The following is a 266,835-nucleotide window of genomic DNA, read 5'->3' as shown; positions in this document are numbered from 1 at the left end:
AGTAATGTAGCCTCAGAAAAAGTCTGAGGTATTTGATTCAGTTGACAAGGAAGGCAGTCCTTGTGGGTCAGATAGACTTGGTTCAGCGAAGAAAGGGTTAACCTTGGTAATAGTGGGAAGTGAGAGTTCCCAGGTGTTTGTGCTCGAAGGTGTGTTAAAAGTTAATGCGGAGATCAAAAGTGAGGAGATGAATATTATCATTGAAGAAAACGGGAAATATGTAGTTCCCAAATCGAATGAAAAAAATTTAAAACCCGCGGATCACTTACAGGTTGAGTTGGAAGATGACGGGGCCCCCCATGCTATTGTTATTCCAGAGTATGGTGTGAAAAGGCAAAATTTGAAATGCTGCTTGAACAAAGAGTTTGAACTGAAAACTAATAGCCTAAAGGGTCCTGAAGAGAAAGCTAGCAACTTGCATAAAATTAAAGAATTGGGTGGAAATTCAGAAGATGGTCTAAGTTTGGGACACAGTGTTGATAAAATAACTCCTATGAAAGAAGCGGGCAAAAGCCTATTTTGCCAGGCTACCCGAGCTCCCCACGTGGGAACTAACCGGAAAAGAGACGAGGGTTAATGGGGACGCCATTTTTAAATAGCAGAAACCGGTTTTAAGGGATTTCGACAAAGCCTGTGAATAATAAAAGACAACCCCCATGGAAGCCTGCCTGTTACATTTGAAAGCAACATACAGATTAGTATTTGCATGGACTGTTGCAGTATACCCGTAAGCTAAGATCACAACTCTTTAGTTTTGTTGGCTAAAGAAAAATAAGACCTAAAAATAGGTGGTTATTCAATTGGAGTCTGATGCTACAAAACTTTAGTAGGGTACAAGATGTTAAGATATTAAAGGAAGTGACAATTGTAATCGGTAACCATCTAGATACTGAATTGAATGTATAACTGTATTACTCTGTAAAAGAAAAGCTTTTGTATTGTGTTAGATTCTAAAATCCTGTAAGACTCTGTACTACTTCGTTTTCACCGCTGGTGAAAACGCTTTAAAGAAAGGGGGTGTTATGAATGTACCACAGCTCTGAGGGGCCGAAGGGTGCGGGGGTAGCCCCCTCCTTTGTGAGAATCGCAAGATCACTATTGAGTCAATTCAGGAGACCCAGGAAATGAGAGAAAGACATGCCGAATCCACAAGGCATTGGAATGTGACTTGGCCTCCGAGAGGCGGACCCATTGATGCCGGCTATTGTCTCTTGGAGACGGACTTGTGTATTGCATCCTGGATGATGCATCAACGCCCCAGGCAATGAACCAAGGAGGACGTTGGTGGAGGGATTGCATCATCCCCAACCTGATTGACACCTGAGCCCCTGTGAGTCAGGATAAAAAGAGGGTCTGTGCGAACAGCCCCTCAGATGCACCAGAAGAAACGCTAGCGATCCCGTGATAGCGAAAGCCGGTGGAAGGCCACGTGCATCCACTTCCATTTGCCCGGAATCGGTGACCTTTGCCACGGAAAAACGGTTTTTTTAGCTAACAATGGGGAACTCAACTCTCAACAACTCTCGAAGGATTGACATCATAAACAGAATGGGCAAGTTTTAACCCGTCTCTCTCTCTCTCCAACAATTGCCACACAGGGTCCCCAACGGCGGCAGCCTGTATGAACTAAACGAACTATATATTTCCATCGGACAATTCATTATCCCCTAGACAACGATACAGCTTATTTCTTATTGATTATTATTATACCCGCGCTTTTAGATTTAGTATTGACAACGTATATTATCTGTGTGTTTGCATTGATATTATTTTTGTCTATTTCTATCAATAAATACTGTTAAAAATAGTACCATTAGACTTCAACGGACCTCTCTATCTTTGCTGGTAAGTGACCCAGTTACGGGGTACGTAACAAGGGAAACCATGCTGATTACGGCCTATTTTATATTTGCCTCTGAGTACCCTGAAGCCACATCCTTACCAATGGACTCCAACATCTTTACAGCCACTGAGGTCAATAATATCTGGCCTATAATATCCTTGCTTCTGCTTCTCTCCCTTCTTGAACAGTGGAGTTACATTTGCTATTTTCCAGTCTTCCAGAACCATGCCAAAATCAACCAATTTTTGAAAGGTCATTACTAATGCCTCCACAATCTCTTCAACCACCTCTTTCAGAATCCTGTGGTGTAGACCATCTCATCCAGGTGATTTATGTATCTTCAAACCTTTCAGTTTCTCAAGAACCTTCTCGCTTGTGATGGCAACTTAACACACTTATGCCCCCGAACACTCTTTAACTTGTGGCACCGTGCTAGTGTTTTTCCACAGTGAAGACAGATGCAAAGTACTTAATCGGTTCATCTGTCATTTCATTAGCCCCCATTACTACCTCCCCAGCATCATTTTCCAGTGGTCTGATGTCTACTCTTGCCTCTCTTTTACACTTTATGTATCTGAAGAAAGTTTTAGTATCTTTAATATCATTGGCTATCTTATCTTTGTATTTCATCTTGTCCTTTATTATGATTTTTTAGTTGCCTTCTATTGGTTTTTAAAAGCTTCCCAATCCTCTAACTTCCCTCTAATTGTTGATCTATTATATTCCATCTCTTTGGCTTTAATATTTGCTTTGACTTCATTTGTCCACCGCGGTTGTGTCATTCTGCCTTTAGAATATTTCTTCTTTGGGATGTATATATCCTGCACCTTCTGAATTGCTCCCAGAAATTTCAGCCATTGCTGCTCTGCTGACATCCCTGCTAGTGTTCCCTTCCAATCAATTTTGTCCCACTCCTCTCTCATGTCTCTGTAATACCCTTTACTCTACTGCAATACTGATAACATCTGACTTTAGCTTCTCCTCTCAAATTTCAAGGTGAATTTTATCATATTATGACCACTGGCTCCTAAGGGTTCCTTTACTCTAAGCTCTCTAATCAGTTCCAGTTCACTGCACAATACCCAATCCAGAATAGCTGATTACCCAGTGTGCTCAATCACAAGCTGCTCTAAAAAGGCATTCTAGAATCTGTAGGCATTCTAGAAATTCCCAATCTAGAGATCCGGCACCAACATGATTTTCCCAATCTACCCGCATATTGAAATCCCCCATGACTATAATAACATTGTCCTTTTGATATCCATTTTCTATCTCTCATTGTAATTTGTAGACCACATCTTTACTACTGTTGGGAGGTCTGTATATAACTCCCATTAGGGTCTTTTTACCCTTGCAATTCCTTAGATCTATTCTACACATTCCAATCCCATGTCACTTCTTTCTAATGATTTGATGTCATTTTTTTTACTAACAGAGCCAACCCACCCCCTCTGCCTGCTTACTTGTCTTTTAGATACAACGGGTATCCTTGGATGTTAAGTTCCCAGCTATAATATTCTTTCTGCCACAATTCAGTGATGCCCACATCATCATATATGCCAATTTGTAACTGAGCTACAAGACCATCTACTGTAGCTTATCCCGTATACTGCATGCATTCAAATACAACGCATTCAATCCTATACTCACCCTTTTCAATTTTGTTTCCCTTTTACATTGCAACTCATCCCATAGACTGCAATTTTGCCTTTTCATTGGGTATAACCTGTCCCTTTTGTACAGGTCATATCTTCTCCAGAAGAGATCCATAAATCCGAAACCTCACCGCCTGCACCAATTCCACAGCCACACATTCACCTGCCAAATCATCCTATTTTTTGCCCTGGCTGGCATACGGCATAAGCCGCACTGCAAAGATTACTACCCCAGAGGTCCTGTTTTTCAGATTGCTACCTAACTCCCTAAAAATATCTCTACAGGATCTCCTCAACTTTCTTACCTATGTCACTGGTGCCAATGCATACCAAGACTTCTGGCAACGCACCCTCTCCCTTTAGAATGCTGTGGATCCAATCTGAAACATCTCTAAGCCCGGCACCTGGGAGGCAACATATCATCTGAGTGTCTCTAGTGCGCTCACAGAATCTCTCTATTCCTCTGACTATAGAATCTCTTATCAGCACTACAGTCCTCTTCATCTCTGTTCTCTTCTGAGCCACAACACCAAACTCAGTGCCAGAGACCTAGTAGCTGCAGCTCCCCCTGGTAGGTCACCCCCTCAACAATTTCCAAAGTGATATACTTATTATTGAGGGGAACAGCCACAGTACTCTGTACTGGCCACTTATTTCCCTGATGACGCTAAACTGAGTGGAAAAGCAAATTGTACAGAGGATGTGGAGAGTCTGCAGAGGGATATAGATAGGTTAAGTGAGTGGGCCAAGGTCTGGCAGATGGAATACAACGTTGGTAAATGCGAGATCATCCACTTTGGAAGGAATAATAGAAGAGCAGATCATTACTTAAATGGTGAAAGATTGCAGCATGCTGTTGAGTCGAGGGATTTGGGAGTGCTTATTCATGAATCTCAAAAAGTTGGCTTGCAGGTACAACACGTTATTAAGAAGGCAAACGGAATGTTGGCCTTCATTGCTAGAGGGATTGAATTCAAGAGCAGGGAGGTCATACTGCAACTATACAGGGTACTGGTGAGGCCGCACCTGCAGTACTGTGTGCAGTCCTGGTCTCCATACTTGAGGAAGGATATACTGGCTTTGGAGGCAGTGCAGAGGAGGTTCACCAGGTTGATTCCAGGGATGAAGGGGTTAACCTATGAGGAGAGATTGAGTCGCCTGGAACTATACTCTCTGGAGTTCAGAAGAATGAGAGGGGATCTTATAGAAACATACAAAATTTTGAAACGGATAGATAAGATAGAAGTAGGAAAATTGCTTCCATTGGTAGGTGAGACTAGAACTAGGGGACATTGCCTCAAGATTCAGGGGAGAAGATTTAGGATGGAGATGACAAGAAACTGTTTTTCCTAGAGGTTGGAGAATCTGTGGAATTCTCTGCCCAGGGAAGCAGTTGAGGCTTCCTCACTAAATATATTTAAGAAACAGTTAAATAGGTTTTTACATAGTAAGGGAATTAAGGGTTATAGGGAAAAGGCAGGTAGATGGAGCTGAGTTTACGGACAGACAGCCATGATCTTAATTGAATGGCGGAGCAGGCTTGATGGCCCAGATGGCCTACTCCTGCTCCTATTTCTTAAGTTCTTATGTTCCCTTCCTGACAGTCATCCAGTTACCTGCCTCCTTGCAACTTAAGAGTGACTACTGCCCTGTAGCTCCTATTTATCACCTCCTCAGTCTCCCTTATGAGCTGAAGGTCATGAAACTACAGCTCCTGTTCCTTAACACACTCTCTGAGATCTGCAGCTCAGTGTACCCAGTGTAGATGTGGTTATCTGGGAGACTAAAGGCCTCCCAGAATTCCCACATCTCACACACAGAACAGAACACTGCCCCTGGATCCATTCTCACTGCACAATCCGTGGCCTAACAGAGGAAGATTGAAGAATAAGGAAGAAGAAATGTACCAGATGTTTACCTTGCAGAAGCCTGAAGAGCCAAGGTCGCTCCAACACTAGCCCACTCACACAATGGCCACTCTATTTGCTCCTACCTTATTTTTATTCACCCTTTCTAATGAATCCCGTACACCAATTGGGCACAGTCCAACCCCGACAACTGCTGTCAAGCACTGCCGTTTTTCAACTTCAGCAGCGGACCTAAATTTGATTGCTGCTTCTTGTTGTGCTCCCGCTCACTGATTGGGCGCAGTCCAACTCTGAAAACTCTCGTGAAGTGCTTCCATTTGTTTTAACTTCAGCGGTGGGCCTAAATGCAATCGCTAGTTCTTGTCGTGTCCATGCTCACTGATTGGATGCAGTCCAATTTTCCTTTGTCCAGACCCTTCACACCTACATCTGAGGCACCTCACAGTGCTCCATTATTCTGACAACTTACAAATCCTGGCCTCCACCATCTTATCTTCACTAGGGACATCCAGTTCCTTTACATCAACCTTCCCAACAAAGTGATCTTGGGGATTTCTCCTCCTTTCTAGAATATAGATCTAACCAGTACCCTTCTACTAATTCTCATTTGTTGTCAGAACTTTTGCCTACCCTAAACAACTTCTCTTTTGTTTTCATTCCTCTTACTTTCTCCACTCAAAGCTGTAGCCATGGGCCCAAGCTATGCCTGTCTTCTTTTGTTGGCTAGGTGGAAGAGTGCTTATTCCAAACCTGCCCTGGCACCACCAACCGACTCTTTCTGTTCCATCAAAAGAGGCATTGATGCTGCTGATGCACCATCAATAACTCTCAGAAACGGGAGGCGAACGATAGGCTTTTATTAGCTGCAAAAGTGACCACAACATCTTGGAGACTGAGGGAGGAGCAGTGCCTCCAATTGCCTGTATACAGGGGTCTGTGGGAGGAGCCACAGGAGTAGTCAGCAGAGGGGCATGTCCAGACAGGTATACACATAGTTTACCACATTCACCCCCCTTTGTTTTAAAAGAGAGTCCCCATGGGGTGAAGTTTCTCACAAGTATATTTACAGGTGAAGTCTATCAGGTGCTCGAGTCTGTCGCTGCGATCTACGTAGCACCGGTGGTGATTGCACCGGCGACGGTGGTTGTGCTGGCTCCGGCCTGACTTGAGGTGTCAGCCCGTTAGGCATCAGTGATCCCTCATGTGTATGCCTGGTGCCCGGTATGGGAGTGTCGTGAGGAGTCTGCGCAGGGCTTGGTGTGCGCGCCGGCCTCGGCTGAGAGGGGAGCGTGCGCGGGGTCTCGTGGGTGTATACATATATATACACACACACACATCGGTGGGTATGGGGTTCATAGTCACCGTGGAGTGTTCGGGGTAGGTAGGTCGCGGATGGAGACCATGTCCTCCCGCCCATCAGGTAAGACCACGTAGGCATACTGGGGGTTCGCATGAAGTAGGTGAACCCTCTCGACCATCGGGGAGTATTTATTGCTCCTCGCATGTTTCCGGAGCAGCACTGGCCCTGGGGACGTCAGCCAAGCCGGTAGGGTGGTCCCAGTAGCAGACTTCCTGGGAAAAGAAAAGTGTCGCTCATGAGGGGTGGCATTGGTGGACGTGCATAACAGGGAGCGGATGGAGTGGAGTGTCTCTGGGAGGACCTCCTGCCAGCGAGAGACCAGCAGTCCCTTTGACCTAAGGGCTAAGAGTGTGGCCTTCCACACAGTGGCATTCTCCCTCTCCACCTGTCCATTTCCCCAAGGATTGTAGCTCGTGGTCCTACTAGTAGCAATACCCCTAGCCAGCAGGTATTGGCGCAGCTCATCACTCATAAATGAGGACCCTCTATCACTGTGGATATAGCAGGGGTATCTGAACAGAGTGAAGGGCTGGCGCAGGGCTTTTATGACGTACGTGGCAGTGGTATCGGGGCAGGGGATGGCAAAGGGGAACCGCGAGTACTCGTCGATCATGTTGAGAAAGTAGACATTGCGGTTGGTGGAGGGAAGGGGGCCCTTAAAGTCGACACTCAGTCACTCAAAGGGGCGGGTGGCCTTGATAAGGTGTGCCTTTTCAGGACGGTAGAAGTGCGGTTTGCAGTCAGCGCAGACTTGGCAGTCCCTGGTCATTGTCCTGATTTCCTCAAGGGAGTAAGGCAGGTTCCGGACTTTCACGAAATGGTAGAGTCGGGTGACCCCCAGGTGGCAAAGATCTGCATGGAGGGCGTATAGCTGGTCGAGCTGCGCGCTGGCACACGCTCCCCGGGATAGGGCATCGGGGGCTCATTGAGCCTTCCAGGCTGGTACAGGATATCATAGTTGTAGGTGGAGAGTTCTATTCTCCACCTCAAAATTTTATCATTTTTGATTTTGCCCCGCTGTTGGTTGCTGAACATGAATGCAACCGAGCGCTGGTCGGTCAGCAAGGTGAACCTTCTGCCGGCGAGATAGTGCCTCCAGTGCCTAATAGCTTCCACTATGGCCTGGGCTTCTTTCTCCACCGCGGAGTGCCAAAGTTCAGGGCCTTGAAGGGTACGAGAGAAGAAAGCTACCGGCCTTCCTGCCTGATTGAGGGTAGCAGCCAGCGTGAAATCGGAGGCGTCACTCTCTACTTGGAAGGGAATGGTCTCGTCCACCGCATGCATCATTGCTTTGGCAATGTCCCCTTTAATGCGGCTGAAGGCCGTGTGGGCCTCGGCTGAGAGCGGAAATGTGGTGGACTTGACCAGGGGGCAGGCCTTGTCTGCGTAGTGAGGGGGCGTAATAGGAAAAGAAGCCCAGGCACCGTTTGAGGGCTCTGAGGGTGGTGGGAAGAGGGAGTTCCAATAGGGGGCGCATACGGTCGGGGTCAGGGCCAATGACCCCGTTCTCCACGACATACCCAAGGATAGCAAGTCGGGTGGTTCCGAACACACACTTGTCCCTGTTATAGGTGAGGTTAAGAGCTTTGGCCGCTTGGAAAAATCGTTGGAGGTTGGTGTCATGATCCTGCCGGTCGTGACCGCAGATGGTGATGTTATCCAAATATGGGAATGTGGCCTTCAGTTGGCACTGGTCCACCATCCGGTCCATTTCCCTCTGGAAGACAGAGACACCATTTGTGACACCGAAGGGGACGCGCAGGAAGTGATAGAGCCTGCCGCCCGCCTCGAAGGCGGTGTAGGGGCGGTCCTCCGAGCGGATGGCGAGCTGATAGTAAGCGGATTTCAGGTCTATGGTCGAGTACACCCTGTACTGAGCTATCTGATTGACCATATCCGCCATGCGGGGTAGGGGGTACACGTCAAGCTGCGTGAACCTATTGATGGTCTGGCTATAGTCCACGACCATCCTATTTTTCTGCCCGGTCCGAACAACAACCACCTGGGACCGCCAAGGGCTTGTGCTTGACTCAATGATCCCTTCCCCGAGCAGCCGCTGCACCTCCGACTTAATGAAGGCCCCGTCCCCCGCGCTGTACCTCCTGCTTTTAGTTGCCACAGGTTTACAGTCGGGGGTCAGGTTGGCAAACAGCGGTGGGGGAGGGATCTTGAGGGTGGAGAGGCTGCAAGTGGTGTCAGTAGCGCGGCCGTTGGCATGGTGTTGGGTGGGATGTGCGGGTTGGGGTGTGTGGTCAGTAGCGGGGTATATGATGAAGTCCCACAAAACTGAGGATTCCTGACAGTGAGTGGTGGGAGGGGCCTGTCATACTCCATTGTCACACTTTTCAGGTGGCTCTGGAAGTCGAGCCTCAATAGCACAGGGGCACACAGTTGAGGCATGACCAGTAACGCAAAGTTCCGATATTCTGTGCCCTGCACCACCAATGTTGCTACACAACCCCCCCAGATGTCTGTGGAATGCGATCCAGAAGCCATGGTGACCCTCTGGCTTACTGGCTGTGTCACGAGTCTGCAGCATTGCACCGTGTCCGGGTGAATAAAACTCTCAGTGCTGCCCGTGTCAAACAGGCAGCTAGTCCTGTGCCCCTCCACCAGGATGTCCATCATTGACCTTGTGAGCTGGTGTGGAGCGCTTTGGTCGAAGGTTACGGAGGCCAGAGTTGAATCGCCGTCTTGGAGCCCGGTAAGCACCCATGGGTCAGAGGCGGGCAGGCAAGATGGCGGTGACCAAGATGGCGACCCCCATGCCTCGCACGAGTCGGGCAGGCAAGATGGCGGTGACCAAGATGGCGACCCCCATGCCTCGCACAAGGCGGGCAGGCAAGATGGCGGTGACCAAGATGGCCGCCCCCATGCCTCGCACGTGGCGCTGCTCGACCCTGCTCGTGGTTTAGACTTACAGGCCTTGGCGAAGTAGCCCTTCTTGCCGCAGCTGGAGCAGGTCGCTTTTCGGGCCGGGCAGCGATTTCGGGGGTGCTTTTCGAGTCCGCAGAAGTAACACTGCACGGACTTGCGACTGGCAGCAGCCGTGGTCAATTCGCCAGAGGGTTGCGGGGAGTTCACGGACTCGCGAGTGGCAGCAGCTATGGTCGATTTGCCGGCGGGTGGCGGGGTCTGCAGTGTCCACGGAACCAGCAGGGGATCACATGGCTAGACAGCGTCAGCGTTGTGCAGAGCAGCCTCCAGCGTGTTGGCCGTCTTGATCGCCGAGCGTAAGGTAAGATCGGTGTTTTCCAGCAGCCGCTGGCGCACATACACTGAACTGATGCCCGTAACAAAGGCGTCTGTTACTAGCAGCTCCGCATGCTGTTCCACCGTCAAACCCCTGCAGTCACAGGCCCACAGAAGTGTCTGCAGGGCCCAGACAAATTCAGCGCTCGACTCTCCAGCCCGCTGCCGCCGTGTTGCTAAGCGATGTCTTACGTAGACGGTGTTCACCAGCCGCAGGTACTGTCTTTTGAGGGCTTCCAGTGCCCCTTGGTAGGTCGGCAGGTCTCTGATAAGGGAGTACACCCGCGGACTGACCCTGCTGAGGAGAATTTTGTGCATCGTTGCTGGCTCGGTCGCACGAATCTCCTCTAGGTACGATTGGAAGCATGCAAGCCAGAGTTCAAAAGCGATGCTAGCTTCCGGAGATTGAGGGTCAATATCGAATCTGTCTGGTCGTAAAATGCTCTCCATGTTTTAAAATTGCAGCTAATTAAATTGATGCACCATCAATAACTCTTAGAGATGGGAGGCGAACGATAGGCTTTTATTAGCTGCAAAAGTGACCACAACATCTTAGAGACTGAGGGAGGAGCAGTGCCTCCAATCGCCTTTATACAGGGGTCTGTGGGAGGAGCCACAGGAGTAGTCAGCAGAGGGGCGTGTCCAGACAGGTATACACATAGTTTACCACAGCTGCCTCCTGCACTTGAGCAGAAATCATCAATTTTATTAATTTGCTAAATCTTTGCTGCCTTCAAATTCTCTTGTACCATTTCTGACCTCTCTTTGCTATTTCTGGATCTCTGTTCTCATTTCAGGAGACAACCTATACACTGACGTATATCATAAACCTACAGACTCCTACATCTCCCCACCCTGTTGCTTGTAAAGATGTATTCATTTCTCTTAGATTCTCTATCTCAATCACACTTTGGATTGAAGCTTCTGGCATGTCCTTTTTCGGGTACCATGACTTCCCCTTTCACCCCATCCCACTCCCCACCCCCCCAGAAAGAACTTCCCTCTTTCATCCGATCAGCTTCTTCATTTACCGCACTCATCATTTCCACTAGCTGCTATGTGATCCCACCACCAGTTACGTTTAACCTTCCCTACCCCTTCATGCTTCTCACATAAATCATATTCAGTGGTTGTGATGTAGCCTTCTCTATACTGATGAGACTAAGCATAGTCCATGAAACAATGAACCCTATCTCATTATTTTTGCTCTCTTTTTGTACTTTTTCATTTTTATGTTATTATAAAGTATTGTAGCGGTGTGCTACACGCAGCGCTAAAATAATGACACGGAGTCGGTAAACTGCAGCCAAAGACTAAGTTTATTTCAACTCCACAGTCTTGCTTTAAAGCCTGTCTCTCCCCCCAGATACCTTGAGAGGCCCTACTGAAACCCCCTCAGGCTTTCTTTCTTTGTGCCTGCACTCTGGCTAACTGTCAGCCGGTTCGAGTGTGCTAGTATTTGGGTCGCCACATAACCCCCCCCCCCCAGAACCGGCGATACACCCCCCAATGTCCACAGTCTGGGCCGGACCCTGTTTGGGAGGTCAGCCTCTGCACCGCGGTGCCGGAAACTCGACCGGTTGCGCCAAGTCCACATGGGCCGGTTTGAGTCGGTCCACTATGAAAATCTCCTCTCTCCCCCCAACGTCCAGCACGAACGTGGACCCGTCGTTTCTGAGCACCGTAAATGGCCCCTCGTAGGGCCGTTGCAGCGGTGGCCGATGCCCACCCCTTCGTACAAACACAAACTTACAGTTCTGCAGGTCTTTGGGTACGCAGGTCGGGTTCTGCCCATGCTGCGAAGTGGGTATGGGGGCCAGGGCACCGAGCCTCTCGCGTAGTCTGCCCAGGACCGCCGCGGGTTCTTCCTCTCGCCCCCTTGGGGCTGGTATGAACTCCCCGGGAACGACCAGGGTTGCGCCGTACACCAACTCGGCCGACGAGGTGTGCAGATCGTCTTTGGGCGCCGTGCGGATGCCGAGTAGGACCCAGGGAAGCTCGTCCGCCCAGTTAGCTCCTCGCAGGCGGGCCATGAGAGCCGACTTCAGGTGACGGTGGAAACGCTCCACCAGTCCGTTCGACTGTGGGTGGTAGGCAGTGGTGTGGTGCAGCTGAGTCCCCAGCAGGCTGGCCATCGCTGACCACAGGCTGGAGGTGAACTGGGCACCTCTGACGGAGGTAATGTGGGCCGGTACACCAAAGCGGGACACCCAGGTGGCGATCAGTGCCCGGGCGCAAGATTCAGAGGTGGTGTTGGTGAGTGGGACCGCCTCTGGCCATCTTGTGAACCGGTCCACGATAGTCAGGAAGCGCGACACTGGCAGGGGGCCCACGATATCCACATGAATGTGGTCGTAACGCCGGTGGGTGGGGTGGAACTGCTGCGGCGGGGCCTTGGTGTGTCGCTGCACCTTGGCCGTCTGGCAGTGCATGCACGTTCTGGCCCAGTCACGGACCTGCTTGCGGAGTCCGTGCCAAACGAACCTGCTGGAGACCATCTGGACGGTAGTGCGGATGGAGGGGTGGGCCAAGTTATGAATGGAGTTGAAAACATGTCGTCGCCAAGGTGCTGGGACGACGGGACGGGGCTGGCCGGTGGCGACGTCACAGAGTAGGGTCCTTTCACCTGGGCCTATGGGGAGATCCTGGAGCTGCAAACCTGCGGACCTGTAACCTCATCTGCCAACTGTGCCTCAGCCAGTGCCTCAAAGTCTACCCCTTGGGAAAGGGCGTGAATGTTAGGGCGAGAGAGCGCATCCGCCACGACATTGTCCTTACCCGAGACGTGCCGGACGTCCGTCGTGTATTCAGAGATGTAGGACAGATGGCGCTGCTGGCGGGACGACCAGGGATCGGACACCTTTGTGAATGTAAAGGTAAGCGGTTTGTGGTCCGTGAACGCGGTGAAGGGCCTACCTTCTAAGAAGTACCTGAAATGCCGGATTGCCAGGTATAGCGTCAACAGCTCCCGGTCGAAAGCACTGTATTTGAGCTCGGGTGGCCACAGGTGTTTGCTGAAAAACGCCAGGGGTTGCCAGCGGCCCGCGATGAGCTGCTCCAGTACCCCACCGACTGCCGTGTTAGATGTGTCCACTGTGAGGCCGGTAGGGACGTCCATTCTGGGGTGCACTAGCATCGTGGCGTTCGTCAAGGCATCCTTCGTTTGAATGAAAGCGGCGGCGGACACCTCGTCCCAGGTAATGTCCTTGCCCGGACCGGACAGCAAAGCGAACAGGGGGCGCATGATCCGGGCAGCTGAAGGGAGGAAGCGGTGGTAGAAATTGACCATACCTACGAATTCCTGGAGGCCTTTGATCGTGGTGGGTCGGGGGAAATGGCAGACCGCATCTACCTTAGCGGGCAGAGGGGTTGCCCCGTCTGTGGTAATCCTGTGGCCCAGGAAGTCAATGGTGTCGAGCCCGAACTGGCATTTGGCCAGGTTGATCGTTAGACCGTAGTCACTCAGCCGTGCATAGAGTTGTTGGAGGTGGGACAGATGCTCCTGACGACTGCTGCTGGCTATGAGGATGTCGTCCAAATAGATGAATGCGAAGTCCGGGTCGCGTCCCACCGCATCCATTAACCGCTGAAACATCTGTGCGGCATTCTTCAGGCCGAACGGCATGCGGAGGAACTCAAAAAGACTGAACGGGGTGATGAGTGCCGTTTCGGGAACGTGTCAGGATGCATCGGGATTTGATGGTATCCCCGGACGAGGTCTACCTTGGAGAAGATCCGCGCGCCGTGCAGGTTTGCTGCAAAGTCCTGAATGTGCGGCACAGGGTAGCGGTCCGGTGTTGTAGCCTCGTTCAGCCTGCGGTAGTCACCGCACGGTCTCCAGCCCCCTGTCGCTTTGGGCACCATGTGCAGGGGGGAGGCCCATGGGCTGTCGGACCGCCGAATGATCCCCAATTCCTCCAACCTCTTGAACTCCTCTTTCGCCAGTCGGAGCTTGTCCGGGGGAAGCCGCTGAGTGCGGGCGTGGAGGGGTGGTCCCTGTGTCAGGATGTGGTGCTGTACGCCGTGTCGGGGCATGGCTGCCGTGAACTGTGGTGCCAGAACCGATGGGAAATCCGCCAGGACCCTGATGAAGTCGTTGTCGGACAGCGTGATGGAGCCGAGGTGAGGGGCTGGCAACTGGGCTGCACCCAGGGAGAACATCTGAAAGGTCTCGGCGTGAACCAGTCTCTTCCTGGGCAGGTCGACCAGTAGGCTGTGAGCCCGCAAGAAATCCGCACCCAGAAGCGGTTGGGCTACGTCGGCCAGTGTGAAGTCCCACGTAAACTTGCTGGAGTCGAACCGTAGCTGCACCGGACGGGTGCCATAAGTCCTTATAGTGCTGCCGTTCACGGCCCGCAGGGGGGGACCCGGCGCCCTGCTGCAGGTGTCGTAACTCGTCGGAGGTAAGACGCTGATCTCGGCACCGGTGTCAACCAAAAACCGGCGTCCCGACTGCTTGTCCCAGACATACAGGAGGCTATCCTGATGGCCAGCCGTCGTAGCCATCAGCGACGGCTGGCCCTGGCGTTCCCCGGGAACTGGCAGGGCGGGCGACAACAGCGGGCTTCTGCGCCCCACCGCTGGTGGTAGAAACACCATTGCTCGTTGGGCTCCACACCCCTGCCTCTGGGGTTAGCGGGCTCTGTGGCCGGGCCTGGACTGGTCTGCTGCTGGGAGCGTGGCCGGGTGATCTGTGCGATGGACGCCCCACTCACCTTCTTGGCGTTCCACAGCAAGTCCGCCCGGGCTGCCACCTTCCGGGGGTCGCTGAAATCCGCGTCGGACAGCAGCAGGCGTATGTCCTCGGGCAGCTGCTCCAGAAATGCCTGCTCAAACATGAGGCAGGGTGTGTGTCCGCCGGCCAGAGACAACATCTCATTCATTAAAGCTGATGGGGGCCTGTCTCCCAAGCCATCCAGGTGCAGTAAACGGGCAGCTCGCTCGCGGCGGGAGAGCCCGAAAGTCCCTATGAGCAGGGCTTTGAATTCCGTGTACCTGCCGTCCGCCGGGGGAGACTGTACGAACTCCGTGACCTGGGCCGCTGTGTCCTGGTCGAGGGAGCTCACCACGTAGTAGTAACGGGTGTCCTCTGAGGTTATCTGCCGAACGTGGAATTGGGCTTCTGCTTGCTGAAACCATAGGTGAGGTTGTAGCGTCCAGAAGCTTGGCAGCTTCAAGGAAACTGCACTCTCCTTGAACTTACTTGGTTCACTAGAAAATTTGTTAATAAATTGTAACATTTCAAAAAACTTAACTGAAAATGTGTTGGGTGTCAATAGAAAATAACACAGAACATTAGAACATAATTCAGGCCCTTTGGCCCGTGACATTGTGCTGACCTTATAACCTACTCTAAGATCAATCCACTCCTTCCCTCACACATAGCTCTCTGTTTTTCTTTCATCCATGTGCCTATCTAAGAGTCTCTTAACAGTCCCTAGTATATCTCCCTCTACTGCCACCCCTTGCAGGGCGTTCCACGGTTCCGAACTCTCAGTGTAAAGAACCTACCTCTGACCTCCCTCCTATATTTTCCTCCAATCATCTTTAAATTATGCCCCCTCATATTAGCCTTTTCCACTCTAGGAAAAAAGTCTCTGGCTATACACACTTATCATCCTGTACACTTCTATCAAATCACCTCTCATCCTCCTTCGTTCCAAAGAGAAAAGCCCTAGCTCACCCAACCTTTCTTCGTAAGACATGCTCTCCAATGTAAGCAACATCCTGGTAAATCTCCGTGTCTAACAGTATTGAAAATCTACCTGTCCGGCATTTTCACTTGACTAAAACTGCCCCAGGCTCTCCTTGACTTACTGCAACAACCACATTTGGATATGACAGAGAACCAATCACCCCTCATAATTTTCTATACCTACTGTAAATAAGACTGCCCCTCACTCTCCTCTGCCCCAGGAAATAAAGTCCTAATCTATTCAACCTTGCCCTATAACTCAGATTCTCAAGTCCCAGCATCATCCTTGTAAGTTTTCTCTTTCTTTTTCAATCTTTTTATTAAGTCTCCAATAAACAATATTAATACTAATACATAGAGATCAGGAATACATAAATAACGGTTAACATGTAGAAACACATATTCCAAGTAACAAATGGAGTCTAACCTCCCAAACTGTTAGTAATTAACCATAAAAAGATAATTATAATTATAAAAAAGAGAAAAAGAAAAAAAACCCAAACTAAAACAAACTAACCTAAAAAAAACCAAAGTTTTCTCTGCATTCTTTCAATCCTATTGATATCTTTCCTGTAGTTAGGTGACCAAAGCTGCACACAATACTCCAAATTCTTCCTCACAAACATAGCATTTCACATAGCATCCCAACCCCTGTACTCAATGCTTTGATTTATGAAGGCCTAAGTGTCAAAAGCTCTCTTTATGACCCTATCTACCTATAATACATTTTGAAAGATCTACAAATCCACATTCCCATATCCCTTTGTTCTACTGCACATCTAACTATGCAACTCCTACTTTAGTTTGTCCCACTAAAGTACAACATCTCACATGATTGTATTAAATACCATTTGCCATTTTTCAGCCCATTTTCCCAGCACACTAAGATCCAGATCACACTAAGCTTTGATAGCCTTCCTTGCTGTCTAGTATGTTCCCAATTTTGGTGTCATCCACAAATTTGCTGATCCAGTTTCCCACATTATCATCTAAATCATTAATGCACGTAGTTGATAAAAAAAACAATGAACCCTACACTGATCTCTGTGACACACCAAAACAGCCATCTACTATCACTTTGTCTTCTCCTGGGAAGCCAATGCTGAATCCAATTTACTACTTCATCCTGAATTCCAAGTGACTATACCTTCCAGACCAGCCTCCCATGCGGGACTTTGTCAAACACTTTATGACAATATTGAATGGATTTCCAGTTAATAAAAAAGATTCATAATTTATATGACAAAATAAACATAACAACACTAGTGAGAGAGAGAAAAAGGAATATAGTCCAAAGTGTTGCTAAGGTTCATTAGTTCACCTTAAGAACCTGATAGCAGTGCGGAAGATGCTGCAGCTGAACCTTGAAGTGCAGGTCTTCAGGCTCTTATTTCTGCTATCTGGTGGAAGCATTAACAAGAGGGCATGGGCTGGCTGGTGAGGAGCCCTCATGATGGATGTTCCTCTCCTGAAACTTCAACTCTTGAGCCATCCACAGTGGTTAGGAGAACTGTATCTATGAAATGGCAGAGTCCACTGCTCTCTGTAGCCCCTTGCATTAACTTGTGCATTGGAATTTACAAACAAGGCCATTATGTAATCACTTTCCTTCATGTATCTGTAAATGTTCATTATTGTATTGATAACATGCCAAATCTCCTTAAACTATTAAATGGTGATGCTTGCATGCCTCCTTCCTGGTTGCATCTATGTGCTGGGCACAAGATAGATCTGACAGCTCAAGTGTGTCAGATTATCTGAATTTTACCATTCTATAGAAGGTGGTGGGACTGTAAAGCAATAATTCCAAAAGCAAAAGACAAAATTGCTATAAGCACTCAACCAACCAGATTTCATCTGTAGAAAGATAACCTAGAGTTAAAACTTCTGCTCAAAGATCTGAACTAGAAAATTGACAGATCAGAATTGGAAAAGATTTGAGTTGTATTGAGAATAGGTCATCAGGCAGAAGGCAGAATGGGATTGGATGGATTATTCTGAAGCTTTGATGAGTGCAGTACTGAAAGGATCCATGTTGGAACTCCAGTTGAAAATGATTGATGGTAATGATTTGGCTGAGGGTATCAAAGTTTGCTTTGATATAAAAGTAGCTGAGAGTTTTTATTATTGGCATGTGTACAAAGGTACAGTGAAAACATTGTCTTGCATAATGTTCATACAGATCTATTCATTAGACAATCTACTGAGGTAGAATAAGAAAAACAATAAGAGAAACAGAATAAAGTGCAACAGCGATGGATGAAGTGCAGAGCAGGTGGCTGACAAGGTATATTAGGTTGAGTCCATATTAGCATTTTAGGGAAGCATTCAGGTCTCATAACAGTGGGGACTTAAGCTGTCCTTGAGCTTGGTGGAACGTGCTTTCAGGCTTTTGTATTTTCTGCCTGATGGGAGAGGGAAGGAGAGAGGATATCGAGGGTGGATGGGGTATTTAATTATGCTAACTGCTTTACTGAAAGGAAGCTGGATTCAATGATGTGCTTAACTGTGTCCACAACTCTCTGCAGTACTTTGCGGTCAGGGGCAGATCAGTTGCCAGACCAAGCCACTTGTACAGAGCATATCCAAGAGGTAAAATCTGGGGATTTGATGGAAATGTGAAGATAATCAATTAGGATAGGTAGTGGCAAAACTAATCCAAACTCAAAACAAAACAATTTCCACTTGACTGTGACCGTACAGACTATTTCCTTGCATGATGTGCCCACAGTTCCAACGATTGCTCCAAAAGTAAAACCCTTTATTTGATCCTTCATTAGCAATTAGCAAACATAGAATTAAGCATTACAGAGCGTTATCTCAGCGGTCAGCAAAAGATACGATTTCTGTGTGTCCAAGCTACAAACTGCAATAAGCAAGAATATGTAACCTATTCCCTTTGCTTTGATCACGCCTGCAATCATGTGACTAGTTACTGTAATAAACATAGTAAATGCGCAACACTGAATACAATGCAGGTTGCAACCAGATACATGGTTCCTACATTCCAGCCCCCAATTATTATAGTTACAATTACAAGACACAAGAGACATGAAATCTCAACATTTACACAAAGACCCTCTTCTGGTAAGTAGTCTATCTTGGATTGTGATCTTCTCCTGTCAAACTAGGTTGTCCCTCTTGACACTGTCAGGAAAATCTGTCTTTGAACTGCTGCTGCCAAAGTTCATTCAAGCTCAAAACTGAATTCCTATTAACTGTCAGCTCTGGCCAAGCGTAGTCTCTTCGACCATCACCGTCTCCTTTCAATGGTCCAATCCAGCTTGTTCTAATTGCATAGGGTCCACCATTAACACTGTGAATCACTTGTAACAGCACATTCATCCCTATCAGAAGCTCAATTTCTGGTAAATAAACATGCTTCAGGTGAGAACCTTCCTGAAGATCTCTCTGATGAGGAACGTTCCCTTTGTGGACAGGCATACGACCCTGTGTATAAATGTTAGGCAGTTCACAATAACCTCCATTATTTAAGCTAGCCACCTCCAATCCTGAAATGGTAACTCTATGCACGATCTTCTCTTGATCCATTGTGCATAACAGAATGCATGTCCTTTTTCCTGAGAGGTTGAGCTTGTTCACGAGGCTCTCTGTGCTGAACACTGCTGTACTTCCTTGATCTAGGAAACCACTGTCTTGTTACACTTCTTAGACTTCACTTGAACTGGATTTATGGGAAGTTTACAATTGTGATCACCAGCCCCCGTGAGGCCATTAGACACCAGGGTGGTCCTTTCTGTTGTGTTGCTTCATTCATGGCTTGTTTCGAATCTGAACCCTTTCCATCAGTTTCAGCGTCACTTTGCACAGTAGTCACAGTAGTGGCAAAGCTGCTTTCTTTAGCTTGAGAACAAATTGGTGATCCAGTTTTGTTCACACATTTGTTTACTGTTGGTGATTTGCCATTGTATTTCTTTCCAAACACTGGGTGTGTACCAATCTTTACTTGCCTTTCCATAAAACAAACCATGAAAGTAACCTCACAGTTTTGCCTCTCTTGCAGTTCATGCACCAGCACTCTCCATTCCATCCAAAGTTCATTGAACAATTTATTTACAACAATCTTCATATTAGCAGGCATGTCCAAATCATCCATGTCCTGCAAGTCTTTCACGGCATTAAAACAATCTTGAAGAACATTCACATTTTCTGATTTCGTATGTAGCCAAGAAAGATCCTTTACCATGTAGGACACAGCAATTTTGTACACATCACCAAAATATTCCAGTAGTAAAGCTTGGACCTATAGATATCGTTGCTCCTGGCCGGCCCACTGGCAACTTTTGATAAGTTCTCTAGAGTAACCTTCAATAAACTATTCAAGAAAATAGAGATAGTCTCTGTAATCTTCAGTCTTGCCTTCAATGTTATTCTTGAAAGCTCTCATAAATGAATAGTACTACAATGGATCACCATCAAAGATTCAAATCACTAAGCTTGTTATTTCCTTTCACATCCTATGGCCTCCAGCACAGCATTTAGACCTTTATCATCTGAACCAGGTGTGTCGGCATACCGTAGATCAATGTTCTCAGAAGCACCTTGTGTTATTAGATATTGCATCAGTTCAGAGTGCCTGCTTGGCAGGCTGAGAGTGAACTACCCCTTGGGAGCTCAAACTTGTGGCTCATAGACATTTAATTCTCAAATGTATCTACCTTGACATTGAGTATGTTGGATTTTCTCATAGCACTTAGCACTTTAACTTTTGCCTTCTTGGCTGCAATTTCTTTCTGCACCTTAAGCTGCTCTATTTTCCTTCAAAGATGTTCTTCCTGTTCTTCAAAACCTTGTTTCATTTTTCTCCAAAGTTCTTCTGCATTCTCCTCCAAAGCATGCTTATCTCTCAACACCTATTGTCTTGCATATAACTCAGCTCTATCAGATGCATTGGACGTTTTGCTAGTGGCTCAGAACATGCTGTCTTCAACTTTATAAGTTCTTTGTCTTTGTAAATATGTTCATTTCCTCCAGGGAACTGACCTTCAACATTGCAAGATTGTTTAATTTCTCATTTAGTGTTAGCTTCAAGGCCACGGGTTCCAGCTGAATTCTCTGTCTTCCAAGTGCACAAACCTGACAAATAATGGCAGTTTTAATTCAGCTTTTAACAATGGAAGCAATTGAATTTTTCATAAAGTCACTCAGTTTTTGAGGATGGCCTGCACTAGGCAGATTTACAGCTGTGCTGTATCATTTCCATTTATTGAAGATTGGCTTAACTGTACTCCAAGGGATATTCAGTGACTTGGAAATTTTCCTGTATCCATCTCTTGACTTGTGCTTTTCAATAACCATTTCACAGAGTTGCTTTTGGAGTGTTCTTTTTTTTTCTTCATGGTGTAGTTCTTGCCAGGATACCAACTCACCAGCAGTTGGGCCTTCCAGATACAGGTGTATTTTACTACAATCAATTGAAACTCCTTGATTACACACAGGTAATCTCCATGTAACTAATTATGTGACTTCTAAAACCAATTGGCTGCAATGATGATTTGGTGTGTCATATTAATAAAGGATGAATACTTATGCAATTATTTTGTGTTTTACATTTGTAATTCGTTTAGTTCAGTTTTAGAGATCTGTTCTCACCTTGACACGAATCAGTAAGCCTTTGTTGACCATTATCAAGAAATAAATAAATTAAGTCCACTGTGATTCAATGTTGTAAAACAATAAAACACGAAAACTTCTAAGGAGGGGAGGTGAATACTTTTTATATACACTATTATTAAGTATTATTGAGCATTATTTCAGCGGTCAGCAAAAGATACTATCTTCACCAGTCTCAAGCTACAAACTGCAATGAAATAAGCAAGAAAACATAATGTATTCCCTTTGCTTTTATCACACCCCAGACTCATGTGACTAGTTACCACTTAAAAAGAGTAAATGTGCAATGCAGAATACAAAGCAGATAGAGCACAGATACATGGCTCCTACAGGATAAGTGGTCGAAGGTCAGTGTACATTTTGAGGCCAGATGTATGTTTTTCTGTGTCTTCTGAATATGAAATATGATGCAGAGCAGATCAGGGAAGGCAGTTTTTTCCTTTTGAAAACAGAGGTGTGAAAGATAACATTTACAGGGTTAACAAGGTCAGTGCTATGTTCTTCTTGCCAGATGTGGTTATTCTAGGAACTCTCCAATCTCCCTGATAGCTACTTTATATCTATGTGAAGTGCATCCAGTTGCAACTCCTTACAGACCATATGGGGAAATGGAGCTGCAGCTGGATGATCTACGGCTTATATAAGAGAATGAGGGGAGCTGGTAATAAAATAAGAGGTCGAGGAAGGAAGTCATCCCTAAGTTGCAGGAGGCAAGTAGCTGGGTGACTGTCAGGAGAGGGAAAGGAGATAGGCAGACGCTGTAGGATACCCCTGCAATAGATATGCTGCTTTGGATATTGTTGGGGGGGAGGAAAGAGATGATCCACCGGGTAAAACCACAGTGACCAGGACTCCGGCACTGAGTCTGGTTCTGCAGGAAAGGTGGAGAAGTGCAATAGTGATAGGAGATTCAATAGAGGAACACAGAGGATATTCTGTGGACGTGTAAGAGACACCCAGATGCCAGGGTCGGGGACATCTCAGATCAGGTCCACAGCATTTTAAAGGAAGAGGGTGAGCAGCCAGAAGTCATGGTACGTATTGCTACCAAAAATATAGTTAGGAAAAGAGATGAGGTCCTGAAGAGAGAATATAGGGAGCTGGGAATCTGCAAAGCAGGATCTCAAAGGTAGTAATCTCTGGATTGCTGCCTGTGCCATGCGCTAGTGAGGGTAAGAATGGGAAGAACTGGCAGATGAATGTGTGGCTGAGGATTTGGTGCAGGGAGCAGGGTTTCAGATTTGTGGATCATTGGGATCTCATCCGGGAAAAGTAATTGTGGCTGTCCATCATGTCCAAAGACACAGGAAACCTGCGCAGGAGAGTTGTTAAAATGGGAAAGCCTTTGCACCGGGCAGATTCACTCTCTTGACCTCATAAATCCAGGGCCAGTGGTACGAACAAGCATCACAAACTGGGGTCTTCCTTGGTTGCAGTGGAGGACCATGATGTCTTCTGTGCCTTGTCATGCCCTTCGCTCTTCAGGGAGTGTTGCAGTTTCCCCATCCTGGCTGTTGGATTTCACTGTAGATCTCATCTGCCCAGTCTGCCAGAGCTGACTTCACATGCTACGATGGGCACATTCCTACTTTACCTGGGTATGAGACTGCTGGTTAATCTCACCTGGTTTAGCCCACCTGTCAAAGCAGTGTACAAGGGTGAGGCTGCTGTTGTATGCAAATAGCTATCTGGAGCGACAGGTGAGTGTTGAGTGTTCAGTGGGGACCAAAGGAGAATGAGCTGCCCCAGGATGGACATGAGAAACCCCTTCACCAGATGCACTAACCCTCCCTGAGCACCCCATACACATATGACCTATACAAAAAGGACAGATTACATCTGAACTTGAGGGCAACCAATGTCCTTGAGGGCAGATTTGCAGGAGCTTTTGGAGAGGGTTTAAAATAGTTGGCATGGAGGTGGGACCAAGAGTGATAGATCAAGGGATGGGACAGTTGGTTTACATGTAGATGCAGGATGTAGTGAGGCTGTGAGGAAGGGCTGAATTCCAGTCAGTGGAATGGGTTGAAGGGTGTCCATTTTAATGCACGTATCAGAAACAAGGGTCAGAATATGGAACAATGATGTTGTGGCCATTATGGAAACTTGGCTATCACAAGGGCAGGATGGTCTGGGATTCAGATCTTTCAAAAGGGACAGGGACGGAGGTATAACAGATGGGAGAATGGGATTGCTAATCAGGTGTAATATCACAGTTGCAGAAAGGGGGGGGGGGTCATCATGGAGGGATTGTCCACCGAGTCAGAGCTGTGGAAGAAATAGGAAGGGAGCAATTACTCTCTTGCAAGAGTCACTGAAGAACAGATTGAGGGGCAGATTTTGGAAAGTTGCAAAAATAACAGGGTTTTTGTCATGGGGAACTTCAACTTCCTTAATATTGATTGGTATCTCCTTTGTGCAAAAGGTTTAGATGGGGTGGAATTTGTTAGGTGTGTCTAGTCAATATCCATTCAGACCCTGGAGGAGTATATGGTCCACCATTCTGAGCAGACAACACCCTCAACTGTGCACTGATGATGACTTCTTGATTGGTACCAAAAAGTCTGCAAACACTTTGCCAAGCTCGATGATCAACCACACTTCCAAGAATCAACAGATATTCAGAGCGAGTCAATAACTAAGAACATGGTTTATTTGGGATTAAATAGTAATCAGGAGGTGGGGGAATGAATACTTCGCCTGTCTTCAGAAAACAGAGAGATAATTTAGCAGAAAGTTTGATAAAACATAATAGAAAATGAAGTTTTAAGCAGTTTATAAGTATTGAAGATGAATAAATCACCGGATCCAGATGAAATCTAACCAATGCTGTTGAAAGCTGGGAGAAAGGAAAATGCAGATACTTTTCAACTGTTCCTGGTCACAAGAGTAGGGTCATAGAATTGGAGTTCAGATAGTGTTCTTAAAAGGAAGACAGGTCTAAACCAAGTAGTTACAGGCCAATTGATTTAAGATTATTAGAATCCATTTCAAGAGCAGTAATGCCGGTGCTGATTGACTGGACTCTGAAAACTCACTTATTCATCAGTCTCATTATATTTACTTGTACACCTCAGCTCCTGTCACTGAAAGTTACAGAATTATCCATTTTCATACTGTTATTAATCCTCTGCAACTTTTAACTCTATCATTGCATATACAAGTACCAATCATAATACATGCATGTTAATCTATATGTTAAAGGCCGATAATACTTCAGAATTAGGAAAATAACAGTCCAATAGAAAGTATCACCCTAGAATCTTTCACCTTGTCCTGGTATGCTTAATTCCCAGGCCTGAACAGAAAAAAGCTGTTTAAAGAAGAGTCGAGCTCTTACAGGTTTTGTTCGGCTTGACATTGTACAATGTCTACACTCTGTTCTGTCAGCACACTCTTGCCTTGCTACAATTTCCACAATATAAACCTTCATTCAGGAAGGCACTAATTGATCAGAGACAGTCAGCTAGAGTTTTTAAAAGGGAAAGTTCTGTCTGACTAATCTAATTCAATTGCTTGAAGAGATAACAAGAATAGATTCAGAGTGATACATTTAATGCAGTCTGTGTGAATTTTAGCAAAGCTCTTGACAAAGTTCCACAGAATAGGCTGATCAAAAAAGTAAAACCCATGGAATCCAATGAAAAATGACAAATTACCAGGCATGCTCAGCAGCAAGCAGTAAAGGGCCATGGTTGATATAGCGGTTAATTGAAAACAAACTAAAACCGCTAAGAGACTAAGCCAGGGTACTCGACACTGTATGATGCTCTTCCAAATAATAAATTTCCAAATCAAAAGAGGTAAATTCGATCCTTTATTATGAAACCAGCAAAGGCAAATGATCTTGTAGTGATGAAAAACTAACAAAACTAAATTAGGGTTAGAATAGTCTAATTAGCGATGTAATAGCGATATAATCAAGCGATGTAGAGTAATTAACATAATTAAGCATTCCAAGTACAGTAATTAGTGAAGTTACCAGTCAACAAAAACAAATCATTCCCCAAGGCTCACTCTTTCTCCACTAGACTAAACTAAGACAAAACATGAATACTGTATACTCATTTGTTTCTACCGCGTCTCAACCCACCTGATAGAGTACTATAATAAACGCGCCACAAAGAACAATACAGACAGAAAATAGATACACGGCTCCTTCATCCTGGCCCCTATTCATCACACTATAATTACAACTACGTACTACTAAAATAGGAGACATAAAATCTTCAAGGATAAACATCTTAATATTTATATTAATGTTCTCTTTCTTCTTTCTTTCTCCAGTCAAGTCATGCAAAAATTATCTAGGCCAGAGGTTACCAGCAATTAGCCCAGTACAGAGTGATGTTTACTACCACTCTGTCAAGCCAGTAAGTCAATCTTGAAAATAGAACTGTTCCTTTTCACACTCTCTCCATTGGCAAACTTGAGGTTTCATATGGAAATCACTTTCTTTGGCAAAACTCAGTGATTTCCATTTCAGCCTTTCCAAGCTCCTCCACTGAGAGACAATCTCAGCTGATCTCACCTTTGGCCTTCTCAATATCCCTCTCTCCCCTTGTTGTTCTTCATTCAAGTCAGGATGACCAGGGACTTCCTCTTCCTCTTCAGACTAAGAAACAACAGCAGGTTCTTAAATCTAAAAATCCAGGCCACTGTTTTTCTCAGACTGGTCCAAGACAAGAAGTGATGGATTATACATGTTACTATACCCACCTCCTCTTTAATCTGCACAACATTCATTGTAACACTCCTGTTGATTTCCAGATCATCCAGCAGAAGTTCTCCCCAACAATCGGGATTCACAGGCTGAAGATACTAAAGGCTGACACCATGTCTTATTCTTCAGGAATGCTTTCACCTTCAAATCTGCTTGAAGTGTTTACATACCTCCACTGAGAATGTTGTGAGACCTTAAGAATTTCTGAAACTCTACTTGGAACCTAGAAGTTACATCTTGATGTTCTTCAGCACAGAAGTACTATCAGTCCAAAACACTAAGTCCTGAAGATGCATGTGCCACTCTTTCCCCCACAATGTGCCACTCTTTCCCCCACAATGTGCCACTCTTTCCCCCACAATGTGCTACTCTTTCCCCCACAAATGTGCCACTCTTTCCCCCACAATGTGCCACTCTTTCCCCCACAATGTGCCACTCTTTCCCCCACAATGTGCCACTCTTTCCCCCACAATGTGCCACTCTTTCTCCCACAATGTGCCACTCTTTCCCCCACAATGTGCCACTCTTTCTCCCACAATGTGCCACTCTTTCCCCCACAATGTGCCACTCTTTCCCCCACAATGTGCCACTCTTTCCCCCACAATGTGCTACTCTTTCCCCCACAAATGTGCTACTCTTTCCCCCACAATGTGCCACTCTTTCCCCCACAATGTGCCACTCTTTCCCCCACAATGTGCCACTCTTTCCCCCACAATGTGCTACGCTTTCCCCCACAATGTGCTACTCTTTCCCCCACAATGTGCTACGCTTTCCCCCACAATGTGCCACTCTTTCTCCCACAATGTGCCACTCTTTCTCCCACAATGTGCCACTCTTTCTCCCACAATGTGCCACTCTTTCCCCCACAATGTGCCACGCTTTCCCCCACAATGTGCTACTCTTTCCCCCAAAATGTGCTACTCTTTCTCCCACAATGTGCTACTCTTTCCCCCACAATGTGCCACTCTTTCCCCCACAATGTGCTACTCTTTCCCCCACAATGTGCCACTCTTTCTCCCACAATGTGCCACTCTTTCCCCCACAATGTGCTACGCTTTCCCCCACAATGTGCTACTCTTTCCCCCACAATGTGCTACTCTTTCTCCCACAATGTGCTACTCTTTCTCCCACAATGTGCCACTCTTTCCCCCACAATGTGCCACTCTTTCCCCCACAATGTGCCACTCTTTCCCCCACAATGTGCCACGCTTTCCCCCACAATGTGCCACGCTTTCCCCCACAATGTGCCACTCTTTCCCCCACAATGTGCTACTCTTTCCCCCACAATGTGCTACTCTTTCTCCCACAATGTGCCACTCTTTCCCCCACAATGTGCCACTCTTTCCCCCACAATGTGCCACTCTTTCCCCCACAATGTGCTACTCTTTCCCCCACAATGTGCTACGCTTTCCCCCACAATGTGCTACTCTTTCCCCCACAATGTGCCACTCTTTCCCCCACAATGTGCCACTCTTCCTCCCACAATGTGCCACTCTTTCCCCCACAATGTGCCACTCTTCCTCCCACAATGTGCCACTCTTTCCCCCACAATGTGCCACTCTTTCCCCCACAATGTGCCACTCTTTCCCCCACAATGTGCTACGCTTTCCCCCACAATGTGCTACGCTTTCCCCCACAATGTGCCACTCTTTCCCCCACAATGTGCCACTCTTTCTCCCACAATGTGCCACTCTTTCCCCCACAATGTGCCACTCTTTCCCCCACAATGTGCTACTCTTTCCCCCACAATGTGCCACTCTTTCCCCCACAATGTGCTACTCTTTCCCCCACAATGTGCTACGCTTTCCCCCACAATGTGCTACTCTTTCCACCACAATGTGCCACTCTTTCCACCACAAATGTGCCACTCTTTCCCCCACAATGTGCCACTCTTTCCCCCACAATGTGCCACTCTTTCCCCCACAATGTGCCACTCTTTCCCCCACAAATGTGCCACTCTTTCCCCCACAATGTGCCACTCTTTCCCCCACAATGTGCTACTCTTTCCCCCACAAATGTGCTACTCTTTCCCCCACAATGTGCTACTCTTTCCCCCACAATGTGCCACTCTTTCCCCCACAATGTGCTACTCTTTCTCCCACAATGTGCCACTCTTTCCCCCACAATGTGCCACTCTTTCCCCCACAATGTGCCACTCTTTCCCCCACAATGTGCCACTCTTTCCCCCACAATGTGCCACTCTTTCCCCCACAATGTGCCACTCTTTCTCCCACAATGTGCCACTCTTTCCCCCACATTGTGCCACTCTTTCCCCCACAATGTGCCACTCTTTCCCCCACAATGTGCTACTCTTTCCCTCACAATGTGCTACTCTTTCCCCCACAATGTGCCACTCTTTCCCCCACAATGTGCCACTCTTTCCCCCACAATGTGCCACTCTTTCTCCCACAATGTGCCACTCTTTCCCCCACAATGTGCCACTCTTTCCCCCACAATGTGCCACTCTTTCCCCCACAATGTGCCACTCTTTCCCCCACAATGTGCCACTCTTTCCCCCACAATGTGCTACTCTTTCCCCCACAATGTGCTACTCTTTCCCCCACAATGTGCTACTCTTTCCCCCACAATGTGCCACTCTTTCCCCCACAATGTGCTACTCTTTCTCCCACAATGTGCCACTATTTCCCCCACAATGTGCCACTCTTTCCCCCACAATGTGCCACTCTTTCCCCCACAATGTGCCACTCTTTCCCCCACAATGTGCTACTCTTTCCCCCACAATGTGCTACTCTTTCCCCCACAATGTGCCATTCTTTCCCCCACAATGTGCTACTCTTTCTCCCACAATGTGCCACTCTTTCCCCCACAATGTGCCACTCTTTCCCCCACAATGTGCCACTCTTTCCCCCACAATGTGCCACTCTTTCCCCCACAATGTGCTACTCTTTCCCCCACAATGTGCTACTCTTTCCCCCACAATGTGCCACTCTTTCCCCCACAATGTGCCACTCTTTCTCCCACAATGTGCCACTCTTTCCCCCACAATGTGCCACTCTTTCCCCCACAATGTGCAACTCTGTCCCCCACAATGAGCCACTCTTTCCCCCACAATGTGCCACTCTTTCTCCCACAATGTGCCACTCTTTCCCCCACAATGTGCCACTCTTTCTCCCACAATGTGCCACTCTTTCCCCCACAATGTGCCACTCTTTCCCCCACAATGTGCCACTCTTTCCCACACAATGTGCCACTCTTTCCCCCACAATGTGCTACTCTTTCCCCCACAATGAGCCACTCTTTCCCCCACAATGTGCCACTCTTTCCCCCACAATGTGCCACTCTTTCTCCCACAATGTGCCACTCTTTCCCCCACAATGTGCCACTCTTTCCCCCACAATGTGCCACTCTTTCCCCACAATGAGCCACTCTTTCCCCCACAATGTGCCACTCTTTCCCCCACAATGTGCCACTCTTTCCCCCACAATGTGCCACTCTTTCCCCCACAATGTGCCACTCTTTCTCCCACAATGTGCCACTCTTTCCCCCACAATGTGCCACTCTTTCCCCCACAATGTGCCACTCTTTCCCCCACAATGTGCCACTCTTTCCCCCACAATGTGCTACTCTTTCCCCCACAATGTGCCACTCTTTCCCCCACAATGTGCTACTCTTTCCCCCACAATGTGCCACTCTTTCCCCCACAATGTGCCACTCTTTCCCCCACAATGTGCCACTCTTTCCCCCACAATGTGCCACGCTTTCCCCCACAATGTGCCACGCTTTCCCCCACAATGTGCCACTCTTTCCCCCACAATGTGCCACTCTTTCCCCCACAATGTGCTACTCTTTCCCCCACAATGTGCTACGCTTTCCCCCACAATGTGCTACTCTTTCCCCCACAATGTGCCACTCTTTCCCCCACAATGTGCCACTCTTTCCCCCACAATGTGCCACTCTTCCTCCCACAATGTGCCACTCTTTCCCCCACAATGTGCCACTCTTTCCCCCACAATGTGCCACTCTTTCCCCCACAATGTGCTACGCTTTCCCCCACAATGTGCCACTCTTTCCCCCACAATGTGCCACTCTTTCTCCCACAATGTGCCACTCTTTCCCCCACAATGTGCCACGCTTTCCCCCACAATGTGCTACTCTTTCCCCCACAATGTGCCACTCTTTCTCCCACAATGTGCCACTCTTTCCCCCACAATGTGCCACGCTTTCCCCCACAATGTGCTACGCTTTCCCCCACAATGTGCCACTCTTTCTCCCACAATGTGCCACTCTTTCCCCCACAATGTGCCACTCTTTCCCCCACAATGTGCCACTCTTTCTCCCACAATGTGCTACTCTTTCCCCCACAATGTGCCACTCTTTCCCCCACAATGTGCTACGCTTTCCCCCACAATGTGCTACTCTTTCCCCCACAATGTGCTACTCTTTCCCCCACAATGTGCCACTCTTTCCCCCACAATGTGCCACTCTTTCCCCCACAATGTGCCACTCTTTCTCCCACAATGTGCCACTCTTTCCCCCACAATGTGCCACTCTTTCCCCCACAATGTGCCACTCTTTCCCCCACAATGTGCCACGCTTTCCCCCACAATGTGCTACTCTTTCCCCCACAATGTGCTACTCTTTCCCCCACAATGTGCTACTCTTTCTCCCACAATGTGCCACTCTTTCCCCCACAATGTGCTACGCTTTCCCCCACAATGTGCTACGCTTTCCCCCACAATGTGCTACGCTTTCCCCCACAATGTGCTACTCTTTCTCCCACAATGTGCTACTCTTTCCCCCACAATGTGCCACTCTTTCCCCCACAATGTGCCACTCTTTCTCCCACAATGTGCTACTCTTTCCCCCACAATGTGCCACTCTTTCCCCCACAATGTGCCACTCTTTCCCCCACAATGTGCCACTCTTTCCCCCACAATGTGCCACTCTTTCCCCCACAATGTGCTACTCTTTCCCCCACAATGTGCCACTCTTTCCCCCACAATGTGCCACTCTTTCCCCCACAATGTGCTACGCTTTCCCCCACAATGTGCCACTCTTTCCCCCACAATGTGCCACTCTTTCCCCCACAATGTGCCACTCTTCCTCCCACAATGTGCCACTCTTTCCCCCACAATGTGCCACTCTTTCCCCCACAATGTGCCACTCTTTCCCCCACAATGTGCCACTCTTTCCCCCACAATGTGCTACTCTTTCCCCCACAATGTGCCACTCTTTCCCCCACAATGTGCCACTCTTTCCCCCACAATGTGCCACTCTTTCCCCCACAATGTGCCACTCTTTCCCCCACAATGTGCTACTCTTTCCCCCACAATGTGCCACTCTTTCCCCCACAATGTGCCACTCTTTCCCCCACAATGTGCCACTCTTTCCCCCACAATGTGCCACTCTTTCCCCCACAATGTGCCACTCTTTCTCCCACAATGTGCCACTCTTTCCCCCACAATGTGCCACTCTTTCCCCCACAATGTGCCACTCTTTCCCCCACAATGTGCCACTCTTTCCCCCACAATGTGCTACTCTTTCCCCCACAAATGTGCTACACTTTACCCCACAATGTGCCACTCTTTCCCCCACAATGTGCTACTCTTTCCCCCACAAATGTGCTACTCTTTCCCCCACAATGTGCCACTCTTTCCCCCACAATGTGCCACTCTTTCCCCCACACTGTGCCACTCTTTCCCCCACAATGTGCCACTCTTTCTCCCACAATGTGCCACTCTTTCCCCCACAATGTGCCACTCTTTCCCCCACAATGTGCCACTCTTTCCCCCACAATGTGCCACTCTTTCTCCCATAATGTGCCACTCTTTCTCACACAATGTGCCACTCTTTCCCCCACAATGTGCCACTCTTTCCCCCACAATGTGCCACTCTTTCCCCCACAATGTGCCACTCTTTCCCCCACAATGTGCTACTCTTTCCCCCACAATGTGCCACTCTTTCCCCCACAATGTGCCACTCTTTCCCCCACAATGTGCCACGCTTTCCCCCACAATGTGCCACGCTTTCCCCCACAATGTGCCACGCTTTCCCCCACAATGTGCCACTCTTTCCCCCACAATGTGCCACTCTTTCCCCCACAATGTGCCACTCTTTCCCCCACAATGTGCCACTCTTTCCCCCACAATGTGCTACTCTTTCCCCCACAATGTGCCACTCTTTCCCCCACAATGTGCCACTCTTTCCCCCACAATGTGCCACTCTTTCCCCCACAATGTGCCACTCTTTCTCCCACAATGTGCCACTCTTTCTCCCACAATGTGCCACTCTTTCCCCCACAATGTGCTACGCTTTCCCCCACAATGTGCTACTCTTTCCCCCACAATGTGCTACTCTTTCTCCCAAAATGTGCCACTCTTTCCCCCACAATGTGCCACTCTTTCCCCCACAATGTGCCACTCTTTCCCCCACAATGTGCCACTCTTTCCCCCACAATGTGCCACTCTTTCCCCCACAATGTGCCACTCTTTCCCCCACAATGTGCTACTCTTTCCCCCACAATGTGCCACTCTTTCCCCCACAATGTGCCACTCTTTCCCCCACAATGTGCTACGCTTTCCCCCACAATGTGCCACTCTTTCTCCCACAATGTGCCACTCTTTCTCCCACAATGTGCCACTCTTTCCCCCACAATGTGCTACGCTTTCCCCCACAATGTGCTACTCTTTCCCCCACAATGTGCTACTCTTTCTCCCACAATGTGCTACTCTTTCCCCCACAATGTGCCACTATTTCCCCCACAATGTGCCACTCTTTCCCCCACAATGTGCCACTCTTTCCCCCACAATGTGCTACTCTTTCCCCCACAATGTGCCACTCTTTCCCCCACAATGTGCCACTCTTTCCCCCACAATGTGCCACTCTTTCCCCCACAATGTGCCACTCTTTCCCCCACAATGTGCTACTCTTTCCCCCACAATGTGCCACTCTTTCCCCCACAATGTGCCACTCTTTCCCCCACAATGTGCCACTCTTCCTCCCACAATGTGCCACTCTTTCCCCCACAATGTGCTACTCTTTCCCCCACAATGTGCTACGCTTTCCCCCACAATGTGCTACTCTTTCCCCCACAATGTGCCACTCTTTCCCCCACAATGTGCCACTCTTTCCCCCACAATGTGCTACTCTTTCCCCCACAATGTGCTACGCTTTCCCCCACAATGTGCTACTCTTTCCCCCACAATGTGCCACTCTTTCCCCCACAAATGTGCTACTCTTTCCCCCACAATGTGCCACTCTTTCCCCCACAATGTGCCACTCTTTCCCCCACAATGTGCCACTCTTTCCCCCACAATGTGCCACTCTTTCCCCCACAATGTGCCACTCTTTCCCCCACAATGTGCTACTCTTTCCCCCACAATGTGCCACTCTTTCCCCCACAATGTGCCACTCTTTCCCCCACAATGTGCCACTCTTTCCCCCACAATGTGCCACTCTTTCCCCCACAATGTGCCACTCTTTCTCCCACAATGTGCCACTCTTTCTCCCACAATGTGCCACTCTTTCCCCCACAATGTGCTACGCTTTCCCCCACAATGTGCTACTCTTTCCCCCACAATGTGCTACTCTTTCTCCCACAATGTGCTACTCTTTCCCCCACAATGTGCCACTCTTTCCCCCACAATGTGCTACTCTTTCCCCCACAATGTGCCACGCTTTCCCCCACAATGTGCTACTCTTTCCCCCACAATGTGCTACGCTTTCCCCCACAATGTGCCACTCTTTCCCCCACAATGTGCCACTCTTTCCCCCACAATGTGCCACTCTTCCTCCCACAATGTGCCACTCTTTCCCCCACAATGTGCCACTCTTTCCCCCACAATGTGCCACTCTTCCTCCCACAATGTGCCACTCTTTCCCCCACAATGTGCTACTCTTTCCCCCACAATGTGCTACGCTTTCCCCCACAATGTGCTACTCTTTCCCCCACAATGTGCCACTCTTTCCCCCACAATGTGCCACTCTTTCCCCCACAATGTGCCACTCTTTCCCCCACAATGTGCCACTCTTCCTCCCACAATGTGCCCCTCTTTCCCCCACAATGTGCTACTCTTTCCCCCACAATGTGCTACGCTTTCCCCCACAATGTGCTACGCTTTCCCCCACAATGTGCTACTCTTTCTCCCAAAATGTGCTACTCTTTCCCCCACAATGTGCTACTCTTTCCCCCACAATGTGCTACTCTTTCCCCCACAATGTGCCACTCTTTCCCCCACAATGTGCTACTCTTTCCCCCACAATGTGCTACGCTTTCCCCCACAATGTGCTACTCTTTCCCCCACAATGTGCCACTCTTTCCCCCACAATGTGCCACTCTTTCCCCCACAATGTGCCACTCTTCCTCCCACAATGTGCCACTCTTTCCCCCACAATGTGCTACTCTTTCCCCCACAATGTGCTACGCTTTCCCCCACAATGTGCTACTCTTTCTCCCACAATGTGCTACTCTTTCCCCCACAATGTGCTACTCTTTCCCCCACAATGTGCCACTCTTTCCCCCACAATGTGCTACTCTTTCCCCCACAATGTGCCAGAATAGCAATGGTGTGCTCCATACAAGGGATGGGAAATGACTTCAATGGAGTTACCCTAGACTTTCCCATGGGAAAAGCATTGAGTACCTGAGAGCATATGTTGTGCAGCAATAGGGAGGTCACTGCTTCAGCCACTTTTGCTTGCATGCATAACGTGGTGTAACTGTGCAGCAGTAGCTTATCTGAAATCCAGGGGTTTCAAACATCTAACAACCCTGAAGTCCTCCATCTGGTAGAGTTCTTCCAGCCAGCTTATCCACTTATGAGCAGCTGATGTTGGCATAGTGCCATTCCAGCCAAGCCCTGTCTTACAAAGATGTTGTCGGATCTTCTGAGCCGATAACACCACCGGACTCAAGATTCTTAAAGGATCACAGATGTAACGAATTATGGAGAGGATCCCTTTCTGCTGAGTGGGCTCTCTTGGATCACGATCTTAAACTTGAAAGTGTCAGACTGAATGCACATTGCATACCCAGTACTCTCTCCACTGAAGGTATATATTGATTGAAATCAAAATCCTTCACGCTTTTCTTTTGCTCTTTGTTTTCTGGTATCACAGATAGTACACTAGCTAGTCTCAAACAAGAGAAAACGGGCAGATGCTGGAGGTACTCAGCAGGCCAGGCAGCATCATTGGAAAATACAGTCAATGCTTCAGGCTGAGACCCTTCGGCAGGACTGGAGAAAAAAATGAGGAGTAGATCTAAAAGATGGGGGAAAGGGAGAGACAACCACAAGGTGATTGGTGAAACTGGGTGGGGGAGGGTTGTGAAGTAAAGAGCTGGGAAGCTGACTGGTGAAAGAGATACAGGACTGGTGAAGGTGGTGGTCTGATAGGAGAGGACAGAAGGCCATGGAAGGAAGGAAAGGGGGAGGAGCACCAGAGGGAGGTGATGGGCAGGCAAGGAGATAAAGTGAGAGAGAAAAAAGGGGAGGGGGAATGGTAAAGAGGGGAGGCATTACCGCAAGTTCCAGTAATTGATGTTCATGCCATCAGGTTGGAGGCTACCCAGACAAGGTGTTGTTCCTCTGACCTGAGTGTGGCCCCATCGCGACAGCAGAGGCGGCCATGGATCAATATATCGGAATGGGAATGGGAAGTGGAATTAAAATGGGTGGTCACTGGGAGATCCTGCTTCTTCTGGTGGATGAACTTTAGGTGTTCAGTGAAATGGTCCCCCATGTACATCGGATCTCACTGATATACAGGAGGCCACACTGGGAGCACCGGACACAGTATATGACCCCAACAGACTCACAGGCGAAATGTCACCTCACCTGGAAGGACTTTTTGGGGCCCTGAATGGTAGTGAGGGTAGCACTTGTTGGGCTTGCAGGGATTAGTGTCAGGAGGGAGATCAGTGGAAAGGGACGAATGGACAAGGGAGTCGCGTAAGGAGTGATCCATGCGGAAAGCTGGGAGGTGGGTGGTATGGAAAGATGCCTCTGGTGGTAGCATCCTGTTGGAGATGGCACAAATTCTGTAGAATTACGTGCTGGACACAGAGGCTGGTGGGGTGGTAGGTGAGGACAAGTGGAACCCCATCTCCGGTAGGGTGGTGGGAGGATGGGGTAAGTGCAGACATGCATGAAATGGAAGAGATGTAGTTGAGAGCTCCAAAGAATTATGTGCTGGATGCAGAGGCTGGTGGGTGGTAGGTGAGGACATTCCCCATCCCCTTTTCCCTGTCTCACCTTATCTCCTTGCCTGCCCGTTGCTTCCCTCTGGTGCTCCTACCCCCTTTTCTTTCTTCCATGGCCTTCTGTTCTCTCATATCAGACTCCCCTTCTCCAGCCCTGTATCTCTCTCACTCATTAACTTCCCAGGCCTTTATTTCATTTACCCCCCCCCCCCCCCCCCCCCCCACACCTTTTACATCTACTTCTCATCTTTTTTTTTCTCTAGGCCTGCCAAAGGGTTTCGGTCTGAAATGTTGACCATACTTTTTTCTGTAGGTGTTGCCTGGGCTGCTGAGTTCCTCCAGCATTTTGTGACACCAGCCAGTCTGTTGCTTCTCCACTTTGTGAGTCAAGAGCATCCAGCACAAACAGATACAAGGTCATGATAGAGATACACCACTTGTTCCCCGGAGGGCACAGACAGAAGCTAGTCATCAACATAGACGTTTAGCAAAACTTTGTCCACGGTCTCACAGTTGAACTGTTCGTCATTGTCTTCTGTGCATTTCCTAAGAGCAAAGCGGGCACAGTTCAGTGATGAAGTTGTTCTAAAGAGATGTACCACCATTCTAAACTCCACCATATCTTGGCTGAGGCCATTATCAAGCCACCATAGAAAACTCAACAGATCTGCATCTTCTGCTGGGTCTTTCACCTGATGAAATAGTGATTTCACAGTTACAGGCTCTTTCATCACCAATGTCTTCCTTCAGTGGTCTGTTCACAGTTCACCCCAAAATTGTTTTGATTGTATATGGCCCATTATTAATACTGTGAATCCCTCGCAACGGCTCCATATTTGTCCCTATCAACCGCTCAATTTTTGAATCAATCACTGGCAAATGGACATGTTTCAGATGAACCCTTTCTGGAAATATTCTCTGTTGTGGAATGTTTCCTATATTGACAGGCGTACGTTCCTGCATATAGACATCAGGTAGTCTCCAATAGTTCTCACTATCTCAGTCAGTCACTTCCAATCCTGAAACAATGTAGTTACTCACCATCTTCTCTTGACCCATACGAGAACGTGCGTCCTTTTTCCTGTGAGGTTGAGCTTATTCATGAGGCCCACAGTGCAGAACACTGCTGTACTTCCTTGATCTAGAAAAGCACAAGTAACCACTGTCTTGTTACCCTTCTTAGATTTCTCTTGTACTGGAACTATAAGAAATTTACAATCATGATCACCAGCCCCTGTAAGATATTTAAATACCAAAGCATGACTCACTGATGTGTCTGATTTTTCACAGCTTGTTTTGATTCTGCACCCTTCTCGCTAGTGAATGGGGTATGCTGGGATGCTTGTCTCAGCATACTTTGCATGAAAGACACTTCCTGCGATCCTTGCTAATGTGTCCTGTACACAAACAGCCAAAGGAGACACCATTTTCCTTCAGGAAGGCAAGCTTCTCACTATAAGCCCTTTTCTCCAGATGAAAAATCCAATGTGTGTTCACCCTCGCAGAACGAACAAACCCTTTTGACTGACGAGACCATTCCCTTCCATTAGTTCCAGGTTCAGTTTTCACTTTACTTCTCACAGTGGTCACATTAGTGGCAAAGCTGCTTCCTTTGGCCTTAGAACAAAATTGTGACTTTGTTTTATTTACACCATTGCTTATTGCCAGCGATGTAACATCATGTATATTCCCAAACACTACATGTGTAGCAACCTTTACCTGCCTTTCTGTAAAATCAACATCAGTGAAAGTAATCTTACAATTGGGTCCTTCTTGCAGTTTACAGACCATCATTCTTAATTTATTCCTAAGCATACAGGGTAATTTTACAACGATTGACATATTAGAAAGCATGTCCAGCTCATGCATGTGCTTCCATGGCACTGTAACAGCCTCTAAGAAAAAGCCTGTCGACTTGAAGAGCTTTCATGTCTTCAGGTACGATTGCAACTCAAGAAAGAGCCTTTTGCATGTAGGCAGATGCAACTTTCTGTTCAACATCAAAATGTTCCTGTGGTAAAGTCCTAGCTTTTTACATATCCTTTCTTAGGGTCAACATGGTGGCAACTTCTGATAAGTTCTCTAGGGTGGCTTCTAGTGTACTGTTCAAGGAAATAGAGGCAGTCTCTATAGATGCCATTCTTGTCTTCAACACCATCAGAATCAGGTTTAATATCATTGGTGTATGTTGTGAAATTTGCTGTCATATGGCAGCAATTGATGCAATACATAATATTATACACTGTAACTCAGGCTCCTGTATCTCTTCCTGATGGTAGCAATGAGAAGATGGCATGTCCTGGGTAATGTGGGCTCTCAAGGATGGATACTGCCTTTTTGAGCCATTACTCCTTGAAGTTGTCCTGCATGCTACATAGGCCAGTGCCCATGATAAAATTGGCGAGTATCTTTGCTGATACACCAAACCTCCTAATGAAATACGGCCACTGTCATGCCTTCTTTGTAACTGTATTGATATGTTAGGCCCAGGATATCTCATCATAAATGTTGACACACAGGAACTTGACTTTCTACTTCTGATTCCTCAATGAGGACTGGTGTGTGCTCGCTCATCTTATCCTTTCTCGTCCACAATCAGTTCTTTGGTCTTACTTACGTTAAGTGCAAGGTTGTTGCCTTGACACCACTCATCTAGCTATCATTCTTGCTCCTGTACACCTCGTCACCATCTGAAATTCTGCCAACGTTTGTGTTCACCATATTTATAGACAGCATTTGAGCTGTGCCTAACCGCAGTCATGGGTGTAGAGAGTACAGTAGTGGGCTAAGCACACATCCTTGAGGTATGCCAGTGTTGATTATTTCTGATTGGCAGAGACTGTGGTCTTCTGGTGAGGAAGTCAAGGATCCAAGTTGCAGACGGAGGTACAAAGGCCCAGGTTCTGGGTTTTTTGAACAGAACTGTAGTAATGATTGTGTTAAACACTGAGCTGTGGGGAATAAATAACACCCTGACATAAGTATTAGTGTTGTGCAGGTGATCCAAAGCTGCATGAAGAGCCAATGAGATCACATCCACAGTGGACATATTGTGGCAACAGGCAAATTGCAAGTCCTTGCTGAGACAGATTCAGATTTAATATCATAGGCAGAACAGGAGTTGATTCTAGCCACAAACAACCTTTCAAAGCACTTCATCACCGTAGACACGAGTGCTACTGGATAGTTGTTAAGGCAGCTCACCCTGCTCTTCTTGAGCACTCGTATGATTGTTGCTCTTTCCAAGCAGGTGAAAACTTCTGACTGTAAGTCAAGTCAAGTCACCTTTTATTGTCATTTCAACCATAACTGCTGGTACAGTACACAGTAAAAACAAGACATTTTTCAGGACCATGGTGCTACATGGACAATACAAAAACTACACTGAACTACGTAAACCAACACAAAAACTACACTAGACTACAGATCTACCCAGGACTGCATAAAGTACACAGAACAGTGCAGACATTACAATAAATAATAAACAGGACAGTAGGCAATGGGTGACTGAAAATGTCTGAACACACCTGCCAGTTGGTTGGCACAGGTTCTCAGAGCTTGGAATTCCAAGGTCATTGGTGCCGATTCCATGCTTTGATACACTCATGTTACTTTCTCAATTGCATGACTTGCAGTGAATTCTTTGTTCGCCTACAGCACCGGCGATATTCAATTGAACAAACATAGTTAACAAACAAACAAACTGTCCACACATCCATAACATTTAAACCAGACTGAACAGCCTTCAATTTAAACATAAGCAACTGGAATACTTCAGCACTTCAGTAAGACAAAGTGACGAACCCTTGGGCAAATAGCACATGATCAAGCAATGGTCCTCAGTGGATGGGCATTCAACACACAGGAATCAACAAAAGTTCATTTACTTGCTGTAAGCTGTTCCCGTTTCACCAAGAGGTCAGAGGCAATCCTTAGCCACAGACTGGCATTTGGTTGGCATATTTGTTTTTGTTGACAATATGTCATGATTACTTGAAAACAAACCACCACCTCTGAGAGACCAAGACAGGAGAACGACACTGTATGACGCACTTCCAAATAACATATTTCCAAATCGAAAGAGGTATGATCAATCCTTTATTATGAAACCAGTAAAGACGAATGATCTTGTAGCCATGAAAAACTAATGAAAGTAACTCCGTAATGCAGACAGTCCCCAGGTTACGAACGAGTTTTGTTCCTGAGTCCGTCTTTAAGTCGGATTTGTACGTAAGTCAGAACAAGTACATCTGGTATTATTTAGCATCAGTTAGTCAAACGTTTGTCTTAGTATATAGTACAGGTTTCCTCCGTTTTTTGAACATTCGCTTTACGTCAACTCGCTGTTATGAAAGACCTACATTAGTTACCTGTTTTCGCTAACAGAAGGTGTTTTCACTGTTACGAAAAAAGGCAGCGCACGCCGAGCAGCCAAGTTCCTCCCCCAGAACTGCATTCTAGCCGGCATTGCTTAAACATGTGCCTGTGAGCATCTGTGCTTTATGTCGATTTATTTTGTGCATCCGTTAGCAAAATGAGTTCTAAGGTATCAGAAAAGCTCAAAGGAGCACGCAAGGGTGTTACACTTAGTGTAAAACTAGACATAATTAAGTGTTTCGATTGTGGTGAACAAAGTAAGGACATAGTGAGGGTTTGTGGAAGTTGATGAAGATGATGTTGAAGAGGTTTTGGCATCCCATGACCAAGAACTGACAGATGAAGAGCTGATGAAGAGGAAAGGATAACAATTGAAACCAAATGCGGTAGCGAACGGCCCGAAAGTGAAGATGTCCAGTAACTGAACGGGAAGCAATTGCGTGAGATTTTCGCTACAATTGACAATGCTGCAATGATTGCAGAAAAGTATGACTTTAATTTTGGAAGGGTACGTAGATTTAGGGCATACTTGCAGGATGGTTTGAGTGTTTACAAAGAATTGTATGATAGAAAAATGCGCGAGGCTAAGCAGTCAAGCATACTGTCATTTTTCAAGCCTTCCACATCAGACGACGAAACTCGATCTTCGACATTGAGGCAGGCAATCATTGAAGATGACATGCCTGCCCTGATGGAAACAGATGACGATGAGATGACACCCCAGTCTCCCACCACCCCAACCTCCGACGACTCAGCCGAACACACCATCAGTGTGCTTGGTCTTTTCTCGATTCTGGTAAGTGGAACTACACTGGGAGTACATTATTTCTACTTTATATAGGCTGTGTATTTTTGTGTGTTATTTGGTAGTTTCATAGCTTAAAGGTTACTGGAAAGAGCACTTCTGCTGGGAGTGCTTGCGCCGAGTGTTTTTGCTGCGAGTGCTGCTGAGAGCGCTTGCGTGAGATTTTTGCTGTGGTGGACGGTGCTGCAATAATTGTAGAAAAGTATTCCCACTTTATATAGGCTGTGTATTTATCAGATCATTCCTGCTTTTACTAGATGTTACTGTTATTTGGCATGATTTGGTAGGTTATTTTTTGGGTCTGTGAATGCTCACAAATTTTTCCCATATAAATAACTGGTATTGCTTCTTCACTTTACGACATTCCAGCTTACGAACCATTTCATAGGAACGCTCTACCTTCGAATAGCAGGGGAAACCTGTATATATTTTACCTTTCTATGTATATAAAACACTTAAGAACGTATGTATTCCAATAATTAAACCACTTCATTGCTTAGTAATAATTGTAGCTTTCATCGGGGCAGGGCCTTTCACATGCTCCATTATACTCACTTTATCCTTTAAAATTGTTCCGATCGTTGACCAGCTGTAGCCTAATGCTTTTCCAATGACCGATAGTGTTTCACCTCTTTCCAAATGCTTTATTATTTCCACTTTATTTTCAATCGCGATCGCTTCCTGTCAATAGAACAGAAACACTGCGGGTGGCGGGTCCCGAGCTGCGCCGGCTCCCGAGGTCCGCCGGGTCCTAAGGACCACTGCACTGAGACAGGTTAAATGGGACAAGTAGGGGCTGTGCTGGGTTTGGGTATTTGATCCTCCACAATATTCCGCATGGGAATTTAAACTGGAGGTGGCAGTGTTTTTTTTACGAGGTCGAGTTGCGAGCTCGACATCAGCCTGGCACGGATGGTACAGGGGTCACTGGATTGACATCAACCCAGCAGGGGAGCGGTCTGTCACTGAATCGAACTCAGGAACCTCTGTTCTCAAGCCCGGCACTGATCTCACTGCGCCACCAGCCGACCGGAATGGGCGGGGTCAGGGTGAATCTTGCTAAGAAAAATTTAAGCCAAATACAAAGTTAAACACTCAACACAGTGTCAATGGAAAGGACTTAAAATGGCGGACAGCGTTGCGATGCGACTTAAAATAGCGGATGGCGTTCTCCTTCTTCAGTTCGTAAGTACGGGTTGTCTGTAAGTCAGACGTTCATAATTTGGGGACGACCCGTATGATGGCCTAATTAGTGTTCCAATAGCAATACAACCAAGCAATGTAGTGTAATTAGAATAACAAAGTTGGTGGTCAACAAAAAGTATTGTTCCCCAAGGCTCGCTCACTTTCCACCAGACTGTGAAATTGTAACTATACTCATGTGTTTCTACCATGCTCCAACTCATGTGACAAATTACCATAATAAATGCTCCTCAAACTACAATACAGACAGAAAACAGATACGTGGCTCCTACAGTTGATAAGTATTTCTATGATTGCCACGGAGATCAAATGAGAGGTGAGTGTGTGGCACAGCTTGTATTTGGCATTATTCTGTTATTCCTAAAATCATAATGGGTGAACATATTGAAGCAGTATTTCAAATTCCACATGAATGAAATCACTGTAATATTTTTCACTTTACCTCACCTAATATTCTTTGGGTGGCTTAAGCCTAACCCAAATTATCAAAGAGTTCAGGACCATCTAACATTGCCTATTTTGTGAAATGGATATCACCTGCATCATCTCTGAAACTGAGTAGATGAAACCTGTTTGGTAATTCTTTGCTTTTCTACTCAAACTGGAAAGTGGAAATATTTTATAAAATAGAAAATAGAAAAGTACACACACAGAAGTCATACATATCAAAACTTTTAATTTTGTCAACTTTCGCCACCATTACCATATAATATTAATGAAAGCTTTGCCACGCAATTAAAAATTTAGATTAGTAAAAGCTAAATCTCTGGACTTGCAACACACCTCAAACTTATGTACCAAAGCCTCTCAAAGGTCCCACATTTCCAACACATTTAATTCAGAATGCAAGAACTTTGGTACTTCTCTGCATACAATGATTGCATATTATTTTAAATAAAATGTATCTCTCATGCAGCTTTTGCTTTATTATTTCTTAAAAACAATCTCAAGACAAATAAACATGGTAAAATGATGTTTTATAATTACGGACTATGGAATGTTCTGAAGCTAGTAGATAAATGGAGAATTAGAGGGGCCACATAACCTTCACCAAAAAAACCCCTCAAATATTCCAACTATAAAGATTGTCAATCAAGAGGGGAAAAATGATGTACAAGTATGTCTGTGGTCTATAACCGTATTTTTGGGGACTTTAAAAATAATGTCAACTTCTATCTACAAACTGTCACAAAAATTTATCAATGTCGGATTTGAATATGTTCGGCGAATATTACAACCAAGAGCAGTGATTGTCAATTTATGTAAAAATCATGTCATTTTTCTCTCAAAAAATTACCACCCAATAAAGCTCGATTACAACACCTTTACTCAAAAATCAAATTAAGCTAACTAGAAAAATAAAGCCCAGCATGATCCACATCTAACCACAATACTTGCCCATATTCTCACTGGAGAGATATAAACCTGATAGTTTTGATAAAATGTAGCGTGTTGGCATCTGTAATTATATACGAATACATTTCATTACGTACTTTGCTGAATTAATGCATTATCACTTCAAGAAAAAAAATATATGCAATTGTCTCCGTTCCAGGCACCTTGTTCCAGTCTTGGAAACCGATAAAAAGAAAACAAGTTCTGCCAACAGCATATTTCAACCTGGAAATATCTGAAAGGCCTATTATTTGCTTCATAAATCAATGTCATTCTTTTACACTCTCTTCATTCCTCTTCCCATCAAACAGGCAAAAACAGTCATAACCATCTTGGACTTCACTTCCACCAAGTCCTCTGGAAGGGCATACACACGGGCTCCAATTTTTCTGGCCATTGATACAGCATATCTGTTGAGAAAAGCAATATATGATCCCATGCATTATTTTTTTTTATATGTTGTGTTCATTTCATTTAACTACAGTCAACTAACAAACCCAGATTGTACTTTATAATTAAAATGCTTGGCACTGAAAATTACAAATTCAGGAAAAACATGTAAACTTAGTTAGGATCTGCTACCTTGCCTGCACTTGCATTGCCATGCACTAAACTTACAAAGCTGTTTACTTGATTATTTATTTATCATCCACAAGGTACAGGGATAGAACCTTTTAACAAAATCAGAAAATTGTGGATTCTACTAAAGCACTCTCCTATGTATCCAAATAAACACAAGAATAGCCTAGACAACAGACACAAAATGCCGGAGGAACTCAGCAGGCCAGGTAGCATCCATTAAAAAGAGCGAACAGTTGATGTCCTAAGTTCCTGCTGAGATTTTGTGTGTGTTGCTTTGGATTTCCAGCATCTACAGATTTTTTCCTGTTTGTGACAAGTATAGGCAATATGTTCCAACAGTATTAACACCCATTAATAAACATATTAAAACATTTAAATATCCAAAAACAAATGATAATAGCTATTTTCATTTAAAGTATTGAAACTTCAATTCATTGATCAGTTTTGAAATCACAAGGCACAATTGTACAAACAAAGATGGCTCTCATTAGAACAACATGCAATAGAAGCTTAAGCGGTCTGAAAACTGATCACTATACACCCACACACACACAATCTGCCCCCCACCCCCCAATATGTAGACATTTATTTATTCTTAAAGATTCAAGATGTGGACTGGGGCAAACCTCCCCCACAAGCAGCAAATCAGGGAAAATGAGGCCTAGATGTAAAAAAAATACTTGTTTCCTCCATCCATTGCAGGTGTGGCTTGCAATGAAAAGAATTTTTTTTTTGCAAAGTGACAATGAAGTTTGGGCTACATACTTGGCATTCTCTTGCTTATCTTCATCAGAAAGGTCCCCAGTCTTCACTAGTTCATAGTTAACAGAATTAGGTTGAATGGCATCAATCAAATCCAACACAGGCAAACTTGAGCTTAAGTTCTTATCCTGTGTAAAAATAGTTTCAGTTTCAGATGAGGAATTATTGCATTTCTTATCCTTAGATGCTACATTCCCAATTTTCCCTTGAACATTTCTGAAGCAACTTGTATGTTGCTTTATGAGAAAAAAATTAAAACATTTTTATAATTCCTTTTACCTTGCAATATACCACAAACTACTTTGTAGCAAACTTAAACTTTTTAAATTGCCTTCACTGTTGTTTAGGAAAATACATTTTGCCAGGTTTCATGCAACAAGGTTTCAAATAATTCCAATTTCAAATTCCTAGAATGCAAGGCTTCAATTTCAATTTTCCAGATTGCAATTCACTTCAATGGACAGACTTTGAGGATTTAGTATCAAACCTATGACACATCCCTCAATGCAGCCTTGAAAGATAAGCATTATATACTCAAGTCCCTGACTTCATCAGAGCATATTACAGATTGTTAGAAGCAAGAAAAGACAAATCAATTAACTAATTTTATGCTAGAAGCCTAAGTCCTGGGTAAGACTAGTTCCTCTCTTTCTAAAGGGAATACACACCACAGAGAATCGGGTTTATCTTTTGTTTTTCATAATTTACATTTACATAGCCTCTGCCTCTCATCATCTTATACACCTCTATCAGGTCACCTCTCACCTCCATTGCTCCAAGAAAAAAAGGCCGAGTTCGTGCAACCTATTCTCATAAGGCATGCTCCACAATCCAGCAACATCCTTGTAAATCTCCTCTGTACTCTTTCCATAGTTTCCACATCCTTCCTATAGTGAGGCTACAGTACTCCAAGTGGGTTCTGACCAGGGTCCTATATACACCCTGTCCTCATTATATGCGTGTTCAGACAATGCAGATTCACAGTTATGCATCAAACCTATTTCTACCAACTTCTCCTTATATGCGTCCAAAACTCGAGTTATGTGAGGCTGTTGGGATGAGAAGCACTACTTTCTCGCCAATACAAGTCATGTGCACACACCTCACAGTCTCACTCCCCCCAGTCTCGCATTGGTTTTAGCAGCATGTGGATGTGCGATCTTGCGCTCTTAAACTTTTGTTGTTATTACCTATTGTGTACTGATTTCGTGCTTAAAATATTTAACTATGCCTCCTAAGCATCCTTTGTCAAGTCCTTAACACTTGAAAAAAAGTTGGAAATTATAAACAGGGCCACGTCAGGTGAAGGTAACAAAGGTCCTAAATGCTACTTCGGCCTGGGTGAGTCCACAATCAGAAACATAAAGAAAAATGCTGAGAAAATAATAAGTGCAGTGATTGATTCATCACAGGTGTCTTCAAAGATTGTTAGCAAAGTGCGTAACCAGATTATGACAAAAATGGAGAAAATGTTGAGTTTGTACATTGAGCATGAAACAAAGGAAAAAAGCAACACTCAGTTCCGATCATCTTCGTGTGAAAGCTTTGGAAATTTATGGTCGCCTTTGTTCAGAGCTTAGTGAGGAAGTGTCAAGTGATATTGTTAACTTTAATGCAAGTAGGGGATGGTTTTCTAAGTTTGGGAATTGTCACAGGCTTCACAACTTAGCTGTGCATGGTGAGCAAGCTAGTGCTGACCATGAAGCTGCTGAATGCTACCCTCCGCGGTTGCGGGCTACGACAACTGAGTTAGGCATCACACCAAAGCAGGTGTTTAATGCAGATGAGACCGGGCTTTTTTGGAAGCGTATGCCGAAACGAACTTACATAAGTAAGGATGAAAAGACTGCGTCAGGTTTCAAAGCAAACTTTCTATGATTTATTACATTGAACATTACCTTAAATTGATGAAATATAATACAAATGTTGCCTTGTGGTACTGCTTTTGTGTCGTCTTGGTATGAAAAAGTGAATAAATTACAGCTAAAACATATTTAGGAAGTCCTCCAGATCACATCCCTATTTTCTCCATTTAAATAATTATTCACATTATTCATTTTCCATACTATGTGTCGACTGCAAGGAACATATCCTCTGCATATAACGAGGATAGGGTGTAGCTGCAACATGACCTCTCAGCTCCTAAACTCAATCCCACGACGGATGAAGGCCAATGCACTGTATGCTTTCTTAACCAGAAGTCAACCTCCACAGCAGCTTTGAGTGTCCTGTGGACTCAGACCCCAAGATCCCTCTGATCCTCCACACTGCCAAGAGTCTTACTATTAATACTATATTCTACCATCATATTTGACCTATCAAAATGAACCACCTCACACTTATCTCACTTAAACTGCAACTACCATTTCTCAGCCCAGTTTTGCATCCTATCAATATCTTGCTGTAACCTCTGACAGCCCTCCACACTATCCTCAACACCTCCAACCTTTGTGTCATCAGAAAATTTACTAACCCATCCCTCCACTTCCTCATCCAGGTCATTTATAAAAATCATGAAGAGTAGGGGTCCCAGAACAGATCCCTGAGGCACACTACTGGTGAGTGACCAGCGTGTAGAATATGAATATGACCCGTCTACAACCACTCTTTGCCTTCTGTAGGCAAGCCAGTTCTGGATCCACAAAGCAGTTTCCCCTTGGATCCCATGCCTCCTTACTTTCTCAATAAGCCTGGCATGGGGTACCTTGTCAAATGCCTTGCTGAAATCCATATACACTACATCTGCTGCTCTACCATCGTCAATGTGTTTAATCATATCCTCAAAAAATTCATTCAGGCTTGTAAGCCATGACCTGCCTTTGACAAAGCCATGCTGACTATTCCTAATCATTTATGCCTCTCTAAATGTTCATAAATCCTGCTTCTCAGGATCTTCTCCATCAACTTACCAACCACTGAAGTAAGACTCACTGGTCTATAATTTCCTGGGCTATCTCTACTCCCTTTCTTGAATAATGGAACAACATCCGCAACCCTCCAATCCTCCAGAACCTCTCCTGTCCCCCATTGATGATGCAAAGATCATCACCAGAGGCTCAGCAATCTCCTCCCTCGCCTCCTACAGTAGCCTAGGGTACATCTCATCCAGTCCTGGTGACTTATCCAACTTGATGCTTTCCAAAAGCTCCTGCACATCCTCTTTCGTAATATCTACATGCTCAAGCTTTTCAGTCCGCTGTAAGCCATCCCTACAATCGCCAAGATCCTTTTCCGTTAAAAAATACTGAAGCAAAGTACTCATTAAGTACATCTGCTATCTCCTCCAGTTCCATACACACTTTTCCACTCTCACTCTTGATTGGTCCTATTCTCTTATGTCTTATCCTCTTGCTCTTCACATACTTGTACAATGCCTTGGGGTTTTTCTTGATACACTTCCATTGATATCTCCATATTGTTGTCCATTCTTCCTCAGATATAATTAACCCTCTTTCCTTCTCCCATTTTGTTTTAATGTATGAAGTCGAATGTGTTTTAAGACCCTGTTCCAGTAGTCACTGAAGGATAATATTCATCGTCAACGACTCTGCTATCCAACAACTGAGATCAGCTGATCATTTTAATTGCACAAAATAATATTGTTACTGCATTACTGTAAGGTACCATACAATCTCAATGTAGGCAAACAATCCTCACTGAAGTTACAGTACAAAAATCCCACGGTAAAGATGGCCTTTCTGATAATGGCAAAGGTAATCGATCTCTCCTCTTGAGCTTAACTTTGCTTAACCTTTTAACCAGATTTTAGCCATTTACCACAATACTAACTCATTTGGTCTAGTATTAAATTTTCTTTGATATTAATCCTGTGAAATGCATGAGATACTATTGTATACTCAAAGTGCTGGATGTGGAAGTAATTGTTAGGAGATAAATCTGAATCCTCCAGGCATTTGTTGAGAAACATTTATGAAGTAGTCACTTGCTTGCTCTCTGTTTAATCAGGGTACATGGAAAGATGTAGCAAAAACTAAAAAAAAACTTACCTTAAAACTTTGGACTGTGGTTGACTTGCCTGCATCTTTCAATGTCTTATTTACCCAACTGATAATGATATCATCATTGACTTTCTGACCATCACCCAGTTCTTCAAGTACGTTCAGTGTATACCTTTCAATATATAATTGCAATTTTACAATTGCTGTGGCAATGGTTTATCTCAAAATTCAAGATGCACTTCCTAATTAACATGCCAATAAACTACTTGTTTTAAGTGATACCTGAAGTAAAAGTAACCAAAACGCTTGTGAAGATAGATTTAAAAATACTCACAGTGGGCATCAATCAATAAATCAGTGACCTGATATAAAGCTGTGCAATTATGGAGCATTTCTCACATCCTTTTCAGGAAGTCCTAAAGCATTTTACAGTTAAGTGCACTCAATGTCACAATGTTGGAAACATAGCAGACAAGTTGTGCACAGCACAGCAGGCTCTGCCAAACAAGAATGTAACAACAGTACAAAATTAAGAGCCCTTTTAACAGCATTTTACAACAATGTTAGTACCTTCTCATCAGCTGCCAGACCAAGGCTAAAGTTAGCGTTGAGTTTCCATCATTCAAATCGTTTCCACCAATGCCTACCAAGGAAAACTTGGCTCGCTCCTTTCCCAAATCCACTGCATAATTACAGTTTTCCAGCTAAAAAAAATTATTTTTGAGTAAAATTAAGCTTATGAATATTGGTAAATCTTCTTCAATACTTTTATAACAAGAATTGATCTACCTTTTTCATATTAGCACCTAATTTAGGATATGGTGGCTTGTTCACTTTGTTCCAGTCAACTGGCACCTTGATTTTCTCATACAATTGTAATATCACGAGGGCATCAACTAAGTCACTGTAACAGGAACAAAATTCACAAAATATTTCACTGGTCACTACACTTAAAAGTCAACCACAACTGAAACCTTCCTCATGGATATCCAAACTCATTGGGTATTCCCAATTTGATCCTAAATATTCCTATCTTGCTGGGGGACGGGGTAGGGGAAACCAGCTCAGGGAAACCCTCCTAATATGTTAAAAATGTAAACAGAGCCATAGATGCTCAGAATATTTGGCAACATCTTTGGAAAGAATGAGAAACAAGAGTTAAATTTTCCAATCAATAACACTTTATCAGAACAAGGAAAGGTTAGAAATAAAATGTCTACAACTTAAAACATATTCAATTTCTATCCTTTCCTAGTTCTTAAGAAAAGATATTAGCTTGCCTTTGTGTTTTTCTCTCCACAGATGTTGTCTCATGATGAGTTTTTCCAGTATTTTCTGTTTTCTTTTCTGATATTATCTTTTAACATTGTTACCATTTGAAGAGCCCTGAACCATACTAGTTTTACAAGATTACAATAGAATTTAAAAGGAGTAGATTAGAATAGATGTTCATTAGTCTGATTTTAGGGACACTTGTTTCCAAATCCAAATCACTCTAAATTGTGATGGGAAATTCAACTCAACTATTAAATCAAAATTACACAGGTCACTCTTCTGATGTTGCATATCTTGGATGAACATTATACTGTTTACCTGTACAGATGGTTCACTGCTGGATTTACTCCTTGAGAGTTAATCCAGTTGCGGAAGGTTCTTTCTTCACGGGTTTCACCTAATATATAACAAAATGTAAATAGATTATCAAAGAAAAACATTGCAGAGAAAATTAACATCAGAATTGGAGTAAAATTTAGCACATAAGGAATTAATTTTTCCTGGTTCTCCAAGTTATTAGTGGAAATGTTAATGAAAATGCATTTTCTGAAATATTATGCTAGAGTTAAGTTCTAACTAGTGGACTTCCTATTCTATTTCTCAAGAGTATTCTGTAATTTGAATCATGAAGTTCATCTGCTAAAACTGAATTGCCTCTTTAAGGCCAATCTTGCACTTGTGTGGGGAAACCAGATGGCAGTGGCAAATTTCTGGCTCAAGATCAAAATGAACTAGCAAGAAAAATTTTGTTTTACCATTAGTGATTTTGTACTTGGAACATATTGAAGAATATTTGGGTCCATATCAGAATCAAAGCTTTTAGATGAAATAAGCAAAGGACAAATACTAAGTCAAAGTCAAAGGCACCCTGCTCTAATTGTTTTACACCTGTGACTACATGGCTGGGTACAACTCCAGCACTATGTTCAAATTTGCTGATGATGTCACTGTTGTGGGCTGCATCAAGGGTGGTGATGAACCAGCATTCAGGAGGGAGACTGAAAATTTGGCTGAGTGGTGTCATGACAACCACCTCTCACTCAATATTAGCAAGACCAAGGAACTGATTATAGACTTCAGGAGAGCAAAACCAGAGGTCCAGGGGGCCAGTACTCATCAAAGGTGAGGAGGGTCAATAATTTTAAATTCCTGGGTGTCACTATCTCAGAGGACCTGTTCTGGATCCATCATATAAATGTAATTGCAAAGAAAGTGCAACAGTGCCTCTACATCCTCAGGAGTCTGCAGACATTTGACATGACGTCAAGTACCTTGACAAACTTAATACATGTGTGGGGGAAAGTGTATTGACTGGCTGCATTACGGCCTGGTATAGGAACACCCCTTTGAGTTGAAAATCCTACAAAATGTGGTGGATTTGGCTCAGTACATTATGGGTGAAGCCCTCCCAACCATTGAGCACACCTACATGAAACGCTATCGTAGGAAATTAGCATCCATCATCAAAGGTCCTCACTGCCCAGGCCATGCTCTTTTCTCACTGTTGCCATCAGGCAGAAGGTATAAGAGCATCAGGACTCACACCAACATGTTCAAGAACGGTTACTACCCCTCAACCATCAGGCTCTTGAACAAAAGATATCTACTTTCATCTCTTAAGATATTCCCACAATGTCCTCTTTATCTTGTTATTTCATGCTCTTGTTATTAACTGCTATTTATTTATACTTGCATTTGCAGTTTGTTGTCTTCTATGCTCTTGCTCTTTCATTGACCCTGCTTATAGTTACTATTCTATAGATTTGCTGAGTATGTCCGCAGAAAAAAGAATCTCAGGGTTGTATGTGGTGACAGGTAAGTAGTCTGATGATTTCTTTTTACTTTGAACTTTGTATATTACTATATTCATTTTCTTGCAGGCTTTTACAGGAAAATAAAGAAATACAAAGGAATTTATGAAAAAAAACTATGCATAAACAAATGGTGACAAACAACCAACATGCAAAGGAAGACTAATTGTGCAAATAAAAAATAATACTGAGAACATGAATTGTAGAATCATTGAAAGCGAGTCTGTAGGTTGTGGAATCAGTTCAGCGAATATGCAACTAATATGCCAAAGATTAGTCCAACTAATAGGCTACTTTGTGGGACTCCAGTGAGGAGGCACTCAGAATATTATTTGAAGAAGAATATATTTGAAATGGAGAAAACATTTTTGGAGTTTCTCCAGAATGGTCAAACAGACTAAGCTTTTGATTGTTAAAGAACAAGATACATGCAAAATTTCTCCAGGGGCTGACTACAAGAATATTTACTCCAGTCATCTCTCTAGTTCAAGAACCTGAGGACACTGTCTCAAAAAATAAAAGGTATTTCTTTACTCTGAGCACAGCAAAAATTTGGAATTCTCTATTTACATGGGCTGTGGATGACCAATTCTTGAGGGTCTTTAAGGTAATGAGCAAAGGGAAATGGCACTGAGGTTTTATGTCACTGAACAGTGACAAGGGTCTAAGTGGCTTGGTCCAACTTTTTTTTATATTTTCTTATGACTTACAAGCAAATCAACTAACCACCACACAATTCAAAGTGCTACTTTTGTTCCTAAAATATGGGTGAAATTCATTTAGCTACTCACCCCAGTTGCACAGGAGAGGTAATGGAGAACGTTAGACTTTAATCAGCAACTAGTGTGGAACCTATAGTCTTGTACACAATCATGCTGGGCAGAGTATTCAATGGCATTAATAAGTGGATTATTAGTGGGAATAGTGTATATGGGTCCTTGATGGTGGGTGTAGATAATCAGCAGCACTGTAGTATAACTAGTAGAGCTGCTGCCTCGCAATAGAGACCCAGGTTCAATCTTGATCTCAGGTGCTGCCTGTGTGGAGTTTGCATGTTCTCCATGTGACTGGGTGGGTTTCCTCCAGGTGCTCGGTTCTTCCCTCTTCCTACTTGGCCACAGTAAATTGCCCATAATGTATAGTGGATGGTAGGATGTGGGGAGCTGTTAGAATATAGGAAAAATGGGGTAAATGTAGAATTAGCAGAGCTAGTTGATGCTCAGCACAGACTCAGTGGGCTGAAGGGCCTGTTTCAGTGCTGCACATGACCCTTTTATGTCCTATATGACTCCAGAGCATCAATACTTTTTGGGCAATGCCTTCTGTATGGCATAGGTACCATCCTTCTTGCTGTTAAATGTTAGAGTGCCTGGAACTGACAGTACATTTCTGATAGAAAATTAAATTCTTACCCCCCACCCCCCAACACCTGCCATTTAGACCATGCCTAATTTAGGCCCTCTGACTCCACTGTTGGACACAAAATAAGCAGGTCATCTGAAAACCTGGTCCGTTTCCGACTAAATGAGTTACATTGAAATTTATTGTATTCTCTCCTGCAGATCCCACCACAAAGATAAAATATATCCAATGGTCTAAATTATGTCTCACCAATTTTAAGTTATTCTGCTCCAGATATTTCAACAAAGAGCCGAATACCAGTTTCAAACTATATTCTAGAATCACACAAAACTCAGTTGTAACTTTACCTTCCAGCAAGCTCCAATCAATGTCATGATTCTCAGGTTTTTCAAGAGCTGGGTACTTGTTGAACAGATTAGCTACAAATGCCAGATTCAGTTTTGGGTTCCCTTGGACAACATCTGCTGGGGTGACAAACTGTCTGCAGCCTAGTTTGTCTGCCTCTTGTAACATGTATTCAGCACGTTTAAGGTCATCGCTCTCCTGTAATGTTTAAGACAATAACATGAGTGATCACAAACCACTTGCTGGTATTATGCATTGTAATTTAATATTACTGAATTTTGAATAACTGATCTTCTGTCCAAAGTTTAGAATGCTGCAATAACAGAGATGTGTATCTCCATTGAGTGGATTTAGAACATAGACAGAAACGATCAGCACAATGCAGGCCCTTCGGCCCACTATACTGTGCTGACCATTTAACCAATTAAGATAGCCCGTAAGGTTATAAGACATAGGAGCAAGGCTATGCTACTCAGCCCATCGAGTCGCTCTGTTACTGCATCACGACCAAACTCTCATCTCACTCGACCCCACAACCTGTGACGTCCTCACTAATCAAGAATCCATCAAGATCAATCTAATCCTTCCCTCCTACACAGCCCTCAATTTTTCCATCATTCGTTGCCTTCCAAGAGTTTCTTAAATGCCCTAAGTTATATGCCTCTACCAGCACCCCTGGCAGGGCATTTCATGCACTCACCGCTCTGTGCCAAGAACTTACCTCTGACATCCCTCTACACTTTTCACCAATCACTTTAAAATTATGGCCCAGGTATTGGTCATTTCACACTGGGGGAAAAATATCACTGAAGAGCCACTCCATCTACACCTCTTATCATCTTGCAAACCTCGATCAAGTCATCTCTCATCTTTTCACTACTGAGGGAAAAACACTAGCTCCCTCAACCTATCCTCTCTAATCCAGGTAGGATCTTGGTAAATCTCCTCTGTCCCAATCTTAGAGCTTTTAAATCCTTCCTATAATGAGACAACCAGAACTGATCACAATAGTACAAGTGTGGTCTTGACCAGAGTTTTATAGAGCTGCTACACTACCTTGTGGCTCTTGAACTCAATCCCCCAACTAATGAAGGTCAACACACCATATGCCTTTTAACCACCTTATCAACTTAAGCTGAACATTTGAGTGATCAATGGATGTGGCCTCCAAGATCCTTCTGATCCTCCACATTGTTAAGAATCCTGCCAGTAACCCTGTTCCGTCTTCAAATTTGACCTTCCAAAGTGAATCACTTCTCACTTTTCTGGGTTGAGCTCCTGGTTCATCTACCACTTCTCATGTAGCTCTGCATCCTGTCAAGTCCTGTTGTAACCTGAAACCTTCCACACTATCCACAGTTCCACCATCCTTTGTGTCATCTGCAAGCTTATTAACCCAACCTTCCACTTCATCCAAATCATCTATAATAATCACAAAGTGCAGGGTTTCCAGAATAGATCGCTGCAAAAAATACATTGGTCACTGAACTCCAGGCAGAACATACTGTATTTACAACACTCAGCCTTCCATGGGCAAAGCAATTCTGAATTCACACAGCTGAGTTTCAATGGATCCCAAGCCTCTTGACTTTCTGAATGACCCTACCATGCAGAACCTTATCAAATCAACTGCTCTACCTTTATCAATGTTCTTTGTCACATCCTCAAAAAATTCCATCAGACTCGTGAGGCATGACCTGCCATACTGACTATCTCTAATCACACTTTTCATCTCCATATTTTTGCAAATCCTGTCTCTAAGAAAAATTTCCAGTAAATTGCCCTCCACTGAAGGAAGACTCACTGGTCTTTCCTTCCCAGGGTTATCCCTACTCCCTTTTCTGAACAAAGGAATAACATCTGCCACCCTCCAATCACCTAGTACTATTGCTCAGGCCAGTTAGGACACAAAGATTATTGTCAAAGGTGCAGCAATCTCTTCCCTCACTACCCATATTAATCTGGAGCATACACAGTCCAGCCCGAGGAACTTATCTACCCTAATGTTTTTCACAAGTTCCAGCATTTCCTCTTTCTTAACATTGACGTGTTCCAGCTTATTAGCCTGTTTTATATTGTCCGCAGAAACTTCAAGGTCTCTCTCATTGATGAATACTCAAGCAAAGTATTCATTAAGGACCTCCACCAACTCCAGACATGTTTACTCTTCTATCCCTGATTGGTCCTACCCTCTTTCTGGTCATCCTCCTGTTCTTCACATATGTGTAATGTCTTGGGGTTTTCCTTATTCCTACTCACCAAGGCCTTTTCATGCCCCCTTCTAGCTCTCCCAAGTCCACTCTTCTGCTCCTTCCTGGCTATACTGCAACTCTCTAGAGCCCTGTCTCATCTTGCCTCCTAAACCTTCAGTAGGCTTCCTTCTTTCTTGACAAGATGTTCTGCATCTTGTCAACTATGGTTCCTTTTCATCTTATCATCCTTTCCCTGTCTCAATGGGACAAACTATCAAGAACCCCATGCAAGTGCTCCCTAAATAACATCCACATTGCTACATATAGATAATAACCTTTTAAGAGATTACCAAGGAGATAGAAAACTGCAGTTGATTGATTCCCAGAAATTTTGGTAGTTTAATGACGATGTTTGCATTGAGGCAAATGTCATTCCAACTGGATTTCAGAATAGTCAGATAGTGGATTATCAAGAGTCTTACCACAATTAATCCATGTACCTCACACTTTATGTCAATCTGTTAATCTTCAGACCATGTCAGTCAGGAATGTGCTAATATTATTTTGTGACTGTATGTGCTGGATCATAACTATATGTGTCTGACTATATGTACTGTGTTTTGCACCATTGCCTCAGAGGAATGATGTTTAATTTAGCTGCATACGTGCGTATGGTTCCGAAGTCTTCTAAGAATCAGCAACATTGGTGGGCCTGGAATCACAGAAATCCCGGGTGAGGTAAGATTTTCTTCTCCAAAGGAAATCAGCAAATCAGTTACGTTTTTACAATAATAAAGTAGGCAGACGGTCATAATTACAAATTATGTTTTTAATGCATAAAAGATCTAGATTATTTACTGAGCTTAGATTCCACAGCTAATGGTGAAATTTAAGAGCAGCACACACAAAATGATGGAAAAACTCAGCAACTTAGGCAGCATCCACGGTGAGGAACAAACAGCTGTCGTTTTGGGCCAAGACACTTTATCAGGACTGGAAAGGAAGGGGGATAAAGTCTGAATAAGAAAATGGGAGTGGGGGTGGATGGGAAAGAGTACAAATTAATAGGTGATAGGTTAAACCAGGTAAATGGAAGGTTGTTGGGTGGGTAGGGGATGGGGGAATGAAGCGAGAAGCTGGGAGGTGATAGGTGGAAGAGGTGAAGAGTTGAAGGAGGATTCTGATAGGAGAGGTCAGTGGACCATGAGAAAGGGAAAGACAAGGGTAACCAGAGGGAGGTTACGGACAGACGAGCAGAGGAGTGAGAGGTGAGTCAAAATGGGGAATGGAAAAAGGGAGAAGGTGGAGAGGGAAGAAATTTACCCTAAGTTAAAGAAATCAATGTTCAGACAAAATTTAAATCTGAATCCCTGATCATTATTCTAGATACTTGAATGACTTGTCTAGCAATTTAAACATTTTAATCCACTACCTTAGCCCCTTTCATTAGCTATTCCGATTTAAAGGATGCTTAGCTGTTATGATTGTTGTCAGTACTATTTCTTTTCGGTTTCCTTGCCAACATCTCCATTCTCCCTCATTATCTCAATATCTTTTTCTACCCATCAACACCTGCTTTAGTTAATTTGACCCTGACATAGATTCTGTTGTTCCCACCACCACCTCCACAATTCTCTACTTTTCCAAAGGTAACTACAGACCCAAGATAGAAAAAATGATTATATGGCACCAGGATGAATAAGATGGGGAGGGGGGGGGGCGGTTTATGGGATTGATTAGAGGGACATGATATAGAGAAAGATCTTTTCACTCAACAATTTGATCAGAGGGATTTTTGTATTAATGATTTGGCCTGCTGAGTTATTTCAATAATGAACCAGGTGTTCCCAGTCACGTTGTCTAGTGCAACTTCTTCCCCATGAATTAAGTGGGTTTCATGGCAAGTAAAACATTGAATACCATTTGATTTAACACCTTGGGAACAATTCATGTGGAATTATTAGGTATTATGCTATCCAGCTGCCAAGCATGACTGTGTTAAAATAGTGGCACAGGACTGATCACTGTGACACTGCCATCTTCTGGCTCCACTTGTGATGCAGGAATTAACATTACTACCAATGATTTCTCCTCTTCCTTTATATATATCAAAAACTGTAAGCCTGTTTCTCTTTTCACAAACACTGCCTAGTTTGCTGAGAATTTCCAGCATTTTCTGATTTTATCTCAGATTTCACTATATTTCACGTTTATCTTTTTATCAGAACTGCTTCTATCTGAAAATATACAATTGATATTCATTGCATGCATTAGGCATCTAGTTGGAAATATTTACTTCTGATGTGATACCAAGTTGCCTTACATTTTTAGATCTGGAGGATGGGGAATAAACCAAAATGGTAAACCACAGATGCAGAGATTGCACTGAATTTAATGTCAAAATAGTTCAATGCTCAGACTTTCTGGTTGGAGTGGATTGTGGGAGACAGAGAAAACGTCCAAGGCTTATCTTACGGCAGGAAGAGAACAGAGGAAAGGATTATGAAATGAAGAAGGAAGACTTGAAGATTCCTTGAGCAGCTATTTGCAAGTCTCTTCTTTCTTCTGGCTCATAAAGACTACAATTTAAAAAAACCTCATGCACAAGTATACAAAAGCAAACCGCAAAACTGCACAAAGTCTGAGGCATTTTGTACAGATAGGAACTGTAGTTCCCATGTCACCAACTAGATTTTAACTTGCATCAGAATTACACTTCCCAAACAATCCTCCTTAAAACATGCTGACTGGCTAGTCATGCATCTCCACAGACAGTTCCTAATCAGAAGTGATTTCTACAATGTTCTCAACATCTCCTTGTCAAATAAGGACAGGCAGAATTGAGTGTGTGAAGGGAATGTACATTTACATTTAAGATTACATGGGAGCAGTAGCAGTGGAAGTAAGGCTCTGAATTTAGAAACATTAACGTGATCAACTGCACAGGAACATCCCCATTTTATGGCATGCTATATATCTGCTGACCCATTTGAAGAACGTGCATCCATAAGAACTCCCAATTATCAACTCAAAACCAGGTTCGGAGAACCAATCGCCCGTCACCTGAATTTCACAAATTCAAAGAGTTTTAAACCACCATGCTCTCAGTTGCTTCCTGCGTAACAGGACTATTCTATTTTAAGATGACTGACATCCACGATTAGCTCACTGATCACAGGCAACTTTCCTTCTTCCCCCTCTCCCCAATACAGTAACTCCCTTTAAAGCAAACACTGCACAGCAAAGAACAGAATAGGAATAAGAAACTTAGCTTTTACACTTTAAGCTGCAAAGATTTTTTAAAAAATGCATCACATAAAGTAAAATGAATTCAGCAGTTTAAAAGCCAAAGCTTTATCATCTGAGCACAGTATACTCAGATGATTAGTTAAGCAAACTTTCTAGGATATCAAACCTTAAAGTTTAAATATGCGCTATGAGTTTAAGAAATAGTCAGATCAACAAATCACATATTTATGGGCATTGTTTTTGAGTAAACAATTTTTCATTAATGTAATTTGTCTGAAGGCTATAATTTATTTTTAATAAAGGTATTAACTCATTCAGAAGAATATTTGTTATGCTTTGTCCATTATTGTAAAGAAACACTGGTACTTACATTAAAGCCCCACATGTTGATGTCAATACGCGGTTCACCTTCTTTATTGCCTTTTGGTGCAATCTGATTCAGAAGGTGATAATAGGCCCTTGAATCCTAAATGCAAACAAATACAGTCAAACAACTAAAGCAGCAAATATACTCAAGTTTTAAAACCAAGTCTATTTATTATTTAATAATCAAAAATAATTTGCACAGGATGCACACCAATCATATGGCAGTTCTCACACCTAACATAGTATTTTTGATTGTAAATAATGTACCAGCCAATTTTTGCAGAGCTAGGTCCCAGAAATATATAGTTAATTTCCAAATAGTTAATAACCAGATTTGGTGATATTGATTGATGGAGACCAGAACTACCTGAATAATTGCATGGACAGAGAAAGTCTCAGCTAAAAACCTCAGCCAAAAGACTCCTTCAGTGCTTTATATATAGCAACCTATTAGCAATTCCAAGACTCAAGAGGGGCCAACATACAAATTGCATACTCAAGTTGCATGCTGAGTGATGCCGCTCAGCTAAGGATGATTTCTCAATTCAAGCTAAAATTATTACTATCTTTCTGTGAATGAAGGAAGAAACTGCAGGCAAGAGTTGTTCTAGAAGGAGACTGCAGTCCATATGATTCCTTTGCCTTCCTATGTTGAGAAGTTTCTGAAAAAACATTTTACTAACTTCATTTGAGTTTTTCAAGGGAGTGACAAAGGTGATGGATACATGTAGTGCTATGGCTATTAGCTACATGGATTTTATTAAGATATTAACAAGGTCCCTCATAGGAGGCTCATCCAAAAGATCAGTTGCAGATATGGATAGAGAAATTGGAGGTGGAGCTTAACCCAGGGGGAGCTTGTGGTAGAGGTGGTATAGATGGCATATGGCATGCTTGTATTAATCAAGGAGCCAAGTTCAAGAGTTGGGAAGTTATGGTGCAGCTTTATAGAATTCTAATTAGGCTGGATCTGGAGCACTGTCACAAACAAGAGAAAATCTGCAGATGCTGGAAATCCGAGCAACACACACAAAATGTTGGAGGAACTCAGCAAACCAGGCAGCATCTATGGAAAAAAAGTGCAGTTGACAATGTAGACAACATAGATGTTGCCTGGCCTGCTGAGCTCCTTCAGCACTTTCTGGAATACTGTATCTAGCTCCGGTTGAGGCATTGTGGAAGATGCAGGTAGGATTTACTAGGATGCTCCCTGGGTTAGAGGGTTCATGCTAAAAGGAGAGGTTGAACATATTTGGTTTGTTTTTTTAATGGAGTGCAGAGGACAAGGAGAGATCTGATGGAAGTTTATAAGATTACTAGAGGCATAGAGTGAACAACTAGTTTCTTTCTCCCAGGCCAGAATATGCTATACCAGAGGGCATGCATTTAAGGTAAGAGGAGGATGTTGAAAAGAGAACTATTTTAAAAACAAAGAGATGGTGGGTACCTGGAATATTGCACCTGGGGAGGTGTTGGAGGCAAATATAATAATGGTGTTCAAGAGGCTTTTTGATGGGCACATGAAGATACAAGAAATGGAAGGATATGGATATCGTGTATGCAGAGACCATTAGTTCAGTTGGGCACGATTACCGATTTAATTACTGCAGCACAAACTTGCGGCCCAAAGGACCTGTCACTATGCTGTATTGTTCTATGTTTAAACCAATACCCCACAAACCACAATCAGCAGCACAAGACCCACAACATGGCAGTACTTGATCAAAGATGTCACTGCTGAAATTAGTACAAAAATCATAGTGTTTCAATATTTTGGTCTCTGAATCACTGAGTAACAAGGAAGGCGTACATTACTGTTGTTCTGAGCAAATTCTAAACATTCAAAATGCAGATCAGGAGATAGAACACAGGCTGTGTAATAGGCAGGGAGAGATAGATAACAATAACATTTCTGGAACACCTATGTCTAATCACTAGAAGACAGGGATTTAAGGTGAAAATGAAAAAGACTGTTTAGAACATAAGATTGTTTTACGAATTATTTAAAATCTTTTACTCTGGTTACCAGTTCTCTCACCACTGGGACGAAATTCTCTGTACATTCAAAAACCCTCAAAACGATGGTTACACTTGCCCTTGAAGAATTGGTACAAAGCCTATGTACATGATGGAACAGATGCTTAAAAAAGAGACTGATCAGGACGAAAAAGCTGTAAATTTAAGTCTGAGGACATAGTGCTGTCTTAATAAGATATATGAAGGAAAAAGCAATCTAGTTGCAAATTTTAATTACAGTATGCTCTTTATTCAAGTTCATCCATAGAAGTCAAGTGTCTAGAGAGGCAGCTTTTATTTTTATCTGGCTTTAACCCATCGTACCTTCTAGAAATGGCTGCACTACTCCTATGTGGCACTAGCAGACTACAGTGGTTTATGTAGGTCAGGAATTCCAAAATTCTGATGCATTAACAATAAATGAACAGTAATACATATCCAACCTGGGACAGTGTTGGACTCAGGTTAATTTGGATATGATGATCTTTTCCACTGCATAAATGGCACCTATCCGTCACATTGAAGAACGTACCAGTGTCTGAGATGCTATCATAGAAGCCTTCAGTTAATACACTGCATCGTTCAGATGATACACATTGCAGTGTGCTATTGGTGGATGAAGTAAATGCTTAAGCAATTTATCTTACAGACTTCTTTGGCCTAGATGGTATTAAGTTTCTTGAGTGCTATGGAAGTTGCACACATTCAGGTAAGTGCAGAGCTTTCCAATATCATCCTGAATTAGAAGGTACTTATTCAAAATCACCCCATTTCCGACCACAGTTTAAGTACATGAACTACCAAGTGCCTAAAGTGCCTTTACCCAAGTACTTGAACAATTTATGCTTGCAACAAGAATATTGATCATTTATAAACATAGGAGTCTGTCAATTATTGTTCAATATGATCATAGCTGACCTGCTCAGGTCTCATCTTTTCTGTGCTAGTTCTCCGTAAGTTATCAATCCCTCAATCTCTCAAAAATGATCTACTTCCTCTTTAAATACACCCAACCCAACCTTCATATCCCTCTGGGTAGAATTCCAGAAATATACTCTATGAGAAACAATGCCTTTAAATATCAATCACCTTTAACTAGTGAAAGATACAAGAGATTAGATGCTGTAATCTTGAGTGAAAAACAAACTACTGGAAAAATTCAGTGTGTCAGGTAGCATCTGTCGACCACTGCTCTGTCTCCACAAATGTTGCCTGATCCTCTGAGATCCTCTAGTAGCTTGTTATTGGCTCTTTAAATAATTATTTGTAGATAGAGTACAGTATTGCATTTAGGTAAGTATTAACATCTTACTTGGAAGCATTTGGCTAAAAATTCCTACTGCCTTCTTGAGTGTAATGTCATGTGTACTTAATGTAGCCTTGAATGCATGTACCATAACTGGAAGTCTGTCTTCTTACTCAAGTAAGATAGGGAAAGAAAAGCAGAAAAAGTGGCAAAACACTTATTTGGTGGTGACTGGTGGAAATCCCAGGAAAATGGTGATCTGTGGCTTTGGGAAAGAGGGGAATGATAGAACACTCAGGGGAAGTCAACAACATGGCTTATCTTGGAGTAGAGGTCTAAATGCCAAAGTCAGGATGTGTTGGGGAGAGTCAGTAAGGGTGGAGGAGGAAGAGGATACATGGAGAAGGGAAAACAACCACAGGGACTTTAAGATTACCTGTGGCATTGCTCTGGGGACCAGGTTATGTTGTCCTGGGAGTGCCTGACAACAGAAACCCACCAAGAATAACATTGTTCAAGTGCCCTTGCAGTACAGAAAAAAGGATAGATGGGTGATTAACACAAATCAATACAGCCCTATTGCAGATATCACATCAGGACTGTAAAGTAACATAGGAGTAGGAAGTACAAGGTCACACTTTCTGGGAACCATGACTCGCCCAGAAATGACATAAAGTAATTTACTGAGGTTAAACTGATTTTTAGTTACAAGCACTGAGAAAAAGTTACGTGATCCAATTTCTAGGCAATTGCATTTGAAGATTTAAAACTGATGCGAATTGTAATCTTATTAAACCACATTCAGAACGGAACTATTTTCTCGTACTAGTTGCAGAAACCATCTCAGCTTAAACATGATTTTGCATGTATAAGTACCTTGATATCCCCGTGGAAGTTGTTGATTTTCTGGTAGCCTGCATTCTCCAAATGGTAGTTAGCCCATCGTAACAGCAGTTCCTCTGGAGACAACTTCATCAGATCCTCCAGACTTTCACCATCACGGAGCAAAGCCACCAGTGCTATGGAAAGGATTCCAATTAATCTGTTTCACTCTTGACAACCATTATTCATTTTTTTCATGGCAGAGCCAACAATTCACATCTAAATTAATTCATTATCATAGTAGGCATAATATCCTACCTTGAGGCACCAAAGCTTTACCACAAGACAGACCATGGGCTACCTGATTTACATTCTACCCTCTTTGTCAATGACGAAATAATTAAAATCAAGGATGCTCAAGGGGACAGAATTCACATTCAAAGCATTAATGTCATGGACCTGGGTGCTTCTTTTGACTGCTAAACCCAAATTCATCATTCAGAGTAAACCACTACTCCAGAGCCCAATACTAAGAGGATCAATGGTCTTGGATGGACACAAGTCAATGAAGCCAGTTTTAGAGGAACACACAATGCAAGAGTTCCAGTTTTTCAGCAAAGATAAAACGAAACCCTGTTAAATGACAGATAATTGCTATTTACTTTGTCTAGCATTCCATGTTTATCAACCAGTCTAAACAGAAAAGCATGAGTAATGGATGTTCTCATGCTTGATAGTTTAAGCAGCAACTTGGCAGGACAGATTACGCTTCTCTTTAAAGAAACCATCCAATTTCAATCTGGCTACACTGGGTTGGTAATGTGGCCATTACGGGTGGTTATCTTCCAGACAACCAGATTGTAAATATTCTCAGTTTATAAATATAAATATATTGCACATCTGCACCTTGAGACCTTAGTTACCTGTACTGAGGGCATATATCCTTTTGAACAGTAGTGAATTCTAGAGCACTGAAGATGGTTTCAAAGCTGTTTTCTTACACTGCAAGTCTGACAGCAGGTGCCCTGGAGTCTGTGCTGGGTTGGCGGCTGGCCCTTCCCATGGGTGCTGTTCTCCAGCATTCACTCAGTGGAAAACAACCTGGATTGCAGTTGTCTGCAGATGTGCTGGCGTGTGATGACTCACGGCTGCATGCTGGTTCTTGCAGAAATGTGGTCTCTAGGACAGCATCCTATGAACCATTAATCTTCAGGCCATGATACTCAAGGAATTGGGCAATGCTATATTTTTGTGACTGTGTGTTTTTCTGTTATTGTAACTCTATATGCTGTGTGTGACTATTGGTACAGTACTTTACACCTTGGACTGTATACATGCTGCTTTGTTCGCCTGTATACACGTGTATGGTTGAATAACAATCAAACTTGAACAGCATGAAGGCATCTGGCATTGTCTTTAGTGGACAAAGACTGAGAAGTCCCAAGAACAAACCAAGGCGCATGTTTGATTATCACCATGTTAATCTGAGCAATTCACCTCTAATATTCTTAGCTTTTGAATAAGGGTATAAATTAAGACGAATGTAAACCTTGCTTAAATTCTACAAACAGTAAAAGCCTGAGATAAGGATCCGATCATTTAGTTGTTTTCATCTTCCACCTTCCCAATAGTTCTTTCTCTAGTTCCTAAACTTGCAACTTCTGCATATTTAGCCAGTTTCGGGTCACTGATCTGAAGTATCAACTCCAATTCTATGTCCACAGATACAAACCAATACCTGACTAGATAGATAGATAGATAGATAGATACTTCCTACATTTTGTTATTTTTTCAGAATTCAAGCAACTGCAGTGCTTTACTTTAGCTGCTGATCTGCAACCGTGTGTTCTTCTAACTCTGGCCCCCTTTTCTCTGTTGAGCCCATCCCAAAGTCACAGATTCTCTCAATAATAGGCATGATAGTTTAGGTTTACTTCTGAATGGCAAATACTGAAACAGTCAAGGCCCATAACATGAATACTCATTTTCTAAACAACTTTTATTAGACCATCACTGACAGTCATGATTAAAGATGTTCAGAGAATTTCACATTAAATTATTCTTTACTCCTTAAAATTGGCCTGTTGAACTAAGGACCTGGCAAACTGTCCTAAAACCTCATGATTTAGTCTGTTGCCGAGTTCTAAAAAGTATCATCTTGTAGAAGGTTCCCTGGAAGGGTTTGCCACACTTAAGCCACAAGAAATGCAGTTGCTGTTGTTATGAATGAGGAGCAACTCTGATGGGCAGAAGGGTGCAAAGTGGCCCCCCCCCCCCGCCTTTTAAGAATCGCAAAATCGCTATTATTTAAGGTCTGATACCCAGGAAATGAGAGAGATAAACAGCTCATGTCAGTAATGAGAGAGAGACAACGCAGGGATACACAAAGGTTGGAATGTCTCTTATTGACAAAGAGAGAGATTACAGCTATTGTCTCTTGAAGAAGGAATTGTGTATTGAGTACTGTTCTATTCATTGAAACCCCTCAGGGAGCAGCCAGAGTGGTCTGGTTGAGGGATTGCATCATCCCAACCTGATTGACACCTGAGACCCCGTGAGTGGGGATAAAAGTAGGGTCTGGGGAAACACCCCTCAGACGCACCAGGAGAGACGCTACGAGACCGGTGGGGGCTTGTGTGTGTGTCCGCCCTTGCCTGGGTGACGAGTCCTCCACAGAAGAACGGTCTAGCTAAAGGACGGAGGGGTCATACGTGAATGGCCACAAAAACAACGCATCGACGGATCAAGATCGTAAAAGGAAAGTAGGCAAGTCAATAGCTGTTACTCTCTCTCTCTCTCCAACAATTGCAACACACTGATCAGCAACTACCGCAGCCTGCATGGACTGAACTGAACTTTATATTTCCATCGGACAATTCATTATCCCCTAGTCAACGATAGAGCTTATTTCTTATTGATTATTATTATACCCGCACTTTTAGGTTTAGTATTGATGACGTATATTATCTGTATATTTGCATTGATATTATTTTTGTGTATTTTTACTAATAAATACTGTTAAAAATAGTATCATCAGACTTCAACGGATACTCCTATCTTTGCTGGTAAGACACCCAGTTACGGGGTTCGTAACACTGTAACTATACATATACACTCTGTTTGAAATAACAGCAAAAGGCCAGGTGCTTGCAATCCTGATTTTCATTTGTGTTTAATGAAAAGCTAACATTGTTAATGAAAACAAAGGTTTATTCAGCCCAAGGAAAACATGGTTTAAATTTCAAAAAGCTGACATCAAATATTTCATAAAGAAAGCTGCAGATGCTAGGTATGAAATAAAACAAAGAATGGTGTAAATACTTAACAGGTCAGGAAGCATTTGTAGAAATGGTTATTGTTTTAGGTTCATGACCTTTCAAATACAGAAAAGCTGGAAACTAAATATCTTCTAAGTTGCAGAAGGGAGAGGGGTAGATGTCTCTGATAGAGTCCAGAGAAAAAGAGACTGAAAGATAGGAGTGATTGTAATTCTGGCTGAGAATGTGATGTAGGTCTTGTTTGTGTCAATAATCTGTTTGAAGATGCAAATGAGGGAAAAACTCCTAGAACTGGAAATGCAAAACACCAGAAAAGCAAAAGGATTATAAAACTCAAACTGTGCATTGGAAATAAAGGTCAGCCCGCACCTTTGTGGAGAAAGAAAACCAGCATCCCTGATAACAATTGGCTGATTCTGATACAACAGGAAAGACTAGTTTTGTTTTGAAAATGATGAATTTAGTTTTACATCCTGAGGGCTGAATCTTTCCACAGCTTATTCTGGGCTTTGCTGGAACAGTATTTCAGGTCAATGGCAGAATGGGACTAGGAAAGAAAACTAAAGTGAGAGGCAACTAGAAGGCCAAATTCATCTTTATGGACCTAATGAAAGTGGTTTGCAAAGTGGTTATCCATTCTATGTTTGGTTTCTCTTATATGGAGACCACATCATGAGCATAACCACAGCAAGCTGAATTAGAATACAAACTTCAGTCATTTCCGATGCAGCAGGTTGATCAATCAGCAACAGTAACCTGCTTTTTCTTCTCCACAGATGCTGCTTGACCTGCCAGGAATATCTGGAATTTGCTATTTTTATCTCAGATTCCTAAAAGGTGCAGTATTTCTCATCTTTCAGTTGCCAGGCCCATTGTGTTTTAATTTTAAATACCAAAATCATTTAAAATTTAAAAAAAAAACAAGTTTCATTAAGTACAATTGAAAATTGGTAATTGGTGGTTCTCATTGGGAAACAAAAAGTCAAAAATGGCAAAAATTGATGCTGCCACATATCAACATTCAGTTAATTGAGCAGTCCAATAATGAAGAAAAATTGCTCAAATCAGGCTGCCTGTCATCATTTGATTTAAAACAAATGTTTCATCTGTATCAATGCTGAGGGTCTTGAAAAATGCATCTTCTGAACAGATTTCTGGAAACAGAAACTTTAATAGACCACAATGATCATCCTAAACTTGTCCAATTCCAGAGGTCTTAAAACCATAATGAACATAAAATTCTTGCACAACACAGTGGCTCACACCAATTAGATTACAGGCATGGTTTCATTCCTGTGCCCTACAGATGTTTGTCACACCATTTCACCCAACACTCTCCCCATTTCATTTTTAGTTAATTTCATTTACAGAACAGATCAATACTTCAACTTCCTATTGTTGATCAGTATTGAAGAAAGCAAGTACAATGTAGAATCGTTACGTGGGCTGAAACTGACTTCCACAACTGAATTTCAACAAAAGCTGACCACATTATTCAGTATATTAATTAACAATTTAGATAATGAAGTGGAAAGTCACATATCTAAGCAGCCACTGTCACAAGAAGGGAAATATGATGAGTGTGTTGATTGAACCATTAAACTTCCTAGTAACTTATAGCATAAACAATCACGAGTAAAAACACAATTTGAACCTAAAAATGGATAGAATTAAGTATTTTCTGGAAAAGAAACAAAGCAAACATCAGTAAGATCCAGAGCCTAGAGAAGTTAAAACATCATGGTCTGAAGTAATAAAAAAGAATAACAAATTCTGGCACACAAAATTAGCATAACTTCTGGCCCAGACAGGGTACCTGGCCAAGTACTAGAGACCTGTGCTGCTCCACTGGCTGGAGTGTTCACTGAAATCTTTAACCTCTTGCTTTGGCAGTCTGAGGTACCCACCTGCTTCAAGCAGGTTTCAATTATACCGGGGCCTAAGAAGAGCATGGTAACCTGCCTCAATGACTATCATCCAATACCACTTACATCCAAGAAATGCTTTGAGAGGTTGATGATGAAATATATCAAGTCTGCCTGGGGGGTGACTTAGATCCACTCCTATTAGCCTACTGTTACAACAGGTCAACAGCAGATGCCACTCCTTTGGCTCTTAAGTTATCCCTGGAAAATGTGGACAGTGAGGCTGCATTCAATAGGATGCTTTTCATTGATGACAACTCTGTACTCAACACAATCATCCCCTCAAAACTAATTAATAAGCTCCAAGAAATTGGCCTCAGTACCTCCTTGAGCAAGTGGATCTTCAATTTCCTCACTTGCAGACCCAGTCAGTTCAGATTGACAACAACATCTCCTCCACAATCCCCATAAGTGCACCACAAGATTGTGTGCTTAGCCCCCTCACCCCCTCTGCTCTACTCACTTTATAGTTATGACTGTGAGGCTAGGCAGAGCTCCAAAGCCATACTTAGATTTGTAGACAACACCACTATTGTAGGCCAGATCAAATGTGGTGATAAATCAGCATATAGGTGGGGACATTGAAGATCTAGTTGAGTGGTGCTACAACAACAACCTCTCACTCAAAGACAGCAAAACCAAGGACAGCCAGGAGGAAGAAACTGGAGGTTCATGAGCCAGTCCTCATCGGGGAATCAGAGGTGCAGAGGGTCTGTAACTTTAAATTCCTCAGTGTCATCATTTCAGAGGATCTGTCTGGGCCCAGCTTGTAAGTGCCATTTCAAAGAAAGCACAGTAACGCCTCTGCTTTCTTAGAAGTTTGTGAAGATTCAACATGACAGCTAAAACTTCGATAAACATCTAGGAGAGTATGGAAATTTCAATACTCTAACATAAACGTCCACAAAAAGTAGTGGATACAGCACAGTCCAGTACAGGCAAAGCCCTCACCACTATTGAGCACTGTCTTAGGAAAGCAGCATCCATCATCAAGGAGTCCCACCATCCAAGGCCATGCTCCCTTCTTGCTGCAGCCATCAGGAAGGAGGTAAGGGAGCCTTACAACCTATGCCACCAGGTTCAGGAACACTTGTTACCCCTTAGCCATCAGGAAGGAGGTAAGGGAGCCTTACAACCTATGCCACCAGGTTCAGGAACACTTGTTACCCCTTAGCCATCAGGCTCCAGAGCCAGAGGGGTTAACCTCACCCAACTTCTCTTGAACTGACACTGAACTGTTCCCACAACTTACGGACTCTCAAGGTATTTGGACCATGACCAAGACATTAACCAGGCCTTTCTCAAGTGAAACAGGGAGTGTGGAGTGCTTGTGGGGTGCCTGAACATTATAATTCTTCCACAAGTAGCATTTCATATTAGTTTGTTATTTAAATCTGGGAATAGTAGATTTTGTTAACCAAATGTATTAAGAATATAGGAAAATACGATGGCATGGAACTTGATCAGAGATCAGCAGCCGTCATCTTACTGAATGATGGAGCTGGCTAGAGAGGATGCATTGCCCACTCTTGATGCTACATTCATTAGTATTTGCCTTACCTTCATTTCGGCTGAGTTCAATGTCTGCAAACAGCCCGATTTTAATGATCTGCCATAGAAGTCCCAAAACCAAATGGGGTTTTCCTTCTCTTAAGTCTTGTGCACCAATATTGACAACATGACAACCAATAGCAGAGGCAGAGTTCAACGCAAGATTCAAGTTCTCCTATACAAATCAAATATTTAAATATGTTAATATGCAATGAAATAAACAGGTCAGTGTTAACTTTCCTAAAGTTATATATATATTGCTACAGTTATACAGTACAGCACATTTGAGACACAAGACTGTCCTTACAGTAACTGATACTGGAAACCTGAACATCCCTGGAAAAGCTGAACTGCTCAGACAGCATTGGCAAAAACAGTAAACTTCCCCACTGTATCTCCCACCCAGATGCTGCCCGACCTACTAAGTATTTCCAACATTTTCATCTTTATTTGTGCTCACAATTCCCAACACAAACTTTTGCCAATTCAAGTTTTGTGTTCATGCAAGAACGAAATGTATCTAATTTTAGAATCTTCCAAAAGGCTGAAAGAAGTATGAGACTATTCTCAAAATCAGTTGTCACATAAGCTAGGCAGATAATATTTCGCTTTAAACAGCTTTCCATTTCATATAATTTTGCTAATGATAACTCGTGTGAAACAAAATAATCAGATATACATAGTGCAAATTTTCCTTGTCTGCTAATCCAATTATATTCACTCATGTACCAGGAAGACTGGTTCCAAACATATATCAGAGACACAAAATACAAGCTTTGGGATCTCTTCCACTTTGGAGACCATCACTCAGGTTATCCAGCACATCACTGTGGACCTCAAAAACATGAGTTCCAGTGATAAGGTTGCTTCACTTGGCTTCCTTGCAAACAGAGCTGAAAAACTTCATGGATAAAACTGAATATTCAGTGGCGTTCTCACATTTCTTCTAGTTTCAAGAGGCTGTAGAGGCTCTTTGGTTGAAAATATACTCTATGCATTCTTTATAACACCATTGCCCAAATGAGTAATAGAACCTTAATGGAGGGTTTCTTCAATAAAGCTTGCTTCATCCGCACAGCTATAGCAAGTTCAAACAATCAATATTTGGACTTACTATTTGTGCGTAAATACTTAGGACTGACAGGCTATTCACTTTCCTGACAGTCTTTCTAATCTGGCCTGCAACATATTCTGATACACTGAGCAGCAGCAATAACTTACATTTATAACTTAGTTTTTAAAAAAAATGCTCAAAGATGCTTCATAGGAATGCATCAGCACAGAACTTGGCACTATATCAAATCAGACAATATTAGTAGGGTGACCAGAGGCCTAGTAAAACAGTATACAGAATCTTGAATATTATTAATAAAGAATAGTTACAAAAACTGTAAGTTGTGTTGTTATATTTTATAAGAATTACTTGGTGATTTTTGTTGACTAATCTTTACCTCAGGGAAAGGCACAGCTCATGTGCACATGAAAACTAAACAAACGAGCATTGATTGACTAGTCTAGTAACATTGTCAAAATATCATTAGCATTATCTAAGTTAAATAATTCAAGCATTACTGTGACTGTCCTGATGGTTATTATTAATCTCTCAGTACAATCAGTTACCTGAATGGTAAATGCTGTAAGTTTTTTTTTGTTGATTGTTCTTTCATCAATCGTATCAGGCACGGACAGGTTGATCATTTTGCTGGAAGTGGAAGATGACAATTAATGGTACAGCAAACCATTCAGCATCTCAAAACTAAACAATAATGGAATATATGGTTGTTTATGGAAAAGACTTTAGATTCAGTTCACATCATCTATACAAAGAAGCTCAAGTTTTCAAAAAAAAACACAGCATTTCATTTTATTCACATCAATTCCTTTAAAGCTTGTATATCTATCCTATGGTCAATGAGAAGTTCTGATGCTGAAGTCATAAATCTCATTATTTCAGGTGAAAACCTAAAGAACATGACCAAGGATGCTGTTTTAGCCATAAAATTGATTAACTAGCCTTCTGGGATAAAAGCCTATCTCTTTTTCTCAGTCTGCAATTCCACAATGTTCTCTGAAACCACCAAACAAATTGCTCAATTCTGAAGGCAAATTGGTTCACCACACATACAGTGCAGCAACACACCAACAATGCTTATATTTCAATGGACATGTTTTCTGTTTCCAAAAACTTTAAGCAGGTTAGATCACATTGAAACTTTCCTAAACTTAGTTGCTACAGGAGGCAATGGAGGCAGCAGCTTCAGGAGTTCGTTCTCCTGAGACACATGAACACAACTAACTAGTCAAATTGCAATGTGGATGTGAACAAAATCAAACTGTGACCATTTGAACATTTCACGAGATGACGAAGTTCACTTGTGTTTTGCAAGTTTGTCAGCACATTAGGTAAACACGTCCCACTATGGCAATATCAGGTTTGACCTCTGTTTGACATACAATTGAATTGTTGCAATGTTAACCTCAAGACTGACCAGAAATAGAATCATTTTTCCAGGATTAATCATGCAGAATAAGAAAGTGGCAGGGAGGAAGGAGTACAAGCTTTCAGGTGATAGGTGAAACCACGTGAGGGGGAACGAGGGTGGGTAGAGGATGAAATAAGAAGTTGGGAGGTGACAATGGAAGAGGTGAAGGGAAAGAGGAGGAATCTGATAGGAGAGGACAGTAGAACATAGAAGAAAGGGAAGGAAGAGGGGCACCAGAGGGAGGTGAAAGAGGGACATCAGATGACAAGCAAACAGAGTAGAAGGGGTCAGGAGCACCAGAATGAGGAAATGAAAAAAAGAGAAGCCAGTGGGTGTGGGAATTATCGGAAGTTAGAAAAATCGATGTACATCTATCAGGTTGGAGGTACCCCAATTCAACTCGGCTCATCAAGTCTGCTCCACCATTTGTTCATGGCTGATTTACTTCCACACTCAACTCCAATCTCCCTTTTTCTCCCCGTAACCTTTGATACTCTGACTAATCAAAAACCCATCAACTTTTGCTTTACATATACCCAATAACTTGGCCTCATGCCATCTGTGGCAATGAACTGATTCAGCACCCTACAGCTAAAAAATTCCTCTTTATTTTTGTTCTAAAGGGAGGTCCTTGTATTCTGAGGATGCTTCCTCTGGTCCTAGACTCTCCCACTACTGGAAACAGCGTGTCCGCTTTCACTCTATCTCAGCATTTCAATATTCGGAAAGTTGTAATGAAATCCTCCTTATTTTTCTAACTCCAGAATACAGGCCCAGAGTCATCAAGCATTCCTCAGATGTTAACCCTTTCATTCCTGGCATCATTCTTCAGAACCACCTCTGGAACCTCTCCAATGCAAGCATATACTTTCTTAGGTGCAGGGGCCCAAAACTTCTCACAATACTCCAAACGTGGTCTAACCAACACCTTATAAAGCCTCATCCACAGGATGGACTTCTTTCATATGCATAAAACATTCAGTTGTCTGATTGCAGGTTAAAGATTTATTCTCGTCAATTTTCCTATGATAATTATAGCACTGGAATTTGAATGCATGAAAATCTACCCATTCAATTATCCAAATAGCATGCTTGCACTATAAACTACAGTGGAAGCTTTAGTTTTTAAATAAGGATCGTAAGCTATTTTTTAAGAAGTTGTGCTTAGCAGAAAATAATAATTTTATATCTTATATTCTTGGAAGTAATCATAATCCTTCCCCAAGCAGATCAGTCAAGAGGAATACTGAAGCACTGGGCAAGCAATCAGAAGAATGGAATTAGGCCAAGCGTCTGATGGAGAAAATTACAGCACAAATGATGATCCAATCAACTGCAACAGTCCACAATTTCTCAAAATTAGAATGTCTCTCAGTAAGACGGACCCCTGACCTCTTAATTTACCTTGCATCTTACTGTTTCCCTGCCCTGCACTTTCTTTCGAACTGTAACACTTCATTCTGCACTGTTATTGTTTACCTTGTATTATCTCAATGCACTGATGTAATGAGTTGATCCTATATGCGTGGTATACAAATTTTCACTGTATCTCAGTATGTGACCATAATAAACCAAATATTTCTTCTTGCTTGAAAAAAGTGAGTTAAAACAAAAACATCAATAATGTCAAACATATTAGTCATTATGTTGTTCCTTCATGGCTTGTGTTCTTATTGAAATAAACCTGAAAGAATTAATGACTGAAGAGGTATTTTGACTTACTCAGGGTGAAGAAAACATAATTGATTAATTATACCAACTATGTCACTAATAAAGTTAATGCAACTCACCAGAGTACAATGCCATTATCAACAGCTTTAAAGAGAGCATCTGTGTTGGGATCCATTGGCAACATACCACTACAATCAGGATCATTCTCCAAAGCCTTATTTATCCAGTTAACAAATGCATACTTTTCTTCTTCTGTTGATTCAAGTGGAAAAAAATCATCATGTATTATTATGATTGGTATTTCCTGATGCCAATTTATCGTTTAAACTGAGACATTGTTTTTTAAAAAAATACTTACATCCAATTATTCCTTCCTTTACAACCTGAGCAACCAGAAGGGAAACTTACTCACATCCATCCAACCACTCAGCAAACATTTAGCACCACCCCATGCATAAATCCAAACAGTATCTCTTGTAACAGCCAGCCAACATCCACATAACTCATATTAAGATCAAAAGTTACAGGCAAATATATTTCTGCAGTTTTCAAGAATTCTTGCTCATGCAAATGGCAAGTTTGGTCCTATTATAAGTAAAGCAGAATGTTTTAAAGAATATAGAAATGGGGAATGCATTCCATTGCTTAGCAGGTTTCTGCTATAGCTCTCTGATGAAGCAATGATAAACAAGTAGAGCATATTCCATGACATGAAATAGTCGAGTAGTGAGAGGTGTTACATCCCCACCTGCTCCTGACAACCTTTGCTAGTTAAGACAGCTGTCGAAGATTTCTGGTTTAACATGGTGCTGGTGAATCTCAGTGACTTCTGGCTGGTGGCTAATGAAACAAGGAAAACAACTAAATACTTTGTTAATCACTCTTTTCCTGGTAAATGATCAGTGCAAACAATAACATGCAAATTCATTTTGGACTTGAAGGCAATTTGATGTGGCAGAACTGAAGCGAGGCAAGGCAGCGGGTCTGTTGTCAAGAGTGAAGAAGACCCAAGGTTCGACTGATTTCAGCACCAGACCAAATCAGAAAGGTCAAGTACAGGCTGAGTTGAGGTGGCAGGGTCCAGGTCCCAGAGCATACCGAAGCAAACTAAACCCAGTGCAACCAAACCCGATGTCTGTATGATGGGCCAAATGGAAAGGTTGATAATCAGCTCTTTGGTCTTGCTGACATTGCTGTTGTGGCACCACTCAGCCAGATAGTCAATCTCCCTTCTATATGCTGATTCATCACCACCTTTGATTCGGCCTATGACAGTTGTGTCATCAGCGAAGTTGAATATGGTTTGGAGCTGTGCTTAGCCACACAGTCATCAGTGCAAAGTGAGCAGAGCAGGGGCTAAGCACACAGCCTTGTGGTGCATCTGTGCTGATGGAGATTGTGGAGGAGATATTGTTGCCAATCTGAACTGACTGACGTCTGCAACTGAGGAAATTAACTGCACAAGGAAGTATTAAGGCCAATGTCATGAAGCTTTCTGATTACTTTTGAGTGGATGATGGTATTGAACCCTGAGCTGTAGTCGTTAAAAAGCATCCTGATGTATGCACCTTTGTTGTCCAGATGTTCCAAGTTGAGTGAAGAGTCAATGAAATGGCTTCTGGTGTGGACCTGTTATTCTGGTACGCCAACTAGAGTAAGTCCAAGTCATTTCTCAGGCAGGAGTTAATGCGTTTCATCACCAACTTCTCAAAACACTTCATCGCTGTGGATGCAAGTGCTACTGGACAATGGTCATTGATTAAATAAGGAATTCAATACATCAATGGTTACAACTGTTTCTATTTGTCCACAAGTCTGGTGACTCCATTCAAATGAAAGAGTTCATTACTCCCACATAAATCCATCCCAGTAGAAAGTCATGAGTTGGGTGCAAAATGCCATGATGCTCTCTTCAGAGAGACACTGCTCCACTTTTGAACCCAATAGCAAATCTAACAACAGAATGGGCAGTGACATCCATTGGAGCATGACCTTCAGGGAGCTTTGGACTTGTGGTTCACATGCATGGAAATCTGAGATTTCCTGTGACACCAATAGCTTTAGAACTGCAAGCTGTCTACCAGTGAGATTCAGCTCATTTAAAGTTTTGCTTTACCAAATATGTACATATAAACCACTCAGGATGATCAAAATTGTTGGTACCTCATTACTATTTCCTTTTGTACAAGAAATTATAATTCACTATCACTAAACTTTCCGTAGATCAAATGAATGAAGTCTGATTTTTCGACACAAACAGCTGCTGAAAATTACCGTAGATTCCGGATTTTAAGCCGCTACTTTTTTCCCCTCATTTTGAACAGCTTTGAACTTTGCGGCCAATAATCCGAAGCGGCTAATGCATGATTTTTTTCATGCCGCCTCGTAAACATTTTGCCTCATAACAGTAGACCAATAAAATTGATGAGTAGTTCACAGAGGTCCAATGAAATTGTACGATAAATCAAGCGCACTTTCACAATTAAATTATTGTAAATCAGTCATTTGTACTTACCCTCATCAACATGGAAAACACTCGAAGCATTGTGCTGCCTACTTAGTTTAAACTATATTTGTTTTCTGTACTACATCGCGGGATGCTATGACGTCACACCCGGTTTCGCGGTGTCTTGTGGGAAAATGCCGGTTTGCGATAAACGGAAAGGAGGGGGGGAGCGCATTACGCGAGCGGCTTTGGATCTGAGCGAACTCTGCTTTTAAGTTAAAGGTGATCAATAACTTTTCCTGGTAGGCTGCAATATATATATTTTTTTACCAGTCGTTAGGAGATATTGGAATGTTGTTCAGTAAAGAAGTATACGCAACGTATATTTAAAAGTAGCCGCGTACGGGCACGGTTCGAAAAAAAGCATTTGCAATATGTATTTGTTTTTGTTACCATATGGATTTAATTAAAAGTTAAAAAAATCCTCACGTGTAATATCTTTCTGTGTAAATATCTCATATTACAACGTGGGACACCTGCGGCCGAAAATCCGGTGCGGCCTAAAATCCGATGCGGCCTTTACAATTAAAAAATTGATTTTATTTCTAAAATTAGAGCCAGCGGCTTTTAATCAGGTGCGCTCTGTAGTCCGGAATCTACGGTAAATGTCACTCCACTCTTTAAGGATGGAGGCAAAAGTCAGGAAATTATAGGCCATTTAGCCTGACTTCAGTGGTTGTCAAAATATTAAGAGTCCATTATTAAGGATAAGGTTTTGGAGTACTTGAAGGCACACAATAAAATAGGCCAATGTCAGATTGGAACTTAAAGGAAAAGCTTGGCTGAGAAATCTGTTAGAATCCTTGAGGAAATAACATGCAAAGCAGACAAAGAAGTGCCTTTGGATGTTGTTTTACTAGGATTTTCAGTAGGCAAATTTACAAGGTGCCACACATGAGGCTGCTAAACAAGATAATAGGCCATAGTATGACAGGAAAGATATAAGCACTGACAGAAGATTGGCAGGAGTCAGAGAGATGGAATAATAGGGGCCTTTTTTAGTTGGTTTCCAGTGACCTGTGGTGTTCTGCAGGGGTTGGGTGTTGGGACCGCTACTATTCAAGATTCAAGATTCAAAAACTTTATTGTCATTCTAACCATACATCAGCTCTGCAGGGCAAAATGAAATAGCGTTTCCCAGGAGCAGTGCAATCATAACATAACAAATGCAACACTAAATAATAAACATAACAATAAATAGTAAAAACACAACAGCCACATGTCAGTTAAAAACAAGTTGTAAGTGTCCAGTGCAAGTTAAAAGTGTCCAAAGAAGAGTCAGGTAGAGCAGCTATTTAGCAGTCTGACTGCCTGTGGGAGGAAGCTATTTAGTAGCCTTGTGGTTTTAGTTTTGATGCTCCTGTAACGTTAACCTGATGGCAGAAGAACAAACAGTTCATGGAGAGGGTGTGAGGGGACTTTAATGATGTATCGTGTCTTCTGGAGGCATTGACTCTGAAAGAGGTCTTGGACAGAAGGTAGGGAGACCCCAATAACCTTCTCTGCTCCCCTAACCACCCTCTGCAAGGCTTTTTTGTCGGCAGCACTGCAGCTGGAGTACCAGGTTGTGATGCAAAAGGTCAGCACACTCTCAACCACGCCTCTGTAGAATGTAGTTAAGATCTTAGTGGGGAGTGATGCTTGTTTAAGCTTACTTAGAAAGTGCAATCTCTGCTGGGTTCATTTCACAATCCCAGTGGTGTTCCTGGACCAGGTGAGATTGTCCGAGATCTGCACCCCAAGGAACTTGATGTTTTCCACTCTCTCCACTGTGGAGCCGCTGATGCTGAGGGGTGTGTGCTCAGGCTGAGACCGTCTGAAATCAACGATCATCTCATAGGTTTTGGTGACATTAAGCATCAAGTTGTTGTCACTGCACCAGCTCTCTGGGTATTTGACCTCCTCCCTGTACATTGTTTCATCATTTTTGCTGATGAGCCCCACCACTGTGGTATCATCAGCAAATTTAATGATTAGTTTCTCCTTGAATCTGGCTGCACAGTCATGTGTTAGCAGTGTAAACAGCAATGGGCTGAGCACACAGCCTTGTGGGGATCAAGTGCTCAGTGTGATGGAGTCAGAGATGTTCCTGCCAACACAGACTGACTGTGGTCTCTCTGTCAAGAAATCCAGAATCCAGCAACACATGGCAGTGTTAAGGCCAAGCAGCGACAGTTTCTCCACTAGTCTCTGCGGGATGATGGTATTGAACGCTGAACTGAAATCAATGTACAGGATTCTGGCCTAAGTGTCAGAGAGAACTGTGTGCAGTGTGGCGGCTATTGCGTCCTCCGTAGAGCGATTTGAACGATAAGCAAACTGTAGAGGATCCAGCGATGAGGGGAGGCTGGTTGTGATATAAGGCTTGACAAGCCGTTCAAAACATTTCATCACTATGGGGGTCAGGGCAACAGGACGGTAATCATTCAGACAGGCTACAACTGATTTCTTTGTTACAGGGATGGTTGTGGAGGTTTTGAAGCATCTGGGGACAATGGCTTGACTAAGGGAGATGTTGAAAATGTCTGTCAGGACATCTGCTAATACATCAGCACATTCATTGAGCACACGTCCAGGGATGTTGTCGGGACCTCCCGCTTTTCGTGGGTTGACCCACGAAAGGGTCCTCCATGTGTGCTCTGAATCAATGATTGGAGCCGGCTGGTCAGATGGTAAGAAGGGACTGGCTATCCCCCTTGCTGTAGTGTTTGATGCTTCAAAGCGTGCAAAGAAATTGTTAAGCCTGTTAGGAAGAGAGGCGTCGCTGTCATCAGTTTTCTGCCTGATCTTGTAGTCTGTCAGAGCTTGAATTGCCTGCCACATCCGTCTGGTGTCACCTGTGTCACAGAAGTGTCCATGTATTTTGCCCACGTAGGCTCTTTTTGCTTTCCTGATCCCTAGTGAAAGCGCAGACCTGGCTGAGCGAAGCGTACTCCTGACCCCGATCTGTAGGCTGTGTCACGGGCCTTCCGTAGCAAACGCACCTCTGTTGTCATCCATGGCTTTTTATAACCACGTGCGGTGAAGGTTTTCATCACGGTGACATCCTCCGTGCATTTGGCTATGTAGCTGATTACTGCCTCTGCATACTCCTCAATATCTGTATGGTCATCATAGGAGGCTGCTGTCTTGAATATGTCCCAGTCTGTGTGCAAAAAACAGTCTTGTAGTGCTGAGGCTGCTCCTTTTGGCCAGACCCTTATCTGCCTTTTCTCTGCTCTCACACGTTTAAGCAGTGGTTTATATGCTGGTGTTAACATGACAGATATGTGGTCAGAGTGGCCAAGATGGGGGCGGGGGGTTGCTTTGTATGCTTGTGGTGTGTTTGTGTTGTCTCCCCTGGTTTTGAAATCCACATATTGCAGGAATTTGGGGAACACAGTCTTTAAGCTGGTGTGATTAAAGTCCCCAGCAATCACCACAAAGCTGTCAGGATGTGTAGTCAGTAGCTCACTGATGGCTTCATGTAGGCCTCCCAGTGCTTCATTAGCATAAGTCTTAGCATTAGCACTGGGAGCATGATGGTGAATTCCCTCGGCAGATAGAACGGCCGGCATTTCACAATGAGAAATTCAGCCAGCGGTGAGCAGTGTTTAGCAGCTACTGTAGCGTTCACACACCAGTCTTTGTTTATATAAATACACAGACCTCCTCCTCGGCTCTTGCCGGACCTCTGTCCGCACGAAACGATGTCATTCCCTCTAGCTGTATTGCCGCGTCCGGTATGTTGTCACGGAGCCAGGATTCCGTTAAGACATACACACAGCAGTCTTTAAATTCCTTGCGTGTTTCTCTCAGCAGACGCAGCTCATCCAGCTTGCTGTCAATGGAGCGGACATTTGAGAGCAGGAGGGACGGTACCGCTGGCCTGGTGGGGTTAGCTTTTAGCCTGGCATGGATGCCGGCCCTCTTACCCCTCCTCTGTCTTCTCTCACAGCGCTTTCACTTCCTCCTCCCTCAGGAAGCAGCCGGCTTGGTAGCTGATAGTAGCCCGTAGCGGTGTAAACTGTCCATGTCATACCAGAACTCGTCAGTGTTTCCTGATGTTAACGAGCATATTTCGACTGTATGTTATGCGTCTAGGACAAACAGAACAAACACGAGATACACTCATCGCTCCATGAGGGGTCGCTGCATCCATGCATGACGCCATCTTTCGTCCATGTGCCATTCATGTTGCATGTCAATGATTTGGATGATGGAGTTGATGGTTTTGCGCCAAATTTGCAGATAATACAAAGATAGTTGGAGGGGTGGGTAGTGTTGAGGAAGCAGGGAGTCTGCAGAAGGACTTGGTCAGATTTAGGATAACAGGCAAAGAAGTGGCAGATGGAATGTAGTGTTGGGAAATGTACAGTGATGAACTTTGGTAGAAGGAATAAAGGTGCACATTATTTTCTAAACGGGTTGTGAATTCAGAAATTGGAGGTGCAGAGAGAATGGGGAGTCCTCATGCATCATTCCCTGAAAGATAAGGAAATCTTTTAGGGAATCCCTTAAAGGCTGAATACGTAATAAGGAAGGTAAGTGCAATGTTAGCGTTCATTTCAAGAGCGCTAGAATATAAAAGCAAGGGTATAATGCTGACGATTTACAAGGCATTGGGCACGCCACATTTGGAGTATTATGATCAATTTTGTGCCCTTTATCTAAGAAAGGCATTGGAGAGGGTCCAGAGGAGGTTCATGAGAATGATCCTGGGAATAATAGGGTTAACACGTGAGGAGTGTTTGCTAGCTCTGAACCTGTACTTGCTGGAGTTTAAAAGAAACATTTAAACCTACCAAATATTAATAGAGTGGATGTGGAGGGGACGTTTCCAACAGTGGGAGGATCTAGGATCAGAGGGCACAGCCTCAGACTAGGATGTCCCTTTAGAACAGAGATGAGAAATTTCTCTAGTTGGAAGGTGGTTAACCTGTGGAATTCATTGCTACAGACAGCTGCGAAGGCCAAGTTATTGGGTATGCTTAAAGCACAGATTGATAGGTTCTTGATTAGCAGGGATCTCAGAGTTTACAGGGGAAAGGGAGAATAGCATTTGAGAGGGAAAATAAATCAGCCATGTTGAAATGGCACAGGAGACTCAATGGGCCAAATGGCCTAATTCTGATTCTACATCTTATAGTCTTATGCAGTTGAAGCACAAAACTAGAAAATAGACAAACAAAATTCTGTTTTGAAAATACTTTTTTATATTTCTTTAAAATATCCCAAAACATTTGAACTCATTGCTCGGTGATACATGGGAATTCCCAACAATAGCTGAGAGATGAATGATCAGTTCACTGCTTTTGTTTGCAGGGGAGTAATGCTGGAGTGGATTTGGAGAAAGCTCCCTACGTTAAGGATTTGTTTAATATCTAATGAAAAGCTAATAGTTTCTACACTGCAGCAGTCTTTCAGTGCTGTAATGGAGCTTCTGCTTAGGTTAGAAGATCACACCAGACTCAAGCTTGATCCACAATTTTGTTTATCATGCATTAAATACCATTAAAATGAAATAAGATACTAATTAAACCCTGAGACACTTATTTCTAAAATATATGTTTACACAGAAAACACTCAACTGCAACAGCTGAAAACACATTGAGCCTAAGTAGTTAAAACATCATTATGTAGAAAGAATGAAGCACACAATAATTAATTTGTGCTGGTATAGTTCAATGTAACAAAAGGTGAGCTACAATGGAAGAAGAGTTGCATCAGGATGGCATGAATGCATGTTTCTCAGGGTTGTCATTACACAAGATTTAGATCACAAATGCATAAAGAAAGTTAAATGTAAATTATTTTAGCTCGTTTTCAGGATTGGGATCTAAATAAATAAAGGAGTCACTTACATATGTATATGGCAGCAATTTTTGAGGGTACCTGAGTAAGAATGCTGGGTTCCTTCACTGGACTGAACAGAAGTCCCACCAATGGCACAGATGCCTTCTCTCCTGTTGATGGCCATTCTGAATGTTTTAGCAACATCTCTGTTTTTCAGATCTTGAACAATCTATGAATTAAAGTGGTATATGGGAACATTTCAGTGTAAATAGTTAACATGAGGCACAATTTTGTGCTTAATTAGCTAAGCATCCAAATAATTGCTTCCCTATGGCATAAGTACAATAGTGCCATGGTGTGCTATTTAACATGCCACTTAATTATCAGTGTACCGTATTGTCAGGATAATTCCATCCCATTCAGCTGACTTAAGTTCAAATGATAACAAGTGAATCCTTTTCTACAGTGACAAATCCAAGATACAATTGTATTGCTTATGTTTTCTACATTCTCCTAGACAATTAAATGATATAGATCTATAAACTAGCTCATTTACAGTGCTTAACTGCTAGAAGAGATGTACACTTTAAGAAACAAGTTCCTCTCAAAAATTTTTCTGCATTTTATAATCCAACTGCATCCCTGAATCTTGAATAGATGTGCAACAAAACAAGACAATCAAGACTTGACCGAAATTACCTGACCAATATGGCCCTGAAATGGATGCAAAGCAAGTAACACATCTGAACTATAACAAATGAACAAAGTGAACTGGCATCTACGTATTGCCAACTCAGTTATCTGTGTGTTCCTGTGCGTTGACGCATTAACGAAAGCAGTGGTGCACAATAAACAGCCTGTGTTTATACAAGGGATTTGATGAAGTTAGTTTTGTGGCCAAAATGAGAAGACAAGCTGTTACTTTGAAGTTGTGTAACATAACCACATTAATGTGCTTTCATTACCTTCAGTGGTAGCCATGTTCATAATTTATCTGTTATAATCAGAAAAAAATAATAAATCACATCATACAGAAATGTTAAACCTGGGTACAAATACAATCGAATAGACATTTCCCAAAATTCAGAATGTTATTAATAGCATCATCAATTAAAATGAGAGCTATATTTTTGATTTTTTAGTAATCTCAGTTGGTTTACATAAAATATAGATAATCTTTTAACCTCTACACAATCTAACAAAGGAAACCAAAGTCATAGGAACTGACTGACCACATGACATCTTGATGAGTCATCAAACTAATAAGTACATGTTTACTGCCTCTTCAACCACTGACTTAACTTCCTACATCATTTCCATCCCTTGGTTGACAAGGGACATGACTAGCTTGGACAGTAGATCAAATTCTATGCAAACTATACGTTGCTCTTAGATGCAAGTCTGTGCATCTCCCTCTACAACTGGAGAATTAACTTCATCATCATCAGACCTCTGTCAGTGAGGAATGGTAACAGCAGCTCCACCCCACCTACCACCAACAAAGATGCATCTCTGGGCTGCTCTACTCTCTATGCAGATGTATCAGTGTGGCTAATCACAGCTCCAACACCATCTTTAAATTTGCTAATGACACTACTGACACACTAACAAACTTCTACAATGTACTGTTGAAAATATCCTGATCATGTTCTGATATGGCAATTCAAATGTGCAAGAACATAAATAGCTGCAGAGTGTCATGCAATATATCATGGGCATATCCCTCCCTGCTATTGCTAGTATCTACAGGAGGTAATGTCTCAAGTAGGCAACATGCATCAGAGACCACTTCCCACCTAGTCTATGCCATATTTAGCTACCATCAGGCAGAAGAAACTTAAGCCTGAATTCCCACATATCCAGCTTCAAGAATACCTACCTCCCTTTCAACCATCTGGTTTATGATCCATCTGGCAAAACTAATCACTAATGCTATTATCACAATAGTATTGAGGCCTCTGTTGGTCAAGGATGACCATGGATATTGTACCCTAGCTGTTTAGATACGCAAGCCTGAGCAGTACGACATTGGTAGCAAGCTGTTGCCCATGTAGCAAGCTACCCCTTCTCCACGCATCTGATGAACCTAAAGGACTGGCAGAGACCGATACAGTTTGGTACCAGCAGTGCTGCAGGAGTTGCCAGTCGGCACTGAACTCAATGTAGGACTGTCTTAGGGATTCCAGCTCCATAATTTTCCCTTGGGGTTTACTTCCGAAGCCTTCCCCATGAGTGGGTATACCTGCAAGGTAGTGAAGGTTTGAGGTCAGAGATTTCCTTCTCCTAGATGAGCTGCCAACCATGGCTGATGAGCCCCATCTGCCCGAAGTGACCGGTTTTAACCAGTTACCAGTAACCTGCCTTTGTCCCTTTTGCTGTTAGTAGAACTGGTTCCGCTGGGCTTAGCAGCTAAGCCCCATGTGAAGGCCAGAAGCTGGAATTGATTGTCAGTGGCTATTTGAGGTGCACACTGTTGGGAGCATTTAATTGGTAGTGGGAGCTTGTCCCCATTACCACCCCAGCTATAACAACCGTAACAATATTATGACCACTTTATATTAAAATAAACTTCTTTTCCTTTGTTCTAATTGTGGCCTTTCTTGTACAAATTGTGTTAAATTCATGTTTAATTGGTACGTTTCTTGTGAATGCTAATTATACAAAGCTATGTGACTGTAAACTGTGATGCTGGTGTAATACATTTTTCATTGCACTTGTGCATGTGACAATTAACTCAAAAAAATTTGAACTACATTTTCCCCATTCCTGATATCCAACTATCAGGAAATTCAGGATTCTTGCATACTTCCAACCTTACTGGTTCATCACTAGTGGTTTTCTGGTTGCATCCCATTATTAATTTCTACAAGAAGTCCAATAACAGAGAAAAAACTAGCTGAATTCCTCAGTCGTTACCATGAGGAATTTGTATGCTGAAACTGCTCTGTGTTAGACCTGGCACAGGAACAGTTAGGTCCATTCATTTGGTTGACCATGAGAGGAATGGCTGTGAGGAAAAGATTTGTTTTAATAACTTGGACTCACTTTACTAATTATATATTTACTTAAAAATTTAAGGGTTATCTAACTAACCATGTTAGTGCTATTCAGGTTAAGGAAATTCATCCTTACAGAATTCAAAAAAATCATCACCTAAAAATTTGAGATACAGAATAAAATTCATTCTCACTGAATTTATGTGAGGAAAAGATATACAAACCAAGTTTTTTTTTCAGTTCATCCTTCTTGGCACATGCATAAATAATGTTACAGAAAATCATGATGGGGGTCTGTCTTCATGGAACACAATGCCCCCCCCCCCCACCAAATAATGTAAATGTCTCTGCTTATTATTGGTTGATTGGATTTTAGTTCTTTAATGCTTATGAATTTAGGAACATTCATGTGCAATCAAATTCCTTGATAGCTGGTAAAGCTGACAGGTGACTTGCTGCTTATCGGGCAAATTTGTTATAGCCCGCTCAGATGATAGCTTTATGTTTTACTAATGTTGATCCTTGCCAAATTGGATAGTTATGGAAGTTGATATCAGAATATCCAAAGTGCAAGCACATATTTGACCCATATACCAGAAGTACTGATAGCTTGTCAATGTGATTAGCTTTAGCACAATCAAATGAGCTTATCAGTGAAACAATACACTTCATATAGCAAATCCTATGTCAAAGCCACAGCTTACTAACAGTAATTCCAAATTTCTTAATGGACTTCAAAAGGTTGCCCTAAACTACTCTAGCAACAGTAGAATGACTTTGAAAATAGAGGCAATCTATTAACATAAGAAGAATAGCTCAAGAGTTGGGAAGTACTCTAATTGAATGTGACCTGTGGTCTTCCATGTGTGGTTGTACTAGGTTACTATACTTATATGACAAAGCCAACAAAAAGGCAGGTATAACTGGGACCCATGCCGGTGCCATGGCTACACCTTTGGTTTGGAGGAAGTGGGAGGAGCCAAAGGAGAAATTATTGAGAGTAAGAACTAAATCAGCTAGACGGAGGAGTGGTGGTAGAGGGGAATTGGACCCAGTTATGCCTGCCTTTTTGTTGGCTTTGTGGAACAGTCCATGTTCCAAGTCTATACGGGTATCCATCCCCCTCTTTTCCTTCGCTACATCGACGACTGCATTGGCGCTGCCTCCTGCACACATGCTGAGCTCATTGACTTCATTAACTTTGCCTCCAACTTTCACCCTGCCCTCAAATTTACCTGGTCCATTTCCGACACCTCCCTCCCCTTTCTTGATCTTTCTGTCTCCATCTCTGGAGACGGCTTATCTACTGATATCTACTATAAGCCTACAGACTCTCATAGCTACCTGGAGTATTCCTCTTCCCACCCTGTCTCTTGCAAAAATGCTATCCCCTTCTCACAATTCCTCCGTCTCCGCCGCATCTGCTCTCAGGATGAGGCTTTTCATTCCAGGACGAAGGAGATATCTTTCTTTTTTAAACAAAGGGGCTTCCCTTCTTCCACCATCAACTCTGCTCTCAAACGCATCTCTCCCATTTCCCACACATCTGCCCTCACCCCATCCACCCACCACCCTACTCGGGATAGGGTTCCCCTCGTCGTCACCTACCAGCCCACCAGCCTCCGGATTCAATGTATAATTCTCTGTAACTTCCGCCATCCCCAACGGGATCCCACTACCAAGCACATCTTTCCCTCCCCCCCCCTTCTGCTTTCTGCAGGGATCGCTCCCTATGCGACTCCCTTGTCCATTCATTCCCCCCTAATCTCCCTCCTGGCACTTATACTTGTAAGCGGAACAAGTGCTACACCTGCCCTTACACTTCCTCCCTCACCACCATTCAGGGCCCCAGACAGTCCTTCCAGGTGAGGCGACACTTCACCTGTGAGTCGGCTGGTGTGGTATACTGCGTCCGGTGCTCCCGGTGTGGCCTTTTATATATTGGTGAGACCCGACGCAGACTGGGAGACCGTTTCGCTGAACACCTACGCTCTGTCCAACAGAGAAAGCAGGATCTCCCAGTGGCCACACATTTTAATTCCATGTCCCATTCCCATTCTGATTATGTCTATCCATGGCCTCTACTGTCAAGATGAAGACACACTCAGGTTGGAGGAACAACACCTTATACCGGCTAGGTAGCCTCCAACCTGATTGCATGAACATTGACATCTCTAACTTCTGTTAATGCCCCTCCCCTTCTTACCCCATCCCTGATATATTTAGTTTTTTCCTCTCTCTCTGCCCATCACTCTGCCTGTTCTCCATCTCCCTCTGGTGCTCCCCTCCCCCTTTCTTTCTCCCTAGGCCTCCCGTCCCATGATCCTTTCCCTTCTCTAGCTCTGTATCCCTTTTCCCAATCACCTGTCTGGCTCTCAGCTTCACCCCACCTCCTCCGGTCTTCTCCTATCATTTTGCATTTTCCTCTCCCCCTCCTACTTTCAAATCTCTTACTATCTTTCCTTTCAGTTAGTCCTGACGAAGGGTCTCAGCCCGAAACGTCAACAGTGCTTCTCCCTATAGATGCTGTCTGGCCTGCTGCATTCCACCAGCATTTTGTGTGTGTTGCTTGAATTTCCAGCATCTGCAGATTTCCTCGTGTTTAACCACTATGTAATAAACTGGTTCCCCTTCAATCTTTCTTCTTTCACATTAAACCTATGCCCTCTTAAGAATTTCCTACACTAGGAAAAAGACTTATCATTCACCTTAAGTGCCCCTCAAGATTTTACATACTTCAATAACTTCACCCCTTAGTCTCCTACCCTCCAGAGTAAATAGCCCTACCCACTTATGTCCCAGCAACATCCCTGTGAATCTTTCCTTTTCCATTTCCAGATTAAGGACTTCCTCCTATAGCTGAGCAACCAGAACCAAGCACAATACTCCAGGTGCGCTCTTTCAAGTGTCATGTGAAACTGTAACCCAATATCTCAACCTCTATGTTCACTGCCCTGACCGATGGAGGCCAGCAAGCCAATAGCGTTTGTCATCACCTTGCCTTTATGTGTTGCCACTTAAAAGAAGTGACATTTACAGAATAAACACAGAAACTTCTAATCTGAAGCTGCACGTTCCAAAAATGTGCCAAATGCAAGGATTGCACTACCATAATACTCTTTCAAAAACAGTGTAAAAAACTCTGCTTAAATTTAGACCACCACTCAGAAATAACATTAAAAATGGACAAATGAACAGTCTGTACAGCAACTTTATTCCAATATTGCACTAGAACTCAAAGTTGAAGTAAAAATTTATGTTATTATTATTTTTATACATATGTATTACCATATACTACTTTGAGATTAATTTTCAGAATCAGGTTTATTATCACCAGCATGTGACGTGAAATTTGTTAACTTAGCAGCAGCAGTTCAATGCAATACATAATGTAGCAGAGAGCAAAAAAATTAAAACATAATAATAAATAAACAAGTAAATCAATTACGTATATTGAATAGATAAAAAATGTGCAAAAATTGTATATTGAATGTCCATTTAGGAATCGGATGGCAGAGGGGGAAGAAGCTGTTCCTGAATCACTACGTGTGTGCCTTCAGGCTTCTGTACTTCCTACCTGATGGTAACAGTGAGAAAAGGGCATGCCCTGGGTGCTGGAGGTCTTTCATAATAGACGCTACCTTTCTGAGACACCGCTCCCCAAAGATGTCCTGGGTACTTTGTAGGCTAGTACTCAAGGTGGAACTGACAAGCTTTACAACCTCCTCCAGCTTCTTCCAGTCCTGTGCAGTAGCCCCTCCATACCAGACAGTGATGCAGCCTGTCAAAATGCTCTCTATGGTACAACTATAGAAGTTTTTGAGTATATTTGTTGACATGCCAAATTTCTTCAAACTCCTAATAAAGTATAGCTGCTGTTTTTATAACTACATCAATATGTTGGGACCAGGTTATATACTCAGAGATCTTGACACTGAGGAACTTGAAGCTGCTCACTCTCTCCACTTCTGATCCCTCTATGAGGATTGGGATGTGTTCCTTCGTCTTATCCTTCCTGAAGTCCACAATCAGCTCTTTTGTCTTACTGACACTGAATGCCAGGTTGTTGCTGCGGCACCGTTCCACTGGTTGGCACATCTCACTTCTGTATGCCCTCTTGTCACCACCTGAGATTCTATCAACAATGGTTATATCGTCAGCAATGTGTATATAGAAAGTAGAGCAGTGGGCTAAGCACACACCCCTGAGCTGTGCCAGTGTTGATCGTCAGCGAGGAGGATATGTTATTACCAATCTGCACAGACTCTGGTCTTCTGGTTAGCAAGTCGAGGATCTAATTGCAGTGGGAGTTACAGAGGCCCAGGTTCTGCAACTTCTCAATCAGGATTGTGGGAATGATGGTATTAAATGCTGAGCTATAGTCAATGAACAGCATCTTGACATAGGTGTTTGTGTTGTCTAGGTGGTCTAAAGACATGTGAAGAGCCATTGAGATGGCGTCTGCCGTTGACCTACTGTGGCAATAGGCAAATTGCAATAGGTCCAGGTCCTTGCTGAGGCAGGAGTTCAGAATAGTCGTGACCAACCTCTCAAAGGATTTCATCACTGTCGACATGAGTGATACCGGACAATAATCATTAAGGCAGCCCACATTATTCTTCTTAGGCACTGGTATAATTGTTGCCTTTTTGAAGCAAGTGGGAACTTCTGCCTGTAGCAGTGAGGGGTTGAAAATGTCCCCGAATACTCCAGCTAGTTGGTTGGCACAGGTTTTCAGAGCCTTACCAGGAGCTCCATCGGAACCTTTCGCCTGGCGAGGGTTCATTCTCTTTAAAGACAGTCTAACATCGGCCTCTGAGACAGAGATCACAGGGTCATCAGGTGCAGCAGGGATCTTCACAGCTGTAGTTTTGTTCTCCCTTTCAAAGCATGCATAGAAGGCGTTGAATTCATCTGGTAGTGAAGCATCGCAGCCATTCATACTATTGGGTTTCGCTTTGTAGGAAGTAATGTCTTGCAGATCCTGCCAGAGTTGCACATATTTACAGGAAAATAAAGAAATACACCAATAGAATTTACAAAAAAAACTATACAGACTGACAAAAAACCGATGTGAAAAAGACGACAAATTGTGCAAATAAATAAAATACCCAGAACATCAGTTGTAACAAGTCCTTGAAAGCGAGCCTGCAGTTGTAGAATCAATTTAGAAATGTGGTGAGTGAAGTTATCCACATCAGAGCAGAAGTATGATGGTTGTAGGGTAATAACTGTTCCTGAACCTGGTGGCGTAGGGCTTAAGACTTCTGTATCTCCTGCCGAATTGAGGTGGCAAGAAGAGAGCATGACCTGGAATGTTAGAGTACTGGATGATGGATGCTGATTTCTTGTTGCAGCACTCCATGCAAATATGCTCAATGGTGGAGAGGGTTTTGCCTGTGATGGACTGGGCTGCATCCACCACTTTCTGTAGCCTTTTCCATTTTTGGCTATTAGTGTTTCCATACCAGACTGTGATGCAACATCATTGTGTGGTTTGGAGCCGCCACCAAGCAGGATAGAACCAGACTACAGCGCACAGTGAGGACTGCCGAGCGCATTATTGGAGCCTCCCTGCCCTCTATTGTGGACCTGTACTCTTCCAGGTTGAAGAAGAGGGCGGGGAACATCATAAAGGACTCCTCCCATCCTGCGCACAGACTGTTTGATCTGCTTCCGTCTGGTAGGCGCTTCAGATCCCTCCAGACTAAGACTAATAGGCACTGGAGAAATTTTTTCCCTACTGCGGTCACTTTGCTGAACAGTTAACTGCCGATTAACTGTCGGCTAACTATTACTTGGATTGCACTACCTGTATGTATAATCTATATTTTCATTTATATTTATCATTATTACTGTTATGAGCAGAGAGACAACATCTGCCGGAAGTAAATTCCTTGTATGTGTATAGGTACTTGGCGATTAAAGTCTGATTCTGATACACTCCACTGTTCATCTAATCGATGCAAACTTCTAAGTGGAAGCATCATCATGTGATAGCACTTACGAGCTGGTCCCAGGGCAGGTCCTCTGATATGATGATACCTTGGAATTTAAAGCTACTGACATCTTCCACCTCTGCTCCCTAAAGGAGGACTCCCTCATGGACTGCCAGCTTCTTCCTGTAATTGATAACCAGTTTTGCTGACTGAGTGGCATCACTCAACCAGATTTTCAATCTCTCATATTCATCACCACCTTTGACTCAGCCAACAGCAGTGGAGTTGTCAGCAAACGTAAATACAGTATTGGAGCTGTACTTAGCCACACAGTCATAGGTATAATGCCAGTAAATAGGAGGCTAAGCACACACCCTGTGGTTCACCTGTGCTGACGGTGAGCGTGGAGATGTTATTGCCAATCTGTACTGACTAGGGCTGTCAGTCGGATCCAGTTGCAGAGAGGTACAGTTCTTGGAGTGATGAGTTGAGGGTGTGATAGTGTTGAATGCTGAGTTGTAATCAATGAAGAGTATCCTGATAATATGCATCTTCATTGTCCATGTGTTGCAGAGCTGAGTGAAGAGCCAATGAAGTAGCATCTGCTGTTGACCTGTTGTGACAGTAGGCATATTAGAGTGAATCCAGGTCACTCCTCAGGCGGGAGTTGATATGCTTCATGACCAACCTCTCAAAGCATTTCATTACAGTTGATGTATGTCAGGGGTTCCCAACCTTTTGTATGCCATAGAGCCTTACCTGGGGGGTAATCGAAGGGTCTGTTGACCCCAGGCTGGGAACCCCTGATGCAAGTGCTACTGGTTGATAGTCATCGAGGCAGTTTCCAACCAGTTGACTGACACAGGTCTTCAGTACTCAGCCAGGTACGCCATCTGGGCTAGATGCTTTTTGTGAATTTGCCCTCCTGAAGGGTGCTTGCTCTCATGTCAGCTTCATTGACAGAGATCACAGGGGCATCAGGGTGTGTGGGAATTCTTGAAGGTGTCTCCATTCTCAGTTGGTTAAAGCACAGAAAGCATACAAAATCTTGTGTTTCATCTTATCAATGCAAATGTTCCCACAATGCAAACAAAACAATCTTGCTGATATGAGAGCTTGATTTCAAAAGAAACAGTTTGAAAAAACCCATTTCTGGTCCGATGGTCTAGCCTTTACTCAACATAGACTGGAAGAATACTTGATATCAAGATATGAACTAGAATGGCCAGCTGAGGATGCCACCCAGCCTGAAATCCCAATTAGAAGGAAAAGGAAGTAACAAAATTTCCTTCATTTGTAAGCTATTAGTGCAAAAACATGAGCCAGGACGTGTGGGAAATTCATGCTAAATGTTTTTCTGCTGCACAGTTGTTAAAACGCATGTAGGAACAATGCAACTTGCAGAGACATAGAAAGCTATGTACTCTGCTGTCTACAATACTATAATCTGAGGCGTTTCTAATCATTCTTTAGTAGCGAGTACTGCAGTGTGTTTTAAAACACTTACAAGGCAAATTTTAGCTTATGTTAAAATAATGTTCACTCCTCCTCCCCTCCAATCCCCATCACAAGAAGCTTCTAACACCAAGTGAAGGCCAAGATACCTGAAGTCTTGCTTACATTTTTGAAAAAATGATAGAGCAACATGCCAATAAATATATTCCCGATTGAATAGTGCTTTTAATGACCAATTAATACATTATTGCTAATCTATCAATTCACCAATGACACCATTTTTGCTGGCAGAATCACGGGGCAAAACAGGAACTAGACGGATCAGTCTGTAGAGTGGTGTTGCAATAACAACCTTGCACTCAACATCAGCAAGGCTGTGGAATTATCTGGGGACCAGGAAGGGGAAGTCAAAGAACACACACCAGACCTCACTGGACTGGAATGGGTGAGCAGCTTCAATTACCTGCGTGTCATCATCTCAGAGGATCTATCCTGGGCCCACACATTAAGGCAATCACAAAGAAAGCAATCCAGCAGCTAGTGTGGAAGTTATGGTAAGATACGGGTTAAAGATACCGTTCAAACAAGGATAACTGTGGTGGTGTGTTGTCAAACCCAGCCAAGTGAGACTGCCGGAACCAACCTTGCCCACTACAGACAGATAAGCGGGGGTGACTACAGCAATGTGCACTCAAGGCAGACAAGTGAGGTCTCTGTACTGAGACTTTTCCAGAAAGGCCTTGCGTTCTGCAGGCTGAAATCAGAACGAGAGACTGTTTGTTGAGACACAGCATGAAGCTTTAAAGGAGCTCAGTTGCTTTCAGCTTTCTTTCTACAGGCTGGAATCAACATGAGAAAACATTTGTTGGTGAAGCAGACGAGAGTTAAAAAAAAATTAAAAGTTTAAAAAAGAAACAGGTAGCAGGGTGACTGACAGGAAAGGGAAAGGGATAGTCAGCCATGCAGAGTACCCCTGTGGCCGCTGTCCACAATAATAAGTAAACTGCTTTGGATACTGTTGGTGGGGGGTGGGTGGAACCTACCAGAGGGAAGCTGCAGTGACCAGGTCTCTGGCATTAAAGAGAAGGGAGGGGCTGTAGGGGAAGAAGTGGTAGGGGATTCCATAATTAGAGCTGAAAGATGATTCTGTGGATTTGAGACACCCGGATGGTATACTGCCTCCCAGGTGCCAGGGTCAGGAATATATCTGATTGGGTCCACAACAAGTAGGAGGATGAACAGCTGGAAGCCGTGGACATAATGATACCAACGACACAAGTAGGAAGAGAGATGGGGCCCTGAGAGAGAATGTAAGGAGTTAGGTAGAAAGATGAAAAGCAGGACCTGCAGTGTGGTAACCTCTGGATTGCTGCCTACGCAACGTGCCATTGAGGGTAAGAATACAATGGTTTGGCATGGCTGAGACATTGGTGCAAGGGGCCGGGCTTCAGATTTTTGGATCAAAGGATGGGTTACACCTGAACCCGAGGGGGACCAATATCCTAAAGAGCAAGTTTGTTAGAGCTGCTGGGAAGGGTTTAAACTAATTTGGCAGGGAAGTGGGAACCAGAGCGAAAAGGTTGAGGATGGGTCAGTTAACGCTGAACTAGATGCTGTGTGTAATGAGGCTGTGAGGAACGAAAGACAGATGATAGAGTAAAACTGCAGTCAGTAGGACCAGTTAAAATGTAATAGGGGCCAAATTAAAATGGATGATGAATACAGGACTGAAGGTTTCAATGCACACAGAATACAGAAGTAGATGATCTTGAGGCGCAATTCGAGATTGGCAGGTATGATGTTGCAGGCATTTCTGAACCATGGCTGAAAGAAGATCATAGTTGGGAGCTCAACATCCAAGGATACACATTGTATCAAAAGGACAGGCAGTTAGGCAAAGGTGGTGGGGTGGCTCTATTGGTTACAAATTGAGATCAAGTCCTTGGAAACAGGTGACATAGGACCAGAAGGTGTAGAATTCTTGTGGGTAGAGTTAACAAACTGCAGGGGTAAAAATACCCTGATGAAAGCTATATACAGGCCTCTGAGCAGTAGCCAAGTGTGTGATATAAATTATTATGGGAGACAGAAATGACACGTACCGTAAAAAGTGAAAAGTTGTGATAATTATGGAGGATTCCAATATGCAGGTAGATTGGGAAAATCTGGTTGGTACTGGATCCCAAGAGAAGGAATTTGTAGAATACCCACGAGATGGCCTTTTAGAGCAACTTACGGTTGAGCCCAACTGTGGAATGGTAATTCTGGATTGGGTATTGTGCAATGACCCAGATTTGATTATGCAGCTCAAGGTAAACAAATCCTTAGGAGCCAATGATCATACTACGATAGAATTCACCCTGCAGCTTGAAAAGGTGAAGATAAAAATCAAACGTATCAGTATTACAGTACATTAAAAGCAGGGAGCTGGCCAAAGTTGCTTGGAAGGGGATGCTAGCAGGGGTGACAGCAGACAGCCATGGTTGGTGTCTCTGGGAGAAATTCAGAAGGCATGGAAAGATGCATCCCAAAGATGAAATATTCTAAAGGGAGGATGAGGCACATGTGACTGACAAGGGAAGTCAAATACAGCCCAAAAGTAAAAGAGAGGGTATATATCATAAATTAGTGGGAAGCTTTTCCAAACCAACAGAAGACAAAAAAAAGCCATAAGGAGAGAAAAGATGAAACATGAAAGCAAGCTGGCCAATAATATAAAAGAGGATGCAAGAAGTTTTTTAAAGGTAAATAGAGAGTAAAAGAGAGATGGCAGCAGATATCGGGGCCCAGTGGTGCTGCCAACATTGCTGCCTCTCTCCCAGATGAACTAAATCTTTTACGCTTGGTTCAATGTCGCTAACACTGAGCCCCTGAGGCAACCTGCACCTTGGTCATCTTTGAGGCTGAGGTATGCAGGTGTTTTCATCCAGTGGACAGTTGCAAAACCGAGGGACTGGATGGCATCCCAGGACGGGTACTCAGAATGTGCGCGGCACAACTGGCAGGTGTGTTTACGCACATTTCTAAACTCTCCCTCTCCCGGTGTAGAGTGCTCTCCTGCTTCAAAACATCCACCATTGTCCCTGTACCTAAAAAGACCAAGGTAACATGTTGGAATGACTGGCGTCCTGCCACTTTCACCTCAATAATAAGCAAATGCTTTGCGAGGCTGGTCAAGGATTACATGAGCAGTATGCTGCCACCCGCAGTGGACCCTCTACAATTCGCATACCAACAAAACTGATTGACAGATGATGCAATAGCCACCGCTCTACACACCTTCCTTACACATCTGGAGAAGGATGCTTATGTGAGAATGCTGCCCTTGGACTACAGTTCAACATTCAACACCATAATTCCCTCCAGGCTCAACAGGAAGCTCATTAAACTTGGCCTTCACCCTGCCTGGTGTAGCTGGATCCTGGACTTCCTGTCAGATCGCCAGCAGGTGGTAAGAGTGGGCTCCCTCACCTCTGCCCCTCAGGGCTGTGTACTAAGCCCCTTTACTCTCTATATACCCATGACTGTGTCGCCACCCACATTTCCAACCTGCTAATTAAATTTGCTACAATACTACACAGTGGTGTCGAGAAAACAACCTCCCTCTCAATATTACAAAAACAAAGCAGCTGGTTGTGGACCACAGGAGGAATGGAGATAGGCTAGCCCCTATAGAAATCAATGGATCTGGGGTTGAGAGGGTGAACAGCTTTAAGTTCCTCAGCATACACATCACTGAGGATCTCACGTGGTCTGTACATACTGGCACAACACTTCTTTCACCTCAGACGGTTGATGAAGTTTAGCATGAGTCTGTACATCCTCAGGACTTTCTACAGGAGCACAACTGAGAGCATCCTGACTGGCTACATCACTGTCTGGTATGGGAACTGTACCTTCCTCAATCCTAGGACTCTGCTGAGAGTGGTGTGGACAACCCAGTGCACCTGTAGATGTGAACTTCCCACTATCCGAGACATCTCAGATCGGGTGCAGGTTATTCTCGAGAGGGAGGGCAAGAATCCAGATCTTGTGGTTCATGTAGGGACCATTGACGTGGGTAGGATGAGTGAGGGGGTCCTGCGTAGGGAGTTCAGGGAGTTAGGTGCGAAGCTGAAGAGCAGGACCTCCAGGGTAACAATCTCAGGATTGCTACCTGTGCCACGTGCGAGTGAGGCAAGGAATAGAAAGATTATACAGATTAATACGTGGCTGAGAGGATGGTGCAGGAGGGAGGGCTTCAGGTTTTTAGATAATTGGGCTTTGTTCCAGGGAAGGTGGGATCTGTTCCGAAGGGACGGTCTACACCTGAACTGGAGCGGTACTAACATTCTTGCAGGGAAGTTTGCTAGTGCTTCTTTGGAGGGGGGTTTAAACTAAATTTGCAAGGGGCGGGGATCCAGAATGTGAGAGAGGATAGCGAGATGAAGAACAAAGGACAGGTGGGGACTACACGGTTCCGGAATATTAAGTGTGTAGTAGAGAAAGGTGAGGCGGTACAAGTGATAAGGAGGACACATGTACAGTGGGATGGTCTGACGGAACATGGAGTTAAATGTGCAGAAAGAATAAATAAATTTAGGAAGGACAACAAAATTCTAGGGGCATATAGCCCGATGGGAGTTTGGGGAGCTGGGTTAAGCACAATAGGCAGAGATTCAAACAGAGAGAGGAGAAATGGGCTAAAAATTCTATATCTGAATGCACGAAGTGTCAGAAATAAGGCAGATGAGCTTGAAGCTCAGGTGTGAATGGGTAACTATGATGTTGTTGGGATAATGGAGACATGGCTGCAAGGAGATCAGACCTGGGAAATGAATGTACAAGGGTATATGTGCTATCGTAGGGACAGAAATGTGGGCAGAGGGGGTGGGGTGGCCCTGTTGGTGAGGAATGAGATTCAGTCCTTTGCAAGGGGGGACATAGGATCAGGAGAAGTAGAGTTTGTGTGGATAGAACTGAGGAACAGTAAGGGCAAAAGGACCCTAATGGGTGTTGTCTACAGGCCACCAAACAGTAGCATGGATATTGGGTGCAAGTTGAATAGGGAGTTAACATTGACATGTGGCAAAGGTAATGTCGCAGTAGTTATGGGGGATTTCAACATGCAGGTGAACTGGGTTGGTGCTGGACCCCAGGATAGGGAGTTTGTAGAGTGCCTACAGGATGCATTCTTGGAACAGCTTGTACGAGAGCCGACCAGGGACAAGGCTATTCTGGATTTAGTGTTATGTAATGAATAGGATTTTGTAAGTGATCTTGAAGTAAAGGAGCCATTAGGAGGTAGTGATCATAATATGATAAGTTTTTATCTGCAATTTGAGAAGGATAAGGGCAGATCGGAGGTGTCAGTGTTGCAGTTGAACAGGGGAAACTATGGAGCCATGAGGGAGGAGCTGGCAAAAGTTAACTGGACGGATATCCTAGCAGAAAAGACAGTAGAACAGCAATGGCAGGTATTCTTGGGAATAATGCACAAGGTGCAAAATCAGTTCATCTCCCGGAGAAGGAAGGATTCAAAGGGGGAAAGGGGCCACAATGGTTGACAAAGGAAGTCAGAGATTGCATAGCATTAAAAAAAAAGGAAGTATGACAGAGCTAAGGTGAGTGGGAGGGCAGATGAATGGGAAATTTTTAAGGAACAACAGAACTTAACTAAAAAGGCAATATGGGGAGAAAAAATGAGGTACGAACGCAAGCTAGCCAGGAAGATAGAGGATAGCAAAAGCTTTTTTAGGTATGTGAAGAGAAAGAAGATAGTTAAGAACAATGTTGGGCTCTTGAAGAATGAATTGGGTAAAATTGTTATGGGAAACAGAGAAATGGCAGAAGAATTTAATAAGTACTTTAGATCTGTCTTCACTAAGGAAGACACAAGCAATCTCCCAGATGTATGGATGGGCCAAGGACATAGGGTTACAGAGGAAATGAAACAGATTTACATTAGGAAGGAAATGGTGATGAGTAGACTGATGGGACTGAAGGCTGACAAATCCCCAGGTCCAGATAGTCTGCATCCTAGGGTACTAAAGGAGGTGGCCCTGGAAATTGCAGATGCATTGGTAATCATTTTCCAATGTTCCTTAGATTCAGGATCAGTTCCTGAGGATTGGAGAATGGCTAATGTTATCCCACTTTTTAAGAAAGGAGGGAGGGAGAAAACAGAGAACTATCATCCTGTCAGCCTAACATCAGTAGTGGGGAAGATGCTAGAGTCCATTATTAAGGATGAAATAGTGGTATATCTAGATAGCAGTGATAGGATTGGGCTGAGCCAGCATGGATTTACCAAGGGTAAATCATGCTTGACTAATCTGTTGGAGTTTTTCGAGGATGTAACCAGGAAGTTAGACGGGGGAGATCCAGTGGATGTAGTGTACCTTGATTTTCAGAAGGCATTTAATAAGGTCCCACATAGGAGATTGGTGGGTAAAATCAAAGCTCATGGCATTGGGGGGGAAGACATTGACATGGATAGAAAACTGGTTGGCAGATAGAAAGCAAAGGGTAGCGGTGAATGGGTGTTTCTCGGAATGGCACGTGGTGACTAGTGGGGTGCCACAGGGCTCGGTACTGGGACCACAGCTGTTTACGATTTACGTCAACGATTTAGATGAAGGCATTGAGAATAACATCAGCAAATTTGCTGATGATACTAAGCTGGGTGGCAGTGTGACGTGATGAGGATGTTAGGAGAATTCAGGGTGACTTGGATAGGCTGGGTGAGTGGGCAGATACTTGGCAGATGACGTTTAATGTGAATAAGTGTGAGGTTATCCACTTTGGGAGTAAGAACAGGAAGGCAGATTATTATCTGAACGGTGGAGAGTTAGGTAAGGGAGAAATACAAAGAGATCTAGGAGTCCTTGTTCATCAGTCACTGAAAGTGAATGAGCAAGTGCAGCAGGCAGTGAAGAAGGCTAATGGAATGTTGGCCTTTATTACAAAGGGAATTGAGTACAAGAGCAAGGAAATCCTTTTGCATTTGTACAGGGCCCTGGTGAGACCACACCTGGAGTATTGTGTACAGTTTTGGTCTCCAGGGTTAAGGAAGGACATCCTGGCTGTAGAGGAAGTGCAGCGTAGATTCACGAGGTTAATTCCTGGGATGTCTGGACTGTCTTACGCAGAGAGGTTAGAGAGACTGGGCTTGTACACGCTGGAATTAAGGAGATTGAGAGGGGATCTGATTGAAACATATAAGATTATTAAGGGATTGGACAAGATAGAGGCAGGAAATATGTTCCAGATGCTGGGAGAGTCCAGTACCAGAGAGCATGTTTTGAGAATAAAGGGTAGGTCATTTAGGACAGAGTTAAGGAAAAACTTCTTCTCCCAGAGAGTTGTGGGGGTCTGGAATGCACTGCCTCGGAAGGTAGTGGAGGCCAATTCTCTGGATGCTTTCAAGAAGGAACTAGATAGGTATCTTATGGATAGGGGAATCAAGGGATATGGGGACAAGGCAGGAACTGGGTATTGATAGTAGATAATCAGCCATGATCTCAAAATGGCAGTGCAGGCTCGAAGGGCCGAATGGTTTACTTCTGCACCTATTGTCTATCCAGGACATTTACAGAGGCAGGTGCATAAAAAGGGCCCAAAAGATCATTGGGGACCCAAGTCACCCCAACTACAAACTGCTCCAGCTGCTATCATCCAGGGAACAGTACTGCAGCATAAAAACCAGGACCTACAGCTCTGGGACGGCTCCTTCCACCAGTCCATCAGACTGATGAATTCACACTGATACAATTGTATTTCTATGTTATATTGACTGCCCTGTTGTACACACTGTTTTTTTTTACAAATTACTATAATTGCACATTTAGACGGAAACATAATGTTGATTTTTACTCCTCATGTATGTGAAGGATGTAAGAAATAAAGACAGCTCAATTCAACCATGTAATTCTGCTCCTGTCATATGGTCTTAAATTGTCCCTTTACATAATGGGAGTGCCAGAGACAGTCGAGATAGGAATATTGGAAGGATGTGTAGCACAACTAAAGGACAATTGCTTTACTAACTTCAAAATATTATCTGTTGTCAGCTTGAAGTTTTGATTGATTTTAACACTGCTATTGTGAATGGTGATTCATCTTACAATTTACCTAATGGTCAACATCTGCAAGTGATAAGCCAATTCAGTATAAAAAAAAGCAGTTTTTGTCCTGACATCAGTGTGGGTGACAGGGGCCATGCTATTCTGTGAACAAGTAAAATAAATTGTGTGTGTCGAGAGTGTGTGCGTTCTGGGCCCGAATATTTTATTTTTATCATTGGTGATGATAGCTGCTTGGAAGCTCCACTGAGATAGCTAGTGCCCCCTGGTAGCTGATTTGTCCTCAGTCTGAGGCTGCTCGTATTTGAGCAAGGGTCTGACTGATAGAGATCTAGAAGATTATAAGGCTAGCAGGAAGGAGCTTAAGAATGAAATTAGAAGAGTCAGAAGGGGCCATGAGAAGGCCTTGGTGGACAGGATTAAGGAAAACCCCGAGGCGTTATACAAGTATGTGAGGAACAAAAGGATATGACGTGAGAGAATAGGACCAATCAAGTGTGACAGTGGAAAAGTGTGTATGGGACTGAAGGAGATAGCAGAGGTACTTAATGAGTACTTTGCTTCAGTATTCATTACGGAAAAGGATCTTGGCGATTGTAGGGATGGCCTACAGTGGACTGAAAAGCTTGAGCATATAGATATTAAGACAAAGGATGTGCAGGAGCTTTTGGAAAGCATCAAGTTGGATAAGTCATGGGACTAGATGAGATGCACCCCAGGCTACTGTGGGAGGCAAGGGAGGAGATTGCTGAGTCTCTGGCGATGATCTCTGCATTGTCAGTGGGGACGGGAGAGGTCCCAGAGGACTGGAGGGTTGCGGATGTTGTTCCCTTGTTCAAGAAAAGGAGTAGAGATAGTCCAGAAAATCATAGACCAGTGAGCCTTACTTCAGTGATTGGTAAATTGATGGAGAAGATCCTGAGAGCTAGGATTTATGAACATTTGGAGAGGTATAATATGATTAGGAATAGTCAGCATGGCTTTGTCAAAGGCAGGTCATGCCTTACGAGCCTGATTGAATTTTTTTGAGGATGTGACTAAACACATTGATGATGGTAGAGTGGTAGATGTAGTGTATATGGATTTCAGCAAGGCATTTGACAAGGTACCTCATGCCAGGCTTATTGAGAAAGTAAGGTAGCATGGGATCCAAGGGGAAATTGCTTTGTGGATCCGGAACTGGCTTGCCCACAGAAGGCGAAGAGTGGTTGTAGACGGGTCATATTCTACACGCAGGTCAGTCACCAGTGGTGTGTCTCAGGGATCTGTTCTGGGACCCTTACTCTTTGTGATTTTAATAAATGATCTGTATGAAGAAGTGGAGGGATGGGTTAGTATATTTGCTGATGACACAAAGGTTGGAGGTGTTGTGAATAGTGTGGAGGGCTATCAGAGGTTACAGTGGGATATTGATAGGATGCAAAAATGGGCTGAGAAGTGGCAGATGGAGTTCAACCCAGATAAGTGTGAGGTGGTTCATTCTGGTAGGTCAAATATGATGACAGAATATAGTATTAGTGGTAAGACTCTTGACAGTGTGGAGTATCAGAGGGATCTTCGGGTTCAAGTCCATAGGACACTCAAGGCTGCTGTGCAGGTTGACTCTGTGGTTAAGAAAGCATATGGTGCATTGGACTTCATCATTCGTGGGATTGAGTTCAGGAGCCAAGAGGTAATGTTGCAGCTATATAGGACCCTGATCAGACCCCACTTGGAGTACTGTGCTCAGTTTTGGTTGCTTCACTACAGGAAGGATGTGGAAACCATAGAAAGGGTGCAGAAGAGATTTACAAGGATGTTGCCTGGTTTGGGAAGCATGCCTTACGAGAATAGGTTGAGTGATGATGAGAGGCATTGATCGTGTGGATGTCAGAGGCTTTTCTCCCCAGGGCTGAAGTGGCTAACATAAGTGGGCATAGTTTTAAGATGCTTGGAAGTAGGTACAGAGGAAATATCATGGGTAAGTTTATTTTACACAGAGTGTTGAATGTGTGGAACGGACTGCCAGCAATGGTGGTGGAGGTGGATACAATAGGGTCTTTTAAGAGACTCCTGGATAGGTATATGGAGCTCAAGAAAATAGAGGGCTATGGGTAACCTGAGGTAATTTCTCAAGGTAAGGACACGTTCAGCACAGCTTACACGAGGAAATCTGCAGATGCTGGAAATTAAAGCAACACATACAAAATGCTCGTGGAACGCAGCAGGCCAGGCAGCATCTATAGGGAGATACTGCCTGGCCTGCTGCATTCCACCAGCATTTTGTGTGTGTTGCTTCAGCACAGCTTTGTGGGCTGAAGGGACTGTATTGCGCTGTAGGTTTTTGAGGTTGAGAAGCATATTGTGTATGTGGAATGGACTAAGTGACTTTGTTAGAGAAAGGAAAATAGTAGACTGTAGAGCAGCCTGTGATGTTCATTGTAGATGATATATGCAAAAATAGTTAGAAATGTAAAAAAGCAGAGAAAATGAGCAAAAGTTAAAGAAGGAAAAGGCACAGGAAGAACAGACAAAGGATAAGAGTATCTACCTCAGTGTTTGAAATGAATCAATTAATACCAGAGTCTGAGGAGGAACCTCTGTCTTCCCCAGGCACTTTTTCAACAAGGCCCTCACCAAGTGACTACCAGGTAAGGCCGGCATCAGCCACAGGCAGTGGCTCCCAATAGCATTATGGGAGATGGGAAATGAAGGACTGCTGAGGGGATAAATGAAATGTTTATTAAAATGCATCTTCAACTGATTTAGTAGAAGCTTTAAGAAAATATTTCCCTTGCACTGTAGATTGGCATAGAAGTGTTGAACAGAAGACAATGTTAAAGAATATGTAGAACATGTACATAAATGTTTTCAAAATTATTCTGGATGAACTCGAGAAGTAAGGTTGCCTGTTTCAATAAATAAATGTTAATGTAAATAAGTTGTAACCTCAGTTAAAGGAAAACTTGTACAGTTACTTGAAGAGTTAAGTAATATTGCGAGTGTTTTATAATTTTGCCTAAAACAATTACAACATTAGAGGAATAAAGCTGATAAGGGGAATGGGGGTAATAATTGTGTGGGACTTCCCAGCCTGGTCCACTATAGACTCTGGGCAATTTTGCTTTAAAGGTACTGCAATAGCTGTTCTAATCAAATTGAATGTTATTTAAACTTAACGCTTTGTTTTATATTTAACCAAATTGACAGAGACCAAATTTTGGCTAATCATTGCCAGATTAACTTCAGCTTAAAATTTCTCTGTATACTTTGTTTTTTAACATTACTTGCTTTATATACATATGGCTCACGTGACCCACTTGTGACTGCTAATTTTTGTTTTGAACAGCATGGTTGTTTAGATAATACTATTTTAAATGTATGGGTTTTTCAGTTGATTCAACAAACATGGAAATGGGATGACAGGCACGGTAGGGGTAAAGCATGGGGATGTCTGCAAGGGGTATTTTTTGTTTGCAGTCAGCCTGGCTACTGGGCTTGAAAATGACCTCGGGCCAAGGCAACTTTGATCACTGTTTCCTCGGCCACTGCCACCAGCACCATTGACGACATAGTTTAAATAAATCTTTCCCAAACTCTATGATATTAATCCTGTAAAATGCCACCTAATGTAAACCAGCATGCAATTTTTCTTTGACAGCTTTTCCTCCCAATCTGACATCAGGGAAAAAAATGTAGTAAAAAATCCTAGTGCTGTATTGTGTACACCTCATACGTGCAACTGAAGCAGCACACCACCTTCCCCCCCCCACCCCCGTTTTGCTCAAGCAGCTGAATCTCTTTGCCATAGAAAAAAGTCTGCATCCTTGTAGCTGGTGCACTGGATCTTGTTATGTCTTTAGGAGTAGCAAATGACAATGGATAATGATAGAAACTACTTGGGTTTCTCACCTCCTTGGATCTCTGATAATACACGATGAACTAACTATAACCCTTTTCATGCTTTTCCAAATACTTACTAGAATTGTGGTTATAAACTACATGGCTCATATTAACTGGAAGGATGAAATATCTAGAGGGAATAAACAAGCTGACTCCTTTGCTAAAGCAGCAACTGCAGATCTTTATGGCCACGTAGCACTCCAGTGTGATTAGGCTGCCGATGCTTGCCAAATTCTTTTGATGAACTAGTAAAATTACAGTGTGTTGCATCAGTCGCTTAAAAATCTTTATGGACTAAAGCACACAATGTACAAGACTATAAAGGATGATGGGTATAATAAAAAATGAGAGATTCTCAATCATAGCAATTAATGTAGCAACATCTGTATGATTTGCCAGACAGAATCCCGAGAGACTGCCGGTATCTGCTGCTGAGCCCTCCCCCAGACGGTCATTTGTACATCACAAAGTGGACTTTATGCAGTTACTTAAATGTATGGGTTGTGATTCTACATGTTTTAGTTTGTTTATTATCACCATGAGTAAAAACTTACCCAAGTCAGAGAAATGATGCTGTAATTGTTACTGAACTTTATCATGAGAATTTATTCTTAGGTTTTGGATCCCTGACAAAAAAACTCCTGATAATCGTCTTTTATGGGTAGAGTTATATCAGAATTAACAGAAGTCTTACAGTGTAAGCATCACTTCACCTGCCCTTACCACCTCCAATCTTACAGAGCAGTTGAAAGGCAGAACCCTGTCAAAACAGGTTAGGTAAATTGCGTGACCACATCAAACTGAAGTGGCCAGAGGTGCTTTCAGTGGCCCTCTTGACAATGTGCTGAGCTACAAACTGCACAATTGCAAACTTCCACATGAGATAGTTTTGGATGCCCAGATGCCCATGCAATTGCCAGTTGCCTCTCCCCTTTAAATTAAACAGATGGTTATCCATATTACGCATGCAAGAACATTGCATAATTGAATAGCACTTAAAGGTTCCCATCAACAGCTACTTGAAACCCAGAAGATGGTGCTGGCTGCAGAGAACCACACTTAACCAGCTAGGAGATTGGGTACTGCTGAGAGCCTACTGATGAAAGAACTGCCTGAAGCCTTGCTGGAAAGGTTCATTCCAAGTGTTGCTGATCACATATGCCACTGCAAAATGTCCAAGGAAATCTCGTATGGATACATGCCTCAAATGTTAGGCCAACAGTGCCACTGGACCAGGAAAAAGGTGGCTAGAAGAACCACAATAAGGACATTAAGTAATCTCTATGCATCATACGTTTCAGGAATCTAGACATCTATTTTTTGCCTAAGTGCAGAAGCATCTCATGACACTAATCTCCTAACACTTTTCTTCACCTCAGCTATGAATATGCATCGCATACTAACTGGTCAGATTGCTGGGTATGCTGTAGAGAGGGCCTATACATTCAGCAGGTGGTTTGCCAATGTATTTATCATAGAGTGTATCATTCATAGTAAATCATAGTGTGTTTGATTCTGTGTTTTACTTTGATAATGAAACTAGAACTGTAGGGGAGTGTGGAACTGCACTGACTGTTGCCAATGTAATTGATTTGAGGGTTAGTATCAACCTACTTGCAATGACTGCATCTCCCCCCCACTCTGAGGCTGCTTAATGGAGATGGCGTGAAGTATGTTACCGTAGCCATCAAGAGACGGGACTGGACTTGGGTAATGGTATGTCTAATGTCTGTACTGCCAGCGACCCATTAACAGTACTTACTAGGTATGTGGCCATCAGGCCTATCCCTGGCTGCCAGAGGCACCACTTCTGAAATGGGATCTTTGGACTTAAGCAAAACCATGGTGGGATTGTTGTTATAGGGCCTATGTAGCACCACGTACCAGCTGCTTACTCTCTCTCTACATGCTACTTACATCTTACTGTGTGGGGATGCCACCGAAGGACTGCGGAGACTCAGTGTTTCTGGTCTGTAGAGTTCCTGCTTTGTCAACCTGCCAGACTAGCTTGTGAAAGCATTAACATGGCCCCAGCACTGCCGGAGAAATTGGCTAATGATAAACTTCGCACTAGGCCATCGATGACGTTACTGCTGAAATGCTAGCAATCCTCACTGTGGCCCTTCAAAATTGACCTGCACCAGATCTCTGTTGTCTGAGAGAGGTGGTAATTGTGCCATTATTAACCAGGACTGTTGCATGCAAGCCCCTGATAGCAATAGCCAATTGTCCCTGATGAAACTGTCACAGAGTTTCAGAGGACTGGGCGCTATTTATGATTTATGTTGTCCTCTATAGGACAAAGAGGAGGGAGTGTGGAAGTTGTGGCAAGGTAAGGGTTAAAAGACACAATTCCAGGCAAGGATGACAGCAGTGGAGTCTCGTCAAACCCAGCCAAATGTGATCGCTGGAGCTAATCTTGCCCATTGCAGATATGAGGGCATGACTCCAACGCTGCGCACTTAAGGTAGATGAGTGAAGCCTCTGTCGTGGGAATTTTCCAGAAAGATTTTCCTAGAACATAGTATCCCTTTACTCTATAGACGGTGCCAGGGATAGACTAGATAGGATTAATGGAAGGATGTGAAACACACCCAACATTTAAAGGACAATTGCTTTACTAACTTCAGAATATCATTGATTGTCAGCTTGAAGTTTTGATGACTTTTAACACCTTCATTGTAAATGGCAATTGATCTTGCAAATAAGGAATTAAAACATATACATTTTTACCAAATAGTCAATATCCATAATCAAAAAGCCACTTCTGTATAAAAATAGCAGCTTTCTGGCCCAGCTTCGGAATAGTGTGGGTGATGGGACCATGCTGTTCTCCTTGTGCATAAGTAAAATTAAAATCTGTGTGGGTCGTAAGAGTGCGTGTGTTCTGGGCTTGGGTCCAGTCATTTTAGTATTGATGATGATACTAAACTTTATTAGGAGAGTAAGATTTGATACTTCACCAAGGACTAGTGAATGTTTACAGATGCACCATGGAGCGCATTCTGACTAGCTGCATCATCATTTGGTATGAAGACTCCAATGTGTTGGATTGAAAGAGGCTGAAGAGGGTTGTAGACTCAACAAGCTATATCATGGGTACAAGCCTCCCCATAATCAAGGGCATCTTTAAAAGACTGTGCTTCGAGAAGGTGACTTCTATCATTAAAGATCCTCACTATCTGGGACATGCCCACTTCTCATTTCTCCTATCAACATGAAGACCCACAGCCTAAATTTTAGGAGCTCCCTTTCCCTCTGCTATCAGATTCTTGAATGGCCTGTGCGCACTACTTCACTATTCTTATTTTACACCATTTATTTTCTGAAAATTAGAATTTTTATCTCTTGCACTACAGTGCTGTAACAAAACAACTGATGATATTGGATTTGCTGACTGCAAAGCTGTGAACTCAAATGAAGACATTCAGCCCTATCGGCTGGACATAAGTACTCACAAGTAGTCTCACAAAAGGGAGATTATACTGTAACTACCAAATATTCAAAGACTACTTTCCTTCCCAGTGGGTCCCTCCTCCCATCAAGGAAAACATACTTCCAGCTAACAAAGCAGTTTAATACAGTTCATTTATTCTCAGTAATACACAGTGATCCCAATAACATTAGTAAAACACATTTATAACTCATAGGATTTCCATCTTAAATTTTCCAAAACACAAAGCACTTCCAAAACACAGGTACAATTCCTAAAAGCTAATAACGAATAAATCATCCGTTACAGAAACCAAAGCCAGAGGAATGGATTCTAGTTCACCCCATTTTTCTTCCACATTCCTTTCTGCACTCCTAATATGTCTGAACTACTGTCTACATTTATACATTTGTTCTAACACTTGGGTGACTGAATATGTTTTTGGTATTTCCTCAGATATTCTCTTTTATTTTTACACAAAAGGTCTAAAAGCTTTTGGAGGCAGAGATCTCAGCTAATGCTGTAAAACTAACTTTCTTGAGTACAAAGAACTTCCAACATTAATAGATTAGTTATTTGATATGTTAAATGATATTATTCATCTGCTCTGCAAGCTTCCTTGAACTAAACAACTTAGGCAGCTTGTCTATTTTTGAAAGAAGCAAAAATAAATAACCCATTGTCTTATACTGCCCCTCTTGAGCAGTTAGCTTCATGGTATGAGCCAGCAAGTCTGAGGTTCTAAACTGAGCTTGTTCGCAAAGCTGTGCTTTCAAACTTTAAACTGCTTGCTGCTTTCCATTTATATTTCAAGTCACAAATGACTTCCATTTTACGAGCAGAAGCAAAATAAAGCAATACGAGTTCCAAGTTTATTTACAACTGTTAGTGCTCTTACCAATGGCAGACTCAAAAACAGTTATTTTCCCCAAGCAGTAAGACTGATCAACACCTCCACCCACTAACTCCATCACTACTTTATTATTTCCTGTCAGTCTCCTTATTTACAGCCTAGTGTCTCTTGTTCTCCTTTACCCTTGCGTACAGGAAATGACATTAAACAAGCTTGAATTTTGCTGTTTAGATAGCAAGCTTTGCAAAACACGAGAAAGAGGCCTAGTGCCCAAGGAAGCGAATATCTATCACATCACATATGTCTGTAATAAAGCTCATTCTCAAATTGATTAAACCCATCTTTCTCTAAAGGCTCTAATTTACTCAACATAGTCCAATTTGGATTGAATTTAACATCTTGAAGCACCTTTAATAAAGCATTTGACAATTAACCCGGAAATGGAAGAGACAGTCTGTTGTATAACTGTTTTAACAGTTTCAAAGTGCCTTATTTATGAAATTCCCAATAAATCAAGAAATCATTGCACAAGTCTCAGCTTGGGTATTGAGCTCAAAATCCAAAGTCAGTGAGTCTCCCGTTCAAAAACCCACTAAAGTGGAAGTATATATAAAAAAAAATGTATGGCAATTTTAAATTGATCACAAGAGTTACTGAATTTAATTGTATTTGATGCTACTTGATTGATGCCCTTCCAAATCCAGGTTATTTGCTTCAGTGAACAGTATAGGCATCTTACAGGAAGCACTGAAGCAACAATGTTCAAACTTGTGTAAGGTATGGGTAACAGCTCCTTAAAGTTCTTCAAATAGTTATGTCTGAACATGCAATATTAGTATCTAGAAACAAAATATGAAGTTGAAAGATTAGGCCTGCATGAACCAGAATACACTTTGGGCGCAGGGCAAGAACTATAAAATTATTGAAATTTCTTCTTCAGCCTCAGTGTAGTTGAAAGAGCGCTGATAAACTCAAGAAAGCCTTCACATACTGGAGATCCAAAGCAACACACACAACTCAGCAGGTCATCAGCATCTATGGAAGTGAATAAACAGTTGACAATGTGGGCTGAGACTCTTCTTCAGGACTGGAAAGGAAGGGGGAAGACACTAGAATGAAAAGGTGAGAAGGAGGATAGCTAGAAGGTGGCACGTGAAGCTAAGTGGGTAGGAAAGAGAAAGGAATCTGATAGGAGAGGAAAGTGGGGCGAAAGGGAAGGAGGTTATAGGCAGGTGAGTAGAGGCAAGAGGTCAGAGTGATAGATAGATAGATAGATAGATACTTTATTCATCCCCATGGGGAAATTCAACTTTTTTTCCAATGTCCCATACACTTGTTGTAGCAAAACTAATTACATACAATACTTAACTCAGTAAAAAAATATGATATGCATCTAAATCACCGTCTCAAAAAGCATTAATAATAGCTTTTAAAAAGTTCTTAAGTCCTGGCGGTAGAATTGTAAAGCCTAATGGCATTGGGGAGTATTGACCTCTTCATCCTGTCTGAGGAGCATTGCATCGATAGTAACCTGTCGCTGAAACTGCTTCTCTGTCTCTGGATGGTGCTATGTAGAGGATGTTCAGAGTTATCCATAATTGACCGTAGCCTACTTAGCGCCCTTCGCTCAGCTACCGATGTTAAGCTCTCCAGTACTTTGCCCACGACAGAGCCCGCCTTCCTTACCAGCTTATTAAGACGTGAGGCGTCCCTCTTCTTAATGCTTCCTCCCCAACACGCCACCACAAAGAAGAGGGCGCTCTCCACAACTGACCTATAGAACATCTTCAGCATCTCACTACAGACATTGAATGACGCCAACCTTCTTAGGAAGTAATAGAAGAAGGGGAGGGGGAGGGAATACTTTACCAGGAGAAATTGATATTCATGCCATCAGTTTGGAAACTACACAGGGTGAATGTAAGGCTTCATAGTGGCACAATAGGAGACCATGGGCTGACATGGGAATCAGAATTAAAACGTTTGGCCACCAGGAAGTTCTACTTATGGGAGATGGAGCATAGGTGTTCGACAAAGCAGTCCCCCAATTTGCGACGGTTCTGACCGAGTACAGGAGACTGTATCAGGAGCATCAGGCACAACAGACTACCCCAGCAGGTTCTCAGGGGAAGCACTTTGGCCGCTTGCAGTGATAAGTGCCGGGAGGGAGATTAGTGGGGAGGGACGAATGTACAAGGGAATCACGGAGGGTCAATATCTGCAGAAAGCCGCGGGGGGGGGGGGGTGGGAGGGTAAAGATATGTTTGGAGGTAGGATCCCTTTGGAGTTGCTATAAGTTGCAGAGGATAATGTGAAACCCAGGATGTGGCTTTTCTTTCCAGGCCTCCTCCTTCAATGAATGGGGTTTCCTTTCCTCCTCTGTTGATGCTGCCCTCACCCGCAACTCCTCCATTTCCCGAACATCAGCGCTCACCCTATCTTCCCACAGCGTTAACTGTGATAGAGTTCCTCTTGTCCTTACCATCACCCCACGAGCCTCCGCAGGTGGATTAAATGGGTAGCAAAAAGAAATACGCTTCCACCCTTCTAAACAAAAAAACACCAAAGCCCCAGGGTGTCTGTCTAAGAAACTATTTCCAATGCAAACTTAAGAGTGTTTCAGGAAATTATATTACGGGTGATTGAAGTAAGCTTCTGGGATATTGCAGACAATTTTCAAATTTATGAATTATCCAACCAGTGGAACTACTGGAGACCATCATCACTAAGATAACTAATAATCAAATGCAAAGCCAAAGGAAGTGCTGAACTGAAACAACTGACCAGAGGAAATCATTATCACATTTCTCTTCTCTCCAAACTTTGTGTACATTTGCTGTGATCATCAACCAACCTACCAATGGTTGGGAGCAACACAAGTACATGCATGGATCAGTTGATTTTCATATTGCAAGAAAAAAATGCTGTACGATCCTATCTTCAATACTGTAGTCAAATTTGGACCCAAACCAAATTTTTACATCTTATAATGGGATACAAACAGTAGGCTGGAACTGACTTGATTTCGGTTTTCACCTGAAGTGATGCCTGAAAATTAGTCACTAATTCTGTTTTCTAAACCCACACTATAACAAAAAAAATCTAGTAAGCCACTTGCACAATACAGGCATTCCAAGGACATGCTGCAGCCAAAGAAAAACATGTAAGCAATGCTGAAAATGGAACAACCAAACCACAAACATGCAAAAATTGCTGTGAAAGATGAAAACAAGTCTTACTTCACAGAAAAAGTGAAAAATAATCAAAGAGAAAAATAATCAAAGCTGAAAAGTCATGAAAAAAAGAAAAGAACTCCTTAAAATGATGGGTAGGTAAAGTACTCCCCACTTAACAATATTAATTTGTTGTAACAGGCATTTGCATATTTTCTTGAAAAGATGTTATATTTTAATCAAAGCTGAAAAATCTTGAAAAAAAAAAGAACTCCTTAAAATTATGGGTAGGTAAAGTACTCCCCGCTCAACAATATTAATTTGTCGTAACAGGCATTTACATATTTTCTTGAAAAGATACTATAAAATCATGTATTAAATATCTGATCTTCCATAAGTGTTCAAGCTTCTTTGATCATTTTCAACTCATGCTAACACCTATTACCGATCATTATACAAACATTGTTGCTTAGCTTGTGGCGACCCACTTTCTGCGCAGGCGAACCAGCTCACAAATAGTCCGCGCGCGGGGAGAGACTTTGGTAATGCACCTCTGACATCATTTCCGCCTGGAGAGGGCGGGAACTAGGGATTAAAAGCTAGCGCCTTGAAGTTTGAATAAACTAGTCTTGAAACGACTTACCGACTGCATTTCGTTGTTTCTAGCTCTGTATGTAGTACATCGCTACAAGCTCATAATAACAGATTTACATTAACTCTGTCCATTGTTTCTTTTGCCATACATGTAGAAGGCAATGTGATACATTAAAACAAATTTGTTTTCAGTACTGAATGTGGAACTTAAAACTCTAACTTGTTTTAGAGGTGCTCTGCAAAGAGTGATTGGTGGATTCAAATCTATCCAATTGAGAAACATCTCTAGGAAGGAGCTAACAATGATGCTCTTCTACTGGGTTATTACAGGCTTCTATGCAGAATGAACCACAAGCACAAGGACACTTACAGAAACAAACTCATTAAAGCTGATCTTGCAATCTTTGTCTTTATCACCTTCACTCATTAAGTTCTCAACGATTTCTCGTATTTTGTATCCTGGCAGCGAAACATTGGCTTCACGGAAAAGATCATGGAGTTCAGAGTCACTGATGTAGCCACTGCTGTTGAGATCTACCAAGAATAAAATGAAGCTTCTTTAAAATACATTCACAGAAATGCCACTGGCTATTAGAAGATTAAATCTGCCTATTATCTTCCCTAATAATTTCTGCCCTTCTACCGCTAATGCAAGGTTGATAATAATACAGGAAGTATTTTAAGTTTACATTTAAAGGTTTGTCTTCTGTGGACTTGCATACTAAAATAGAAAAGTAGGCCTCACTCAGCACATTTTATTTCCATTCAAGCACCACACTGAACTGCTACATCTGGAAGTTGCTTTGCTGTGTCAGGAATTAAAAAATTAAACAAGATTCAGCTAAGCTGATGAGTAAAGATTGGAACGTTTGCTTTATCATCAAAAGAAACTGCAAATATAATAGAAATTATTTCAAGAAGTGTGAAGTATATATATTAAATTCAGAAAAACCTTGCATTAGAGAATCAGAGGGCACCTCAAGATTTTGGAAGGCCGTTATTGAACTTTAATAATAAGCAAGAGTAACTTAGCACTTTCGGGCTCAACAGTGATGTTGCAGAGAAAACCCCTTCATTACACATATTCCCTAAATAAAAGTTGAGGTCAAAATGGAGGAAGCAGTGGGCGAAGTGAAGAATCAAACCAAGGCTGCTGATATTATGAACTCACATTTTGCAGCTTATTTGTGAATTAATTATCAAATTAGCTAAGGAACATTTTGCCTGACAAGTGTACTCTTTGCTTCCTTTCATGCTAATCAGAATAAACCACAGAATAATCACACAGTTTCAGCTCTTGTAAAGAAATCTCTGCAAATGCGTTCATGCACATCAACTGAAAATCTATTAACACAGAAAATGTGCCATCCAAACAAGCATTTTAAAAATTGTGTGGTAGGCCGCAAACATACACAAAGTGATGTATAATATCACATCTATAACTTACCTTGCATTACAATTAATATATGAAAATCAAATTCCATGAGACTTGGATGCTGCCAGAAGAAAAGTTCTTGACAGACATACAAGGTTTTGATGGAGGAAAAATAAAAATGATACACTAAGGAATTTTAAACTGTCACAAGTCAGCAAGTCATTTATGAAGAACAATTAAGCTGAGGATTCCTGAACCAAAGACCAATTCCTAATAATATTTGGTGAGTGTTAGCAAGAATGTGCTCAAGAACAAGCAAGTAAGCATGACAAAGTGACAAATCTTACAGTGTCCTACAACTAAGGTCATTACATTGTCATTGGGCCATGAGGCAATATTGTTGTGGAAAAGTAAAATATAATTCTTTTTTCAGATGTTGGAACGAGGCTGAGGATTTTGTGCTACAGATGAAAGCACTACCCGATTTTTGCCTTACAAAATCTAAAGGAAATTAATAATTACAAAATGAAGACTGACAAGAATCACAGATATTTGATTTAGCAGCTTGCAGTCAGAGTGACAGCTATCTGATTTTCACAATTCAAATGAATACAATGTAGAAATATCAAAATCATTGTTTTACTGAAATTGGATAGACAGGTTTATTTTCATTGGAAGAGAGGAGGCCAGGAGATGGCCTTAGAATTTTACAGAATCACAGGGGCATAGATAAGACACCAGGACAGACAAAACTAGAAGGCAAAGATTTAAGGTGAAGAGAAAAATTTAAAGAAGATTGAAAAGATAAGTTTCTTCACCAACACAGAAAGTGGTGAATATTTAGAACAAGCTGCCAGAGGAGGTCATGGAGGCAAATTCTATTACACTGTTTAAAAGGCATTTGGACAGGTACCTGTACAGAACAGGTGTGGAAGGAATATGAGACCTATAGTGGGCAAATGAAATTAGTACAATAGGTATTATGGTCAGCATGGATGAACTGGATTAATGGGGCCTGTTTTTTGGCAGTATATTTCTTTAATCCTGCGAAACAGGTAGGATGGTGATGTGCTCAGATACAACTACCTCTACAGGGCTAACCAAAGGCCTTATTGTCTTTTTTTAATTCCTTTTTTACAACCACAAGGCACCACTGGACATTAAGAACTACAAATACTGCAGGTCTACCCCCCACCCCCAGCAAGTTGCTTGTTGGCAGAGGAGCTAGACAGTGTGGACTGTGTCGCTGGCTGCTACAGAGAAGCATTGGAGTCGATGTGCAGTCTAATAGTGAGTGATTGTCTTTATCATTTTATTTGAGATAACAAGACCCTGTTGGACATTAGTAATGAGAAATGCTGCAAGTCCGCTTCACTAGTTTATTGGTGGGACTCAGGGAAGGGGAGCTGTGTGGCCTCGGTTGTAGTGAGGACTAGGCCTATTGCTGCAGTGCCACCTACTTGCAACCACCCAGGTGAGAGGCAATGTCATTGCCTGGAGGCGGTGAGGTGTAGCATCCATGCTGGCAGAGGTGCTGCCCTCCAATGTTTGCTTGGTAGAAGACTAGTTCATTTTCAGTCTGCTGCAGAATTGTTCATAAAGACAACATTCGTGAGACTCAGGGACTTGGGCAATATTTTTTTTTATGTGACTGTATGCTTACTATAACCTTATATCTGCTGTACGTACTTTGTGCTGTGTATGACTGTTAGTACTGTGGTTTGCAACTTGGCCCCAGGGGAACACTGTTTCATGTGGTATTCATGCATGGTTGAATGACAATTAAACTCGAGTTTGATACTAGACACAGAAAGTGTTTGGTAAGAGCCAGTTTCTGATCACGTTTCATAGAGCCACATTGCACCATATGCCATTCATTGGATATTACTCAACTCCTTGCCACATTGGACACAATTTGATTTGTACAAATTTTGACAGTAGGCAACAATACTTACCAACTTTTGTAAAAGCTTCTCTGAGCTCTTCCAGCTCATCTTTGGAGATCTGTGTAACCGTTTCCATTGCCTTTCCCACCTGCACAATCCGACCAGGTTACCGATTCAAAACTGAAAAGAAAAATCCTCAATAAGGCACTGGAAATAGTAGAGCTCTCTCTTTGTTGGCTCATTGCATCTTGTGAAATAAACGTTTAGAAAATCTGTAACTATCCTTTTCAAGGTTAACTATGGCCACGGCCCCACTACCCAGGGAACAGTAAAACAAAGGCACAAGCTGGCAGGTAAGGACGCGACAGTGACTGTTTTTTAAACTGCAGATGCTGGCAATCTACAAAAAAAACTGAAACCTTTGGAAATTCTCTGTGAGTCAGGGCACATCCATGAAAGAGAAACATAGATATGGTCTCACCTGCTGAGTATTTTTTGTTTTTATTAAGTATATTACTGAGCTGAACACATATTCCATGCTACAAGATTCAGGATGGCATGAAAAGGAGCAAGTCTTACCAACAAAATTGCAATTTGCTGAAATAAAATCAACTACATTTTTCAACCCAACGCTGACGTTTCCCAATCAATCCTATTTATACTTTTGAGAAAAACTATATACATATAAGGAAGTAATCTGTAACATACAACTACAGATATTTCACAGTTTTCTTCTGTCCTTCCTATTTTGATGCTTACCAAGATGGAATTTACAATTATGCCACGACAAGATGTGCCAACGCTTGGGCAAATTTCAATTATTTCAAGTCACTACACTGAGAACGCACAGTTAGTCTTTGAAAGAAAACTCAAAGCTAATGAACTGTATGCCAAAATAATATTCATGCTTACAGTTGAACTTAAGGATGCTTTACGGTGCACTATTGCCTATTCATGCCAGTGCCACAAGCAATTTTCAGTGCTTAGCTTGGTACTGCACGTTATTAAGCTAAGTGCATTGCCCAGACTGTTTGAAATGTCAAGGAGTGGGAAAGGACAGAGAGTGATGGAATCTTTCTCAAACTTCTCTCAAGGCTTCCAATGCAACTAGGAACACATCCCTGCCTGTTGGTAAGTAGTGGGCAGCTAATTGGCAAGAGGATTATTCTGCCAATGCATGACTTCCATTGGTAGTCATAGGAAAATATTTGAATACACCTCAACTCACAGCTACAGAGCAGTAGATTATGGAGAAAGCAGCTCATATATATGCATTGCTGCTAAGTAGCTTCTGGGCAAATGGTTCATAATTTGTCCACACCCCACACACATTAAAGAATGATTAACAGACAGAGCGCTCAGTCAACACAACTCCAGTCTGAGTTGAAACTTACTGAATCTGGTGCCTACATTCCTTCAGTCACCTCTTTGTGGACTGTGGGTTAGCAAAGAGGGTGTGGAGAAAGATGCAAGGGGCTGTACTATAGTTCATCCCGAGTACAGTATGTTAGAGGACCTTCTGATCTATAATCTATTTCCAGGGACACACACACATATGAACATCAAGTGTTGCTGGCAGAACATCAGCTTAGTGAAGGATGCTCTTTGGTCTGCCCGAAACTTGTCAGCCAGCACATCAAGATGCCCATGGAGGAATGCTGCCAATTGGCACACTCCAGGATGCAGGACCATATGCCGAGGAATAGACTGGATCTTCATGCAGTCACAAGTGCGTGATGGGAAAGGACCACAATTCAGAGCTCTTCCACTTCTGGAGATGGAGAGGCCAGGTTGGGGGAGGAAGCACCTCAATTATTGTAATAGGATACCATCCCAGGGAGCCACATGAGAGACAGCAGTGCTATGGATGGGTAGGAATGTAAATCAGCAGTACTGCAAGCATTGACTTTGAACATAAAATATGAAAAGGTGTTGCAGTTTATTCTTACAAATATTTTGAAAATTATGAATAAAGTTATAGCTGTTAAAATAGGAGAAATACTTTTCTTCAGTATTGAGCATCCATAATTTCCCTAATGCACAGTAAACTGGAATAATGGTACAAGCCAATCAGAAACCAGGTTAAGAATGAAAATAAACACTACATTTACTACTACAGAAGTGGGAGCTTAGCTGGTGTTCTAAGGGTAACAGATATCATTTTCTACCAAGGAACCATTGTCCACTTCAGAGTTAAGGGATTCTCTCCGTATTATTACAGTACAGGGAATGTGCCTTTCCCATTCTCCTACTGAGCCCTAAACACATGACTATTCTTCTAATACTTGCCTTGTAACTTATTATAGAGCAGATGCAACTTGGCATTACAGAAGTAGTCAGCAACTGGAAAAAAAAGCATTTCATGTAAAATCATTGAATTCCCCATTCTTGTGACCTCTGGTAAGTTCCAAACCGCAGAGCAGCAGATGAAATGAGTGAATGAAAAATGGTCAAGTGGCCCTTTGAAAAGCACAACTGCTGGGTACAGAGCCCATTGGAAGCCCAAGCCTCTCCAAACCAAACCAGAAAAACATGCCTCAATTTCAGATGAGTACTGCAGAATGAATTACATATGTCACATGCATCCCACAAATGCCGTGCATGTCCTAATATGTGGAATGAAGGGAATGTGGAATGGCTTGCAACCCATGCAATATGACCTCATTTTCACAACTTACAACCAAAAACAGCAAATAAAAAACTCATTATGTGCCAAAATATTGTGCTCAGCAAACTAATACTTTGCTTAGATCCTTTCGTTCACCTCCTTCATGATCAAAACCACTGAGGACATCTTCAAGAGGCAGTGCTTCAAAGAAGGTGGCATCCATCATTAAGGACCCTCACTGTCTGGGACATCCTCTTCTCGCTACTACCATCAGGCAGGAGGTACAGGAGCTTGAAAATTCACACTCACTGATTTAGGAACAGCTTCTTCTCGTCATTCAATTTCTGAATAATCCATGAACACCATCTTGTTAGTCAAGCTCAAGTTCAGTCTATTGTCATTCAACTATACTCATGTATGCCACCAAATGAAAGGTTCCTATGGACCAAGGTACACAACACTACACACAACTCACACATGCAACAGGAAGTAACATTACCACTGATAAATTAACAAATTTATTTGTGAATACATCATACAACATACAGAATGCTGCAGGAACTCAGCAAGTCAGGCAGCATCAATGAAAATGAGTAAACAATCGATGTTTCAGGCCGAGACCCTTCATCAGGACTGGACAGGAAGGGGAAAGACAGTCAAATAAAAAGGTTGGAGGAGGGGATGGAGGACAAGCTAGAAAGTGATAGGTGGGTGGAAAAGATAAAGGGCTGGAGAAGAAGGTATTTAATAGGTGAGAAGAGTGGACAACAGGACAAAGGAAAGGAGGGGCACCAAGAGGAGGTGATAGGCAGTTGATGAGAGATAAGAGGTTAGAGTGGGGACCACTGGAAAAAGGGAGGCAATCAAAACATTTTTTAAACCAGGAGAAATTGATATTCATGCCATCAGGTTGGAGGCAACCCAGATGGAATATAAGGTGTTGCTTCTCCACTGGCATCATGGCACAACAGGAGGCCATGGAGGAACATGTCAGAATGGGAACAGAAACGGAAATTAAAATGTTTGGCCACTGGGAAATTCAGCTTTTGGCGGATGTAGTGGAAGATTTTGACAAAGCAGTCTCCCAATCTACAACGGGTCTCACCATTGCAGTGGAGGCCGTATCGAGAGTACCGGATACAATAGAGGAACCTCAGCAGATTCGGAGGTGAAGCCTGTTTTGCCTGGAAGAACTGTTTGAGGCCCTAAATGGAGGTGAATGGGAAGGTGTAGCATTTCTGTCCTTTGCAGAAATATGAGCCAGGAGGGAAATTATTGGGGAGGGATAAATGGACAATGGAATCACGGAGGGAACAATTCCTACAGAAATCGGAGAGTTGGGGGAAGTAAAGATGTGGTAGGATGTTGAAGATGGAAGAAGTTGCGGAGGCTTGTGGGATGGTAGGTGACAACAAAAGGAATTCTATCCCTGTTAAGGCTTCAGGAAGATAGGGTGAGCGTGGATGTCTGGGAAATGGAGGAGATGTGTGAGAGGGCAGCATCAATGGTGGAGGAAGTGAAACCCTCTTCTTTGAAGGAGGAGGACATCTCTAATGTCCTGGAAAGGAAAGCCTCATCCTGGGAAAAGATGTAGTGGAGACAAAACGTAAATTGAGGGACCGCTTTGTCAAGCACCTCTGCTCTAACTAATGGCTAACCATTTTAATTCCGATCCCCATTCCGACAGTCAATCCACGGCCTCCTCTTCTGCCATGATGAGGCCACTCCAGGTTGGAGGAGCAACAACTAGGTAGCCTCCAAGCTGACAGCATGAACGTTGATTCTCCATCTTATAACCCTTTATTTTCTTTTCCCTCCCCTTTTCCTTTTGTTCTATTCTCCACTCTGGCCTCTTACCTCTTCTTCTCACTTGCCTATCACCTCCCTCTGGTGTCCCTCCTTCCCCTTCTCCCATGGTCCACCTTTCTCTATCAGATACCTTCTTCTGCAGCCCTTTATCTTTCCTACCCACCTGTCACATTCTAGTTTGTTCTCCAACCCTCCCCCCACCTTTTTATTCTGGCATCTTCCCACTTCCTGTCCAGCCCTGATGAAGGGTCTCTGCCTGAAATATCGACACTTTATTCAGTTCCATAGATGCCACCAGTCCTGCTGAGTTCCTCTACCATTTTGTGTTGCTCTGGATTTCCAGCATCACATTAATGGTATCCTCAAACCACATTTCTGTCAGAATGAGCATGCCACAGTCCTTAAACGAACACTAATTCAGTCTCAAGTGTAGGCAATCTAATTGATTTTCTAGCAATCAAACGTTTGAAAGCACATCAAAGGGAGAGTTGGCCTGAAGGGTTTTGCATTTAGTGTCATACAAATACCAGCACGCAAACACGCTTTTCCCCAAACTAGTTTTTGTAATTTATACATTTTTATGCCTTTGCATTTATTGATTGTCACAAAACGACAAATTTCACATCATATATCAGTGGCAATAAATCTCAGTCTGATCTGATTCCTCCTAAAATGCAACAGTGCAAGGAATTAAATTCAGATGATGTTCACATCTTGAAAAAGCCAATGAACTTCAAGGCTGGAGGTGAGCATTTCACACAGACAATCTGATTTGTTTGCAAAACTCAAATATGGACCAAATCAAGAATCCACCATGAAAGGAAACTATGAGAAAGCAGAGGCCTGAATAACAAAACACAGACTGAATCACATTGATCTACTTATGTCCATGAAAGTTTTCAAAGAAACCACATCATACACTAATTCTTCAGTCATGTACGAACTGAGTTTATACAACTGAATTGTCTTCGCTGGAAGATACAGCTTGTCCTTCAACAAAACACAGGAGGGTAGATTTTTACTGTAGGCATATTTGAGAATTAATTTCTGTGCATGTAAGCACATACACGTAGTGCAGAGCTCACCTTCATTAAAGAGGTGACGAACACAGAGTGCTTCAGGAAGACATCTTGAAGGTTCTATCCTGGACCAAGCATATAGATACAACCATCTCTACTTTTATTGAAGTTAAAGGAAATTCAGCATGTTGTTGAAGATGCTGACAAATGTGTACAAATGTGCAATATAAAGCATTCTGACTGGTTGCATGGAATGGAAGCTCTGATACACAGGAATGCAGAAGTCTACAGAGGGGTGCCCTCAGCCAGTTCCACCACAGGTGCAAGTCTCTCTATCATCTCAAGAAGCAAACATTCACATCAGGGACCCTCACCAGTTCCCAATTTCATCGGGCAGGAGGTACAGTAGCCCAAAGACCCACACCTCAAAAGTTCAATAACAGCTCCTTCCCCACTACCACCAAGTTCTTAGACAATATTTCTTTCTTTCCTCTTGCAATCTTGCACTAGGGTTGTTCTGTTTATTTTGATGTTATTTTCCACTCATGTACAGTACTGCAAATTGTATGTAATTTATGTTAATTTAAGTTAATGTTAATTTATGTCTGTGCAGCATTTCAACACTTATTGCAAAGGTGTGTCCGTTTCTGTCATACATTGATGCTGAAAAATGAATTCAGGCCCTTATACAAATAGACTAGATAACTGCAATGCCCTTTTTACTGGTCTTCCAAAGCAATCTATTGACAAACAACAACTCATTCAGAACGCCGCTATTAAGACTTTTAACTAAAACCAGGATGAGGGAGCATATCACTCCTGCAATTGCTTCCTGTCTTTTAGAGTTGATTTTAAAGTTCTCTTATTTGTTTTAAAAGCTCTTAATTGTCTGGGACCAGAATACATCACAGAATTGTTTTTGGTTTACAACCCTGCTTGAACTCTCAAGTTTCTTTTACATTAAAAACAATCTCCCTCAAAAGATAATTGGCAGGTCAGCTTATTTGAACTACACTAAACTGGAATTCAATACCTAAAAATACAAGGGATGCAGGCTCAGTTGATACATTTAAATGCCAGCTCAAAACCTATTTATTTAACCTTACTATTCACCAACATCTTTTTTGTCTTTTATTTTTATGTTTGCACTTTCGCCCATTGTAAAGCACTTTTAATTTCAACATCTCTATGAAAACAGCTCGGTAAATAAATTATTATTATATTTGAAATCTACTGCAGTGCTGCAAAAGAACATTTTCATGCCATTTATGTATGTGTGTGTATATATATTCATGACAATAAACTTGAACTTGACATTCTTTATAAGAATAAATGAATTGAAGGAAGAACAGGACAAAAATGCCAGCTCTGTTCAGAAAAAGAAATATCTGTAGTTACCTGAAAATTTTGTGCAAAATAAGTCATTCAGCCAAGTGAAATCTAAACTACATGTTTTTCTTTTTTCTTTGCTCATTCTACTCAGCATGACACTACTTTTTTTTAAAATCAACGTTGAGTCTACATCCAACACTGTAGGAATATTTTCACAAGAAAGACTTCAGTGATTTGAGACGTGACCTCTGAGGCAGATCCAATTAATATCAATGCCACATCAGCTATTGTGCCTTCGAATATACAATGTAAAAGATGATCGATTTACAAAAATCAACTCAGACATACAATGTTGGGACAAAGTTCAAAGTAAAAGTATACATATGTCACTATGTACAACCCTGAGATTCATTTTCTTGCAGGGATCCTCAATAAATCCATAATAGAATAATCATAATAGAATCAAAGACCCCACCACTTCGGGTGCTCAACCAGTGAACCAGTGTGCAAAAGACCAGTGTTCAAATACAAAAGAAATAAATAATTAATAAATAACAAGAACATGAGAAGAGTCCTTGAAAGTGAGTCCATAGGTCGTAGGAACTTTTTGATGATAGGGCAAGTGAAGTTGAGTGACGTTATCCCCACTGGTTCAAGAGCCTGATGGTTGAGGGGTAATAGCTGTTCCTGAACTTGGTGGTGTGGGTCCTGAGGTTCCTGTACCTTCTTCCCAATGGTAGCAGTGAGAAGAGAACATGTTCTGGGTGGCTGGGGTCCTTGATGATGGATACTTCCTGCGACAATGCTGCATGTAGATGTACTCAGTGGTGGGGAGAGCTTTACCTGAGATGGACTGAGACATATTCACTACTTTATGCAGTATTTTCCATTCAAGGACATTGGTGTTTCCATGCCAGGCCATTATGCAGCCAGTAAATAAACACTCCACCACACATATAGAAGTACAGGCAATGCCATACTTTGTACATTATTACGTGCTGGGCCCAGGACAGATCCTCTGAAATGATAACACCAAGGAATTTAGAGTTACTGACCCTCTCCACATTTGATCCTCTGATCAGGACCGGCTCATGGACCTGTTTCCTTCTCCTGAAGTCAATAATCAGCTCCTTGGTCTTGCTGACATTGAGTGAGAGGTTACCACTGTGGCACCATTCTGTCATATTTTCTTCTTTCTATATGCTGATATTTTAGTTATTTCATTCCATACTCAATACCACAAATATAAAATTTATTGTAATCTCACTCGCAGCAATGCTGATTATTTTGTCTGCAACCATTTGATGCCTCATAATCTAGGACCAAGGGACACAGCCTCAGAATAGAGGAACTTTCACTTAGAACAGAGATGAGGAGGAATTTCTTTAGCCAGAGAGTGGTGAATCTGTGTAATTCATTGTCACAGGTGGCTATGGAGGCCAAGTCATTGGGGGTATTTAAGACAGAGGTTGAAAGGTTATTGACTAGTCAGGGTGTGAAAGGTTATGGAGAGAAGGCAGGAGAATAGAAACATAGAAAACCTACAGCACAATACAGGCCCTTTGGCCCACACTACTGTGTTGAACATGTACTTAGAAATTACCCAAGGTTATCCATAGCCCTCTATTTTTCTAAGTTCCATGAACCTATTCAGGAATCTCTTAAAAGACCCTATTGTATCTGCCTCCACCATTTGCTGGCAGCCCATTCCACGCACTCACCATTCTGAGTAAAAAAACTCACCCCAGACATCTCCGCTGTACCTAAAAAACTGTGCCTTCTAGTGTTAGCCATATCAGCCCTGGGAAAAAGCCTCTGACTATCCACACAATCAATGCCTCTCATCATCTTATACACCTCTATCAGGTCACCTCTCATCCTCCGCCACTCCAAGGAGTAAAGGCCGAGTTCACTCAACTTATTCGCATAAGGCATGCTCCCCAATCCAGGCAACATCCTTGTAAATCTCCGCTGCACCCCTTCTATAGTTTCCACATCCTTCTTGGAAGGATATGGGAATAGAGTGGAGAGTTAATGGATCAGCCATTATGAAATGGCACAGCAAACTCAACAAGCTGAGTATCTGCTCCAATGTCTGACAGTCTAAAGCTGCCTGGACAGTCATGCCTTGATAATGCTCACTCATAGTAGCACTGATGTGATCTTTCTTGATTCACTCAAAGTAGAAATTTTTGATAACAAGCATTCTTTAGTCATACTGATATCAGAGAATCACCCACTTTTTAGGGTTTATAGAAGTAATTGGTGATAAAAATCTATATTACGTAAATCAGGATGGAAATGCAAGTCCACTTTTCAGGAACACTTTACCCTAGATGTAACAAACAAGGACTTAATATTAGTCAACAATGACTAGACTCAGTCAAATTAAAGAATATTTCTCTACATATTACAAGAGTAACTGAACTGACACGAGTGTGGCACCTTCTTTACAAGATTTCTTTTGAGACCCACTAAACCCCTGCCTGGCCTAATCTCTGGCTGAAACAATAGTCGAGACCTTTCCAGCTGTTGTACATTTCGCTTCTGCTGCACAGAACAGTTTCCACATGGATTGGCACTACTTTAAATTGGGTTGAAGATTCTGTTTTCAGTTTTCCAATGGACAATTCCCTTAGCCAAGGGAATGATTATTTTTGTAGTTCTTTATTTGTTGAAACATTGAAGCAAAGATTGAGGTTTGGAAACTTCTGCTTTTCATACGACGGCTTCACTCCTGAGACTCTTAAAATTATACAACTGGACACAATTTTCCATAATTAAAATGGTAGATTACTAATTCTTAGGCAAAGGCTAGCAATACATGATTAGTTCTCGTTTACAAGATACATTGTCAGAAAACCTGTAAAGTTGTGTACCATATCAAAAGCAATGTGAACACCCCTGTGAATGAGATGAACTATCTTAAGCTTATTGAGAGACATTGCCAGAGACAGTGATTCAAACCTTCATCAAGGAAATAGCAGGAATTGTTTGTGTGGAAGATGATTTTAAAGAAACTGGGAAGAGCTCAATGAGTTCTTTGAGCATCAAAGCAAACAGAGCCCTTTCTAGCACTGCTAATCTACCTCATTGGATGGAGGAGTAGTAATCTGGTCCCACGAGGAGTCTTTTAACTTGATGCTGATATCAGTAGGAAGAAACTGGGTTAAAAATCTTCACTTAGAAGTGTGTGGGGGGGTGGGGGGGTGGGATGGATATCCACTTTCTTATGTTTGCGAAGTTTGCTTTCCAAACACAAAGCAGCTGCCAGTTGTAAGATCAAAAACAGATGTAAATAAACTTCTAACAGTTTTAGTTTTTACTGGTAAAAGGAAGTTGTCGGTCTTCAGTTTTTTTAAAATCTAAATGGAAAGTGGCAATCAGCCTGAAATTAAAAAAAGCATTCTCTATAGAACAGCTTTGAAAATAGTTCTGTATATAAAAGATGCTCCGTCTGCAGCAAGTAGATGCTAGCTCAATGGACCTGGTTTATTACTACTAGAGATGCAGAATAAGACAATGGATAGCTTCAAACACAAAATGTGACCTAAGTTGTTTAGTTCAAGGAAGCTTATAGAACAGAAGGATATTTGTATTTAACATATCAATAACTGAAGTGTTTTTAATTGAAGGGGTTATTTACTCGGAGAAGTTGGGCTCACAGCACATATAGCATTAACTGCGATCTTATGTTTCCAAACTGATTTTTAAAACATTTGTGTTAAAAGTATATCTGAAGAAATGACATATGTAGCCTCCCAAGTTGGAAGAAACAGTATAAATATAGAGAGCAGTTCAGGCTTATTAGGAATGGGGTAAGGAACGTCAAGAAACATGAAAGGAACAGAAGGTGAATGAGAACCCATCCCTCCAGCTTCGGTTTCTATGATGAACAACTTGGTTGTCTGCATCATCTTCTTAGTTTATACAAGGATTGTGCCAGTGTACTGGAAATCATTTGTCCTTTACACTTTTATGAATAAGAAATGTTTAAGATAAAAACCCTCTGAGTTTTAAATGTATTTTAAGAGTGTTATTTGGATCTAAGTGTGTATCACTGAAAATAAATTAACTGTGTTTTAAACTACCTTATCAGCTGGAAGTATTTTCTCTTCGATAGGGAGAGGGGACCCACCACTCAAATAGTGGGTATTGGCACCTAAACTCACAGTGAAGAATAAACAGGGAAGTAAATTAGTCTTTGGTGATTGCAGTATAATCTCCCTTTTAGAGAGAGTGCTATTTATATCCGATAGGGCTCAAGGTCTTTGAGTTTAGAACTTTGCAGTCAGCAAACCCAACACCATCACACTAGATTTCACAAGCTTCTTTATTCAAAACAGTTAATAGACATCATCTGATGTCACATTATTTTTATATAAATTTATGCTGAAAAGTTGCCATTCTAAGTCATGAAACACTTTAAATAGTGCACCAAGAACACAAAAATATTCCTGATGAGGAATAATTTCCAAGGGAGTAGAGAGATCAGAAATAGATACGTTAAAATACAAAATGTAGGCATTATAAAAGAATACAAAACTAGAGTAAAATTAGATGCCTAAAAAAAAACACAATATGAAAAACAAAACACTACATGACCCTGCACTAACCAAACTCTGCTCATTCCTGATCAGTACATTTCACTTGGCTTCCATCCATTGCCAAAATCATTTTCAATTTTAAGACTTCACATTGTATGTTGAGCTTACATTTTCCAAATACTGCTGAAAAATTAGGCTGAATTAATTTAAAATACTAAATCAAAAGTACTATTGGATATTATTTGATCTACATGAGATGCATCATCTTAAACTTGGCAAAATGCATACATACCATTTGTCTGCAAGAGTATACAGAACAAATTTTAAGAAAACTGCAGGACAAAAATAGTGATAAACTGATCAAGTCCTTCAACACTTGGAAAATTGATGAACTCTTCATTGACCCAGACAACCTGATAACTGCCCAAGTATTTAAATCAATTGTTAACTCACCAGGTCTGTTATTTGTAATAAGCAGAAAAATACATTTTCTAAAAAAAAAGGCCTTCTTTACAAGTAATATCTGGTTAATGCTTGCCCACACCTAACTGGCTCATTGTACATTCCTAGCTGCGGTGCACAGAATATTAAAATGCATGTTGCAATGTACCTAGGGCATTAAGACACTCCCTCTTCTGCTCAAAAAGGCAGCCACACCCTTTCCAGTGCTTTGGTCTAGCAATGCAAACTGCAACTTTTATTCATTATGACATGACGCACAGATTAATATTTTTCCCCAAATCATATCTTCCCAGGATACAGACTCTTTGATGAATACTGTCTCAAAGATGCAGTGTTCTACATGTAGATGCTCGCCCTAAAGAGCTGTGCTCCTGGTAAACATTAGCTGGTCAGTGAACTCTGCACAATATCATGTCTCCATTATATATAGCCTTTATTTTGTAAGCTGCACAAGAATCCTTGTATCCTACAAGAATGCTTAAATTGGGCAGAAGATGGCTAACAGAGTGGTCATTTGTGAGGCTATGCATCCTTCTGTGGCTCACAGAGGCTTCAGTGTGCTCCTGACGCACATCATTAAGGTGCATCTGGAATCATAATTTTCAAATTTTAGTGGTCATGGATGAGAGATTTGCAGGAGTTAATAGTGATGTTACAACTCAAGGAAGCTTTGAACACATCTTTGAATATCTTTTCTGCCTGCTTCACAACCTCCTCTCCCACTACCCCATTAAATACATGAACATTGGTGTTTTCTTAGAAATGCCACTTCAAGGCTAAAGACTTATGCCCCAATAAACTGCCAGGATTCATGCTCCCATATTTCCATTGCCACATACGGAACTCGCCCTATTCTGGGATCTCAAGGCCACGCTATGTCACAACCTATCCTGGTGTTATTATTTATGAATACAAATGATAGGATTTTACCACAGGTGGTAGAAACGGTGGAAACTAAATTAGCATGCATTACAACTGCCTACCCTTTACTATAAGCACTAAATCCCAGCCCAGAGCAAAAAGTAGAAGATAGGCTTATATGAAGAATAATTACTTGGGTAAAGATTCAGACCAGGCCCCAGAAGGTTTGTGCAACTCCATGACTTTGGGATTGTGAGATGTGGGGGTGGGGGTTGGGGGCAGAATTAGCTTCCAACATTAGATGCAATTGAAGAGTGGTTATGGTTATGTTTCTTCCTCAGGAGAAAAACAAATTATTTTCCCTAACCTACAAGGAAATCACAGGAATAGCTATATATCTTTGATTACAGGAACTGACAAAACCATTCAGTCTCCAGATGCAGAAAAACAGATACACCTTACTCCTAGATAAATCTCCTGGACCAGATGGAATGCACTCTTGCGTTCTGAAGGAAGTAGCAGTGGAGATTGCGGAGGCATTAACAATGATCTTTCAAAAGTCGATAAGATTCTGGCCTGGTTCCGGAGGACTGGAAGATTGCAAATGTCACTCTGCTATTTAAGAAGGGGGCAAGGAAGCAAAAAGGAAATTATAGACCTGTTAGCTTGACATCGGTGGTTGGGAAGCTGTTGGAATTGATTGTCAAGGATGAGGTTATGGAGTACCTGGAGGCATATGACAAGATAGGCAGAACTCAGCATGGTTTCCTTAAAGGAAAATCCTGCCTGACAAACCTAGTGCAATTTTTTTGAGGAAATTACAAGTAGGCTAGACAAGGGAGATGCAGTGGATGTTGTGTATTTGGATTTTTGGAAGGCCTTTGACAAAGTGCCGCACATGAGGCTGCTAAACAAGATAAGAGCTCGTGGAATTACGGGGAAGTTACATATGTGGATAGAGTGTTGGCTGATTGGCAGGAAACAGAGAGTGGGAATAAAGGGATCCCATTCTGGTTGGCTGCCGGTTACCAGTGGGGTCCCACAGGGGTCCGTGTTGGGGCCGCTTCTTTTAACGTTGTATATCAACGATTTGGATTATGGAATAGATGGCTTTGTGGCTAAGTTTGCCGATGATACAAAGATAGGTGGAGGGGCCGGTAGTGCTGAGGAAACAGAGAGTGCAGAGAGACTTGGATAGATTGGGGTAATGGGCAAAGAAGTGGCAAATGAATTACAATGTCGGAAAGTGTATGTTCATGCACTTTGGTAGAAGAAATAAACGGGCAGACTATTATTTAAATGGAGAGAGAATTCAAAGTTCTGAGATGCAACGGGACTTGGGAGTCCTCATGCAGGATACCCTTAAGGTTAACCTCCAGGTTGAGTCTGTGGTGAAGAAGGCGAATGCAATTTTGGCATTCATTTCTAGAGGAATAGAGTTTAGGAGCAGGGATGTGATGTTGAGGCTCTATAAGGCACTGGTTAGACCTCACTTGGAATACTGTGTGCAGTTTTGGGCCCCTTATTTAAGAAAGGATGTGCTGACATTGGAGAAGGTCCAGAGAAGATTTACTAGAAAGATTCCGGGAATGAGAGGGTTAACATATGAGGAACGTTTGACTGCTCTTGGACTGTACTCCTTGGAGTTTAGAAGAATGAGGGGGACCTCATAGAAACATTTCGAATGTTGAAAGGCATGGACAGAGTGGATGTGGCAAAGTTGTTTCCCATGGTGGGGGAGTCTAGTACAAGAGGACATGACTTGAGGATTGCAGGGCGCCCGTTCAGAACAGAGATGCGGAAAATTTTTTTTAGCCAGAGGGTGGTGAATCTATGGAATTTGTTGCCGCGGGCGGCAGTGGAGGCCAAGTCATTGGGTGTATTTAGGGCAGAGATTGATAGGTATCTGAGTAGTCAGGGCATCAAAGGTTATGGTGAGAAGGCGGGGGAATGGGACTAAAGGGGAGATTGAATCAGCTCATGATGAAATGGCGGAGCAGACTCAATGGGCCGAATGGCCAACTTCTGCTCCTTTGTCTTTTGATCTATCCAAATGTAATAGCCAGCTGTTCCAAGATACATCCAGGTTTTTGAACATCTGAAATAAATGTTTACTATTGAGATTGAATATACAAAATATTCACTGTTTTATGCTTTTATAAAACTGGAAAATAGTTGAGCTTCCAACATATTCATGTTTTTAATTGATTTTACCGAAATCCTAGAAACCATTACAAGAAAAATTGCTAAATATGTTAAGTGATCCATGTTGCTTCTTAGGATGCAGAGGAAAATGTTCCTACAGCCGGAATTCCTTAGGCAAGCTCATCCTGTGGTTAACATGAACAATATTAAAGGATATTGCAAAGTCAATAGCTATCTGGTTTTTGTAATGTGTTTCAAATCATATTTAAATTTCCATTAAAGCTTTTACACAGGCCAGAAAAAAATGACTCAGCTAGCTCCAAAAGCCTTCAATTCTTCTCTGCAGCAAAAATTAACCTTAATGTAAACAATAGTTTATTGAAATATAGCTCAGTGTACATTCCTACCATCTTAAAAAGTTAGAGCACTTTAAAATCTAAAATCACTTTAAAATTTTAAAACTTTAAAATTTAAATTGAAGCAAGAGGCGGAGAGGGAAGAGGTAAAAGAAGCTCGGAGAGAAGCTTTTTTTTAACTGATCGGGGTAAAGAGGCTAGACTGCGCAGGCACGAAAGGTTTAAAAGAAAGACCACCATATACAGCGGCCACTGTGAGAACAGGCAGAGGTGAGGTTGAATGGGGCACGACTGCGCAAGCGCGTGGAAGTCGGCCTCTGAGATCAGTGGGGGAATTTTAAAAGCGAGCAGAGGCTGAGTACGGGCTTCACTAATTAGCTTAGGAGTAGGTAATGGAGACAGCAGTTGGGGCAGTTGAGTGCTCCGTTTGCAGTCTGTGGGAAGTCAGGGCGAGCACTGTTGTCCCTGATGACTACACCTGTAAAAGGTGCATCCAGCTGCAGCTCCTGACAAACCGAGTTAGGGAACTGGAGCTGGAGCTGGATGAATTTTGGATCATTTGGGAGGCAGAGGCAGAAATAGACAGAAGTTTCAGGGAGATAGTCACCCCTAGGAGTCAGAAGACAGGTAGTTGAGTGACTGTCAGGAGACGGAAGGGAATAGACAGGAAGAGCAGAGCACTCCTGTGGCCGTTCCCATTAACAATAAGTGTACTGTTTTGGATACTGTTGGTGGGGACGACCTACCAGGGACAAGTTGCAGTGGTTGCATCTCTGGCACCGAGACTGGACCCTCAGCTCAGAAGGGAAGGAGGGAAAAAAGGAGAGCAGTAGTGATAGAGGATTCGATAGCTTGGGGAACAGATAGGAGGTGCTGTGGAAGAGATCGAGAATCCCGGATGGTCTGTTGTCTCCCTGGTGCCAGGGTCCGCGATATCTCAGATTGAGTTCTCAGTATTCTCAAGAGGGAGGGTAAGCAGCCGGATGTCGTGGTCCATGTAGGGACCAATGACGTGGATAGGAAGAGTGAGGAGGTCCTGAAAGGTGAGTTTAGGGAGCTAGGTGCCAAGTTAAAAGACAGGATCTCCAGGATAACGATCTCAGGATTGCTACCAGTGCCACTTGCAGGTGGATTTAGAAATAGTAAGATAGTGCAGATCAACACGTGGTGCAGGAGGGACGGCTTCAGATTTACAGATAATTGGGCAGTTTTCCAGGGAAGGTGGGACCTGTTCCGGCAGGACGGTTTACATCTGAACTGGAGGGGGACAAATATTCTTGCAGGTAGGTTTGCTAGAGAGGCTCCAGTGGATTTAAACTAGATACGAGGGGGGAGGGGAACCAGATTGTAGGAACAGATGTATGGGAGAAGGAAGAAAAAGACAGTAAAGTTCTTTGCACTGTTCGAGATAAACAGAGAGGAAGACGTGGAGAATTTCTTAAGTGTATTTATTTTAATGCTAGGAGCATTGTAAGAAAGGTGGATGAGCTTAGAGCATGGATTGATACCTGGAAATATGATGTTGTAGCTATTAGTGAAACATGGTTGCAGGAGGAGTGTGATTAGCAACTAAATATTCCTGGATTTCGTTGCTTCAGATGTGATAGAATAGGAGGGACAAGGGGGGAGGTGTTGCGTTGCTTGTCAGAGAAAATATTACAGCGGTGCTCTGGTAGGATAGATTAAAGGGCTCATCTAGGGAGACTATTTGGGTGGAATTGAGGAATGGGAAAGGTGTAGTAACACTTATAGGGGTGTATTATAGACTACCTAATGGGGAGTGAGAATTGGAGGAGCAAATTTGCAAGGAGATAGCAGATATTTGTAGTAAGCACAGGGTTGTGATTGTGGGAGATTTTAATTTTCCACACATAGACTGGGAAGCCCATACTGTAAAAGGGCTGGATGGTTTGGAGTTCATAAAATGTGTGCAGGATAGTTTTTTGCAGCAATATATAGAGGTACCAACTAGAGAAGGGGCAGTGTTGGATCTCCTGTTAGGGAATGAGATAGTTCAGGTGACGGAGGTATGTGTTGGGGAGCACTTCGGGTTCAGTGATCACAATGCCATTAGTTTCAATATAATTATGAAGGATAGGACTGGACCCAGGGTTGAGATTTTTGATTGGAGAAAAGCTAACTTTGAGGAGATGCGAAAGGATTTAGAAGGAGTGGATTGGGACAATTTGTTTTATGGGAAGGATGTAAAAGAAAAATGGAGGTAATTTAAAGGTGAAATTTTGAGGGTACAGAATCATCATGTTCCTGTTAGGTTGAAAGGAAGGGTTAAAAGTTTAAGAGAGCCATGGATTTCAAGGGATATTGGAAACTTGGTTTGGAAAAAGAGAGATCTACAATAAATATAAGCAGCATGGAGTAAATGAGGTGCTCGAGGAATATAAAGAATGTACGAAGAATCTTAAGAAAGAAATTAGAAAAGCTAAAAGATACGAGGTTGCTTTGGCAAGTAACGTGAAAATAAATCCGAAGGGTTTCTACAGTTATATTAATAGCAAAAGGATAGTGAGGGAGGAAATTGGTCCCTTAGAGAATCAGAATGAAGAGCTATGTGTGGAGCCGAAAGAGATGAGAGCGATTTTGAACAATTTCTTTTCTTTGGTATTCACTAAGGAGAAGGATATTGAATTGTGTAAGGTAAGGGAAACAAGTAGGAAAGTTATGGAAACTATGACGATTAAAGAGGAGGAAGTACTGGCGCTTTTAAGGAATATAAAAGTGGATAGATCTCCAGTTCCTGACAGGATATTCCCTAGGACCTTGAGGGAAGTTAGTGTAGAAATAGCAGGGGCTCTGACAGAAATATTTCAAATGTCATTAGAAACGGGGATGGTGCCGGAGGATTGGCGTATTGCTCATGTGGTTCCATTGTTTAAAAAGGGTTCTAAGAGTAAACCTAGCAATTGTAGGCCTGTCAATTGGACGTCAGTGGTGGGTAAATTAATGGAAAGTATTCTTAGAGATGGTATGTATAATTATCTGGATAGACGGGGTCTGATTAGGAACAGTCAGCATGGATTTGTGCATGGAAGGTCATGTTTGACAAATCTTATTGAATTTTCTGAAGAGGTTACGAGGAAAATTGATGAGGGTAAAGCAGTGGATGTTGTCTATATGGACTTCAGTCAGGCCTCTGACAAGGTTCTGCACAGAAGCTTAGTTAGGAAGGTTCAATTGTTAGGTATTAATATTGAAGTAGTAAAATGGATTCAACAGTGGCTAGATGGGAGATGCCAGAGAGTAGTGGTGGATAACTGTCAGGTTGGAGGCCGGTGAGTAGTGGTGTGCCTCAGGGATCTGTACTGGGTCCAATGTTGTTTGTCATATACATTAATGATCTGGATGATGGGGTGGTAAATTGGATTAGTAAGTATGCAGATGATACTAAGGTAGGTGGCGTTGTGGATAATGAAGCAGGTTTTCAAAGCTTGCAGAGAGATCTCGGCCAGTTAGAAGAGTGGGCTGAACGATGGCAGATGGAGTTTAATGCTGATAAGTGTGAGGTGCTACATTTTGGTAGGACTAACCAAAATAGGACATACATGGTAAATGGTAGGGCATTGAAGAATGCAGTAGAACAAATTGATCTAGGAATAATGGTGCATAGTTCCCTGAAGGTGGAATCTCATGTGGATAGGGTGGTGAAGAAAACTTTTGGTATGCTGACCTTTATAAATCAGAGCATTGAGTACAGGAGTTGGAATGTAATGTTAAAATTGTACAAGGCATTGGCAAGGCCGAATTTGAAGTATTGTGTACAGTTCTGGTCACCGAATTATAGGAAAGATGTCAACAAAATAGAGAGAGTACAGAGAAGATTTACTAGAATGTTACCTGGGTTTCAGCACCCAAGTTACAGGGAAAGGTTGAACAAGTTAGGTTTTTATTCTTTGGAGCGTAGAAGGTTGCGGGGGGACTTGATAGAGGTATTTAAAATTATGAGGGGGATAGATAGAGTTGATGTGGATAGGCTTTTTCCTTTGAGAGTAGGGGAGATTCAAACAAGAGGACATAAATTGAGAGTTAGGAGGCAAAAAGTTTAAGGGTAACACGAGGGGGAATTTCTTTACTCAGAGAGTGGTAGCTGTGTGGAACGAGCTTCCAGTAGAAGCAGTAGAGGCAGATTCGGTATTGTCATTTAAAGTAAAATTGGATAGGTATATGGACAGGAAAGGAATGGAGGGTTATGGGCTGAGTGCGGGCCAGTGGGACTATGTGAGAGTAAGTGTTCAACACGGACTAGAAGGGCCGAGATGGCCTGTTTCCGTGCTGTAATTGTTATATGGTTATAAAAGCAATGGAATGATACTTGAGAGCAGCCTGTTATAATTAGTGAAGGGCAACTGTCATCATTTGCTCCGTTGCTTTATGTCTCATTTCAAATAGCAAATGCACCAATCCTTTGGGCTAATTTTTAAGGGAAATGCAAGCAACAGCTTTCACCTTTCAATGTGGGAAACAATGGATTATGTGCCATTTTACCTTTGCCTATTTTTTTTAAAATAGGGAATACTAACTGGAAGTATTATACAGATCCAAGGATGGCAATGTTGGAAGTTAGTAAAACATATTGCAAGAAGTTGGGGTTGAAACATACATTTGGGAGGCTGGCATGGTAATGTTTGATACTGACAATTGAGTTTTAAATGACTAAGGTGCCCAACTTCACAGCACAGATACATTGTTAATGTAACTAGAGTCAAGACCACCTCCCAATCTTTAATTGTTCTATTCACAAATACTCAAAACTGTCACCTTCAGCCCCGCATTGCACAAAATTTCTAAAATGAACTTCATCTTACTAGTGCTCTCAGCTAAGATTACTGAGAGTTGAAATCCTCTTTCAGGTAACTGTGCATAAAATCTATAACGATACCCAATGAATGACTTGGGAGCTGTTGCACTGTCAAAGTTCCAAGTACAGATATGTCATCTGGAGATTCATTTTCTTATGGGCATGCCAAGACCCATAACAGAATCAATGAAAGACTGCACCCAACAGAGCGGACAAACAACCAATGTGTAAAAGACAATGAACTGAGAAAATACAAGAGAAAAAAATAATAATAAATAAGCAATAAATAATGAGAATATGAGATGAAGAGCCCTTGAAAGTAAGTCCATAGGTTGTGGGAACAAGTGATGGGGCAAGTGAAGTTGAGTGAAGTTATCGTCACTGGTTCAAGAGCCTGATGGTTAAGGGGTAATAACATGATGGTGTATACCCAGAGAGTCCTGTACCTGCTTCCTGATGGCAGCAGCGAGAAGAAAGCTTGGCCTGGGTGGTGGTGATCCCTAATGATGGATGCTGTTTGCCTGCGACAGTGCTCTGCATAGATGTGCTCAATGAAAGCAAGGGCTTTATGCATGATGGACTGAGCCATATTCACTACATTTTGTAGGTGCACCTTTTCAAGGGTGCTTTTTAATCAGTGTAAGAATTAACCCTTTCATGTGTGTTTAACTATTTAAATTTGAACTTTCAAGGAAAATGGGAGTGCTGGTGTCCCATCCAACATTTAACCTGCAATCTTTCTCTTAGTACTACACGTGAGGCCTTGACGCAGCATTTAATTCCCTTACTAAGTAAAAAAACCTACCTACTTCTGTTTTGAATACTCAGAAAGTGAACATTCACAGCTGCCTTAGGTAGAGAATTAACATTAGCGACACTCTCAAGAAGAAATTTCTCATTATATTTCTGATGACTAACCCTTACTTTTGACGTCAGAACATCATCCCTGTAGCCATCCATCTAAGCTCTGTAAGAATTCTGGATGCATCAATGAGATTACCTTCCATTTTTCTAAACGAGAACACAGGCCTAGTCTGCTGCTTCTCTCCTCACAGGACAGATATGCCATCACAGGGCTCAATCTAGTTAGCCATCACACCGTGTGCTGCGAGGAAATGCTGTATTGAGGAAATTGAGCAATCATTCCTCGAACAAGGCTACAGAGAAAGGACAAAAGATGAACTCGATTTGTTTTAGAGAGTCAGTAAAAACACAATGGACCAAATTGCCTCGTCCTGCGTTGTAATCTTCCAACAATCCTATGAAATGCAAGCATAATGGGGTGAGAAGTAGATTATAGAGTCATAGTGCATAGCTCAGAGTCCAAACCATTTCTTCGTAGAGCAGTCCTGCAAGTCCTACGTAAGTACCTACCTGCAAGTCCTGCAAGTAGGCTACGGTCAATTATGGAAAACTCTGAACATCCTCTACATAGCACCATCCAGAGACAGAGAAGCAGTTTCAGCGACAGGTTACTATCGATGCAATGCTCCTCAGACAGGATGAAGAGGTCAATACTCCCCAATGCCATTAGGCTTTACAATTCAACCGCCAGGACTTAAGAACTTTTTAAAAGCTATTATTAATGCTTTTTGAGATAGTGATTTAGATGCATATCATATTTTTTACTGAGTTAAGTATTGTATGTTATTAGTTTTGCTACAACAAGCGTATGGGACATTGGAAAAAAAGTTGAATTTCCCCATGGGGATGAATAAAGTATCTATCTATCTATCTTTCTTTCCTGCACTCTTTCCCTCTAGTTCTACACAATTTATTCTCTGCCAGTGCCAATCCCATTGGAAAGCCCTGGATGAACGACCATTATCAGTAGCTCCACCCCCACCCAATATCAAAGCTAATCTCTGCACAAAATGCTTTCCTTCATTTCACCATTACCATCAACCTCTTGTCCCATATACCCATCAATTCAAATCTGTGCTACCTGGTATTTCTGCTTAATTGGAACAGCTGTTCTGAAGCTTTCATGACTAAACCTCCTGTCACCCTTATTACTTAGCTACAGTGCTTCCCACAGTTGAGCAGCCTGCAGAAAAGCTACAATCAACACTGACACAGGCATTCTGAGGGGATCTGAGCTGCAACACAATTTGTGAGAGAGATCTCATACTGTGTATGCAATTTACAAAGCACCAACTCACAGAAACCTCTCAGATCAATTCTACTAAATCTATTTTTCTCATGTAAAAAAAATTCTTTCTATTGCATATTAATTCCTAGAACTAAATAATTGGCTCAACTTCTGTTCAGTAATTCATCTTGAGTGCCAAGTAAATTATTCAATCTTTTGAAGATTCCAGCATTTATTCCTAAGTACATAAAAACCAGTTTGTTCAACTCCATCTGCCAGAGACAAATCCAAAGCTGTATCTTCAAAAACAAAATAAAAAATGAATCCTGATGAAGGGTATCCGCCCAAAACATCGACTATTTATTACCCTTCATAAATGCTGCCCAAGTTCCTCCAGCTTTTTGTATGTTGCTACAATTTCCAGCATCTGCAGATTATCCGGTATTTAGATAAAAAGAAAGTTTGCCATGTCTACAGGAAAATACAAATTCTGATTAATGATGTCTGCTCAGGGCAACATATGTTTGAACAAATGTTTTCTGATGACTGGACTTGTCAACAGCACATTTCCACAAGGGAACAAGGTGAACAGTAATATTAAGAAAGGATGATGATGGTAAACAAATATTTAAGAGTCTAATTGACCTGTGCATTCTGCAAGGTTTACCTAAAACATCACAAACGGATATATAAAAACACACATTCCAATGTCACAAGACCATCTGTTCTATCTCAACTTAACTACCTTTGAACTTTTTAAATAATTCTGTGAAGGTCCATGGTTAGTGATTAATGTGGATGGTACATGCGACAATTTTAAAAAAATTATTGATACAGAAAAGAAACTTACATTGGTTTACATAAGCTCACAGTATTAAAAACTTTACAGCATCAAATGAAGCTTTCATTAAAATAAAGGAATCAATGCTGGCCTCCTCTCCACAGCCAATATTCCTGGTCTCAGGAGCCTCATTACTCTCGGTCATTTTCACTGGGCAGGCCACATTGTTCATAAGCCCAACAACAGATTTTGGAAACAGATACTCTTTTCCAAACCCTGGACATGTACTGTACCTTGCTGACAGAGAAAAAGATCAAGAATAATGAAAAGGAAAACTGCAGGTGCTGGAATCTGAAACAACACAGAAATGCTGGAAGAACTCAACCGGCACTTATAGCAGGGGTTGCTTAATGGTATTGGTCCACGGCATAAAAAAGGCTGGGAGCCCCTGATCTATGGGGGAAAGGGGGAGTCAGTTAACAGTTTAGGGTGAAGACCTTTAATTAAAACAGAGAGGAACAAATTATTCTACATAACTAAGGATTAGTATAGCTGGTAAAAAAGTTGTCATTGGCATGGACTAGAAGCACATTTCAGTGCTATACAACTATGACTATAAAAGAGGGTGGGTGAGAATAAAAGTATTATTAGCAATAGGGTGAAATGACCGGCTGTCATTGACTGGACAGTTAAGGATAATGGACATTTTGAAAGTGTAACGTTTTACTAACATTGGATCTGTTTAAAGTGCTGATGTTCCTTGAAAAGATCCACGGATGTGCTCAAACCTTGGAGCAAAATCTCCAGACTCGCAAACCTTGAAGCAATAATAATAAGCTGAATTACATAATCAAAACTGGGGAAGCTGAATAATTTTACAATGGAGGTAATTTCACACAATAAAATGTTTATGACTTCATAGATCTATGAGAATATCCAAATTTGTTACTTCAGAATCAAAATCTGGTTTAATATTACCTTCATTTGTCATGAAAATTGTTTTCATGACAGCAAAGCTACTTTGAAATACATAATAATTTTTAAAAATACAAATTACAGTAAGAAATATAGATGAAAAATTAAATTAAGCAATGCAAAAAGAGAGCAAAAAAATAGCGAGGTAGTATTCATATGCTCATTGTCCATTCAGACCAGAGGGGAAGAAGCTGTTCCTGAAACATTTGCGTGCATGTCTTCAGGCTCCAGTACCTCCTCCTCGATGGTAGCAATGAGAAGAGAGCATGTTCTGGGTGACAGGAGTCCTTAATGATGTATGCCGCCTTCTTAAGGCATCACCTGTTGAAGGTGTTCTCAATCCAGGAACGATAGTGCCCATGGTGAAACTGGTGATGCATACAAACTTTCTGAAGCTTTTTCCAATCCTGTGCCCTTCCATACCAGACTGTGACACAACAAGTTAGAATGTTCTCCATGGTACACTGTAGTAATTTGGGAAAATCTTTGGTGATACATTAAGTCTCCTCAAACACCTAATGAAATATAGCCGCTGTTGTGCCTTCTTTGTAATTGCATCAATACTTGCGACCCAGTCTTCAGAGATGTTGAAACCAGGAACTTGAAACTGCTCACTGCTGATCCCTCGATGAGGACTGGTATGTGTTCCCTCGACTACCCCTTCTTGAAGTCTACATGTCCTGACGAAGGGTCTCGGCCCGAAACGTCGACAGCGCTTCTCCCTATCGATGCTGCCTGGCCTGCTGTGTTCCCCCAGCATTTTGCGTGTGTTGTTGTCAACTGTTTATTTATTTTCACTGATGCTGCCTGAACTGCTGAGTTCTTCCAATGTTTTTTGTGTGTGACTTTGGATTTCCAGCATCTGCAGAATTTCTCCTGTTTATCAATTTCTTTGTCTTAATGACAATGAGTGCAAGTGTCATCAGCAAATTAATAAATGGCTTTTGAGCTGTGTTTTAGCCATGCCATCATATGTGAGTCGATCAGTGGGTTAAACATTCATCCTTCAGTTGCGCCAGTGTTGATTGCCAGCGAGGATTGTCAGCTTAAACAAATATCATAAGTATTAGTCCTAAATTTTGCTTTTACTCATCTGAAACTTATCTTAAAAATAAAATAGAGGTAACACTTTTCCCCCCTCTCATTCTTCCTTGGATCGTTTCAATGTTTTGCTTTTAATCCACTGCGGGCAAAAAGGCAGATGATTATTGTGTTCAATCTCTTCTGTGTGAGTCACGGACGGCAGCTGAAGATCAGATCAGTGTAGCAATTGGGACAGGGAAGAGCTAGAACCTGCCACGTCTGCAGCGATTCCATTCTGTACTCAGAATATCCACTGCATGAAACTATTGCCTGAAAATCTTAAGGCTGAAAAGAGTAACTTTTTTGGTTGTAAGATTTAAAACTCCACAAATTTTAATCTGAAGTAAGCACAATTGCGAACTAACAGCAAAACTTGACAAACAATTTCCTTGGCTTAACTGGCACTGAGATTTAAGAAACAAATATGTTGATAATAACAACAACTTGTTTATAGAAACACTTTCCATGTAAACGATGTAGTTGCTTTACAATAGGATAAACTGCAAACATGAAAATAGAAGACGAAAAGTTTTACTTAAAAGCAAGGTTAAGTAAATAGATTTTGAGCTGGTGTTTACATGTGTCAACTGAGTCTGCATCTCTTATAGCTTTAAGTATTGAATTCCACAGTTCAGGAGTGTAGTTCAAAAAAGCTGGCCTACTGGCAGAAGAATACAGAGAGCTCAAGTACAATTATAAAATGAAAGCGATTCTTTGATGTACTCTGGTCTCAGACTATAAAGAGTTTTAAAGAGTACTTTAAAATCAATTCTAAAAGTATAGGAAGCCAATGCAGAGTAGCTAGGATGGGAGCAATATGCTCCCACATCCTGGTTTTAGTTGAAAGTCTAGCAAAGGTGTTCTGAATAAGTTGAAGTTTGTCAATAGATTGCTTTGGAAGGCTAGTAAAAAGAGATTGTAGTAATCTAGTCTACTCAATATAGAGGCATGAATTTTTTTTCAGCATCGTTATGTGACAGAAATGGATGTATATTTGTGAAATTTCGTGCACGTAGAAATGCTGCTCTGGTCACTTTCATTATGTGGGATTTAAAATTCAAATCTGAATCAAGGATAACACTTGTTACTTCTGATTTTACAAGGGGAGCCAAGTTCCGAAGTTTATCTAAAAGTTCATCTCCTTTGGACCAACCAAAAGTATTTCAGTTTAATCTACATTTAGTTTAAGAAAATTATTGCTCATCCGTTTGTTTATTGCAGCCATACCTGAAGTCAGAGAAGATAGAATGTTATCATTGTCAGACTCAACCGAGATATACAACTGTGTGTCATGTGCATAACTGTGGAAATCAAGTTTATGCTTTCTAATGATGTCCCCTATGGGGAGCATAATACAAGAAGAGGAGGAGACTAAGACAGCTTCCCTGAGCAACACCAAAAGGTACATCACATCTCTTAGAAAATTGGTCTCCAAGAGAGACAAAAAAATTTCTAAGATTTCTAAGCAAAATCAATTAAGGACACTATCAGAGAGGCCAAGCCAGTTCTTCAGGCAGTCCAGAAGAATGTTGTGGTCAATAGCGCTGAGGACGGCAGTTAGATTGAGGAGAATTAGAACTGACACCCTGTTGCAATACTGCTGAGCCTCAGGTCACTGACAATCTTGGTAAAGGTCGTTTCCGTGCTGTGGCTTGCTTTAAAACTTGATTGAAACTTTTCTAGGAAATACTTCTCATTCAGAAAGCTGTTGAGTTGGTTGAAAATTACTTCCTCAAGAACCTTGCCCAGGAAGGGAGGTTTTGATACAAGCCTGAAGCTAGCTAGTACTTCACTATCAAGTTTGGTTTATAGAAATACATAAAGCCACAGTAGCGTAACTCAGGGGCGCCGAAGTGTGGAGTTCAATTCCAACTTCTTCTGTAAGGAGTCTGTATGTCATCCACGTAGAATGTGTGGGTTTTCTCCGGATGCCTCAGTTTCCTCTCAGTCCAAGGATGCACCAATTGGATGGTTAACTGGTCATGTAAATTGTTCTGTGATTAGGCTGGGGTTAAATTAGGGGCTGCTTAAATGGCCAGAAGGACATATCCCACACTGCATCTCAAAATAAAACAAAATAAAGCTGCAAGACAGAAGCAAGTCAATCTGGCACAACTGCTTGTGTGTAATACTGACTTCTCCATCAACTGAGTGTCTCATCACAGACCTTTGGGATTCAATGGTATTACTATTGCTGAATCCCCCCGTTATCAATATCCTGAAAAGCACCATTGAACGAGAAACATGACTGGGCCAGTTACATAAATACTGTGGTACAAGAGCTGGGTATCCTGCAGCTACTGGTACCCATCAGAATGGAGGGGGATCTCCATATTCCTAATCTCCTATTCCTTTGTGGTGGTAGGCATAATGAGCTTGGTGAATGCCTGGGTAAGCAATGAGCTACACCATGGAGGTTTCCAAGCCTGATTGCGAAAGGAGGATTGGGCATGGGGCTAGCAACTCCATCCTATAAAACCCAGTGCTACAGAAATGCCAAAGCCTTCCCATAATATACAAATCAAGAATGTGATTGAATACCTCTATTTTATTGGTTTATTGCAGCTCGAACAACTTTCATACAATGGATAGTGTGCACCATCCACAACATACACAGCCATTGCTTACCCACATCAGCCCTGCTGAGGCATAGACTACCAACAGCATCTCGCCAGAGTCCAGTCTTTCAAGTTGTCTACAGATGTAGCCTATTTTCTTGGTGTCCTTCCTCTCGCAGGGATAAGGTCTTTGGAGCTTCTGTTAGCACTACTGTAGCACTGGGTTTTTATAGGATGGGGTTGCTAGTCTCATGCCCAACCCCTGCTTTTACATTCAGGCTTGGAGCCATCCATGGTGGAATTCATTGCTTATCTAGGCATCCCCCAAACACTCTCTCCCCCACCAGAAAGGAATAAGAGATAAAGTATGGAGGTCCCCCTCCCTTCTGATGGAAGATATAATACCACCATGTTGTCACTGGATACAAATCCTGAAACTCCCTACCCAATACTGTTAAAGAACCATCACCATAAGAACTGCAAAGATTCAATAAGACAACTCATTACCACTTCCTCAAGGGATGGGCAATAGATGGTGGCCTTGTCAGAAATACCCCGCTCCATAAACACTTCCTTGCCTACCTGCAAACAGACTTTAGGTAATATCAGAAACCAATTCACTCTACAGCCTAGAAAAAAGGCAAAGTCATACAGTTCTATTTTTATTTCTCAAGGAGCAACAGGAAATACCATCAGCAGCCTGTATGTGACTTGCTCATAAACTTCACACAAAACAAACATATCAACTTCATCTCAGTAGAAATTTTTCTTTGTCATGCAGTTAATACCAATTTTTTGCCAATTTTTCTTTGTAGATCTTGTCACTACATGTGATTGCTAACTTCTGATGGTTAGATCATGATAAGAATCAATACTTTTTTAATAAAACTGAAACAATTAAAAAAAACTTCATCTCACCGATGTACTTTCAAACCTGTTTTTGCAATTAATTTGCAAAATCATATTCTCCACTACACACTTTGTAAGGGTCATGCTGTCAATTAAAAACATATCTGGGAACACTAAAAGGTGCTGTCACGATTACAGAAATGGGGATCTTTATGTGAACAGTCAACTATGGTGAATTTAAGAGAATACCTACTATATCCAACAAGCTTCAAAACATCAGCTATTCAAGAACGTTTCCAAATCGCGGACAACTAACCACAAGTTATCTAGGATGTACCACAGTTTACTAGCTTATTAATGCCAGGTTAATGTAAACAATATACCTAGCAGCAGGTGGTGATCAATTCTATTATTTCTAAAACCACTGAAGTCAAATAAGGTGCAGCAATATTTTAAATATGGTTTGTTTAGTCACCAGTTGCTTTATATCACCACTGAGATGTATGGCAATAATGCATGTTTTTGAATTGATGTGTCTCAGTACTTCTGATATTTAATAATATCCAGCGCAATTCTGCATGGTTCTCCTTACAACACGAATCTCAACTCTGAAACTCAGCACTATTACTTAATAAACTATGTTTGGAAGGCCAGTGACTCAAGATGGATTAAAACAGCTTACATGTGGATATTTATGTCAGGTCAGAACCATTTGTGCACACTTGAGGAAGGAGCCCTAAAAACTTGCCAGCAAGGCACAAAATGTTTCAATTTTAAAAGCAGGAAATGATTGAGGGAAGGGCTAAAGCACACTCCCTAGACCACTAGTTGGGAACCCAGTAAAAATCCAGTCATTTGAATGTGACCCATGAATTACTTATCAAAACTCGGGAACCTTATGCAACAAAGGTGGAATTTAACATACAGTGTACAGAAGGAGGGTCTGATTGTCAACTTCATTTTTGCTAAAGCAAAGTGTTGATATTAAAAAAAAGTGATAGCAAATAAGTCACCTTGGGGAACAGCTGTTTTCAAAGCAAAAAGTCAGTCATATACAAAACAAAAACAATTCACTCAGAAGACTACAACTTAGAAATTGGACCCATCTGCACACATTATGCAAAAATGCTCCGAGCCAATTTTGAATCTACCAAAATAGCTTTGGGTCATAACGTCCAAACCAGCTACCACGTGATACCTTATTGAAGGCCATCCTAAAGTCCAGATAGACAAGATCTGCTGACCTACCCTCATCCACCTTTTTGATTTACTCTTCAAAGAACCCTAAAAGATATGTCAAACATGATCTCCCATCCACAGAACCATACTGACTCCTCCTGATCAGACTGTCTATCCAAGTGCTGGCATATCCTGACCTTCAGAATAACCCCCAGTAAAGTCACAACACTGATCTTAAGCTGGCTAGCCCGTAGTTCCCTGGTTTGTCCTTGCTATCCTTCTTAAACAATGGAACAATATTAGACACCTTTGAGTCTCCAGAAACTTCACCAGCGGCCAACAATGAAGTAAATATCACTGCAAGGGCCTCTGCAATTTCTCCTGTAGCCTCCCACAAAGTCCGAGGGTGCACTCAAGCACTGACTGCTATTCAAACATCTCCACTTATTTCCTTATCTCTCAAGCAACCATGATATTCTCCTCAGAAAACACTGAGGAGAAATATCCATTGAAAATCCCACCCAACTCCAGAAGCTGAAGGCATAAGCAGCCCTGCTGATATCTAAGACCACCTCCTCGCTCCCTAGTCAACTCTTAATATCGCTATAAAGCCTCTTGGGATTTTCCTTAACCTTACCTGCCAGATCCATCTCATGCCCTCAAGTTTGCCATCCAGATTTCCTTAAGTACACCTTTAATATTTTTTATAGCCATCAACCTTGACCACCTAAAGATCAAAGTAAATTTATTATCAAAGTAGATAGATGCTACCATATACAACCCTGAGATTTTTTGTCTTGTGGGCATACTCAATAAATCCATAATTGAACATAAACTCAATGTATGAGTCTTTTTCCTTGACCAGAGCCTCAATTTGTTTCATCAGCCAGGGTTCCCAAAACTTGCCACATTTACCCAACACCTTAACAAAAATAAGCTGCCTGGACACCTGATAATTCCCATTTGCTATCTGTTGCTTTCCCTTCAAAAAAGCTCTCCAAATCAATCTTTGCTAGATCCTGCCTAATCCTCCTAAAATTGGCCCTACTCCCTTTTAGGAACCTAACCTGTTGACCTGCCCTATCCTTTTCAATCACTATGTTAAAACTAATAGAATTATGGTTGCTGGAGCTAAAGTGCACCCTGAGTACCATCGCTGTTACTTGCCCTGCTTCATTCACCAAGAGGAGGTCTAACAATGCATCCTCCCAAGTAGGTTTCTTTATGAAAGGTAGCTTTCCTGGACACATTTCACAAATTCCACCTCATCCAGGTCCTTAACACTCTGGATGGCCCAGTCAATACGAAGGAAATTAAAATCTTTTACTAATACAATCTTGTTATTCTTACAGTATTGGACAATTTCAATATATATCTCAAGTTCCCAATGACAATTGGAGACGGTGGGGGTGGGGGTCTTATAATACAGCCCCACCAAAGTGACATTCTCTTCCTGTAAAAATATAGAGCCTTTTTCATCTTCTTACAGCAAAAATGGTAACTTCTTTAGAAATATGTAGCGGCTGCAACACATTTGCATACAGAAAGATCTGTGTGAAAGTCAATGCTTCACAGGAATGTAGTCACATTTGATTATTTGTTTACACACACCTTCGCCCCCCACCCCCACCATGATGTCCAAGAACAAAGTTATCATCAAAAGCATCTATACTTAAGAAGGGAACTTCCAGTGACTTATCAACTCCAGTTTTTTTCTTCATCGAACATACAGATCATCATGTAATATTTTCCACATTAAAAATAAAACAGAAATGTGTTTGTGCAGTTAATTGATAATAGATTACCTTGAATGATATCAATCCTATTTAGTCACATCATCAGTGAGAATGTGTTCTAACATATATTCACATTACAAAATCTCCAATTCATCACTTGGGAGAAATGGCAAGCTTCATCACAACAGAATTTCAGGCAGGCGCTCCAACATTGCACCAGACAGTGGCAACTCTTTGCACACAGTCCAATGGGAACCATCAAATTCCCTTTTACAACTACTAGTGCTGAATTCCGGTCATAGCCACAGGTACTTCAGTAAATTGGATTAACGATCCCCAGTCATTGTCAAGAGATGAAGATATGGCCTGGTTGTTGTTTCAATAATACTGCCAGTATTCTGAGGACTCTTAGAGACTAACGTGGTGAGACCCTTCCAGTGCCAGATGCACTAGCTAATAAGATAAAAGGACACATTTTGGATGTTAATAAAAACACAAAATGCTGGCAGAACTCAGCAGGCCAGACAACATCTATGGGAGGAGGTAGTGAGAGTTTCGGGCCGAAACGTCGTCATTACCTCCTCCCATAGATGCTGTCTGGCCTGCTGAGTTCTGCCAACATTTTGTGTTTTATTTATTTCCAGCATCTGCAGATTCACTTGTGTTACATTTTGGATGTTGCTCATTTTGTACTGGGAATGTGGTCTTGATCTTTAAACATACTTTTCCCGCAGTTACAAAGAACAATGCTGATTCATGTACAATGACAAACTGTCCACCATCTGGTTAACAACCACTAAACCAACTTTGGATCCAATATGCATACTTTGTCACATCCCATGGAAGTAACTCTTTTGATTAGCTTGTCAAGAGATTATAGTATCCATCATACTGCCCCATCAACCTTTCACAAAGAATTCAGCTTAGTTTGACACGCCCTTCCTCTAACAAATCCTCGTTGAATGTCCTTGATTAATCTATCTTTCCAAACTATTGTTTTATAGTGTCCCATAAATGGATTCTAATAAGTTACCCACCACCTGTATTACCTGTATACGCTTGCCTTCTCTTTTTAGGCACCCCCTCAAGGGTAAAAATAACTTACTCAATAACTTAGTCTGTCAGTTTCAAGACGGCTGGCAGAGCAAATGTGGAGCAGGTTTTTTGACAGATGTGTAGTTCTGCGAGGCGCATGTTACTCATACCACTTTTAATGAGCTTCTGCATATTCCTAATGAAAGTGCTCATACTCTTATCAATGCCACTGAGAACCCCCAAACTAGTAGACCACTTGCCACTCCAGCCAGCTCTGACATTCAGTGAGATCATGGCTGGTCTTTTACTTCAAACAAAATTTTCCTTCCTTTATTTCCGTATCCCTTGATTATGTTAATATCCAAATATCTATCAATGTCCATTCTGGTTGCAGTCAATGGCGAAACACCTGTATGACTCTGGGATCAATAATACCAAAGTTCACCATGCATTCCTGCTGATCTGCAGCACTTTCACCAACATTTGGGATTTCCTGAGTCATGAGGAAAAAAACATTACTGACAGTATTAAGTATCTTTAGCCTTTGCAACGCGAGCACACTGAAGCTATTTGTAAACTACTAGTTAACTCCTGCCCCTTCCCAGAGAGTCTGTGGCTCCCACATTGGTCAGTTTACCAAAACCAAGAGAATGCAAAGCATCCTCAATCCCAAGGAAGACACTGAGGGATACTTTCCTTACAATTACCCTCAATAAACAATACCATTGCCAGCTTTCCTAATAACCTGCTGTTGTTGCATACCAGCCTTTTGCAACTAATAACATAAGTGGAGATGTGGAGAAAGCGAACCAGCTGAACAACTTCTTCAACAGGTTCAACAGCTCAATCTCATCCTCACCGCAGAAATCCACACCAGGCTTACTTCCCTCACAGGAAAATAGCCACTCACAGGAGACCTTGCCCACGCCCAGGATTACGGCTGCACAGGTGGAAGGTCAACTGAGGAAGATCTGTACCAGCAAGGCGGCTGGACCGGATGGAGTTTCCCCACTACAGCGCATCTTCAACATGAGCCTGGAGCAGAGAAGAGTACCCAGACAGTGGAAAACATCCTGTATTGTCCCGGTACCGAAGAAACCACAACCAAACGAGTTGAATGACTTCAGACCTGTTGCCTTGACGTCGCACGTGATGAAGACCATGGAGCGGCTGATAATACAGAATCTGAGGCCACAAACCAGGCACGCCCAGGATCCTCTTCAGTTTGCGTATAAGGAGAAGGTGGGAGTGGAGGATGCTATCACGTATTTGCTGCACAAATCACTCTCTCACCTAGATGGGGTCAGTTGTGCTGTGAGGATTACATTCCTTGACTTCTCTAGTGCCTTTAACACCATCCAGCCCAAGATCTTAAGGCACAAACTAACGGAGATGGGAGTAGACTCTCACATGGTGGATTGGATAGTGGACTACTTGACAGATAGACCTCAGTATGTGCGGTTGGGAGACTGTAGGTCTGACACGGTGGTCAGCAGCACAGGGGCGCCGCAGGGAACCGTACTCTCTCCGGTCCTGTTCACCCTGTACACATCAGACTTCCAATATAACTCGGAGTCCTGCCATGTGCAGAAGTTCGCTGATGACACGGCCATAGTGGGGTGTGTCAGGAATGGACAGGAGGAGGAGTATAGGAAACTGATACAGGACTTTGTGATATGGTGCAACTCAAACTACCTGCGTCTCAATATCACCAAGACCAAGGAGATGGTGGTGGACTTTAGGAGATCTAGGCCTCATATGGAGCCAGTGATCATTAATGGAGAATGTGTGGAGCAGGTTAAGACCTACAAGTATCTGGGAGTACAGTTAGACGAGAAGCTAGACTGGACTGCCAACACAGATGCCTTGTGCAGGAAGGCACAGAGTCGACTGTACTTCCTTAGAAGGTTGGCGTCATTCAATGTCTGTAGTGAGATGCTGAAGATGTTCTATAGGTCAGTTGTGGAGAGCGCCCTCTTCTTTGTGGTGGCGTGTTGGGGAGGAAGCATTAAGAAGAGGGACGCCTCACGTCTTAATAAGCTGGTAAGGAAGGCGGGCTCTGTCGTGGGCAAAGTACTGGAGAGTTTAACATCGGTAGCTGAGCGAAGGGCGCTGAGTAGGCTATGGTCAATTATGGATAACTCTGAACATCCTCTACATAGCACCATCCAGAGACAGAGAAGCAGTTTCAGCGACAGGTTACTATCGATGCAATGCTCCTCAGACAGGATGAAGAGGTCAATACTCCCCAATGCCATTAGGCTTTACAATTCAACCGCCAGGACTTAAGAACTTTTTAAAAGCTATTATTAATGCTTTTTGAGATAGTGATTTAGATGCATATCATATTTTTTTACTGAGTTAAGTATTGTATGTAATTAGTTTTGCTACAACAAGTGTATGGGACATTGGAAAAAAGTTGAATTTCCCCATGGGGATGAATAAAGTATCTATCTATCTAATGCTCCTAATGCAGGGCTTTGATCTAAAATGACATAAATTTATCATTCTCATACAAGATGCTGTTCACCTGAGTTCCTCCAACAGACCGTTTGCAAATTCTGGCAAATTACTGGTTACAAAGAGTGCAAGAAAATACAAGTCAGCCACCTGCCCTCTCATGACCAATCTACTCTAAAGCTCTCTCCTCTGTGCCGAATTTCCACAGCACTCAATTCCCTGATCTTTCAGAAATCTATCCATGTCCTCTTTAAATGCTTCTAATGACCTGGCCTCCCTCCACAATTTCCAGAGATTCAATTCCCTCTGAAAATAAATTTCACGACTGGCTCCCTATTTGGGGAACAGGTCTCTTTGGTTCAAACACTCGCACAAATGAAAAGACCTCAGTATCTACCCTGTCACAGCCTCTTGGTTTCTTGAATGCTTCAATAAGATTACACCTAATACTTCTAAATTGCAAATAATAGAATCCAATCAGATCAGCTTCCTGCATAGAATTGTTTTCAGACCATTTACAAGGAAAATATATTATATGGTACTTCGTGTTATTTGTAATGTTTCCTCACCTATGTTTCCAAACAATTCAGAAGGATACGATTCAAACAATCAAGTCTATGACAGCTTACAGAATATTCCCACTCCACCACTATTTTTTCTATTTATTCTTCCCATATGCTCTCAATTCTACCACCCACATGACACTAAGTGCAACTTATAGTGACCATCTAAATTATAAAACTACACATTTTTGGGAAGTGCAGGAAAACTAGAGTACATGGGAAAGGTCACTGGCTCATATAAGGGTGTAGAAGCTCGGCACAAACAGCACCAGAAGTCAGGATTGGACTCAGATTGTTGGAGACATGAGGCAACAGCTCTATGATTAGTTGTGCCATCATATTAAGCCTTTAAGGGTAGTAAAACTATTCTGTTGGTATACAATTGCATCATCTCAATGGAAACTATCTCTTCCTCCAATCTGTGTAGTGGAGGGAAGAGTTACGCCCAAAACAATAACATCCAGTGTCAAATGATGGCTATGATAGTATCGCAACAGAAATTGCAGACACATTCTACTTACTTGGTTCCACATCGTGCAACCAAGATAGTCTCATACTGGTAAGGTCCAATTCTTTCCATAACAACCCAGGAGAAAGTTTTCACATTTTAAATGGCTTGTAAGTGGAACAGTTTTACTACCTCCCCTATTATTTAAAATCTATCAGGAGTGTTACAAATTAACTGCTTGCAAATATGGTCAAATTTTGATAAGCACCAACATTCAACTGGCTTGTGTACAATACTTAACTGATTTATTAAAATATCATAAAACATTATTTTGGGTAATATTTTGTATGAATGAGAGCACCTAAAAATTGAAAATATAGTCAGACCCTGCTTCACTTTAATCACCAAGTTCGAGTTCTCTGCTAGACTTTATGAATAAACTTTCCTGAATGCAGTAAAGAAAGAATGGTTGTAATTCAGGTTTTAACCTGACTGCTCCTCACAATGGTGTTTGGTGAAACAGTTCAACGTGTTGCTACACTCAGTTTGACGCTTCACTAGAGGTCATAAACTGTACACCACACTTTTAGTATTAATATAAAGAAGATTTTAACATTATACTTTGTGCATACACTTAGAACATCTGAACATTAGCGAAGTATGAGTGGAATTCAAAATATAACCAAAACTGTCCTACTTTTGACTCTAGTCAGGTACTGATGAGTTTTTACACATCACCAGAGACCAAGCTCAAAGTAAAAACCAATTAATTAGCAATTATTCTCTCTATTAATAGATAACAATTAATAGGTATTAATTTTTCTTCCAATATCACTATATTGTAGTGATGTACTACATACAGAGCTAGAGACGACACGCAGTCGGTAAGTCGTTTCGAGACTAGTTTATTCAAACTTCGCGGCGCTGGCATTTAATCCCTAGCGCCCGCCCTCTCCTGGCAGAAATGACGTCAGAGGTGCATTACCAAAGTCTCTCCCCACACGCTGGCTATTTGTGAGCCGGTTCGCCTGCGCAGAAAGTGGGTCGCCACAATATCAACCATATCAGAATGTACAAAGATGCAATAGATGCTGAGAAATAAATCAGACAATTTAATTAAACAGCAGAACAGGCTGTATTACAATGTTTTAAAATTTAAGTAGAATTCCAGGAGCCAGAGAACTTCATGCCACCATATCTCAAATAAGTAGATTGATCAAAGGAACAATAGTCATGGTTAAGATCGACCACTTACCAGAAGGGGAATCCTCTCCACAGTTAGTTCCATCTATGATCTTTTTGGAATCTTGAGCCTGGTGGTGCTATCTGCTAATATCCTACAAGATCTAGTTAAAAAAGGGGCTTGGTTAGGATGACAGTATACCAACATCAGCGGCTTGTGAGTGGTCAAACTGGCTGGAAGAAGTTTGCCAGTTGGAAGACTTCGATGTTATTTGATGTCTGAAACCACTGGATTTTGGAGACGTTACCAGTGCACAGTTACACCAAGCGACGCAAGCAAAGATGGTTGTGGAGCAGTGGCCTACTGATTCTTGTACAACATGTGCTCTCAGGTGCATGGTGCTTGTATCACGGGATAATCTAGGGTAGCTCCATTGAAGTCAGTTTGCCTTCCTTGTATAAAGCGCACTGCTGCTCCTATGGCAGGTCATATGGACATGTGGAGGAAGGAGCTGTATATACAGCTTCAGGACTCAGTGTTTTGGACTGATAGTACTTCTGCACTGAAGCACGTCAGGAATGAAATTTCTAGGTTCTGCACCTTCATTGCAAACAGAGTTAGAAATTCTTAAAGTCTTGCAAGTATCTCAATGGAGGTATGCAAACACTTCAAGCAAACTGGACATATATGGCCTCTGAGGGTTGAAGGTGAGAGCATACCAGAAGACTGAGACAAGAGCATCACAGTCTGAAGGCAAATGGCTTGCGAACCCTGAATGACCTGGAGAACTTCTGTTAGATGATCCGTAAGTCAAGAGGCGTGTTATGGTAGGTACCATGTAGATTGAAGAGGAGGTAGATGCAGTAACACGTATAATCCATCATTTCTCATCTTAGACACATTTGAGGAAGACAATGGCCAGGATTCTTAGAGAACCTGCTCTTGTTTCTTAGTCAGAAAAGGAAGCAACTGAACATCATTCTTGCTCAGGCTGACTTAGATGAAGAACAAGAGTATTCTTCGGAGAGACTGAGAAGGGCAAAGGTCAGATCAGCCAAGATTGTCTCTCAGCAGAGGTCAGAAAGTCTGAAATGGAGATCACTGGGTTTTGCCAAAGGAGGAGATTTGCAGATGAATTCACAAGCAAGAGAAAATCTGCAGATGCTGGAAATCCAAGCAACACACACAAAATGCTGGAGGAACTCGGCAGGTCAGGCAGCATCTATGGAAAAAACAGTCGACATTTCGGGCCAAAGGCACTTTTTATTCCCCATAAATGCTACCTGGCCTGCTGAGCTCCTCCAGCATTTTGTGTGTGTTTGCAGATGAATTCTCAAATTTGCAAAGGGTGAGAAAGTTTGAAAAGGAACAGTCATATTTTCAAGCTTCATCCAGTGCTTGAAGATGGTGTCTTGAGAGCTGGTGTATGGCTTAGTAGGCCAGCCATGCCTGAAGAGTCTAAACATTGTCATACTGGCAAAAGATCTTCATATCTTAGACCATGTACATCAAGAGGTGGGACATGGTGGCCATAACTACATACAATCCGGATTGCACCAAAACTACTGGATTCCCAGTGCTAGTACAGTTATAAGAATCCTGTCTAAGTGTGTTGTTTATCAACGGTTGCACACAGTTCCAGGATGCCAGCACATGAGTATCTACCTCCGGACCGGGTCTCTCCAGATGAACCTTCATTTATATGTGTGGAGTGGACTATTTTGGATCTTTTGAGGTGACGAGCAGAGGGAGCATGAAGAGGTATGGGGTCATATTTACCTGTTTTACAAGCAGTTCATATTGAAGTAGCATCTTCTTTAGACATACATTCCTTGACAAGTTCATGAACTTTACTGCTCTCAATAAGCAAGAAACTTTGTTTGAGTCAAGTGTGAATTGCAAAAAGGCATTAGGAAAGTGAAATAATTGACAGATCAGTGATGCTCTAGTTCACAAAGGAATTAACTGGATTCACATCATGGAGGAAAATGAGAGAGATTGATCGGGTCCGTGCAAAAGGTCCTCAATTCCACCATGAAGGTATAGAATCTCGATGAAGATGGTTTCCACAGTCTTTTGCAAAGTAGAGGCTATTATCAATGGTTATCCAATTACTAAAGCATCCCCCGATCCCAATGATTTGAAAACACTAACACCCAACTAACTGTTGCTTCTGAAGACCTCACCATCCTTACCACCAGGAGAGTTCCAAATGAAAGACATTTATGCTCATGGTAGATGAGGCAGGTCCAATACACATCAAACTTGCTTTAGAAACTGTGGGTCAAGGAGAACTTAACTGTTTCATATGATCCAGCTCAAACTGGGTCATCAGGTTTGTGGATGTCACAACAGTGGTTGGCCATATCAAGAATGATAACAAGACTGAGTATAGAGAGGAAGAGGAGTGGCTGGCAGATTGGCGTGAAAGAACAACTTATGCCAGAACATGGAGAAGACAGAGGAAATCATTGTGGACTTCAGGAAGGTGCAGACAAACCATCCCCCTCTGCGAATACATGGCTCCTCCGTAAAGAGAGTTAAGTACACCAAGTTCCTGGGAGTTCACATCATGGATGACCTCACCTGGACCCTTACTAAAGGGTCCTTACCCTTACCCTACCCTTCCTGAAAAAGACAGCACAGCAACATCTCCACTTCCTAAGAAGATTGAGGCATGCAAGGGTCCCCCCCCCCCCCACCCACCCATCTTAACTACGTTTTACAGGAGCACCATTGAAAGCGTCCTGACAAGTTATATCTCCATCTGGTGTGGGAGCAGTCGAGCATCAGTCCAGAAGTCTCTACAAAGGACTGTGAGAACAGCTGAGAGGATCACAGGGGTCTCCCAACCATCCATTGGAGATATTTATCAGGAGCACTGCATTTGCAGGCCTTTTGTATTATTAAAGATCCCACCCATCCATCCTGCATCCTCTTTTGACTTCCTGCCATCAGGCAGGAGACTAAGATGTATAAAAAATAAGAATGGTCAGGATAAGAAACAGTTTGTTCCCCAAGACCACTAGGCCTCTGAACTCCCAGCCACATCATATTCGAAGTGTCACTGGTTAATCTGTTCTGTACCTTACAATATTTAATATTAAAGCACTTTAGTTTGTTATTTGTGTGATTAATCTGTAGATCTTATCCTTGCCTTCCTAAGTTAACTTGTGCAATGTGTGTTATGTGTAGCACTATGCTTCACACCCTGGTTTGGAGAAATGTCTCGTTTCTAAATACATTATATGATTATATATATTATATACATATCTATAGTTAAATGACAATAAACTTGACTTGATTTACCACAGTTACTGGAATTATTGTAATTATAGTGTAGTTAAGTGGCTGGAATGTGGGAGTATGTATCTATTTTTTTAAGATCTGTATTGTACTTCATAATGCATTTTTCATAGTAATCTGTCACTTGGGTTAGGGCGTGGTAGAAGCAAATGAGTATAGTTACGTATTCGTGCTTTGGGTTTGTTAGTTGATAGTCAGAGGAAGTGAGAATGAATTTTTTTGACCGCTTAAATACATGAACTTCATTTAGTTATGCTAGTCAATTGCTAATTAGTTATGCTAATTGCAACATTATTAGAACACTTAATTATGCTAATATTGCACTAAGATTGCAAGATCGCTAATTTAGTTTCCTTGCTGGAATCATAATGAAGGACCAAACATACCGTTTTGATTTGGGACTTCGTTATTTGGAAGTATGTCATGCTGTGTCGATTACGTAAGCTTAGTCTCTCAGCGGTTCTAGTTTGTTTTCAAGTAACTGCTACAGTGGGATTCCCTAAAGGTTAACTTGCAAGTTGAGTCAATAGTGAGGAAGGCAAATGCAATGGTCGCATTCATTTCAAGATATTGTAATATAAAAGCAAGGATGTAATACTGAGAATTCTAAGGTGTTGATTAGGGCATATTTGGATTGCTCTGAGCAGTGCTGGGCCCCATAGTTAAGGAAGGGTGTGGTGGCACTGCAGAGGGTCCAGAGGAGCTTAACAAGAATGATCCTGGAAATGAAAGGGTTAGTTTATGTGGAGTGCTTGAAGGCTCCAAGCCTGTACACACTGGGGTTTAGAGAAATGGGGGGGGGGGGGGTGGGAACTCTCATTGAAACCTTCTGGTCAATGGTCAAGAATGGATGATGCAAAGATAGGTGGAGGGGCAGGCAGCTTTGAGGAAGCAGAGTCACTACAGAAAGACAGACAGATTAAGGGAATGGGCAAAGTGGCAGATGGAATACAATGTCGGTAAGTGTATGGTCATGCACTTTGGTAGAAGAAATAAATGGAGAGAAAATTCGAAAATCTGAGGTACAAAGGGACTTGGGAGTCCTCATGCAGGAATCCCTAAAGGTTAATTTGCAGGTGGAGTCTGTGGTGAGGAAGGCAAACTGTGATGTTAGCATTTATTTTGAGAGGACTAGAATATAAAAGGATATAATATTGAGGCTTTAAGGCACCCATGAGGCCTCACTTGGAGTTTTGTGAGCAGTTCTTGGCCCTTTATCTGTCATTGGAGACGGTTCACCAAAATGGTTCTGGGATTGAAGAGGTTATCATATGAGAAGCATTTGAAGGCTCTGGGCCTGTACTCACTGGAATTCTGAAGAATAGGGGAGGGGAATCTCATTGAAACCCACTGAATATTGAAAGGCCTCGACAGAGTGGATGTGGAGAGGACACTTCCTATGGTAGGGGAGTCTGAGACCAGAGGACACAGCATCAGAATAGAGAGATGCCCATTTCTTTAGCCAGAAAGTGGTGAATCTGTAGAATTCGCTGCCACAGATGGTTGTAGAGGTCAAGTCACCGGGAATATTTAAGGCAGAAGCTGACAGATCCTTGATTAGTCAGGGCATGAAGAGAAACAGAGAGAAGGCAGGAGACTGGGGCTAAGAGGGAAATGGATCAGCTACGATGGGCCAAATGGTCTAATACTGCTTGTATATCTTATGGTCTTACATTTCAAATAGTGGGAGATTCTAGAACCAGAGGGCACAGCCTCAGAATATAAAGCTGTCTCTTTAGAACTGAGATGAGGATGAATTTGTTTAGCCAGAGGGTGGTGAATTTGTAGAATTCTTTTGCATAGATGAACATGGAGGGCAAGTCATTGGGTATGTTTAAAGTGAAAGTTATTAAGTTCTTGTCAAAGGTTACTGGGAGAAGGCAAGAGAATAGTGCTGAGGGGGAAAAATTACCAAATCATCCATGACCAAATGGTGGAGCAGACTCAATGGGCTGAATGGCCTAATTCTACTCCTGTATGTGTCTTGTAGTCTGATGCCAAGGAATGAGGTGAGAAAGGGGAAAGGGGTTAAAATTAAAGCAAGATAGGCCTTGATCTTATTAAATGACAGCCAATTATGATTTACTCCTTTCCTGTCTTATTATGTTCTCATTAAAAGAAGAAAGTAGTTATTCTTGAAAAAAAAGTCACTCATAGCCCTAGGGCCATGTGGTGAAATGGCCTATTGCTATTTTAAAGTTGGTGCCAGTAATGGTTAATTCAATATCCTAAAAACATGAAACAAGGCTGTAAAAGAACACAACTAAATCACAAGAGTGGGGAGACACCCCCCCCCACCAAACTAAATGTATACTCAGTCCAAGCTGATTTCATGTGTTTATCTTCTACAAATAAGCATTCTTGCCAAAAGCAAAGTGGAGTATTGCTTAAAGAACTCTGCCAAGACATAATCACTAAAATAAGTTTGCATTAATGAAAATCAATCCTGTAATGCAAAACAATTAACAATAACACCACTGAACCTGAGCTTTGGTATTCATCCAAATATCAGGTACCGAACAACAGGACTACTGTTTGTGAAGCATTGGGTTGGTTATATTTTAAGGCATAGTTGTACGTTAAGACTTTCATCCTAGTTTTTTTAATGGTGAAACTATTCAGAAGCAGCTCTGAGGAAAACCATGCAGCATTTGCACTGGCTCCACTCTAAAACTGGATTTAGGGCATTTCATAGCTCGGCACAAAACACTTAAAAAATTTTTATAATCTACTTACATTACTACTATTTTCAATAATCCAAAAGGCAAATACAAGGAAGTTTCTAATGCTAAGATTTTGAAAAGTCATCAGGCTTGATTTTCTCTAGGACGTCCATATTATCTGCTTTAAGTGATTTAAATGTGCTGTAAATATGTCATGTAGGATCTTCACACTGGATGGTGCTGGCCACAAAGTCTCATTCCAAGAAATACTGTTGTCGATCACTGTCACTAGCATTCTTTACCATGGGAACATTATGTGCAAATTATGCTTTTTTTTTTAAAAGATACATAGATGAGATGTTCAGCATGAATAATCTTTGGGTTGCCAAATCATCGCAGACTTAGTAATGAATAGTAACTCCTAACATCATGAAGAAATGGGTGTGGAGTTTAGGAGACGATGGCACCTAACAGCGACTCCTTTGCTTGCATCTTCTGAAACAGCTATTTCTATCTTTAATATCTTTTTTCCCCCTCTCAGGGTTCTTTTGAAGACCCTCACCTGGAGTTACACGCTGACTTTGGTTCTTTGTGGGAATGGGACCCACTCTCAGGGTCTCATGACTGGCCGTTATTTGATATACCAAGGACGTGGCCTAGAAGATCTGCGCGCCTGCGGAGCTTCAATATTTCGTGACCTTAAATGTACCTTTGAAACAAATTCTGTATTGAACTGTGTAGTTGTTCTTTTCTCAGATCACATCTCTATTTCAAATTGTGATTTCAAAGTGAAACCAGCTCCCATTGATTATCAAGTAGCAGCATAAATGCCCAATTATCTACAAACTTTTTCCAAGCTTGGTATTAACCAGAGTGTAGGAACTTCCAACCTGCGGCAATTCAAATATCAGTCAAATTCAAAAAGAGAAAATGTTTTGCAAAACAAAAATTTGCAAATTAAGCAGCATGCCCTATAAGTTTCAATGCAAAAACTCTACTTGGTTACAGATTAGAATCTTAATTTTTTTTTAAATGTAAGCAATTAAAAGTACACCAATACAGCTCTGAAAATATCGTTGCATTCAAAATATAAAAATGAAAATGTGCCCTCTCTAGATCAAAAGAATGGAAATAAAAAAAAGCGACACTGCGGAGCCTGCGGCCGAGAGCAGTGCAGCGAGCGGCTCTCCTACCCGACCGTGTGCTAGCGAGGCAGATGCTGGGTCTCGTTCAGGCGAAGCGGCAAATATGACCGAAATTTTGAAAGAGATAAGGGAGTTCCAGAAAGATATAAAACAGCAGCTTCATGATAATAAGTCAGAGCTCACCAACGTCAATCAAAAAATAGTGGTGGCAGAGACTCGAATTGAGAAGGTGGAAGATCGTGTACAAAACGTGGAACGGATACTAAGTAAGACGATAAAAATATTATATCAACAAGAAGGTACACTGCTTGACCTGGAGGGAAGATCACGGTGGAAAAATATCAAAATATACAACGTTCTCGAAGGAGCGAAGGGCTTGTCTATGACGGAGTTTGTCGGAAAGTTGCCGTGGGACGCGCTGGAGCTTCCCTCGACTATGGAGCTGGAAATTGAGAGAGCGCATCATGCGCTTGTCCCGAAGCCTACCTGAGATAGAGCAGATAAGCCACGCTCAATAATAATTAAATTCCTTTGATTCAGTACTATTGAGAAATATACCTGATATAACCACTATATATACCTGAACTATAATCACTATGTATTAGCTATTTACTATACTATGTAATCACTTCTAGGTACCGAAAATTAATATGTATTATTTTACTAGGCACATTTTGTTATGTGTTGTTTTCACTAGATACTTTGTACTCTCTTAGCTGCATATTATGGCACTTACAGAACACCTGCTTGTTTTGCAACACTATTAGCTGCGATGTATCCCATGTATTACACTCAGCCTTTGTTTAGTACGAGATAACGGTGGCGGACAGGATGCTGCGAGCAGGAATATACTGTGAGGGAGGTTGTCTGAAAAACATAATCTTGGCCACGAATAAGGCCCCAATGTGAACGGGTGAAAAACAATGGTGACGTACCGCGGGCTAGGCAAAAGTGATTAATTAATTCATATATAGATGATATGCAACTAAAAATTGATTGGGTATGCTAATAAAACCGAAATGTAACTGAGATAAGAAATTACTATAAAGAATGCTGTACACAGGAGCTCGGTGGGCTTTCGGTGACAAGTTCATTGATTGCCTCAGCCTTTGTTTGCAAATAAAGGTTTACTTTTCTTGAAGAATTGTCTGTGTCTCCAAGTCATTTCAAGTAACCACGACAGTACCAAGGCGGAGATTCTACGAAAGGCCTGGTGTAAGAAGAGGGTGTTTTTAGACGATAAATTAATATACTTCAATCAAGATTACTCCCTCGCGGTCCTGCAGAAACGTAAAGAATACTCTGAAGTAAAGTGAATACTAAAGCAAGAAAGGATTAGATTTCAAACTCCATACCCTGCTAAACTTCGAGCGTTTTATCAAGATGGGATCGATCCAATTGTATCAGACAGCGGAACCAAGGGAGGAGAACGCCTTCCACCATTTTAAGTCGGATCGTGATGCCGTCCGCCATTTTAAGTTGTTGCCGTTGACACTGTGTTGACTGTTTAACTTTGTATTTTGCTTAAATTTTTCTTAGTAAGATTCACCCTGACTCCGCCACCCCCCCCCCCCCCCCGCGGTTCCGGTTGGCTGGTGGCGCAGTGAGATCAGCGCCGAGCTGGAGAACGGAGTTTCCCAAGTTCGATCCAGTGATAGATTGTTCCCATGCCAGGTTGATGTCGATCCAGAGACTCCTGTATCATCCGTGCTGGGTCGATGTCGAGCTCTCAACTCAACCTCGTAAAAAAAAACACTGCCACCTCCAGTTTAAATTCCCACGCAGAATATTGTGGATGATCAACCACCCAAACCCAGCACAGCCCCCACTTGTCCCATTTACCCTGTCTTAATGCGGCGGTCCTTAGGACCCAGCGGACCTCGGGAGCCAGCTAAGCTCGGGACCCGCTGCCCGCAGTGTTTCTGTTCCATTGACGGGAAGAGATCACGATTGAAAATAAAGTGGAAGTAATAAAGCATTTGGAAAGAGGTGAAATGCCATCAGTCATTGGAAAAGCGTTAGGCTACAGTCAGTCAATGATCAGAACAATTTTAAAGGATAACGGATAAAGTGAGAATAATGGAGCATTTGAAAAGCACTGCCCCAATGAAAGCTACAATTATTACTAAGCAATGCAGTGGTTTAATTATAGGAATACATACATTTCTTAAGTGTTTTATATGCATAGAAAGGTAAAATATATACTATATACTAAGACAAACGTTTGACTAACCAACGCTAAATAATACCGGATGTACTCGTTCCAACTTCCGTACAAATCCGACTTAAAGACGGATTCAGGAACGGAACTCGTACGTAACCCAGGGACTGCCTGTATATATAGGAGTACACAGGGAAATCTTTTCTATGTAATGGATTTGTTACTGACTTTTATGAATACTACAATGGGGGCCCTCAACTCACAAGTAGGAGGGGTTATCCCCCACAGCTAAACATTTCCTCTAGCTCAACACAGGGTCATCTACCAGAGACCTCAGCCTTGGAATCAACCACTTGTTGCCATTTTTGTTATTATTTGCGTTTCTTGGTTCTTATTTGTTCAGGGAGTAGATCGATTAAGTTTTATTCTGCTAATTTCAATGATACATTGACAGATAAATACAGATGGCTAAGGACAAAGTAAAATTCATTTCTTTTAATGTCAATGGGTTATTAAATCCAATCAAACTTGATAGAATTTTATCCAAAATGAAAAAAGAACAAGCCCATGTAGTATATTTACAGGAAGCTCATTTGAGTGATAATGAGCATAGAAAACTAAAGAGAATAGGCTTCACTAATTTGTTTTTCTCCTCATATAAATCAGGACATAGGAGAGGAGTTGCTATTCTTATCTCAAGTAAGCTAAATTTTGAAAAAGTATTCAAAATGGGAGATAAAGAGGGCAGATATATTCTAGTAAGAGGGAATATAGATGGAAATTCAGTTACTCTATTGAATATATATGCACCCGAAGTGATATTGGTTTCTTTTTGAAAATTACTGATATTATGGTAGCGGAAACAGAAGGTCTCCTGATATGCGGGGAGACTCTTCCAATAGAAAAACCTATGAAACAAAATCCTTACATAAGAAAGTTAATACACTTTTTGAGGATGTTGGTTTAATTGATATATGGAGGGACCTTGTCCCCGACAAAAGGGATTACACTCATTATTCTGCTCCCCGTTTTGTATATACAAGAGTAGACTATTTCATAACATTTAGAAAAGACAAAGACAAAATAAACACCTGTGGAATTGGGACAATAGATGCAAGTGACCATGCACCTATTTATCTGTTGATTTTGACCTACAACCAAAGAATACGATTTGGAAACTAAATTCAAGTCTACTCAATGATCCGTACTTTAAGAAAGAAATTTTAAAAGAAAATGGTCGCTACTTAGAATTTAATGATAATGGAGAGGTTTCACTTCCCATTTTATGGGATACTCTGAAGGTGGTCTTAAGAGGGAAAATTATAGCAATATCTTCATATAAGAAAAAAAAGGAATAAAACATTAGAGGAATTACAAAATAGGCTGAAGGAACTAGAGAAAAAACAAATTGAATTTGGCACAGGATATATTAAGGGAAATTAAAAAAAATTAGGAATGAAATTAATAGTTTGGCTACGCAAGAAATCAGGAAAAATTTAATGTTTCTGAAACGGAGACATTATGAAAATGGATCAAAGTCTATGAAAATACCGGCGTGGAAACTGAAAAAAAAAGATAGCAGAAAATACAATTCATAGAATTAGGGACCCAAGAACAAAAATGATAAAAAATAAGCTAAGTGAAATTCAAGAAGCTTTTGAAGTGTTTTACAAAACTCTATATTCCGAAGTTCCAGGGGGAAGCATAACCCAAATTGACACCTTGAATTCTCTAGAGTTACCCACATTAAGCGAAGAACAAAATAGAACAATGACTGCTGACATAACTGAAGTTGAATTAAAAGCTGCAATTAGTAGGCTTAAATTAAGCAAGTCACCAGGATCAGATGGGTATATGGCAGAATGGTACAAAGAATTTAAATATGAGTTAATTCCTGTTTTACTCCCCACACTGAACTGGGCTCTAAAAAAGGCACAAATGCCACCCAGGAAGGAAGCGATAATCTCAGCTATACCAAAAGAAGGCTCAGATAAAATGGAATGCGGGTCATTTAGACCAATATCCGTTCTTAATGTAGATTATAGATTATTTACCTTCATCATGGCCAAACGATTAGAGGAGTTTCTACCCATACTGATATGTAATGATCAGACAGGTTTTATACGACAACGCCAAACACAAGACAATATACAAAGGACACCTCACATTATGGATCATACACAAAAAAATAAAATCGAAGCAATAGTGATAAGCGTGGATACTGAGAAGGCATTTGATTCGGTTAATTGGAATTTTCTTTACAGAGTTTTACATAGGTTTGGTTTCCAAGACACAATTATTAGAACTATACAGAGACTATATGACAACCCTACTGCTAGGATTAAAATCAATGGATATTTATCAAATAGTCTTACCCTAGAAAGGGGCATGAGACAGGGTTGTGCATGGTCACCGCTACTCTTTGCATTATATCTGGAACCATTAGCTCAATACATCAGACAAAATGAAGATATCAGCGGAATTACTATTAAAGGGACAGAGCATAAATTGGCCTGTTACGCAGATGACATTTTGATCTATCTAGGGCAACCAACATGCTCTTTACCTAAATTGATGCAATCCTTTGAACAATATGGTCAATTATCAGGATATAAGATCAACATAGATAAAAAAAACCAATTACTTTCATATTACTATAGCCCACCAAGAGAAATTGAAAGTAGATATCCCAGGGCATGGCAAACAAGAGTCTTTCAAATATTTAGGCATCATTATGCCAAAAGATTTGCAAAATTATCAGAATGTAATTATCAGCCTTTATATAAAAAAAATTAAGGAAGATATGGCAAGATGGAATCTGATTCCTTTTTTCAGTCTCAGTTCAAGGATTGAGTCTATTAAAATGAATATACTGCCCAGACTATTATATCTTTTTCAGACCCTACCAATAGAGATTAATCAAAATCAATTCAATGAATGGAACAAGATGCTATCAAGGTATATTTGGCAGGGTAAAAGGCCTGGAGTTTGTCTCAAAACATTGCAATTAGCAAAGGAAAAGGGGGGATGGGGCCTACCTTCTCTTAGAGATTATTATTTTGCAGCACAGTTGAGAGCTGTGATATGTTGGTGCAACTCATCATATGATGCTCAATGGAAAAACATTGAGGAGCAGGTATTTCCCATCCCCATACAAGCAATTTTGGCTGATAACAACCTGCAAAGGTACATAAATACTATTGATAACACATGGGAGAAATTGACTCTTAAAATATGGAAAACTACTATAAAAGAATATAATCTAGAGGGAGATATTGCAATTCTTAAATGTTGTGCATATGACTTGGATTTTACACCAAATAAATTGGATGCTAGATTTAAGGACTGGACAGCTAAAGGAATAACAGTTCTTTGCAACATAATGAAAGAAGGAACACTGTTCAGTTTTGAAATGCTTAAAGAGAAACACTTATTAGAAAAACAAGATTTTTATTGATATTTACAGATGCAACAATATGTTAATAAGACGCTTAAAAATGTAACCAAGGCAAGTACATGCTTGATAGAGCTATTTAGAAAAGCATATAATTCAGATAACAGTAGTAGAATAATTTCAAGCCTGTATAAGGGGTTGTCAAATCTTAAAACACATTCGACTTCATACATTAAAACAAAATGGGAGAAGGAAGGAGGGATAATTATATCTGAGGAAGAATGGACAATAATATGGAGGTATCAATGGAAGTGTACCAGTTCACAGAAATGGAGGGAGTTTGGATGGAAAAACTTGATAAAATATTGTATTACACCTTCTCAGAAATCCCATTATGATAGTAACCTCCCTGTTTGCTGGAGAAATTGTGGAAATCAAAATGCAAATCATTATATTTTTTGGGACTGCCCTGTTATCAAAGACTATTGGAGGGGGATACACAATACCCTACAAGACATCTTTAAATGTGAAATACCCTTAGAGAGTAAGACCATATATTTTGGATATATACCTCAAGAATGGTTGAAAAGAGATAAATATTTAATGAATATACTGTTGGTGGCTGGTAAAAAGACTCTTACTAGGAAATGGTTATCACAGGAGAGCCCAACTTTAAATGCATGGATGGAGAAGATAACAGCATCTGTTAATCATAAGCTGGAACAATTTGATTCATACTGGGAAAAATGGTTTAACTACATAATGCCTCATAGGCCTGATTTTATTCTCACAAATCAATGAATATGTTGTAAAAAAAAAATCACTCCCTACTTGTAGTTTTTTTCTTTCACTTGTTTTTTCTTTCCACTCTTTTCTATAAGTGTATACCTCAGATAAATGCTATGTGGAGATTTGTGACATATATGATTATATGATATATATGTACAATGTCTGAAATACATCTTATGGAAATGTTTGTTTGATGATGAACTTCAATAAAAAATAAATTACAAAAAAAAGATTTTTCTCCCTCCCTCGACTCTTACTGGCCCCCCCATCTCCCCTGGATTAAGCCAGTCCTCAATTAAGGAGCCATGTTAACAATGGTAATTCTCCACTCAACACAGATTTCAATGCTGTTTGTTGTTTATATTAGTAGAGCTATTAGGACTTGATGTTTCAATCCCAATCATAAAGTCGACACTCTCAATGTTGGCAGTGGCTTGGATTATTCACACTAACTCAAATGAGTCAATTATAGCAAAATTTAATAAAATAAAACATTCATAAATAAAAGTATTTCTACATAACTCTGCACCCACTGGCTTTGATTGCAAGTGTGACAGATAGCATTCATTTTCCACACTCTTCACCAGCAGGTATAATGAGAACAAGTGCTCATTCCATCACTTACGCACAAAATGCATCGCAGCCACTTGATTACGCTGCTGTGGCAACACCTCTGGTATCCACAATCCCTAACAGCGATAAGGAGAAGGGAAACAGGTGCATAGGAACACCATCACTCTATAGTGCATACTATTTTAAATCTGAAATATACTATCACACTTTCATTGTCCCCAGCCAATAACATGATGGGACCGCTATCACCAGTACTCCAGTCATTCATGGCAGTAGCTCAGCACCACCACATCTCAAAAACAATTATGTACAGCCAACAACATCTACATCCAAGAACAGATCAATGAAATTCATTCATTCAAAATTATTTCTAACCTCCCTACGTTACTTCCGAAAACATATCTTTTGATAATGGAATGATGAGGCTTATTACCTTTTTCCTGTACATTTTTAATCCAGTGTGCTTAAATACAGATTCTGGTTTTATACTTCTAGCTAAGTAGCCAGAGATTATTCCCATATTAAATCTTAGAAGCAACATACTGAATAAAAACAAGATATTCCAACTTAGACATGGTCAGGCAATTCATATTGAATGTTTAATCACACCTACGTTTGAACTTTTAAGAGCAATTTCTGGGGCTGCACCCAGACCATCTACAAAGGAAAAAAAAACACAAAACCATGTTGCAGGTAACAGGCATCTTTCTGTTAATTCAGCAGGCCAGGCATTATCTATGGTATAGAGTACAGTCAACATTTTGGGCTGAGACCCTTCAGCAGGACTGGAGAAAAAAAGGTGAGTAGTAGAGTTGAAAGGTGGTGGGAGGGGAGAGAGAAACACAAGGTGATAGGGGAGGGATGAAGTAGTAAAGAGCTGGGAAGTTGATGGGTGGAAGAGATACAGGGCTGGAGAAGGGGGGGGGGAAATCTAATAGGAGAGGACAGAAGGCCATGGAAGAAAGAAAAGGGGGGAGGAGCACTAGAAGGAGGCGATGGGGAATAGTGAATGGAGTGGGGGGTAGTAGGGCATTGCTGGAAGTTCGAGAAATCAATGTTCATGCCATCAGGTTGCAGGCTACCCAGTCGGAATACAAGGTGCATTCCGCCAACCTGAGTGCGGCCTCATCACAACAATGGAGGAAGCCGTGGATAGACATATCGGAATGGGAATGGGGAATGAAATTAAAATGGGTGGCCACTGGGAGATCCTGCTTGAATTTCTTGCTCTTCTCCATAAGTGGAAACATTCTCTCTGTATCAATCTTCAGAATGAGAGCTTTGGTGGTAAGGTATGCAGGGTTTGTGGGAAAATCTTAATACTGGCCAATAGTTCAATAATATAACAAGGCACTTTTTGTTTTAAATATACAGTATTTCAGTTTCTGCACACTTTAAAAAATCTATTCAATACACATAATTGATTTACTTGTTTATTTATAATTATGTTTTATTTTATTTATTACATTTTTCTCTCTCTTGGCTAGATTATGTATTGCATTGAACTGCTGCTGTTAAGTTAACAAATTTCACGTCACATGCCGGTGATAATAAACCTGATTCTGATTTCCCAAGTCAGCTAAGAGGGTGACAAGCTATTTCTGATAGTGTTTCAGTTATAATGAATGAGGTATGGTAGATCAGTCCAATCAAATGGAATGCACACCCTGCACTAAGTGGGAGGTTACAGTTGCTTCCACAGACAACCGCATGTTCAGTAAGTATTTCCTGCTGCAGCAGCTTTGAGCTTCAGATTTTAGATCAGGAGTAACTATCCGTGGAAGAACATATATTAGCCTAAGAACTTTGTGGATAGCACATTTAGAGATATAGTCACATTAAAACTTGGAGCAGAAAGAAAGGGATTGGTGCAAGCAGGAGGAAGGGGCAAGTATCATCCTAATCAATCTCACCAACAGATTTTTCATTTTCAACATTATTCTTCCAAAGAGCAGAAGAGCTAGGAATATGGCACCTCAGTAGCTCAACCGTATGGGGGGGGGGGGGGGGAGAGAAAGAAGCAGAAGATGGCTAAGGAAGCACTATAGTGATCGGAGATTTGATGGTTACAGAGACAGGAAGATTTTCTGGGTCTGTTGACCACAGAAAAATTCCAAAGGAGAGGATGAACAACTGGAGATCCTGGCCCATGTCTGTAACAATGACATCAGTAGAAAAGGGAAGAGGTCCTGATGGCAGATTTTGGGATCTAAAGAAATAAAGTATCAAGAAGAAACTCAAAATTCAATAATCACATGATTTTCCCGTCACATGCTAGTTAATTCAGAAATAGGGAACAATGCAGATGAATGCACAGCTGAAGAAATGGTGGCAGAGGGTCAGCTTCGGTCTTATGAGGCACTGGAAAAATTCCTGGGGTAGCTGTGATTTGTACAAATTAGATGGGTTGCATCCTTAACATAGGGGGTCAAATACCCTAGCAGCGTGCTTGATAATACTATTGGATAGTATCAATAACTTGTTCTGTCTCTCTCACACACACACACATAAAACAGAATCTTAAGGAACTAGGTCACCCTTTTCAAGAGGAAAAAAAACTAAATCTCTTTACATTTCAAGCCTCATCCTTGTAAATAGTCTCCAACTCTACAACCTCCTCCATCCCCTCGCCACTATCATTGCATAAAAATGATAAAATCAAAACTGTGTACAGTTATACAACTCTACCTTTTTTAGAAATACAAGGGTTTGATACACTTTTTTAAAAACAGCCTTTATAATCTGTGGCACAACTTTTAGTGATTGGTATACTGTACTCTGAAATCACTTTGATCCTGTATGTTCCAAGTAATTAGTGCCATCCCCATTTTCCAACCTGTGTAGGAATTTACAGGCTGCACACAAGTTGGCCATCCACAGCTTGGTGAGGACCCGTATGTTCATTGCTGGCTATAGACTATTCATTGAGTTGTTAAATGGATAAGTTACCAAAAGAAAAACAAGAATACAAATACTTTTTCCTGGTCTGCTGCACTCCTGACAAAATGGAAACTTTTGACAGGAGAAACCATGGAAATTGAAAGGTATCAAATCAGTGCTTACAAACACTGTGTGGTGCAGCCAAATGTCACTTCAAACAAACTGTCACAGAGAGGAAAGAAAATCTTTAATTTTGTGTAGGAATTAAAAGTCATACTCAAGATTAATTTGGTAAGAGAAGCTCCAAAACACCAGAGTTCGGGAAAGCTCAGGGAGGGGCCAACCTATTTTTGATGATGAACAAAGTATCAATTATTGTGGAGTTATTTTGAAACTGTAGTTAACAGTTGCTGAAACACAAGTTCCAGTAACCCATTTTGAGAACAGAGTAGATTCCGGTTAATTGGGACACATCCAGACTAGTACATTTTGGCCCAATCAAGCGGCTGCCCCAATTAGCCGAAGTTTTATGAAAATACTTCAAAAGCTATCAAAAAGATAAACTACTGTTCAACTGAATAACAAGTTATGTATTTAATTGAAATACAGAACAAAACTGAAACACTACCAATACCACTATAGTACAGGCAGTCCCCGAATTACGAACATCCGACTTTCAAATAACTCGCACTTACGAACTGAGGAAAGAGAACGCCGTCCGCCATTTTAAGTCGGATCGCGTCGCTGTCTACCATTTTAAGTCGTTGCCGTTGACACTGTGTTCAGTGTTTAACTTTGTATTGTTATGCCGTTGGCCCCCTCCTTTGTGAAAATCGCAAGAACTCTAGTTAAGGGGGGTCAACTGACCCAAGAGAGAGAGACGTGCGGAAGACCACGTTCTCCCAAGAAGCAGAATAAAGGTGACTTTGACTATTGTCTCATGGAGACCACGTGAAAAGCCCTCGGGCAAAGTGGGCTGGTTGAGAGAGAGATCGCAATGCCTGCAACTTGATTGCCACCTGCGATCCCGTGAAGAAGTATAAAGGCGGGTCTGAGGAGACGCACCCAGCAGACGCACCCAGGAGACACGAGATCGATTCCCGTGGGAGCGGGACGCCATTTTGAAGGAAGCCACGTGCGCTAGATTCCGAATTTGAATCTGTGGCTAAAACCAACGAAAGACTGCTTTTAAATAACAACGGGGAAGTCTGCTCCCCTGATTCCAAGGATTTGCTCTGCCAAGACGACGGGCAAGTGTGCATCTTTTCTAAATTATAAAGGAAAAAGCCTGCAAACTTCTGAGTGACTCTTTAGACTTCTGTTGGACTCAGTATTACCCCCTAGACAACTGTAGAGCTTATTTCTGATTGATTATGGTTACACTGGTGTTTTAGATTGAGTTTTGATGATCTGAATGTTTTGTATTAACCATACGTTTGTGCCCTTGTTGAATAAAACGTTTGAAAATAGTAGCATCCGACTCAGCTGATCCATCTATCTTTGCTGGTAAGTTACCTGGTTACGGGTTTTCGTAACAGTATTTGGCTTAAATTGTTCTTAGTAAGATTGACCCTGACCCCGTCTCCCCTCCCCACCCCTCGTTCCGGTTGGCTGGTGGCCCAGTGAGATCAGCGCCAGGCTAGAGAACGTAGGGTCGCCAGTTCGATCCATTGACAGACCATTCCTGTGCTGGTGATGTCAATCCAGTGACTCCCATACCATCTGTGCTGGGTTGATTTTGAGCTCGCAACTCCACCGCTTAAAAAAAAACACAGCCACCTTCAGTTTAAATTCCCAAGCGGAATATTGTGGAGGATCAAATACCCAAACCAAGCACAGCCCCCACTTGTCCCATTTGGCCTGTCTCAGTGCAGTGGTTCTTAGGACCCAGTGGACCTCGGGAGCCGGCACAGCTCGGGATCCGCTTGCCCGCAGTGTTTCTGTTCTATTGACGGGAAGCGATCGTGATTGAAAATAAAGTGGAAATAATAAAGCATTTGGAAAGAGGTGAAACACCATCGGTCACTGGAAAAGTGTTAGGCTATAGTCGGTCAATGATCGGAACAATTTTAAAGGATAAAGTGAGAATAATGGAGCATGTGAAAGGCCCTGCCCCAATGAAAGCTACAATTATTACTAAGCAACCCAGTGGTTTAATTATTGGAATACATATGTTTCTTAAGTGTTTTATATGCATAGAAAGGTAAAAATATATACTATATACTAAGACAAACATTTGACTGACGCTAAATAATACCGGATGTACTTGTTCCCATGTACGTACTGTTATGATACCAGCCCCCTCCTTTGTGAGAATCGCAAGAGCCCTAGTGAAGGGGGGGGGGGGGGGGTCAATGACCCAAGAGAGAGAGAGACATGCTGAATACCACATTCCACCGGGATGCAGAATAAGGCAACCTTGACTATTGTCTCATGAAGACCACGTGTAAAGCCCTCGGGCAAAGTGGGCTGGTTGAGAGAGAGATTGACACCTGCGATCCCGTGAGGAAGTATAAAGGAGGGCCTGGGGGGGGGGACGACCCCGCCAGATGCACCAAGGAGACACGATAGCGATCCCGTCGTAGTGGGAAGCCATTTTGAAGGAAGCCTCGTGCATTAGATTCCGAATCGGGAGTCTGTGGCTGGAATCACGGAAAATCGCTTTTAACTAACAACAGGAAAGCCTGCTCCCCTGATTCCACGGCTTTGCTTCGTAAGGACCCGGGCAAGTGTTCCTTTTCTCACCAATCTCTCTCTCTCTCTCTCTCCAACACGGGAAACCCAGCGGTTCCCAAAAGGCTGAAGCCTGCAGACTTTTGAATGACGGCTATATTTCCAAATGGACAAGATATTATCCCCTAGACAACGATAGAGCTTATCTCTGATTGATTATTACTATACCTGCACTTTAGATTGAGTATTGACAATGTATGTTATCAAAATGTTTGTATTAATTTTCCTTTTGTGCCCCTTTATAAATAAAAACGTTTAAAAATGGTACCATCAGACCTCAGCGGACCTCTCTATCTTTGCTGGTAAGTGATCCAGTTACGGGATACGTAACAGTACAAATCCGACTTAAAGATGGACTCAGGAACGGAACTCGTATGTGACCCAGGGACTGCCTGTACTATAAAACTGTGACTTAGTTCCTAATAATTATCGACAGGAATTCGCCCAGTGTATGTTACCATGTGCTTTAGGTTTACTGTAAACAAACAAGATCAGTGCAGATAATGGACTGCTGCCATTCAGCTGGACGGGTTCGCCTTGTTTCGAGCAGACAGGGATGCAGCTCTTTCCAGTAAGACTCGCAATGGTGGCTTGTGTGTTTACATCAATACGGAATGGTGCAAGATCTCTGTGCTGGTTTCCAGATACTGCTCGCTAGTGGAGTTTGTGACTGTTAGATGCAGACTATTTTACTTACCACGGGAATTCACCACAGTCCTTACAGTTGGTGTCTACATTCCCCGCAGCGCTAATGCTAAGGAGGTGCTCTGTGAACTGTATGGGGCTATCAGTGAACTGCAGAACACACACCCTGATGGACAGTTTATTGTCGCCTGAGATTTTAACCACTCGAACCTCAAGTCAGTGCTCCCCAAATTCCATCAGTATGTGGACTTCGCAACGAGGGGGAGAACGTGTTGGACCTTATTTACACAAACATCCCTGACACATACCAGCAGAGCCCCATCCCCAAGACCACATCTCTGTTATGCTAATCCCAGAATACAGACCGCTCATCAGGCGCTCCAGACCAGTTCAGAGCAGGTGAAAACCTGGCCAGCAGGAGCTGTCTCTGCTCTTCAAGACTGCATTGAGCACACTGACTGGCATATGTTCAGGGAGGCTGCAACCGATGGTTAGAGGAGTACACGGCATCAGTGACTAGCTAATTCAGCAAGTGCACCGATGATGTCACTGTGTCCAAGACCACTACTCGCGCTAAGCCATGGATGACCGCGGAGGTGCGTACGCTGCTGAGGACCCGTGACTCCACCTTCAGAGCAGGCGACAAGGCAGCCCTAACATCAGCGAGGGCCAAACTGTCCCAGGCTATCAGAGGGGCAAAGCGTGCACATGCCCAGCGAATCCACAGCCACTTCCAGGTCAGTGGCGACACGTGACACATGTGGAAGGGCATCAAGGACATCACCGACTACAAGACAACATCACCACGCCTCCCTCCCAGATGCACTGAACAACTTCTATGCTCGTTTTGAGGTGGAAAATGACGTGGCGGCGAGGAAGTCCACCCCTCCTCCAAATGACCAGGTGCTGTGTCTCACTGTGGCCGATGTGAGAAGAACCCTGTGCAGGGTCAACCCACGGAAGGCTACTGGACTAAGCAATATTCCTAGCAGAGTGCTTAGAGGATGTGCAGACCAGCTAGCAGATGTTCTCACTGACATCTTCAACATCTCCCTGAGCAGCGCTATCATTCCAACATGCTTCAAGGCCTCCACCATCGTCCCCATGCCGATAAATCCTTCAAGGTCCTGCCTCAATGACTACCGCCCCATTGCACTCACATCCATCATCATGAAGTGTTTCAAGAGGCCTGTCATGAGGCACATCAATACCCTGCTGCCCCCCACACTGCAGTTCGCGTACCGTCCCAACTGCTCAACAGATGATGCCATTCCCATCAACCTCCACCTGGACAAAAAAGACACGTACATTCCAATGCTGTTCATAGATTTCAGTTTAGCATTCAACACAACCATTGCTCAGAAACTGACTGGAAAGCTGAGCCTACTGGGCCTGAACACCTCCCTCTGCAACTGGATAGTAAACTTCCTGAACCAGCACCTCCAACACCATCACACTGAGCACCGGGGCCCCCCAGGGCTGTGTGCTCAGTCCACTGCTGTTCACTCTGCTGACCCACGACTGTGCTGCAACACACAGCTTGAACCATATCATCAAGTTTACCGATGATACGACTGTGGTGGATCTCATCAGCAAGATCAACGAGTCAGCTTACAGAGAGAAGGTGCAGTGGCTAACGGACTGATGCAGAGCCAACAACCTGTCTCTGAATGTGAACAAAAGTGATGGTTGCAGACTTCAGGAGGACACGGAGTGACCACTCCCCACTGAACATCAATGGCTCCTCGGTAGAGATCGTTAAGAGCACCAAATTTCTTGGTGTTCACCTGGTGGGAGAATCTCACCTGGTCCCTCAACACCAGCTCCATAGCAAAGAAAGCCCAGCAGCATCTCTACTTTCTGCAAAGGCTGAGAACAGTCTATCTCCCACCCCCCATCCTCATCACATTCTACAGAGGTTGTATTCAGAGCATCTTGAGCAGCTGCATCTCTGCCTAGTTTGGAAATTGCACCATCTTGGATCACAAGACCCTGCAGCGGATAGTGAGGTCAGTTAAGAAGATCATCGGGGTCTCTCTTCCCGCCATTATGGACGTTTACACTACACGCTGCATCTGCAAAGCAAACAGCATTATGAAGGACCCCATGCACCCCTCATACAATCTCTTCTCCCTCCTGCTGTCTGGGAAAAGGCACCGAAGCCTGGAAAGATGCACTATTTCCCGAGGAAGCGTGGGGAAAGAGCTGGGCTGCTGGTCAGATTGAAGCAGAGGGGCTTTAGGGTCCCTCTGCCCACCATCCTACTAGCTAATGTGCAAGCCATAGAGAACAAGGTAGATGATCTTAAAGGGAGACTCACCTACTGCAGGGAGATGCAGAACTGCTGTGTATTCTGTTTCACAGAGACCTGGCTCTCCCCTGCCACCCCTGACTGTGCCATCGGACCAGAGAGATCTTCGATCCATCGGATGGACCGCACGGTATCTTTGGGCAAGACGAAGGGAGGTGGAGTCTGCCTACTGATCAACACTGCGTGATGCTTGGACACAGTGGCACTGACAAGCTCCTGCAGTCCGGACCTGGAACATCTGTCGCTGAAGTGTCGTCCCTATTATCTGCCACAGGAATTCACCTCAGTCATACTGACAGTGGTCTACATTTCCCCCCCCCCCCAGGCGGACGTGGAGTGTGCTGTGAATACACTGTATGCCAACAACAGTGAACTTGAGACCAGGTGTCTGGAGGCTTTGCTCATTACAGCCGGGGACTTTAATCAGGCCAACCTCAGAAAAGCGCTGCCAAAGTTATACCAACATGTCTCCTGCTCCACTAGAGGCCCGAATATACTTGACCACTGCTACATAGCAGTCCAGGATGCCTACCGTTCCGTCCAACGACCTCACTTCGGAAAATCGGACCATCAGGCTGTACTCCTCCTCCCGGCTTACAAACAGAAACGTTGGACAGAGGAAATAGATGAGGTCCTCTGTGACTGCTTTGAATCGGCGGACTGGTTAGTATTCAAGGATTTGGCAGCTAACCTCGATGAGTATGCCTCAGCTGTCACAAACTTTATCTGGAAATGCACAGAGGACTGTGTGTCTCGCAAGATGATCCGGGTATTCCCTATCCAGAAACCTTGGATGAATTATGAGGTCCTGTCCCTTTTGAAGGCTAGAGCTGCGGCTTTTAGGTCTGGAGATACCAGTCGCTACATGGAATCCAAGCGTGAACTCTGGAAAGCCATTAAGGGCGCCAAGAGGCAATATCAAGCCAAGTTGGAAGCTCAGGCTAACCAGAGGGATGCCAGTAGACTATGGCAGAGTCTAAATGAGATGACTGGGCGCAAAGAAAAGGCTGGGAATATCAATAACTGTAGCGCTTCTCTTCCTGACGAACTTAACGTATTCTATGGAAGATTCAAACAGAAGAGGAGCATCCTGCCCCCTCTGAATGAACCGGACCTGGTGGCATCAAGATTCATCGTCACCGAGGAAGACGTTAGAAGAGCCTTCCTGAAGATAAATCCAAGGAAGGCGACGGGCCCAGATGGCGTCCCGGGACGGGTTCTCCGGGCCTGTGTAAGCGAGCTAGCTGGAGTGTTTGCTGACATCTTCAACTGCTCCCTGCTTCAGTCTAAAATCCCCTCGTGTTTTAAGAAGGCAACGATAATCTCGGTGCCGAAGAAAAGCAAGGTGGCATGCCTGAATGACTATCGACCTGTGGTTCTGACATCAATTGCTATGAAGTGCTTTGAGCGATTGGTTATTCACACATCAACCATAACCTACCGGTCAACCTCGACGCTTTGCAATTCGCCTACCGGAGCAACAGGTCAACAGCAGATGCCATCTCTCTGGCACTACTTTCCTCCTTAGAACACCTGGAGAATAAAGATGCATATGTAAGGCTCCTTTTCATCAACTACAGTTCTGCCTTTAATACCATCATTCCAAATAAACTGATTCCTAAGCTCTGGAACCTGGGTCTTAGCACTCAGATCTGCAGCTGGATCTTCAACTTCCTCACAGACAGGACCCAGGCTGTAAAAATAGGGGACAAGCTCTCCTCTACAATCACTCTGAGCACCGGTGCCCCACAAGGCTGTGTACTCAGCCCCCTGCTGTACTCACTGTACACCCATAATTGTGTAGCCAAGTTTCCATCGAACTCAATATATAGGTTTGCTGATGACACCATAATTGTAGGCCGTATCTTGGGTAATGGTGAGTGAGTACAGAGAGGAAATTAAGAACCTGGTGGCATGGTGCGAAGACAATAACCTATCCCTGAACGTCAGCAAGACGAAGGAATTGGTTGTTGACTTCAGAAGGAGTAATGGACCGCACGACCCCATCTACATCGGTGGTGCACAGGTGGAACAGATCAAAAGCTTTAAGTTCCTCAGAGTGAAGATCACAAATGACCTGACTTGGTCTAACCAAGCAGAGTCCACTGCCAAGAAGGCCCACCAGCGCCTTTACTTCCTGAGAAAGCTGAAGAAATCTGGCCTGTCCCCTAAAACCCTCACTAATTTTTATAGATGCACTGTAGAAAGCATTCTTCTAGGGTGCATCACAACCTGGTATGGAAGTTGTCCTGTCCAAGACTGGAAGAAGCTGCAGAAGATCGTGAACATAGCCCAGCACATCACACAAACCAATCTTCCATCCTTGGACTCACTTTACACAGCACACTGTCGGAGCAGTGCTGCCAGGATAATCAAGGACACGACCCACCCAGCCAACACACTTTTTGTCCCGCTTCCCTCCAGGAGAAGGTTCAGGAGCACGAAGACTCGTACGGCCAGATTTGGGAACACCTTCTTTCCCACTGTGATAAGACTGCTGAACAGATCCTGACCCGGATCTGGGCCGTATCTTCCAAATATCTGGACCTAACTTGCACTACCTTACTTACCCTTTTCTATTTTCTAATTATGATTTATAATTTAAATTTTTATTATATTTACTTAAATTTGTACTTCAGGAAGCATGAACGCAGAAACAAATATCACTGTGATGATTGTTCGCTCTAGTATCAATTGTTTGGTGACAATAAAGTAAAGTATTAAGTATTAAGCATTCGGGCTCTCACAACCAGACTATGTAACAGTTTCTTCCCCGAAGCCATCAGACTTCTCAATACCCGGAGTCTGGACTGACACCAACTTACTGCCCTCTACTGTGCCTATTGTCTTGTTTATTATTTATTGTAATGCCTGCACTATTTTGTGCACTTTATGCAGTCCTGGGTAGGTCTGTAATCTAGTGTAGTTTTTTCTGTGTTGTTTTTACGTAGTTCAGTGTAGTTTTTCTACTGTTTCATGTAGCACCATGGTCCTGAAAAACGTTGTCTCATTTTTACTGTGTACTGTACCAGCAGTTATGGTCGAAATGACAATAAAAAGTGATTTGACTTGACTGTGCCTTCAATGATTGTATCCCCCAAGTCTTCATTTTCATTGTAACGTTCAATGATTATTGTTGATACCTACAAATTCTTTGCAGTTCCTATCATGAAGTCATGAAATCTCTTCATTTACACTCCTGGCCATTTCTGTCATTTTCAATTCTGAATGCTTGAAATCGCAGTGAGCAAAACAGTTCTGAACTGTCTTGCTACTTATTTCTTGCCAACTATTAGTGACACAAACCACTACTTCTTGAACAGAAACATATTCAACTGATGCTATTTAAAAACTATTTGCTCTAAACCAGTGGTTCCCAACGTGGGGCGTATGCCCCTCGGGGGGGTAATTTGATTTTTAAGGGGGGCAATTCGAGAATGAGTTATTAACAGTGAATTTTTTCTAGTAAGTCTGTGTGAGTATGAGTGTGTGTGCGAGTTAATACGTATGTGTATATACAGTATGCATACATAAAAATACTTGTGTGTATGTACATGTGTAATTGCGTATGTACTGTATATATAATGTATCACCATCATAACAACCATCAAATGGCTTTCATAATTAAATTAATGAATTGACTGATGTAGGAAGGAGCGAATGAACAAGTCCAAACGAGTAAGAAACTCGTACGAGGTCGCGCCAATGCTGCTTTTTGCAGTAGCTTTCGGTTCTTGGTGGTGTGAAGGCGTGTACATTGCGTCATCTCTTTTAAACGGTGTATCTGTCTTTGTATGCTGTAGAAACGAATCGGCATTGTTTTATTTATTTATTATTTTAATATCACTTAATGTTCTTTTTTTTTACAATTTCTTAGTAATTTCTTCCTCAGAACTTTAACAGTCCTTTGGTTCTTTTATTTTTCTCTTTCATGAATGCCATGTTCTTTGGAAGCTTGTTTAAACCAAGTTAATGGTCTTTTAGGCTTCCTCCAGGTGAATAGGAGTTCACTTTTTGAATAATAAGAATTATATATCACCACAGGGGGCATCAGGATTTTAGAGGTGATTAGGTGGGGCATGGCCAAAAAAAGGTTGGGAACCACTGCTCTAAACAGAGTGTAATTCTAATGGCCACACAAGTGGATGTGACTGACGCTAGTAAGAAACTGCTCGGCAACAATCTCCTGTCCCAAATAAATGCAGTGAATCCTTGCTATTTTCTTGATTAGCTTTTGTTCTTTAAATTATTACCCAAATAAGTAGCTGTCCTAATTAACCAACGGCTCAAATAACCAGAAACCACTGTATTGCACAGTGTTAAACAACAACTCATCTCGAGTTGGTAGATTGTGAATTCAATTCTCATTTCAAAAGATTTTTGCACAGAATCTAGGCCAATGCAAGATTTGGGAAGCATTTTACTGTCCAAAGTGCCATGATTTGGATCAGACTTTACAGTGAAGGCCTTTCAAATGAATATTAAAATTTCAACAACGCACCACAGTTGAATAGTTCCCCAAAACAACATCACTGAAACATATTATTGGATTATGTGCGTCTCAATACAGGTTATTCTTCAGCGGTTTGAACGGGGCACGAATGTGCAAGCAAGTGGAGGTCGGCCAGTGAGAACAGCGGGAAGAGTTTAAAACCGTGCAGAATTTAAAAGGTGACGGTTTGAACGGGGCATGACTGTGTAAGCGAGTGGAGGTCCGCCAGTGAGAACAGCAGGAAAAATTTAAAAAGACAGATTTACAGAGCGGGCAACAGAGTAGGAAGGCTTTAACTCAACGGGGCTTAGGCGATAAGGGGTCGAGGCCAGGTAGGTTATCTGTTTAAAATAAAGACAGAAAGTATGTGTGTGAGGCCGGTTTTCTGTGCTTGGTGTCAAATATGGGAAGTCCTAGAGACTCCCAGCCTCCTGGACGACCATATCTGCACCAGGTGCGTCAAGCTGCAGCTCCTTAGAGACCGCGTTAGGGAACTGGAGATGCAGCTCGATGACCTTCATCTGGTCAGGGAGAGTGAGGTGGTGAGAGAGGAGCTACAGGCAGGTAGTCACCCCGGGACCACAGGAGACAGAGAAGTAGGTAACAGTCAGGAGAGGGAAGGGCAAGAAGCAGGTGCTAGAGGATACCCCAGTGGCTGCCCCCCTTAACAATAAGTATTCCTGCTTGAGTACTGTTGGTGGGGGGGGAAGAGAACGGCCTACCTGGGGGAAGCAATAGCGGTCGTGCCTCTGGCGCAGAGTCTGGCCCAGTGGCTCAGAAGGGTAGGGAAATAAAGAGGATGGCAGCAATGATAGGGGACTCTATAGTTCGGGGGTCAGATAGGCGATTCTGTGGACACAGGAAAGAAACGCGGATGATAGCTTGCCTCCCAGGTGCCAGGGTCCGGGATGTTTCTGATCACATCCATGATATTTTGAAGTGGAAAGGAGAACAGCCAGAGGTTGTGGTACATATTGGTACCAAAAACATAGGTAGGAAAAGGGAGGAGTTCCTGAAAACAGACTACAGGGAGTTAGGAAGGAAGTTGAGAAGCAGGACTTCAAAGGCAGTAATCTCGGGATTACTGCCTGTGCCACGTGACAGTGAGTATAGGAATAGAATGAGGTGGAGGATAAATGCGTGGCTGAGGGTTTGGAGCAGGGGGCAGGGATTCAGATTTCTGGATCATTGGGACTCTTCTGGGTCAGGTGTGACCTGCACAAAAAAAAGGGCACACTTGAATCCCAGGGGGAGCAATATCCTGCCGGGAATGTTTGCCAAGGCTACTGAGGAGAGTTTAAACTAGAATTGCTGAAGGGTGGGAACCAAACTGGTGATGGAGGAAAGGGAGGTTAGCTCACAAATAGAGAAAGATTGGAGACAGTGTGAAAAGGAGGATAGGCAGGTAATAAAGGGACAGACTCAGACTGATGGTTTGAGATGTGCCAACTTTAATGCGAGGAGTATTATGAATAAAGCAGATGAGCTTAGAGCTATGATGTTGTGGGTATTACAGAAACTTGGATGGTGCAGGGGCAGGAATGGCTACTTCAAGTGCCAGGCTTTAGATGTTTTCGAAAGGATAGGGAGGTTGGCAAAAGAGGTGGGGGCATGGCACTGTTGATCAGCGATAGTGTCACGGCTGCAGAAAAGGAGAAAGTCATGGAGGGCTTGTCTATGGAGTGTCTGTGGGTGGAAGTTAGGAATAGGAAAGGGTCAATAACTCTTCTGGGTGTTTTTTTTATAGACCACCCAATAGTAACAGGGACATCAAGGAGCAGATAGGGAGAGAGATTCTGGAAAGGAGTAATAATAACAGGGTTGTTGTGGTGGGAGATTTTAATTTCCCAAATATTGATTGGCATCTCCCTATAGTGCGGGATTCAAATGGGGTAGAGTTTGTTAGATGTGTTCAGGAAGGTTTCTTGACATAATATGTAGATAAGCCTACAAGAGGAGAGGCTGTACTTGATCTGGTACTGGAAAATGAACCTGGTCAGGTGTCAGGTCTCTCAGTGGGAGAGCATTTTGGAGAAAGTGATCACAATCCTATCTCATTTACCAGAGCACTGGAGAGGGATAGGAACAGACAAGTTAGGGAAACGTTCAATTGGAGTAAGGGGAAATATGAGGCTATCAGGCAGGAAATTGGAAGCATAAATTGGAAACAGATATTCTCAGGGAAACATAGAAGAAATGTGGCAAATGTTCGGGGGATATTTGCGTGGGGTTCTGAGTAGGTACATTCCAATGAGACATGGAAAGGATGGTAGGGTACAAGATCCATGGTGTACAAAAGCTGTTGTAAATCGAGTCAAGAAGAAAAGCTTACAAAAGTTTCAGAGAGCTAGGTAACGTTAGAGACCTAGAAGATTATAAGGCTAGCAGGAAGGAGCTTAAGAATGAAATTCTTTCAACATCAATTTCCTGCCTTCTCCTACATCCCTTCACACCCTGACTACTCAAGAATCTATTTAGATAAGCACAAAGGGAATAGAAGGATATGGGCGATGAACAGGAGCAGACCATTTAGTATGGCTCAGCACAATATTGTGGGCCAAATAGCCTGTTCGGTGGTGTACTGTCCTGTGTTAAGCCAGAAGGGGCCATGAGAAGGTCTTGGCGGACAGGATGAAGGAAAACCCCAAGGCATTGTACAAGTGTGTGAAGAGCAAGAGGATAAGACATGAGAGAATAGGACCAATCAAGAGTGACAGTGGAAAAGTGTGTATGCAACTGGAGGAGATAGCAGTGGTACTTAACGAGTACTTTGCTTCAGTATTTAGAAGGGAAAGGACCTTGGCGATTGTAGGGATGACTTGCAGTGGACTGAAAAGCTTGAGCATGTAGATATTAAGGAAGAGGATGTGCTGGAGCTTTTGGACAGCAACAAGTTGGATCAGTCACCAAGACTGGATGGGATGTACCCCAGGCTACTGTGGGAAGTGAGACAGTAGATTGCTGAGCCTCTGGCAATGATCTTTGCATCATCAAGGATGGGAAAGGTTCTGGAGAATTGGAGGGTTGCAGATGTTGTTCCTTTATTCAAGAAAGGGAGTAGGGATAGCCCAGGAAGTTATAGACCAGTGAGTCTTATTTCAGTGTTTGGTAAGTTGATGGAGAAAATCCTGAGAGGCAGGATTTATGAACATTTGGAGAAGCATAACATGATTAGGAATAGTCAGCATGGCTTTGTCAAAGGCGGGTCACCCCTTACAAATCTGATTGAATTTTTGGAGGATGTGACTAAATACATTGATAAGAGTAGAGTCATAGACGTAGTGTATATGGATTTTAGCAAGGCATTTGATAAGGTACCCCATGCAAGGCTTATTGAGAAAATAAGGAGACATGGGATCTAAGGGGACATTGCTTTGTGGATCCAGAACTAGCTTGCCCACAGAAGGCAAAGAGAGGTTGTAGACGGGTCATATTCTGCATGGAGGCCGTTGACCAGTGGTGTGCCTCAGATCTGTTCTGGGACTCCCACTCTTTGTGATTTTTATAAATGATCTGGAAGATGAAGTGGAGGGATGGGATAGTAAATTTGCTGATGACAGAAAGGTAGGGGGTGTTGTGGATAGCGTGGAAAGCTGTCAGAGGTTACAACGGGACATTGATAGGATGCAAAACTGGGCTGAGAAGTGGCAGATGGAGTTCAACCCAACCCAAATAAGTCTGAGGTGGTTCATTTTGGTAGGTCAAATATGATGGCAGAATATAACATTAATGGTAAGACACTTGGCAGTGTGGAGGATCAGAGGGATCTTGGGGTCCGAGTCCATAGGATACTCAAAGCTGTTACGCAGGTTGACTCTGTGGTTAAGAAGGCATACGGTGCATTGGCCTTCATCAATCATGGGATTGGGTTTAAGAGCCAAGAGGTAATGTTGCAGCTATATAGGACCCTGGTCAGACCCCACTCGGAGTACTGTGATCAATTCTGGTCACCTTACTACAGGAAGGATGTGGAAACCATAGAAAGGGTACAGAAGAAATTTACAAGGATGTTGCCTGGATTGGGGAGCATGCCTTATGAGAATAAGTTGAGTGAAATTGGTCTTTTCTCCTTGAAGCGACAGAGGATGAGAGGTGAACTGATAGGCGTACAAGATAATGAGAGGCATTGATCGTGTGGATAGTCAGAGGCTTTTCCCCGGGGTTGAAATGGCTAACACGAGAGGGCATAGTTTTAAGGTGCTTGGAAGTAGATACAGAGATAAGTTGTTGTTGTGTGTGTGTGTGTTTTTTTTTTTGTTTTTTTTTTTACACACAGAGAGTGGTGAGTGTGTGTAATGGGCTGCCGGTGGCGGCAGAAACTGTAGGGTCTTTTAAGAGACTCCTGGATGGCTACATGGAGCTTAGAAAAATAGAGGTCTACGGGTAAAGCCTAGGTAGTTCTAAGGTGGGGACATGTTCGGCACAGCTTTGTGGGCTGAAGTGCCTGTACTATGTTGTAGGTTTTCTATGTTTCTAATATTCTGACAGCAAGCAATCTTCCAAAACACTAGATTGTAAATGTTTTGGCACACAAATTTTTTATTTGACTGTGCAGCCCTCATAAAACTCAGCTTGCTCACATTCTCTGTCAAAAACAACCCATGCACAATTAACACCATCACAAACACAGCTTCAGCAAATGATGGGCATCACCTTAGCTTTGCAAGACCCAAAGTCAATGTTATCTTTGAAAAGATTTATGCACTCACACACCAAGACACAATTATGGATTCAGGCCATACACAGGGTCTTGAGCACAATCATACAAGTTGATAATTCAGTGGAATGCACCTGGGAGCACTTACTTAGAAAGTTTTCATTTTACAGGTGGAATGCTATACCTCTTGGGTGACCACATAAAACCTAAGGAGCTAATGTTAATGCCTATGCCTTTACGTTGGTATTTACCAAGAAGAACTCTGTGGAAACAGAATGAGACATGCTAATGTGCAGGGATATTTTAAACTGGGCTTGCCAAAAATCATTAGGGTGAAAAACTTCCCAGGATCTGATAGCATTTATTTCAGAGTATTGAAATAAGCCAAATGAAGAGATTGAGTTAATTAAATTGACTTTATTTTTTTTACATCCTTCACATACATGAGTAAAAATCTTTACGTCTCCGTCTAAATGGGGCTTTAACAAAGATCCCTATGTTCTCACTAGCAATAGGCGAGGTTCCAGAACACTGGAGAGAAGCAAATGTTGTGCCCCTGTTCAAGAAGGGAAAATGGGGACAATTCAAGTTATTAAAGGTCAGTGATGAGAAAGCTACTGGAGAGAATATGGAGGAATAGGATTTATGCGCATTTGGAAAGTCATAGCCTGCTTAGGGTCAGTCAGTATTACTGCCAGAACAGGTCATGCCTTACAAACTTGATTGAGTTTTTTTGTGGAGTAGACAGAGGTACCGCTGAGGGCAAGGCAGTGGATGTTATCTACATGGACTTTAGTAAGGCATTTAATATGGTGCTTGGACTCAGAAGTGGCTTAGCTATATATCAATGATATGGTGAAAGTGAAGATGAGTGGATTAGCAAATTTGCAGGTGACATCAAAATTCATGGAGATGTGGACAGTGTCAGATTGTCAAAGAATACGGTGAGATATACAGTAGATCAATTACAGTTATGGGCAGAGAAGTGGCAGATGGAGTTTACTCCAGGCAAGTGTGAAGCGTTGCACTTTGGGAGGTTAAATGGAAGGAGAAAGTACAGAGTTAATGGTAGATTGATTAAAGGCACGACAGAGGAATCTTGAGGTCCGGGTGTACAGTTAATTGTACTTGATTATACAGTTAGTTGATTAAAGATATTGAGGCACAGGTACCTAATTCACTGAAAGCCTATGCAAGCAGATAAGGTGGTAAAGAAGGTGCACAGAATGCTTGTCTTCATCGGTAGGGATATTGAGTATAAGAGTAAGGAAAGCACGCTGAAGTTGTATAAAACTTTAGTCAGACGAAACTTGAAGTATAATGTGCAGGTCTGGTTGCCCTATTATAGGAATGATAAGCAGATTGTGGAAAAGATGCAGAAGTAGATAATTAGGATGCTAACTCATTTGGGGACATGAGCTACAGACAAGTGGGATAAACTTGGATTGTTCTCCAGAGAGAATCGGAGGCCAAGGGTAGACCTGATAGAGGTTTTATAAATTATGAGGGGTATAGATAAGGTAGACAGTCAGAATCTGTTGCACAGGGTAGAAATATCAACCAGAGGACAGTATCTTAAAGTTAAAGGTGGGAACGTGAGGGAAAATTTTCTTTTTTTTTTTAAAAAAACACAGCGATAAGTACCTAGGGAGGGTTACTAGATGTAGTGGTGGAATCAGTTAGTTTGGTAGAGTTTAAGAGGCTTTTAAAGCACTGATATGGGTGTAGAATTAGGTCATTTGGTCCACTGAATCTGCTCCACCATTTCATCATGGATGATTCATTTTCCCTTTTCAGCCTCAATTTCCTGCCTTCTTCTGCATCCCTTCACACCCTGACTAATCAAGAATCTATTTAGATAAACACGAAGGGAATAGAAGGATATGAATGATGAACAGGAGCAGACTATTTAGTATGGATCAGCACAATACCGTGGGCCAAATAGCCTGTTCGGTGTTGTACCGTCCTGTGTTAAAAGGTCCACAGGACACCCAATCTTCATTCAGATCAGCATCAAGCAAGGGAAGACTCTGTTTTTATTGCCACAATACCACACTTCACTTCCAACTATCTCTTTGCTAGACTGGATTTAATCTACAGGCTAAAAAGAAACCATTCAGCTTGTGTTGCCTCCACTACAGGATGAAGATCATGTCAACCAGTCGTTAAGCTGTAACAAGAGATGCATATAAAAGAATATTAAACCAAAGATCCCCCATTAACTTCCTCCTGCAGCAGAACATTTCCCAAGAACAAAGGACCAAGGCAAAACCTTGAAAAAAAATATGCTCGCTCCCCATTTCTCAACAAAGGCAGGTGCTGATCGTGAATTTCATCATTGCCTTCCGTCCTCAAGCAATGTCCCTGAATGTCTCAGAAAAATGTGCTTGAACACTAAGACCTTAAACCTGCACAAAGTTTATGGGAAACCAAGCAAACAATGATCCTGATTTTCCTATGTACTTCTGTGACATGGGCAACCTAGAGCAAGCACTTCAAAAGACTAGTTAAATACCAATGCTGCCTCCACAACATCTTCCAAATGCATTGTTAGAATAGGTGAACCAATATCAGCCTCTCTCAACCAGGTCAACCTCTCCTTAAGTAACATCCTGATTACATCCAGCCAGTGTTGATACAGGCATGACACCAATCTGAAACCAGCATGAAACGCATTATGGCAACATAGTACCACGTAGACCAGGAATTCCCAACCTAGCTCCATGGACCCCTCAGTTAATGGTAGTGATTCATGGCATAAAAAAGGTTATATAAAGACTCTTTAAAAAAAAAATCCCCAGCAACTTCCAGGAATCCCTGGTTCACAGCCTCAAAATGGAAGCGTTAGATGTCGATGAGAACCTCAAAACCCTATACTGAGAACATGCAGAAACACTAAATGGTAGAGTGCAACAACTCCAAACCTGCTCCTTGTTATGAACCTTCTGCACAATGGAATGGAGTCTGCCAGTCCCACGTTGGCCACATTAGCCAGTTCAGAACCCATGGAGTGGTTGCAAGTCACCATGCATCCCAAGGGCTGGTCTAATCTAGAGGGAGAAGAATCAGCATGATACCCAAGAGCAGTACTGAGGATGTGCTACCAGAGAGATCAATCCTTTGGATTAAGTTTTAATCCAGGGACACACTCATCATCTCAAGTAAAAGTGATGGGATCCTGACATACAGTACTTCCAGAAACAGTCGTGAAGTTCTGCTTAATATTCTACTCAGACATCCATGAATGTGGGTCCTCAGATCAGATGTCCGTGTGAACAGAAGGCATAAAGGCTGATAAGTCAGCAAGCCTGGAGTTCATGGCCTTGAGTTTGGAATCCCATCATTTGCTAATCCAGACGCCTATACCATTACCAAAGTTTAAAGGTCAATTGAAACTCTGGCTGTTGAAGCCCAATGACCAAACCTAAAAACATGGAGTCTGAAGGCCCAATGATGAGAGTGAGTTGTGCCAGTGTTGATTGTCAGCAAGGAGATGTTATAAGCAATCTGCAGTGACTGTGCATTGATGTTATTTCTGATCTGCACTGATGCTGATTGATGCAATTACGAAGAAGGCACAGTAGCGGCTATATTTCATTAGTTTGAGGAGATTTGGTATGTCAGCAAAGATGCTTGCAAATTTCTACAGATGCACCGTGGAGAACATTCTAATTGGCTGCATAACTTTTGGTATAAGGGACCACAGAACAGGATCTGAAAAAGCTGCAAAAAGGTGCTAGTCAGGTCCATCGTGGGAAACTAGCCTCCCCAGCACAGAGGATATCTTCAGAAAGCGATGCTTCAAAAAAAAAGTAACATCCATTTTATTTTTAAAGGGCCCCCATCATCCAGGACAAGCCCTTTTCCTATTGCTACCATCAAGGCGGTGGTATAGGAGCTTGAAGACACACTCAGTGATTTAGGGATGGTTTTCCCCTCTGATATCAAACTTCTGAATAGACAATGAACCCATGTACACTACCGCACTATATTTTTTATGGCTTCCTTTTTTGCATTACTTATTTTTTAATATAAAGCATAAGGCTCCAAGTAACTGTTTGCATGCCATTGCAGCCACATTCTGGTACACCGCTTCGAAAGGCAGAGTAAATCAGGTGAGGGTAGTCGGCAGGTCTCGTACCCTGGCGATGTGTCTGTCCTAGCATGCGAAGGCAACTCTGGTGGACTGAGCAGATGAGGTCAACAGTGAGATCCAATGGCCAGGAAGGCAGTTCTGCAATGCTTTGCGGAGAACATAGGGCATAACGAGGCACAGAAAATCTCATGGTCATCCACTGCAACCAGGGAAGACCCCAGTTGCAACGACTACTCATACCACCCGAACTGGACTTCTGAGGTCAAGAGAGTGGAGCTACCCCAGTGTAATGGCTTTTCCGCTTTAAAAACTCTCCCGCACAGGTCCTCTGTCATCATCGAATACAACGAATAACCAATCACTCACATTTAATATGTATTGCAATATACTGATTTCCTACACTGTAACTGTGTCTGCACTTCAAATATAAAACCAAATCCTTCAAGTAGTAATAGTGCATATGGAATTGTATTTTATACAAATTATTTTCAAATCTGTTTTTCTACCTACGATTGAGAAAAATTGTAATATTAAAGACCAATTTCCTCTCATTTCCCTTAATTTCACATTTTTTTGTGTAACATTACAATGTTGACATAGGACTGCTATCAAGCAGAGCAGATGTCTCATAGTTTCAGTGAACTATACTCAAAACTGATCATCAGTATTGCCTATGACCAAAAGAACAAATTTCACAACAGATGCCCCCCCCCCCCCACCTGATGGTCCAGTTTCCTTCTACACCCAAAGACGTGTAGGTCGGTAGGCGAACTGGCTACTGTAATTGTCCCCAACATAGATGGGTGGTAGAATTGTGGGAATAACAGATTAAATAAAACTAGTATTGGCTGGGACAGCTCAGTGGGCTGACATAGACCTAACAAGTTAAATGATTTCCTTTGATACCAAAGAAAAAAATAAAACTAGGTTGTAATCTGCCAGTGGCATATTCTTGACAGGTACACTCAATGTGTGTTAGCTTAAGTCAAGAGTTGGATCACCCACCGCAGCAGGTCAATCCCACCACTCAACCATCACCCAAAAATACCACGGTAGTGTTTCTGTGCAGAGACACTTTCACAATATACTGTATGATTGGCACTACAATTGATCACACCATTCATGCCTGTTGATTTCCTCTATGACCTGTCTCAATGACTCACACTGGAGGAGTCATTCTGGCATAAAATGACTTAATCATATCTATGACAATGGATTCTCTTGTCACATCCTCATTATTACTGAGTCAACAGATTCAATCCTGATCCTCTTCCCAATCTGGACAACCTCTTAGCAATATACAAATACAAAAGAGGTGGGCCCATACATACAGTACCAACATGCTCCCACATCAAACTCGATGGTAGTTAGAGGTTTTGCATTGCAATTCCCAATTTTATCCAACCCCCAAGTGTTGATTCACATCAACTCCAGCATTTCACAGCCTTGGCATTCTTAACAGCTTTCATGGCCAGCTTTGTGTGGTTGGAAAGACCGTGCAATACTGAGGCTTGATTGAGCTGCAATTTCCTCCAGTTCAACATCTGGAAACTGTGTCAATATTAAATTACTATCAGCACTTTTAAAGGGCTTATTTTTTTTTAAATCAAAGAACAGGAGTTGCTGGAAATCTAGAATAAAAACTGAACATAGTGATATTACTCAGCAGATTAAGCAGTATATCAAGAATTTAACCTTGCAGTCATCGACCTGAAATGTTAACTGTCTCCCTCTCCACAGGTGCTCCCTCATTTGTCAGGTATTTCTAACAATTTGATTTCACTTAAGGATTTTTGGGGTGGTGGACAGAAGAGCAGATTTATTAAATGGATCTGGGCACATTTTCTATAGGACATGTTATGGATGATCTGATTTTAGTTCATACTGTGTTCTGTTAAATGTCATGACTTCACAATAGAAAGGCAGCTGCTGTCTGCAAGGAGTTTTTACGCTCTCCCTCTGACCACGTGAATCCTCTGGGGATTCAGTTTTCTCTCACATTCTGTACAGTTAGGGTTAGCGACTTATGGATACGCCATGTTAGTGCTGGAAACGTGCTGACAATTGCAGGCAGACCAGCACAATCCTGATTTGATTTGATGCAAACAATGCATTTCAACACAATCCATGTTTTGAAGTACACATGATAAAGCTAACCTTTACCTTTCAAAGCAATTCCATATTCCCCATGGCTTATCAAGATCTATGTCAATGTATATTCTTTCAAATTTATTATTTGAAAGAATATCACTAGATATTCCTCTGTGTCTCTGCATAGAAACACTACCGTGGTATTTTTGGATGATGGTTGAGTGGTGGGATTGACCTGCTGTGGTGGGTGATCCAACTCTTGACTTAAGCTAACACACATTGAGTGGACCTGCTTAAGGATATCACTAGAAACACCCATCCTCAACTGAGGAGGCAGTTAAGTGTCAACCACATATGTGATCTGGAATCATACAAGGTAACACCAGTCAAGGATGGCAGACTTTGTTTCATGAAAAGTATTAGTAAACCAAGGAAGTTTCCCATAAATCCAACACATTGAAATTAAATTTGAACTTTTATCTCTGGATCAATGGTACAGAACTCTGCCAGTTTGTACAGTAAGCCCTCTCTGTGGGTGCGCTGGGCAAGGCAACCAACATTTTCCTCTGGATACATGGAATTCAGTTACAGCACGCATCACTTTGCAGACTGGGTCCTGTTGCAACAAGCATTCTTCCTGAAGACACACTAGCTTCTAGCTGTAATCTGCATTTTCCTCGTCGATTCACTGGGTTTTGGCTCAACTGGCATGGATATCCTGCTACAAAGCATCTGACGACAATGTACACAGTAATAGTTTGCAAAACAAAGGAAGCCATGGGACAGCAAGGTGTTACTGCCCTTTAACTCACCCTCCCGAAAATTAAAATAAGTCAATTATATAGGAGTCCATACTATTCAAAAACTTTTTTTTTTAAATCACCTGCTTTCATCTTTTTCCCAAATCAAGTACCTAACATTTGTTTCCCTAGCGAGGACTGCTTAAATTCCACACAAGACACTGAAGCAGTTAATGCTCACCGATGATGGGATAAACCCTCACAACTCAGCCTGAACTGTGACTAATGGGTTTGAACTGGTTGTTCAGAACGAGCTGCAAAGGAATCTCAACCATTTCCCTTGTAATTATGAGCTTAGCTCATAAGATATTTAAATACCCGACGATTATATTGGTTGCAGAAAGAAAACAAACCAATCTTAATTCAAGGTGCTGGTGGCACCGCCTTCAAATTAAGAAACGTTGAAATAAAAAAATTAAAACGTACAACTTCATTTCAGGGAACGAAATCCAAGACTGAGCAAGGATTCGTGACTTAGTTCTTGCCGAACGCCTAACATTTTGTTTAAACTGAGTGTGTACAAAAGTTGAAACTGTTCCTCTGCTGAATAAAAACATTGGCCAGTCGGAGAGGGGAAAAAATACAACAGGCGCCGTGCATGCTCTTACTCGCCCTCAACTGTCTGGGAGTGATAGAAGCCCTGACTTTTGGGAGTAACCAAACTCAGAGCAGCTCCACCGCACTTCCAAAGAGGATTTGGCCCTTTCCCCACCAGTCAGAGGCAATGAGTAGGGCGAGGGGGAATAGAGAAAGCGAGCGGTACCTCAACCCAATGTCCGATCTTATCTGGTTGCCGCGCTCGCCCTCCAGGGGGTCCCTCCATCCCCCGCCCTGGGTCAGGCACAAGTACAACCACCCTCTGCAGTCTAGCACCCTCCCATTGGGATCGGGAGCAGGAGCCCGGGTACTCACAACTTGACAGAACTTTTCCTCCCAGCTGCTCCGCCGCCCACGAGTCCGCTCTGAAGGGCGAGAACCGCACGCCCTGCCCGCGGCCTCGGCCTCCCGCCTCCCGGCCATGCTCATTCGACGCTCTCTCTCCCGTTGCACCAATTGGTTTACAGATGCTCAAGGCGCCCTTGAGTGACTGGTCAGGCCGGCTGTCCATCAGAAGGCGGCGCTCTCGCCCGCAGTGCAGTTACCTGCGTGGAATGATTTGGACCAACTCAGGTTGAAATTTATTTACTTTAATAAGACATGTTGCTGAGCCAGGTGAGTTTTTAACAACAGTCTAGTATTATAATCCAGATGTACTTAGTTAACGGAATTTAATTTCCCCAGCTGCCACGGTGGTATTTGAACTTAACCGGTATTTTACTTTACGTTACCTGACGGAAGAACTTTCACCTCAAACACTACAGCGATTTGAAAAGGTGGTACCTTTGAGGGGGTGTGAGGGACGTGAGCATCAAATACATGCAACACGTGCTTCTGAAAGAGTGTTTAAAAACAGTGTTGCACCGTTCTCCTCACGATGAGGGATGTCCAGTAAAGGCGAAGTGGTACAAATGGTGACCGGTTTTTAAATTTTATTCTTAAAATAGTACACTAAAATTACATTCTTACTGCCATTTGATCAATACTTTCAGTAGTGTTAGCACATCGGGTTTTTTTACGTAGTAGTACTACTGCTTCTCATATGTTCCTAGGGCAAAACACTCTCCTATTGTTTGAGTGTCTTCCCCAACAGGCCCATACCCTCAGTGACCTATGCGGGTAGGTGTAGTTTATGGTCCTTCTCCTCAGAGCCTTTGCACTTGCTGCACCAAGTTTCAGCATGTCCCTCAGCATGTACTCCTGCTCCCCTGAACTGTGCCAACAGAGTTTTCTTAAAACATCTTAGACCATAAGATTTAGGAGCATAAGTAGACCATATGACCCATTGAGTCTGCTCCACCATTCAATCATGGGCTGATCCACTTCATCCAGTCATCCCCACTACCCTGCCTTCTCCCCATACCCTTTGATGCCCTGGCTAATCAAGAACCTATCTATCTCTGCCTTAAATGTACCCAATGACTTGGCCTCCACAGCCACTCGTGGCAACAAATTCCACAGATTTACCACCCTCTGACTAAAGTAATTTCTTCTCATCTCAGTTCTAAAAGGACGTCCTTCAATCCTGAAGTTGTGCCCTCTTGTCCTAGAATCCCCTACCATGGGAAATAACTTTGCCATATCTAATCTGTTCAGGCCTTTTAACATTTGGAATATTTCTATGAGATCCCCCCCTCATTCTCCTGAATTCCAGGGAATACAGCCCAAGAGCTGCCAGATGTTCTTCATATGGTAACCCTCTCATTCCTGGAATCTTGCTGTGCTGAAAGACCAAAAGGTATCTTTCACTGAATTGATGACCTTCCAGCAGCATCTGATGTCTGTCTCAGTGCGTGTCCCTGGAAACAGCGCACAGAACTGAGAGACCTGTGTTACGTAGCTTGGTGTCTCCATAATCTTTTGCAAATCCACAGTTTGCAAATCCATCTCTTCCCCACTGCAGCTGTCCTGAGGCAATGTTCGTGGGAATGATATGTACTGTGCTATTACTTTTTTAATTTCAAAAGTAGACTTTACTCATGATAAAAATAAGATATACAAAGGAAGAAACAGTGCCAAAACAAAACCTTTACATTTGTGGTTGTACATTAATTAGTATAAACTTAAAAGAAAAATAAATGAATAAATGTAGCACTATTGCCCCTCATCTGGCTTCCTGAGGTGATACCCCTTTAATGTTCGAGAGGCTTCCGCACCCAACTCTATCCTATGTGTGGTAGCAGAAGAACCAAAGACCGTGGTCCTGCCCCACAGAGCCTTGGCACTGACTGCATCAAACTTCAGTGCATCTCCCAGCACATAGTCCTGCACTGTGTACTTTGCCAGTCTGCAAAATTCTCACTATGATGAAAGAACAAGTTTCAGGCAAGAGACAGAGTGAGAAGAGGTGTAGTAAAGGTAACTAGGAGTCAGTGCATTTGTAAAAGATCTAACTAGATAATTATCTCTGGAGATGGAGACAGAGAATCAAGAAAGGAGAGAGAGGTGTTGTTGATGGACCAAGTGAATTTGAGGTCAGAGTAGAAGTTGGTGGCAAAGCTGATGAAATTAACAAACTCCGCTTGGATGCAGGAAGCAGTGCCAATGCAATCATCAGTGTACCAGAGAAAGAGTCGGTGAGCATTACCAATGTAGGTTTGGAACGTTCACAGTTCCGCGTAGTCAGCAATAAGGCGGGCATCGCTGGGGCCATCTTTGGTTTGGAGAAGGTGAAGCAGAGCCAAAAGAGAAGTTGCTAAGGTTGATCACCAGTTCTGTCAGATAGAGGAGGGAAGTGGCGGAGGGAAATAGTTCACTTCACGTGTGAATCCATTTGTATCATTTGTTGCATCCATTGCAGCCTCTTTCTTCTACATTAGTGAGGCCTGACACAAATTCGGGGCTAAATTGCTCAATCGAATATCATTGCTCCATCTGCCATAACAAACAAGATTTCCTGGTGCCCAATAAAATTCTGGAGGATCTCAGCAGGCCAGGCAGCATCTATGGAAAAGAGTAAACAGTCAATGTTTCAGGCTGAGACCCTTCTTCAGGACCGTAAAGAAAGATGAGAAGGTGGGCGGAGGTGAGGAAGAAATACAAGGTGGTAGGTGATAGGTGAAACTGGGAGGGGGAGGGGGTAAAGTAAGGAGCAATGAAGTTGATTGATGAAAGAGATGGGGCTCTGGAGGAGGGGCAATCTGATAGGAGAGGCTAGAAGACCATGGAAGAAAGGGAAGTAGGAGGAGCAGCAGAGGGAGGTGAGGAGATAAAGTGAGTGAGGGAACTAGGAATGGGGGCTGGAATTAAAGAAGTTTGAGAAATCAATGTTCATGCCATCAGATTGGAGGCTACCCAGATGGACTATAATGTGTTGCTCCGCCATCCAAAGTGTGGCCTCATTGCTGCGTTAGAGGAGGCCATGGATTGACATGTTAGAATGGGAATGGAAAGTAGAATTGAAATGGATGGCAACTGAGAGATCCCACTTTTTGTGGATCCCAATCTTTTTAGTCTCCCAATCTACACCAGATCTCGCTGATATGCAAGAGGTCACAGCAGGTCTCACCGATATAGAAAAGGCCATACCGGAAGCACTGAATGCAGTAGATGTCCCCAACAGACTCAAATGAACTGTCGCCTCGCTTTGAAGAACTGTTTGTGGTCCTGAATGGTAGTGAGGGAGAAGGTATAAGGGCAGGTGCCACACGTGTTCCACTTGCAAGGATAAGTACCAGGAGGGAGATCAGTGGGGAGGGATGAACGGACAAGGGAGTTATTTAGGGAGCGATTGCTGTAGAAAGCAGAAAGTTGGGGGTGAGGTGGAAAGATGTGATTGGTGGTGGGATCCCATTGGAGATGGCAGAAGTTATGGAGAATTATGTGCTGGACGTGGAGTCTAATAGGGTGGTAGGTGAGGATAAGAGGAACCCTATCCTTGATAGGGTGGCAGGATGATGTGGTGATGGCAGACTTGAGCGAAATGGAAGAGATATGGTTGAGGGCAGCGTTGATAATGAAAGAAGGGAGCTCCTTTCTTTGAAGGAGGAGGACATCTCCTTAGTTCTGGAATGATAAGCCTCATCCTGAAAGGTACTGTGGAGATGGAGGAATTGAGAGCAGGGGATGGCATTTTTACAAGTGACAGGGTGGGAAGAGGTATGGTCCAGGTAGCTATGAGAATCATTGGGTTTATAAAAGATATTAGTAGTTAGACTGTCTCCGGAGATGGAGACAGTGAGATCGAGAAAGGGGAGGAAGGTGTTGGAAATGGACCAAATAACTTTGAGGTCAGGGTGGAAGTTGGAGGCAAAGTTGATGAATTTGATGAGTTTAATATGGTGCAGAAAGCAGCACCAATGCAGTCATCAATGTAGCATGGGAAGAATTGGAGAGTGTTATCAGTGTAGGTTTGGGACATGCACTGTTCCACATAGCCGACAAACAGGCAGGCATAGCAGGAACCTATGCAAGAGCCCATGGCTACACCTTTGGTTTGAATTCAGTTTCCTGGGGGCCAGCTACTTTAATTCCTCCTCCCATTCCCATACTGACATGTTTGTCCATGACCTCCTTCACTGCCAAATTGAAGCTAGACACAGATTAGATGAACACAACTTCATATTCCATCATGGTAGTGTCTAATCTGATGACAGCATCAACATCAATTTCTCCAATTTCCTGTAACCACTCACCTCTGTTCCACCCCCTTTTGTTTTCCCTTATCACTCTGGCCCAATTGCTCTTTCCCTTTCCCCTCTCCCTCACGATATGCCCATCACTCTGACTTCCTCTGGTTCCTCACCTCCTTTCTTTTATTCCACTGTCTTTTTTCAGCCCTTTGCCTCTTCCACCTATCACCTATAACCTCCCACCTTCTCACATCATTCTCACTTCTTCCCCACCCATAATCCACCCCTCTCCCCTCTCACCTATCACCCATAAGCTCATGCTTCTCCCTTCTCCTCCCCACCCATTTATTCTGGCTCCTGCCCTTTTACTTTCCCATCTTGATGAGGTGTCTCAACTTGAAACATCGACTGTTCATTTCCCTCCATGGATGCCTGACCTGTGGTGTTCCTCCAACATTTTTGTGTTTCTCCATTACTTTGTCGTCTTCTGCCAATTTTTAAATAAAATATTATAGAAAACTTCACAACCTTAGTAAGTTGAAAGTAATTTCCTCCTGGACAGGCAAATTAAGGAGCAGAACATGATGGCCATTTTCTGCTCCCTCCCAGGAATAATTCTTTCCCCATACCACAGCCTCAAATCTAAATGGTTATGGGTTTCTTTTCCTATTATATTGCACCTGGTTACCAACACATTGTGTTTACGGAGCATCTTTATGGCAATAAAATATTCTAAACGCTTTAAAGCTACAGGCTATTTTAAAAGGGCTGGCATTTGTATAATGGCTTTCACGGTCTCGCGTCTTTACAAAGCAATTTAAAAACAATGAAGTAGTTTAGATATGTTGCACAGCCCAATTGCAGTAGAATAAACAATATTGTTAATTTACAGAACAAATAGATCCAGAATTACCAACTGGATGTTCTAGTGCTATAGACTATGGAATAAATGTTGGGTTCTACAGAGAGAGAAATCCACTGCTTTTCTTAAAGATATGCCAGTGACCCGTAGGGACCCAGTTGAGAGAATAGATGGCCTGGGTTTCATATCTAATCTCTCAAGTGGTAGTTCTATTAACACATTCCTTCAGATTTTTTTCTCAGGTTCCAGGCCACAGCCTCCACTAGGCTGAAGTCTAGACACAACCTGAAGAGCACTCATATTTCCCAAGGACTGATCGCATTTTGAAATGATTTGGATTAAGCAATGAAGTCTTTAGAGCTCTGGTTATTTTCAGTAATAGTGTGAGATTCCAAGTACAAAATCACTTGAAATCTATTGAAGATGTGGATATCTAGGATGAGATTTGGTACTTTGAATGAAAGGCAATGGAACTGTGACAAAACAAAGAAAGTTTAGAAGTGTGAAAGGCAATTTACTTGAAACATACAAGATCCTTAGAGATGAATATTTCCTCATGGGACAATCTAGAACTCAGAGTCATTATTTGCAGGCACCCATTTAATACTGAAATTTTGAATTTCGTTTTCTCTCAAAAGATTTAGAGAATTTGGAACTTCAACAAAGGGTGATGGAAGCAGAGTCATTGAATACTTTTAAGTGAAGGTAGTTAGATTCTTGATAAATGGGGTAAATTTTCAGAATCCGTTTACTTCGCTTGATGTTTAGATTAATCCAAAAGGTGCAATTATGATCAAGTCAAGTCACTTTTATTGTCATTTCGACCATAACTGCGGGTACAGTACACAGTAAAAATGAGAGCGTTTTTTCAGGACCATGGTGTTACATGACACAGTACAAAAGCTAGACTGAACTACGTTAAAAAAAAACACAGAAAAAAAACTACACTAGACTACAGACCTACCCAGGACTGCATAAAGTGCACAAAACAGTGCAGGCATTACAATAAATAGTAAACAGGACAATAAAAGAAATTTGAGCTTTTACTACAAATTCTAAGGCATGGCTTCACTGATGCTTCTCTTTGTCTGAAGGAATTTAGAATCCATGTCATACACAAACAGGCCCTTCAGCCCATCACATACATGCTGGCCATCAAGTACCTATCTCTAATAATCTCTTTTAACCTTCATTTGATCTGCAGTGTTTTATGTCTTAGTGATTAAAAATGTTGGTCTACATTTCTAAACATAGAGTACTTCCTGCGTCACTTGGGGTTCCAGATCCTCGTCACTCTCTGGGTGAAAAAGTTCTTCCTCATATTCCCTTTGAATTTCTTTTTACTCTTTACCCAACCTTTTTTTTAATGTACCATGGACCCCTACCATTAACCAAGGGGTCCATGGACCCCAGGTTGGGCACTCCTGCCCAAGACTTATGCTCTCCAGTTTCCGACATTGGGTAGATAATAGGAAAATTTCCCTAACTTTATGTACCTCTGTCAGGTCACTCCCCTAGCCTTCTCTTCAAAGAAAATAAACACAGCCCATCTGATCTCTTCCTAACAGACATGTGCCATCCTTGGTGAATCTCCTTTCATCCTCTCCAGTGCTTTCATTTTCTGTGATGTAGTGAACAGAACTATGCACGTGCAATACATTAGTTAGGCCAGAGCTGCAGTAAGTTTGTACTGTTACCTCCCTGCTTTTATATTCTATGTACTGGCCAATCTAGGCAAGTTCAAAGTGTGCCTTCTGAATCACTTTACCTTCCAGTGCTGCCACATTCAGGGATCCTTGGACTTGCACACTAAGTTCCCTCTGTTCCCCAATATTTCTCAGGACCCTGCCATTCCTTTCCTTTTTGAGCCTACCAGAGTACCTTACACTTCACTGGATTAAATTTCAGTTGCCATTACTATGCTCATTTTACCAATATCATTCTGTACTTTATGATTATCTTTTCCATCAATTTTTGTCATTTGAAAACCATTTCCTACATTTGTATCCAGTTTATCAATGTAATTAACAAAGATGAAGTGTTGCCAATCCCTGTGTACACTGCTGGTCACAGGCTTTCAAATCACCAAAACACCCCACCAGCAGCTATTATGGAGTCAATCTTTGATCCAATCTATTAACTTGCAACGGATCTCACGAACTCTTAACTTTTTGGACCAGCCTTCTACAAAGGATTTTGTCAAAGGTTTTCCTTCTATGTGTGACTGCCTCTCATCACTAATTGTATATCTACTCTGTGCAGCGTTCCCCTGCCGCATTGACTTAATGATACAACTCAAGATTTTGACTTGACCAGAATATTTTCAGAAATACAAAAAGGATAATCAGATGGGAGAAGCAAGAGAATGTGTTTTCATTCAATTGTGCTTAGTCAAATCTCCATTTAGTTTGGAAAAACAGCTTTCAGCAGAGCTGATATTCTAAGATACAACTTAATTATTTTACTGTCGGTATCCATTTTCCTACCTAATGGATCCTTTCATTAAGATAATAATAGTCTGACAAAAACAAGCTCATAAATGCTTCCAAAAATATTTAAGGCCAAATGCATTTCATTTAAATACAAACTGGCGATCACGCACTTATAAACAAATCCCAGAAGCTCTGCATTTGAATAACCTAATCCTTTGTCTGAGTAACTGACAATTGTACCAAACAAAGCTGAAATATAATTGCTTTATATTTTAGCTAGTCTAACTAATTGTATAGCATAACAGAAGGAAAGATTAAGTTAAATCCAAGACAAAATTACTTATTTTTTCCACAGAGTAATCTGGCAGCTTTTTATGTCTTTGTGCAACCCATATTTAATTTCTTTCATCATTAATCTAGTCACTGACACTATTATTAGACTACAGTACACATTAAGATATTTTAAGAATACAATGTGAAAGGGGTCAAATAATTTCAAGTTATTTTTTCATATTTTATAGATTCCTGATCACCTCTTCATATTCCAGTATCTGCCCAATCTCAAGAGATCTGAAAATATGGTCTGGTTTATCCTCCTTAATTGAAGTCATAAACGATCAATGGAAACAATAGCAGTCCAATGCCAATCTTTGAAATATATCACTTGGCATTTCCCCCACCCTCTCAAATGATTACATCATTCAGCCAATCACTGCCCTTATATATTCATCCCTTTAAAATTTAACAGTCACTTGTTTTGACATTTTGCAAAATCTTTTTAAACATTAAGGAAGAGTTAATGAAAGTCAGATCTTCTGTTATCATTTTGAAATTGAAAAACATACTGTAGCTTTGGAGGATTGACCTTATTTCACTCTCAGGAACTGTTATTGCTATATGCAGCCTGTGGTTTCAACCTGTGAGTCTGAATGATTTCCAGTTCAGATTAGGCAGGTTAACTTTTCAGCTCCTGGTTTCAACTTTGTTTATTTATTTAGCAATGTAGCATGGAGCCCACCCTTTCACCCCTTTAAACCACACCTTCCCAGCAATGCCACAAACCCACTTACCCCTAACTTAATCACAGGACAATTTAAAATGAACAGATAACCTACCCAGTACATCCTTGGACTGAGAAGGAAGCGAAGCACACAAGGAAAACCCATGCATTCCCTCAGGGAGGACGTACAGATAATCCTTATAGAGTGGCGCCAGAATTGAGCTATAATAGCATCAATTACCGTGGTACCCAACTAGAAGAAAAGTTTACTTTTAGTCATAGAAAAATACAGCACAGAACCAGGCCCTTCAGCCCATCAAGTCTGTGCCAAACCATTTAAACTGCCTACTTCCATTGACTTGCACTGTGACCATAGCCCTCCATACCCTTAACATCCACGTACCTATCCAAACTTCTCTTAAACTTTGAAAACGATCTTGCATGCACCACTTGTGCTGGCAGCTCATTACACACTCTTACGAACCTCTGAGTGAAAATGTTTCCCCTTGTGTTCTTAAACTTTTCACCTTTCACCCTTAACCCAAGACCTCTGGCTGTAGTCCCACCCAAGCTAAGTGGAAAAAATATGCTTGCATTTACCCTATCAATACCACTCATCATTTTGCATACCTCTATAAAATCTCCTCTCAATCTTCTCTGTTCCAAGGAATAAAGTCCTAACCTATTCAATCTTCCCTTATAGCTCAGTTCCTCCAGACTCAGCAACATCCTTGTAAATTTTCTCTGTACTCTTTCAACCTCATTTACATCTTTCTTGTGGGTAGGTGACCAAAACTGCATACAATACTCCAAAATTAGCCCTCACCATCATCTTATACAACTTCAACATAACATCTCACCTCCTGTACTCAATGCTTTGATTTACGAAGGCCAATGTACCAAAAGCTTTCTTTATGACCTTATCTACCTGTGACACCACTTTCAATGAATGGACTTGTTTTCCCAGATCCCTTTGTTTTACCACACTCCTCAGTGCCCTACCATTCACTGTGTAAGACCTACCTTGGTTGGTCCTACCGAAGTGCAAAACCTCACACTTGTATGTATTAAATTCCATCTGCCATTTCTCGGCCTATTTTTCCAGCTGGTCCAGATCCACTTCAAGCTTTGATAGTTTTCCTTACTGTCCACTGTTTAATCCGGTTGCAACCTCATTCGGATTGCCAAGCAACTGAACCTTCTTGTTCAACCTCCCATGTGGGACCCTGCCAAATACCTTGCTAAAGTCCATGTATACTACATCCACTGCCTTGCTTCATCAACTTTGCTGATAACTTCCTCAAAAAAACTCTATAAGATTAGTTAGATATGACCTACCATGCACAAATCCATGCTGACTATCCTTAATCAGTCCATGACTATCCAAATGCTTATATATCTGGTCCCTTTAAATACCTTCCAATAACTTTCCCACCACTGAAGTCAGCCTATAATTTCCTGGTTTATTTCTAGAGCCTTTCTTAAACATTGTCAGGCCCTGGGGATTTATCCACCCTAATTTGCCTCAGGGTGGCAAACACCTCCTGCTCTATAATCTGTACTGTGTTCATGAAGTTGATGCCACTTTGCCCCACTTGTATAGACTCAGTGTTCATCTCCCAAGTAAATATAGTTGCAAAAAAATTCATTTAAGATCTTCCCCATCTCTTTTGGCTCCACACACGGATTACTATTCTGGTCTTCCATAATTTTGCCCCTTGCAGTTCTTTTGCTCTTAACATATCTGTAGAATCCCTTAGCATTTTCCTTCATCCTGTCCTCTAGCGCAACATCATGCTTTTTTAAAGTCCTCCAGATTTCTTTCTTAAGTGTTCTCTTGCATTTCTTGTATTCCATAAGCACTTCATTTGTTCCTACCTACTATGCAACTTTTTTTTCTTAATGAGGGCCTCAATATCTCTTGAAAACCAAGGTTCCCTAAACCTGTTATCTGTACCTTTTCTTCTACTTGGAATAATTTCAGCTCCACCACAAGATAAACCAGATCAATCAGTTTTACTGTTGTTTAAGTGCAGTTAGAAACATTGTAGATTCACAAACAAGCCTATTCACAAACAAGCCTATTCACAAACAAGCCTGAGGTCTGTTTCACTTTATAGCAGGAGTATAGCTTGTCAAGCTGCTGTCAGTCAAACTTGCAAAACAAAGACTGTATTTCCTATTCTAAATGTAAGAAATTCCTTATATTAGTATATTTAAATGATTCTTTATAGAAGGTTATAAACTTAATTCAGTAACTATATGGTATAATTTATACCATGTGTATTTACTATAACCCAGTTTTTTTATTATGTACTACATTGTACTGCTGCCGCCAAACTTCAAATTTCACGACATATGCCTGTGATATTAAACTTGATTCTGATTTTGTAGTAAAATCATATATCCTGATTTTCTGATGACATGCAAATAAGTCTATACCTTATGTTTTGATGATATGCACATCAGGTGATACTCAGTAGGATCTAATGAAATGAAATTCTGATTCATTGACTGTTTTGATACATTAGGAAGGAACAGCAGACATTTTGGCTCCTCTAAGATGCATTGATAACAGTTGTCAGCATTTGCCATTGTTACATTGTAAAACTACCAGCTAATTTTCATGTGAATGTTTCAAATCGGTATTTCACTCTCTAATATGGTTAAAGACATTATCAAAAGAGTGTTTTACTTCTTAGTTTGCTGCCCATCTTGATTTCTATGTGATGCCATCACAGTTGCTAACTGTCAGAGAATTGTTACTGCTGTCTGAGACTGGTGCCAGTGAAGAGAAATTAATACTCAAGAGTAAGCCAATTCATTATGACAGCTGTCTTTACTTTCAGCATCGATGCTAAACTTCTCCACTGACCGACCACAAGATGCTGCAACAATGATGGTCTATATGGTTGGAAGATTAGTGTTTTCCTACAAACAATGAAAGAGGAAAGGTGGCTCAGATCAGTTTTCCATAACTACGGATCCTATTTCCTTCCATTAGCTTATTACATTACCTCCAGTCGCAAAAGTAGTTAATATAGTGACCCGGAAGGGATGCTACAGTGAAAATAGCGTACCAGCTCATTTGGATAAGGTGAGTTTGAAAATGACATGAGGTCATACAGGGAAGAAACAACAGGAAGATGCGAGTTCAGAGTTAAAGTGGTCTGAGCAGTTTTTTGCTTCAATTGTAGACCTCATTGTTTTAGTAAAGAACTTGTTTTTTAAATGGGATCATGATTCAGTAGATGGCTGATACAAACTTTATTGAAATTGTCAGCTAAAATAATGAAGGTCAAAGCAAACAGAGAACTTACATTTAGAAACCTTCACCCTCTTTAAGATGTGATCAAAATATTTATATCAGAATTATATTCTCATTTTCAGGAATGAGAACTGTTGAAGCAAAAGATTCTGAAAAACTGGTCAATGTCAAGGTCACTCCAGGTTTAATCATGTTTTCATAACCTCTGATAATAAAGTACGTATAATAAATGTTGTGGGCTGTGGTTAAATAAGGTGAAACTATAAATGGATAATTTTGCAGTTATTAATCCCAATGTTAGTTGTACATTATCAATAAATACACTAAGTATGCCTTGCTGAGTATGCTTAGAGGAAAATGAATCTCAGGGTTGTATATGATGACATGTATGCACTTTGATAATAAAATTTACTTTGAACTTTGAAAATCTGAAATTGGGTGTATTGTAATTCAAGCGAAGATATATCATTTGGGAGCAGTGAATTCTTAATAGGAGAGAATTTCTCTGTCACTTCCACACAAGCAACTACAAAATGTGTTGCTTTGCTTTAAACCTGGCTGCTTTTACAAGAAGACTAACCACGTGTTGTGTTTTTGAGAGGAGAATTCTGAATTATTATAGAGGTGGCACAATACTGAAAACAAAAACCTAGAAAATGTTTTCCAGATGGGGTGGTTTATTGTTTGAAATGACATTTCCTTGTGGCTTTTTTTAAAATACAAGTGTTAACTCAATATGTAGGAAACGGAGGAATATCTATTAGCACGTTAAGTGTTGATTCTCTCACTTCACTGGAGGTATTTTTGGGCTGTCATCAGCTTTGGTTATTGCTGAGTGGGGACTCCACTGTCAAGGAAAGTAAAGCTAGAAGACCAATCCAACTGAGATTTTCAATATTTTGAAAGTTTTTGAATGAATAGACATTGAAGAGATTTAGGGGAGTCCAAACTTAGGGGTGATTAATATGTGACATCAATAAGTTCAATGATGATTTAAGAAGAGATTATGTCTTTACCCAAAACCTAACATTATAAATGGCTGTGATGCTTCACTCCCAGATGAGCTCAACACTTTTATGCATGCTTTGACAGCAAGAATACAACTACACCTCTGTCTCAGAGACCGACATCAGAACACCTTTCAAGAGGGTGAACACTCGCAAGGTGTCAGGCCCCGAGGGTGTACCTGGTAGGGCTCTGAAAACCTGTGCTGACCAGCTGGCAGGAGTCTTCAAGGAAATGTTTGATCTCTCACTGCTGCAGTCACTTGCTTCAAAGGGCTGCAATCATCCCAGTGCCCAAGAAGAGCAAGGTGAGCTGCCTCAGTACTCTTGCCCAGTGCATTCGCATCCACTATGATGAAAGGTTGGTCATGCCCAGAATTAAATACTGATCTGGACCTGCTGCAATTTGTCTATTGCCTCAATAGATCTATAGCAAATGCAATCTTACTGGTTCTCCACTTGGCCTTGGATCACCTGGACAATAATATCACCTATGTTGGCCGCTGTTTATTGATTACAAATCAGCTTTCAACCCAATCATACATTCAGTTCTAATCAACAAGCTCCAAAGCCTGAGCCTCTCTAAGTTCCTCTGCAACTGGATCCTTGACTTCCTTACTGGGAGGCCACAGTCAGTGTGGATCAAAAATAACATCTGCTCCTTGCTGACAAATCAGCACTGATACACCTCAAGGATGCATGCTCAACCCACTGTTCTTCTCTCTCTACACCGACAAACGTGTGGCTAGGCACAGCTTAAAGGCCATCTGTAACATCTGGGCCCTACGTACTGATGCAATTACAAAGAAGGCACAACAACAGATATATTTCAATAGGAGTTTGAGGAGACTTGGTACGACAGCAAGGGCTCTCATAAATTTCTACAGGTGTACTATGGAGGGCATTCTCAAAGGTTCAAAGGTCAAGTTTAATGTCAGAGAAATGTATACAATATGCACCTTGAAATGCTTTTTCTTTGCAAAACATCCACGAAAACAGAGAAGTGCCCCAAAGTCCCCCTCAACTACCCCCTCCCACGCATAAGTGGCAGTGAACAATGATCCCCCCCTCTCCCCACCAGCAAAAATAAACGCACATCGGTACAATCACCAAGCTCAAGTGTGTCCTAAACAATAGCAAAGACACAGACCAAAGTAACCCCAAAAGCTTCGCATTTCATCCAAAATTCGACAACCTACAGGTTCTCTCTCTCTCCCTGGCAAGGGAGAGGGAGGTGTCCCCCACTTTCACAGCGAGCGGGAGACATAACAACAACTCGCTGGCTTACGATCTTAAAATTCCTTTTCATCACTTTTTTTTAGCTCTGTGTCCAAAGATCACAAAGATCTCAGGTCTTCGGGGTCACAGTGAAAGATTTTCTGGCCTCCATGATGAGATTTCTGGTTTCTTCACTGTCTAATATGAAGGGGCCACTGCACAGGATAGGAAAAAGCTGCAGGAAGTTGTAAAATCCTCCAGCTCCATCATGGCACCAGCCTCCCAGCATTGAGGACACTTCCAAAAGGCGATGCCTCAAAAAGGTGGCATCCATTATTAAGGAACTCCATCATACAAGCCATGCTCTCTTCCCATGGCTACCATCAAGGAAGAGGCACAGAAGCCTAAAAAACACACTCAACATTTCAGGAACAGCTTCTTCCCCTCCGCCAGCAGATTTCTGAATGGACAATGAACCCATGTATGCTATCTCACTTTTTTTTTCTTTGCTCTCTTTTTGCATCTCTTAATTTAATTTTTAATATATATTTCTTATTGTAATTTGTCATTTTTATTATATATTGCAATGAAACAACATGACATATGCCAGTTGACAAAAGCTGATTTTGAAAATGGTGACAATATATTTTGAAATGAATGTTATTCTAAAAGGAAGCTAGATAATTACATAATGGAGATGAAGGACAGTGGAAGAAATGGTTGAAGTCAGGCAAAAGGAAATTTCTGTGGATGATAGACATTGACTAGTCATGGAAATAATTTGTTTTTGTGCTGTAAATTCTTTGTACTTCTCTCAGGGGTTACAGAGTGAAACTATCTACATCTGCCTTAAAAATATAAAAAAGCTGCAAGTGAGTCTTTTTATGTTTTAAGGCAGCAAGGTGGGTTGCAATGGGAAAAGATTATCGTCAATGGATGGGAATGCACAATCAGATGACAGTGATTTTACTGAACAGGTCCAATGGGCTGAGTAGCCTTTTCCTGCTTCTAATTTGTATTGAAGGTAATCCTATTAATCCCACAATTCCAGACCAAATCCACATGACACTTACATGAAGTAATTCATTGGAGTTGTTACATATAGTTTGTAGAGTAGCAAACAAAGAGGCCAGGAGTTTGAAAGAATTTATGATTAGTGAAATTATTATCTTATTAATATAAACATTGAACTGATTGTATAAAATTGTATGTGTCATTAATTTAACTGATTGTACTGGTTAGCTTTTTTAAAAAAGGGAAAGCATAAGTCTTACCCATTTTATATACTACATCCAGTAGTTAACTTGTGTAGGTTTTGTTGCTTTGATCATATGATAGAACTTCGATATTTTGTTGTACAAGATACTGAGCTTTGGAGTTATTGCCTCAACTGACAGGTGTTCTTTTACTGCTCCACCACCATCTATTTGATTCTGCATGCAGAAAAAATGAAATTCCACACCAACCACATGCTGTACACTGTTTTTGATTAACACAATCCTGACGAAAAATAAATCCCTTTTGGTCAAATATTAAGATTACTTACTTTGCTCATTTCTCCGCTCTGATGTTTTACTTTGACTGGTTGTTAATGGGAGAATGAGGAACTAAAGGGTGTTAACTCTATAAAGCATCACCACCCTTCCCCATTTAACAAATGTTTGATTATTTCCAGTGGGCAGCTTCAGGCTTCTGAATTCTCAGCAGGATAGGAATTCACTGAGGGATATTGTTTTACTAATATCTGAACAGGATAAAGAAATATCAATAGTAACTGTTGGCGTAAATGTAATTAGAGTAAAGACTGAGAAATATTCATGAAGTTAAACAATTTGAGGTAATGCCAGTAACTGATGAGTTCAGTTACTTTTTGGAGAATGTAAAAACATTTGTAAACCAGTTATTCACTGACACAGAACAAAAATGGTACAAAATAATTATTTGTGCATATATTTGCAGTACTTCTCATTTCCTCTACCCAAGTCTACCATGTGTACTGTAGCTTTAGTGTTTATCATAACCTTGCAAAGACTTTTCATGGCATCATCCAAACCTGTGTAATTCACCTCTTAGAGCAGTAGTGTATGAGAAGGATGTGTTAGAGAAGAGCAGATGGTGCAAATGAATTTCTAAGTTTGTGTGTAAGTCACACACCATCTTGAACTAGAAATTATGTTGCTGTTCCTTCATTGTTGCTGAGCCTTAAGTCTGGACCTGATAATACCATGGAATACAGTTGTTTGGGGAGTCTGCTCATCACTATACACTGTGTTGGAGAGTTCCTTGTGGACTTTCACACCAGGTTTAAAAAGCCACCAGGGCCTGTCAGGATTTGTCTGTCGAGCAAGAGGTTGCTTGGGTTATTAGTAACTTAGCAAGGCCAAATAAAAAGAAGCAAAGTGTAAGTGAAGCATCAACTGTTGGAGTTGGCCAGTGTTAGAGTGGTCAGAGTTTGGATCAACAAGCTTTTCTGAGAACAAGTGGAGGTTAAGGGTGCTGGGTTGTTCATTATCATTTATTTGATTGAAGAACTTAAGCTTAAGAAGTTAGAACCAAAAATATGACAAGTGTAGGCAGGACAATAGTAAAGGCAATGGAAAGCTCCTCCTGTAAGATGTGGAATTACAGGGTACCTAACAGTCTCCCTGACGACATTTAAACTTGTCAAATAGACCATCACCTAGCCTTCTAATATGGACAACACATAAAACTTGGGCTGTATGTTAATCATTACTTTTAAACTATGCATTGCACTTTTGAATCTCACCGAAGAATTTGACTCCAAGTCATGACCAGAATCAGATGCAATAATTCAAAAATTCAAAGATTCGAGATTCATAGTGCATTTATTATCAGTATACAACCCTGAGATTTGTCTTTCCCACAGACAGCAATAATCTAATTGCAACCAAAGGGCAACTATTTTTCTGTTGTGTTACTTGCCACTATTTATTAAGCCCTTTCCCAGATTTGTAATAATTTTCTTCATCTGTTCTCAATATTTCTCAATTCTTCTCAAATATTCTTCTCAATATTTGTGCATGTATACACATCTGTTCCTGCATCCCCTTCACAGCTATAATCTAACATTATATAGTTCTTTTCTCATTATCTTTGCATTAAATCTAATCTATTTTCCACTCTTGACACCATAGAGTCTATTAGATTTCTTCATGTTGTTAACCACACTTTTCTGTTGTGTCCCGTCTGAACATTTTGAAATAATCCCTGTTTGGGGATTGATGTGCCTGTTCCATTCTTGTTCGGTTTTTTGGATGGTAAGGGAAGATTTGGGTGTTGATGTGCCTACTTCGTTTTTGTTTGTTTTTTGTGAGCGGAGGGGGAATTTGGGGGTTGATGATTGGGCTGCTTTTTTTTTTCTTGGTTTCATGTCTGCCCAGAGAAGAAGAGTTGCAGAGTTGTATACTTTGGTAATGACTGAACCTTTGAACACAAGAGTCCATTACCAGGTCATGGCCTTACCGTGATAGTTGTGGAACAGCACAGTGTTTCTCCTTGCTTGAGAAATGACAATTCACCATAACCATTTTCTGTGCACACTAACACAAGCCATTTTATTCTATAAATTTCAATTTTGATGTCAAGCAAAAGTGAGTGTGCCATTTATTAAAACATCTTTTGAAAGCCCAGTTGCATTGCCCTCATCAACTCTCTAGTTATCTTACCAAAAAAGCCAATTAAATTAATTAAACATTTGATAACATTTCTTTATTGATCCAAACATCAGAAAGCGATAAAAGTACACAGCATGGTCAAGAAGTATCTGCGGAAGGGTAAACAGAGTCAGTGTTTCCTCAGAACTGAGAAAACTTAGAAAAGGGGAGATTTGTAATAGAGCGGCAGGGAAAAGAGACAGCAACAAAGAGCATGATGAAAACCGGAAATAAGAAAAGATACAACAAAGCAAGGAGTATGCAATATAAAATGAGTGATGCTTGAAATATCAGCAGAGCAAAAACAGCCGGTAAATGCTGGAAATGTGAGGTACAAGGCTCAGCTGGCTGACCCACCAGGAGTACACTGAAGTCGACGATGCTATCACCTACCTGCTGAACAGAACCTACTCCCATTTGGATAAGCAGGGCAGCACAGTGAGGATCATTTTTAAAAAAAATTTTCTAGTGCCTTCAACACCACATAGCCCTCATTGCCGGGGGGAAAGACTCCGTTCAATGCAGGTTGGCGCTTCCATTGGCTGACTACAGTTTGTGCAGCTTCAGAGCTGTGTGTCAGACATGGCTATAAGCAGCACTGGGGCCCCAAGGGAAACTGTATTGGCTCCCTTCCTGTTTGCTCTGTATACATTGGACTTCAGATACAACACTGAGTCATGTCATCTGCAGAAGTTCTGTGATGACTCAGCAATAGTTGGGTGTATAAAGGGAGGAGAGAAAGATGAATACAGGGCCCTGGTGCAAATGGTGCAAACTGAATCATCTGCAGCTCAACATCAGTAAGACAAAGGAGGTGGTGATGGACTTTAGGAAGACCAAGCCTGTACTGCTCTCTGTTAATGTTGATGGTGAGGACATGGATGTGGTGAGGACCTACAAGTATCTGGGCGTGCACCTGGATGGAGTATTGTGAGTGGGTGGAGCATTTGCTCACAGGGTGTGTGTGAAACGTCTAGTGCAGTAGTGTAATAGTGCTTGTAGTTAGTGCATGATGCATGCTGTATGCCGCATAGTGCTGTCTGCTTGCTACTGTCTGCTTACAGCTATTGCCGCTGGCTAGCCTTCTCAACAGAGGGTGAAAAGAGGAGCCGAGTGTGTAAGCCTCCTCCTGCCAGTATAGAGCCTCTCCACCACCAAGACTCCTGCAGTGCCTCCTTGGGGCCACACACGGAAACTGGGTATCTTATGGTCCCAGGCTAAACTACGTGGATCTCGGAGCAGCAGTGGACCCCAGAGACGTGGCGTGCAGGCCCACCACTGTGTGGATATGCCCTGGCCGTCAACCACTGTCTCAGCTATGGGTAGATAGCCCCACTGCTTTGTAGTAAGTCTGTTGAGACAAGGCTAAGGGAGCACACACTGACAGAAAAGCAATGCGCTGGCAGCGCACAATAGGCGGGCCCTAACAGACCAAGGACCCGGCAGCCTCCTGCAGCCAAGATGTGGGACTGGTTGTCCTGGGTTCACCCTTGCCACTGGGATTTACCTCATCATGGTGAAGATAGTGCTGTTGGGGATGGCCACTCCCTGTGACACTTCAATATCTTCCTTGCGCAGGTCTTCACCTCTAATCACGGTGAACAATACCTGGACCTTATATGTGGTTGAAGTCTGACGGTGATGGGCGTCTGGCAATGGGAGCAGGTACGAATGGACTGGGAGGTCCTAGTCAGAACCCTGCACGGCAGCGGCACAGGGTATTTGGTCGCTAGCGGCTGGGACTGAGTGGCAGCTGTTTTTTGCTAGACCCCTGTGCGACTGAGCAGCCCTATTTAGGGACCGCACTGCTCACTCCAATTGGGGAAGGGCCTAGAAAAGGTGTCCTAAAAATTGTCCATTCAATCACTCAACTGGATAGGTTACCGTGCCTATCGGGCTATTCCACTACTGCGGCCGAAATAAGAAACAATACAACTTAAAACTGGCAACATGGAATGTAAGGACTCTTCTGGACTCGTATGTCATCTCTGACAGACCTCACCGGAGAACAGCCTTGATCGCTGCTGAGCTGAGGTGCTACAACATTGACATTGCTGCCCTGAGTGAGACCAGGCTCCTGGATGAAGGCTTTTTAACAGAGGAAGGGATGGGTTCCACCTTCTTCTGGAAAGGTTTCCCCCCAGGTGGACAACATCTCCATGGAGTAGGATTGGCCATCAAGAACACCTTTCTACCAAGTCTCACAGAAATACCTGTTGGTATTAGTGAAAGACTAATGACCCTCCATATCCCCGTAGCAAAGAAACGTTATGCCACGCTTCTCAGTGCCTATGCACCAACTTTGCCACCTGAGAATGAGGCCAAGGAATGCTTTTATCAAACATTGGATAAAGCTCTTTGCCAGATCCCTAAGAATGATAAAATCCTTTTGCTTGGGGACTTCAACGCTAGGGTGGGACAAAACAACAGGATATGGAGTGGAGCGCTAGGTAGGCATGGTATTGGCAAGGTCAATGCAAATGGCATGAGGCTACTTACTCTTTGCTCTGAGCATAACCTTACCGTAACCAACACCATCTTTCTGCAGCAGGCAAAATATAAGACATTGTGGATGCACCCTTGCTCTAAACATTGGCACATGATCGACTTCATCATTGTGAGACGTAATGACATCAAGGATGTTCTCATCACCTGTGCCATGAGAGGTGCAGAGTGCTGGAGTGACCATCGTATGATTGTGGCCAAGCTCCATATGAAAACGCGTCCCCCCTTGCGGATGCAAAAACCCAATAAAAAGCAGCTAAATTGCAACCGCCTGAGAAACACAGAAGCAAGAAGTGAGTTTCGACGCATCCTAGCTGAGAAACTAAGGGAGCTGGAACCTTGTCTGAGTTCAAAAAATACCATGGAACAATAGTGGACCTATATCTGCTCTGCACTCTATGAGGCAGCAGCCCAATCCATTGGCCATAAGAGCAGAAACCACCAAGACTGGTTTGACGATAATTCAGATACCATCCACAACTTGCTTAAGGACATGCACAAAGCACACCGGGCAACTTTAGATAACCCATCATCCATCAGCATCAGGCAGCATTGGCAGGCAGCTCGGAGGAAAGTGCAAAAGGCAATACGAGCCATACAAAACGAGTGGTGGACTGAAAAGGCACATGAAATCCAGTCCTTTGCCAGTAATAATGGCATGCATAATTTTTACAATGATGTCAAAACCATCTACGGCCCAATAAATCAATGCGTTACTGCCCTGAAAACAGCAGATGGTCAAACACTTCTGAAGAATCAGAATACCATTCTGCTGAGGCCGGCTGAGCATTTTAACACCCGGCTTAATCAGGATTCTGACACAGACCCCACCATCCTGGACAAACTACCTGAACTTCCTCCTATCCACAACTTCAGTCTACTACCAACCTTCCAGGAGGTTCTATTAGCTGTCCATTCCCTTAAGAACAGTAAGTTCCCTGGCACTGACAATATCCCTGCTGAGTTACTGAAGAACGGAGCGTACATGTGTATGCACACCCTCTACCAGTACATCACCAAGGCCTGGACTGATGAGAACATCCCACAGCAATGGAGAAATGCAAACGTTGCATTTATAGGAACAAGGGTGACAAGGCCATCTGCAGCAATAGTAGGGGCATATCATTCCTTTCTGTTGCTGGAAAGGTCCTGGCTAAGGTGATGCTTCAGAGGCTCATCAGCAACATCACCAAATCAATGCTGCCTGAATCGCAGTGTGGATTTAGGAAGAACAATAGCACGATCGACATGATCTTCACAGCCCGGCAGCTTCAGGAAATGTGCCGAGAGCAACATCAGGATTTGTTTATGGCCTTTGTCGACCTCTCCAAAGCATTCGACACTGTGCAAAGAGAGCTCTTGTGGATATCCTCCTCAGGCTTGGCTGTCCCAATAAATTTGTTAACATCCTCCTCCAGTTCCACAATGGGATGACTGCTCAGGTTACCATAGGAGGACAAGAGTCCGAGCCCTTCCTTGTACCCGGAGGGGTGTGTGCTAGTGCCAGTGCTCTTTAACATCTTCCTCTAGTGTATTACCAAGCTTTCCACAATGAGATTGAGGATAGCAGCGGTGTGGCAGATTAGATGGCAACCTCTTTAACATCAGGAGGCTCCACGCAACCACCAGACTCCATAGAGAGCAGGTCCTGGAGCTGCAGTGTGCACTTGAAATGCTGCTGTGACACTGTAATTTCCTTTGGGATCTATAAAGTATTTATCTATTTCAAACTGGTAAATTCAACATTAAGCCCAGAAAGATGACTAGGGAATAATTCCTCTAATGTCGCCATTCCATCCTCTTAATTTATCTGCTTCCATTGCCTCTATTTCAATAAAGTTACCTCTCACATTAGAGTTCTCAGTTCCTCAATCTGGCTCTCCAAAATACCTTGGCTGGCAGAGGTTTCAACTATGTCTGTTCATTTTCTATTCTCTTGCTCTTCTCCCCTCTCCTTCTGCCCAAAACAAGGACAAGGTTTCCCCCATCTTCTCCTTCAACCCACCCCCCTGCTTCCACGTTCAATGGATCATCCAGTAGATCCTCCAGCAAGTTTGATCCTCTAAGTTCATGCTACTAGTTGGTAGTTTAAAGAATTCATTTAAACCCATGCTTTGGATAAATAAACAGATAAAGGAGATGGGTGGTTGTTAAAGAAGCCCAAGTTGAAGGGAAAACTATAGACAACTCTGAATAGTTTGTATTATATTTGACATTTTGAAAACAAGTCCAAGAGCCATCACAACCACATTAACAAATTGATGAGGAAAGCGAACTGTTTCTGAGGAATGGCAGACAGATAATATCTTTACCATGAACTAGATCTATTGTGTTTATATCTTATGTTGTTATTCATATGGCCTTTCCTTGTCTTTTAACATACATTGTAATGCTTGGTAGTCTATTCCTGTTGTAGTAGACGAGTGCCCAGCACTCCGTGAACATAACTGCTTTTATAAATCACAGGGAGCAAACAGAGATTGTACCAAAACATGTGTTGGTAGTAATCAGCAGGCCAGGCAGCATTCTACAGTAAGAGAAATATTTTGATGAAGAGCCATTGACTGAAATGTTAACTTTGTTTCTGCCAAGTCTTGCAGCACTTTCTAGTTTGGTTTCAGATTTCCAGCATCTGCAGCCTTTATTGATTTTTCCAACCACACTAAACAAACTTCAGATCCTTTCATATCTGCTGGCAGGCCCACCACTTGACTGGAAGTAACTTATCCCTTCATTATTGCTACTGGAAGAGAACTCATCATTTTATACAGGCTACATCTGTCCTTTCAGGGCTTCAAAGACTTTCATTCTGGAATCTCTGTAATGCACGAGGGAATCTCTGAAATAATCACATTTCTGTTTTCCATTTGTAAGCTTAGCACAGTGTTTTTTAAAATTTTGTGTCATGATAACTATGTGAATTCCAGTACCTTCAGACAAGATTCAGTACGTTATCATGATGGTTTGTAGGTATTCTGAGAAAATATCAGTATTTGTGGTGTGGGCATGGTCTTTCTCACAATAAAATCTGAAAGACTCCAATTTATAGAGGCATCACATTAACTCTAAAAGTGTGAACTCCTGCCATTGCCAGCTGCAACATTTCAGCAGTGCAAAGATGCCTCCCATCCCCAAGCACTACTACAAAGAGAAACCAAGGGCCTCCTGGAAGTTATTGTTACTGACTTTACAAGACTAACCAACACTCATCATCTGTCATAAGCAAACTAATTTGATTTCTAACGCAGGACCAATTTTGCTTTGGGCTAACACACTAACCTATAATCCCTGGTATCTGGGATGCCATCTAAAGCAACAAAAAGAAATTCTTTGCTATCTGGTGATGAACAATTTCAAACCAAATACATAAAACTGAACTGTCATGATCTACTTAAACCTGAGATCCACAGGATTTAAGTATCAGATTGAACAAACAGTGAACAAACAGAAAAAAATTTTCTTTCTGGGGGGGAGGGGGTGGTGGTTGTGTGTGTGTGTGCGTGTGCGTGTGTGTGTGTGAGAGAGATCAGTATTTAAAGCATTAGAAGCTGTCCTTCACCCAGGATATATTCAATAAATGTGCATCGGAAAGTATTGGAATTGTTGCAGTTTATAGCACGCAACACCAATCAGATAATGATTGAACATTCGCGCCTGAGAAACAAAATAGAGAATAAAATTGAACAAGAATGCTGCCATTTCAAATCTAGATCTTCGATCATTGTTCCACCAGTAGAATGAGGTAATCAGTATGGCATTATTAGAGGCACAGGAAGAACTGGATTCCAGCCCACATTGTTAATTGCATCCTGTAATATGAATACATTGAACAATGTTTTTTTTCTCGCAGGGAGATATAATATGTGTTGCCCATACTTAATGGTAAACCCTAAGCAGATAACATAAGGGAGTTGTTTGCTTTCCCTTTTGTAGGGTACAGGGTAATAGGATGGTGATCACAACAGGTCTGCAGCTGAGGGAAAGAGAAAGTACCACTGTTTGATTTGGACTCACTGTGGTCCAAACATGGAGAGAAAATGAATCGTACTTCTGATGGTTATCAAAAGAACTGGGTGGGGGGTGGGAGGAGGCTGGAATCCAAGGATTTTTTTCCACTCAGCAGCAGTGACCTCAAAGAACTATAAATGCTGCCTGACCTGCTGAGTTCCTCCAGCATTTTGTGTGTGTTGAGTATAAACGTTCAGTGTTCTGTTTATTACTTTGAAGGATATATTAAGGACAGTTAGCTTTTCTGAAAGGTATTAATGAGTCTGGTGTGTTTTTACATTACAACAGCTTTGTTATACCAACCTTTCACTTTATGGATTTTTTTGTTTTGTTTTAATTCAAATTTTCAAACTGTCAGGTATTTGTGTTTGAGCTTTCAGCCTTTGGATTATTGCTCTAATTAATTACCCTCACCTGCTGCATTATTGTGCTCATTTAATCAGCGTCAATGCATGGTTCAGGACCTGTGGTGCTCCAAAACTACTAGAGACAATAAACAGTCAGAACCATGGCTCCTGAATGGTCTGAGAACCTTTGCCTTTTTATAATTTTCTTCTGTGCTGTCTTTTGTACGTATAACTGCTAGAATCACAGTTGTCCTTACATCATGATTGTGAATTACAAGCAATACCAACATCAGGGTATGGTTAAGTACATGAATACTAAAGACAATGCTGAAGCATTTACAATCACATGCACCCAGAAGTGCTCAGTGAATGCACCGGCTGAATTTCCACATGCAACCCTGCTGTTGAGAAACAGCCATATTTCTGCATTCCTGCCCCAGCCTGGACCTCGACTGCCAGCAGTACACTTTATGCATTTCAGACACCTCTCTCCTCTTTCTTCACCTTTTTGTCTCCACCTCTGGAGACAAACTGTCAACCAAATTTTTTTTATAAACTTACCAATTCCCATGGTTATCTTAACAACAGCTCTTCCCACCCTGTCTCCTGTAAAAATGCTATTCCCTTTTCTCAATTCCTTCGTCTCCGCTGCATGTGTTCCCAGGATGCGGCTTTTCTTTCCAGGACATCAGAGATTTCCTCCTTCAAAGAACAGGGTTTCCTTTCCTCCACCATTGATGCTACCCTCTCCTGCATCTCCTCCATTTTCCAAACATCCATGCTCACCCCATCTTCCCGCCACGTTAACGGGGATAGAGTTCCTCTTGTTCTCAGCTACCATCCCATGATCCTCTGCATCCAACATGTCATCCTCTGCAAATTCTACCATCTCCAAAGGGACCCTAGCACCAAGCATATCTTTGCCAACATCCCCTGCCTGCTTTCCAGAGATCATTCCCTTGACCATGCATCCCTCACCACTAACCTCCTTCCCAGCCCTTATCCCTTTAAGTAGACAAAGTGCTACACCTGCCCATTCACCTCCTCCCTCACCTCCATTCTGGGCCCCAAAATGTCCTTCCAGATGAGGCAACACTTCACCTGTGAATCTGCTGGGGTCGTCTATTGTGTCTGGTGCTCCCGATGTAGCCTCCTCTACATGGGTGACATCCGTTATAAATTGGAGGACTGCTTCATTGAGTACCTTTGCTCCATTCACCAAAGCAGAACTTTCTGGTGGCCAAACATTTTGAATCTGATTCCCTTTCCCATTCTGACATGTTGGTAATGGCCTCTTTGTGCCATGCCCTCACGGTGGAAGAGCAAAACCTTATTTTCTATCTGGGTAACCTCCAGCCTGATGGCACCCATCTCTTTGCAGTTAAAAAAATTCCCTCTCCCTCCTCTCTTCTTTTATTCCCCACTCTGGCCCCTTACCTTTTCTCACTTGCCTACCCCCTCTCCTCCTCTTCTATTCCCCATTCTGACCTCTTACCTCTTCTCACCTGCTTAGCAGGGCCCCAGAGTCCCCTCCTCCTTCCCTCCTCTCTATCAGATTCCTTCCTCTCCAGCCCTTTTACCTTTGCTACCCACCAAGTTTCACCTACCACCTAGCTGTCCTTCTCCTCCTCCCCACATTTTTATTCTGGCATCTTCCTCTTCCATTCCAGTCCTGAAGAAGAGTCTCTGCCCAAAATATTCACTTCCACTTCCATTGATGCTGCCTGATCTGCTGAGTTTCACTGGCATTGTGTGTGTTGCTTTTGATTTCAGGGTCAGTAGACTTCCTTGTGTTTATATTTCTGCATTTTTGACCCAGAGAAATGGGTTTGATTCCCGACTTATCCCAACTGGTGACTTTAAATTCATGTAATGAGATGGAGAAATTGAAATATGTTATATCTGTATCTTACTGTACTTGTACACAAGATAACAAACGTGACCTGAGTTGTTCAGAGGGACCAGGGTATCCTTGTTCACAGGTCACTGAAAGTTGTGGACAAGTGAGGCAAATAATTTTAAAGACAGAGTGCTTCAGCCTTTATTGCAGAAAAGATTTGGTACAAATGTAAAGACATTTTCTTGTATTTATGATGGGCTCTGGCCACACTGCACCTGAAATTTTGAGCACAGCATTGGGAATCTCCAATAAGGAACTATACACTTGTGAAAGATGATTGTAACAACAATTTACCAGATTGACTGCTGGGATGGGGAAAATTGCCCCATGAGGAGAAACTAATATCTATAAGATCTTCCTGTAGTACTTGAGATTGAGGACAACTTATTGAAGGAGCCAAGGGAGATAACTGGTGTACGACACAGATGTAAAAGGTCTGCGATGATCTGATTGGATCACAAAGCAGACACTGGGCCCATTCTTGCTTCCATTCCTTACATATTGTGTTCCAGTGCACTCAAATGCAGATAGTAGTGGACAATGCAAAAGGATGCTAATGACTTTTTGGGACATGATCATCTCACCCTTATGCAGATTTCAGTAGTGCCTAAGGTCTTAGGGCACTAAACCTTTCTGTATAGTAAGAATGCCACCAGGTGGAAATAGAGCCTGTAGCTGTCGGGGGAACAGTACTGTTGGCTGGAGGATGAGGATCAGGTCACTAGGGTAAAGTGGGGTGGAGAAGATCAGGGCTGTATCAAGGGACAGGACAGGAATCTCCACAAATGTCTTGGGTTGGAAGCTGACAGGAGTTTGCCCAGAACTTTAATGGGAATGGGAAAAAGATGGTTGTATATTGGAAAGGATCAACATTGAAGATTGAGGTCAGATGGTGGGAAGGTAATTTTCTTTGAGAATTGGGGCCAAAACTGGGATTATCAGTAGGAGTTGGATGGATGTCTTCTACAAGGATTGGTTAGGCAGTCGGGTGGAGTTTGGACTATTAGGTCTTAGAGTCTGCTGAGCTAGGAATTCAGTGCTGCGTGGAGCTTCTAAAGGATTAACAACAAGTTAAGTATTGAGTTTTCAAAAGTTTATCATGTGTTTGAATTTAAGCTGCCACCTTTGTATTATTATTCTGTTTTACTATTAAATGCCTCAACACTATTGTATATAGTCTGTCAACTATTTATTCAAGTTCTTCCTTTCCTTCATCCATTCATCACCCCATTAATAAAATATAGTTGTCCTAGAAGTGGGCAATGATGGCCACTCCTGCAGCAATGTAATGCAGCTTCCCAAGATTGCTTCTGAAAGAGGAATGCTTGGGGAATGAGATCATTCTCTGTGCAAGTGATCCATCTTGAATGAGGTGAGTGTGGGCAGGAGTGACCCTGTTGTATTTCGAGAGTGAAATAAAATAAAGGGTTGTAATTATCTGAGAATTGCTAGGGTATGCGAAGTGGCTACCGTAAAGTTTATTTCAAAATGTCAGAAATCAGATTTGAAGTTATAATTGACTGAAGCATCTTTTGTTGAGGCAACTTTTGTGCTTAACTGCTCTGATGATTTTTGGATAACTTTGGTGAAGATTTTTCCACTGTGTTTGACAATTGTGCTAATTCACTGATGCCTTACAGAAGGAAGGATTTGCTTGAATGAAAGCACAGAATGTACATGGGCTAGTTGGGAATGATGTACATGTACTCTTCTTTATGCAGAGGGCCTGACATAAGTGGTTCCAACATAAAACTGAGCTCTTCTATTCAATTTGCAGCCAATTGTGCATTGTAATACATAAAAAATTACCATAAGTTACAATAAGAAATATGAAAACTAAGTAAGTGCAAAACTCGATGGGCCAAATGGCCTACTTCTGCTCCTTTGTCGTGTGATCTTGAGAGAGCAAAAGGTGATGCAGTGTACACACTCATTCAGTAATCTGATGGCAGAGAGAAAGAAGCTGTTCCTAAAATATTGAGTCTGTCATTAGGCTCTTGTACCTCCTCCTTGATACTAGTAAAACGGGGGCTTGTTCTGGATGGGGAGGGACGTAACAGTTCAAGTGAGATGTAGAATAAGTACTCAATGTGAAAATGCAAACTTTCTCAACTAGTATTTCTTGACATGCAGATGATGTGGCCTCATCTATGGAAAAAAAACATTGTACAGAAGGCTGTCTAGGAACATGAACTCCCCCTGCCCCACCAAGTACAGGAGCTGCTTGTACTTTCACTTTTTTCTACTCTCTTCAGCCTCATTCACTTGAGCTGAACTTCTTAGGCGGGCCAAACACAAACTTGTTTATTTTGGTTGGTGTTAGATACTTCTGACTCAACTCTTCAGTTCAACTTTAGAAGCAAGATTTGGGTGAACAAAGGTTAAATATGTTCCCTTCAAGTGGTGTACAGAGGTAGTAAGCAAGGTTACTCTGTCCTTCAGAAAAATTAGCTATACAACATTGATGCTAAATTTGAATTTCCATACCTGCTTTTTGAGAGTTTCCTTAATTTTGATTAACTTTACAGCAGCTTTATTTGAGGTTAGTGTATTTTGATGTTGCTCTATTTTATAAAGTTTGCAGATTGAGTAAATTGGAATTGAGGATTATTGTAGGAAATAATGTCACCCCTTTACAGCTTGTTGGATAAATTCATTGCAATCGACTTAAACTATTGACCATTACCTCAATTTGCCATTCTCTTTTAACAGAACCTGTAATATACTCTGAAAATGAGTCAGCTACAACCGAAGTAGGTTTTGTCTTGTTGCTGCAAGTTTAGGAAATGCTGAATTTGCTTACTGTTAATTCAAGGTCACTTACTAAACCTTGCCAATAAACAATGCTTACATTGGTTTTTATGCTGACTGTTCTTGTGTTCAGAAATCTTGCTCAAAAGGTTGGTGTTACCATTCTATAGTCCCACTTGAGTACCCATACTCATCAGCCAACTAACAATGAATATGGGAAGTTTCAGTTCCTTTTCTGTACGTTAATTAAATTGGATCCATCTTTTCATAGGCAAGCCCTAGATGAGATCTGACAAACTGGAGAGGCCATCAATTACATTTAGTGTAGGTCACACTCTCAGGTACAGCATTAGAGCTATGTTGAACACTTGCATATGTATACGTGTATTGACAAGATGTTCTGCTTGAAACACTCAGATGCATTTTTATTTTATGATGGAAGAATTGCCTATTTTTTCATGATTTAGGTAACCGTTATAGCTGATGTTGATTGGGATGATACGCCGTGCCATTTGATCTGTAACCAGGGTAAAGATTTAGTAAACACTTAAGAAATTTCAGTTCCAAAACTATTTCAAATAATTCCTTTTCAATTTGTGCATTTTATATTTGTTCCAAGAATATAAAGTGAAAACAAGTTTCTTTCACATAATACCCATTGCTAGTTATTACTGCACCTGTTCTCTAATGTGACATATCACAGCAATTTCAACTTACAAGTAGCCCCTCATGATTGTCCTGCCATTCAGCATGATGGATCTGCTTCAGACTTCATCTCCTCTTCTGTGCTGGTTCCCCACAGCCCTCAATTCCCTGAGCCCTTAAATTTGCCTTTTTAAAATATCTCCAGTGATTTACCATACTGTCTTCCAAGGTATAGAATTCAGGAGATTCTCCACTTTCTGCAAGAACTTCCTACACACCCCAGTGTTGTATAGCCAGCCCCTAATCTTGTAACTAATAGTCTTGTATCACAGAAATGGTATCATCAAGGGAAGCTGAATTTACTAATGAGTTATTGAGTTATCATCTGCACCTTGTTGCTCCTTGGTCTACATCTATTTCACAGTATTTTTCAATAAATAATGCAGTAATGAGAGCTCGGTGTTTGGCCTTTAATGTTGACAGTGGCCTCTTCCTATCCCTCACTAGTTGTAGACCATTGATTTACATCGCATTATAAAAATACATTTGCTTTGCTTTAATTTCATTTTGAGTTTATGTAATGTCTGAACACTCCCTTCAAGATCAGATTATCCAATCATAATCATACTTTGAGAGACTATAGTATGAATACTCCCAAATGCACTGGTTATTACCAACACCTTCAACCATTTACTATAGTTAATGCTTATGACATAGATATTGCTTTATCCCAGTTTCTCATTGTCTGAATGAAATTCTAAACTACGAATCCCTCCTTTTATCATTGTTATTTAAATCGTCACTGAAGTTGCTTTTGTCAGATACACCGTGTTTCTTAACAGTGGGTCTATATGCCACAATGTGACTTCGGTCAATGAAACATTTAGTTGATCTAAAATAACTAGGCTGTAATGAGTGATATTCTAATAAACCAAATGACTGAACTAGTCTCAGCAATGTCTTGTACTTGGCTCCATAGCCTTGGATGTTGTGACCTGCAGCTGAATCAATCACTTGTGGTAGATGAAATTCTATTGAATCCTTGGATGCAGTTTCCATTTTTACACCAATTTTACATGCCATTCACAAGTCATGAAAGGTTACAGGTAAACATTACAAAACAGTAAAATAGTTTTGATGGAACAACAGTCCTTCAATATCCTAAATATAACCACCAAGCCTATCATCAACTTGTAATGTTTTCACAAATGCATTGACATAGTGTACACATGCAGAAGTATAAATTTACAAGTCAGTACATTTGAAATTATTCATGTATTGAGTTTTCAACTATTGTATAAACTGGATGATCTACACTGTCAATGACAATGTTACAATAATGCAGGCAGGTAACACCAGTGTTCAGTGTTAAAATTTACATGGATACAGAGAAAGCAATATGTTGCATGCTTGAAGATACACTGCAGATCAGTAAATAATCTCAATATCCTGGTGAAATCTAAAGCTGCTTGTTCCCTGGTTGATTTGAACAAACTGCCCCAATTACATTTGTCCAATCTACATGAAGATCAATTGCACTGAATTATTACAATACCGTCTCCGTTCTCCATCACCACCCTACCTGCACCCTAGTTGTTTCTTGTCCAGCATGTTGCTATTATTAAGGGTTTATAGACAGGATCCACTTGCTATTTCTTAGCTTATCTGATTCTCACTGCTGTGCTAATCTCATCATTCATTGTGTTACTTCACCTTTACCTTTCTGCCTCTCCTCTACCCTGGAATATTCACTTTGCAGCCCTTTGCCTCTCCTCTACCCTGGAATATTCACTTTGCAGCCCTTTGCAGGGCTTCACCAACCACATCTCTCTATGGTGGAACCACTGTTTTTATTTATACTGTCTATTTATCTAACATTTATCAATGCTGTGTTCATTCAGATAAAAAGCATCGATTTTGTTTTCTAATTTCTTCACCTGACCATGTTTGGAGAAGCACTCTTGGGCATCTACACTGTTTCTTTCTGTCATACTCTAGTTATCAGTACCTAAAAGCCACCCCTGCTTAATGAATGGATCATTTTCTACAGACACCTTTAAGTCAATTCTGTCCATGTCAGAAAATACATTAAAAACACTTATGGCATTAAAAAGACACAAGGTTGATAAGAACATAGAATTACTAAGTGTAGAGAGATGAAATTACTTCTGCCATTCATAGGAACAAACATATTTTTGTTTGCTTTCCTATAAAAGCACACAGACTTTTGAATTTATTAACATTACAGAAATTCTTATGTAGAGTTGTCCAGAACTTGGACATTCATAATCTGTGGATGGCCTGTATCTCTGTATTTACTCCCACCTGAACTTCCTCCCTAGTTAGAGTTTAAAACCCTTTTAATAGCTCTCATTTTTCAACTCACAGACACAGATTCTAGCTCTACTCAGGTGAAGCCCTTACAGAGGGAACACGTGCTCCTTTCCCAGTAATGTTCCTGGACTAAAACTATTTCTATCGCACCAAATACTGAGCCATGCATTCAAGAGTGATTTTATTAACACTGTGCAAATTATACACAGCAAAGTAGTAATCTAGAGATTATTACCTTTTCTGTTTTTTTATAATGTAGACCCTGGCCTTGGCTGTTCATTTTCCACAATGTAACCTCTTAGTCAAACCCATGTCACTGGTACCCCATGTGGGCTCATACAGGCAGAATTTCAATGTAAGGGTAAAGTAGGAAATGCCAGTTTAAATTAGCCTCGTATCTCGCACAACAAAACGGTAGACAAAGTACTTTAGAATATGAAGCAGAGGAAATTTGGATTATACTTGATTACAACTCTCAGTAGTGTGTAGGAAATAGATTCTCCATGTATGGGCTCTGAGCAGGGACATCTGGTAGGCATGTGTCCAATAGAAATAACAGTTAAATGATGAATGTGCACTTTTTGTGATCTCAATCTAAACCAAACTGACTGCAATGGCTGCTTTAGAACAATAAACTTATATTTTGAGCCTCAGTTACATTAGCGACTTGCTTGTTATGTGGTAAAGATATAAATTTGCAGTTACTGTGTTTCTTTGGTCTTGAAGGAATGACTAGTCTAAACACAGACAATTTGGAGTAATTTTACCTTGTTTTAAACACATATATCCAAAGCACATTGGCAGCAATGTGTTCAGACAGATTAAAGTATTGTTGACAGCCTTTGCTGTACACTAAACACTCCAGGTAACAGTTTTAGTTCAATAAGCCAGGGAGTAACATTAGTGGGGAAAAAAGCAGTAATGGTATTTAGAAAAGAGAAAATGATCAAGACCCAACATTTAATTGAGTGTGTGATAGAGCTGTCTGAAAAGATTGTTTCAGACAAAATACCATTCTCTCACCCAGAGTGATTAAAGGCTTGGTCAGACATAACAAGAACCAGTGGTTCCATATCTCAAATGAAAAATGTTGTGCAGCACCAAGAACAAATCAACAGGAAATTAACTCAAGTTAGAAGTATGCAGCAAGGGGATTTTCAAAGATCTTATAGCACCACCTCCAGAGGAATGGGGCGTTTTTTTAGGAACCTGATCAACATTTATTAACACCTAATGGTAATCTGGACACTTATTTAATTGCTGTTTATGCAACATTTCCTAAATTGTCACATTGGCCATTCCTCATTGGATGTATAGTGCCTAGGGATTAAGGAGAGTAATGGTCTTGACCTTATGAGGGTCAAATATAAAGAATAGTGTATTATGCTTTACTTGTGCAGAGCTTTGATAACTTGCCTGCGTGAATACAATTCCAGCACACAAGAAGCTGAACATTACAGTCCACTTGACAAATAATTCTTCCTCCAGAGACTAAAAATCTGCTCCATTCCCTCCAACACCAGCATGACATGGATGAGCTGTTTACCATCTACATAATTCAAAGACTTGTTCAGTAGTACTTCCCTGGAACACCTTAACCAATGGCACATCACTGCAGCAGTTCAAAAAGAGGCAATTGGAAAACAACAGCATCATCCATAAACGTCTGATTCCCTTGTGAAACTTGTGGCTATAGAACCAAACATATTCAAGAGCTGCAGCTCTACCCTTGATTCCAAGACACATCTCCAGACAAGTTTCCCTGGTCCCCAATGTTTTTTTATAGTTGATTTCACCCAAAGAGCAGCCAATCACATCACACTGTATTTAGTGAGAGAAGAGGCTTAAAGTCACCAACTCTCTTTTTTAGCCGATACTAAACAAACTTCACTGCTCCCTATTTTAAAATGAAAAGTTAGAATAATTATTTATTTACATATAATTACAGATTTAATCATATTGTGGGTCTTCTCATTTTGTTGAAGCACTCTGCAACAGTGCTTCTTTAACTAAAGTCACACAGGTTGGCCCTTTTCAAAGGTTCAAAGGCTCATTTATTATCAAGGTATGCAACTCTGAAATTCTTCTTCTCCAGATAGTTATGAAACCAAGAGAGAAAGAAAGGCAGCATGATCGGCATTATGATTCCACAGAATTCTCTCTCTCTCCTACCTTTTCCTCTTTAGCTTCTTGTTTTATAATCATGCTTCGTTCAAGCTCATCATCCCAGCTTTCTTTAATTTTTTTCTCTCCAGGTCTACCCTCCATGTCATAACCACTGTTAAACTTGAAACTGGTGACAAATGTCCAGATGCAAAAGATAATCAAAGGTGACATCTTCCATCTCACCATGATTCTTGGAGGATGAGATAAGTAAATTGTGACGTACCTCTTTGAAATGCTGCTATCTCTCTGGCTTTGAATCTTCTGGCTCTGTGACCACTTCAATAATTCTTGTGCTTGGCTCAAGCACAATCAAGACCAGATTCAAAGTCAGACGAAGTGGGAACAGACCCTTGGCTCATCGAGTCTATGGTGACTTTAAGCACTTATTTACACTAATTGTACACCAGTCCCATTTTATTTTCCCTACATTCCCTTCAAGTCCTCTCAGATTTTGTCACTTGGGGCAATGTACAGAGGCCATTTAATCTAGCAGTCCATACGATTTTGGGACATGGAAACAAACCAAAGCACCCAGAGGAAATCCATATGGAAATAGGAAGAACATGGAAACTCCACATGGAGAGCAGCTGAGGTCAGGATTGAACTTGGGTCACTGGAGCCGTGAGGCAGAAATCCTCAATTAATCCACTTCAGGTATTCTTGCCTGTCCTGCTGCTGGAATTCTTGTCCTCTTCGCTGCCTTCTTATTGGAGTTTTATTGTACATAGAAACCATATGGTTATCCACAATCCCACTAATTACATTGTTGTACTTCAGTCCTTGAATGTGTTGCTACAGTTCACGTGTTGCATTGAATGAAGACTAAAGTTAGTAACAGTGGAGGGATCATACACCTGATTGCTCTGCTTCTGCAACCTCTGTTTTTAAAATCAGTATTTGTAATGCTTCTCTAGTCTGCTGAAGGTCATTTGAAGAGCCTTAATTTTAGATGATGACACAAAAACAAAATGGCTTTGCATAGAGAAACCTCGTGAACTGTGACTATGTTTTACTTTATGTTTACAGGTACTGTTGAGGGTTGCAGAAAGTTAATTAAGCTACTTATAGGTTGTCAACATGAGATTCTGCAGATGCTGGAAATTCTGGGCAACTGATACAAAGTGCTTGAAGAACTCAGCATGTCAGGTGGCATCGATGAGAGGAATAAACAGTCAGGCCATTGTCTCCCACACCATCACTGACCTTATTACCTCTGGGGATCTCCCATCCACTGCCACCAACCTCATAGTTCTCACGCCCCATATCTCCTACTCAAGATCCACAAACCCACTTGACAAAATAGACCCATTGTTTCAGCTTGTTCCTGCCCCACTGAACTCATATCTGCATACCTCGAGTCTGTCTTAACCCCCTCCCCCAGTTTAGTCCCTTCCTACCTACATGTGTGACACTTCACACCCTCTGGATTTTTCAATGATTTCAGGTTCCCTGGCCCCCATCATCTTACTTTCACGATGGATGTCCAGTCCCTATACATCTCCATCCCCCACCAGGAATATCCCAAAGCTCTCCGTTTCTTTCTGGACACCAGACCCAACCAGTTCCCCTCCACCATCACTCTCCTCCATCAGCAGAATTTGCCTTCACTCCTTTGGCTCCCCCCATTTCCTTCAAACAAAAGGTGTAGCCATGGGCACTCGCATGGGTCCCAGCTATGCCTGCCTTTTTGTCAGCTAGGTGGACCAGTCAATGTTCCAAGCCTACACTGGTGACCATCCTGCACTTTTCCTGTGCTACATTGATGACTGCATTGGTGCTGCTTCCTGTACCCATGCTGAGCTTGTCGACTTCATCGACTTTGCCTCCAACCTGCCCTCAAATTTACCTGGTCCATTTCCAACACCTCCCTCCCCTTTCTCAATCTCACTGTCTCTATCTCTAGAGACAGCTTATTTATTATAAGTGGATCTATTATAAACCCACAGACTCTCACAGCTACCTAGACAATACCTCTTCCCACTCTGTTACTTGTAAAAACACCATCCCCTTCTCTCAATTCCTCTGTCTCCACCACTGCTGCTCTCAGGATGAGGCTTTTCATTCTAGAACGAAGGAAGTATCCTCCTTTTTCAAAGAAAGTGGCTTCCCTTTCTCAACTATCAACGCTACCCTCAACCACATCTCTTCCATTTCATGCACATCTGCTCTTACCCTATCCTCCCGCCACCCTACATGGATAGGGGTTCCTCTTATCCTCACCTACCACCCCACTAGCCTCTGCGTCCAGCACACAATTCTCCAGAACTTCCGCCACCTCCCCCACTTTCTGCTTTCCACAGGGATCTCTCAGTATGCGACTCCCTTGTCCATTCGTCCCTCCCCTGCTGACCTCTCTCCTGGCACTAATCCTTGCAAGTGGAACAAGTGCTACACCTCCTACCTCACTACCATTCAGGGCCCCAAACAGTCCTCCCAGGTGAGGCAACACTTCACCTAAGAGTCTGTTGGGGTCATCTACTGTGTCCAGTGCTCCTGGTGTGGCCTCCTGTATATCGGTGAGACCTGATGTAGATTGGGAGACCGTTTCACTGAGCAGCTACGCCCTGTCTACTAGAAGAAGTGGGATCTTCCGGTGGCCACCCATTTTAATTCCACTTCCCATTCCTATTCTGATATGTCAGTCCATGGCCTCCTCTACTGTTGCGATGAGGCCACACTCAGGTTGGAGGAGCAACACCTTATATTCAGTCTGTGTAGCCTTCAACCTGATGGCATGAACATTGATTTCTCTAACTTCCAGTAATGATCCCCCCCACACCTCTCCTTCACCATTGCCCATCCCTTTTTTCCTTTCTCACCTTATCTCCTTGCCTGCCCATCACCTCCCTCTGATGTTCCTTCCTCCCCCTTTTCTTTGTCCCATGGCCTTCTGTTCTCTCCTATCAGACTCCCTGTTCTCCAGTCCTGTATCACTTTCATTTATCAACTTCCCACCTCTTTACTTCAGTCCTCCCTCTCCCAGTTTCACTCATCACCTTGTGATTCTCTGTCCTTTCCCTCCACCTTTTAAATTTACTCCTCATCTTTTATTCTGCAGTCCTGAGACTGTTTTGGAGTCTCAGCCCAAAACATTGACTGTACTTTTTTCCATAGACGTTGCCTGGCCTGCTGAGTTCCTCCAGCATTTTGTGTGTGTTTGCTTTTTATTTTTATTTTATTGAGATGCAGTGTGGAGTTGAGCTTTCCGGCCCTGCAACCTCCGATTTAACCCTTGCCTAATCGCACGACAATTTACAATGACCAATTAATGTACCATCAGGAAAGGGAAGGTGGAGGGGTGGTGGAGAGCCAACAGGGGCTGGAGTTGAGGTCAGGCATGGGACCAGAAGAGTGTAATAGGAGGCAAGGGCTCAGGGTAATATGATAGAGGGAAGGGGACTTGGAGGAGAAAGGGGTTGGGATGGTGTTAGAGGTAGAGGTGGGTGGGGATGTGTGGTGTGATTGGCACAAGGTAAGAGCAGTGGGACTCCACAGTGGGACAGCAGAGGGTTTTCTTCTCTTATTTCTTGATTTCATCTTGCATTAAGATTCTTTTAAAGAGGATTTGATAACAGGACTCATAGAAAAAAAAAACAGGATTTATGAAAATCAGCATGGATTTATAAAAAAGTTGTGAATAGTAAATCTACTGGATGTAACTGAAAGAACAGGTGAGTGAGAAGCAGCTGATGTGATGGTTTTGGTTCAGAAAATCTCTGATTAAAGCCTCATCTAAGGGGTTAGCGAGCCAAATTAGAGCATGTCAGATTGTAGTTTAATATACTGATACGACTGAAACTTTGGTTGGTAAGTACAGAAACTGCATGTACAAATAAAAGTGGTCATTTTCTGGGTGTTGTGATTGCTTTCTAACTATTCACCATTGGATAAGGATGACATTTCTAAATTAGTTGATATGAAACTGAGTGGGAATGTGAGTGGTGAGGAAGATGCAGAGACAATAATAATAATTATTATAATTATAATAAAAAATTTATTGATCCCGAGTGGGAAATTCTTTCATTACAGCAGCAACTTTTAAAAACACACTTAGCAGTGTGCAGACTTAACTAATAATAAAGTACAGAATAATAATTTAGACAATAATAATTTACCAATGTGCAATAATTTGAAATACTGTGCAATAATTATGAAATAATAAAACAGAGGCTATTGTACAATGATTTGTGTTCTCCTGTCACACAGAGATGTATTGTTGTATATGCTTACTGCATTTGGTAGGAAAGATTTTCCTGTAACAATCCTGTTACAGGGGTTGCTGAGTGAGTCTGTTCGAACGAGTGCTCTGCTGCTTATTCAGTAGGTCATGGAGAGGATGTGCCAGATTGTCCATAACAGATAACAGTTTGTTTAGTGACCTCCTCTCCACTACTAACTCAAAAGATTCCAGGTTGTAGCCAAGGACAGATCCAGCCTTTTTGATGAGCTTACTTAGTCTTTTTGCATCACCAGCACCGATGCTGCTCCCCCAACATAAAGCCGCAAAGAACACTGCACTTGCTACAACAGACTGGGAGAAGATCTCTAACATCCTGCAACAGTTAAAGGATTTCAACTTCCTTAGAAAATGGAGTCTGCTCATCCCCTTCTTGTATACAGCCTTAGAGTTGGTTTTCCAGTCAAGTCTGTTAAATGTATGGAATCATTGTCATGTTAGGAAGGTTAAACAGAATGCTTCCCTTCATTTCAAGTTCCCTTTCCCATACTTACCCCCCCCCCAACCCCACCAAATTCCTTCATTGAACATTTTTACCCCTCACTTTCTCCTGGTTCCATCCACCTCCTGTACACACATTTCTCCCACCAAATCCCCTTCCCCCTCTGGTTCCATGGTTCTTTCTGCCCTTTATGTCTCCCCTAACTCCCCATGTTATCAGCTGATTTACTTCAGCAGATTCCAACACCAATAGCCCTTGTGTTCCCACTTCCAACAGCTGTCGCCAATCCCATCCTCAACAATTCCATCTCTCAACCATTCCGTCCCTCAACCCTTCCATCGCTCAACCTCTCTGTCTCTCAACCACTCCATCCCTCAACCATTCTATCTCTCAACAATTTCATCCCTCAACTACCTGGCCTCTTCTGCCCATTGGTCTTTACTTCTCCTCAGTATACTTATCATCTACCGGACCTTGTCTTACTCCTATCCCCCTCATCCTTATCTTCCCCCTACACTCTCAGTTCTGATTCAGGGTGTTGATCTGATATGTACAGTTCCTCCCACTCCAAAAGATGCAACTTGCCCTATTGAATTCCTCCAGCAGATTGTTTTTGATTGCCTCTTTGCAAGATGTTTTGAGTACAAAAGCAAGGATATGTTACCACAATTATATAGGGGTGTAATAAGTCCAGGCCTGGAGCTTTGTGTTCAACGTTGGTTTCCTTAACTAAGAAAAAAATACACTCACATTGGAGGGTGTGCAGCAGTGGCATACCAGAGTGATTCTTGGGAAGGCAGGTCTGTTGTTGTGGCGAGATTAGACTGACTAGGTCTGTAGTCAGTAGAGTTTGGAAAAGTGAGAGGGCATCTCATTGAAATGCACACACTTCTGACAGGTCTTGGCAGACCATGCTTCCCCTAGCTAGAAGGTCCAGACTGAGGGTTACATGCTAAAGGACAAATGGTAAGCCAGTGACAGAGTGCAGGATGACCTTCAATTTACTTTACACAGGAACGCATCCAGAGTTATATAGTCAGATACCTGCTTCTCTTTGAGTATAATATTTCATGTATGAAATACATATTTACCAGCTGTCATTCCACATTTTTCTCACAGCTCCATCTAATGTCTATCTTCTTCTCAGTAGGGTGCGTGGAGTCCACTCACCCTAGCAGTCAACTATTTACCAAGTTGCCATTTGAGAGATGTGATAAGTCCATCACCACCAAAACTACATGTCATCCCTGTAGATATCCGGCTTCTCAACAAAACTCACTCAGGTGTAATACCCTAACTGTCCCTGTCCAACGTCTGTTAAATGGTTTTTCCCGCTCTCCTTGTTCTGTTGATAATTATTGGGTCTGTTCACATTTGTTTAAGTTTGATTATTGACATTTGCACATGTGAACATGCTGCTAATTGTTGATTGCTCATGGCTGTCTGCAATATTGTCTTGTAAGTTGTTGGTTGCTATTTTGTTGTCTGTTCCGGTTTGTCCTGTGTTTCATATTAGTCACTGAACCACAGTTAATTCTGGTGTGTTTCACATACTGGCAATAAAGTGATTATGATCTTGAGTAAACACAAAATTTAATTTGAACTATATTTCTGACCATACATTCATGTTGTTTGCTATCTTTTTCCACTATTTCCGATATGACCAGCTGATTGAGTTTGGCTCTGCCGGGAGTTAATGCAATTGGGAAAATAATGAAAATGATCACTACCTCTGAGGACCTAACCTACTATGCTGAGACCTGATCTGGTCCCAACTTATCGAGACAGCTATAAAGAAGGCAAGAGAGTGGCTATATTTCACCGGGAGTTTGAGGAGATTTGGTTTGTCACCTAAAACACTTGAAAACTTCTGCAGATGTACCATGGAGAGCATTCTGACTGGCTGCATCACTGTCTGGTATTGGGGCAAAGGGGTGGGGAACTACTGCACAGGATTGAAGTAAGCTGCAGAAAATTGTAAAATTAGTCAGCTCCATCATGGGTACTAGCCTCTGTAGTATTCAAGACATCTTCAAAGAGTGGTGCTTCAGAAAGTTGGTGGTGGTGTGACAAGATGACATGAAAGTTGGTGGTGTTGTGGATAGTGTAGAAGGTTGTTGGAGGTTGCAGAGGGACATGGATAGATTGCAGATTTGAGCTGAGAAGTGGTAAATGGAGTTGAACCCAGAAAAGTGTGAGTGATTAATTTTAGAAGGTTGAATTTAAAGGCAGAATACAGGGTTAATGGTAGGATTCTTGGCAGTGTGGAGGAACAGAGGGATCTTTTGGTCTCTGTCCATACATCCCTCAAAGCTGTTGTGCACACTAATAGCATTGTTAAGAAAGTGTATGGAACGTTCGTCTTCATTAGACAGGGATTGATTCATAGTCACGAGGTAATGTTGCAGCTCTATAAAACCCTGGTTAGAACCACACTTGGAATATTTTGTTCATTTCTGTTTGCCTCATTTTAGGAATGCAAATTTAGGAATTGTTAGAGAGGGTGCAGAGTACATGTTCTGTGTTCTATGTGAGTGCTTGACTAAACTAATCCCTTCTGCCTACAGAATGTTAGATCACTCTATTCTCTGCACATAGATGTGCCTATCCAAGAGTCTCTTAAGCACTTCTATTATATTTGTTTCTACTACCATTCCAGGCACCTACTAATCTGCACAAGATAACTTGCCCTGCACATCTCCTTTCAGCCTCTCACCTTAACTGCATGGCTTATTGCTGGACATTTTAACTCTGGGAACAAGATACTGCTGTCTACTCTTATCTGTGCCTCTCATACTCTTAAAAACTTCTATCAGGTCTTCCCTTGCTCTTCATTGCTCCAGAGGTAACAACAAGGTTGTACAACCTTTCTTTATAGCACATGCTCTCTCATCCAGGCAGCATTGTAATAAAACTCTTCTGCACCCTCTCCAAAGCTTCTGCATCTTTCTTATAATGGGATTATCAGAAATGAATGTAACACTTCAGAAGTGGCCTAACCAGAGTCTATGAAGATGGAGCACAACTTCCTGACTCTTCATCTCATTTTGCAACTAATAAAGACAAGCATGCCATATGCCTTCTTTACTACTCTATTTTAATTTAGACCCTAAAATCCCTCTGTATATCAAGATTATTCTGTCATCCAGATTATTAACATATGAAAATTAACAAACCCCTGTGGAATACCACTAGTCACCGGTAGCCAACTAGAAAAAGGCCCTGTTTATTTCAACTCTTTGCCTTCTGCCAGTCAGCCTACCTTCTATTCACACTGGCATTTCTCCTGTAATACCATGGACTCACATTCACATCAGCCTATTTTATCATGTAACTTCAAGTACCGCAAAGCCTCATCTTTAATAATGTACTCTAAAACCTTACCAACCACTGAAATCATGCTAGCTGGTCTATAATTAACTGTCTTTTGCCCCCCTCATTTCTTAAAGAGTTGAGTGACATTTGAAATTTTCCACTCCTCTAGAACCATGCCAGAACTTAGTGATTCTTGATAGATTATTACTGATGCCTCTACAATCTCTTCAGCTACCTCTTTCAGAGCCCAGGGATGTAGTCAATCTGGTCCAGGTTACTTATCTACCTTCAAACCTTTTAGCTTCCCATGCACTTACTTAGCAATAGTAATTATACTCGCTTCTGCCCCCAACTCACAAATTTCTGGCATACTGCTGGTGTCTTCCACAGTAAAGGCTGTTGCAAAATACTCATCAAGTTTGTCTGCCATTTCTTTGTTCCCCATTATAACCTCTCCAACATCATAACTAGTGGACTGATGTCCTCTCTTGTCTCTCTTTTACACTTTATATTTCTGAAAAAATAAACTTTTGCTTTCCCCTTTTATATTATTGGCTAGCTTACGTTCATATTTCATCCTTTTTCTCCTTATTGTTTTTAAGTTGCCTCTCTTGTTTTTTTAAAGCTTCCCTCTAATTTTTATTGTATTATACACCCTCTCTTTTGTTTTATGCTATCTTCAACTTCCCTTGTAGCTTCCCTTTAGAATGTTTCTTCTTCTTTGGGATGAACTGATCCTGTGTCTCCCAAATTACTCCAAGAAACTCCAGCCATTGCTATTCTGCTGATATCACTGTTAGTGTCCCCTTTCATTCATCTTTGGCCAGCTCCTCTCTGATGCCTCTGTAGTGACCTTTACTTAATTATGAATCTGATACATCTGATTTTAATTTCTCCCTCTCAAAGTGCAGGGTGAATTCTATCACATTATGATCACTGTCTCCTAATGGTTCCTTTACTTTAAGCACCCTAATCAAATGAGTCATCCATTAAGGATGGATACATTAAGGATCTTCATCACCCAGGACATGTCCTCTTCTTGTTGCTACCATCAAGGAGGCGGTACGGGAGCCTGAAGACACACACTCAAAGACTCAGGAATAGCTTCATTCCCTCTGCTATCAGATTTCTGAATGGACAATGAACCCATGAACACTAGCTCACAACTTTTTTTCTTTTTGCACTATTTATTTAATTTATCTTTAAAAAATATATATACTTACTGCAATTTACAATAATAATTATTATACTGCTGATGCATGACAACAGATTTTATGACATATGCCAGTAATATTAAACCTGATTCTGATTCTGGTTCTCGTTCATTGCACAACACCAAATCCAAAATTACCTTTTCTCTTGTGAGCTTGACCACAAGCTGCCCTAAAACATCGTTTTGTATGCATTCTACAAATTCCTTCTCTTGGGATCCAGTACCAACTTGATTGTCCCTATCCATCTGCATATTGAAATCCCCCATGACCATCATAACATTACACTTTTTACATGCCTTTTCTATCTCCTGTTGTAATTTGTACCCCACATCCTTGCTACTGTTTGGAGCCATGTATATAACTCCCATCAGGGTCTTTTTACCCATGTAGTTTCTTATCTCTGCACGTAAGGATTCTACATCTTCTGATCCTACATCAGTTCTTTCTAAGAATTTGATTTAATTGTTTATGAATAGAGCCATCTCATCCCCTTGCTCACCTGCCTGTCTTTTTGAAAGGATGTGTATCCATAGGTGTTCAGCACTTGGTTATGATCTTCTTTCATCCAAAACTCTAGAATGCCTACAATATCGAACCTGCTAATTTCCAACTGCATTGTGAGCTAATTTACCTTGTTTTGTATATTGCATTTCTTTAAATACAACACCTTCAATATCCATCTTGCCTGAAGTTAAACGCTTACACCTTTCTAAACTTGCTGTCTTATTTTTCTTTCTGGAGACTTCAGTAATCTCTCCTGCACTCTCTTTCCCCTTTACCATATCTATATTTTTCCTATCTGTGGAACCCAACCCCTACTACTTAAAGTCCCAACCACAATCCTAGTTCTGGAATTTACCAGAGTCCTGCTCTCAGCATGGTTCAGGTCAAGCCCATCCTATCGGAACAACTTCCTCCATCACCAGTGCTGATGCCAGAAATCCCATGCATTCAAATCCACTTTTTCCACATAAATCATTGAGCCCCACATTTAGCTCTCTGAATTTTTTAACCCTGTTTGCAATTTGCATGTGAATCAGGTGGTAACACAGGGATTATTACCGTTTTGGTGCTGCTTTTTAATTTAGCTCGTAGCTGTTCATATTCCCTCACCAGAGCCTCTTTCCTTGTTCGACCTTTGTCATTGTTTACAATATGAATCCCAACAACTAGGTCTTTTGCCTCTCATCCAGGTTCTTCTGAAGGACAGGTGAGATGTCCCGAACCTGGTCACCAGGCAGAGAAACAACCTTCAGGACTCTCGGCCCTTGTGACAGTGTCTATTTTTAGAATGTGTGTTTAAATGCATATATATATGCAAATTAATAATCCCAACAGAATCAGACAAGCCTTTTGGAGTTCTCTGTGCTTCCTGAATACTAGTGAACACACTCTGCATTTTAGTTCACCTAATTTAGAAGTTTATTATCGTACAGATGTTTGAAACTTTGTTAAGGGCTGGTATGGAACCTTGAAGAAACAGTGAAGAAACCTTTGCGGAGGGAATCCAATATGAAGTCATGGAAAGTTCTACACAAGTTTGGACCTTGGAGATAAAGACATAGACTTATAGGGTTATACAGCATGGAAACAGGTCCTTTGATCCAATTCATTAATGCTGACCGAGGTACCTACATGAGCTATCTCATTTGCCCACAGATGGTCCTTTTAAACCTTTCCTATTCATGTACCAGTTCAAATGTATATTAAATAAGGTAATACAATACTCTGACTACAGTCTGACCAACATCCTGTACAGCAGTAACTTGACCTTCTCACTCTTATATTCAATGACTCATGAAGACAAGCATACTATACGCCTTGTTCAGTACTCTGCCTTCCTTTGTTACCATTTTCAGGGAACAATGCACTAGTACCTCCTGGTTTCTCTGTTCTGAAACACTTCCCATCCCAGGCCTCTGCCTATTATAGTTATGTCCTCCCTGGTTTAATTTCCCAATAAGTATCACTTCACTTTTATCTGAGTTAAGTTTCATCTGCCACTCCTTTTCTTACTTTCCCAGTTGGTTTAGATCCTATTGTAAACTTTGACAACCTTCTTCACTGAACACCACACCACCAGTTTTGATTAATTAATCATCACCTACATTCTTATCCATATCATTAATGTACATAACTAACTACAGGGAACCAGCACTAATCTGTGTGGCACACCACTGGTTACAGACCTCCCATCTGAATATCAGCTCTCTGCTACCACCCACTGACTCCTTCCACCAAGCCAATGTTGCATCCAATTGGTTACCTCACCTTGGATCCCATTGTATTCTAACTTTCCAGAACAGCCCACTGTGTGGGATTTCACTGAAGTTCATATTGACAACATCTACTATACTGCCCTCATCAAACTTATTTATAATCTCCTCAAAATACTCAATCAAGTTCATGTGACATAATTTCCCATGCACAAAGCCTTTCTGATTATCTCTCATCACTCCTTGTTTTTCCAAATGCAGATGGATCCTGTCTCTCAGAGTCACTTCTTGTCACTTTCCACTACAGATGTTAGATTCACCAGCCTGCAGTTCCCTGGTTTGTCCTTGCAGTCCTTCTTAAATAAATTCACAAAATTTGACACCCTCCTATCTTCCAGTATGTCATCTGTGCGACTGCAGGACCCCAATAGTTTATTCCTTTACTTCTCACACCATCCTGGGTTATACTTGGTCAGTCCTAGTAAATGCTAGGGACATTAATGTCATGTATTATTACAACCTTTTTTTTCCTACTCCCTTCTGTGATCTTCCTACATATTTGCTCCTCTAATTCCTACTGTTATTTAGGTGGCAAGAAGAAAATCAGAATCAGGTTTATTGTCACTGACATGTGTCATGAAAAAAGATCTCGTGCTTTCCCAGCTTATATGATGAATAAACTCTTCTCGGGCTTCCAGTTGGGTACAGCTATCAATTTTAACTGACATTTTGATGATAAAATCTGCCAACTTCATCAGGGATGATAGCTAGGCATGTCTAGTCTGGTGGTATTTATACTTCCCTCATCCATCCTTCCTGATTGGTTAGTCCTCATGAGGTTTTCGCTGTCCCACCTCATTTACAATCAAATTCCAGTTCTTACTTAGAGTGAGAGCTTCATCTTTGTTAAAATTCTTTTCCTCTAGTTTTATTTCAATGGCTTCCTTCACCAAGCGATCCCCAAAGCCGTTGGCATGGCACAGTTGTTTTGTGCTGTTGAAGTCAATCCTATGGCCATTGCAAATGTAATGTTCGGCCACTGCCGATTTCTCTGGGTAACCCAAACGAATACACCTCCTGTGCTCCTTGATCTGGTTTCCACCGTGTGTCCCGTCTGACTGATATACGCTGCTCGCATTCACAAGGAATCCTGTAAACGCCAGCCAGCCTGAGTCCCAGGTCATCTTTGACCCACATAAGCTGTGATTTAAGCTTCCTTACATGTTTGCAGATTGCATTAATCCAGTACTTCTTCAGGATCCTGGCAATCCTTTCAGAAACCATAGAAATATGGGGAAGACAGGAGGTAGTGATGGGTTTCTCCTCGTTGTTAGGTTTCCTGGTTTATCCTTCAGCCTTGTAAGGGCCCAATTGATTTCCTTCATCTTGTAGCCATTCTCTAGGAACACCATGCATAATTGTCTTATTTCCTCATGGAGACTCTCCATGTTCAAAATAGTTTTTGCATGGTTAATCAAAGTAGAAATAACTGCTCTAAGTTGGGAGGCATGATGATGGCTGTTGTTGTTGAGATATAAGTCCATGTGTGCGTGTTTCTTATAGATATCATGTCTGAGGCTATTGTCCAGCTGCTGTTATATTAGAATGTCCAGGAATGTGAGGCAACCATTCTTCTCCATCTCCATTGTAAATTGAATGTTTGGATGTATGTCGTTGAGATGGTCGTGGAACTGTTGGAGTGCCTGGAATCCATGAGGCCACACTACAAAGGTGTTATCAATGTATCTGAAGAAGTATTAAGGACTCTTCAAAACCCTCCATGTAGAAATTAGCAATAGCCAGTGACGGGGGGCGGTGGGGGGTAGGGTGGGGTGGTGGTTATCAAGGCCAGTCTATTTGCTTGTTCATAGTAGTTGCCCTTATAGAGGAAGTTAAGGGTGTGTTCAAAAAGGTCAGTGGTAGCCTTATCAAATCTTGACCAAAGAGGACCAAGTTGTCCTTAATGGGAACTCTCGTGAACAGGGACACCATGTCAAAACTGACCATTATGTGCTCCTGATTCAGCTGAATCTTGGTTGTCATTTTAAATGAAGTTGTTTGAATTTGTGATGTGATGCTCACAGACCCCAAAAAGGGAGACAGCATGGTCGTTAAATGCTTAGTGAGGTAGTAAGTTGGAGAATCTATCCCACTGATGTTAGACCTCGGGGGGATCCCTCCTTGTAAGTCTTGGTAATACGAGCGCCTGAGGCAGAAGTGTCTTGCATTGTCTGCTGGCAGTCTGGATTCCTTCAGTAAAGCAGAGGTTATCCTCACAATCAAATCTGTGGGATCCCACTGTAGACCTCTGTAGGCAGGATCGTCCAGAATATGTTGCACTTTTCTGTGGTATTCTTCAGAGAACATCAGGACCATTGCAGTTCCTTTGTCCACTGGTAAAATCATGATGGCTGAGTTTCATCATGTCACTCTCTTACAATTTAACAGTTTTAACAAAGATGAAGGTCTTGCTTTAAGTAAGAACTGGAATTCGATTGTAAACAAGGTGAGACAGCAGAAACCTGATTGGATGTGAACTAACCAATCAGGAGGGATGGACGAAGGGAGTATAAATACCACTGGACTAGACATGCACAGGTATCATCCCTGAATATGATGGCAGAGTTTGTCATTGAAACGTTGGTTAAAGTTGATGTCTGTACCCAGCTGGAAATCTAAGAAGAGATCATCTGTCATGAAATGTGTTGTTTTGTGGCAACAGATAAACAAATAAGTGTACAGTACAATGCATTAAAACACTATAGGCTGCAATAACAAATATATAAAAATTAAATAGAGCAAAAAGAAGACAAAATATTCATGATTTCATGGACTGTTCAGAAAGCTGGGGCAGCATGGTAGCATAGCACTTAGCACAACACTTTACAGTCTCAGTGATCCAGGTTCAATTCCCACTGCTGCCTGTAAGGAGTTTGTACGTTTTTCCCATGACTGCATGGGTTGCCATCACAGTCCAAAGATGTACCAGTTGGTAGTTTAATTGGTCATTGTAAGTGGTCCTGTGATTAGGCTAGGATTAAATCAGTGGCTAGCTGGGCAGCACAACTTGAAGGCTGGAAGGGCCTACTCTGTGCTGTATGTCAATAAATAAATAATTGATGGAAGGGAAGAAGCTATTCCTAAAATGTTGAGTCTGCATCTTCAGGCTCTTTCCTGCTGATAGTAGTCAGAAGAGGGCATGTCCTGAATAGTGAAGGTCCCAGTGACGGATGCCACCTCCTTGAGACACTGCCTTTTGAAGATGTCCTCGATGGCGGGGAAGCTAGTACTCTCGATGAAGCTGGCTGAGTCTACAATCCCCAGCAGCTTTTTACGATCCTGTGCATTGGAGCCTCCAAACCAGGTGGTGAAGCACCTACTCAAAATGATCTCTATAGTACATCTGTCGAACTTTGCTAAAGTCCTTGGTGACGTGCCAAATCTCCTCAAACTTCGAATGAAGTATAGCCGCTGGCATCCTTCTTCATGACTGCATCAGTATGTTGGGCCCAGTATAGATCCTCTGAGATGCTAATGCCCAGGAACTTGAAGCTGTTCACCCTTTCCACTGCTGATCCCTCAATGCACACTGGCGTGTATGTTTTTCCTACTTCCCTTTCCTGAAGCTCACAGTCACTTCTTTCGTCTTATTGATGTTGAGCGCAAGGTTGTCGTTGTGACACCACTCAAACAACAGAACTATCTTATTCCTATACACCCTCTCATCTCCATCTGAGATTCTGCCAACAACAGTAGTGAATTTATCAATCATATTTTAGCTGTGCCTGGATTCACAGTCATGCATTTAGAGTGAGTAGAGCAGAGAGCTAAGCATCCTTGAGGTGCACATGTGTTGAATGTCAGTGAGGAAGACAGGTTATTTCCAATCTGCACTGACTGTGGTCTCTCAATGAGGAAGTCAATGTCACATTTGTAGAGGGTGGTACAGACCCAGATTTAGAAGCTTGTTGAATAATACTGAGAGTATGATGGTGTTGAATGTTGAGCTTTACTCAGTTATCAGCAGCCTGAATAGGTATTGCAGTTGTCTGGGTGGTCCAAGGTCAAGTGGAAAGCCAGTGAGATTACATCCACTGTAGACCTGTTGCGGCGATAGGCACACTGTAGCAGGTCCACGTACTTGCTAAGGCAGGAGTTAATTCTAGCCACACCAGCCTCTCAAAGTACTTCATCACGATTGATGTGGCCGCTGAAGCAGATCACCCTGCTCTTCTTAGGCACCGATATGATTGATGCCCTTTGAAGCATTGGACACCTCTGACTGCAACAGTGAGAAGCTGAATATGTCCTTGAACACTCCAGCTAGGTAAGGTCAAGAGGAACCCTATCCCTGGTAAGGTGGGAGGAGGATGGGGTGAGAGCAGATGTGTGTTGTTGAGGGCAGCCTTGGTGGTGGAGGAAAGGAAACCCCTTTCTTTGAAAAAGGAGAACATCTCCTCCATTCTGAAATGAAAAGCCTTATCCTGAGAACAGATGCAGCAGAGATGGAGGAATTGAGAGAAAGGGATGACATTTTTACAAGTAACAGGGTGGAATGAGATATAGACCAGGAAGCTGTGAGTCTGTGAGTTTATAATAGAAAACAGAAGATAAGCTGTCTCCTGAGATAGGCCGAAAGGTGGAGAAAGGGGAGGGAGGTTCACCTACCACACCACCAGCCTTCGTGTCCATCACATAATTCTCCAGAACTGCCATCTCCAACGGGATCCCACCCCCAAGCACATCTTTCCCTCCTCTCACCATTTTCTGCTTTCCACAGGGATCACACCATACTCAACTCACTTGTCCATTTGTCCCTCTCCATCACTCTCTCTTGGCACTTACCCTTGCAAGCAGAACAAGTGCTACACCTGCCCCTACACAACCACCTTCACTACCATTCAAGGCCCCAAACAGTCCTTCTAGGTGAGGCGGCACTTCAGCTTAGAGTCATCTACTGTGTCCGGTGCTCCCGGTGTGGCCTCCTGCATATCGGTGAGTCCCGATGTAGATTGGGAGACCATTTCACTGAGCATCTCATTGTCTCCCTCTAGTGCTCCTGCCTCCTTTTCTTTCATGGCCTTCTGTCCTCTCCTATTAGATTCTCCCTTCTCTGGCCCTGTATCTATTTTACCAATCAACTTCCCAGCTCTTTACTTCACCCTGCTTTCACCTATCACCTTGTGTTTCTCCTCTCCTCCCCCACCTTTTAAATCTACTCCTCATCTTTTTCTCTCCAGTCCTACTGAAGGGTTTCAGCCCAAAATGTCAACTGTACTCTTCCATAGATGCTGCCTGGCCTGCAGAATTCCTCCAGCATTTTGTGTGTGACCCTTCCCTTATTTCTAAGTTTTACCCATATAACATCACTGGACGTTCCCCTAGGGATACAGTAAGTATGGCGGTGCAGTTCTCCATAGTCAATATTGTAAATCCCCCTTCTCGCTGACTTCCAGCTCTAATGCGTGTAATGCCCTGGAATTCTGAGCTACCTATCCTGCCTATCTAACCCACTGAGGTCTTCAAGAAGAGAGGGCCAGATGGGTGATGATGGCAGATCTGAAATTGAGGGGTCAGTGCCTGTGTAGAGGGACTCTGAAGTATCATTACTCAATAATAGGTAAAGTGGGGATGCCAGTTGGTCCACAGTGTGTTAAAAGTAGGACTGAGGGGTTGAGTTTGATGAACAAGGTGAGCTAAGATAGGGAATGAGGGAAAAGGGAACAAGATAATGGAGAGTTATGAATTCAAGGTGAAGGTAAGGGCATTTGGCACATTACAGCCAGGTTAGTTCATTGGACTATGAGCCTAAATGGAAGTGGACAACATGTTTGAACTAATATCAAACTATGTGACAAAGAAATCCACAGGCTTCTTCCATTTGTTGTTAATTTGTTTGCAGGAAATGACGAGGGAGAATGAAAGAGACACTGGAAGAGAAGGAGGTATTACCATCATAAAGATCCTGCAACAGCACAAAGTTTTTGCAGAGATGAGCACAAATAAGTGATGCTTTTATTGGTCCAGGTCTGTATGGACATGAATAGATAGGCCTATTGTCCAGCATAAAGGTTTAAATCTTATAGATTGGAGATGGTGGATGACCATGGAATGACGGGCAGGAGCCAGTGAAAGGAACAATCCACTCAGTTTTTGATTGGTGTGAGAAAGTGCAATGCAACAAAGATCTGGTGACCTGTGGACAGAGAATGGGGCATTTGGTATCGGAGGGTTATGTACCTATGAAGAACGTAGTAACCTGCCTCGAACTGTGTGGTAAAGAAATCCACAGGTTCCCTCCATTTGTTGTTAGTCTGTTTGTAGGGAATGATGAGGGAGAATGAAAGAAACAGTGGGAAGAGAAGGAGGCATTACTGTAGCACTTATATCTATAGTGATGAAGTGTTTTGAGATATTGATGTTGAAACATATCAAGTCCTGCCTGAGAGGCAATTTGGTTCCAGTTCAATTTGCCTACCAAGGCAACAGGTCCACTGCCATCTCATTCACTCTTCACTCAACCTTGGAACATGCGGACAGCAAAGATGCATACATCAGGATGCTCTTCATCAAATACAGCTTGAGATTCAATACCATCATCCCCTTAAAGCTAATCAAGAAGCCAGAAGACCTTGGGCAACTACATCATCCCCGTGCCGATGAAGTCTTCAGTGTCCTGCCTAAATGACTACCGTCCCGTTGCACTTACATCCATCATCATGAAGTGTTTCGAGAGGCTCGTCATGAGGCATATCAAGACCCTGCTGCCCCCCTCACTGGACCCCCTTGCAGTTTGCATACCGTCCCAACCGCTCAACAGATGACGCCATTGCCACCACTCTCCACCTGGCCCTAACCCACCTGGACAAAAAAGACACGTACGTTCGGATGCTGTTCATAGACTTTAGTTCAGCATTCAACACAATCATCCCTCAGAAACTGATTGGAAAGCTGAGCCTATTGGGCCTGAACACCTCCCTCTGCAACTGGATCCTAGACTTCCTGACTGGGAGATTCAGTCAGTCCGGATCTGGAGCAGCATCTCCAACACCATCACATTGAGCACGGGGGCTCCCTAGGGCTGTGCGCTCAGTCCATTGCTGTTCACTCTGCTGACACACGACTGTGCTGCAACACACAGCTTGAACCATATCATCAAGTTCGCCGATGACACCACCATGGTGGGTCTCATCAGCAAGAACGACAAGTCAGCTTACAGAGAGGAGGTGCAGCGGCTAATGGACTGGTGCAGAGCCAACAACCTGTCTCTTAATGTGAACAAAACAAAAGAGATGGTTGTTGACTTCAGGAGGGCATGGAGCGACCACTCCCCACTGAACATCGACGGCTCCTTGGTAGAGATCATAAAGCGCACCAAATTTCTTGGTGTTCACATGATGGAGAATCTCACCTGGTCCCTCAACACCAGCTCCATAGCAAAGAAAGCCCAGCAGCGTCTCTACTTTTTGCGAAGGCTGAGGAAAGTCTATCTCCCACCCCACATCCTCAATCACATTCTACAGGGGTTGCATTGAGAGCGCCTTGAGCAACTGCATCACTGCCTGGTTCGGAAATTGCACCATCTCAGATCGCAAGACCCTGCAGCGGATAGTGAGGTCAGCTGAGAAGATCATCGGGGTCTCTCTTCCCGCCATCACGGACATTTACACTACACGCTGCATCCGCAAAGGAAACAGCATTATGAAGGACCCCATGCACCCGTCATACAATCTCTTCTCCCTCCTGCCATCTGGGAAAAGGCTCCAAAGCATTCGGGCTCTTACGACCAGACTATATAACAGTTTCTTCCCCCAAGCTATCAGACTCCTCAATACCCGAAGCCTGGACTGACACCTTGCCCTGCTGTCCTGTTTATTATTTATTGTAATGCCGGTACTGTGTTTGTGCACTTTATGCAGTCCAGTGTAGGTCTGTAGTCTAGTATAGCTTTCTCTGTGTTTTTTTATTACGTAGTTCAATCTAGTTTTTGTACTGTGTCATGTAAACCATGGTCCTGAAAAACGTTGTCTCATTTTTACTATGCACTGTACCAGCAGTTATGGTCGAAATGACAATAAAAGTTGACTTGACTTGACTTGACTTGAAATACTGTGACACAGTGGAGGTCAGAGGCTGGGTATCCTTCAGTGAGTAACTCACCTTGTGGCACCCTGAAATATTTCCACATTTAAAGGTGCAAGTCGGGGGTGTGAATACTCTCCAATTGTACCACTGAGTACAGCTCCAGCAGCTATCATGAAGCTTGATATCATAGAAGAAAATGCAGCCTGGTACTCCATTCACCCCACTCTAAACATCCAATTTCTTCCACATGGTGGCTGCACCTGGTCTAATCTGGCTTTGTCTCAGAAGAGCAATATGGGAGCATCACCACTCCTCTTAAGTCACACTCATCATGACTTCGGAGACTTCATCCTTGCCAAGTTCAATAACTTCTTGCACATCAGCACTGTGAAAATACTTTCACCAGGTCATCAATGGTTCAAAAAGGAACTTTCTCAAGGATAATTATGGGAAGGTATTAAATACAGATTGCTACCAATCCCCAGAAACTGAAAAATGAGTAAACTAAAAACAGACAACACACACAAAATGCTGGTGGAACACAGCAGGCCAGGCAGTGTCTATAAGGAGAAGCACTGTCGACATTTCAGGCCGAGACCCTTCGTCAGGACTAACTGAAAGGAAAGATAGTAAGAGATTTGAAAGTATTGGCGGGAGGGGGAAATGCGAAATGATAGAAGACTGAAGGGGGTGGGATGAAACTAAGAGCTGGAAAGGTGATTGGCAAAAGGGATGCAGAGCTGGAGAAGGGAAAGGATCATGGGACAGGAGGCCTTGGGAGAAAGAAAGGGGGGTGGGGGAAGCACCAGAGGGAGATGGAGAACAGGCAAACAACTAAATATGTCAGGGATGGGGTAAGAAGGGGAGGAGGGACATTAACGGAAGTTAGAGAAGTCAATGTTCATGCCATCGGGTTGGAGGCTACCCAGCCGGTATATAAGGTGTTGTTCCTCCAACCTGAGTTTGGATTCATTTTGACAGTAGAGGAGGCCATGGATAGACATATCAGAATGGGAATGGGACGTGGAATTAAAATGTGTGGCCATTGGGAGATCCTGCTTTCTCTGGCGGACCGAGTGTAGGTGTTCAGCGAAACGGTCTCTCAGTCTGCGTTGGGTCTCACCAATATATAAAAGGCCACACCGGGAGCACCGGACGCAGTATACCACACCAGCCGACTCACAGGTGAAATGTCGCCTCACCTGGAAGGACTGTCTGGGGAAACTAAAAACAGAAATGACCAGCATTAAAGCTTGATCTGAAGGATAAATCCTCAGACTGTATAGTACTGATCAGTGTTGTTCTGATGCATTAGCCTGAAGGCTCCAGAGCGGGCCCTAAAGCTGTCATCTCTGATTCTAATGAGTGAGGTGCTGGATTGAGAATCTGAAGTAGATGTGCACCGATTTGTGCCTGTCAATTGCTCTATGTGGCACTTGGCTCTGTGCAAACTGGCTTGAAATGCTTTGTGATATGTTAAGACAGCATGGCCAGCTGGCTCTTTCTCAGCTGTAGCTGTGCTGCTTTGTAAGCTGTTTTGCAGAAGGTGTGTGGATCCAGTAGTATGAATCATTCACAGAACAGTCTACAGTAATATCATTCTTTTGTGTATACACAACAGAGCGTGATCAAAAGTCATCCCGAGAATGAGAATGTTGAATGGTGATGTAGTTCCAGACAATTTACTGTCATTTTAACAATATTTACATGCAAAATATATAGCCGAGGTACATTGTCCTTCAGAGGTCATTCCTAACTGTTCTTTATGATTTCATGGAATTCAAAGAAAAGAAGGGAAGTTCTCTTTGTGTATTGACTAACATTTATTGAAATTTTAGAATCTAACTGCATGAGGTGAGGCCCTTATTCCAATCTTGCTGGAATTGGACATCTCTATTCCTTCCCACTGCCTCAGCACGCCAGACCCCAGGGTTTGAACCTGATTTCTGGTCCTGTCATTCTGCAGTTTGCATGTTTTCCCTGTGTCCATGTGACTTTCTTCCAGATACTTTGGTCTCCTCCCACACGCAAAAGAAATGTGGATTGGTAGATTAGTTGGACACCGAAAATTGCCCTTAGTGTGGAGGTGAGTGGTGGAATCTGGGGGAAATTGATGAGAATTTGGGGAGAACAAAAAAAAACAGAACAGGAACTGGTGAAGGGGCAGTGAGTGTATAATAGTGAGCAGAGGATCAGTGGGTAGAGGGTCCATGAGAGAGGAAGCAAGAGGATATCATCAAGACAATGCAACCAGCTTGACTGGTACTCCATACCACCCACTCTAAGTATGCAATTTCATAGTGTCACAGTGACTGGAGGAACTCTGAGAGAGCAATACCAGATCCTGAGTGGTGGGTGTTGGGAGAGTCATAGGGAGTGGGAGAGAGATTTCTTTAAAGATCAGGGGAGGTGAGCAGGCATGAGACTGAGGTTTAAGGAGAATGAGGGTCATCAGGCATGAGGGAGGATGTGAATGAGCATCAGGGAGTCAGGGAAGTGAGACTGAATGACATGAGTGCTGGTGGTGAGGACGCGAGGGGATGTAAAGAGGGAAATGATGAGAGCAGAGGAGAGAGACTAAATCAGTCCTTAATGGAATGGCAGGAGGATGTCACTGCAACCAGGAAGATTCCAGACCAGGTTTGGGTTGGTGCTGGGTAGATGCCAGGTTGGTCATGAGCAGGAGATTTATGTCAGGGACATTGGCTTTGTCCACCTCATTGCTCATCTCTGCCTCAGTCCTCATCACCTAAGTCTACCATTGCATGCTTCCTGAACAGTTCCTGCTGTGAGCTGGGCTCAGTTTCCCTTTGCCTCCCTCATGCTGGGATCATTGCCAGAACTTGCTGGCCAACAGCCTACAAGCCTCAGCTGAAATCAAGGCATCTAGTTCACATATCCTACAGTCTGTGGATCTGCCTAACAGGTACTGCTCTCTCTGAGGAAGCTGGCTGGTAAGATGCTAGTCCAAGGTTGTAACAGGAGCAGGCTACTTTGTTTCCTAGTGGATTGGGCTGCCCTTGATAATATTTTATCTCAGGTAGTGGTGGACTCATATGTTGAAGTCCTGCAAACACCTTTTGTTTGTTTTAACTAATGTGCCAACACTGGTGACAAACTAATCACAATTGCATGTGGTAATGGCATAAGTAAATTTTCTCCATCGCTTGATTATCTTGTGCAATGGAAACACAGTGTAATTCAGCAATGTTGTGCCACAAACAGATGGCTCTTCCTACCAGTTTATACAAAACACAATGCCTCTCACAATTGGGGTGTTGCTGCTGACACCAGCACTTAACCAGAAAATGCTTGTACTCATCAGGTAAGGCAGCATCTGTGGAGAACGAAGCATCAAATACATGGAAGCAATTACCCTTCAGCAGAAAGGGAACAAGATGCAAATAAATAAATTTGAAGGAGAAATTGGATCAGAGAAAGGGCTGCTCCATGACTCAGTAGGAGGCAGGAAAAATTCAATGGCAAACCAAGCTTCAAGAGGAATTTTACCTGACCAGTTACTCTTCCTGAATGTAAATGGTGAAGTAGATTTAGGCTGCTTGCCAATTTATATTCTACTGAAGTTCAGAAATTTTCATGAAAATCAAAAATACTGTAGATGTTAGAAAACTAAAAGAAAACAAAATCTGGAAATACTCTGCACGTTAGACCACATCTTTGGGAAGAGAAACAGAGCTAATGTTTTGGGTTGAAGGTTGTTCATCAGATTTATTTCAGATTTCCATTTGAAAAATTCTTAATGTTAAATATGTACCTGTTCACTTCAGTATTTAAGTCTATTTCTTTCTTTTACATCTCTGGTTGAGTGTTGATCTTACTAGCATTGGGTTAAAATATGATCACCAGACTTAAATATAGACAAATCCCATCCCTGCTAAGTTAACAAATTTCATGATGCATGCCAGTGATAATAAATCTGATTCTGATATTGAAGACCTCCTGCCAGCTAGTGTAAAGTTATTGTAATTGACTAATCATGACAAACAATATTCTGATCAATTAACCTACAACAGACCTGGACATAAGATGAGGGGATCCATAGCATTGAAAAGATAAGGAGAGAGATATAGAGATAGAGATATCTTTTGCACATTAACATTGAAAAGATAAGGAGAGAGATATAGAGATATCTTTTGCACATTAGTTGTTTGTCAGCTCCTGTTGGGTGATTACAGTGGACATTATACCTCTCAACCCTTATTTCTTTGTTATAAAGGCCCAAATGGCTACTTTCTATCTTTTTTATTTGACATCAGGTCAAAAGTAAAGCCTCATAAACACCATTGCTTATTTCCTACACCCCTTTGTACTTCCTGGAATTTCTGTAATCTAGAAAAAGAGTGTAATTGACTGCTAGTCGATGATAAGACTTTTGGTGGATGGAGTTTTCAATGTTTCCCTCTTTTAGCTACAACATTCAATGAAAAGTCAACAGGCTCCTCCAACCAACCAACACTGCCTTGGAGTATTTGACAAGAGATCTATCAATCAGATTTTTTCTATCAGGAGGCCACTGTGAAATTTGCCCAGCCAAATACAATGAAACAACATTAAAGCGATGATGAGTCCAGGCAGATTCAGAGTTCTTGACTTTAACTCACTTCAGAATTAAGTTTTAAAATAATGATGCCCTGTATTAAAGAGTCTTTCCATGAAAATTAATTTTCCAATATATATATATTTTTTTATTGATGGCCCTGTATACTCAGCGCTGTCTGTTAGCTGATCATTTACACAAACATACACACCCACAGACACCACTACACTGTACCTCTCCAGATCTCTGCCGTGTTCTTTGATACTTGGTGACTCCATGGTCACTGACCCTAGCAGATCTAAACATGCATGTCTCAATCGAAATACTCACACCCCCTTAGACTACTGAGGCTGCTGGCTATGTAACTGGTTTACAAAAGTATCCCAGATGAGCCCCCAAATGTTGTGAATGTGATTGAGTCACTGGAAAAACTAGAGAAGTTGTGGATACAAAAGTCTTTATTTATCATGACAAATAGACATGGAGACCATCTTGAGTCCCCCAAACTGAAATGCATATCACATTTTATATCCTTAAGATCAAAGGTAACAGTAGGTAATTCAATACAATTTCAATAGTTACAATGACATTGTTTACTTCAATTCTTTGGGTTGACAGCACATACTTCCTTTGAATTGCATGTCTACAGTGGGAGATACCTCTGAATGTTCAAACAAACTTGCTGGGAGAAACTAATTAACACCGATAGTCTAAAAATTTCTGAGGACAGAGAGCCCAACTACTGATAGATTAGCTATTTGATGTGCTAAGTGGCAGTATCAGACTGCTCTGCAAGTTTCCTTTAACCTGTTCACTATGGTGCAAATTACTTAAACCCATAGTTGTCTGGACTGGTGCAGGCCAATTAACACAACCCCATTGGCCTAACATTTGGCTGATACATATGCAAACTATTGGTCACCATTTTGCAAACCATATCTTAGTGTGTGGGCCAGTCTGTGTTTCACAGGCAGTGTTGTTTGCAAAGGTATGCTTTTAACTTCAATTTACTGCTTGCAATTTACAATGAGAACTAAAGGCTTATTCTTGCTTTTATTAGTATCTGTTATATTCACATAACTCTAGGATGCTCCGTAATAATAACTTTACAAAACACTGGTTCGACTGCACTTTGGAGTATGGGGGTACAGTTCTAGTCCCACATTATAGGAAAGATAAGGTTGCTCTGGAGTGAGTGCAGAGGCATTCACCAGAATGTTGCCTGGATTTGTAGATTTTTTAAAAAAGATTTATAAGAAGAGATTGGAAAGACCAGCTTGTTTTCCCTGGAGTGAAGAAGGCTGAGGATGACTTAATGAAAGTATTTAAGATTATATGAGGCTTAGAAAAGGTAGATATTCAAAATATTTTTCAGTAGGAGTATCAAAAATGCTTAAGGTGATTTACAGTAAACACTTAAGTAAAAAAGATCTTAGCATTTTTTTTCACAGAAAGTGGTTAATTTTGGGAACACTGTATCGGGAGGTGGCAGAATCATTTTTTGTGTTTGTCGAAATGTTTAGAACACATTGAGGCAAACACTTAAATAGGCAAGGCACAGAAGGCCATGGGTGGAATGTGTGCAAATGGGATTGGACAGATGAAAAGCATGAATCTGATGTGCCAAAGGGCCTGTTTCTGTGCTGTACATGTCCGTGACCCTATGAGGTGATGAGTAGTCCGGGCTAGTATTCTCTGCCATCTTGAAGAATGAGAGGAAATCTTGCTAATTTAAACCAGGCCAGGACACACAATGAATGGCAGAACTTGGGGAGTATTGTAGACCAGAAATTCCTTGGGGTACAAATACATAGTTCCCTGAAAGTGGTGACACAGTTAGACGGTACATGGCATGCTTGCCTTCGGCAGTCAGACATTGAGTACATGACTTTAGATGTCATGTTACAATTATTCAGATATTGTTTAGACCCCTCGTGTGCATTTCTTCTCACCACACTATAGGGAGGATGTGATTAAGCTAGAGAGGGTATAGAAAAGATTTGCAAGGATGTTGCTTGTGAATAAATGAGGATAGATATAAAGTTGGAGATGTATCTAGAGGAGATGTTTATGAGAGGAATGTAAATCACCTTAAGCATTAAGATAGGGTAAATAGTCACTGTCATTTTCCCAAGGTGGGCGAGTCTAAAACTAGAAGACATGGATTTAAGGTGCGAGGGGAAAGATTTAAAAGGGATCTAAGGGGCAGGTTGTGGATATGGGAAAAAGCTGCCAATGGAAGTTAAAGAGACAGTTTCCATTACAACATTTAAAGACGTTAGGAAAGTTTCATAGGGATGCAGGTCAACCACAGGAAAATGAGATCAGCTTAGATAGGCAACTTTGTTGGGTTGAAGGAACTGTACATGGGCTGTATATTCTTTGAAATCCATTTAAGTCTTATTGAAACTTACAAGTTTGTTTCATAGCAACACACATAAAATGCTGGAGGACATAAAAAGACTAGAGCAAGAAGGGGGGAGGGGAGGAAGAAGTACAACTTGGTAGGTGAAACCGGGAGTGCTGGGGGTGAAGAGCTGGAAGCTGATAGGTGAAAGAAATAAAGGGCTGGAGAAGGGGGATTCTGATAGAGGGTAGAAGACCATGAAAGGAAATCCTTGCAAGTGAAATGAGTGCCATACGTGCCACTATACCACCTCCCTCACTACCATTCAGGGCCCCAAACAGTTGTCCAAGTGAGGTGACACTTCACCTGTGAGTTTTTTTGGGTCATCTACTGTATTCAGTGCTCCTGATGTGGCCTCCTGTATATTGGTGAGACCTGACTTAGGTTGGGAGGCTGCTTCACTGAGCTTTGTCTGCCAAAAAAAAGTGGGATCTCCTGGTGGCCACCCATTGTAATACCACTTCCTGTTCCCTTTCCAACATGTCAGTCCAGGGCCTACTCTACTGTCGTGATGAGGCCACACTCAGACTAGAGGAGCAACATCTTGTATTCCGTCTGGGTATCTTACAACCTGATGGCATGAACATCAATTTCTTGAACTTCTGGTAATTGTACACACCTTTCACCATTTCCATTTCTATCTCTCACCTTATCTCCTTATCTGTCCAACACCTCCCTCTGGTGCTCCTCCCTTTTCCCTTTCTTCCATGGTCTTCTACTCCCTCCTATCAGATTCCCCCTTCTCCAGCCCTTTACCTCTTTCACCTATCAGCATCCTAGTTCTTTACTTCACCCCTCCCCCTTTCTGTTTCACCTGTTCACCTACCATATTGTACTTCTTCCTTCCCTTCTCCGACCTTCTTGCTCTTGACTTCACCCCTCCCCCTCTCCCGGTTTCATCTATCACATACCACATCATACATCTTCCTTCCTGTTTCCCACTTTCTTGCTCTAACATCTCATTTTTTCCCCCAGTCCTGATGAAAGGTCTGAGCATGAAACATCGACTGTTTACTCTCTTTCATAGATGCTGCCTGGCTGCTGAGTTCTTCCAGTGCTATGTGTGCATTTCCAGCATCGGCAGATTTCTCATTCTCCAGTTTGTTAAAGAATATGCTAAGGTGAATACAGGAAGGATTTTCCCCTGCCTGAGGAGGCTTGAACAGTGCTCATGAATGATAAGGGCCAGGCTACTTAAGGAAGGAGATGAAAAGAAATTCCTTTTGGTAAAAGTGCTAAGTCTTTACAATTCTCTACTCCAGCATCAGTGGAGGCTTTGTCACTGAGTTCATTCAAAATCAAAACAAGAGAGATTTCTGGATTATCAGGGAATCCAGATATATGGCTAAATGAATTTAGCATTCATTTCAAGAGGAATAGAACATAAAAGCAAGGATGTAATGCTGAGCCATTATAAGGCATTGGTCAGACTGCACTTGGAACTTGGTGTGCAGTTTTCTCTAAGAAAGGATGTGCTGGCATTTGAGAGGGTCCAGAGGAGATTCACAAGAATGATACAGAGAATTAAAGGATTAATTTATGAGGAGCATTTGATGATTCTGAGCCTGTACGCACCAGATTTTAGAAGAATGGCGGGGTGGGGGGGTGGAATCTCATTGAAACCTATCGAATATTGAAAGGCCTAGATAGACTGAGATGTGGAGAAGATCTTCCCTATAGTGGAGACTCTAGGACCAAAGGACACAGCCTCAGAATATAAGGATGTTTCTTTAGATCAGGATGAGGAGGAATTTCTTAAGCCTGAGCATGGTGAAACTGTGTAATTTATTGCCACAGACAGCTGTGGCGATCAAGTCATTGGTGGAGTAGACTTGATGGGCCAAATGGCCTAATTCTGCTCCTATGTCTGATGGTCTTATATGTGGGTTGCTAACAAAAAAATGGCATTGTGGCAGATCAGCCATGATGAATGATGTGGATGAATCATGGAGCAGGCTCGAAAGACCTACTTCTCCTCTTACCTCTGATTAATTATTTTGCAAGATATGAATAGAGTCAACCATCATCTATCCTGGGCATAGGAAAATGAGGGATTATAACACTTACAGTCTGGAGCCATGTATTTCCATTTGGATTGATTCCAAGAACCCTTTTATTGATAAATATTATCAGCAAGTCTCCGGAGAAATGAGTCATTCATTCCTTGAGGTATAATACACAGCAGCAGTACCCACACCCTCTAACGTAATTTGAGATAGCAAGGGAGGGGCAGGGTGGGGAGCGGGGGTCAGAGAGAAGACCACCTCTTTTAAGTGAATGTTGAAAAGTCTTGATAGACTGGGTTTGGAGAGGATGTTTCCTATGGTAGGGGAGTCTAAGACCAGAGGACACAGCCTCAGAAGAGTGGGGTGTCCTTTTAGAATGGAGATGAGGTGGAATTTCCTTAACCAGAGAGTGGTGAATCTGTGGAATTTGTTGCCACAGGTTGTCAATGGGTATTTAAAGGCTGAGGCTGATAGATTCTTGATTGGCCAGGGCATGAAGTGATACAGAGAGAAGGTAGGAGATTGGGGCTGAGAGGTAATTGGATCAGCCATGATAAAATGGTGGAGCAGACTCAATAGGCCAAATGGCTTAATTCTATTCCTATTTCTTATCATCTTCTAGCCTAATTAATTGAGGATAAATACTAATCTTGCATATCTTGATCTTGATATTGCTCCCTCCATGATTCCATTGTTCATTCATCCCTCCCCTCTGATCTCCCTCCTGTCACTTAACCCTGCAAGTGGCAGAAGTGCTATATCTGCCCATTTACCTCCTCCCTCACCTCCAGTCAGGGCCCCAAGCAGTCCTTCTAGATAAGGCAACACTTTACCTGCGAAGCTTTTAGGGTCGCCTACTGTATCCTGTGCTCTCAGTGTGTTCTCCTGTACTTTGTGAGACCTGACATAGATTAGAGGACTGTTTTATCGAGAACCTTCACTCCATCTGCAAAAAAACAGGATTTCCAGTAGCCAACAATTTCGAATCCTATCCCCATTCCCATTCAGACATCTCAGTCTATGGCCTCCTCTTCTGTCATGATGAGACCACTCTTGGGTTGGAGGAGCAACACCTTATATTCTGTCTAGGTAGACTCCAACCTGATGGCATAAACATCAACTTCTCCAAATTCCAGTTTTTTTTTCCCACTCCATCTCCCTCCCCTCTTCTCTTACTCTTCTCCGTCCCTTCTTACTCATCTCCCTCCCCTCTTCTCTTACCTTCTTATCAGTTTCCTTAGTGTCCCTCCACCGTCTCTTTCTCCTATGATCCACTCTCCTCTCCTATCAGATTCCTTCTTCTCCAGCCCTTTATCATTTCACTTATTACTTCCCAGCTTTTTACTTCACCACCACCCCCCCCCCCCCAACCTATCTAGCTTCACCTATCACGTTTGAGCTTGTCCACCTTCCCTCCTCCCCAGCTTATTCTGGCATCTTCTCTTTCTTCCCAGTCCCAATGAAGGGTCTTGGCCCAAAACATTGACTGTTTATTCACTTCCGTGGATGCTGCCCGACCTGCTGATTTCTTCCAGCATTTGGTGTGTGTTGCTCTGGGTTTCCAGCATCTGCAGAATCTCTTGTGTTTATATTCTGATCTTGAAGTGTTTTCTTAAAATAATATCTCACGAAAAACATCTGGCATAAGAGTGATGGCTTAAATATCGGATACAGCTGAAAAAACATTTTTCAAATATTGTAGAGTGTTTAAAATGTGCCAATTATGGAGGTACTATTTTCATCAGTATTTTCAGCATTTAAACATCACAATGTAGTGTTTAAAAGGGCAGATACTGCCTTATATGGTAACACCACAATGAATCTGAAAGACTACTGCAAGGAAATGAACCTTGGGATTGTATGTGGTAACATATACATACCTTGATAATAAATTTACTTTGAACTTTGATGTTGGAGGCCTGCCACTGGTTGTTGAATAGCTAAATGGAATGGGGCACAACTCTTAAAGTAAGTGCATCAACATCATGTTTGATAAAACAACAGAGTGGATATCAAGACTAGGAAGGTGGTTGGAAGTTTCAGAGAGAGAAGTAGAAATCCTGATGGTAACAACTTTAGAAGATTGATTGAGCCACAGAAAAAGTGGCTATACTAACTGGGATTAGTATAGAGGGTTATTTAATGATTGCCATGGACATAATAGGCTGAATGACATGTTTCTGTGATTCTCTGATTCTTGCCTGATTGTAGGCAGGCACCCAATGAGGATATCTCCAGAAGGGCCTGGGACATGATGGCAGGAGAGCTGCCAGCAGGCTCTCCAATTGCACACTGTAGGAATCAGTGCCAGAAGAAGTTTTGTGGCTTAATCTGATGTTATTTTGAGACGTCTCTTCTGAAAATGATTCTTACTTTAAATGTTCAGCCTGCAGACACATTTTGAGATAGCATATAAAGACCAAGGTATTCCTGTACTTGTCCTAATTGAGACACTTTGATTCCCATAAATACATTTGTGTTAAGACTTAGTCTCACGCAATCTAAAGTTCAAAGTTAAAAGTAAATTTATTATTAAAGTATGTACATATATATCACCATATGCTACGCTGAGATTCATTGTCTTGCAGGTATTCACAGTAGGAAAAAGAAATACAATAGACGATGAAAAACTGAGAAAGACACAAAGACTGAGAAGCAACTAATGTACCAAAGAAGACTGCACCAACACAAAAATGATAAATAAATAAATAACCCAGAGAACTGAGTGGTAGAGTCCTTGGAAGTAAATCTATATGATTCATGTTCAATGATCAGTTCATTGTTGAGGTGAGTGAAGTTATTCACACGGTACAGGAGCTTGATGGTTGAAGGGTAATAACTATTCCTCAACTTGATATGTGGAACCTAAGTCTCCCGTAACTCCTTTCCAATGCCAACAGCAAGTAGAGAGCATGCCTGAACAGTGGGAATCCTTGATGATGGGTGCTTCTTTCTTGTGACAGAGGTCTCTTCTCCAAACATCCCTTATTAGTGCAATGAGACTCTACCACACACACTCCTCTTTCACAGGCTAACCTTACCAGAAACCCTGGACTGTCCTTTCAAACTGATCAGGGATCAAGCAGGAAACAAAGGTCAACTCCTGGAGGGTGTGTGTGGAGAGTGGGGGCATTGAGCAGGTCAGTCAGGAGGTTGTCATCGAGGGATCAGCAGACCCTGTCATGAATGGGGAGAAGGCTCTAGTGCTGATGTGCCCCTTCTGTCAACCCACACTTCCTCAGGATGTGGGAGGAAACTGGAGCACACAGAGGAAATCCATGTGGTCAGAGGGAGAAGATGCAAGTGCCACACAAGTAGCAACTGAGGACAGTATTGAACTCAGGTCTCTGGAAGCATGAAGCAGCAGCTCTACTGAGAGGAGACCAATGAGCACCAAGAAAAGGAATCTCACAGGAGGAAGTTGGAGGTGATGCACATTGCCATCAGTAAATCATGGCTTTGCTGCTGTTCTTGCAAATCAACGCAGGAAGCCATGTCCCCACTGTTGTAAAAAAATACTTACTACTTATGACGATGATTAGTGAGGCACAGAGAGATCTGTATTTACTGACAAGTACCTTTATTGTTTAAACTAATTAGGTATGTGAATTCATACACTAGATATCTTGTGTGCACACTCACTAGGTGTCCCTGACTCTCCTGAATAGTCAAAGAATAGCAAAGGTATTACCCAGGCAAGAGAGTATACCCTGGCCAGGCATTCCTCATTGTCCCGATTCACTCACCATGTGTTTCACACAGGGCTGCTTATGCTTGTATCTGTGATGGTTATTCTTCAAAATTACTGCTACCAGCACACACAAAGCATCCACTTTTATGTCCATTCCTCATCAATTCAAATATCGCATTAGCATCATTGGCCCCAGGTCATGTGTCTGTCCATTAACACCTTGTTATTGGCTCTGCTCCAAGCCAGCGTCTATTTATTGCCCTCTTCCCATCAAGTGACAGTCGATAATTTATGGCTCTTTGTTCTCAATCAGCAATGAGCTCGAATCACTTCAGGCAAGCATCAACCCCAACATTCACAAACCTGCATGTAATAGCAAAGAACATTTCACAAATAACTTCTTATTTGGAAATTATCTCCAGTCCAGCAGATTACCTGAAGAATTATTGTGTCTTCTTTAAAACATTGATCAAGCCCAACATGTCAAGCTCACAAAATGGAGAATAGAGTGTCTGCACAAAATGGTAGCCTCCATTCCCAAGCATGCGGCAAGAACAAAGACTGCCTGTTTCCACTGTCCTTGATTCATTTGAATTCATTGATTTGTAGATTGTTATTCTTTCTGGCCAACATTTCCCAACTTCTGGATGACCCTGTAATTTCAGCAGACGACCAGGCACCCTTCGAGAAGGTGAGTCCATGAAAGACACCTGGTCCAGATGGTGTACCTGTCTGAGTACTAAAGATCTGTGCAGACCAAGTGGCTGGAGTACTTATGGACATGTTCAGTTTCTTACTTCTGTGGTCTGATGTTCCCACACGCTCCAAAAAGATACTGTTGCATTGGTGCCCAAGAAGAGTGTGGTGACTTGCCTCAATAACTACTGCCTGGTAGTACTTACATTAACTGTAAGGAAGTGCTTTGAGAGGTTGGTTATGGTACAAATTCTTCTCTGAGAGATGATCTGGATCCACTCTATTGCTTACCACCACAATAGAACACTCTGGCTCTTCACTCTGCTTTGGACCATCTGAACAACAGGAACTCATACGTCAGGCTGTTCTTCATCGACTACAGCTTGGTGTTCAGCACAATCATCCCATCCAAACTTCTTTAAGACCTGGGCCTCTGTACCACACTCTGTTACTGGGTATTGGACCTGCTCATTGGCAGACCTCAGTCACTGCATGCTTAACCCCCTGCTCTTCTCTCTGTACACATATGACTGAATGGCTAAACACAGTTCAAATATCATCTTCAAGTTCACCAAGGCACTTCTGTTGTTGGTCGAATCATAGATGGTGATGAGCTTACTTGAATGAGATAGGTCACCTGGTTGAGTTGTGTCACTGAAACAAACTTTCACTCAACGTCACTGAAACTAAAGAGCTAATTGTTGACTTCATGAAGGGGAATGAGACTGAACATGTGTTAGTCTATATTGTGGGATGGGTGTGGAGAGAGTCAGCAGCTTTAAATTCCTGGGCATTTTCATATTAGATTACCTGTTCTAAGCCCTGCACATAGATGCAATCATAAGGAAAACACAGCAGTACCTTACTCCCTCCAGAGGTTAAGGAAATTTAGCTTGTCATCGAACACTCTAACATACTTCATCAAATGTACTGTGGAAAGTACCCTGACCTGCATCTTGAATGTGTGAGAACATAAGAGGTTATAGGAAGCAGTGGACTCTGCCCAATACATCCCTCTTCACCTTTGGTAGCATCTAGAGGAGTCACTGCCTCAAGAATGCCATCTTTTTGCAGCTACCATTGGGCCAGAATCATAGCAGCTTGAAGTCCCACACCACCAGGTTCAAGAACAGCTACTTCCTTTGACCCAGCCAGAAAATCCCTATTGATGACTCTACTGCCCTTGCAGTGCAATGTGCACAAAGTTGGGCAGTGAGTTAAACACCTTCTCAAAAATCACCAAGCTGGAAGCTTTCTTCAGATTTTTCAATTAGAAAACTTTGTAAAACTATAGAAGGTTAAGTAAAACGTATTAAATTCAATACAGAATTGTCATGCACCTGAATTTACTAATATTATCGGTTATTCTCACAATAATCATTAAACAAGGTAACACATGCAACATATAGCTATGCAAGTACTGGAGTGAACTCGTGGCGCAACGATAGCTCATTAGCAATGAACAATAAGCATAACACAAAGTACACTGCAGATGCTGTGGTCAAAGCAATACGTACAACACAGTGGAGGAACTCAGCAGGCCGGGCAGCATCCGTGGAAACGAGTAGTCAACGTTTCGGGCCAAGACCCTTCGTCAGGACAATAAACATAATACTTGCATAATACTCTACTAAATGTTTACCAATATTAAGAAAACTTAATATCTCACAGATATTTCTGTTTCAAGAGCAAGCAAAGAGTGGATGTCTTTCTACCATGTGTGCTCCAATTTGAAATACAAATTAGCTCGTAAATGAAGTGATGTTTATACAAAACGAACTGCATACCAAACGAACAATGCCTTTAAAGACAGAACTCTCTCTGCCTGACATGCAAGATGCCAAACTTAACTATTGAGACTAAAAGTCATATGATAATTTCATTACATTTTTTTACAGTCTCAGAGACTAGTCTTGAAACAGTATAACTGCACAGTCTCTAACTGTTCTCCTTTCAAAAATGTCATCCTTGTATACATACTTGTTTGTGGTAATGTCTGTTAAGCAGACTGGTGACATGGAGCTCACCCAAATGACAATTAGGTGAGATACCTCTGAAGTGAATTGCACTCTCTTAATAGGTACTCCAATTCAAGGTAGCCTATCAGAGTCAAGAAAGGGACAGAATTCACTAAGGTAACTTCAGATTGGGAGAGGTTCCTGCTTTCTGATGCATTGCAATCCTCCTCATACACCTGTCCTTGAATAACAAGGATTCTAACCTTTGTCCGATTCATTTGCTTTGTACTGAGAAATTGTTACAGATGTGCCAACCACAGCAAAGTCTGTCTTTGACTACTCCAACAGTCTTTCATATAGATAGAACTTTCACAAAGTCTGAAATTACTTGCGCCCATTCTCCAGGACATTAGTCTTAAGTACACTGGCAGTGGGCTGATAAGCACCATTGAGGCAGACTTCACCCACTATGACCCAATCTAGGTCCAGTCATTGGGCATAAGGTGCATTTAGCTGACCATTCATGTACCTTATGCGCATAGACGGTATCTCTGCCAAGCAATAGGAGAATCTCAGCAGAAGAGTTGAGTAGGGGATCTTGTCAGCGATGTCCTTATGATGTGAAAGACTGTGTGCAGCTTCAGGAATCGGGATTTCATCCATTTTTGGGATTATGGTTACAGTCAAAGAGAGTTGGCAGTTAAGCAAACCTTCCTTCCTATTGACTCCATGACAAATCCTCCGGCTCTGTTTCTGGTAACTTCTGATGTTCAAGCACATGTCTTTAGAACATATGGGGAAGCAGCTGATGATGCTCAGCTGGCTCTCCACCATGGTTTACTGTGGGTGTGCTGGAACCGGTAGCCCAAGGTGCAGGCTCTGAATTTACAGCTGTACCTGGGTCTAAATCTTCTGAAGTGTCAATAGGTTCTTGGCATAGTTACCTGGAGACCACTCGTGCTTGCTGCACTGTGTGTTCATCAGGGTTTTGCAATACTGAATATTGTTACTGTTTCTCTAGTTCTCCTTGCTGCCCTCCCCAGATTCTCCACCACTCTCTGGAAGACTGTCTTGTCCACAATCAGACTGACTCTGGGCTTCTCTGGCCAGACTCAACATCTCACTCAAACGATTGTCCATTGGTGATTTATTTGCACGGGCTTGTGCAGCAAGTGAGGACTGTGCAGTTGGTTCTGTGGTAGCTTCTGTTGAAAGGTGAGCTACTGATCCACTTGGTGCACTATTCAGTCCTTCTCTGCCCTTATTGAATGGTGAACGCCCATGTGTTTCCAAGTTGGGTGACTTTGGGCACTTCCCAGTTTGTTCCTTAAATTTGTTCATCGATCTTTGGGTTTGAATCTGAAGCAGAAGATGCAAGTTCAGGAGGAAGACAAGGTAAAAATTTGGTGTGAAGCATAACAGGAAGCTGGTTCCTATCTCTGTCTGTAGCTTTGATTTCATCCTCTGTTGAGCATGTTGTATTTGAGGGCTCACACCAATTGTCAGTTCTTCAGTCAGCTTGAGAGACAACCACCACCGTCTAAGTCAGTTGCTGCTTCCAACACCTTTGCCACTGCAAAGGCAGCCTCAGCTTCATGTTCCCCCTGGAGCACCGTGAATGTAGCCTCTACATGAGCATGTCTGTGTGCGCTTTTTCAATGTTTTCACAAGCTTTTTCAATTAGCTTTTCAGCTTCACACTTAGCATACGTTGCTTTCATTTTTGCCGCTTCATCGCTGATGTGATCAATTCACCCCATTCTGACTTCCAGGGGTTGTCAGCCAATGTTGCTGAGGTCGGAAGCTGACATTGTGGTGTACAGCATTCAGACACGTCTCCAATCTTTCCACTATACTGCCCTTATAGTACATTGCGTACAAAGCTAGGCAGGAATTTAAACACCTTCTCAAAAGTCATCTGAGAAAACTGTGTGAAACCACAGAAAGTAAAACACTTATTAGATTCAATCCAGGGGCTTGCACACCTGAGTATACGAATACTATTGACTATTCTCATGGTCATCGTTAAACAAGGTAATACACACATACAACATTATATAGCTAGCTGTGGACTGGAGTGAACTTGAGGTGCAATGATAATTTATTAGTGATGATTGATAAACTTAATACTTCCTTCAAAATATATATACTAAATGTTTACCAATATTAAGAAAGCCTAAGACTCACAAATATTGCCTTTTCAAGGGGATATAAAGAGTGGATGGAGATAGAAGTCTTTCTACCATGTGTGCTTCAAGTCAAAATCTAAATTAGTCCATGTAGGAAGGTTTGTAAGGCATGACCTGTCCTTGCCAAAGCCATGCTGACTATCCCTAATCAGATTATGTTTCTCCAAATGCTCATAAATCCTGTCTCTCGGGATCTTCTCCAACAACTTGCCCACCACTGAAGTAAGATTCACTGGTCCATAATTACCTGGGTTATCTCTACTCCCATTCTTGATCAAGGGAACAATATTTGCAAACTTCCAATCCTCTGGTACTCCTCCTGTCACTATTGATGATGCAAAGATCATCGCCTGAGGCTCAGCAATCCCCTCCCTTATTTCCCACAGTAGCCTGGGGTATACCTCATCCGGTCCTGGCAACTTATCTAACTTAATAGCTTTCAAGAGCTCCAGCACATCCTCTTTCTTAATGTCTATACACTCAAGCATTTCAGTCCACTGTAAGTCATTCCACAATTGCCAAGACTTTAGAGGTGGACTTTCTGATGCAATAAGGGACAGGCTTGTATGTGACATTAATAGTCAAAGCACTCTAAAGAGGCTACTGTTCAAACGAGACCTAACCTTAGAACAGGCATTGACCATTTCAATATTATTAGAGACTTAAGCAAAGTATGTGAAAAGTGAAATGCACAAAATGTCCCTAAATGGTGCAAAAAGCCAAAGATGTTATTGATGTGGTAAATCCTCCCATGATGCAAGTGACTGTCAGTTCAAAGAAAATGTCAGCAGAAAGTGTCACAGATAAGGTGACATGGAGAGAATGTGCAAGGCAGACAAAAAGCACAAGCGAGAGAAAAATCTTAAACACAAAACTAAGCAAATGCATAAAGTTACTGAATGTAAAACAAAATCAGACAACACAGAGTCCGACAAAGGTGAACTATCATGCCTAAAATTGCATAGTATAACTGAAACATATCTCAAATCATCTGGATCACAATAGATGTGTCTGGTGTAAAACTGAAAATGGAGCTGCCTACAGGATCAGCTTTGTCCATAATTCCAGAGGCTGACTACAACAGACTGTTTTCTAAGATACCATTAGAGAAGACCTCAGTGATGCTAAAGACCTACACAGGCAAAAAAGTGTCCCCCAAAGGTAAACTGAAGGTAAATGTGATGTATGGAGGCCAAACACAGCAGTAAGAAGTTTATGTACTGACAACTAGAGAGCCAGCACTTTTCAAACGTGAATGGTTGAGAAAAATCAATATAGACTGCCACTCAATCAAAGCTCTCTGTGTGACATCAATGGGTAAATAGTAGTACTAACCAGAGACTGGCACAGCTGTTTAATGCTAATCAGAGGTGTTTGAGAAGGGAATAGATAAACAGATAAAAGAATTGGCCAAAAGCTGTTTGGGATGCCAAAAAGTTGAAAATGCATCCTCAGAGACACTGTTACATTCATGGGAGTGGCTGTCTTTATCATGGCAAAGAGTACTGCTGGGCCATTCATGGACTCCATGTTTCTGATTGCTGTGGATGCTCATTCAAAGTGGTCAGAGGACATACCAATGAAGTCAACCACCTCAGCAAAGACTGTCTCCACTTTGAGGATTATCTTCCACTAGAAATGGCTTACCAGAACAAATTGTGAGTGACAACGCACCACAATACATGTCAGAAGAATTCCAACTGTTCTTGAAGAAAAATGGCATCAGACATTTCAGGTCAGCTCCTCACCATCCAACAATGAATAGGCTAGCTGAAAGGTTTATCTAAACCTTCAAGGAGTCCATTAAAGCAATGGACAAGGAGGACATTTCTCTACAGCACAAGGTAGACAAATTTCTTTTTGTGTATCGGAGTTCTGTTCATATGACAACAAATCAAACACCTGCAATGCTGTTCATGAACAGGAATCTCAGGTCTCACATAGACATCCTGAATCCAGATTTATGGAGGGAAGTGCAGAATAAGCAGTTCATCTAATTGCCAAGTGAAGCAGCAAGGAACTTTGAGATTGGCGTCCTAGCGCGTGATTACTGAGAGGACAAGTGGACACCCAGTAGTATAGCTACAAAAACTGAACCACTGATGTATACAGT

General features: G+C 42.2%; 1 protein-coding gene across 2 annotated transcripts; it reads right to left on the bottom strand.

The window, feature by feature from the left end:
• Window positions 1–43,233: 43,233 nt before the first annotated feature.
• Window positions 43,234–193,452, bottom strand: LOC140734524 (plastin-3-like). 2 transcript variants are annotated; one of them, XM_073058602.1, is made up of 17 exons: window positions 193,340–193,388; window positions 177,733–177,824; window positions 116,867–116,977; window positions 113,907–114,070; window positions 83,248–83,377; window positions 74,987–75,119; window positions 72,334–72,415; window positions 70,723–70,888; window positions 64,014–64,156; window positions 59,880–59,975; window positions 54,071–54,266; window positions 50,869–50,947; window positions 50,065–50,179; window positions 49,846–49,979; window positions 49,324–49,447; window positions 45,320–45,444; window positions 43,234–44,382 (listed from the first exon to the last, which is right to left on the bottom strand). In XM_073058602.1, the coding sequence occupies exons 3-17, from the start codon at window positions 116,931–116,933 to the stop codon at window positions 44,250–44,252; spliced, it is 1,887 nt and encodes a 628-aa protein (XP_072914703.1). In that variant the 5' UTR covers window positions 116,934–116,977; window positions 177,733–177,824; window positions 193,340–193,388; the 3' UTR covers window positions 43,234–44,249. The 2 variants fall into 2 exon arrangements, with proteins under 2 accessions (XP_072914703.1, XP_072914702.1); XM_073058601.1 differs by lacking the exon at window positions 177,733–177,824 and having other exon boundaries at window positions 193,340–193,452.
• Window positions 193,453–266,835: the final 73,383 nt, after the last annotated feature.

Source organism: Hemitrygon akajei, chromosome 10 (assembly GCF_048418815.1).
Source record: "Hemitrygon akajei chromosome 10, sHemAka1.3, whole genome shotgun sequence".
NCBI classification, from domain to species: Eukaryota; Metazoa; Chordata; class Chondrichthyes; order Myliobatiformes; family Dasyatidae; genus Hemitrygon; species Hemitrygon akajei.
Note: the sequence above shows the minus strand (reverse complement) of the source record. Positions and strands in the feature narration are given on the sequence as shown.

Excerpts from the sequence above, each read along its gene's own strand:
- LOC140734524 (XM_073058601.1), bottom strand. The coding sequence starts at position 116,933 with ATGGAAACGGTTACACAGATCTCCAAAGATGAGCTGGAAGAGCTCAGA. Across the intron at positions 83,378-113,906 it reads GCTTTAATGAGTTTGTTTCT|ATTGTTCAAGATCTGAAAAA; the intron begins GTAAGTGTCCTT and ends TTTAATTCATAG. Across the intron at positions 70,889-72,333 it reads TTACAGCATTTACCATTCAG|GAGAACTTGAATCTTGCGTT; the intron begins GTAACTGATTGT and ends TGATTTGTATAG.